This window comes from Manis javanica, chromosome 4, assembly GCF_040802235.1.
Source record: "Manis javanica isolate MJ-LG chromosome 4, MJ_LKY, whole genome shotgun sequence".
In the NCBI taxonomy this organism is placed as follows: domain Eukaryota; kingdom Metazoa; phylum Chordata; class Mammalia; order Pholidota; family Manidae; genus Manis; species Manis javanica.
Window position 1 is genome coordinate 159,301,255 of NC_133159.1, and position 278,707 is coordinate 159,579,961.

The 278,707-nt window shown below is 46.9% G+C and overlaps 15 protein-coding genes, 2 long non-coding RNA genes and 1 pseudogene across 39 annotated transcripts; 12 read left to right on the plus strand and 6 right to left on the minus strand.

Annotated features, from left to right (window-relative positions):
* The first annotated feature begins 953 nt into the window (after positions 1-953).
* PPP1R1B (protein phosphatase 1 regulatory inhibitor subunit 1B) lies at positions 954-9,721 on the plus strand. 4 transcript variants are annotated; one of them, XM_017648573.3, is made up of 8 exons: positions 954-1,040; positions 1,363-1,549; positions 3,186-3,246; positions 3,558-3,580; positions 3,994-4,069; positions 7,238-7,441; positions 8,697-8,816; positions 8,904-9,721. In XM_017648573.3, exons 2-8 carry the CDS (start codon positions 1,469-1,471, stop codon positions 8,951-8,953), a joined length of 615 nt encoding a protein of 204 aa, XP_017504062.1. In that variant the 5' UTR covers positions 954-1,040; positions 1,363-1,468; the 3' UTR covers positions 8,954-9,721. The 4 variants fall into 4 exon arrangements, with proteins under 4 accessions (XP_017504062.1, XP_017504063.1, XP_017504064.1 ...); XM_017648574.3 differs by lacking the exon at positions 954-1,040 and adding an exon at positions 1,048-1,202; XM_017648575.3 differs by lacking the exon at positions 954-1,040 and adding an exon at positions 1,048-1,190.
* A 426-nt stretch (positions 9,722-10,147) lies between these two features.
* STARD3 (StAR related lipid transfer domain containing 3) lies at positions 10,148-31,552 on the plus strand. 6 transcript variants are annotated; one of them, XM_017648576.3, is made up of 15 exons: positions 10,148-10,303; positions 22,024-22,280; positions 25,384-25,461; positions 25,782-25,859; positions 25,972-26,025; positions 26,416-26,533; positions 26,728-26,826; positions 27,053-27,108; positions 27,454-27,546; positions 28,219-28,281; positions 28,441-28,536; positions 28,905-28,984; positions 29,074-29,178; positions 30,221-30,398; positions 30,813-31,552. In XM_017648576.3, the coding sequence occupies exons 2-15, from the start codon at positions 22,071-22,073 to the stop codon at positions 30,915-30,917; spliced, it is 1,413 nt and encodes a 470-aa protein (XP_017504065.2). In that variant the 5' UTR covers positions 10,148-10,303; positions 22,024-22,070; the 3' UTR covers positions 30,918-31,552. The 6 variants fall into 6 exon arrangements, with proteins under 6 accessions (XP_017504065.2, XP_017504070.2, XP_017504071.2 ...); XM_017648581.3 differs by having other exon boundaries at positions 30,278-30,398; XM_017648582.3 differs by having other exon boundaries at positions 30,305-30,398.
* On the minus strand, positions 22,240-25,330 carry LOC118973209 (uncharacterized). Of its 2 annotated transcripts, none has more exons than XR_012130756.1 (4): positions 25,210-25,330; positions 24,625-24,729; positions 22,773-22,893; positions 22,240-22,373 (listed from the first exon to the last, which is right to left on the minus strand). It is a non-coding gene; the product is annotated as an uncharacterized lncRNA (long non-coding RNA). The 2 variants fall into 2 exon arrangements; XR_005062447.2 differs by having other exon boundaries at positions 25,188-25,301.
* A 1,721-nt stretch (positions 31,553-33,273) lies between the features above and the next one.
* On the plus strand, positions 33,274-34,503 carry TCAP (titin-cap). Its single transcript, XM_017648584.3, has 2 exons — positions 33,274-33,431; positions 33,653-34,503. Exons 1-2 carry the CDS (start codon positions 33,322-33,324, stop codon positions 34,041-34,043), a joined length of 501 nt encoding a protein of 166 aa, XP_017504073.1. The 5' UTR covers positions 33,274-33,321; the 3' UTR covers positions 34,044-34,503.
* A 1,232-nt stretch (positions 34,504-35,735) lies between these two features.
* On the plus strand, positions 35,736-37,782 carry PNMT (phenylethanolamine N-methyltransferase). Its single transcript, XM_017648563.3, has 3 exons — positions 35,736-36,454; positions 36,971-37,178; positions 37,256-37,782. The coding sequence occupies exons 1-3, from the start codon at positions 36,253-36,255 to the stop codon at positions 37,695-37,697; spliced, it is 852 nt and encodes a 283-aa protein (XP_017504052.2). The 5' UTR covers positions 35,736-36,252; the 3' UTR covers positions 37,698-37,782.
* A 603-nt stretch (positions 37,783-38,385) lies between these two features.
* Positions 38,386-52,444, minus strand: PGAP3 (post-GPI attachment to proteins phospholipase 3). Of its 3 annotated transcripts, none has more exons than XM_017648586.3 (8): positions 51,677-52,444; positions 50,383-50,480; positions 49,411-49,563; positions 41,879-41,941; positions 41,194-41,255; positions 40,704-40,840; positions 40,252-40,281; positions 38,386-40,091 (listed from the first exon to the last, which is right to left on the minus strand). In XM_017648586.3, the coding sequence occupies exons 1-8, from the start codon at positions 51,855-51,857 to the stop codon at positions 40,060-40,062; spliced, it is 756 nt and encodes a 251-aa protein (XP_017504075.1). In that variant the 5' UTR covers positions 51,858-52,444; the 3' UTR covers positions 38,386-40,059. The 3 variants fall into 3 exon arrangements, with proteins under 3 accessions (XP_017504075.1, XP_017504074.1, XP_017504076.1); XM_017648585.3 differs by having other exon boundaries at positions 40,252-40,456; positions 51,677-52,416; XM_017648587.3 differs by lacking the exon at positions 40,252-40,281 and having other exon boundaries at positions 51,677-52,442.
* Positions 52,445-59,099: 6,655 nt separating this feature from the next.
* Positions 59,100-80,544, plus strand: ERBB2 (erb-b2 receptor tyrosine kinase 2). Of its 2 annotated transcripts, XM_017648588.3 has the most exons (27): positions 59,101-59,400; positions 65,475-65,626; positions 66,515-66,728; positions 67,085-67,219; positions 67,508-67,576; positions 67,761-67,876; positions 68,001-68,142; positions 68,961-69,080; positions 69,395-69,521; positions 71,044-71,117; positions 71,224-71,314; positions 71,544-71,743; positions 72,095-72,227; positions 72,311-72,401; positions 73,042-73,202; positions 74,555-74,602; positions 75,865-76,003; positions 76,081-76,203; positions 76,504-76,602; positions 76,887-77,072; positions 77,205-77,360; positions 77,468-77,543; positions 77,862-78,008; positions 78,400-78,497; positions 78,678-78,866; positions 79,139-79,394; positions 79,538-80,544. In XM_017648588.3, exons 1-27 carry the CDS (start codon positions 59,328-59,330, stop codon positions 79,906-79,908), a joined length of 3,786 nt encoding a protein of 1,261 aa, XP_017504077.2. In that variant the 5' UTR covers positions 59,101-59,327; the 3' UTR covers positions 79,909-80,544. The 2 variants fall into 2 exon arrangements, with proteins under 2 accessions (XP_036878561.1, XP_017504077.2); XM_037022666.2 differs by lacking the exon at positions 77,205-77,360 and having other exon boundaries at positions 59,100-59,400.
* A 466-nt stretch (positions 80,545-81,010) lies between these two features.
* On the minus strand, positions 81,011-82,499 carry MIEN1 (migration and invasion enhancer 1). Its single transcript, XM_017648594.3, has 4 exons — positions 82,267-82,499; positions 82,065-82,162; positions 81,545-81,621; positions 81,011-81,461 (listed from the first exon to the last, which is right to left on the minus strand). Exons 1-4 carry the CDS (start codon positions 82,353-82,355, stop codon positions 81,378-81,380), a joined length of 348 nt encoding a protein of 115 aa, XP_017504083.2. The 5' UTR covers positions 82,356-82,499; the 3' UTR covers positions 81,011-81,377.
* A 3,730-nt stretch (positions 82,500-86,229) lies between these two features.
* GRB7 (growth factor receptor bound protein 7) lies at positions 86,230-94,586 on the plus strand. 3 transcript variants are annotated; one of them, XM_073235557.1, is made up of 15 exons: positions 86,273-86,452; positions 90,315-90,471; positions 90,568-90,727; positions 90,910-91,066; positions 91,193-91,314; positions 91,401-91,478; positions 91,816-91,953; positions 92,222-92,332; positions 92,521-92,619; positions 92,884-92,964; positions 93,067-93,183; positions 93,375-93,435; positions 93,570-93,657; positions 93,752-93,845; positions 94,065-94,586. In XM_073235557.1, the coding sequence occupies exons 2-15, from the start codon at positions 90,320-90,322 to the stop codon at positions 94,209-94,211; spliced, it is 1,605 nt and encodes a 534-aa protein (XP_073091658.1). In that variant the 5' UTR covers positions 86,273-86,452; positions 90,315-90,319; the 3' UTR covers positions 94,212-94,586. The 3 variants fall into 3 exon arrangements, with proteins under 3 accessions (XP_073091659.1, XP_073091658.1, XP_073091657.1); XM_073235558.1 differs by having other exon boundaries at positions 86,230-86,452; positions 93,752-94,586; XM_073235556.1 differs by lacking the exon at positions 92,222-92,332 and having other exon boundaries at positions 93,752-94,586.
* Positions 94,587-98,573: 3,987 nt separating this feature from the next.
* On the plus strand, positions 98,574-125,302 carry LOC108390016 (uncharacterized). Of its 2 annotated transcripts, none has more exons than XR_012130757.1 (3): positions 98,574-99,443; positions 120,776-120,856; positions 125,194-125,302. It is a non-coding gene; the product is annotated as an uncharacterized lncRNA (long non-coding RNA). The 2 variants fall into 2 exon arrangements; XR_001851408.3 differs by lacking the exon at positions 98,574-99,443 and adding an exon at positions 119,073-120,151 and having other exon boundaries at positions 120,665-120,856.
* IKZF3 (IKAROS family zinc finger 3) lies at positions 102,684-175,519 on the minus strand. 4 transcript variants are annotated; one of them, XM_017648595.3, is made up of 8 exons: positions 175,302-175,519; positions 158,303-158,356; positions 156,241-156,342; positions 129,622-129,882; positions 128,579-128,746; positions 126,406-126,522; positions 118,367-118,483; positions 102,684-108,952 (listed from the first exon to the last, which is right to left on the minus strand). In XM_017648595.3, the coding sequence occupies exons 1-8, from the start codon at positions 175,306-175,308 to the stop codon at positions 108,249-108,251; spliced, it is 1,530 nt and encodes a 509-aa protein (XP_017504084.2). In that variant the 5' UTR covers positions 175,309-175,519; the 3' UTR covers positions 102,684-108,248. The 4 variants fall into 4 exon arrangements, with proteins under 4 accessions (XP_017504084.2, XP_073091661.1, XP_017504085.2 ...); XM_073235560.1 differs by lacking the exons at positions 126,406-126,522; positions 128,579-128,746 and having other exon boundaries at positions 175,302-175,518; XM_017648596.3 differs by lacking the exons at positions 126,406-126,522; positions 128,579-128,746; positions 129,622-129,882 and having other exon boundaries at positions 175,302-175,512.
* A 3,445-nt stretch (positions 175,520-178,964) lies between these two features.
* On the plus strand, positions 178,965-186,673 carry ZPBP2 (zona pellucida binding protein 2). The gene is given in 7 exon segments (XM_073235561.1): positions 178,965-179,057; positions 179,358-179,423; positions 180,375-180,500; positions 181,171-181,307; positions 181,310-181,334; positions 182,759-182,841; positions 184,659-186,673. Coding segments are annotated over 5 exon segments (444 nt in total). The 5' UTR covers positions 178,965-179,057; positions 179,358-179,423; positions 180,375-180,421; the 3' UTR covers positions 184,779-186,673.
* Positions 186,674-197,554: 10,881 nt separating this feature from the next.
* LOC140848766 (swi5-dependent recombination DNA repair protein 1 homolog) lies at positions 197,555-201,059 on the plus strand (annotated as a pseudogene).
* A 226-nt stretch (positions 201,060-201,285) lies between these two features.
* On the minus strand, positions 201,286-217,272 carry GSDMB (gasdermin B). The gene is given in 7 exon segments (XM_073232889.1): positions 201,286-208,175; positions 208,178-208,285; positions 210,717-211,136; positions 213,025-213,168; positions 215,177-215,283; positions 215,961-216,209; positions 217,241-217,272. Coding segments are annotated over 7 exon segments (1,122 nt in total). The 3' UTR covers positions 201,286-208,113.
* Positions 217,273-219,246: 1,974 nt separating this feature from the next.
* Positions 219,247-225,596, minus strand: ORMDL3 (ORMDL sphingolipid biosynthesis regulator 3). 4 transcript variants are annotated; one of them, XR_012130758.1, is made up of 5 exons: positions 225,457-225,596; positions 222,045-222,239; positions 221,300-221,451; positions 220,005-220,876; positions 219,247-219,963 (listed from the first exon to the last, which is right to left on the minus strand). XR_012130758.1 is itself a non-coding variant. In XM_037022686.2 (5 exons), exons 3-5 carry the CDS (start codon positions 222,216-222,218, stop codon positions 220,741-220,743), a joined length of 462 nt encoding a protein of 153 aa, XP_036878581.1. In that variant the 5' UTR covers positions 222,219-222,239; positions 224,934-225,016; positions 225,457-225,569; the 3' UTR covers positions 219,247-220,740. The 4 variants fall into 4 exon arrangements, 3 of the variants coding, with proteins under 3 accessions (XP_036878581.1, XP_017497977.1, XP_017497976.1); XM_037022686.2 differs by adding an exon at positions 224,934-225,016 and having other exon boundaries at positions 219,247-220,876; positions 225,457-225,569; XM_017642488.3 differs by having other exon boundaries at positions 219,247-220,876.
* A 114-nt stretch (positions 225,597-225,710) lies between these two features.
* On the plus strand, positions 225,711-238,292 carry LRRC3C (leucine rich repeat containing 3C). Its single transcript, XM_017642485.3, has 2 exons — positions 225,711-225,779; positions 236,463-238,292. The coding sequence occupies exons 1-2, from the start codon at positions 225,766-225,768 to the stop codon at positions 237,259-237,261; spliced, it is 813 nt and encodes a 270-aa protein (XP_017497974.2). The 5' UTR covers positions 225,711-225,765; the 3' UTR covers positions 237,262-238,292.
* Positions 238,293-248,554: 10,262 nt separating this feature from the next.
* GSDMA (gasdermin A) lies at positions 248,555-260,516 on the plus strand. Of its 2 annotated transcripts, XM_017642481.3 has the most exons (11): positions 248,555-248,708; positions 250,199-250,417; positions 250,591-250,771; positions 253,713-253,878; positions 254,719-254,815; positions 255,322-255,369; positions 256,307-256,327; positions 256,984-257,138; positions 257,620-257,734; positions 258,439-258,512; positions 259,004-260,516. In XM_017642481.3, exons 2-11 carry the CDS (start codon positions 250,204-250,206, stop codon positions 259,244-259,246), a joined length of 1,314 nt encoding a protein of 437 aa, XP_017497970.3. In that variant the 5' UTR covers positions 248,555-248,708; positions 250,199-250,203; the 3' UTR covers positions 259,247-260,516. The 2 variants fall into 2 exon arrangements, with proteins under 2 accessions (XP_017497970.3, XP_073091663.1); XM_073235562.1 differs by lacking the exon at positions 248,555-248,708 and having other exon boundaries at positions 250,221-250,358.
* A 1,398-nt stretch (positions 260,517-261,914) lies between these two features.
* PSMD3 (proteasome 26S subunit, non-ATPase 3) lies at positions 261,915-275,014 on the plus strand. The gene is made up of 12 exons (XM_017642480.3): positions 261,915-262,290; positions 264,588-264,778; positions 266,130-266,267; positions 267,457-267,593; positions 268,517-268,707; positions 268,857-268,960; positions 272,269-272,383; positions 272,489-272,608; positions 272,753-272,856; positions 273,130-273,285; positions 274,323-274,373; positions 274,577-275,014. The coding sequence occupies exons 1-12, from the start codon at positions 262,077-262,079 to the stop codon at positions 274,652-274,654; spliced, it is 1,599 nt and encodes a 532-aa protein (XP_017497969.1). The 5' UTR covers positions 261,915-262,076; the 3' UTR covers positions 274,655-275,014.
* The last annotated feature ends 3,693 nt before the right edge of the window (positions 275,015-278,707 follow it).

The window sequence follows — 278,707 nt, forward strand, 5'->3', positions numbered from 1 at the left end:
ACTCACAGGGCCAGCTCCTCCCCTTTCCTCCTTGCAGAGACACACAGATACCTCTGCAGGGAGAGAGGCTCACACCTCAGAAATGAGCACACATACCTCTCCCCCAGCTCTGTTTCAGAATGCACCAAACTCACACGTGATGGCACGTGTACTGGTACAGTCAGCCCCCCAACTCTGTCCCTCTGGGGCTGGCTCTGTCTCCCTCTCCCTGCCCCCCACTAAACCTGGGAAGAAAAGGCAGGAGACACGTGCATCCAGGGTACACCTACCCCCAGGAGTGCTCTCACAACCACATCCCCCTCTACTGCACAGGCTAGAGCTGCGGATGCAGTATTCCCACCCCCCTGCAAGCTGGCACATGCCAGCCCATCACCTTGACAGCCTCTGACATCCTCCCCCACACCTACACCCTCCCCCGCACACACATAGTCTTCCCACACCCTGCCACTCACACCCGCATCCTTGACACTCTGACACACTTACTCACATAGTCTCTCACACACTCATGCCACACCGACCCCCCCACACACACACACACTCTTTAGCTGCAGGCACCACAGGGCCCTGCACTCACTCACTCCCTGCCATGATGACTGACAAGTGTCCTCCCACACACAACCGGCTCTCTCACGCTCACTGGCTCTCTAGGACACCCCCATTCACAGCGTGACATGCTGGTGGTACTCTCTCCACGACCTTACAAGCCTGCTGGTGAAACTCCAAGTACATAGGTCAGGAAAGGGTGAATGCCAGAGTGCCACCCCCTCCCCCCCGACGCTGCCCCTCTCCCCTCGGCCTCCCGCCATTATCCTCCCTGCTGGACTCCATCAATAATGCAGCTTCAAGTTCTGGGGAGACGGTAGGGGGCCCCCAGCCCGCTCCTAGTCCTGGCTCACTTTCCCCACCCTCCTCCCGGCCCCAGGGAGAACACTGTTCTCGGCGCTCATTGGCCACTTTCTCCTAAGCCCGCCCACCAAGCCCCAGGGCGCCAGTCCCAGGCCATGGGGACGGGCTGGGGACCCCAAGGCCGGAGCCAGAGGGTAAGACCAGGAGGGACGGAGAGAGCCAGAGACAGAGAGAAACACACAAAGAGGAAGAGAGGGCGATAGAGGGAGGGCGGAGAGACAGAGCAGACACACAGAGACCCTCAGCCTGGGAAGCGGGGACAGGCAGAGGCACCTAGACAGCGGGCGAGTCCGAGGGTGCGGGCGCGAGGGCGCGGGCCAGCGCAGCCGAGAGCCGGGACGCTCCGACCTCGCCGGGCAGCGGCCGATCCCTCCTCCCGGCTCGCGCGCCCCCCCTCGCCGAGCGCGGTATTTTTATCTGTGCGTGAACAGCCCTCCTCCTCCTCGCCACACACAGCCCGCTGTTGCCGCGGCGCCCCGAGCAGCGCGGGGGAGCCGAGCTGGGACCGCAGCCCGGGACCCCGAGTCGCGCGTCCCCAGCCCCGCCGACCAGATCGCCCGCCATGGACCCCAAGGACCGCAAGAAGATCCAGTTCTCCGTGCCCGCGCCCCCCAGCCAGCTCGACCCCCGTCAGGTGGAGATGGTAAGGGGGCCGCGCCCCACCCCCGGCAGCGCCCCAACACACTCCCGGGCTCCTCTGAGCTGTGGCGCGCTGCCGGTCCCCACTGGCCTGGGGGATGGGGGGCAAAGGAGAGCGTCTGGCCCCCTCGGACACAGCCGGGGTGCGGCGGCAGCCCGTGAAGTTCGCTGGAGACTCGAGCAACTTTTTCCCTGGGACCCGCGTCCTGATCCCGGGGCGGAGAATTCCTGGCAGCGAGCGTCAGGGGCAGGCCATTCCGGGTCCTCCGGGAAGGGGGGACCGTCCTCTGGACCCTACACAGTGTCCTCCTTCCCGAGGCTACCACTGGGACCACCGCGCCAGTCAGAAGCGAGGAACAGCGGACGCTGAGCCTTTACAGGAGCAGGCTACACCTCGGTTGCCCCGCCGCTCTGCCCTTCTCCAGTCCCACCCTGTTGGCCACGGATGGAGTCCCCTGAACCTTGTTCCGACCCTCTTCTGCTGTCAGGCCCTAGACAGATTCCAATAGGGAGTGCGTGACCAGTCATCACGGAAGCCAGACCCCTTCACACAGAACTGCTGAGTGCCCTGGAGAGCTTTCTGGGGGCTGGAGGCTTGCAAAGGTTGGGGTGGGATGGAGGGAGGAAGAGAGCTCTGCCCCCAGCAGCCTGCCTGTGTTCACTTGTTGCTGAGAAGAAACTGGCACCCCACAGAGCAGTGAGAATAGGGCCGAATCATTTTGGAGGGAGAGAAAGAGGGGGTGGCTTGGGCCCTAGGCCTAAGCCGCTTTTGGTCTGGAGGGCAGAGTTGGGAGTTTGGCAGGGGGAGGTGGCAGTTTCAGCTTAATTTCATCTGGTTCTCTTCCTGCATTTCCCTGGAGTTCAGAGGGGACCTAATTAACCGACATCTGGGCTGACTGCCAAGCTGGGGGTGGGGGTCAGTTCCTGGGAGTGCTCAGTGTCTCCCCCCCGACTACCACCTCAGCGTTCAGCTTGGCTCATGTACCAAGGAGGGCAACTTTGTTTTTAAGAGGCCTGGGTAAGAGTTGCACAGCCTGAGAGGGACTGCCGGAAGGGCCCAGACCAGGCCCCTGGGGGCCTGGGGCTCTGCTCCACACCTAAACTGCCGAGTGAGGTCGGCGGTGCCTGCGGGGCTGCGGCTCAGCCTTCCACTGCAGCTGGATCTGGTTTCTTTGGACCCCTTGAGCTGACCTCCGGTGGGCAGGGTTGCATGGGTGCCATATCCCATGGGTCATCTTCTGTAGCCAGCTTCGGCTCCTGAGGTCTGACGTCTTCAAAAGCAGACGAAGGGCCTTGGTGGGGGAGGATAGAAAGGGTGATGCCCACTCTGGAGTAAGCTATGGAGCAGGATGGGCACGGGCAGGGAGTCAGAGATGGACTTTTCTCATCCTTTCTCTGCCTTGGCCTGCTGTGTGGCCTTGGGCTCTCTGCTGAACCTCCTCCAGCCTCGTGTTTTCACCTCCGTCAAATGAGGGGGTAGGGTGAGCTATAGAGTTCCTTCCAGCTATGACAGTCTTTGATTCAAAGGTTCCCTGGGGACTCCAAAGCCCTGCTTGTTCCCTGCTGCCTGGGGAGATGGGGGGGGGGTGCTGCAGGTGTCTGTCCAGCCCCCTCCCCCACCTCTTTCTCCACCTCCTTAGATCCGGCGCCGGAGACCAACCCCTGCCATGCTGTTCCGGCTCTCAGAGCACTCCTCTCCAGGTTGGCCCCTCTCTGCCCACCAGCCCTGGTCCCAGCCTAACTCTGATGCCTTCTTGGCCCCTGCCAAAGTCCCATGGGTAGGAGACTGAGCAGAAGATGGGTGGAGGAGGGTGGGTAAGGTCTGGGATCTTGATTCTGCTGGGTTCAGTTACTGACCAAGCATCTCCCAACATCAGGAAGGAAAGGGCACCCTTTCCCTTTCCCTAAAGATTGAAACTTTGGGGAAAGTAATTTGATTCTCTTTCTCTCTTCCCCCATCGCTCCGCTCTTATCCCTTCTGCCTCCCTTGGTTCATTGGTGACCTCCCTCAGAGGAGGAGGCCTCCCCCCACCAGGTGAGTTTTGGGGGGGCAACTGGAAGGAGGGGTGCTGGAGCCCTTTGTGGTGGGGTGGATGGGCTTCCTTCCCAACCTACACAGGGGGCCACCCGGGAGGTCACATTAGCATATCAATCGGCACTTCAGTGGGAGAGCCTGGTGCCAGGATGCCACCAGCAGATCCTTCTCTGGCCTTCTCTCCTCTGCTTAGACTGTGGCTGGGCCTCCAGTACCCAGGTCCTGCCCTGAGCCGGGCCATGGTTATGGAGGCCTTCCCACAACAATGGGGCAGGACCTGAGGGGCAGCAGCACTTGGACCCATGGGAGAGGTTACAGCAGCTGGGCCTGGGGTGCCATGGGTGAGATGGAAGGGAGGGAGGGTGGGGGGAAAGCCTCTGGTAAGCCCATTTAACCTGGCCCTCACCCTGCAGAGAGCTTCAGGAGAGGGGCACCACCTCAAGTCGAAGAGACCCAACCCCTGTGCCTACACGCCCCCTTCACTTAAAGGTACTATCCCCCCACCTGGTCTGGCTGTCCCCTTAGCCTCTGGAACAGGGCTCTCGCTGGGGGAGGGAGGTGAAATGTTGAGTTTTTGTTAGTGGGGAGGAATCGGCCTGTGTACCCTTGCCCCTACCTACAGACCAGTTCTTCCTGAATTTGGCCTTGTAAAGAAAGAGCAAGAGGCTGACAAGAGTGGCTGTGGCCTTAACATCAAGTTGTGGGGTTGAAAGAAAAGAGGTGGCTGGCCTAAAATAATAAGTAGGCTCCAACATAAAGAGACCCGGCTGTGCGCCTCCTCTCTGCGAGTGTGTGGCCCCCTTCCCCGCTCCCCACAGCACACCTCCTCCAGGCTGCAGCCCTGCTCTCCTCTCCCACTGGCATAGCATGCACATGGGGGGCACTCTGGATGCGTCTCCTTCCTGCTGCTTCTTTCTATATTAAAAGGCTAGTCATTCCTATAGCACACACTTCTCGAGCACCTACTGTATGCCAGGCCTCACTGGAGGGCCTTGGGCAAAATAAGAGAAGTGAGATTTGGCCCCTACCTTCCTGGAACCTTTGCCTCAAACGGTCAGGGTGAGTTCCGATGAAGAAGATGTTTAAGCCTGGATCAGAAGGATGAATAGGAATTCAACAGGCAGGCAGGGCATTTCAGGAAGAGGGAAAAAGGTGTGCGCTGGGGAGGTGTGAAATCACAGGTCTTGAGGGCCAGTCTGGAAACATGGCTTCAAAACAAGAGTTGAGAGAGACCCGGAGGAGCAGGTGAGGAACATGGATGTAGGGAGGGTCTCTTCCTTCCTAAGGCACGGGATGCTGGAGACTCTTCCTGCCTGGCTGGGCCCCCCTCCCCATGGCAGGAGGGAGGGAGACTGAAAGTATATGCTGAGAGCTCCCCTGGGGGTGGGTATAATGAGTTTTCAGCACTGGCCAAGGTCAACAGGTGCACCTGTCAGCCTGCCTGCCAGGGTTGGGAGCAGAGAGGAGAAGCTGGCAGGAGAGGAGGGCAGGGATGTTTTCTTTTCCCCCAGGACTGGAAGACAAAGGGACAGCAAGCAGGCAGTGGGTTCAGCAACTGGCAGTACTTCCCTCTGTAGGGATGTGGGGAAGGTCAGCCCCCAAAGCAGGTATCAGGGAAGAGGTGGCATCTTCTCAGGGTAGAATATAAGAAATCTCCCTCCTCCCCACCCTGGGCTGGGGAGGGCCAAGTAGATGTGAGCAGGGGGAACTGTCCCTTGGACTCTTGATTGTGCACATGGTGCAGAGGGCTGGGGTGAAGAGGATAGGACCAGGGTGCCATGGCCAGATATGTGCCCCCATCCCCCCTGCCCCTTTGGGCTGTGACTTAGGAGGGTCTAAGTGGGGAGAGGCAGGGCAGTGGAAAGAGGCCAGGAGAGGGGTGGGCAGTCTGGGGTCTGTGCTGGGCACCTTGGAGCTTAAAAAGGGGACTTGGATGAAGGGCAGTTCAGGGCCCCAGGGAATGAGGCAGAGAAGGAGACAGCTGGGAGGGCAAGGGGGAGACCCCAGAGAGCCCTGAGAGGCACGAGGCAAGGCGGGGCGAGGCACGCGAGGCCCACGGGGAGCCGGCACAGGCGCTGCGCACACCTATTATTGTCACTGTGGCTCATGAACTGAACTCTCCTTCTCCCCACTGGGGGAGGGGGTGGCTGTTCAAACTGTCACCTCCTCTTCTCCATGCCCCCAAACCCCCAAAGTACCCTTCTATGCCTGGAGGGCACTGTTTTGAAGGCTTTGGCCCCCTTCTAGGCAGGGGAAAGCACCCCAGGGGTGGGGGTTTGTAGGGGGAGAAGCCCCAGGGGAGGGTGGGCAACACTGAGTCTTGGCTTTGAGGGAGTTCTCCAAGGCTGAGCTCTCACACTTGGCTTCAGGTGAAGCTTTGCCGTGTCCCCAAGGCCAGGGCACGGCAATTTATTGCGGTTTTATTGCCTGGGTAGCTTGCCCAGAGCCAGCAGGAGGCACCGGGCTGGGAGCACAGGGCGGGGTGGGGCAGCGGGCACACACAATGCTCCCTCTGTGCCTGTCCCTGGGTTGGCAGGAGCGCGGTACCCTACTCACTGCAAGGAGGTTTCCAGCCTGGATCTACCCTCTGGGTTTCTGAGGGGAGGGGCTGCCTGCTGATCAAGAAGGAGCTGCAGCAGCCCCAGCCCCTAGCTTGTCAGCATCTTGTCTGTGGGTTGTGGGTTTAGTGACTTAAAGGCTCTAAAATCCTACCACCTCCTGGTCCCTCGGCTGCCTCTGCCCAGCCACTCTTCACAGGGTCTCCTCCACCCCTTCTACTCTCCAGAATCCCCGAAGCCCTGGCTCCTTTCTCCTAACCCCCGATCCTTTCGATCTTTTGGAAACTTCTCTCCAGCTGCCCACACTGTTCCTTCCGAAGTCCTATTCCAGCAGGCCTTGGTGGGGTGGGGGTGGGGGTGGGGGTGTTTGCTGCTTTCTAGGCCAGCACAGAGGGAGCTGGAAGCTTGGGGATGTGGGTCAAGATTGTGGGGGCAGTACCTGAGCACATCACATCCCCAGGCACAGGCTTCACTGGCTGCAGACTAGTTCGTCCTCAGCATCAGTATTGTTCCTACCTCTCAGAGCCTGGGCAGAGGTCTGTGGAGTGGCATCTATAATGCAGTAGGGCCAGGGGATGGGGACCAAGTCCAGCACTGGGCAGACAGGATGTGGGTGAACCCTAAGCAGGCTGGGCACTCCCCCAGAAACTGAAAGGGACAAATCCCCCAGGTCCTGGCCCATAGGCCCTGTGACCTCTGCCCAGGGATATAGCTGGTGGACACTGTCTCCAGTACTGGATCCTCAGAGAAGCAAGCTTCCCAGCCAGGGAATGTTAAACTGCTCCTGTGCCAGCCTGGTCTTGTCCAGTTTGGCACCCTGTGGTGTGGGGGAACTGCCTGGTGCCAGCCTCCCAGGCCAGCATCTTTGGACAGCTTAAGAGCCAAACACAATCGAGTCTACCCCCTGCTGCCTCTGCCCTGGTCTGGCCCCCAGCAGGCTGACCTGCAGCTTTGGGCCTTTAAACTAGAATCCTGAGGGGTATAGCTTGCCCCAGGCCCATGGGAAAGGGGCTGGGGGCTGAGCCACATACCTCTCCAGCTCCATGGGCTGCTTCCTGGGCCTGGCTCACTCTTGCCTTCCTGGGTCCCCCTGTGCCAGCCGTGCAGCGCATTGCCGAGTCTCACCTGCAGTCCATCAGCAACCTGAACGAGAACCAGGCCTCGGAGGAAGAGGATGAGCTGGGGGAGCTGCGGGAGCTGGGCTACCCGAGGGAAGACGAGGAGGAGGACTATGATGATGAAGAGGAGGAGGAGGAGGAGGAGGACAGCCAGGCTGAAGTCCTGAAGGGCAGCAGGGGGTTTGGTAAGCTGAAAGGGCTGTGCAGCCTGGGTCCCTCTGCCATGGGTTGGATGGGGTCCTCCTTGAGTGTCCCGGGACACCCCCCCACCCAGCTCACAGTTTCTCAGGAACTATAGTCACTCAAGGGACTCCCATTCTCTTCCTCCATAGGATGCCTCACACTCACCTTACCTGACACCTGCGCTGCTCCTATCTGACTCAGCCCCTCTCCTGATCAACTTTTTCCTAATAATTCCTCTTCCCTAAGAATTAAAGCAAGGTCACATTAGGTTTTAGGCTAGATCTAAGGAAGGACTTCCCATCCATGGCAGTGAAGGAAGGGGTGCAAGGAGATGAAGGGATTGAGGTCTAAGAGTGTCCAATACTCCCATACCTGCATTTCTGAAAGTAAGATGTGCTGGGAGGCAGAAGGCTGGATAATAAGCCCTTTCCAGGACCCTATGGCTCTTTCTCCCCCCTTTTTTATTTCATAGGCTGGAGGTGAGAGGGTGCCCTCTAGTGTCTAGACGGAGAAATCTAGGATTCAAGAACCAACCTGATCCTCTATGCCTCCAACACCAGCTGCCTGGGAAGAGAGGGGCCAGGGAGGCCTACACAGAAGGCCTCAAAGCTAGAGGTCTCAGACGCAAATATTTCCACAGAGAGTCCCAAGGCCCAGGGAATTCCTAGGCAGGAAGATCTCAGCCCCTCCAATGGCTGTTTATTCCATGTCTGGTCATGGAAGGCTGTGCCACATCTATCCCTTCCAGTGCACATTAAACAATTGACCACCCCTGCCCTTGTACCCAAATAAAATGGTATGCGCCTCCTCTCTTCATCTCTGGCAGTGGAGGTATCAGCTATGGAGGAAAAGCTCCAACTGAGACCCCCACGACAGGTGAAGGGGAGACTGTTATCTCAGGAAAAACAGCAGTGGGTCAAGCAAGTGGCAAGACTACCAAGGAGCAATATCAATTGCCACCAGTCCTCAGGCAGCTCCTGAGTGCAGCACTGGGCTGGGCAGAGTATTAACTATAATCTTATTTAAGGCAATCTACACAATTCCTCACTTACCATTCCCCTCAGAGAGGTAACAACTAACGTATCTAAGTAAATGGCTAGTTGCTGGGAGAACTGGCTTAGTCCAGTGCTCTCTCCACTGTACCACTATGCCCTTAGAAATCTCAGCCTCAGCCATCAGAGAGACTCAGCTCATGCTCCAGGACAGCCAAATGGGTACTCAGAGCCTGTGTGTTGATACCTTCTTTCCTGTCTCCAGCTGGGCAAAAGACAGCTTGTGGGCAGGGTCTGGAGGGGCCCTGGGAGCATCCACCCCCTCTGGATAAGCCCCAGAGAGATGGAAGCTCTGAGGACCAAGTGGAAGACCGGGCACTAACTGGTGAGGGTTGGCTGTAAGGGATGGGGAGGTGGAGCTGGGGTCTGGGTGGGCATGGCCAGGCCCTGAGTCCCTCTGCTTCTCTTGCAGAGCTCCAAGAGGTGCCACAGGGTCCTGCCCACCCTGAGCCTGGCACTTAGGCATCCAGCCCTGCATCTCCCAGATGGAAGTGGAGGGGGCATCGCTGTTCCCCAGAAACCCACTCTGTCCCCACCTTATTTTGTACCCTTCCCCTCACTCGCTAGGGCTGTGGCTTCTGACTTCTAGAAGACTAAGGCTGATCTGTGTTTGCTTGTTTGCCCACCTTTGGCTGATGCCCGGATTCCCTGGGCACTTGCTGCCTGATGCCTACCCCTGCCAGCCATTCCCCCTTTCACCCAGTGGGAAGTGGGATTTGAGAAAGCTTGCTTTGGAAAAGCCAGTATAAACAGGAGACAAAGTTTCCTCCTTCAAATTCTACTCCCCAGACCCTCTCCCCTGGGCACAGGAAACCCACAGGGCAGGACCCTAAGATCTGGGGAAAGGGGGTACTGAGAATCTGCAGGTGCCCTTAGATCCTTCTCCATCCCCTTCCCCATGGGGGATTCCAAGTTACCTCCGCTCTCACTGGCTCCTGCCAGGGCCCAGGATTCAGGAATCCTTCTCCACAGCCTTAACATTTCGGAAATCTTCCCCTTTATCACTCCTGCTCCCCAGCCTGGGTGCCTGGACGATGGTCAGGCAGAGGCTGCTGTGTTGCGTTTTGTTTGTGCTTTGATGCCAGGAATGCCACCTAGTATATGTCCTTAGCGGGGCACATGGTGGAGGAGCCCAGGTTCTCCTGGTGCTCCAGCTGCTCTGCCCCCTTCCCCTCTTCTCTGACTCCAGGCCTGAACCGCTCTGTGCTGTAATAAATCTTTGTAAATAGTTGTGCTGAGACTGCTTTCAGGGGAAAAGAGGGGGAGGTGGTAACGGGTTTCCCTATGTAGAAGACCTGGTTGGTGGTCATCCAAGGGTCACAGCCTTGCCCCTATTGTCCAGTCCTCTTAGGAGTCTTTCCCGCAGACAAGCTCGCAACACGAAAGTTCTAGATCCTGCTAGGGATCTAGAAAGGCGGGTGGGAAGTTCTTCAAGAGTAATTGGATTCCTCCAAAGTACCTGCCCCCACCAGCCTCCTAAGGAAGCTCTTTTTTCCCTGACCCGGGCCTAGGTGGCCCAACAACGGTGATGCCCCCGAACTTCTTCCCCTTTCCTCCACTAGCGGGACGACCCACTTAAGCAACCACCACTTCCGGCCCTTCGCGAAGGGTGGGGCCCAAGGGCTTGGGGGCGGAGGCTGAGGCGAGGGGGCGGGGCTTCAGTCCCAGGTCCCCGCTCGCTCTCCCGGGCGGCCTCAGCGGCGGAAGTGGCGCTACTGGGAGATCCCCTTCCGCTCGGAGGCGTTGCCGGGGCCGCGGAGCCGGACTACGGCGGGGGCAGGAAGAGCTGGGGCGATGGCTGACACGGAGCAGGTGGGTCCAGGAGAGATCACTGGGACCGGGTGGGAGTACGAGGGCTGTGTCTTGCCAGCAGATCCTGTCCCTGTCCCTCGGCCCAATGTCCGTCCTTGGTTCCCTCCGACCCTTCCCACACCCTTCGCGTCCCAGGCCCCGCCCCCTTCCTGGGCTTGGCCTCGCTCCGCCCCGCGCGGGGTTCTGGGGTCTCCGGCGCTGACCCTCCGCGGCCCCGCCCACCCGAGAGGGCCCCGGGAGGGCGTTCCGGATCGCCCTCCAAAGCTTCCGTCTTAATTCTGAAGGGAGAGGCGAGGGGATGGTATCTGGGCATTAAGAGTCAGGGTTTGGATGTGGGGAGGGGTCAGGGTCTGAGGATGATGAAAATACCTGCACACCCCGGTACGTCTCACTGTCATCCTGTCTCCCCGAACTTCCTTTGGAAACGGCAGTGAATAACTTCTTAGTCGACCTCTAAAAGGCCCTTTTAAGTATCTTTCTTGAGTTCTTAAAGATGCATAACACTCGTGACCACATTCCTAATCTGCATAATCGACATGTGCCCCATCCCCCTTTGGGCATCCCCTGCCTCAGCATCTTATTTTCTTCCTACTCCTCTGACAGAAGTACCGTTTCACATTCACCTCATTTGCCCAGACCTTCACTCTGTACACTGAATCTGGATGCTCTCATCCACTCCCATGGCTTCAGCTTTACACCACTCATACCTGAAAGGCGCCCAAATCTACATCTTCTGCACAGCCCCTCCCTGGAGCCCCAGAATTGACCATCAAGTGGCCAGTCCACTTCAGCTGCAGCTCATGTATCTAACTTTGAACTGGTCTTTTCCCCTGCACACTCATTCTTCCTTTGCTGCTCATTCTAGCCAGAAACCTGGGAGTATCTTAAATTTATCTTTTCTCACTCACTCAGTCCCCATACCTAAGAGGTGACCTAATCCAGCTAACTTCCTGAACTTGCTTCACGCCTGGTCCTGGGCCTCCATCTCTTTCGTTACCACATTGTTGATATGTTTCTCACCAGGATCACTGCAGGGACTTCCCAGCAACTTCCCATTTACGGCTGCCTGCAACCCCGTTTCCAAACTGTAACTAGTGGTCCTTTTAAAACCCAAGTTTCAGTGTCACTTTCTTGTTTAAAACTGATGGCTTCCCACTGCCTGTGGGAAAAGGGTGAATCCCTAGCACGATTTATAAATCTATCATTTGACCTCTTCCTTACCAGTTTCCTCTGTGCACCCAATGGCCTAATAATTTTGCACCACAGTATGCACCTGCCCACACCTTCCTATTTCATGTCTCCATGCCTTTGCACATACCAGCCTCTCTGCCTGGAAAGTACCTTCTCTATCATCTGGTGGGCCACCTTCTCTTTGTCTTTCAGTGCTCTGCTCAGACAGTAATGTCTCTGGACTGACGTCCTCCCCAACTCGCTAGACTAATTACTGTCCCTCTGTGTCCTTACAAGCACCCCGTTATAGGAGCATAGTGAGAACAGACTCCCGAATCAGGTGACCTGGGTCTGGACACTGTTTTGTGACCTTGATGAAGTCAGTGCCTTACTTCCCTCATTTGTGAAATGGAGATAGTAATGTGCCCACCTGATAGAGTTACCATGAGGTGTAAATGAAATAATGTGTGTATAGGGCTTGAAACAGCACATGAAGTGTTCAGTAAATAAATGTTAGGTGTTATTTATACAAGAGCAATATAGAGCAGTGGTTATGATTCTTAATTTCAAAAGCTGTTTGAAGATGCTTGGTGTAACGTACTTCTCATTCTGTCCCAGAACCCCAAAGCTTTGCCCCTTGTCAATAAGCAAAATGCTAGAGTAGAGGGCATTGGGGAAAGGATCTGGATTTATCTAGTGAGAATTCTTGAGTGAAAAAGACCCAGACCTGGTATCAGTCAGCTCCGGAAATGACTCTGGAGATGGATAAATGTTATATGACGAGCATTGATCCAGAGAAGTGGCCCTGGGAACCCAAGGGAGAGAAAGGCCAAGATGGCTTCCCAGAGGAGCCCACAATCAGTGAGGGCCTTAGAATGAGATGATGCATTTACCAGAGGGAGATAGAGATCCAGGTGGGCCCAGAGAATGGAGAGCTGGGTCCTCTGAGCAGAATTCTTGCAGGGGGAAGAAGCTGAGGTGGGCAGGAGGGCAGAGGCAGCCTCCTCTGCTGAGGTTGGGGATTCCTTTCCTCAGTTGGCCATGAGGAAGTGACCCCCTTTGTTTAGGAGCCTGCGGGCCCATGCCCTGGGGAGGTTTGGAGGTCTGGAACTTGGCATTTGGAGGCAGACCTCCTGAGGTAGGGTCAGCATGCACGCCTATGGGCTGGGCCTGTGCTTTAGACCAGAGTCTGGGCTGTTCATGCTGGTTTGCCTGCCTGGAATGCTCATCTTCCTCGCCCCTAGCTAATAGATGCGGGTTCTTCAGGCCAGGGTCAGGTGGCTCCTACCCCGGTGGCTTTCCTGACCTCACTCACTCCAGCCTGGGTCAGATGCTTCCTTCTCTGGGAGCCCACAGTCCTTTGTTCATTTGTCCCTGAAAGCTCTGGTCACAGTGTGACCCGCGTATTGTTTATGTGTTGGCCTCCGTCACCAGACTGGAGCCCACGAATATCCGCAGGGACCAGAGGAGTTTGGGGCGTGCTGTAGGCTCTCGGTCCGTGTGCCGCACTGAACCGAGCTCTCACACACCGAGAGCTGTTTGGGGGCATGTGAGGGAGAAAACAAAAGTCCTGTTGATTCCTCAGCTCATACTTGTTGGATCAAGCAGTGGATTATTAGCTCTGTTTTACAGATGAAGAAGCTGAAATTCAGGGAAGTAAGGTCAGGGTCACTCAGTGGGGACTTCAAGAACTGTCTCCTCACTCCAGGTCCACAGATGTCTCCCAGAAACTGTCTTGGGGCCCAAGCCCCAAAGTGGCAGCTGCCACATCAGTGGGGCAAGGGACAAGGAATACATTCCATGTGGCCAGTTGTGTATCCTTGTGAGTTTCTGGCTGGGAAGAAACTGGTCTTGGCTTTTGTCTGGCTGGGGCTGGGGCTGGGAGGAGACTGTGCTGAAGTGCCTGACCCTGCTGGGGACTTCCCTCGAGTGGGCTGATCGGACGGAGGTCTCTCCAGGAAGATGACGGGCCCTTTCCAGACTGCGCTTGAGAACTTGCCTTATTAACCCCAAATTTTACCCAAGAGCACTAGGGTGGGATGGGGCCTGACTCAGCAGCCTCTGGCAGGCCAGGCAGGGGTCTTGGAATCACAGAGCTGGGGCGTTCCTGACACTAAACAGGGCCTGGCATGTGGAGGGAGCAGGAGGGCTGAGTAGATCTCAGCTTGTTTAGGTTTTCTAGTTCAGGTACTGCCAGAACCTCAGATTGGGTAGGGGGAGGGTAGTATACAATGGTGAATATAATTTGTTTTAGTTTGACTCTTCCCCTTTCCACTTCCCCAGAAGGAAAGGAGAAATGGAGCCCAGCTTCAGCTCTGAGAGTTTTTTTGTCACTGCTTCTGTGTCCTCCTCTCCTTAAACTCCTGTTTTCCCAGGGAACTTCCCAAACCTTCTGTAGGTGGGGCCAGGTAAGGTCCAGTAAGCCTTCCGTGCCGAGGCTGACGGCATGGGCCAGTGAGCCCTGAATTGCAGTGGAGCTGAGTATGTGCCATCCGTAGTCAGCTCCCTGAACCCGGGGCTCACCCTTCCGTCCGGCAGTGCTGACAGGACCCTCATTTGGGGCGAAGTGCCATGGTGCACATGCCTGGCCAAGGGCCCCGAACAGTAGTCATTGCTACAAGGAACTAAGCACAGACATTTGCCATGCGTTATTTCTAATCTTTTCAGTAACTCTGTAAAGTGGTCACTGTATTATCCCAATCTTACAGACACGGAGACTGAGATTCATGGAGACTTAGTGCTTTGGTCAAGGGCACAAGGCATAGTGAGGAATGGCCTTGGGCTTTTGACTTCAGGTCTGATGCCCAGTCCCCAAGTCCATGCCCGTCCCCCGTTCTAGAGTGGACATTCTGGGCCCACAGACCAGTTACCTTACTATACGTACCATGGCCAAGCAGTGTGACCTGAGCCTCAGGAGCTCGAGGAGAGATGACTCTCTCATTCAAGTCTAGCTGTGTGATAAGGGAAGTGCTGAGCCTCAGTCCTGAGACTGGGGATTGGGGAAGCCTGGAGGGTGAGGGAAGCTTTGCCCGGGAGGTGATGTTTGAACTGGTCTCTGAAGAGGCAGAGTTCTCCCTTGGGGTGAGTTCATTCCAGAACAAGAACACAGGGAAAGAAGTGGAAGCATGGAAGGGAGACCTGCTGGCCTCGGTGAGTCCTGGGAGCAGCCAGTGGTCAGGAGAGCCTTGTGGAGGACCAACCCCCATAGCAGGAGAGGAGTGCTGGGGTCTGGCTGGGGAGCAAGTCCTTCCTCTTCCTTGACCTTCACTATCTAAGGAATTTAACATCCCGCCAGTCTTCTCCCTGTGAGTCAGGGCTCAGGGAGAGGGAGGGAGGTAGCTCTCATGCCTGAGGTGCCCAGGAAACCAGTGCCCCTTGCCCACTGGTGGCAGGGCTGCCTGGTCTCTGGGCTGCAGAAGACACCAGCAGAGGGTGGAATCCAGCTCCAGGAGAGGCAGTCTGGACAGGGAGGGGCTGCTCTGTCAGGGCTGGGCATGAGTGTACACGTGCACCTGTGCACGGACCTTGTAAATTGTTGATCAGCACTCTTCCTGAATGTCTACTATACACCTGGTGCCATTCTGGGTACTGAGCACAGCACAGTGAGCAAAGCACAGAGAACACCTGCTCAGGTGAGGCTTGCGTTCCAGTGGTAGAAGACAGGCAGTAAATGCCAATGGGTAGACATATACATCTGGGGAGATACATGCTGTGAAGAAGAATAAAGCAGGATAAGGGGATGGAGGGTGGAGGCTAAACAGGGAGTTTGGGGAAGGCCTCTCCAAAGGGATGTTCATATAGAGACCAGGAAGAAGGGAACACTGCAGAGACCTGGGGGAGGAGCTCCAGACAGAGGACAGCAGGTGCAAGGGTCCTGGGGTGGGAGTGTGCCTGATATGGCCAAGGAACCAAGAGGGACCAGTGTGACTGGAGCAGAGGGTTCAAGGGGAAGAGGCCAGGGGAAGAGGGGGCTTGTAGGCCAGAGTGGGGACTTTAGCCTTTACTCAGTGAGCTGGGAGCCATTGGAGGTTTGGGGCATTGGTGAGATGTGGTCTGACCTATACCAGGATCCCTCTGGCTGCTGTGTTGAGAATAGACTTGGGATGAGGACAGGGTGGTGGTCAGGAAACTGTAGCAGGTGAGATATGATGGCTGGGACAGGGTGATGGTAGTGGTGGTGATGAGCAACGGGCAGATACTGGCTGGATTTTGAAGGAAGAGCCCACAGGTTTGCTGGCGATTTAGACATGGAGAGAGGATGCTGGGCTCTCCACAGGCCCTGGCTGGGAGGCTGTTAAGCTCTTTAGGGTGTTTTGCCATCTGCCCTCTGGCCAGCAGAGGCTCTGGAGACAACTACATTTGGGTTTAGTGGGTCCCAGCCAGCACGGGGATGCCTACATGCCTCTGGGGCCAGCTTAGTCCCATCCTGGCTCGGGGACTGTGGACAGGCCTCTCAAGCTTCATTCTCTTCCATTCTATCCTCATCTCTGCAGCTCTGGGGGTGCAGGGAGGTGAGTAAAGGAGATGGTGTCTATAGGGCGCCAGCCTGGGCCACGGCCAGCCCGGATTTGTTTCTTCTGTGCTGGCGCATCTGGATGGTCCCCAGGCCTGTTTGGTCTCCTGTCCTGCTCCCTGAACCAGCTCCCTCCCAGGCTGGCCAGCAGCAGGACGTAGGCCAAGGCACATCCACGGCCTCTGCCTCCGCCCATCTGTGGATTCTCCATTAACTTTGGCTTGACCCAGAACAACCCCAGCCCTGTCCCAGGGGCAGTCAGAGCTCAAGTCTGTGTCATCTGAAGAAGAGGCAGGGATATGCCATGACGGCTAATGCTTATGCAGTAATGACCCTGTGTCAGGGACTGTTCTAGGCCACTGCACTTAATAAAGTCACTTAATCCTTACAGTGCCTGTAGGAAGCAGGCACTGCTGTTGTCCCTGTTTTAAACAGGCGTGGAGAGGTTCAGTGGTAGAGGGTGAGAACCCAGAGTTTGAACTTCTCCTGGCCTGGGGTCCGGTTCTTTCTTGGCTTCATTGATTCCTCCTGATTTGTACTGAACTAGGGACCCCACCAGGGGTCCTCCTGGCCTGTGTGGGGCTAGTGCTAGCATTGCCTGAGGAATGCAGAACAGGGAAAGTGTTGAGAGCCTGTGTCTACTGGCTCCTTGGCCTTGAGAGAGGGTTTAGAAAAGCCACGTGGCCCAGAAATGTGGATCGTTTCTGGATATAGGTGAGATTTGTTCCCCTGCCCCCAGGATTACACAGCAGAGCCCTGTGGAACCAATCTAGTAGGACCTTGTTGAGTTTGGGCCAGCACCCTGGAGGAGGTGGGAGGCAGGAAAGGGTGAGAAGACTCAATGGTGGCAGTGGCGGCGGTGGGGAATATCTGCTGCGGGCTTTCTCGGTAGTGCCTAGCACTGGTCTGGGCGTGCTGCGTGCATCGCTGTGTCCTTCGAAGACCTAGACAGCCCAGGCTCAAGCCAAGTATCCCCAATTTCAAGACGCATCCTCTGAGGCTTGCCCAGTAAGTGGCATTGTTCAAAATGCAGACTTGCCTTGGCCAGGAAGCGCCAGCTGGGAGCTGCACGCAGCCCTGGTGTCAAGCTGCAGAGACGTGGCTGGAGCTTCTGGCCTGGTGTGTGACTGAGGACCAGCAAGGCCCCGTCTGTGCCCCTGCCCCCAAGAGCTTTGGAAATTCAGAACTGGGGTGGCTGGGAGGTGGATGGAGCTTGGAGCTGCCGTGCGGCCAGGCACCAGTGGGAAGAGGTGGTATCAGAGATCAGTCCTGCCACTCCCTCAAGAGCCTGTGCAGGGAGCCAGGACAGCCCCCCACTTCCTGCCCTCACCCCCAACCTGGGACTTCACCTCTGCCTGGAGCTGGAATGACCTAGTCCTTGCTGTATACCCCAGCTTCAGGCTTAGAGAGCTTGCTCTGGCTCGCCCAGGAGGGGGATTGTAGAGCTCAGGTTTGAACCCAGGCCTTTCGGGGTGATTTTATTACACGGCATTGTAATGTGTAAGCCTGCCCTCACCCCAGTACCCTCTCACCTGAATGGCCTCACCAATATGTGATCCATCTCAGCCACCACTGGCAGAGTACCTGCCACGCCTCCTCCTGGCGCTCACACAAATGCCAGCCCTGCAAGGCAGCAATTACTGATGCTCTTCTTCTTGTGATAGAATAAATATAACATAAAATTTACCGTTTTAATAATTTTTGAGTGTACAGTTCTGTGGCATTAAGTATATTAACATTGCCTTTATTTATGCAACTGAGGAAACCGAATCTCAGAATGGATCTGTTCGCCCAGATGGCACAGCCAGTAAGGGCACTGAGATTTGAACCCTGACCTCAGAGTCCAGATCTGTCTCCACAGTACCAGCTGCTTGCTATTGTCTGCCCTGAGTCAGGGGTCCCACCCAGAAGCTGGCCAGGACAGGCATTTCCAGGGGCAAGTACGAGAAGGCCTGGGAGGGGTGCGAGGGCCTGTGCCCACCCCTCGCTTGTGCCTCAGGAGCTGAAATTGCTTGACTAATCTGCTCTGCGTGGAGACCTGGCTTGCCTCCCACTCCCCAACCCTCTTCCCCTTCCAACCTAGGGTGAGAAAACCGTTTCCCCTCCCTCCTCCCACTCTCCCCAGGCCTTAGCAGCTCAGCCTCTGAAAACACATTGAGTGAGTGTTAAGTCTGCAGCCAACCCTGGCGGACTCCTTCAGGCCACACGTGCTGTTCCCCTCCTGACACCTCTGAAAGCGCTCAGAGGTGGGCAGGTGGCGGCAGCAGTGGGCTTGGCAGGGGGGTGCTGTTCCCAGGGTGCTGGGTGGCAGCCCTGCCGTCGCCAGCCTCATAACACTCATTCCTGCCTCCCTGTCATCAGGAGGGTGGGCACAGCGGGGCGGAGGCCAGGCCTAGCTGTTCTGCCGGCAGCTGCCACCTTCTGCCCCCGAGGGTCACCTCTTAGACTGGCAGGTGGTCTGACAGAGCTCAGAGGCCTTTTGAAGTCATCTGAGTGACTGGTTTTCAAATTATGCCCGCGGAGGGGCCTCAGGGATGAGCCTGGAGTTTGAGGGCAGGCTGGCCGGGAGCTGGCTGGCTGCCACCTTCTGACCAGTCCTGTTTTTATCTGTTTTCTATAGTAAGTTCCAAGTAAGGTTTTCTTTTTTAAAAAGTTTCTCTTGCTTAAAAAAAGTTTAAAAAAAAAAACACTAACTTTTTTCCCCAGATAAAGAAACAGAGGCTTGGTGAGCACTTGCCCAGAGTTGCTTGGGACCAGTGGCGGCTCCGAGCCGGTGCCAGGTCTCCCTCCTGACCGGGGCTTGGTTTCTTGTTCAGGCTCTTGCTTGTCTGGACTCTGGGCTGCTTTCACGGGAGAGGGGGATGCGGAACCCCCCCTCCCTGACTCTTGGCCAGCTGACTGCACCCCCGCTTCAGAGCCCTGTGCCTGCGGCCCTCCCGGGCTCCCCAGTGCCTCGGCTCTTAGCCCCAGTCTGTGTCTCTCATGTCAACAGGGATGTCTGGGCGTGTGAGTGTCAGTGCTGCTGCCACTCCAAGTGTGTCTCACACCCAAGCTGCTGCCACCCAAGTTGTATCCCCAGGGAGGGAGGGAGAAGGCAGGGCAGACTAGTAGGGAAGCCACGGCAGCCTGCAGTGGGATAGGGAAGAGGGAGAGAGAGACAGGGAGGAGGCAGATGCAGATGGGCAGGAGAGAGAGAGAAGTGTGAGAGGAAGCCGGAGAAAGAGGGAGACTCACACGCGGGAGACAGCGAGGAAGACCCAGAGAGGGGGCGAGATAAAGGTGGACATGGGGTAGGGGACGGTGCAAAGACTTGCAAAGCAAAGATGGAAAGGTAGTTTGTGAGGGAAATAGGAGAGGTGAGGAGAGATGGGGATAGGTCTGGCAGGAGACAAGAGGGCCATTAGAGACAAGAAAATGTCACCACACCCGAAGCTGTGGCGTTGTCACAGTGAGGGATGCGCTGAGCATTCAGTCTGGCACCAGGTCTGGCTGATGGATGTTGGGGGGCCCATTGCTGGCAGACTGCCTCCTCCCAGAGCTGGGCCCAGCTTTCCCTCAGGACCCTTGAGATGCGCTTGTCATGGCAACCCCAAGAGCCCGGTGTTGGGGGGTGGCCTTGGGCTGGTGCCTCTGCTGCAAACAGTCAGCTCCTGTCCACCAGGATTTGTGCAGAGGCAGAGGGATGGGCCAGAACCTCCTGCTGGCCACAAACCGGGGGGCTTGTTTTGGATCCAGTTTATTGAGGGGGCCCTAGAAGCTAGTAGACCTGACAAAGGTATGGGAGGGACAGCTGACCAGGAGCAGAGTCTAGCTAGATCTTGCTCTTCCCAGGATCAGGGGCAAACATGTAGGGCTCTCCTTCCTCTGGTCTCCAAACTTGCCCCCTGGTGCTGGTGTGTGAGAAGACTCAGGGAGACTTGATCAAGCCCCACAAGTTCAGGCCCCACCACACTGAGTCAGCTCCTCTCTGCCTCTAGAGTGACCTTTCCTTCCCCTACCCAGGGGATAGGGCTTCTCAGGGCTGCTTACCAGTAATTTGGTGGAGCAGAGGCTTTATGCCTGTGGTTTGCATGGCAGAAGGGGAGCGCTGTGGGCCCATTTTGTCTCAGGGTTCATGAGAATTTCAGCTCCATGGCTGCACAGGCAGTTAAGGGATGGGTAAGTCTATTCACCTCTCTGAGCCTGGGCTGTTTTATCTGTAAAACAGGAGGAACCTTCCTGCCCTGTGTGGTCATGCCACATGGCTGTGGGCAGGGGAGCCCTGGCTGCTCCCTGGGTGGTGGCTGGTTCTTATTCTCTTCAGAGTTTGTCCTGTCCCTTTCAGCTGCATAGCATGGGGCTGTTACCAGTTCAGTTCCTTCTCCCCGGTCCTGGCCGCAACAAAGAATGGAAGGCAGAGACACAATAGCAAACAGAGTGAAAGTTTTATTTGAATACCCACCAAGGGAGAAGTGGGCCAGAGTCAAGGTAGTCAAAGGCCTTGATCTGTTTGGTGGGAGGCTTGTATGTTGCATTCTAGTTAGGAGGTGCCTCCTTGACTGCCAAGGTGGGGTTATTTGATTTACAGGTTCATCTGTGTGGTCCTCCCTCACGGAGTGTCCTTTCCCTGGGCTGAGGTGTGATGTGGGCAGTGCCTAGTTCCGCTCAGTTGTGCCCCTGTTGGGATCTGGTTGGGGAAAAAGTTACCTCCCTGCAAAGCCTTTGTTGTCTTCACATGGGACCTGCTACCTGGGCAGTTTGCACTGCTTCTCCTTTGAGCCTTATCGTCCCTTTTTCCGGCTCATGCCTGTCTTTCTCCCTAACATGCCAAACAGAGCCGAGGGCCAGCACACACTCTGGGGCAGCCATTTATTCAATAATCAATTATTCAATACCTGTTAAGTACCAGGCATTGTGCTAGGCCCTGGAGACAGCAGTGACCAAGCCAGGTAAACACCCTGCAGAACAATAAGTAAGATGATTTCAGATATTGAGGGGTTCACTGAAGAACATAAAGTCCCATAACACAACACGGCACTGTGACTGGGGGCGGGGGCCAGGCTCCAAGGAGAGGACTTTTGAGCTGCCAGTTGAAAGGAGTGGAAGAGCATTCCAGGCAGCATGCCGCAGAGCTAGGTCCAAGGCCCCGAGGCAGGCCAGGGCCGCCACACTTACAGACCCACCAGCCAGGGTGGCAGTGGTGGTGAGACAGCGGCAGGCCTCTGAGAGGAGCCGCCGGAGAAGGTGGGCAGAGCCAGCCCAGCGGGGTCTAGGCCGCGAGGGTGCGGCCTCTGGAGCGTTGTGCCGGGGCATGGCAGGGTCTGACTGATGTCTTGGAAAGCTTTCTCTGGCTGTTGTGTGAGGTGCTGCAGGGTGAGAGAGGCAGCCTGGAGGCTCTCCCTTTAGGAGCAAGTGGGAGCCCTCCAGGTGAGAGGCCATGGTTGGGCTGAGGTGGGGGGGCAGGGTAGAGAGAAGGGGCCAGGATGTCCGTCCTCCCTCCCTCCTCCCCTGTCCCACTCAGAGAGCACAGTCCCTCCCAGTTGCCATAGATTAGGGGGTGGGGGAGTAGGGCTGGCTGCTGGGAGGGAATGTGGCTTTGTGTTTGGAAAACAAAGAACAGAGCTTGGGGCCCTCTTCTCCTTGGGGTGGGCCGGCTAGAGGCTGTTGACTGGACTAGAGGCTGAATCACAGGGCTGGGCTGGGCAGGAGCAGGCCATGCCCCCAGGCAGCAGAGAGGACCCCAGAGCCCTCGGAGGTTGCACTATGGACCCCAACCCCAACCTGCTGGGCTCTGCAGGGAAGGTGGTGAGGAAGGGAACAGGGTGAGAGGGAAATTGAAACCCCTCTAGCCTGCAGGCCAGGCCACTGGAGGGAATTTAGGAGAGAAGGCCCATAGCCAGAGAGGACCCTGGGCTATGGGGTTGGGACAAGGAGAGGGGGCAGATGTGTTTGGAGCAAATGTGGTCCCTGGGAGCTGTGCATGAAGAGATGAAAGAGGTTAAGGGAAGTCCAGCCTCCTGCCGTGCATGCCTGACCCAGCTGCCCTGCCTCTCCCCAGCCCTGCTGCTGACGCCTGCATCCCCGCCTGAGGTGGGGCCCATCAGGATGAACAAACTGTCTGGGGATTTGGAGCGCAGCCTGCCAGCTGTGGCGTCCCTCAGCTCCTCGCTGCCCCCCAGCCAGGACCTCTCCTCTCACTTCCTCCTGCCACCTCCTGAGAAGCACCGGGCCATCTCTGATGTCCGCCGTACCTTTTGTCTCTTTGTCACCTTTGACCTGCTCTTCATCTCTCTGCTCTGGATCATTGAGCTGAATGTGAGTGGGGCCGAGGCTGGGAACACAGGTGGTGTTGGGGGGACACCCACGCCATCTGCCATATGGGGGTTGCCTCTTCAGTGGGGTTGATCCCTGGGTAAAATGAAGAAGAGGAAGATAATAAATCTTCCAGAGAAAGAAAGTAGAGCTCCGAGGTTATAACTATGGGGTGGGGTGGGGGAGATCCGGGGCAAAATACCTTTGATACCAAAATCAGTCAAAGGGAGAAATAAAGTGGGAGAAATGCATTTATTTCTTACAAGCAGTTGTCCACGTCTGCTCTCCCATGTCTCTTGTGACTGGATTGCAGGAGAAGAGGCCCCACCCAACCTCTCTGGTCCAGAAAAGCCCTCAGAAAAGCCCTGCACCCTCTTGTAATTACCCGTTGATACAGAGATGGACTACTTCTCTCCATCCCTTGGAAACACCTATTGATGTGGAGATGCACTAAGACCAGGCGAGAGATTCTGGAAATAATGCAATTTTACTCACAGAGGGGTTGAGTCATTTGTGCAGGTCTCAGCAAGTCTGAAGGAGGCACAGTTGAATCCAGACCCTGTGGCTCCAGAGTTCACGCTCGACCCTGGGACACACTGCCCTCTAGTGGACATTCCTGAGAAGGGAGGAGATTGCCCAGTGGACTCTGGTTGAGCTATTGAAACATTGTCTTCTTTCTGCCCTGTGTTGCTTTCTGACTCCATTCATTCATTCATCAAACATTTTCTGAGCCCTTGCTGTGTCTCAGGCACTGCGCTAAAAGCAGAGGGTGCAGGGAGGAGCAAGCCAGTAAAAACTCCCAGTTCCCAGTGGCTCCCAGCATTCTCCCCATTTTGGATGCTCCTCCAGTGCCCCACAGTTTGGCCTCCAGGTTTGGTGAGATACCACCTAGCAGCCTGGAAATGGAGCTGCCTCTCAGCACTGGGTCTGCACTGCACCCCCCTGTGTAGTGCTGGACTGGCTGGCAGTGCAGCCTCATCTCCAGGGTAGAGCTGACGGGGCAGAGCAGGATCTGGCCACAGAGGAAGGAGCTGTGGCAGCAGGGCATCCCAGGCTCAGTCAGTCCCAGCAGCTCCTCTGTATTAGCTCTGTGACCTCAACAAGGGACTCAGCCTCTCTGAGCCTCCTCTTGTTTTCCTTCTGCAGAGTGGGTCGGGATTCTGGATGTATGCTTCCTCCAGGTCTCAAGCTTGAGGGACAGGGAAACGATGGCCACTGATGGAAGCGAGGAGTTTAGAGAGGGGGTTGTTTTGGGGTCGAGGAGGGTAAGTTTGATTCTGGGCATGTGGAGCCATAGGGTTTTGGGGGTGACTGTCTTTGTGCACAGAGATGAGCTGTCACCTTCAGTGAGATGGAATCACTGCCACGAGGACCTTAGGGACCATCTCACAGTTGGAAAAGCTGAGGCCCAGCAAGGTTCAGGGCTGTTTGGAGAGCTTCCAAGGTCTTAAGCCTTCTTCCTTTGGAGGTCCCATCCAGCCTCAGAGCAAGCACTGAAATTCACCCACATCCTTCACTCAATATATATTTTCTTGCCAGAAAAGAGCTGACAAACTTCTGCAAATTTCACTTCTGGAATTATCTGGACATATTGGCTGTAATAGCTCAGCACTCATCATGCATACTGGGGAATTGTTTCAAAGCAAGAAAAATCTAACATTCAAATTGTTTGCAAATGTAAGGAAAAGTTTCAGAATGCTGGATTTAACAATTAATAGAGTTAAAATAATACTCCATCAATTTTAATTAAAATATTACTGATTTTCAATTTTGTAGTTTTATTTTCATATTTTGGAGCATGTATGTTTTTAGTTCTCTAACAGACTCTGTGTTGCCATCACATGCAAGGACCTGGGTACAGTCTTGTAGCCAGAGACTGACAAAGCAGGGACTGAGCTCTGCTCCACTGAGTCCTGGTCCTATCAGGGCAGGTGGGTACCCACAGAGGGAGAGTTCTCTGTAAAGAGGAAAGGGAGGAGGCCAGAGCTCTGAGGGACAGCCCACCATTAGGGGTGGGGGGGCCTGGAGCCCAAGAGGGAGCAGTCTGAGGTGTGTGAGCGGGGCTGAGCTGGGATGCGGTGGCTTGTCAGGCCAGGGGCAGGGGGTGTGGGATTCCACAGGCTCAGCGTGGTCTGGAGGTAGAGGCTTGTGGAAGGGATGTGCTGGAGCATTTGGGTGTTGGTGAGGAGGCTATCCAGACTCCTGACTCCTGCCCTGAGCATCCGAATCACCTGGGAGCTTTATAAAGATTCCAGATGCTTAGCTCACCCTGAGTTCAGACTCTGGTCTAAACATCTGGATCTTTAATAAGCCCCCCCCGCCACACCCTGGCCCAAATTCAGATCACCTGGTCTAGGTGGTTGTGAAGAGTCCTCCGCCTCAGGCTCCCCAGCTCCCCGGTTCCCCAGAGGCCCCTTGTGCTCTTCTTTTCCTAGGGGGCTGGTGCTCCCGCCTGCAGAAGCCAAGGTCTGTCACCCATCCCTCCTGAGGGATCAGGCCACAGTCTGGCTCTCGGTATCAATCCAGACCCCCTCACTTCCTAGCCAAGGTCTCAGTGGTCCTACTGAAAATGTGTGGGTGGCCAAAGCTGGGACAGGGGTCAGGACAAGTCTGCTCACTTTGTCTCCGTTGCTGGCCATCCTCTCCCACCGCCTGATGGATTTTGCCCATTAAGCACAAACCTAATCAATTGATTTGCCACCTGGGGCTCTGTCTGACACCACTCCCCACCCCCAGCCCCCATTATTACCCCAGATGGATGGTTGGTGGGAAGGTGCAGCACAACAGTGATGGGGGGGAGAATAAATTATGTGAAAAGAGGCAGGCTCCCGGCACCCTGCCTGCCAGCCCTGTCTACCTGCAGAGGGCCCGTCACCTCCTCTGCACAGCCCCAGGGCCTTCCAAACCTACCCCTTCCTGTGGGTGTGCCCACCAGTGTCTGAGCTGCCTGGATCCTTACAGGAACCTCTAGCTGAGCTCCTTCGGTGCTTCGGCGGCTTCTCCTCCAGGTTCCCCCTTCGCCTCGCGCCGTTCCTATTCCAGGAGATGAGGGGCAGCCCTGGGACCTGGTTCTGCCTGGAGAGCTGTCTGCATCTCCCTTTTCCAGACTAACACAGGCATCCAGAAGAACCTGGAGCAGGAGATCATCCACTACAACTTTAAGACCTCCTTCTTTGACATCTTTGTGAGTGACCTGAGGGGACCCTGAGGGCCCTCTCGGGCAGAGAGGGAACTGGGGACAGGACTCGGGCTGGATTCTTTTTTTCTGCCACACACATCCTGACCTGATTGGGGAGCCCTCAGTATTCATAAAAAGTTTCTAAATGAAGCCACAAGAAGGTCACATCCAAATTACCCCAAAGAAACTGACAGCCATGCTCTCCTGAGGTGCGCACCCCCATGTGGAGGGAACCTGGGGCACAGGCCTGGAGGGCGTCAGCGTGCAGCAGGCGTGGGGCACTGGTTGGCCTGGGATGGCGTCTCATCTCCCTTCACCCTGTCCAGGTCCTGGCTTTCTTCCGCTTCTCGGGACTGCTTCTGGGATACGCTGTGCTGCGGCTCCGGCACTGGTGGGTGATTGCGGTAAGATGCCATTCTCCCGGCAGCTCTCGTGTTCTGGGGGGGCAGGTGCAAGGGATGGGGTGGAGGAGGACTCACTCCCCAGTCTCTCTCCCTCCTTCCCTACCCTGGGCAGGTCACCACACTGGTGTCCAGTGCATTCCTCATTGTCAAGGTCACCCTCTCGGAGGTCAGTGGCTCAGGGTCTGGCTGGTCTGGTAGGCATCTGGCCCAAGGGATGGGTTTCTCCTAAGAAGGGACCATTTCTCTGATTTGGGATATTGTCAGGGTTGGACTCCTGAGGGGGAGTCCTATCCTTCCATATTTCCAAGTGTCATCTTCACTGGCTTCCCCACTTGCCCCACTGCAACCCAAGAACAGTTGGAGGTTAGGCTTCCTTTAGCCTAACCTTCATTTATCCTGCTCAGAACTCATCAGTCCATCTCAGGGGCATAGGCCATGGAGGGTCCCCAAGCAGCTGGTACCAGAAGTGGGTATATATCTGAGCTGGTAGCCCCGAGAGGGGAATCTGGGTTTGGGGTGACCCCTTGCCATGGAGCTCAGCCCCCTCCCTCCACAGCTGCTCAGCAAAGGGGCATTCGGCTACCTGCTCCCCATCGTCTCCTTTGTCCTTGCCTGGTTGGAGACCTGGTTCCTTGACTTCAAAGTCCTACCCCAGGAGGCCGAGGAGGAGCGATGTGAGTGTTGGGGGGTAAAGGGGTGCAGTGAAGATTATCCTAACCCCGAGAGAGGAGACTTGCATGCATGAGAGCCAGTTCTGAGCTATGTTGCCGACTCTGAACAGCCTCCGAGAGCCTAAGAGTGAACTTGGGGCAGGGGAGACCCCTGGCTGCTGAGGTATGACAATGTCTGCCCATACCCGCTCCCCCAGGGTATCTTGCTGCCCAGGCTGCTGTCGCTCGTGGACCTCTACTCTTCTCTGGCTCTCTGTCTGAGGGCCAGTTCTATTCACCCCCGGAATCCTTTGCAGGTGAGGGCTGGTGGGTGGGGGAACTGCCTTCAGGGAGGGGCTTGATGAGGGGTGGGTTGGCTGGGTCTGTTCTTTCTGTTCCTTCTGTCAGCTCCCTGGGGAAAGAGACCGATACCTTTCCCACACACACTCATCCCTCACATCCTCGCACTTGTACTTGAACCCCACTACCTCCCAACAGTCTCTCCCCACCCCTTCCCATTGTCATAGTGCTTGTTTTCTGCAGGGTCTGACAATGAATCAGAGGAGGAAGTCATTGGAAAGAAAGGCTTCTCTGTGCAGGTATTTGGCAGCCCTCCCCCACCCTGCCTGTGGGCACCCAGAGAAGGGCCAGTGCGGGCTCAGCCTGGGTGAGCAGGGGCTTCCCAGCGGAGGGTAGGCCTCAGGCAGCCTGAATGCCGGTGTCCATCAGAGTATCTGCTTCATGCCTGGGGCCCAGGGGGAGCAGCACAGCCAGAGCGCCTGGCCCAGGAGCCCCACAGGGCCCAAGAGACCAGCCCGGACCCCACATCTGGCTGGGTCAGGCTTTCATAGGGGTGTGTGGGGTGTCTGGAGAAAGAACTGACCGTGATCCTAGTGGGGTGCAGGCCCCAGGCTGACCCTTCCCTGCTGCCCATCCCTGGCCAGGAACGGGAGTACATCCACCAGGGGAAGGAGGCCATGGCAGTGGTGGACCAGATCTTGGCCCAAGAGGAGAACTGGAAGTTTGAGAAGAATAATGTAAGAACCTCTGTTCCACCTGACCTACCCTGTGTGGTGGGAGTTTTCACTCCCTTTTCTGGGGCCTGAACAATAAACCCAAGGATTGCACAGGTTGGAACCATGTCCCTGTCTCAGGAGAGAGGCTGGGCCCTGGGGTCGCCACTTGGCAGGAGGCCGGGGACTGGACGTTTTATTTCCATGCTGCTCCCCACTGCTTCCCCAACACCCTATTCTCCCCGCTGTGCCCCCCCGCTCCCTCAGCTTAGCTTTGAAGGGGAAGCCAGGCTTCTGCCTTATGTCCAGTGTTTTGTTTTCATGATCAAAACAACATTATCTAAAAAGGTGGCAGAGAGCTTGGAAAACAGGGAAAATATCCCTGCGCTGTTCTCCAGCTAGTTTTCTGGCAGCGCTTATGGGCCTGGAGACACGGTTCTCCATGGTGGCAGCTGCAGCCGTACTCCTGTCTTTTAACTTGATATCAAAAGCCTCTCTCCTTGTTGCTGGACATTTGTTAGAATCACTGTTTTTGAACAGCTGCTCAAATATCTCCAAACTCCTGGAGTTTCCTACCCCAAACTGCTGAAAACCTGCCCTGCCTATCACCCCTTTGTGTGCCGCCAGCCCTCCCCACTCTCTCCGCCTCCCCCTGCCCTTCCCCCACCTCCCTGCCACCCTCTGTCCCTGCCACAGGAATATGGGGATACTGTGTACACCATCGAGGTTCCCTTTCATGGCAAAACATTCATCCTGAAGGTGAGTGAGGGAGGCCAGTGTCCTGCAGTCGCCTGCTCTGTCTGGGACTCCAGGAATGGGTTGAGGGCCCCTCTGGCGTGTTTCTCCCCACCAAGAGGGAGGGGCTGGTGTGCTTGAGCACATCTGGTACAACCCAGCCCTCCACCTGCCCTGCCCCAGACCTTCCTGCCCTGCCCTGCAGAGCTGGTATACCAGGAAGTGATCCTGCAGCCTGAGAGGATGGTGCTGTGGAACAAGACGGTGACCGCATGCCAGGTGAGCAGAGCCAGGGGCCTGGCATGGCCACTTCTCAGGGCAGAGGAAGAACAACATGACAGAGCAAGGCCAGTCATACCCTAGCATGATCATTTACACTCTGGAAATCTGGGTCATGTCTTTGAACTGCTGTGTGCCTCAGTTTCCCAATCTGTAAAATGGGGGTGATGGTAACAGACTCCAGAGAGGAATGATGGAAAGAGAGTGTTCATAGAGCACCCAACCTGGAGCCCGTGAATGGGAACGACGTTAAGAAAGGGACCTGGGCAGAGAAGAGGCTGGCCTGGGGTTTCCTGAGGTACTGGGAGCCCATCCCTTGCGTCTTCCTTGGCTGGGCTGCACCTCATGTCTCCCTTGATGGCCCACAGATCCTGCAGCGAGTAGAAGACAACACGCTCATCTCCTACGATGTGTCTGCAGGGGCCGCGGGTGGTGTGGTCTCCCCCAGGTGGGTATCACCAAGCCCCCCTCTCTCACGCAGGCCTCCTGCCCTTAAATCTTGGGCTTGGCTCCCCTGATCTAATCCTCCCTCCCCAGGGACTTCGTGAATGTCCGACGCATCGAGCGGCGCAGAGACCGATACCTGTCATCAGGGATAGCTACCACCCACTGCAGCAAGCCCCCAACGCACAAATACGTCCGGTGAGCCTTGCTGTGCCCAGGGTCATCCCAGTTGGGCCTCCCCTGATGGTTGTGAGGGCAGGACAGTACGGTGTGTACAGCTGGGTGCTTTCTCCTGCTGAGGCCACCTTCCTGCTCCCCTGTTCCTGGGATTTACCCCTCTTGGCCCCTAATCCTACTAATCTGCTGCTCTGTCTGCTGGAGACTGGGGAAATAATGGCTGGAAGCATGCCACCCAGGCTGCAGGGAGCTCCAGGGGCATGCCGTGGCTAAGGGCCAGGCCGGGGAAGGCAGGCTGTGCTGTCCTGGGTGACCTGAGCAGGAGGCTCTGCCTGCTGGAGCTTCCCCTTCCTGCCGAGGAGTCAGTCGCTTCATCCTCCTCTCCTTGTCCCTGCTCCCTTGCCTTTCTTCCTGAGCACTTGGAAGTCCCCCCAGAAGAGGTGTTACAGTCTCCCTGCTGCCTATTTCGGGGCATCCTCCAGTTCTGCTGTCTAATCTTAGACTCCGGGGCTGCAGGAGGCCTCCTGCTAGATGCCCCTCTCTTCCCCTTGGGGCTCCACAGAGGGCCCTGTTCTGAGTACAAGATGGAGGCTCTGGTCTTGGCACCACCCTCGACTTCCTGGGTGACGGGCAAGCTTGTTCCCTCTCTGGGTGCCAATATCCTGGTCTATTGAATGGGCTTAGAGTGCTCAGTGGAGTTGTGGGCAAATTAAATTGCCACTGGATGGGCACCAGAGAGCACAGACACTGCCAGCCTCCTGAGAAGGTGCCCCCTCCTGGAGCCCACCGGCACTGCACTGCTCCTTGGCTGGGCCCAGCCCACCTCTTCACAGCCAGAGCTGACCTGGAATCCCTGGACAGAGTAGATGAGGCCCAGGAAACTGCTGAACATCCTGCCACTGGGGGTTGTGCAGACATCGCAAGCTGTTGTGGGATTTGAGCATTACGTGGTGGGGGGGGGGGTGGAAGGCTGTATCCTGTGGCATCAGGACACCTATTCTGGGCCCTGCTTAGGCAGGGTAGCGGTTACAAGACCAGTAGTTCCCTTCCACTTCTACCCCAGTGCAAGATGGGCCGAAAAAAGGGGGTGGAGGTGGTCAGAGGCCTTGCCTGCTTCCAGTCCCCTCCAGTGGAGCCTTTCTCTTAGGGGAGAGAACGGTCCTGGGGGCTTCATCGTGCTCAAGTCAGCCAGTAACCCCCGAGTCTGTACCTTCATCTGGATCCTTAATACCGATCTCAAGGTGGGCTCCGGGGAGTGGAGGGGATGTGCTGGGAGACCTTGGAGCTCCCTGTCTTGCTCGGGGCTTCCCCTACTCTCCATCTCCTTTTTTACTCTAAAATTTGGGGCAGGGTCCAGATGGTCTCACCCTGAGTTGGTGGAGGGCCTGTGCCTCTCCTCTCTCATGTCAGACTCCAGAGGCCCTGAGGAGGGGTGGCTGGCTGCCAACCCAGCCCCTCCTGGGTCTGTTTGTGTGGCTGGTGCCAAGACCCAGCACGGCATGTTCTTCCTGCCAGGGGTTGGGGAGGGCGGCCTAGGCTGCATTCCAGAGCTGCACCTGCGTTCTGGCCCAGAGCACCCCCTGATGGTGCTCATTGTTGAGAGGCAGCACCTGCTGAGGGCAAGCCATCCTGGGACTTCTTCCTGCCTCCCCCAGGGCCGCCTACCCCGGTACCTCATCCACCAGAGCCTGGCAGCCACCATGTTTGAATTTGGCTTTCACCTGCGGCAGCGCATCGGAGAGCTGGGGGCCCGGCTGTAACCACGCCCCTCGCTACCCTGCGGGCCAGGGTCATGTCGCCACAGCCTCCAGAGCCGGAAAGGGGCCAGTGGGGCTTCCACTGCCTAAGAGGACCTGACCTCAAGTAGTGAGGCGGGAGAGGCTGCACCCACGGCAGCACCTTGGCTACTACCCTCCAGCATGCCACGCCGTGGCCAGAGCCATGGCTGCGAGTAGGTTGTGGGGTTGAGTATCTGGACTCTGGGGCTCTGCCACTGAGGAAAGTGGGGACTTTCCAGCCAGTGTTTACGTGGTGTCTCTGCCCTCTTGGAGGGGGGACCCTCTGTCCCCTACCTAGCCAGGAACAGGGTCTGGAATGGGAGCCTCCGATTTGGCTGGGGAGGTCAGGGCCCTGGGCAGGATAGTCAGGGCAGCCCTGTCACCAGCGTTAAAGTGCAGGAGCCCCTTCCCCTGCCTACTCTGTCATCGTGGTTTTAAGGATTATTTAAAGGGTCTGGGACCTTTGTCCATATGCAGTTGTGGGGGAGGGGTGGCAGGTGAGGGTGGTGGGCGCTGGCAGTGATCCTCTGCCTCTCCAGGTTCTCTCCCTCCCCCAGGGCCTCCTTGGGGACCTTTGTAATTTGAGCCACTTAATAAAAACATGAACTAAAAAAATAGCAACCCCTCTGGCCTGGCCTCTTGAGGGAAGACAAGGGCAGCACTGTGGAGGCGGGAGGGAGGGTGGGGCCAGAGGGGACACTATTCCTGGAAACCCCCCCTTTTCTGAATGGTTCACCTGAGTGGATGACTGGTCAGAGAAAAATGCCCCATCCCCTCACCTGGCTGCCTGGGAGGGAAGGTCAGGTTAAGGTCTCTGGCCCCGGACTTGGGAGGAGATAGGAAAGACCTAGCGGTGCCCACAACATGCCTTGACTTTCTGGGGTCTCAAGGCTGGGGATGCCTGGAGGAGGGGCTGGGCTTCCAGGTCACTGAGGCACCTTTGGGATCTCTGCTTCTCTTCCCCTCCACTCGCCAGCACACTCGTGGTTGGGTAGCATAGATCCCAGCCAGGGCCACCAGGATACATGCTCTCCTCCCTCCTTGCCGGCAGGCTTCCAAGGGAACCAATTTGCTTGGAGCCAGGGGGCTCCCATCTTGGTCCTGGCTAAGTGTGCGACCCTGGGCAAATCTACTTCTCTGAGCCTCCATTTCCTGCTTTGTAAAAATGAGACTCATTCTGTCATAGGGCTGTTTCAAAGTTAAGATATCAGGAGTCAGGCACAGTACTTTAATAATCAGGAGTTAGGGTGCTCTGCTATCCCCACAAGGTCCTTATCTCCGCTCCTGTCACTGCCTCTTTGGTGCCCTTTGCTTTATCCACTCAGCAGTGCCCTCATTCCTGCTGCTCCCTGCCCAGAACCCTGTGTGCCAGCTCTTGCACCATGAGTGGCTACTCTTGGATGCTGGGCTGTCCCAGCAGCCATCCTGCTTTCCGGCTCCCCGTATATGAGAGCCAGGTCCCTCCCAGGGGCAGATGGGAGCTAGCAGGCACATTGGAGCTCTTGTCAGGTGGCTATGACCAGGAAGTGGGGAAAATGAGGCACAGAGAGGAGCAGAGAGTGACCCATGGTCACACAGCCTATTGGGCTAGAGCCAGATCTGACTGCCAGTCATCAGAGCCCCTGGATTCCCATCTCGCCCACTTTGGGTGCTGGGGGTAGAGCTGGGAGCCACCTCCCACACTTGCTCTTTCCACCTTGACTGGCCTGACTTGGGAAACCACATCTCTTGACCACCGGCTGTGGGAAAGAATACCTGGCAGGTTCGTGAAGAGGATCCACCGTGTGGAATTAACTTCCAGTCCCCCTGCTGGTGTGGTGGCAGACAGGGACCAGGCCTTCGGTGCAGACACCCGAGGGTATAGTTGCACTGTCCTTTTCTGTTGCGGCGCACAGTCAGGGGATGTGCCCTTGATCCCAGGCAGAGGAGAGCAGTGAGGGCAGGACCTGATGGCTTGTACAGAGCCCTCAGGGGGCCTTGGTTCCTGTCATTTCTGGCTCTGTTTATAGGAGACAAGCTGCTGTCCTTCCCGTGTGAAGGGGAAGGGGTGGGGCAGAGGGCAAGCACCAAGGTGGCACGAGGCTGGGCACGTGCCTGGTCCCAGACAGTGTCTAAGGGGTGTCAGACACATGGAGGCGTTGATCTGAGGACCTCTGTCCCCACTGGAGCATCTTGATCTCTTTGGAAGCTGACCTCTGACCTGGGGCAGCCAGAGTCCAGGTTCCTCAACCCCTGCCCTGGGCATAAAGTCCCCCGTCAGTGAGCCTTGGCTCTGCTTATAGTATCTGATGCCAGAGGAGCTGAAAATAGCCCCTATAGGAGGGGGAGGAAGGGGCTATTTAAAGGGCCTGGAAGGAGTAGAGTCTCGAGGGGGTGAGCAGCGATCATGGCCACCTCAGAGCTGAGCTGTGAGGTGTCGGAGGAGAACTGGGAGCGCAGAGAGGCCTTCTGGGCCCAGTGGAAGGATCTGATGCTGTCCACACGGCCTGAGGAGGGGTGAGTGCTGGCCAGCGGGTTCCCTCCCTGCCTCCCCTTGAAGGCACAACGCCTTGGAGAGATTTCTGGGGATGGGCGCAGGGAGGACACCCACTTGGGAGAGTGGAGTCACCCCTTCTGCACCTCAGGTCCTGGCAGCCCCAGGGAGCTCCCCTCCCAGCCTGTGTCAGGAGGGTAACAGCTTTTAGGAGCTCAGTGTCCCCCTCCCCTCTCCTTCCTAGCTGCTCCCTGCATGAGGAGGACACCCAGCGACAGGAGACCTACCACCAGCAGGGGCAGTGCCAGGCGCTGGTGCAGCGGTCCCCCTGGTTGGTGATGCGCATGGGCATTCTCGGGCGTGGGCTGCAGGAGTACCAGCTGCCCTACCAGCGCGTGCTGCCACTGCCCATCTTCACCCCCACCAAGGTGGGTGCCAGCAAGGAAGAGCGCGAGGATACCCCCACCCAGCTGCAGGATCTGCTGGCACTGGAGACAGCCCTGGGTGGCCAATGTCTGGGGCGCCAGGACATGGCCGAGATCACCAAGCAGCTGCCCCCGGTGGTGCCTGTCAGCAAGCCTGGTCTTCGGCGCTCCCTGTCCCGCTCCATGTCCCAGGAAGCTCAGAGAGGCTGAGCAGGACTGTGACTCCGGCCCCACTGTGCCTGCCCTGGGCTGGGCCCCTCCTGGCTAGGACCACGGAGGGGAGCTGCTGGCCATCGATGCTTTGTAGTTTGCCCAAAGTTGGGGGCTAGGGGAGGAGGGAGCCAGAGGCCAAGATGCCTGGGTCCCCTGAGTTCCCAAAGGGAGGGGAGCAAAGACAGTGGAAACTAAGGGGGGAGAGTTGGGGGCCAGCAGGGCGAGTTACCCCAGCTCCAAGAGAAGGGACAAAGAGACTGGTGAGGGCAAGAGGTCGCTGAAGGAGGGACACTGGTCCAGGTTCCAGATTCAGAGAAAGACGAGGAAGAAATACAAGGGGATCTAGGATGCTCTTGGGAAGGAAGCTCGGAGTGGAGTGAGGGGGACATGAAGCGGGCAGAGGCAGGGTGGGGCCCCCAGCATCCTCTGTTAGTGCTGCAATAAATGCTCAGTCATGTTCCAGAGTGCTGCCTCTTTCCTTGTGGGGCCCAGCCCATTGGTGTCCCCCCGCCCCCACGCTCACTTCAGGGCATGGACCCTGCATCTGAGCTAAATATGGCAGAGCTAATGGATGCACTCCATGTTTGGGGGGTGCAGAGACAGTTATAAACAGGGTGTCTGGCTGGCCAGTCCCCCTTCCATAACCTGGCTCTGCTGTGCAGTCCTGGCCTCTGTGTCCAGTCCCCTGGCACTGGGCAGTGCCCAGCAGGCCAGCTGGCATGTGGGGCTTGTTTATGATCTCTTGGAGAATATGGAGGGGGCTGGCACAAGACTGTCCTTGGCGGGGCCTCAGGGTGTAGAGGGGGTCAGTCACCCCACGGCTGATCTGCCTCTGAGTTCCGAATCCAAACAGAATTAATCCTTGGCCGGGCCTAGGTGTTCTACCTCTCTGCCCTAGGAGCCCAGGGTGGGTTCTTAGGCATGGGAGGCAGACTCCTGTCTGACCCCTGCAGCTGTTGTAGTGACTCATGTCCCAAACTGGCTGCCTGGCCCACACGGAGATGCCTTCCCTTGGGACAAGGTGAGGGGGGGCGGACACAGAGGAGGCCAAAGCCCATCTTGGCAGGAGCTGGTAGCCTACCCAGGGCAGAGGGGCACTGGACTGACCCAGAGGGGTCCCACTCCAGAAAGACCATGGAGATGGCCCTGCAGAGTCTGCTTCCCATTTGGGAGTAGGGGACGGTACACCCTGGCATCAACAGCCTGGTACCTGTAGCGCCAAGCAGGAATGCAGGCTGGGGCTGGAGGGTGGGGTGGGTGAGGTGTGAGATTTCAGACCTCAGACCGGTGGGATCCCAAATCCCTCGGCTCCGCCCGTGTCCCCTGGTGGCTTTGGCGGCCTGGAAAGGACGCCCTGCGCCCTCCTGCCCTCACCTGGGTCCTGCTCCCCCCACGTGGCAGGATGTCTGACCCCAGATAAGCAACTGGGAGCCCCCAGGGGAGGCCGGGCCGTTCCACCGCTAAGCGCATTAGCCCCGCCGACGGGCCCTATCGCAGCTGCCATCGGACGGGCGGGGCCGGAGCTCCGCTCTGGGGCCCCCGGGCGATCGCGCGGAAGGCCAGAACGGACTGTCCTTTCTGGAATGGGGGTGGCGGGCGCTAGAGGACGGGGTGGGGTAGGAAAGGATGGAAGAGAGGCCTGGGGGAGGGGCGGGGAAGGGGAGTCGGGGGGACCTTACTAAGGGAAGGGGTGGATGTGTGGCAGGGTGTCCCGGAGTCATGGGAGCCTGGCCGGGCATCTGGGCCCTTGAGGGAAGGGCGCTGGGAGGTGGGCACAGAGGAAAGGGCTAATTTGAAGCCTGGCAAAAGAGAAGGGATGGGATGCCCGTTCGGAGGAGGGAATGGCCCGGGGAGCTGGGGAAGAGCGATGGGAGGAACGGGGCGGCGGGCAGGGTAGGAGGCGGGGAGCAGAGGCGGTTCCTGGGCCCGGCCAGGTGCGGGCAAGAGGGGGAGGGCTCCGGAGCGGGGCAGGGGCGGCAGGGATGCTCTGCGGTCACGCACCCCCCCCGCGCCCCGCGCCCCGGTGTGTCTGCCGCTCGGACACTAACGCAGACGGATGGGTGGGCGGGTGAGAGACGCGGCGCGCTTGGCCCCAGGCGGCGCATCGCTCAGCCGCCGCCCCCGCCACGAACGGGTCGAGGCGCGGGTCCGGCGGCAAATAAAGGGGCCGTGAGGCGAGCGGGGGCCGGCGGGCCGCGGCAGCAGCATGAGCGTGGCAGACCCGGGTCCTGCTGCGGGCGCGGACCCCGACGCGGACCCCGGCCGGGCGGCAGCGGCCTCCGCCTACCGGCGCTTCGAGCCTCGCGCCTACCTCCGCAACAACTACGCGCCCCCTCGCGGGGACCTGAGCAGCCCGGACGGGGTCGGGCCTTGGAAGCTGCGCTGCTTGGCGCAGACCTTCGCCACGGGTGAGCGCGGGGACACTGGGGCCCGAGGACAAGCAATCTGGGAGCTAAAGGCGCTAGAGTGAGAGAGCCGGGTAGAGACCAAGCGGCGGCGATGGGCAGCTGGGAGGTGAAAGGAAGATGGGGTGCGAGATCCCTTAGGCGAGCGGCAGTGAAGAGACCTGCGCAGAGGGTGTGGGGAGGAGGGAATGACCAGGATTGGGAGGTGAGGAGAAGCGGGGCAAGAAGTGGAGGCAGAGACTGGGGAGGGGAGACACCTGGGAGAAACCGCTGGCCACCCCGGGATCGCCCCCATTTAATCCTCGCCAGTGGGCACAGTTTTACAGATGCGAGCCTCCTTCCCAAGGTAGGTCAGTGCTGGGGCTAGGACCCAGAGCTGAGCTGTCACCCAGAGCTACAGCTTTTCCACATAGAGACACACTAACAGAGGGAGAAGTTAGAAAGGGAGCAAGGGGGTGACTGGGGCGGGGGCCCCTGTACAGGCCCAGCACCAAGACCCCACTCCTCTGTCCCACCCAGGCGAGGTGTCTGGACGCACCCTCATTGACATTGGTTCAGGCCCCACCATATACCAGCTGCTCAGTGCCTGCGCCCATTTTGAGGACATCACCATGACAGATTTCCTGGAGGTGAACCGCCAGGAGCTGGGGCTCTGGCTGCGGGAGGATCCCGGGGCTTTCGACTGGAGCGCGTACAGCCAGCACGTCTGCCTCATTGAAGGCAGGGGGTAAGGGGCCTTCCCATGGCCTGGCCTGTGGGGGGCAAGAGAGGCCTGGTCTTGACCCTGCCTTCTGTCCTGCATAGTGAGTCCTGGCAAGAGAAGGAGTGGCAGCTGCGAGCCAGAGTGAAGAGGGTCCTGCCTGTTGACGTGCACCAGCCTCTGCCCCTGGGTGCTGGGAGCCTGGCACCCCTGCCTGCTGACGCCCTGGTGTCCACCTTCTGCCTGGAGGCTGTGAGCCCAGACCTTGCCGGTTTTCAGCGGGCCCTGGACCACATCACAACCCTGCTGAGGCCTGGGGGGCACCTCCTCCTCATCGGGGCCCTGGAGGAGTCGTGGTACCTGGCTGGGGACGTCAGGCTAGTGGTGGTGCCAGTGTGTGAGGAGGAGGTGATGGGGTCCCTGGTGCATAGTGGTTATGAGGTGAGGGACCTGCGCACCTATACCATGCCTGCCCACCTTCGAACAGGTGTAGATGATGTCAAAGGCATCTTCTTCGCCTGGGCTCAGAAGAAGGTGGGGGTGTGAGGGCCCAGTGTACCCAGTGCTGACATTCTTATCCACCCAGATTCCCTATTATCTGATGTGGTACCAAATAAAGACATAAATTATCTCTGCTGAGTGTCAGCACTGTCTGTGGCTCTCCTGGGAAGTAACAAGGGCCCTGAGCTTTCTCTTGTTCTGTGGGGGTGTGGGAGCCACCAACTCTCATCTTTTTTTTCCAGAAGCTTCCATGAAGGTATGTTTCTGTACCATGCATTCTTCCCAAACTAAGCAAAGCTAAGGTCAGAGGGAGCTCAATCAGCATTTGCTGTGTGCCAGGCATCTACTACGTCCCTTCAGGCCTCACACTCAGAAGCAGATCCTGTTATCCTGCAAGTGGAGCTCAGAAAGGTTACTCAGCAAAGAGTAGTAAAGCCTAGTTCAGACAAGAAGGGGAGGAAAGGGGGGATAATTAGGAGCCTGAAGTAGAACTTGCAGGGGTGGGGTTTATAATCCAGGTACAAAGGGCCAGGAAAGTGAGAGGGGAAAAACTAGCACCAGCTCCCTTCCCAGCAACCTCCTGCGCCACCGATGGAGGTCTGCCAGGATCTGCTGTTGCTCTGCTATCCCCACCTCCACATGCCTAGGTAGAGACTCCTCCTGCCTATTGCTTCCAGCCACTTCTGTCTCCTCCAGTCCACCTTACCCACACAAATGAGCAAACAAGGATAGGTGAGGCTGAGAATTGGTTTATTAGCAATGTCCCTTGCTATCCTCTTACCTTAAAATAGCTTTCAGTATCAAAAGAATCTAACACAGGTCACCCAAGTCCCTGAGGTTGGAGTCCTAGTGCAGCGCCCCTACTCCCAGGAAGGAACAAGACTCCAGACACCCCTGCTCCAATCAGAGAGACTGCTTTGGGATGGAAAGTTCCTGGAGCTCCACATTCTATCCTTATGGAGAAGAATGTACTGGGGCTGCTGGCAACTGGCAGGGGTCACCTTTAACACAGGGCAGGCACAGCACGGCCCCTGCCTGCCTCTGCAAAGGCCAGAAACCAGACCAGCCACAAGCCTTCTCCCCTCCTCCCTCAGATTGCCCTTCCCTCTCTCCAAGGTTCAGACCGTGGCAAAAGGGTTAGCAGGCAGGGCACTGGCGGAGGGGGGGAGGCCAACCATGCCTAAGCAAGGAGACAGGAAGGCTGGAGAGGCCCAGAGGATCCCGATTTCCCTTCCTGCCTCTGTTTCCTGGGGAGCTGGTTCTGGAGGGTGATCTTGATTTGTGTGCAGGCTCTAAGAGGTTTAGAAGGGGACTGTAAAGGGAGCAATGGACAGGAACACAGACACTCACAGGCAGCCTGGATACCTGCACCACCAGCCAGATCTTGGGGATATCCTGACTCTCTCTCTGGCCTGGGCCCCTGGTCAAAGTTGGTGTTCCATTGGTGACTTGATTCCCCCCATCCTACTCCAACATCCCCCCACTATCTGGCCTACTCACCTACACTCACACTCATCTCACACCCAGTCCATGCCTAACCCACACTAACCTGCTCACCCCCCCAAACACACTTTACAACCACTCACACCCTCCCCATACTCTCCACATTACACCAGACTGGTGCTCTCACACACTGTCCCACTCAGCATCCCACACACCCCAGGCCTGTGCCTACGGGGCCATCGCCCATGCGCTTGGTCTGGTTCACACTCCCTTACATACTAGTGTGCAGGCTCTCAACTAGAACAGCAGCATGGAAGCCGGGTGCTCTGGGGTCCTGGCTCCAAAGCAGGAGTGTGGTGGGGCCTCCTGGGGGTCTGGCTGGGGCAACAGAGTGAGAATGCTCCCGGGTCCCGCAGCTTGGTCCTTCAGATCCCATGGGGAGAAAGAGGCCTGCTTTGAAACTTGGACAGCCAAAGAGCAAGAGTCTACTGCCACCTAGTGGTGCCCTGGAGAAGGGCATGGGGCAACAGGGGGACACTATTGCATCTCCAAAGGCCAAAGGTACCTTGTGTCCCAGCTAGACAGAGGGCTCTGGGAAACACAGAGGCAGTGAGGGGATGTAGGGAGGCTGACAGGGAGGCAAAGACAGTTCTCCTCTGTGTGGAGCTAAGAGTTCCACTCCAGGAACCAGAGGCCCTGCCCATTCTCTGGCCCCGGATACTGAGAGGCCAAGGCTGAATAGATATCAAGACCTTGAGGACCCCGTGGGGGCAAGCAAGGGGGTGGGTAGGGAACGTGATTCTGGGCCCACACCCTCTTGTCCAAGTTCAAGATGCAAAAGGAAAAAAGAAATCATCTCAAGGCTTGGAGGAGAAAAGGGAGCCAGCAGGGAGGGGGCAGGATCCCCAATAGGGCACCCGCTGCCAGGGCCTTCAGTCCAGCTTGAACTTGGCCTCTGATTCCTTCAGCAGGTACAGGCTGTCATCTTCCAGAAAGCTGTGGGCCAAGGGAGAAGCCCACTGAGGCACAGCTCAGAGAGCCCCCTGGGGTGGGGAGGGGCGAGTGCAGGCAAGCTGGCAGGGGCAAACCACACGGACTCTGTCTCCTCTAAAGCGGGTGAGGAAGGGCACAAAGAACGTGAGCCCTGGGCACCCACCTGAAGAAGAGGACGTGAACAGGGATGGTGCTGATGTGCCAGATGGCATGGGCATCCAGGACCCAGAAGAGAGGTGGGAAGTCAAGCAGCTCGAGCAGGGATAGACCTTGCAGCAGCAGGACTGCCAACATGCACTTGCGCACATGCGGCAGTCGCCGCCGGTTCCACAGGCACCAGGCAAGCCACCACAGCACGTTCACCAGGCCTGGGTACGTGCAGGTGGGAGGGGCTCACTTCGGGGACCTCCTCCTCCCGACAAAGCCTCCCCAGCCATGCCCTTAGACCCTAGGGCCATCCTCAGACCCTCCTCCCAGCCTCCCCTCTTATTTGCTGTTCCTCCCACTTCCCCACCACGTCTCTCAAGAAGCTTCTTCTCCAAGAACAGCACACAGTCCCACCTTCACCCCACATGATGTAGCTCCCTGGGGCCCCAGTCCCATCTCATGCCTCACCGATAGCCACATTGACCGCCAGGTTGTAGCCGTAGTCGAAGTGGACAAGGCTCAGGTAGGAGACATGAGTGATCAGCATCAGCAGCAGGAGGGCCCGGAATGCAGAGACCACCACGGGGCGCTGCAGCCCCACAGTCCTGCCATGCCAGCCAGAGCTGCTCAGAGGGAGGCAGCCCCTCCCCAGCATTCCCTGAAGCACCCCTCAGCCTTGCATCAGTGGTAGAAGCCACCGCCCCTCTCCCCACCAAACATGCCAGCTGGGCAAGCCTACAATCCCCTGGGAGCTCAGGACCAAGAGCTGCAGCTCCTAGGAAAGAGCCAGGGCCTCCAGTCCCACCCCAGAGTCCCCATCGAGGACAGCTTGAAGGGTACTGTGTGTGTGTTGGGGGATGGAAAGGGCCCTGGGAAGAGTACCACCAGGGAAGGCTGGGGGACTCCTTTCTGCTCCTAGGACCTGATTTGGCCCCTGCAGAGGCCAAGATGCGCTCACCTGACACAGCACAGATAGACCGAGTGCAGGATGACGGTGGAGGCGCAGAAGTAGTCCATTTTCTGAGGACAGGGAGAACCGGGTGAGGGGCCAGTGTGAGGGGAGTAGGAGGTGGACAGGGCGTCATGGAGGCCTGGGGCTGGGGGTGGAGGGGTAGCAGGGGCAGCTGGAGTCTAACACAGGAGCCACAGGCCTATGGTCAGTATGGTCCGTGGCTCGTGCTCCTTCTGCTTATTGCTGTTTCACTCCTGCATCTAACAGACTGACCCTTGTATTCACATATATAACTTTAAAAAAAGTGCTCGGCAGTTGGGCTTTGAGGCATTGGTGGAGGGTGCCTCCTGAGACTGGAACATAAGAGAACGCCATCGAACTCAGAGCACAGCCCAGCACTCGGCAGCGGGGCTCAGGTCTGGACTGCACCTCTTCCTGCCTGGGTCCTCCTGGGCGAGAGATTTCATCTTTTCAAGGCTCAGTTGCCTAACCAGGTAAGAAGAGCCAATAATCACACCTACCTCACAAGGGTCAAGCACGGCTCAAGGGTACTACTAGGCTTAAATGTCTAGTGCAGAGCAAGTGCTGTGTGACTGGAGTCAGTGTGAGGCCTGTGAGAGGGCTCTGCCCCATCCCCTTGGGATCCTTAGGGACTGTCCCAAGCTGGAGGCGGGGCAGGAGGGGCGCTCACCTCTGTGAGGTCAGTGTCCTTGGTGTGGAAGACTGTGGACCAGAACCAGGCATTGAGGGAGACCTGTAGGGAGGGGGCTGGTAAGCACGGCGCCCCAGGGCGGGGAAGACCTCTAGAGGGTTCACATCTGTCTCACTTTTGGGAAACGCTTTGGAGCAGAGAAACATGCTTCCTCTTGTCCCTGGAGCCCACCGAACAAATCCATGCCCCTCCACCCCCACCCAGGCTGGTTCCCTCAGGCTGAGCTTCCAGCCACCCTGAGCCCCCTGGGCCACAGGGGCTGCAGCCTCCACAATTCCAGACCGGCTGGGGACTGGGGAACCAGTTCCGGCAGAGCCAAGCTCCCTGCTTACTCAATCCCTAAGACAACAGCCCCCAGGGGCCTCGCCTCCACCCCCACTGGCAGGTGATGACAGCCCCACCTGGGCCAGGGGAGCCAGTGACCTCAGCCTTTGTGGGCGGGAATGAAGTGGGTGCGGTGGAGGGGCTCAAGCCAGCTTGGGGTGTGTCCTGAGCTAGCAAGCAAGTGAGGGAGATCAAGCAGATCCCACTGGGGCCAAATCTCCAAGGAGGAGCCTGTCCTTCCTCCTGGCTGGGCCTGCCCAACCTGCCAGACCAGTGGCTGCTGCTGCGAGTTCTGGAGGAACAGGGCTGAAACAGCTGTGGAGGGCAAGGGCCCAGGGAATGTTTGAGGCCCTTTTCCTGGAAATTAACTGCAAGGAAAGAGTACAAATCATCTTGCAAATGAGCCCTGGATCTCGTGGGAGTTCACGCTGGTACTTTTTTCAGGATCGCTGTATCCAGGGCAGAGACCCAAATCATGGCAAGAAGGGTGGGCTGGCGTGGAGGTACACATCCTGGGTTGGGAGGAAGGGCTGGGAAACCACTGACAACCAGTCTAAGGAGGGAACAGCCAGGCAAAGTCTGGCCTGAATTCCCTGGAGGCAGGGAGGGCTGCGCTAGGGTGGGCCTGGCCTACCAGAGATGGGTAAAGGTCAGGACCTGCCTAATATACCAGGAAAACTGGCCAGGCAGGGGAGAGTGGAAGCAGAGCGAGAAGCCACTCTCCATGCTTCTCTCTTCCTTACTGCAGCAGGAAGGTCAGACAGTAGGAGGGGTGCCCAGCACAGGCCTGAGGGGGCTCATGAGAGAAAGGAAGAGCAATCGGGTGGAGGCGGGCAGAGTTCTGCTGCAAAGCCAGTCAGCACTGGAAGTCTCTGGAGGCTCGGGTGGCCTGGTGTAAGCCAGTCTGGCCTGGCTTCCAGGCTGAGTCTTGCTGCTCATGCTCCTCATGACCTGGGCAAAGGCCCTTCCCTTCTAGCCTGAGCTCTCCCCTGGGACGAATCAGAAGCTGGCCTAAGTGACCCTTCGTCCCTTCCCAGCCTTGATGTCAGATTGCTTCCTCCTCTGATGCCGGCCATCCTGTCCCATTCCTGGGGCTGCCCCTTCCCAGAGATGGTAATGGAGGCATGGTCTAGAGGCTGGAAAACAGGACAGAACAGGGTGGCTTCTCAGATACTGCAAAGTCTGTGATGCTCAGTGTCATTGTGGGGAGAGGAGCATGCTCGGGGCTAGAGACAGGGCCCAGGTCTCACATGGGCCTGGTGTCCTGGGCAGGCCAGGAACAGGGACATTCTTGGGGAGAACACCCCTGTTGCCAGTATGAGAGAGAGGTAGAGGGGAAGGCAGCAGGGACTGGCAGCCAGCCAGGCCTCCTTGTCACCCACAGCAGGAAGGGGGAGGTAGCAAGAAGACTGAGCTAAGTGGCAGTTCGGACACTTAAAGCAGGGGAGGCGGTGCACATGGCCAGGACTTAGCTTGATAGGATAGAGTTGGGGCTGCTAGGTCTTTTCCAACCACCTCCCCAGGGTGCCTTCCACTTCCAGAGACCCACCTGAAGCCTGGACTCTGTCCCCTGAAAAGTCCCCTCTCCCCTGGGGAGTGTCCCATTATGGGAGGCTCCTCTTCTGACCCTCTCTTCAGACTTGGGAGATAGTGTCATTAAGAATGCAGGCCCTAGGCCAGACTGCCAGGGTTCAAATCCTGGCTCTGCATTTCCTGTGTGTCCTTGGGCAAGTTATTTAGTTTTGTTGTGTCTCAGTTTCCTCACATGTAAAATGGGAACAATCATAGTGTTGATAAGGATTTAATAAGCAATAAAAGTACAGGGTACAGCACAATGCCCAGGACAGAGTGAAACATACCCACTTTGCTGACCAGAATGAGACCCTCACATCTCTCCACAGACCGGAAGCCAAGTCTGCCCCTCTGCAGACCAAGGAAGTCCAGGTGGAGAGGAGATGGTCTCCCTACAGTTGCCTAGGCCCATCCCACAGTCCCAGGCTGGGGGCAGAATGTCCAGAGCCTCCACAATGAGGCCGACCCAGGGCTCAAGTTCTGCCTTGGCCCCTAAATAGCTGTGTGATCTTGAGCAAATAACAATTTCTCTGAGCTGCCTCATCTACAAACAGGGTTAATAATAGTATCCATTGCATAAGAGGGTCCTGGGGTTGATGTTTGTGAAATGCCAGGTATGAAGAAGCCTTTCAATAAATGGTTGCTGCTATTGTGGCCTGGAATAAAGCAGGGGCCCCATAAATGTCAGTTTCCTTCGTCAAGTCCAGCAGGCTAACCCCTATCTTTTTTTCCCTCAGGGATCACAATGTTTTACGTCACACCCTGAGGCCCCAAGTCGCCTGATCCCAGAATGTGGCTATAGGAAGAGTCCTTCCTTGCTCCCGAGCCACTGTGCCACTAGGATGCACTGCAGAGGTAATACTCTCTTCACTCAGAGCTGGTGGTCAGGACTTAAGCAGAGGAGACACACGGCTACTGAAAGAAGGGAAAGCCTCGGAGACGCAAGCGTGTGGCCACCCTGAACTCCTCAGCCACGCTTGAGTAGAATGGGGGCGGGGGGGACATGGGGCAACTGGCCAATCAGAGAGGCCAGGAGGGCAACAGGCTGGCCCAGCAAGTGCCAAGAAGTTGGAGTAAACACTGAGGAAAAGGGAGGCTGGGGGCAGGGTGTCAGTGAGGGGAGAAGTGGAGGGGGACAGAGAAGGCTGGGTGACAGAGAGCAGAAGGGTGTTTCAGTCTGTTGGAAAGCAAGGAAACTGAGACAAAAATATCACAGCCGTGAAGCTGGTTGGATGCCAAGTGAGCCAGATCTGTCAGGAATTCGACCCCAGTGCTAAGCCCCAGTGCTCGGGGCTGTCACTGACACCATGGCAGTGGGGACATGTGGGTCTTTAAATAGCTCAGTGTCTCAGAAGTGGAGGAGGCAGAATGTTAAATATGACGCCTGCTGCCATCCTGAGTGCTCCCCCACCACCAGAGGCCATGGTGTCTCACCCCCTGCCTCCGGCGGGGCAAGCCTGCCCCTGTTCCCTCCTGAAAGAGAAGGAGGTAAGAGGCGGACAGAGTTGGGAAGAGAAGGGCTTTTTCCGCTATCAATAGGATTCCTTGATTTCCTGCCATTGCCTGTTCCACTGGCCCTTGTCTGACCCTAGGGAAGTCCCTCCTTAAGTCTAGCCATCATTCTGCTGCAGCCTCAACCCATCTCTTCTTGTACTGTCCTCAGCAGAGGTAGAGCAGTCAGTCCCCCCTGCCACCAATCATCCTGCAGAGATGGAGGGGAGGGGGGCTTTCCTGGCATCCTCACTCTCTCACCTCTACTCCTGAGGCCCTTTCTTTGCTGGATGAAGGAGGGGAGAACTGGTTTGGCCTCCGAGCTTTGGCAAGCAGCAGGGCCCCCCAGTTCCATGAAGTCAAAGTTCTGTGGTGTGAAGAGTTTTGGTGAACTCCCCTAAAGCTTGGCTACTGCCAGCCCAAGCCCAGGTCTAAATGTCTAGACAGAGACTGCCTTCTTGTGCCAAAGCTTCATTACCCCCGCTGGGGGCAGGGTCTCCTCATTTCCCAGAGAATAAGACTGAGGTAACCCACCCCACACCAAGACCTAACCTGGAGCAGGTGAGGGCCCTTCCTACCCCACCCCAACAGAAATCAGGAGTCCCACTCCCTCCACAAGACCCAGCCCAGGACAAAGTCCACTGCCACACCCTCTACACAGCTCAGAATCCCTCCCTCCTGCAAACACATACACACACATACACATACAGGACTAAAGATCAAGTGTAAAATCCAAACTGGATCATCAAAGGGAGTGTGGTTCTGAGACTGTCCCTCAAGGACCTAGTGGTGGCCAAGGGGGTTCCATGTTCCAGAACCCCAAATCCCACAGGATGCCTTAAGACACAGGCCCAATGTATCTGCCCTCTCCCAACCTAACATCTCCTGCTCTGTCCCTGAGGGTCCTCAGTCACTCTGAATGACAGGGCACCCCTGGGAGGCATGGCCTTCACCAGGAAGGAAGATGAGTGGCAGATGCCAGGGAAATGAAAGCCCAGATCAAGAATCAGGGAGATTAAGACCAGAGTTGCAAAGTGAGCACATGGTCCTTGGCACATGTCATGAGGACAAACACTGGGGTCCTCTGAGGTCCCCTCAGATCCACAGGTCTATCCAGGGGGACTCTGCACTTGTTCAGAGAGTTCACGCAGGGCTGTCCTGTCTCTCTAATAGAGGCAGGGGCCGGGGGTGGCGCAGACAGTGGGCCCAGAAAGCAGTGTCCCTGGAAGAGCCCCAAAGGATAGGAGACAGGTATGCCCTTCTCAGTTACTCTGCCCTTCCTGCTTTCTTAGCGAGGACCAAATTCCCTTCTCTGAAAGAGGCCTAAACAGGAAGTGTTGCCTCTATCCCAGCCATGCCTGCGACAGTGTGCCCTGATGCCAGTCCCCTGCCTACACCAGTCCTGGCACTCAGGGCCCTCTCTGCTCCATCTTACCTTCCTCTGCTCCTCTTCATGCAGCCAGTGTGGCCAGGCTGACCTTCCTGAGGTTGCCTGTCAAGGTCCCTCACTCTCCGTGTTTGGCACCGTCGCCTCTGCTGTGCGCCAGCCTGGAAGGCCAGACTCCAACAACCTCCTCTCCCTACGTAGGTATGTGTCTACACCTCACCAGACCTGAAAGTCCCAGACAAAGGCTCTCCTCCTTCCTGGGCCTCCCTGACCGACTCCTGCCTTTAAGCGATGTGGTCCCCCCGCTGTACCGCTCCCGGAGCTCTGTCTGAGCCCTCCTCGGCTCTGCCTGCATTCGGCCTCCCAGGAGCTGCACCTGCACCTCCCACCAGGCTTAGCTTCCTGGGGCAGGGGTCTCAGCTCCCACAAGGCAAACCCTGTCTCTACCCACAGCAAATGTTCAACAAACACTTATTACAGCCTAGGAAGACAGCCCAGAAGAGGGGCTAAGTGTTCAGACAGCCCTGGATGCCAACCTGTCCCGACTAGTGACAGGTTGTTAACTAGTGACAAGTTAACTTGTTACCTGTTAACTCTGGCAAGGTTTTTCCCCTCTGAGCCTTACTCAGAGCTCACAGTGGTATTATGAGGACTGCATGAAAAATGTAAAAGTACTTGGGACAATGCCCATCATGGGATCTGTGCTCCATAATTCATAACAAGGTATTACCAACATTTGTTGAATGGAAAAGATTAGGGAGAATCAACATTTCCCAGAAGCTTAACAGTCTCCTTTTCTGCCTCCTCCTGATCCCCATCTCCCAAGTCTGAGGCTTGGCCTGGACTTGGTCAGCTGCACATGTTCAGTTTTCTTAAGGTCCTCAGAGACCCTGGGGCCACCAGGTTCAGGGGCACCATTCAGTTCTCTGACTGTCCAGCAGAATTCAGAAGAATGGCCGACTCTCTCCTTCCCATCCTTGTCCCAGGGCTTTCTAACCACACCTAATTTTCTACCAAGCTCTCTGACCAGTCCATTGCTGGTTCCATTGCTGGCTCATCCTCCTCCATCCAGCCATTAAGTTTTGGGGGTCCTTCAGCTCCATCCTAGGTCCCTCCTCTTCTCAGTTGCCCCTCAGTGACCTCATGTATAATCACAGTTTCTATCACTGTCTCATAAGTGGGAACACGGGGGTCATTCTGACTCCTCTCTCCTCATCTAACCATGGCCAAGATGCTATGAGTATGAACTCTGGAGCCAGATGCCTGGTTTCAAATGCTGCCTCCTAGAGCAGGTGGCTTAACCTTTTCGATTCTGGGTTTCCTTATCTGGAAATGGGATAATAATACTACCTACCTCATAAGCTTGCTATGGAATTAACAAGATTAATATTTATAAAATGCTTAGACTGGTGCCTGGCATAGAGTATGAGCTGTGTATATGTTTGTTATATAAATAAAATTAATTTAAAACATTATAAAGCCACATCCAAAACATAGCTCACATTCTTCTTTACTACCCCCCCTCCCAAGACCCATGCCATCCCTCTAGTGTAGCTACTGTTCCATATGCTGAAACTACTAACTAGGCCCCTACATCCATCTGCCCACCTGCCTACCTGTCTCATACCAACACTCCCTGGCTTCCTGCATGGCAGGCTTCCCAGCCTCTCAGGTTCTCAAATGACTTACACTCTCTCCTGCCTGTGCATATTCTGAGTTTTCTGTGTAAACAACTCCTCCTGACTCCTACTCTCCATGAATTCACTTAGTTAACATCCACTCATCATTCTGATCCTACTTTATATGCCCGTTCCTCAGGACACCTTCTCTGATTGCCCTGTTCTGGTCTGGTGCCCCATCACAAGCCCCTACAGCACTTCCACTGTACTTCTCCAGAGTTGTGCTTTTACACTGTTATGTGCTTGTGCAATTAGTACCAGAGGGCAGGGACCTGTCTATGTTTATAGACTTTTGGATCTCCAACATCTAGCAAAATGCAGGGCACCTAGTTGGTACTCAATACAAGAATGAATGGTGGCTTTGATGGCAGGAAGGTGAGTGAGTGGAGATCATTTCCCTAAGGCTTACAGTGGTGGTTCTGATAGGGAGACATCCACTACAACCTCTTACATTCACACCCTCCCCAAGGTTGTCACAGTTCATATCTGTTCCCTAGTCCAGGCTTCTCACACAATTCCCAGGGCCTAGATGCTGGCCCCTCTGACCAGTTACACTGTGAAGCCCAGAACCCTCTCTGGATACTCAGATGGAACATATTTCAGTCTCTCTAGGGATGTTCTAAGACTAGGCTGGGCTCTAGACAGTGTTGTGGCTTGCCACTGCTGCCAGGACCAGGCTGGGGTTGAGATTGCTTCGCGTCCTCTATAGGGATCCTTAGAACGACCATGGTCCCATTATGCTCTCTATGACCCATCTTCCTTCTGGGTTGTAAATTGCCTTATGGGTCTTTTGGTGACTTTTCCCTTCAGGAAAAAATGCTTCTTTCCTCTCTCCTTCCCTCCCAAACAGCCTGGCCTAAGGCTGCTAGAAAGGTAAGGTCCAATTTAGCACCTTCCATGTTTTCTCCTGAGGCCTGACCATCCACAGCTGCAGGTTCAGCCCTGGAACGTTTTAGAGAAGCTAGGCTAGAGGAAACCCTATTGGTTGAGAATGGGGATCTAAGGGTTCCTCCTTCATAGATAAGGTTGTAGAGCAGGAATCCTGCCAAGTTACCTACCCAGGCAAAGGCCACGCAGGTGGGGTACATAGGGGAGGAGGCTGGCACGGAGGTGTGGTAGCGGCAGAGCATCACCAGGCTGGCCAAGCCATTGAAGAAAGAGGCCATGGCAGAAGCTGGCTCTTGGAAGAACAGGAACCTGGAGAAGGGCCACTGGAAAAGGAGCACATGGAGGGGGCCTGAAGAACAAGCAACTCCCAGCCTACCTTTTCTTGACATACTGCATCAACAGAGCCTCAGCTGCTTCCTCAGTTTCTAGACCTCAGCCAAAGCCTTGGGTTCAGCCTCTGGCCAATGAGCTCCCCTCCAGTCCCTGGCTGAGGGTCAGCCCTCTATCCTGGCCAGCATTTACAGCACTGTAAGGCTGGTCTCCGGGAAGACGAGGTGGGCCAATATAGATGTCTCAGAATGGTCTGGTGGAAACAGTACAGACCTGCCATTCCCAAGACAGAGGTCCCAATCCCACCTTCACTACTGACCACAGCCTTCTGGCCCTCAGCTCGTTCTTTGACAAATTGGGGAGAATTAATTCTTGCCAACCTCAACAGGCTAGAGCAAGATCATATTGGATCAGAAGGCACCAGCACACCAGGCCTTGCTGGGTAATCTGAGGGTGTATCACTATTTTAATCCACATTCTTACTGAAGAACCAACAGGAAGCATGCTGTGGTGGGTCAGTGAATTTGTCCTTGGAGCACGGCGGGCATTTCACCACCCTAAGAAGCCCAGCAGCACTTTCTGAGGAGACCCCAAAGCCTACCAAATATTGTTACTCCACATACAGAAGTAGAACACACTGGTCCCATGTGATTACACGAAAACCAGCAGATTCTAAGAAGCACAGGTACTTGCCCCAAACACACAACCATCACCCCACTCCTCAGAGGGCTTAGACAGTGTGGTCCAACTGGGGTGGGGATCTTACTTTTACCATACTTCCACCATATAGCTATGCTGACCCTCCAACTCACCTTGCCATGGAACTGAGGCACTCTGTGACCTTCCTGGAGGTAGAGGCCAACAGTGACCCACATACACTCATACTTACAGTCGTCCTGACAGGTCCAGCCTGAAACAGATAAATATGACCTGGTGAACTCCCCAGCACAGGGAGGCACAGAGGAAGTTCAAATAAGGACCAAGAGTAAATACGGGTCAAGAAAGTCTGCAGGTTGGAAAAAAACAGAAGAAATCTCAAAATCCTAGCTTCCCACATGGATGGATGAGAGATGGTTCGACATACAAATAAGGAAGTGTGTATGTGTGTGTGTGAGATTAAGGGATGTATGAGCAAATAAGAGATGTTCTTTTTCTTTAACATAGTACGGGGATTTTGGCATCTGATGGATTCATTTTTGTGGATGCCTGAGTTTATGTCCGCCTTTCCTGAACACAGGATTTTCTCTCACTTGCCAGGGAGGAATCCTTGCTATGAAAATGAAGCCCAAATTCTCCAGTCTGAGTTTGAAGCCCCAGATCACTTTTGCAACTTTATTTCCCACTACTTCTTTTCATGTACCCTGATCACTGAGTAAACCAAGCTGCTGGATGTGTCCATAACTGCCCAGGGCTTCCACTCTCTGCTCCCTCTGTCTGGAGTGCAAAAGGGTAGTAAAGAAAACAAACTTGTAGTCAAACAGACCAGAAACGGAAACTCCACTTTATCACTTATTGGCTGTGTGACTTTAGGCAGGGCACTTAACCCTAGTTTCCCCATCTGTAAAATTGGGTCAAGAGAAACTACTCCAAAGGGTTGCTGCGAGAATTAACTGACATATTGTGACAACTGTAACACAGTGGGTAACCACTATAGCCACAGTTCCAAATTCAATGTATCCATCCGGAAGCCCTTCCTTCACAGACTGTTCCAAGATGATCACCGCCCCTACCCGTCAAAGCTAGACCCGATTTCTTCCTCCCACTATTGCTTAAGCTAAGGGTCCTTTAGGGCTCATATAATACTCTACCTTCAAGTTGAGAGAGCTAATGTTCCCGTGGGGGCTATGAGACCAAAAGGTGTGCTTATGGTCTGATTTCGAGGTCATTCCAGGGCCTCATACCCAAAAGTATTAAAGACCCAGCTGGCTGAATACAAAGTAAATGAAAGCTTCTGGAAAAGTAAAACTGGTTGGTAAGGTTCTCATTACCGTGGGGCTACACTCACGCACACTCACAACGGACCCCCAGAGATTGCAAAAGGATGCGTGGGGGGCATGGGGCGGGGCCAAGACCAGGGGGCGGTACTTAAAGCAGGGTGGGGCTTACCTGCTAGACTCATGTAGATTGGCTGGCGGGAGCGGAAGTGCTTCAGAGCACCCCCCGAGCAGTTCCGCTCCTCGCACCGGAGCACGCAGTCGCGGTATATGGGTTCGCGGTCCCCCTGAGAGCAGCTTGCTAGCGCGGCTGCCCCGGCTAGTAGCACCAAGCGCGCCGTCTGTCCGGCCATCCCTTCACCCTGGCCTTCTGCCGGCGGAGGAGCTTAAGAGACCACTTCCGGAGTAGCCGGAAGTGCCTTGTGTTCTGTATTCTACTCTCCGCTGACTTTCACTCAGTTTAAATAAAAGTTCCCGCAGTTTGGGGGCTCCTGCCCCGCCCCTCGTCTGTCAGCTCCATACATCGAGGCGACAGAGTTAAGGAAAGGGGAACGCCCAGGTGGGTTAAGGAGCAAAATTAAGTCGTCTTTTTTCAAAATCTGTCTTGTTTCTTCCCCATCGTCTTTTTATTTTTAGGTAGGGCTATTTTCCTGTCATTAGCCCGTCGGATTTCACCTCCTTACGTACCTGTAACTGTCCCATTTCATTCCGTTTCACTGGTACCACCCTGGTTGAAGACATCATAGCCTCTTGACTAGTCGTCCTGCTTCTGCTTTTGCCCCCTCCCGTCTGCGCTCCCTTTCCAAACATTCAAATTTGACCATGTCACTTTCTTAAAATTTTTTACTGGCACCCAACTACCACAGGATAAAATAATAATTCCACAAGCCCTGTACGATCGGCCGTTGGCATCACTCTTACTCTCACTTCTGTTAAGACTCCCACTTCTAGTCTCAATTTAAACACCACTTCTGAGGGTGATTTAAACAGAGATCTATTTTCCCCACGCAGGGTAGGACCTCTGCTGTCTGGTTTACCACTCTACTTCCAGTACTAGTACAGAATTTGGCAGATTGCAGGCTCTAAGTTTTGTTTGTTTGTCTGTTTTTTGGTTAAATGAATGAATGAACAACGTAACTGAACCTTGGAATTTGTCAAATCCAGGCTGTCAAATAACTAGCCGTTCAGACCACGCTGAAATAGAAGAGGTGTAATATTTCAAGGAAAATTAAGGGGAGGACTTTGGGAATAGAATACTTGTCTTAATATCCACCCCCTTCTCCCTGTAGTACCACCACCCACGCGCGCGCACGCACATACACACACACTCCATCTCATTGGGCATTGAAACCTTGTAGCTAAGTGCATAATTAGTGAAGGTAGATTAATGACTGCCTTTCTCTCTCCCCCACCCCTTCATCCTCCTCAACTTCTCCTTTTTATGTTGGAATGTGGAATGAGTAAGATGTAAAATCAGATTTCATTCATTCACTTATTCAGCAAGCATTTCCTGAGCCCTTACCTCTAGCACATGCTAAGCAAGGCAGAACAGGAGGCACCATTCATATTGCATTTGCTGCGAAGGGTGCTTCTTCCAGTTAAATATAACATGAATAGTGTCCCCTGGAGTTAAACACCCAGCTGACACATCGCAAAGCTGACACAAACAAACTAAACAACCACCAAGCCCTCCAGGAGCTGACCAGAAACGATCTGGTGCTAATACTATTTTGCATCTGATAGGTCAGTCCTTTTATAACACATTAGTTTATTTTATCCTTACCATAACTCTGGGATGAATCTTTTTATAGGATCTCCATTTGAAGATGAGGAAATTTAGGATTAAAGAGGATGAAATCCTGACGAAGCGGATTTATGTAGAGTGAGAACTCCTACATAAAAATATGTTCCAATTTTAAGGAAACTTTTAAGATTCTAGTTTTGGAGGCCTTGTCCTATATTATATCAAACATGTTAAAAGAAAAGGACAAATGTAAAAAGAAAATATAATGTAGTCAAAAGTGTTGATGTATATTTTTGGATAATATAATAACAGACATGAAAATAAAGGAATGGGAAGGGTAAAGAAAAAGAAAAGGGAAGGCTACTCTGACTGGGTGGTCAGAGAAGGCCTTTTTGCAAAAGTGACACTTAAGCTCCAGAAGGAACCAGCCCTGCTAACACCTGGGGTTAGATTGTTCTAGATGAGGGAACAGCCAGTGCAAAGGTCCTAAGGCAGGAACTTGGCATCTTTGAAACACAGAAAAGAAGCCTGCCTGGCTAGAAGGCTGTGGGGTTGAAGTGATAGCCAGAGACCAGATGTTATCAGGGCTCAGGTCGTGATCAAGAGTTTAGGCAATGGGAAGCCTTTTGGGAGGTGTTTTAGTGCTGGAATGGACAAATGGTTTGATTTATGCTGAAAACATTTAGTTTGGTTGCTGAAGGGAGAACAGCAGGGTGGCGGGTGGGGGGATTGAAAAAGGGCAAGAGCAATACAGAGGAGATCAGAGGCTAGTGCTTTAGCCCAGAGATAGAGGCTTAGATTAGCTAGTGGTGGAGGTGGGAAAAGGATGCATGTATTAGAAGAGGAATCAATAGATCTTAAAGAATGATTGGATGTAAAAAGGAAAGAGAGGTATCAACAATGTGAGTTCAGTGGAAATCATCTGACACTGGAATTGGCACCCTATATCAAGGCTTAGTGATTGCCATAGTTTCATACTTCTGGAAGCTTCCTAGTCTCCTCTTCCCCAAATCAAAAGCCAGAGACAAGAGTGTCCTCATTCATACCCCAGAGGTCTGTATCTCCAGCAGCAAGCTGGGTGAGCTTGGGGTCCTGAAGGGCTGAGTAGAGCAGGAATTCAGTGTTTGAAAAACAAAGAATCTGAAATCCATCCGGAATCTGGCAGAGGGATGACTCAATGGAGCTTTCAAGGGACAAGCCCTGGGGTTTAAAAGGTCACTTGCCCCCACACCAAATCCTAAAACACTATGACCAGGAACCATTCATCCCAACTCTCTCATATTTCAGACAGCAAAGTGGAGCCTTATTCAAGGCCACACAGCCCAGCCACTGTCTGAGGAAAGAACTCCAGATAAACTGAGGGCACATGTTGATCTGCAGCATAAACACATGGACATCACAGGACACAGGAAAGCACAATTAAGCATGCAAGAAACTGTGACAGCCTCATGTGCTCAGGCTAGAATAGCAGCCATACATACTTCCTGTACATGCATTAAAGCAGGTGAGGCCAAGAGCGCAAGAGTGTTTTTTTGTGTTGGCAAGGCAGCCTAGGGAGAGAAAAGGCCATCTCCCCAGGCCTTGGGCCTGCATTCCTGAGATCAGGGTGAGAGGGGCTGAGGGAGGTGATCAGCACGTGCAGGGGCCTTGCATCTGGCACATCAGTTTGGGCTGTGCTCATTTGCTAACTTCAGGACAGGTCTAGCCCTGGAAGTGGCCTCCCAGCGATTAAGTTGCAAGTATTCAAGTATTCTTAAAAGGCCACATTTAGGAAGGACAGATTTTCTTATCAGAAGCTTTCAAATTGCTCTTGGGTGACTCCAGGAAAGCCTTGTGCTTACTCTCTTGTACTCCTACCAAGAACCCAATTCATAGACATTTCCCACCACTCCATGCCCCAGGCTCAAGGCCCTGTGGAGTAGGCCCCAGTCTGTGGCCTGGACCTTGGACTGTGGACTGTCTCCTCCCTTTCTCTGTTTTCAGTCCTCTGAACCTAGGCTGGCTGGTGAGGTAGGCAGAGAGGAGGGGAGACTCTGGTGCCAGCATGTGCGCGCGCGCACACACACATGCACACACACAGCCTTCTGTGCCCCCGTCTTAGTGGCTAGTCAATGATTGACTGGCATTTCACAGGCTGCTGGTTCCAGACCCCAGCCTGTTGACCTTTAAGAGGTCACCCCCCTAAGCCAGAGGCCTGTCCTGCCTCTTCAATGCCAGTGGTCACATCCCATCCACTGCCCACAGGTTCAGTACCTGTCACCGAAGGACTCCTTGGGCAGATCTAATGCCTCTGCCTTCTGTCCCTGGGCTGTCTCTCCTCTGCCGTTCTGCAGTCACCCCTCCTCTGTAGCTGCCTCCCTCTCCAGGCCCTCACTGGACCCTCCTGGCAAACTCTCAGGCTCCTCTGGCAACCTCCCTCCTTCCCCCAACCCCCTTCCCCGCTGAGACCCCCTCAGCCTTTGTCCCTCAGGCATCCTCTTTTTTAGCCTCTCTGCCCAGGCCCTGTTGGAGGGGCAGTTGAGGGGAGAAGCAAATCAACAGTGCCCACCCTGCCCCCTTCCTCTCCTCTTGTCAAAGACCAGACAAGGCTTTTTCCCCTTCCTTCTCAGCTCTGAATAGGCTCATTCTCTTTGGGAGACTGGCCCCCCTCAAGCCTCCTCCCAGGCGTGAGTTCTGACCCCCGCTCCTCCCCCATCCCCACTCCCGCTGGCTCCGCCCTTGCTAGGCAGCCCACTAGGACCCAGCATTGTCTCCAGTCCCAATTTCCTCCAGGAATCTGGGATGAGGAGAGGGACAGGAGTGCGGTAGGGGAGGTGGGATCTTTGTGGAGGCAGTTTCCGGATTTCTTGGAGGACCCTCCTCTGGCTGCCCTACAGGGGTCCCGGGAGAGGTGGGTTCCTGGCACCCTTGATTTGGACCTCTGGAGCATAACGGGTGAAGCCAGAGCTTTACTGGCTCAGTTCCCATTCCCTCATAATCTCAGGGTTCTTCTGCAAAATGAGGAAAGAAAACACCTGCTTCCTCTGGCGCCTCAAGGACTTGGTGAGATGAGGAGTGTGGTTCTAGGGCAGAAAATGGCACAGAGAAGGGATCCAGTAAATGATGGTGCCACAGCAGCCTTCTTGGCTAGGTGAACCCTTCTAACATAAGAGCAGGAGAGGGTGAGACCTGCAGGTGAAGGGACATAGCTAACCCTGAGCCTAATACCCTGATGGTCTCTTCAAGGCCGCATTGGCACACACCCAGGTGCCAGCCTCCAGTGTGGGGCCAGCAAGGGGCTCTTGGAACCAGGTCAGTGCCTCTTCTTCCCGACAGGCTGAGAGGCTGTGGTTCTGAGAGGCACCTTGACTAGGTCTCAGGCTGTGTAAAGGGGTGACAGTGAGGGGCTGGTTTTGCTGGTTGTTCATCTTTTTCCTCATTAGTCCTGAGACAGTCTGGGCAAATTTGTTAGGCTGTCTGATCCTTGTTTCCTTGATCCTTACCCTTATCTTGACTCTAAATCTAAAGCTAATCCTAGAGGAAATAGGGAGGTTGATGCCTATTCTGAAGGGCTGTTGTGTGTTCCCATGAATAGCAGTATTTCTTCAGTGTTTGTGACTATGATCTGAGGAATAAATCCACCATGTCATCACCCAGTACACACATACCCTGACCCGCACTTACCCTTACTACATGTGATGCACACAGATCTTTTTTTTTTTTACTTTTTAAATTTATTTTATTTTTTTTAATTTTTTAAGGTATGATTGATATACACTCTTATGAAAGTTTCACATGAAAAACAATGTGGTTACTACATTTACCCATATTATCAAGTCCCCACCCATACCCCAATGCAGTCACTGTCCATCAGTGCAGCAAGATGCAGAGATCCACTATGTCTCTTCTCTGTGATACCCTGTTCTCCCCGTGATCCCCCACACCATGTGTACTAGACATAATACCCCTCAGTCCCCTTCTCCGTCCCTCCCCACCCACCCTCCCACACCCCTCCCCTTTGGTAACCACTAGTTTATTCTTGGAGTCTGTGAGTCTGCTACCATTTTGTTCCTTCAGTTTTGCTTCTTTGTTATACTCCACAAATGAGGGAAATCATTTGGCATTTGTCTTTCTCCACCTGGCTTATTTCACTGAGCATAATGTCCTCCAGCTCCATCCATGTTGTTGCAAATGGTAGGATTTGTTTCTTTCTTATGGCTGAATAGTATTCCATTGTATATATGTACCACATCTTCTTTATCCATTCCTCTACAGATGGACACTTAGGTTGCTTCCATATCTTTGCTATTGTAAAAAGTGCTGCGAGAAACATAGGGGTGCATATGTCTTTGCACACAGATCTTTTCTATTCCATTCTATTTCCTTAAAAAAAAAGAAAAAGAAAAAAAATACTTCTCTTGGTTATCTAAATTGGTTTCATGGCTGACCTTCTAATAGAACCTGACCTGCAACTTGAATATCATTGGTTAGAGCCAGAGGGGGACTTACCAAGATGTTAAAGACAGGTATAAGCTTCAGTTCCTGCATTTTAATGTATGTGTCTAATTTTGTATTCCTTTTCTTAAAGAACATCTGCCAAGTTTCATAAGCTTCAGGCTCCACAAAAGCTGGATCTGTCCCAATATAACTAAACCTGAGACCATTTATTGAGCAATTACTATGTGGAGTGCTTCAGGAGCATTATTATGTCCTTTCACCTCCAGCATAGTATGCCAGATGCTATTTTACAAGTGAGCAAACTGAGACCCAGAGAGGCTTAGTCACTTGCCCAACATCACACAGCTAATATGTATGGAGTGGAGATTTGAACCCAGGGCATTGTAATCCCAGAGCACCTCGTGCTCAACCCCCCTACTACTGGGAACGTGCCTGCCTGTAACCATGCTCCAAAGATAGATGCAGCTTAAGAAATGCTGGTGCCCTTCATTCTCCAGCCGCAGTGGGTGCTACTGACCAGCACAGGCATGCTCTTGGCTGAGGCATTCCAACTAGAGTTGCCTGATCTAGAAAATAAAAGTAAGGATACGCAGTTAAATTTGAATTTCAGATAAACAATGAATAATTTGTTAGTTGTAAGTATGTCCCATGCAATATTAGTTGTAATTTCAAAAGGAGAAAAAAAGCCCTCCTTTCATCCTCCACCTCCACTCCACCCCCTACCGGGCTTTAAAACCAGGGTCAAGGGCTCCAGGTGGAATGCAGGGTGGGGAGGAATTGAACAAGCTAATGAAAGGCAAGGGACCTAGAGGAGACCTTGGATGAATTAGTTGCTGAGAAAAGAAACAAGAGGGACGTTTTGGGAAGGATTGAGATGGAGGTTCCTCCAATTTGATTCTCCCCAGACTTGTAGACCTCCTTAAAATCATGCTTTTCAGACTGGAGAGAGATACCTAAAAAATTCGAGAAGGCATGCCAGGGAGCCCTGGAAGCCGCATGTTAAACCCAACACCTCCCCCACCCTATCAATTTTACTTGAGGATGTGGTGGGAAAACCATTACTTGGTATTAAAACAAATAGGTACGTGTTGGAGTAGGATGTAAGTTTGCCAGGAATGTTGAAAACCTGTGACTTAAAAGTGAGTTCAGGATGGTAACGCAAAGCATTTGCCACAGGCTCCCGAGGGAGGGGGTGCCATGCCCCTCCTCTGTTTTGGGGGGTTCTCCGTGGAGCCGGGCGAAAACTGCTGCAGGAATCCGACGTCCGGGCGCTGGGAGGGACGCACCCCAGGCCTGCGCGGAGAGAGGGAGAAAGTGAAGCTGGGCGTTGCCACTCCCAGGGACTTGCTGGAATGCGGTTGGAGGGGGTGGGGGGCGAGCTGGGAGCGCGCCGGCTCTCAGTCCCGGGCGGAGAAGGAGGTGGAGGAGGAGGGCCTCCTTGAGGAGTACAGGAATGGAGTAGTGGAGCCGAGGTTCTCCTCCACCGTTCCCAGGGCGCCGAGCGAAGTCCCCCGAGGCCGCCGCCCGCCCCTTCGCAGGGTGCCCTTTCCGGCGCCGAGCGCCCGGCCCCCTCGGCTCGCCGCGCCCGTGCTCGCAGCCTGGTCCGGCCGGAGCCATGGGGCCAGCGCCGCAGTGAGCACCAATGGAGCTGGCGGCCTGGTACCGCTGGGGGCTCCTCCTTGCCCTCCTGCCCCCCGGAGCCGCGGGCACCCAAGGTGGGTCTGGTGTGGGGAGGGCACGGAGCAGCGACGGGACCCTGCAGCTCCCCACCCCCGCCGAAGTCCCTGGGCATGCGGGGCAGAGGGGCCCAGGAGTTCCCAAACCTAAACTTCGGACAGTCCAGGCGCTAGGAGTAAAAAAAAGGTGGGACGGGGGACAATGACTCCAAAGCGACTCTGGATGTCCCATTCCAGAGACTGGTGCTTTCCAGACTCCGCGACGCTCCAGGAACTTGTCAAAAAGTTCTCTGGAATTGTTCAGAAAGTTTTCCCTCAAAGGGTGTACTGCATGGTGTGTGTGTGTGTGTGTGTGTGTGTGTGTGTGTGTGTGTGTGTGTGTGTGTGTGTGTGTGTGTGTGTGTGTGTGGTGTGTGTGTGTGTGTGTGGTGTGTGTGTGTGTGTGTGTGTGTGTGTGTGTGTGTGTGTGTGTGTGTGTGGTGTGTGTGTGTATGTTTCTCCTTGAGCCTCTCAAACTCTTTCCAGTTGGCAGCCTCCGCCTCCAGACTGGACTGGGCTGGATTCCTCGGGGGTCCCTTCTGCTCTCTCCCCCATCCCCTTCCCTCCTTCCCTCGGCCGGTTGGGTTTAGTTCCTGCAGCTGCAGGCAAGACTGGAGCGCGGAGGGGGGAGGTGAGGAAAGCAACCCGTCCAGCCAGAACCGGGCAGGAGAGGGTAGCTAGTCGGACTTCAGAGTTGCCTCGCGTTTGAGTCTGGGTCGGGGGAGGGGGGACACATTTGTTTTGAACAAATTTCTTTAAGGCCAGCTCAGGAACTGTGTGCTTTGTGACTTTTGGGGAGCATGGTCCAGGGAGGGGTGATGGTGGGTTCCACCTGGTCTGGGGCATAACGTCGAAGAGTTCCAAGGGAGGGATTCCTGGGCAGTGGGGTCGGGGAGTAAGAAACAGGGCCAGATTGGGGTATGCAGAGGGCTGAGTTGCTTTGCCTTTTCCTTCAGGCTGTGTGTGGGGGAGCGTGTTGGGGGGTGGGCAGGGGGCCCTGCCCCACCTTGCCCCTCTGTATGCCGTGACGGTTAAGGTCAATGTGTCCTGGGAATAGTGTCTGTGCCAGGCACTGTGCATGGTGTTTTGCATGCATTCCCTCTTTTAATCCTCAGAACCACCCCGTAAGAGAAGTACTACTAGTATTCCCATTTCCAGGTGAAAACCTGGGCTTAGAGAGGTTAAGTAGCAGCGAGTAAGCAGTGGGTCCCAGATTGGGCCCCAGGCAGTGTAACCTCCACAATCATACTATAATCTGCCTTGAACAGTGGTGGACACTGCTCTGTGCATCACGGGATTGTGCGGGAGACAAAACAAGAGAGTTCTGGAAGTAGTGGGTGGTCTCTATAGGTCAGGGAGGGAGGGGTGTTGCCCCTCGAGGGCCCCTCTGTAAGAGCATCGCTGTGCTGTCTGAGGGGTGTGTCTCTTGTTAGGCTGTTAATTGAGTTGTGTGGTTTGTGTGTTTGTGTGTCTGGGTTTTGTGTTGCCAAACAGCCTGTTTCTCTGCTGACTTAGGGACCTGGCTGAACTCTGCCCTCTCAGGGCACTCCCTCAAGGTGCTGGCCCAGATCTGGTGTAAACAGCGGGAGGTGGCCCCATGCCTTCTCTTTGAGGAAGGAGGCCCTTTCTCTTGAGCCCAGCCTTCCAGTCTGTTTCCCAGGTGGGCATCTTCCTCCCTGACCTTTGGCAGGGAACGGTGAGGTCAGGCTGAGCTGCTGCTCTCCTCACTGGGGCCTGCCAGCTGAGCAGGTGGGGTGTGGTGGGGTAGTGGCAGTGCTGGGGTTTGAGGGTTTTTTTCCCCCGCCAATGACTAGGGCCTTCTTAGGTCTTTCTCACCTATCAACCTGCCTGCTGGGTGCAGAGAGAGATGTGCAGAAAATGGTTAAAATAGAAGCATACCACCCAGCTGCCTCTGGCACCCCAATTATATCTCAGGGCTGAGGGCTGGGGCAGGAATGTGGGGGGGAAGGGAAGACAGACTGGGGGAGGTCCAGAGGGTCAGGATTGTGCTTAGATCTCTTAGAGGTCAAGGTTTTATAAAGTACAGTAAACACATCTTTTTATCTTACAGAGCTCATATTTTAATTCTCAAATAATTCTCCCAGCAGGCTCCTTCCTCCTTTTTACTGTACTTAGGGAAACTACCTTATTTTAATATTACAGAAAAAACAATCGAAAAGATAGGATCAAATGTAAAAAGAGAATATACAGTGCATTCCAAATACAATGCACTTTTCATTTTCTCTTGGTTCAGTTACCCATCCTCCTGCTATATGAATCTCCCTTGTCCTTAGCTTCCTATATGCCAGGTTCTTATCCACAGACAGTTTCATTTCATCTCTGGAATAATCCTGTGCAGTAGGTGCACAGATGAGAAAACTGAAGTTCAAAGAAATGAAGAGACTTGAGGCTTCTTAATGACCCAGTAATGTCCAGGGCATTTTTGGACTAATGAGGAGGCATTAAGAGTCAGTGGAAGTCTTACTGTATTCAACAGGAATGGGTTGAGCAAAGCCTCCAGGGCAGCCAGGAGGCCAGACTGGGGGAGAGGTGCTATCCTGTTACTCAAGTGGATGACCTCCCTTATCTAGGCTATAAAAGTGGAGTGGGCTGGGGCCCCCTGAAGTCCCCTCTTGATATGGATTCCTGTCCCTCCCTGTCTATACCAGATCTGCCTTCTTCTTGGGTCCCGCTGACCTAGCAGGGGATTGAGGGGGGGCAGAGGCCAGTGGGACCTCACCGCTCTGTGTGCAGGAAAGAACTGGAGTGGGAGCATAAGGAACCAGTGTGGGGTTGTAGCTGTGCCTGCCCCTGGATGCTGGAATGATCTGGAAAGAGGTCCTCCTCCCTACCCTGGGTCTATGGGGAGCCCCAGTGAGTGCCATCTCCATCTATGGCTAGGCTACCTTCCGTCCCCACCCCTGGGAAGAGAGTCTAGGTAGGGTGAGGGGTGTGTGCTTTCTCAAGGAGTGGGAGAATTATAGCCAACGTTTGTGTTGCCACAACTAAGTTTACAAAGCCTTGTCATATTTACAGTCTGCTTTTTGATTCATTATCTCATTTAACTTTCTGTAGAGAGGAAGAGTTGTTATTGTTTTATTATCCCCTCTTTACAGCCAAGTTCAGGCCAGTAAATATTCACGGAGTGCTTACTAAGTCACAGGCACTGCTGGGCCTAGAGATGAATCTGATTTGGCCTCTGCCCTAAAGGTCCAGGGACTTACTCAAGGTGACACGGTGAGTGGCCCAGCTAGGCTTCTGGTCTAATGACCCTGAACCCAGACCCTGGTCTGATATCAGGCCTGATAAACCAGGTGTGTGTGGTGGGTGATTCCTAGAATCTCCAGAACAGGCCCTGGCTTTGTGGGTCTTGGGGAGGGGAGCTTGGGGATGTAGGTTGTGTTCCTGTAAAACAAAGAAATGTTGGCTGTCATGCTGGTGAACAAGAGAACAGCTGGGGCTAAAGCCTGGTAAGGAGAAGGGAAGCCACTTGAGAACACCCCCAAAGCTGGGACCAAGTGCTGACCATGAAACTCCAGCTGGAGGGACATGAGGGATCCTGATGAGCTTCTGAGCAGAGGGATGGACACCATGATCTCAACTGGTCTCTTTTGGTTTGGAGACTCTTGATTGGACCTCATTCATTCATTCATCCAGCCAACGCTTACCCTGCACCCATGTGTGCCCTGCCCTGGCTCTGGGCTGGTCCTGCCTCACACTGATTTGGCCCCATAGAGCTGGAGGTTGGGGCTCCTGAGGAGCAGATGTTGTGGACAAAGAGCTCCCCTATGTGGAACAGTACTTCCTACCTCCCAAGAAAATCAGTGGGTGCAGGATGATGTGAGGAATGGAGAGGGAGAGATTGGTGAGGAGATGGGGGAGTGGGAGGGAAGCCGAGGTAGGGGAGGTCTCCCTGGGAGTAGGTCTCAGGGTATACCACTTTGACCACCTGTTGCAAACACTTAGAGTCTTAATCAGACTCCATTTGGCCACAACAAAACTCAGTAGTGGGGCGGGGCTGCCACTCTTTGTAGTGCTCAGCCCAGCCCAGAGCTTGCGCTGTTTATCAGTGACATCAATAGAGTTGGTGTATATTTACCTTTGCGTGGGGTGCGGGGGCAATTTGTGTGTGTGCAGTGAGGCTTAGTGGAAGGAATGTGGGATCTAAAGTCAAGACAGGCCCCAGGCCAACTCCTGCCTCCATCGCTCACAAGCTTTATGATCATGGGGGTATAATCCCTGTCAGCCTCAGCTTCCTTCTTTGCAAAATAGAAGTTGTAGCCCCAGCTTCTGGAGGATGTTACCAGGCTCTAAGCCACAGTGCCTGCTGGGCACACAGTAGGCGCTCAGTTAATGAGAGTTACTGCTGCTGCTCCCAGTATTCCTATTGTTGTTGTTTTCCTATTGCCTGGCTGCCACAGCTGGTGTCCCTTGGAGGCAGCAACGGGCTGCAGGGGGTGGAGATGGCCCCTGCCCCAGCTCTGCCTGTTCCTGTCCCTGTCTCTGGCTTGGGCCTGGGCCTTGGGGTCCGGGCTTGGAGACAGCTGTGCCTACAAAGCAGCTGAAGCTGCGAGCCTGGGGGAGGTCCTGGCAGTGGGGCGTTATTTTGGGCCTGGCCTGCCACCCCTTGCCTCTGTTTCTCTTGAGAGTCTGGGGGGAGGGACCCTTGAGTTCTATTTCTGGCCCCTCCCCACCCTCCCTCTTTGCTTCCTTCCCTGTCTGTCTAGAGGGGTGGGAACAGAGACCACTGTGGGTGTTACTGGGAGGTTGGCAGCTCATGGCCATTGGCCCAGGTAGGACCTCTGGGGCTTGCACCACCAGCCTTTTCCCAGCTTTGTAGAGGCAGGGATACCTCTTACTACCCCCAGGATTTGACCTTAGGCTCCAAGTTGCTGGAGCCCTGGCATCAGACCTCAAAGCAGCCGGTGTGCTGTTCCCCCGAATCTGCACGTAGTCTGTGGGAGGTGGATGGCAACCAGCAGGAAGTCCAGGCAGCTCAGGCACCTGTGGGCCTGTGCACCTGGGGGTGCCCTCCACCCGCCTCCCCGGGCACACCCTCCTGGGCAGGACGCACCAGGTGATTCATCTTCTCACTGGAGCAGAAAAACAGGTTCAACTGAGCACTTTAATCTTCCCCCTACTGGCAGGCATAGTGCCAGCTGCCTCCCAGAGTGCCCCCTCACCAGGTGCTTTACTCCTGCTGGTGTCCCTGGGCTTGGTGGTTCCTTCTGGTCTCAGGGACACACAGCGAGGCTCCAGGTAGCTGCAGTTTAAGTTCATCTTGATGCCCCTTTGCTGACAGTTGGCACCAGGCAGGTACACAGGGCTGACGTAGTGCCCCTGTGGCAGGAGTTTTGTGGCATAGATTCTGCCAACTGGTTCTGGAGTCTTGCCCTGAGGAGGCAGTGAGGGTGAGGTATCAGCGTAGGAGCCGTTGGCGTAGGCATCATTCTGGCCTGGGATCTGCGCCAAGTTGGGGTCCAATCCTCCCTTTTTCTGACTGGGGGAATCCCAGAGGTCCCTGCAGTGACCAGGCCCCTGGTGGTCCCCATGCCCCAGCTATGAGTCCAATGGAACCTCCTTTTCCACTTTCTGGGTGGCACTGAGGAGGTGGGTATCCCTTGCCAGGAGGTTGGCATGTGGGTGGTGTTGGAATGGGGTGGGGAGAATGCCCTGGGTTTGTTTGCTTGGGCAAGGGGCAGGGGGCATCCAGAGGATTCATGATTCATCACCACTCTTGGGGGATTTTTACCCCTTGGCCGTAAGTCGTGCCTTTGGGACAAAGGGAGGCTTTCTTTGCCAGTCAACACCCTGAATTGGCCAGGCAAGCTCCCTCAGGCTGACATAGTGGGGCCCCCTCTGGATGCTAGGGATGGGCCAAGTCAGGAGCCTTGACTCCAATTTCCCTCCTCTTCCCAAACTTTCCGTTGCTGCTGCACCTTTGGCAGGTCCAAGGGACATGGGAGGTGGGATCCCTCAGCTATGCTCTCCTGCTGTCCAAGAACCATGACTTGGGGGAGTGGGAGTGGAGGAGGCATCCAGGTTGGAATGACCCATGGCCTCCCTCCTCCCAGTGTGCACCGGCACAGACATGAAGCTGCAGCTCCCAGCCAGTCCCGAGACCCACCTGGACATGCTCCGCCACCTCTACCAGGGTTGTCAGGTGGTACAGGGTAACCTGGAGCTCACCTACCTGCCTGCCAGTGCCAGCCTCTCCTTCCTGCAGGTGAGGCCCGTGGGTAACTGAGCCAAGCCCTGCCTCCAGTTGAACTGAGCCCTCTGCTTATAGATTGGTGGTAGAAGAGGTACCTCTGTCCTGTGTCTTCTCCTGTGGTTCCTTAACTGGGAAGTCCTTTCTGATGTCTAACCTCTGTCCTACTGCAAGACCAGTTGAGTCCGTCTCTGTAATGTGGCTGGCCATGGACATCTCTGGGTGAAATACATCCTTTGCTAAATTTTTTGCCAGCAAGATCACTTCCCTCTGTTCCAACTGCCTCATCCACTGTCCCTCTCCTGTTCCTGTCCCTAGTGAAAGGGCTGGCGGGAGATGTGGATTCTGTGTCCTGTTCTGCCAATGTGAATGTATTCTAGGCCCTTGGCTTCACTGGGTCTCAGTTTCCCCAACTGTATATTGGGAGCAATAGGCATGCTTTGATTCTCCCTGGGGGCCCATTTTGAAGATTTAATTGGAAATGTACATGAAAGAGTCATGAGCAGGAGTGGAAACCAGCCTGCTAGGCTGAGTCCATGGTGCCCTGGAGTTGGGGCCCCGTGTATGATGCTTAGTCTGCAAACCACAGACATCACCTCCTCCAAGCCTTTCTTTTTACAAATGAGGAAACTGAGATGCAGAGAGGGTGGGGCACTTGCTCACAGTTTACAATGTGCTCCCCCCACCATTATCTTTCTTGATCATACTAGCATCTGGTTTGAGGAGGTAGGGAGGAGCCTCGATCTCCATTTTGTGCACGAGGAGGCAGAACTACTCAGTGATTGGGGACCTTGCCCAGGATCCCCAAGCACTTGGTAACCTGGAGGAGGTCTTGGAGGGGATGGTAGTGTTCTAGGGCTCAGGCCCGTTTCAGCCCCGTGCTACCCTGTCCCCCTGCCCCAGGATATCCAGGAGGTCCAGGGCTATGTGCTCATCGCCCACAACCAAGTGAGACAGGTCCCGCTGCAGAGGCTGCGAATCATACGAGGCACCCATCTCTTTGAGGACAACTATGCCCTGGCCGTGCTTGACAATGGAGACCTGCTAGATAGTGCCACCCCCGCTACAGGGGCTGCCCCGGGGGGACTGCGGGAGCTGCAGCTGCGAAGCCTCACAGGTGGTCATCATTAACATTGAAACCTTCTGGGTTTTGAGAGCTGACTGGGGCTGTTGCGGTGCTTTGTGTGAATTAGAACTGAAATCCCTTCTGGGTGCATGCACGTGAGGCTAGTGAGGATTAGAGAAGGATTTCCCTCGTAGGGAGTCGTACCTTGTGCCAGCCCACACAGTTTGATGATTAGGATGCAGGCTGGGTTTGGGGTAGGGCCAAAAGGTGCTAAAGGCATCTGCTCTGAACCCCAGGGACCCTGGGGTGTGTTGAAGAGGCCCACTTCCCTTTTAGAAGGCAGTGGGGGCCCACGGGAGGGCAGAAGGTAAGAGGGAAAGAAGCCCTGGTTGTTGCCTGCCCCGCAGAGATCTTGAAGGGAGGGGTCTTGATCCAGCGGAACCTTCAGCTCTGCCACCAGGACACCGTTTTGTGGAAGGACATCTTCCACAAGAACAACCAGCTGGCCCTCACGCTGATAGACACCAACAGCTCACGGACCTGTAAGCCACGTTCCTCCCTGCCTGCAGCTTCCCCTTTGCCAGAGAGCCCACTGACCCCAAACTCCAGGCTGACATCTCTCCCACCCGTGCCACTGCACTAACACTACCCATTTCCTCTTTCTCTGTTTCCCTGCCAGCTCTGTTCCCTTCATGTCTGTAGTCCCCTGTCCTGCCTCCTGCTTCTAGACCGTGCCTCTGCTTGGAGTCCTCTTCTCCCGCCTGGGTTCCCTGCAGTGTGTGTTCTGCCTCCTCGTCTCCATCTCTCACCGTCTCAGTTTTTCTCCCTAGGCCAACCCTGTTCTCCAGCTTGTAAGACCTCCCACTGCTGGGGAGAGAGTTCCGAGGACTGTCAGAGCTGTGAGTCTTGGGGAGGCCGAGAATTCGGGGGCAGGGACTGGGAAGAGTAACACTGACGTGGGAGGGGGCTGACAGTGGGCCTCGGGTGTCCTCCCAGAGGCAGGAGGTCTCCCCAGAAGGTGGTGCTGCCGAGGGTCTGCACCTGGGCTGCCCCCCAGCCCTCATCCTGCCCTTTGCCCAACAGTGACGCGAACTGTCTGTGCCAGTGGCTGTGCCCGCTGCAAGGGCCCGCTGCCCACAGACTGTTGCCATGAGCAATGTGCTGCTGGCTGCACGGGCCCCAAACACTCCGACTGCCTGGTATGTGTCCCCCGGGCCCCGCCCCTCAGGCTGCATGGCAGGGGCACCCCGCATCATACTGCACTCTTGAACCTTGCACACCAGGGAAAACAGCCTGGTGACCACCCGCTGCCTGTCCCCCCAGGCCTGCCTCCACTTCAACCACAGTGGCATCTGTGAGCTGCACTGCCCAGCCCTGGTCACCTACAACACAGACACGTTTGAGTCCATGCCTAACCCTGAGGGCCGTTACACCTTCGGCGCCAGCTGTGTGACCACCTGTCCCTGTGAGTGCCAAGGAGAAATAGTTTTAGTGGCTTTGCTGGGGAGGTTGGTTTACAGAATGGGAGCATATTGTATTGTCTGCTCCTTGCTCAGAGAGCTGGTCCTGAGAGTGGGTGTTGCACTGCCTCATTCTTTCAGCCGCTCAGGAGCGGGTGGCAGCAAAGAGCAGCAGCTGAGACCCGCCCAGGCTCTGGAGCCAGACTGCCTGGCTTTGAAACCTGGCTCTCCACTTACTAGTGGTAGTGTCTAGTTTGCTGTGTCTCAGTTTCCTCATCTGTAAAATGGGGGCAAAAATAGTCTTAACCTCAGAAGATGTTATAAAACCTGACACCTAAGCACCCCAAAATGTTCATGTTTTTCTATAGCCTAGATAGATTGGAGCTTTAGTGAACAGCTCCCCTATTTATGGATGGGCATTTAGGGACTGGCCTTGGGCCTGAGGACCTTTTTCCTCCTCCTGCGGGAGAGAGAGTGGGCTCTCAGGCCCTGGTTGTACCCTCCTCACAGTGGCTCTACAAGAGCACAGTCAAGACTATTTGGGTTCAAGTCCTGGCTTCTCCACTTAATATCACAATGACCTTGAGTAATTTACATAAAACCCTGTGCTTCAGTTTCCCTTTGGGCAAAATAGGAATCTAACAGCACCTATCACATAGGGTTGTTGTGAGGAGTACATGAATGCCAAGCACTGAGGCATACCATCAGGGCACTTCCATATTGGTTGGTAGCATTGTTACTGTACTATCTGAGCATCGTGACACTGCTTGTGGGGGAGCGTGAAGGGCCAGGGCACATGCGCTGATGGTTCCCATCTCCTCAGACAACTACCTGTCTACGGATGTGGGGTCCTGCACCCTGGTCTGCCCTGTGAACAACCAAGAGGTGACATCTGAGGATGGAACACAGCGGTGTGAGAAATGCAGCAAGCCCTGTGCCCGAGGTACCCACTGGCCACCTGCTGTGCCAGGCTTCAGTTCCTGCCCCTCTGCACACCCAGTGTGGCCCAACCCACTGCCCCATCCTTCCTCAGACCCTCCTGGGACCCAGTCCTTTGTCTCCACTGTCTCTGCCCCTTGGCCCTCCCTAGATCAGTCCCACAAGTCCCCCCTTATCTCCTGCTAGTGGGGGGAGAGCACATGTGGCCCCAGGAGGGGATGGTGGACAGAACCCAGGAGTTCAGGTTATGGTGCTCCATCTGGGGGTGATCAGTGCTGGTATGGGGGCTGAGGTGACCCCCTCACTCCCTCCCCACAGTGTGCTATGGTCTGGGCATGGAACACCTGCGGGAGGTGAGGGCAGTCACCAGTGCCAATATCCAGGAGTTTGCTGGCTGCAAGAAGATCTTTGGGAGCCTGGCATTTCTTCCAGAGAGCTTTAAGGGGTAAGGCAATCAGAGTTAAGGATAGACACAATGTCCAGAAGCAGCATCCAGGTAGTCACTGAATCCTGAGCACCCAGAAGTGTCAGCAGGTGACAGACCAGAGGGAGTGGGGACTTGGGGGGATGTTCATAAGTGACATGTTATCCATGAATACGCACTTGTGTGGAGGTCAAGCCTCCAGATAAAGTAAAATTCCTGAGTTCATAGTAGCTTTATTCATAATGACCCCCACCTGGAAATAACAAATGTTATCAGTAGGTGAATGGATAAGTAAATGGTGGTATATCTATACAATGAAATTCCCAGCAATAAAAAGAAAAAGAAGCAAACTACAGATACATGCAATATGAATGAGTCTCAAAACATTATGTTAAAGTGAAATAAGCCGGACAAGAGAGAAGCCACACTATGTGGTTCGTTGTTTCTGGGGCTCTAGGCAAAACCACTTTCTGGTGACAAAAGTCAGAACAGTGGTTGCCTCTGGGTGGGGGAACTGGAAAGGGACACAGGAAATTTCTTTGGGTGATGGAAATATTATGTCTATCAGTTAGGGTGGTGCATACCTGAGGGAATGCATTTGTCAAAACTCATCCAATTGTACACTAAAAACCTGCATTTTATTGTATGTGAATTATACTTCAATAAAAACATGTGTTTAAAATGGAGAAAATTCCCTTCAACATATTGCTCCCCCTCTATTCCCCTTTCCAGGGGAGACCACATTAACAGTTTGTATGTGTTCTTCCAGACCACTGATACATACATAGACACATCACAGAGAAATATAGTTTTAGTAATTTGGCTGGGGAGGTCGGCCTATGGAAACAGAAACATATTTATTATCTACTCCTTGCTTTGGAGAGCTGCTTATGACAGTTCGGGTCCAGCTGCCTAGTTCTCTAAACAGCTGTGGAGCAGGTAGCAGGTAGCAGCCAAGAGCCCAGACAGCCCTGGTTTGAAACCTGGCTCTACCACCTGCCAGTCATGTGAACTGCTTACTGTGGCTGAGTTTCTTCATCCGAACCATGGGGGCAAAAATAGTCCTAACCACCTAAGGTGGTTATAAAGTTTGAATGAGCCAATATTCATAAACTCTTAGAACAGCACTTGGCAGATACTACATACTCCTAAATGTTAGTTTTTCCTCTATAGTCTGGGTAGATCAAGATCATATTTAACAGTTCCCTATTTATTGATGGGTATTTGAGTTGTTTTCAGTTTTCGATCTTACAAACAGTCCTGCCTTACATGTGCCTCTGGGATGGGGGCCAGTGACTCTCTGTGCCATATTCCTAGAAGTTGGAGTTTTAGATCAAAGGGTATAAACACTGTTTTGGTAGATCCTGCTGAACTAGGGCCTGGGCTTTGAAGCTGAGGATGGGAACACCCAGGCTTGATGGGCACAGGGTTGAAGTGTAGTCATTAATGGAGGGGAGGGCGGAGGAGGGTGCTAGGGCCAGCTCCAGGGGTCATGCCCATACCTTCCTGGCCCTGCTCACTCGACTCCTAATCCTCCTCCTAGGGACCCAGCCTCCAGCACGGCTCCCCTGCAGCCTGAGCAGCTCAGAGTGTTTGAGACTCTGGAGGAGATCACAGGTGGGCTCTGCCTCTCTCTGTCGGGCTCTGCTGCTCTGTCCTGCTCTGCAGGAGCTGGGGTTCCTTGTCCTGTCTCCACACCCCAGGATTCCCCCTGTGCCTGCAGGTTACCTGTACATCTCGGCGTGGCCAGACAGCCTGTCTAACCTCAGTGTCTTCCAGAACCTGCGAGTAATCCGGGGACGAGTTCTGCATGAGTGAGCACAGGGGAGGGGGACTGCCAGGGGAAGGGGGCCTGCCAGGGAGGCTGTGGAGAAGCTTTGGGCTCGGTGGGTACTTCTGTTCCCCAGGGATTCCAGCAGCAGCCCTTCCGTGGGAGTTTGCAGTGTGCTGGCACAGGACGAGTGGTCAGGGCAGCCCTTGCCCGTCTGGGAGGGGGCAGCAGTGTGCTATGTAGCCTGCAGCCAAGCACTGCTCCTCCCACAGTGGTGCCTACTCACTGACCCTGCAAGGGCTAGGCATCAGCTGGCTGGGGCTGCACTCCCTGCGAGAACTGGGCAGTGGCCTGGCCCTCATCCACCGCAATGCCCACCTCTGCTTCGTACACACGGTGCCCTGGGACCAGCTCTTCCGGAACCCCCACCAGGCCCTGCTCCACAGTGCCAACCGGCCAGAGGATGAGTGTGGTAAGACAGGGAGCCCAGTGCTGCATGATCCCCCTCTGCCAGCACACAGGAGAGCCTCTAGCAGCAGCAGTTCAGGACTGTACAGACTGCCTGTCTGTGGTGTACCATTCTTGACGTAGCTCTGGCTGGCTTGGCCTGTTGGTGTGGCTTCCAGCTGGTCCTGCCACGCTGCCTTGGCATTTCTCCCTTCCCTTTCCTCTCTGCTTCTGGGACCTTAGAACTCTTTGCCTGAATTGCCCAGCACCTATCTCATCCTCTAGCCCACAGCCACGCTCACAGCCTCTTCCCCTGGTTCAGCTGGACCTGGAGTCTTCTTTAAGAGTCCCTTCTGTTCCTTCTTCCTCATGGCAGTGGGTGAGGGCCTGGCCTGCTACCCACTGTGCGCCCACGGGCACTGCTGGGGTCCGGGGCCCACCCAGTGTGTCAACTGCAGCCAGTTCCTTCGTGGCCAGGAGTGCGTGGAGGAATGCCGAGTACTGAAGGGGTATGTGAGGCAGAGGAGGGGGCAGCTGGAGGGGTGCACAGCAGCCCCCTCCAGACTCACTTCCCAGCCAATCCCTCTCTCAGGCTTCCCCGGGAGTACGTGAAGGACAGGAACTGTCTGCCGTGCCACCCTGAGTGTCAGCCCCAGAATGGCTCAGTGACCTGCTTTGGATCGGTGAGGTGCTGGTGGGCTCAGCTGGGTGGAGGGACTGCCAGGCACCTGCTAAATATCCCTGGAGAGGGTTCTGAGCTCAGGCCTGAATAGCAGGAGGGCGGAAGGAGGTGAGGATGCTGCAGACTGCAGGAGTTGAGCAGCGGACCCTGAGACCCTTCAGACGTTGCAAAGGTCCCAGGGAAGCCTGTGCTTGTGGCTGTGCCAAGCTGATTAGAGCTGTGGCCTAGGCATCAGGCTGGATGCCAATTCAGGCCTGGCTTTCAGCCTGGTTTGCTCACTTGTAAAGTGAATATTACACTAGATGAGAGACGTAGAAAGAATTAACTTAAAAACACAGTGAGTATGGGCAAGGCTGTCTATACATTAGTTACCCTTCTTCCTTGCTGTTGTCCCTTGGGTAGTACACTCCCCTCCTAGGCCTCATCATCTGGTGCTCCTGGCCTGGGCATCAATCTTTGCAGGTGGGGAGCTGGGTGAAGAGCAGGGGTGGCAGACACAGCAGGTGTGGGGTCATGCCAGGAACAGGGTGAAAAGTGTTACCAAGTAGCTGTGGGAAGCACAAAGGGGGGACCCAAGGGCTGCTGCTGCTGCCCTGGGGTGAGTCGGTGCCAGCCCCCCACAACCCTTCCTCCCCTCCCAGGAGGCCAACCAGTGTGTGGCCTGCGCCCACTACAAGGACCCTCCCTTCTGCGTTGCTCGCTGCCCCAGTGGTGTGAAGCCTGACCTCTCCTTCATGCCCATCTGGAAGTTCCCAGATGAGGAGGGCATGTGCCAGCCATGCCCCACCAACTGCACCCACTCGTGAGTCTGAGGGCCTTTTCTGCAGAAAGGAGGGCTCTTATTGTAAAACAGGGACAACTCTGCTTTTGCCTACCTTGAGACTCTTAATTTTTCATCTTCTTTTCACAAAAGTAACACGTTATTAAAAAATTTTTAATTGAAACATGACATGAATGAATATCACTAGCAAATCTGTCCCCGCTGTTACTAATATTTTTCCTCCCGTTGTTTTTTTCTGAGCACATTTTTTTTTAACTAAAATGGGATTAGAGAGCATACATACTATTTGCAAATTGCTTTTTTCCATTTAAGAGAATCTTGCCATGTTTTTCCATATCCTAACACCATAATTTTTCTATTTTTTCCCATTTAGTTGTCCTCAACTACACATTTCAGCAGGATAAAAATATAAACTTTGCAAAGCAAATGTGCCCTTTTGTTCTGTTCCCCCATCCACCCGGTTGCTCCCCTCCCCGGGGAGAACCATCAGCTACACTGGTGTGTGCACCCTCCAAGCTTGTCTCTACTTATTTACCTAAATAAATACTACATTTGTATTAGGTTGAGTCATAGAAGATGCTGTTTTTGCAGGTCAAAAAATGGTCAAGAGATGGTAGTTTCATAGTTTGACTCATATATAATGAGTTTTGTTTTTGTGTGTGTGCATTCTTTAATGTAAATGGGGTCAGACTCAACATATTCTGCTCTTTGCTTCTCCCCACACCGCGCCCCACTTTATATATCGTGGAGGTCTTGTGAGTACACATGGGTCTACCTCCTATTTTTTGAAAATACTGCCTGCAGCATGGATGTAGTAGTAGTTAACCATGTCCCTGTTTGAAGGAGATTGATTGAGCTTGTTTTTTTCTTTTCTCTTCTCTTTCCTTTCTTTTTCTTTTTTAGTTGTTGTGCATAAGCTCCATGTACAATGAGCGGCTTGTACATGCCCCCTAGTGTACAGGTGTTGGCATTTTTCGGGTATATCCTGAGATGAGGAACTGCTGGTCACAGACATTATTTAATAGGTATTGCCTAATGGTCCTCTGCAGAAGTTGTGTCAGTCACAACCCCAGCCTTCCTTTATGGAGGGAATGGCTGAGTGTTTAGGCTTGAGGCTCCTCCGGGTGCTCCCTACCTCTGCCCACCACAGAGAGGTGAACGTCCCCTGCAGGGGAATGGGATGCAGGTTCACAGGATGGAGAAGGAATCCTCTTGTGGGGTGGTAGAAAGAGCGCTGGTGACCTTGCGCCCAGTGTCTGCATTTGTCAAATGGGGACAATGACCCACCACACCCACCTCCTGGGTTGTTGTGTGGCTGGAGTGAGCCCAGGAGGCGGTTCCCAGCCTTGCTGACAGGACTTTCTTTCTTGCAGCTGTGTGGACCTGGATGACAAGGGTTGCCCTGCTGAGCAGAGAGCCAGGTCAGCCTGGTCCCCTGGACCTACCCCATGTTGTCCCTCAGTCCCCCACCAGCCCCTGGGTGGTCATTGCTGCGGGGAGGGGAACTCCTGACATGACACATGCCCCCTCCCAGGCCACTCTTCCACTATTGATCATCCTTCCAGTTTGTTCCGAGTGGGTGGAGGACCTGCTCAGGATGCTTAGGGAGTGGGGAATAGGAAAAGATGGCAGACACCCAGGCTTCCCCTCACCTGAGTAGCAGGATGTCTCATAAGGGACCCAGGAGGTGTTCAGTTCCCTGGGCCCCAAGGAAGTGCAGATGCAGCATTGATGGGAAGCAATGAAGTGTTAGGGGGTTGGGAGGTCTCAAGGAGGAGGAGGAGGTGGAATTTGTGCCAGGCCTTGAAAGAGGGGTAGATATGTCACTTGTATTAGGGGAGAGTGACCAGGTGGCACTGCAGGAGAGGGGTCAGGAAAATAGAGGATGTGTTTGTTCGAAGGTTCTGGACTGGTGGGCCATTAAGTACACACAGATAAGAGAGTCAGGTTAGGGTCTGATCTGGAGGGCTTCCCTCATCACAGGGCTGCAGGGTTGGTCTTGATTTCTGGGCCGTGGGGAGCGTTGGGAAGGGACCTGGGGAGGAAAACAGACTGGAGTAGGTCTTAGGCAATCATTTATCCATGGACCAAGTGCTTATTAGAGGTCTGCGGAAGCCAGATGGGGACAGCAATGTACGTCCAACATTCAGGAGCAAGTCTGTCCCAGGATGAGCTGAGTCTGGGAAGATGGTCCTATGGAGAAAGGGTGGTCCAGGCAGAAGTAACAGCATGTGCAAGACTGGGAGGTGTGGAAAATCGTGACCTATGGTTGGGGAATTTGGCTAGAACATCAGAGTCACTGGGTACACATTCCTGGGCCCTGCCCTTATCACAATCAGAATCTGGGGGTGGGGCTTCAGACTCGTGCACATTACTAAGTTCCCTGGTGATTTCTGTCAGGAAGCTTGAGAATTTGGGGTCAGAGCCATGGGCAAGAGCATAGGCAAGTTGGAGATGTGAGTGGAGAGGGCTTTGAATGCCCAGCAAGGAGTTTGGACTTTATCCTGGAGGCATCAGGGGGCCAGGGGAGGTTTCAGAGTAGGAAGGAGAGAATCAGAGCCTGTGGGTCATCTTCCAACTTCCCTTTCCAAATGCCAGTGACCTTCATGCCCCTGCGTGGGGCTCTGTCATCCCTCCTGCCCAAGACTGGTCCCCAACCCCTGACTCTGGCTCCCGCCCCCAGCCCTGTGACATCCATCATTGCTGCTGTGGTGGGCATTCTGCTGTTCGTGGTCATAGGGCTGGTCCTGGTCCTCCTAATTAAGCGAAAGCGGCAGAAGAACCGCAAGTACACGATGCGGCGGCTGCTGCAGGAAACTGAGGTGAGGTGGCCTGGAGGTCTGAAGGCCTGGGGTCTGCGGCCCAGCCCCGACCACTGACGCACACTCCCTCCCCGCAGCTGGTGGAGCCGCTGACTCCTAGTGGAGCAATGCCTAACCAGGCTCAGATGCGGATCCTGAAAGAGACAGAGCTGAGGAAAGTGAAGGTGCTTGGATCCGGAGCTTTTGGCACAGTCTACAAGGTCAGGGGCGGGGCCAAAGTGCGGGGTGGATGGACTCAGGCTGCGTAGGGGTGTGCCCAAGAGTTCTATTGGGGGAGACAACCAGGAGGTGGGGGCGGTGCTGTTTGGTAGGGCGGTTACAGAGGCTGGAAGGAAGGGAAAGGGAGTGGGGAGTGGGGCTAAATGGTAACCTTGGGCTCAATAGCAGGCTTGGCTTAAGGCTGGGGAAGGGTACCAGGGGCACGAGTAATGACTTTCTAGATGACTGCAGGTTAGATTTGGCCGGCCCACTTGTGCTCACACCGTCCTCTTTACACCCAGGGCATCTGGATCCCTGATGGGGAAAATGTGAAAATCCCAGTGGCCATCAAAGTGTTGAGGGAAAACACATCCCCCAAAGCCAACAAAGAAATCTTGGATGTAAGTCCTTCCACCCTCTCCGTCTGGGAGTACAGGAGGGTCCCCCCCTGGCGGCAGCTGTTGGCTGTGGTCTCTTTCTCTCTTCGCTGGAGCTTGGGAAGACACTTTGTGATTCCCAAATCCAAACTCAACCTCTCCGGTCTGTGAGCCATGTTTCTGGTCAGTGCTGGATGGGGCCAGGCTGGGTGAGGGTTCCTAGTCACACCTCAGTGCTCAGGAGGGGTGTGTGGTGGTTGGGGGTTTGTGGTTTCCCCTACCCTCTCAGTGTTTACCCTTGCCCCCAGGAAGCATATGTGATGGCTGGCGTGGGCTCCCCATATGTGTCCCGCCTCCTGGGCATCTGCCTGACATCCACGGTGCAGCTGGTGACACAGCTTATGCCCTATGGCTGCCTCTTAGACCACGTCCGAGAACACCGCGGGCGCCTGGGCTCCCAGGACCTGCTGAACTGGTGTGTGCAGATTGCCAAGGTATGCAGTTAGGGGCCTGGGCTCTGCAGGTGCTTTGGAGCAAGTCTGTGACTCCACACAGGGCTGGGGTGGGGGTGGGGTTCCTGGGAGAGAGTGGTCAGAGTGTGGTCTACGTGGTGACTCTGGTCCTAGGGGATGAGCTACTTGGAGGAAGTGCGGCTTGTGCACAGGGACCTGGCTGCCCGGAACGTGCTGGTTAAGAGTCCCAACCATGTCAAGATTACAGACTTTGGGCTAGCACGGCTGCTGGATATTGATGAGACGGAGTACCACGCAGATGGGGGCAAGGTTAGAGGGCACAGAGTGAGGCAAGGTGGAATGGGGTTTGGCCACAACTCAGAATGGCCATCTTCGTAGCACACCTAGTTTGAGGACTTCCTCCTCTGCTGTCCCAGGTGCCCATCAAGTGGATGGCATTGGAGTCCATTCTCCGCCGGCGGTTCACCCACCAGAGTGATGTGTGGAGTTATGGTATGTGGTGGGGAGGGTTGGGGGTAGTGGACAAGGAGCCTTGGACCTTGGGGGGTTGTTGATGGAAGGGATGGAAGAATTAATGGAGACACCTTGGCATGAATGTGAGAAGGAAGGAAGGGCTGCTGGCGCCTCAGTCTGCCCAAAGTGCTATTGCACTTCCCAGGGATTGGGAAAAGACAGGTAACTCCTGCCCTGTGGCATCGCATCCCTCCCCTCCTTCTCTCATGGTGCCAGGCTCTTGGGCACAGCCTCTGGGGCTCAGCACACTAAAGCTCCCTGTGGTCTCCCTACCTTTTAACCTCATCTCTGCTCCAGGTGTGACTGTGTGGGAGCTGATGACTTTTGGGGCCAAACCTTATGATGGGATCCCAGCCCGAGAGATCCCTGACCTGCTGGAGAAGGGGGAACGGCTGCCCCAGCCCCCCATCTGCACCATTGATGTCTACATGATCATGGTCAAATGTACGTGCTGAGCTGTGCCGGCTGCTTGGAGGAGGGGTGGGAGGTCCTGGATAGAAGGCCTGTAATGGGCACGGGAGGGGGCCGAGAGCAGGATGTATGTGGCCTCTGGTATGGTTAAAGGAGCCTCAAAGGGTCTTGCTTCCCTTTCATAGTACCAGTCCTGAGGGGCTCTAGAGAACTGACCGGTCTTGAGACTCATGCAAACTAAAAAGGGGAAACTAGTAGAGATTCTTGAAAGTTCTGGCTCAAGACCAGAGTCTGGTATCTTTTCTCAACCGACTGAGGGCTATAGACACTAGTAGCGGATGTCTAAAGCAGACTGGAGAGTGGGGCCGGGGCTGCCCAAAGGCTGCAGCCAGAACTGGGATGCTGAGTTTCCTTGTGCCCCCAGGTTGGATGATCGACTCCGAATGTCGGCCAAGGTTCCGGGAGCTGGTGGCCGAGTTCTCGCGCATGGCCAGGGACCCCCAGCGTTTTGTTGTCATCCAGGTACTGGGCCTTTCCCCCGCACCCCACCTGTGACTAGAGCATCTCCCACAAAGGGTGGGGAGATGACTGCAAGCCCAGCCCTTGCCTGGCCGGTCATAGCTCTTGTCCCCCCCAAGCTTTCCTCGGGGGGCTGCATGGTGGGCTGCACAGAGGCTGCCCTGCCGCTTCTCTTCTCCCCAGAATGAGGACTTGGGCCCTTCCAGCCCCTTGGACAGCACCTTCTACCGCTCGCTGCTGGAGGATGATGACATGGGGGACCTGGTAGATGCTGAGGAGTACCTAGTTCCCCAGCAGGGCTTCTTCTGCCCAGACCCTGCGGCCGGCGCTGGGGGCACGGCCCACCGCAGGCACCGTAGCTCATCCACCAGGGTCAGTGCTCTCAGTCACACTGCGGTGGGGTTACCTCCCTGCCCCTAGTGAACTGGGGTCCCTTTCTCTGATGTCCTCCTCAACCGTCACCTCTCATGGACACCCTTTATCCTTAAGGAAGATGCCTACTGCCTTCTAACCCATGATCCATTGTCTCCACGGTGACTGTGTCAAAGCCCACAAATGACCTCTGTTTTATCTCCTGTCACCTCCCATGGAGTCTCCATCCCAGATCCATGAATGACCCCCATCATGACTTCTCTTGTCTCCAGAGTGGCGGTGGTGAGCTGACGCTGGGGCTGGAGCACTCCGAGGAGGAGGAGCCCCCCAAGTCCCCACTGACACCCTCAGAAGGGGCTGGCTCTGATGTGTTTGATGGCGAGTTGGGAATGGGGACAGCCAAGGGGCTGCAGAGCCTCCCCCAACATGACCCCAGCTCTCTACAGCGTTATAGCGAGGACCCCACAGTACTCCTGCTCCCTGAGACTGATGGCTACGTTGCCCCCCTCACCTGCAGCCCCCAGCCTGGTATGGAATCCATGCCCAAGCTGAGCGAATGGGAAGTGGGGTACCCAAAGGGGGTGCTCAGCCAGGGACCACTGTGGGGACAGTGGTGGTAGTTGGGACACATAACTTCCCTCCTCTAACAAGCCCCCTCCTCGCCCTTTCAGAATATGTGAACCAGCCAGAAGTTCGGCCACAACCCCCCTCACCCCTAGAGGGCCCTCTGTCTCCTTGTCGACCTGCTGGTGCCACTCTGGAAAGGCCCAAGACTCTTTCCCCAAAAACCCTCTCCCATGGAAAGAATGGGGTTGTCAAAGACATTTTTGCCTTTGGGAGTGCCGTGGAGAACCCTGAGTACTTGGCACCCCGGGGCAGGGCTGCCCCTCAGCCCCACACTCTACCAGCCTTCAGCCCAGCCTTTGACAACCTCTATTACTGGGACCAGGACCCATCAGATCGGGGCTCTCCACCCAGCACCTTTGAAGGGACCCCTACGGTGGAGAATCCTGAGTACCTGGGCCTGGATGCGCCAGTGTGAGCCGACAAGCCAAGTCGCTGAGGCCCTGCTGAGCCCTCAGGGAGTGGGGAAGGCCTGACTTCTGGCCTGCGTTGGGACAAGATGGGGAGAGGGCCCTTGGACCACATCCAGGAGAGCCTGCTGTGCCAGGAACCTTCCTTCCTACTCCAATTTCCAGGGTGCTGAGAGGGCCCCAGGCTGGAGGAAGAGGGGGCAGCCCTGGGAAGTCTTGATTAACTTTGGAGCCCTGCCCCAGCAGCCTCGAGGGTCCAGTGGATGCCATGCCTTGCTCTCCTTCCAGATGCTTGGCACTGAAGGACTTAGGGAAACTGGGCCTAGAAGGGGACGAGACCTCAAGGGAGTGTCTGGGATCAAGAGCAACCCATTCAGAGACTGCCCTGAGACCTGGCTTCGGCCCCAGGAAGAAGTGAAGGGGCAGAAGCACCCACACACAGTTCTTGTACAGAGTGTGGCTTCTTGTTTCTACTTAGATTGTTTTGTTTTGTTTTGTTTTGTTTTTTAAGATGAAATAGGACTTGGGAGACTAGATATTATGGAAAGGAGGGTCTCTGGAGTTGGGGGAGGGATATCCCATCTTCACACCCACTTTCTCCATTTGAAAATATATTTTGGAAAACGGCTGGGCACCAGCCTGTGTCTGGGGGTAGCTCTGTGTCCTTTATTGTTCACCTCCTGACTTATACTCAGTTCATCTTTTCCTGGAGGGAGTGGTTAAGAATCTTCAGAAAGCTCAAATGAGGAGCCTGTCTTCCAGTTTCCCGGCTTTGGGTTGGGAAGGATCTGGGAATTGGGGTTCTGATCTGTGAGCCCTTTGATAACCAGAGCATTCTTGCTTAGAAAAAAAAAAAGAACTAAGGCCACTCACCAGAATGGGGTAATTTCCATTTTTGGGTAGGGGGAGTTGGGGGAGGGGTGGAGGGAAGAAGAGGCAGTGTCTACTCTGTGACCCATTTCCCTGGCCTTGGCTATGAGATCATTGAACTTGAAGTAGGTATGCAGAAAAAGCCACTGTGGCGGTATAGAGGCTGGGTTGGCCTCTTGGCCCCCAACCTCCCCCATACACACTCCCAAACTGGACATAAAACACACTAGTTGGCACAGGTGTTTGTAGTGCCACTTTATTGTTAATAGTTAACATTGCCTAGGACTAGTGGAAAGTAACTTAGAACAGTGGTTGCGTCTGAGAGTTATGAGTAAGCTGGAGAAGGGAGTGGGCTTTAGTGGACCTGGATCCTAGGAAGGTATCTAAGGTGGCTGTGCAAATGTGCATGCCGAGAGAATCTCTCTCCCACCACTAAGACTACAGAAGTTTGTGTTTCCCTCCTGGTACCCAAAGGGGCAAAGTGGAGGCTTGGGTCTCTAAGCTCCCAGGAGCCAAGTGAAAGGAAAGAGGCAATAGGGAGTCCTCAGCAGGACCAAAGGGAAGACCAAGGCTGGATTCCAAACAATAGAAACCCAGAATCGTGTAGTCACAGGATGACACAGGGAGGCCGGCTGTTGGTGATCTTTTCTAGGGGTTCTCCGTTACTGGCTCTTCGGATGGCCTCAATGAGCTAGAGGGCAGAGATGTGGAATGGGATGATGCACTGTAGGGGTAGGGTGAACTAGGGGTCCTCCCAACATTGCAAATACTCACATCTTTCTCATAAGGAAAGCCCCCATTCTCCAGCTTGGAGAACACCAGCTGTCCATTGATCTCAATCTCAAAAGCCCCTGTTATTAAAAAAAAAAAAAAAAAAAGTGCACACACAGAACAAAAGTCAGAGGAGGGCTCCATACTCCTTAGACTTCACACAGGCTGTTTCGTGTCTCCCACTTTACCCATTAGAGACTTGTAGTTCTTTAAGCCATTTCCCAGTCGTGGGTCAAGCCAGTGGAATCTGAGTGAGGGGTCACCTGTGTATCCTTCATCGAACTTGGCTTCGTAACTCAATGAAGGGCTCTCTCCCCTCCAACCCTGCACTCCTGCAGTCTCAGTGTTTGTTCCCTACAGTTTTCATCTGTGATCTACTCATCTATAGAAGGGGACTCGAGTTGGCTGGATATTTTACTATGTGCCAGACACTGCTGGACACTATGTAAAACAGTGCCGGAGCTAGAAAGTGGTATAGCTGGGATTTAGAACCCTGACTCAGCAGGTGTTCTGTGGGCCTCACCTGTGCCCCCGAGACGTGACTCGATCTCAATGCCAGGATACTGCTCCTTCACGGCACTCGCCAGCTCCAGGTAGGTCGCCTCGAAGCCGCAAGGTTCACTAGCGAGAAGACACCCGGAGCCCGTTTGGGTTTTGGGGGGAGGGGCCTGCCGTGGACCCACCCCCTGTCCGGCCCGAACCCCTTCCCAGCCGGAGCAGCTCACCAGTACTCCACCACAATGCGGACCCCACGGCCCAGTTCGATCTCCCCGGGAGGGGGCGCTACAGACGCCGGCCCCTGCTCCCCGCTCATTGCTGTCGGCTCCGATCTGGCCGCGGCTTCCGGGTGTGGCGTGACGCCGCGGGCACATGACGGGGCGGGGCCGTGCGTACGTCCAGGCGTCCCCTGCAGGCCGCGGCTGCTGTTATCCCCACCTTGAGGGCTCCGGGTTCTGCGGACCGTTCAAGATCACCTCTGGCCCTGTTTTTCAGAACGCCGATCTTGTCCCTCACCTGGTGTCCTTATTTAATCTAATGAAATATCTTAGATTGCAAAATGCTTTCCAGTTTACAAAAGGAAGAGAGTTGTGAAGCAGGCGGTCTAAGGTCCTGGGGTTGGAGGACGGTATGGAATAATTGCCATTTCTGGCTAACATTAATGGCATTTAAAACCACTTCATACATAGTTACACACTCAAGTGCTTCTGACTCTTAAACTAAACTGTAGTCAAAGTCTGGGGCAGTGTCACCTCTCCCCTTTACTCTGGAGCCTTAGGCTTTGGGGCTCGCACTCCTCAGGCTCTATGCCCCAATCATGTGCACCCAGTTTCTGCGCCTCCCCACCTCCCCACAGGGTTGGCATCATTTTGCAACTCTAGAAATAAATGCCTTCCTTACTGCCTCTTGCCTCCCTGGATTCCCACCAAAGTATCCTAACAGGTCATCCACTCTAGCGTCCCTTTAAGCTGTCATTTTTAAACAATACAATGATTTACAGAATTGTGAAACCATCGCTACAATCCAGCTACAGAAAATTTCAATAAACCTAAAATAAGTCTCTCCTGCCTGTTTGGAGTCAATCCAGCTCCCAGCAGCTCTAGGCAACCCCTGATCTACTTTCTGTCTATAAACTTGACTTTTCTGTACATTTCATAAATAGAATGATACAATATCATCTTTTGTTTCAGTATAAAGTTTCCTTCAGTATAAAGTTTTTTAGATTCATCCTTGCTATAGCATATACCAGTTTGTACATGTAAAAGTAGTTTTTAACTTTTTATTGCTAAGTAGTATCCCATTATATAGATATACCACCTTTTGTTTATCTGTTCAATGCTAGTTGATGGACATTCAGTTTCCAGTTTTTGCCTGTTCTGAATAATGCTGCAATGGATGTTCATGTAAGTGTCTTTGTATGTGTGTTTTCATTTCTCTTGCATAGATTCCTAGGAGTAGAATTGCTGGATTGTGTAGTAAGTTTATAGTTAACTTTTCAAGAAACTGTCAAACTTTTAAAAAGTGGCTGTACCATTTTCCATTCCCACCAGCAATACATGAGGATTTGTTTCCCCATATCCTTCTCAACACTTGTCTCTCTTTAACTATAGCCATCCTGTGAGTGTGAGGTGGTATATCATTCTGGTTTTAATTTCATTTTTCTAATGACTAATGATGTTGAGCACCGTTTCATGTGCTTATTAGCCATTCATGTATCTTATTTGGAAAACATATATTCAAATTTTCTGCCCATTTTTAATTGGGTTGTTGCAACCGAATTGATTCACAAGACTCCTATATATTCTGGATACAAAGTCCATAATCAGGTATATGATCCCAGTTTGACAACTTTTTTTTCAGTTTTTTAAATTATATTTTGGCAAGAGCAAAAATTTTGATCTTAGTTAAGTCTAATTTACCGATTTTTTCTTTTGTAGTTTGTGCTTTTGCTGTTATATCTGAGATCTTTGCCTAACCCAAGGTCACAAAGATTTTCTCCTATGGTTTCTTCTAGAAGTCTTATAATTTAGCTATTACATTTAGGTCTGTGATCTTTTTTGAGTTAATTTTTGTACATGTGTCAACAAGGATCAAAATTCATCTTTGGCATGTAGATATTCAATCATCCCAGAACTGTTTATTGAAAAGACTATCCATTTGTTCATTGAATTGTCTTGGCAACTTTGTTAAAAATCAATTGACCAGAACTGTAAGGATTTATATTTGGACTCTTGAATCTGTTCCATTGATCTATACATCTATTCTGTTGTTTTATTTTAAAAATTCAGGTACGATTTATACACAGTAAAATTCACCTTCTTCAGTGTAGCTTTTCTGTGAGTCCTGACACACACAGTTGTACATCCATCACCATGACAAAGATACACAGCAACTCCATTACCTCCTCACAAGTCCCCGTGTCCCCCACTGTCAACCCCTTTCCCACCTCCTTAACCCCAGATTTGCTTTCTGTCCTATGCTTCTGTTCCCTTCAGAAATCCATTTAAATGGAATCCTATAGCACTCAGCTATCTGAGTCTGGCTTCCCTCTCTCAAACCCACCCTTCAACATCCAGACTGATCTCTCCAAAATATAAACTGTCTGTTCCTCTGTGCCTCAACTTAAATCTAGAGAGACCCTGCTGGGTCTGGCCTTTGCTCATAGTTCCTGCTAGTCTGGACAGACAGGATAGATGGCTTTTAAATCTACTTTGCCAAACAACTACCTGAGGGCTTGTCAATACCACACATTCCTGGGTCTTGGCTCCAGAGACTGAGATGCAGTAAGAGGGGAGGAGCCCATGGATCTGTTCTTAAACAAGCCTAGGGAGATTTGGAGGCAGTCACAGGCCACACTTTGAGAAAAACAGGTGAGTCCAAAGCACTTCCCTTTCCCCACATCTTCCACACCTGCTCAGGCTTACCTGTGTGGCTTCCTCTCCTTCCTTCCCCACCTCTGCTCTGCCTCTGCAGGCTGCACCTCCTCTGGTCAAGGGCTTTGGCACTTGCTCCCTCATCATGAGAAGTGCCTCTCATTCCATCCACCAATCCCAACATCCTCCCTGCCCCAGACAACTTCCCTTCTGCTCAATTGTCACTTCCATGGAGAAGTCTTCCCTAACTCCCTGGATGAGTCATTCTCCCAACATTGTCACCTGCCATTTCTTATTTGTATGATTCTTTAAAGTCAGTCTCCCTGATGGGGTTGCTTGAGGATAAGGGCGGGTCCGTTTTTGTTGCTCATCACTGTATCCCTAGTACCAAGCACAGGGTTGGCATATAGTAGGTACTTAGCAAATTAGTTGACGACATGAAGGAACGATTGAGTGAATTGTGTACTGTGCTTTGCACAAGCTGCTCCTTGGCCCAGGTGACCTTGCCCCTCCCCCCATTTCTTTGCTTAATCTACCCATACTGGTTTTTGGAGGAAAACCCAGTTTGGAGAGTGGAGGATGGAGCCACTCCTTAAGGTCCTCCCTCCTCCACCTCTGAGGGCGGGGTGGGGGGAAGGAGCAGACCTCTTTTCACCCTGTGAATTGTTTACCCAACTGCCACCTATTTCAGACTGGGAGGTGTCCACTCCCTTTGATCTAGGCCTCCCACTTGGCCCTTGTTTGCCTACTGTGGAAGGACAGGGCCCAAAGGGGAGTCCCCTGGCACTTGGCCAGAGCTTTCCCCAGATTCCTACTCTCACTATGAGACCCTGTCTAACCCTTTCAATTTCAGAAGAAGCTGAAACCCTGGACTTTGCTCAGAAGGGAGGGCATACTATGGGAGCCTCTGAGGGGTTAGGGTGCAGCCTGTTGGCCAGACTGGCTGGGGGTCAAGGGGCAGGACGTGTCCTGGACACCCCTCTGGCGGGCTTCCCTCTTTCGCAGACTGATCTTTGCCCCAGCAGGTGCGACGCAGCGCCAATAAACACACCAGGTTTCGCGGGCAGCAAAGGGGAAGAGTGGGCGGGGCCGTTTCCCTTCCCTTCTCTACCCCAGTGCCCTCCGCCCCTCCCCCAGGTCACGAGGACTCTAGATTTTCTCTCTCCAGGATGTTCAGTTCGACTGTCTTCCCCGCCTCTCCCCTGACACCTGCTGCCACGTTAGGAAGGGCAAAACAATCCCAGCTCGTGTAGTGTCAGGGAGTCCCCGCCCCTCCTCTTGTGCTTCCTCCCACCAGGTCCCTCCTCTAGGCCCCGCCCCCACCTGCGCAAGGTAGCTTTAGTTTCCTTGGGCCTGGAGCCCGGACACACAGTGCTCACCCTTCCCCAGCCCCAGTTCTACGTCCGAAGTCGATACACTCTCTTACCACCTGTGTGGAGAAGAGGGAGTGGATTTGAAATCAAGTCCAGGTATCTGGGGTCCCTAGACAGAGTCGGACTTAGGATCCTGTGTCCTGCTATTCCTGCTGGGGCTTCTCCAGGTAAGGGGACCGATATAGGTTCCAGACAAGCTGTTCCTACCCCGAGTCGCACCAGGGCCCCCGGCTGTGCCCGTCTCAGGGCCCAGAGCTGGCTGGTTGTTCAGGTGGGTGGACGGGCGGCCGCTGGGCTTCCCATTTCTCAGTGATGTCAGGCCAAGGGCGGGGGCAGGAGGATAGGTAGTTAATGGCCTCGCATCTCTCTTCCTAAATCCGTGGCCCCAGTCAGGTGTACCGACGCCCAGGGTCCACGTAAGAACCAAAGCCGGCACTTCATTTTGGATGCGGGGCAGCCAAGTCCGGGGTCAATGTAGAAAGATTCGGCTTCCAGCTGTGTCACCCCGCGGCCTCACTTTCTCTTTCCCTCCATCCAGCCTCCTCCTCACCAGCTGCCCCCAGCCTTTCCCTGTTATCATTTCCTGCTCTCCTTATTCCGTCCTTCCCGCTCTGTACCCTCTCCCGCCGCCCTTAGGTCCCCGGACAAAGCAGCTGATGGGGATGGGCAAGTGAGATCTTAGGTTCCCTCCTTCCGCAGACGCGGCTTTCCCGCTAAAACTAGCCCTCCCCACACTCCCTGAAATAGAGCTAGGAGGGGTTCGAATACCGAGGGAGCTGCCCCGAGTCAGCTTTTACCCCAGTTAGAATTTCCCCAAGTCTCTACTAAAGACAGCCGACTCTGCAGGAGGAGGGGAGCCTCCAGGTTGGAGGGAAGGAGCAGAAACTTTGAGGGATTCTCTAAATTGCTAGAGCTCTGTCTCTCCGGAATGTAGCCCTGCTCGAGAACACAGGTTCCTGCGCTCGGATGGGAAAGGGGGTGGGGCAGGCCACGGGGTCCTTCCTGGCTTCAGAATGAAGTGGGCTCGGAAGGCTGGAGGGCTGGGTGCTGGGGGGTTCGCAGCCCAGAGAAGCCTGGGATGAGTGTGTGTACTCGTTGGGTGGGCACATGGTCATGTCTGTTTGAACAGGCTGCGGGAAGACCCGAGTACGGGTTCTGGGTCTGGCGCTCACGCGGGGGGTGGAGCACGCACCTGCCTGCCGCTGGAAGACAGCCCACCCTCACTGCCCCTCAAGAATGCTCCCTCCTGGTCTGCCTGTCCTGGACTCTGCTCTCCCCACTCCCCGATATCATGCTGGGGGTTGGGGGGGCCACCCTGAAGGAAAGCAGCCTGTAATGATTAACTCCCCAGACACTCCAGCATTCTTCCCAAATTAAACTTTAAAAGAATTGCCCCCCCTTCTCCCACTGGGCGTTTTTTTCCTGCGTGAGGGAGTGGGCAGGGCCACAGGGTCCTGGGCCCTCCCCCCACTCCAGGTCATCCAGGGGTTCTTGCCTCGTCACCTGGGCCCCGCACCCTGAGATCTCCCCGAAAGGTCGAGCCTTACCCCCTACAATCCCGATGGAGGCGGGGCGCTCCCGCAGCCTCCAGGTCCCCAGCCCAGGCCTCTGCTGTGCCAGCCCTTCCCCCAACCCTGGGAAGCACCGAAGGTGGCCTTGTTTTCCATCGACTCTAAACACAGGGCCCTGCCGGTGGGGCAAGATCCAGGAAGTAAACAAGGAGGCAGGAGCCTGGGAGGGCGGGAAGGAGCATGGGGCGGGAGCCGCCGGGACAGCAGGGGGGGTTGGGGCAGGCGCGGCGCGGAGCTCCGGTGTTGAGGGGACAGATTGATTTGGGGGTCGGTTTCTTCAGCAGAAGGCCCCAGTTTGAAAGCTTAACATCTCTTTGGAGGGGGACCCCATTCACCTCCCATTCCATCTCTGGTCTTGACTGTCCCACTCTTCTCTCGCCTTAGAAGGGTCTCGAGGGGAAGATGGAGGGATCTGAAGGCCAAAGCCTTGAGTCAGCCCCCAGGCCCTCTGAGGCCAGACCCTCTGATCCGATTTCAGTCTACTCCTCTCCCCCCTTTCAAACACTGCTGACTCCTTCCAGAGTCTCCTGTGAGTCCCGACTCCCTCGGAGCGCAGCCCCTGCAGCCCCTGCTGCTAGTCCTCTCCTCAGAGGTTGCGTGGGGAGGAGTTAGGGGCCTCATGTTTTGGTGTTGATACACTGGTGTCTGTTGGTCAATGGTTGGTGTGTTTTACCCGTAGTAGGACCCTGAGTTCCCACCGTGGCTCTCTTTCCTGGCCTTTCCCTGGGTGCCTATGTCTGTCCTCTTGGGCGTTTTGACTTTCCACTCCTGCTCCCGTGGTACCCCCCTGGCCAGGACACCCAAAGAGTGCATCAGCCCAGGAGTGATGCAGATGAGTCCACCCCCGGCTAGCTCAGGGCAGAATGAAAGGCTGGTAGGCCTCAGACAGGATAAGGAGCCCTGCACAGTGTCTGGGTGAGCAGGGTCATCACTGGGAGGTCAGCTGTACTCCAGATGAGCCTCTGAATCCAGGCCATGCCTTTATTCTCTCCTTTCTGGGTGAGGGGGCTTCTGGGCTGGGAGGTGGCTACAAACCAGGGACAAATTGCAGCTCCCACCCTGACTGGAGGAGTAGAGGTAGGCCAAGGGCAGGGAGGAGGAGATGATGTCAGAGTAGCCCCAGGCTGGCATCCTCCTCCCCCGTCCTGTTCCTGCCCTGTGCCTCCCCCAGTCCTCCCAGGCTGGTAGGGGGGTGGGTAGGGGCAGGGTTGTTTGTGTTTCTTCTAAGCCAGGAAGTTGTGCAGATGAGTCAAAGTTGAATGGAGAGCCCTAGGCAGTGCTGTCCTGCCTCACCCTGACTCACCTGTCCCCCAAATCCCCTCATGCCCTCACATAAGGTTCAGGGGCCTGCCCATCCTAGGGTATCAGTCCCAGATGCCCCCAGCAGCCTAATAGCACTGGCCCAGTGTCTGGAGAGCAGGCAGGGGCTGAAACTGGCAAGCTGATTCAGGTCCTCCTAGGTCTCAGCCCAGCCAAAGGGGTCTTGCTTCCTGTGGGGGAGGGGCTCATGCTGCCTCTGTCCCCAGCGGGCATCTTTGCCTCATCTCACCTATCTTTACTCATCCTGGGTGCCCACGCAGCTCCTCTGAGTGATAAGACATGAGGAAGACCCTGGCCCCGCCTGGGGAGTGCCTGGTGTCTTCAGACCAGTGGGTAGACAAGACAGGTTCACAGTAATTGGCTCAGAAGCCCCAGCACCGTGCTGAGAGGGAGCCCTTCAATCTAAATGTGGAAAATGAAGGAAGGCTTCCCAGAGGAGATAGCTCTGGTATTGAGGCTTCAAAAAAGTTGAGCAGGAGGAGGGGCCTGGGGAGGGTACACCGGGTTTGGGGGCTGCCTGTGCCACTGCAGCTGAGCCCACCTCTTACCTTCCTGGTTTGAACCACTCCCCACCTCCGTCTCCCCTTCATTGTATCCATCCAAGCACTCCAGCAGGCGTTGCCACAACAGGCTCTGGCAACCAGGTCTGGCAACAAAGTGCTGGGAAAACCCAGGGCAGAACCAGAGTAGTGAGTGCTCTGCGCTCCGAGACGAGGGTGGCTCTCTGCCGTGACACTGAGGGCCTGAACCCCAAGACGGTCTGTGGATCCTGGAGTCTGTTGCTGCCCAGCTTGCTGGGGGACCCTCTTAGCTCTTCTCCTGGGCGACTTGGGGCTAAAGGAAGAGCACTGGACTTGGAGGCCAAACACCGGGTTTCACTCCCTGGCTCACTTGTGCTGGGGGCAAGAATGCTTCCTTCTCAGGAACTCAGGGTCTGCTTTGGTAAAATGGGCTTACCCTCACCTTCCCCAAAGTCTCCAGGGAAACTCCAGGCAGACGGGGTACAGTGAGGTGCTGTGTAAATTCTCAGGGGGCACCTTGACAACTATGTGAAGTTGGGAGGTCTGGGTCCTCTGGGCCCCTCTCCCAAGGACAGGAGCACAGGAATGGCTGCATTCAGCTCCCCCTTCTTCCTCAGATGTTATGGAGCTGGGTCTGTCTCCACCTCATCTCAGCAGCTCCCCAGAAGACCTGTACCTGGCCCCTGGGACCCCTCCTGGGACTCCCCCGCTTCCCGATGCCCCTCTGTCTCGGGAGGTAAAGAGGTCCCAGCCTCTGCCCATTCCATCCAGCAGGTACAGTGGGGTGATGGGGCTGAGGAGGGTGGAGGTGGGGGTCAGCACTGGGCAACGCACAGAGGTTGGCAGTCAACTCCAACCCCCCACCCCCAGCCATAGGAAACTTCTTCGAGAGGAGGAGCTGCAGGCAACCTCTCTACCCTCCATTCCCAACCCCTTCCCTGAGCTCTGCAGTCCTCCTTCACAGACTCCCATTCTTGGGGGGCCCTCCAGTACAAGGGGGTTGCTCCCTCGAGATGCTACCTGCCTCCATGTAAGTCACCCCGGGGAAGAAAAGGCAGGGATATGGGGTGATCTGGGGCTGGGGGGATACAATGCCACTTCTGTGGAGGTGGGGGGCTTTGCTCAGGGGTCCCTGAGGGTATAGCAGGTGGGGGGAAGGGAAAGAACCACCCTTTGTTCTCCCTCAAGTCATCTGCAATTCCTGGGGTACAGGTAGTAAAGGTGTACAGCGAAGATGGGGCCTGCCGGTCAGTGGAGGTGGCGGCAGGTGCCACGGCTCGCTACGTGTGTGAAATGCTGGTGCAGCGAGCTCATGCCCTGAGTGATGAGAACTGGGGGCTGGTGGAGTGCCACCCGCAGCTAGCACTAGGTGAGTCAGGGTGCAGGGGGCTGTCTGGGCCAGGAGGCCATGCTTCACATCTTGGGCTAGGCAGGTGGCTCATCTGGGAGGTCTGGTTGGTGTCCACTGACCCCTGTTTCTTGCCCGTGAGCCCAGAGCGGGGCTTGGAGGACCATGAGTCCGTGGTAGAAGTGCAGGCTGCCTGGCCCATTGGTGGAGACAGCCGCTTCGTCTTCCGGAAGAACTTCGCCAAGTATGAACTGTTCAAGAGCACCTCAGTGAGTGTGTGCGAGGTGGGGTCTAGGCACTGGGACACCCTGATCCCCAGCTTGGATCCTCAGTCCCTGACTCCTTTCTCCCCCAGCACTCCTTGTTCCCAGAAAAAATGGTCTCCAGCTGTTTGGATGCGCACACGGGCCTATCCCATGAAGACCTCATCCAGGTGAGTAGATTCCCCTCAATCCATGGCCTATGCATGATTCCCCAGGATCACCCTTGCTTCTCGACCCTTAAGCCTTATACCCCCTCCTCATGTGATGGGAAGAGCTCAGTGCAGTCCTAAGTGACTGTGGACAAGTCACTTTCCTTGCCTGAGTGTCAGTATCTGTTAAGTGGGGACAATAAATGCATATGGAGCACCACCTCTTGGAAAAGCAGATTGAGTGAGTGAGTGAGTGACTGAGTGTGTGTGTGTGTGTGTGTGTGTGTGTGTGTGTGTGTCCGTCCGTCCGTGTCCTCTCTAGGCTGCTTACCCTCTCCCTGCTGTCCTCTGGCCTCAGAACTTCCTGAATGCAGGCAGCTTCCCGGAGATCCAGGGCTTCCTGCAAGTGCGGGGGTCAGGACACAAGCTCTGGAAACGATTCTTCTGCTTCTTGCGCCGGTCTGGCCTCTATTACTCCACCAAGGGCACCTCCAAGGTGAGGTCTTGAGGGTGGTGGTTCCATCCTGGTCCCTCCTGGACCTTTCTTCCCCTGGGCCCTGAGACCCTCAGCTGCTCCTCTTTCCCTCCAGCTTTCCTAAATCAGGATGTAGCAGTGGGAAAGGCAGGTGAACTGAGTCTGAGTCCTGGCTTGGCTTCTATTTGCTCTGTGTCCTGGGGTACTTCTCTGCCCTTCTCTGGGCCTGAATCTGGCCAGCTGGCTTAGGGTCTGCCTGTGACAAGTCCTGCTCACCCATGCCATGCAGGACCCAAGGCACCTGCAGTACATAGCAGATGTGAATGAGTCCAGTGCATATGTGGTGACCCAGGGCCGCAAGCTCTACGGGATGCCCACAGACTTCGGCTTCTGTATCAAGGTGAAGACGCTGGCCTGGCCTGGGAGGGAGCTGGAGCTGCTCAGGGCCTAGGATCCTACCTGGGGCTTCTGAACTCCAGCTGGGGTGCCTAGACTCCTCCCTGCACCCTACCCAGCCCCATGGAGACAGGAGACAGACCTCTGGTCCCAGAGGCAGATAGGGGACCAGCCAGTTTTCTCTTCCCACAGCTGAACAAGCTTCGGAACGGCCACAAGGCACTTCGTGTCTTCTGCAGTGAGGATGAGCAGAGCCGCACCTGCTGGCTAGCTGCTTTCCGCCTCTTCAAGGTAAGGCCCCGGCAGGATCTGTGGCATGAGGCAGGGATTATAACTCGGCCCTCAGGAAGTTTCCAGAATGAGGGAGCATCACAGCCTTGCTCTCTCAGAATCCCTGGTCCAAGCTGGAGTCACAGCTCTGGCATCAGGGGATTCCTTATCCAGGGGCAGAGACAGAGCCCTGCTCCTAGGAGTCCTGGTCTGGGGGCAGGGGTGCCACAGCCCAGGCCCCAGCACCTGCGTGACCTCAGGTTCTTTCTCCCTCCAACCCCCCAGTATGGGGTGCAGTTGTATAGGAATTATCAGCTGGCACAGTCTCGCCACCTGCACCCGTCCGGTGTGGGCTCTCCGCCCTTGGTGAGTGTGCACAGGGAGGTTAGGTGGGGGTGTGCACCCAGGCCCCATCCCAGGGACACCTGGGCCGTCTTCTGACCCTTCCCCATCCTGTCACATCCCCAGAGGAGTGTCTTGGATAACACCCTGGTAGCCATGGACTTCTCTGGCCGTGCTGGTCGTGTCATTGAGAACCCCCGGGAAGCGCTGAGTGCAGCCCTTGAGGAAGCCCAGGCCTGGAGGGTGAGGGGCCTGCACCCATCTGCATGTTTGTACTGGGGACCTTCTCTCCATATGAGTTTCCATGGAGTAGGAGGAAGAGAGGGGTAAGGGGAGGCGGAGGCCCCCAGCTGCAGGAAGGGGCTCTACCTTCTCGAGGTGCCGGCTAACACCCTGGCCAAGCCCTGATTCCCCCATCCCCCACTGCTCTGCAGAAGAAGACAAACCACCGACTCAGCCTGCCCACCCCAGCCTCAGGCACGAGCCTCAGTGCAGGTGGGTGAAGGCCTAGTGTTCCCAGGGGTGGGGGCTGCCGTGGCTTGTCTGAGCACTCCCGGGGCGGCGGGAGGGGGTTAGTATGAGCGTCCCCTCCCTGGAGTGACTGCCCACCTGCGCCCCCCCTACACCAGCCATCCACCGCACTCAACCCTGGTTCCATGGACGCATTTCCCGAGAGGAGAGCCAACGGCTCATCGGGCAGCAGGGCCTGGTAGACGGGTAAGGGGCAGGGCTGGGCAGGGGATAAGAGAGACCCTGGGTCAAGGACGAGCCATGTCCCCCCAGGTAATGTTGCCTGCCTGTCTCCTGGCAGGCTGTTCCTTGTCCGAGAGAGTCAGCGGAACCCACAGGGCTTTGTCCTCTCTTTGTGCCACCTGCAGAAAGTTAAACATTATCTTATCCTGCCGGTGAGTAGTCCTCTTCCTCCCCAAGGGTCCCAGATTCTTGAAGTGGAGACACAGACTCATCAGGCCCCCTCAAGAAGCCCCCCTGACCTCCACTGTATCTGGGTTCCCTGCTCTCTCCTTTCTGCCCACATGAGCAATGGAGACCTCAGCGCTGGCCCAGGAGGGAGCTCAAGCCTCATGCCCCTCGCTAACCTTCTACCCCTTATGGCTGCACCCCAGAGTGAGGAGGAGGGCCGCCTTTACTTCAGCATGGACGATGGCCACACTCGCTTCACTGACCTGCTGCAGCTTGTGGAGTTCCACCAGCTGAACCGTGGCATCCTGCCGTGCTTGCTGCGCCATTGCTGCACCCGTGTTGCCCTCTGACTGCACAGAAGCAGGCACTTGTCTCAGCCTGCTCCAGGCTGCCCATCGTCCCCTCTGTTCATGGAGTGGACTTGGAGGGTGTGGAAGGCACAGGGTTATGGATAATTGGAGGGCTCCTCCACTCTAGAGAATTTTCTCTTCTCCTTTGCCTCAGGCGGAAAGTGCCCGCTATCTAGTCCACCCTTCTCTTCAAGGGAAGGCCCCTGTGTGGCCCTCTCCCTTCATGGAGCTCTTGGGCACTGCTTTGGGGTAGGGCATTATGGGAGAAATGGGGGCAGCCCAGGTGGTCTTGTGTCCCACATTTTGTACAGACTGAGAGGCCAGTTAATCTGCTCTGTTTTATACTAGTGGCAATAAAGATTATTTTTTGATACACCTATGTGTTCTGTCTTCCAAGACCTGACTAGCTGGAATAGCAAAGGAAGCAGGAGAGGTGGGCACCAGGCCTTGGTGAAAGTCTAGGACAGATACAGGCCACATTCTGGTCAGTGTGGATGTTTCTCAAGGGCAGGAGCGTTGGTCATCCGACAGTCTTCAAAACCCAGCATGGAGCCAGGTCCGCAGCGGGTGCCCAGTAATTGTTTGTCTAATGAATGAATGGGCGGGGTTGTCAACAGGTGGATGTATTGATAGAGCCTAAAGCTATGGAGGTAACTGTAACAAGGCCTGGGAAGTTGGAGCTGGAGTTGGACAGCATCTGTATCCTCTGCAAATCCTGAGATAAGTGGTGGGATCATTATGTAGACAAACACGCAGTTACACATCGACCACCACCACCCAGACACATAGCTCCATTACCTCCCACAAATGTCCGTGCCTCACTATGCCTCCTGCTTTCTGTCCTGACAGTTCTGCCCCCTCCAGAAAGCCAGATAAATGCAATCCTACAGCACTCAGTCCTATGAGTCTGGCTTCCCTCAGCAACCCATCTTCCAGTATTCAGAGTGATCTTTCCAAAGTGTAAGTCCAGATGGACCCTTCAGGGTCTGCCCTCTGCCTACTCTTATGTTTTTGTTTAAAGAGTTTTATAGTTGTAGATCTTCCATGATGGAAGAGTCTTATAATAAATGTATCAGATGGGCAACAACTGAACCTGCTGCTAAATCCTCAGATCACAAAGAGACCCTCCCTTCAGACATATGAACCCCGATGAGGCATTATTTTTGCCAGGAAGTCAAACTTGAATTTGATGCCCTGGATCAACTATTAGTTGATCAGAAATAACAGGGAACAGAGGAACATGTGAAATGACATACGGGAATACAATTACCAAAATCCAGATGGGAAACTATAGAATGGACAACCCAGTTTCTTCAACAACAAAAATTTACGAGAAAAGAAAGGATGGGGAATCTTGGTTTCAAGGAATTTAGACATATTTCAACCAAATGTAATGTTTTGACCTTATTGATTCAAATCCAAACTAGTTACTTGCAAAAAACATATGAGCAATTGGGGAAATTTGAGCTCTGATGAGGTATTTGATGATATTAAGGAATTATGGTTAATTGTTTAAGGTGTGATAATGGTATTGTGGTTATGTTTTTTAAGGAAGTCTTTGCTTTTAAGAGATTCATTCTGAAGCATTTGTAGGTGAAATGATGTTTCAGATTTGTTTTCAAAATAACCCAGAGGTTAGGGAAGAGGATGTGGGTGTAGTCATGGGTTGGCCATGAGCTGATGTTGGTTGAAGCTGGTTGATGGGTACATGGGTATTCATTAAATTACTCCTTAATTTTGTATAAGCTTGAAAACTCTATAGATAATTTTTTTTTAATGGAGAATCTGTACCCAAATCTTTGAGGCTGGTTGGCTTGAGGTGGTGGAATCCCATTTTGTAGGCAAGGAAAGTAATGGCTCAGTGAGGAGATCTGCCCCAAATCAAAGCTGGTGAGAGTGCTAGGATTTCAACCCTGAGTACGAGGTCTGGGCTGTCCTGCTACTCCTGACTGGCTGACTTCAGGTGGAATGCCTGAGTGGTGCGCGCACGCACGTGTGTGTGTGTGTGTGTGGTCCTCCCCTGGGCTTGGCAGTCCTGGAAGCCACCTGTGACTGAGCCACCCCTAACCTTGGCTAATCCCAGGCTGGGGCGCCAGGCCTGTCGAGTGGGCAGAGAGGCAGAGAGGCCCCATCCACCCTCCAGCCTGGAAACTGCTAGGGATTTATCCTGAAGAATTAAGCAGCCCGGGCATGAGGCGGGTACAGATTTTGTTTCTTTTTAGCAGGACTCAAGGCAGGGACTAGTACAACCTGCTGTCTGCCACCTGCCGTGGTTCCCAGAAATGTCCCATTGCTGGTTGCTCCTTTGGCTCAAGCTGACTGGCGATGGCTGTGGCTGGCCATGGATGCCCAGGGCCACTTCTGAGGTGTAGGTGCTAGGGGTCACTGCCGGGTGAGAGTAAAGGGGTCCAAATGAGTCACTTAAGTATGTCCAGGGATTTAGGCTGCACAAAAACAGGACACAGTGTCCCCTCATAGCCTGAGGCACCAGGTGGGGTGCAAAATCCTTCTACAGCAATCAGCTAATCAGAGTATGTGAGACACATATGGGTCCCATTTTATAAATGAGAAACTGAGGCTCAAAGAGAGTGCCCATCCAAGGTCCTAGATGGAGTTAGGGACAGAGGTCAGACTCAGCCCTTCCTGCCCTCCCTTTGTTCTCTGTCCCTTCCTTCTCAGTGCTGGCCACTCTGAGCGATCTTTGCCTCTGGGGGCAGCTGGCTTGGCCCTGAGCTACATACTGGAGATTGGCAGCTGGACATCCTTGGTGAGCGGCTGCAATCTCTGGCTTGTTGGAGAGGCAGCTGCTGAGAGTGTGGGGAACAAGGGCCTTTCGGGGTCAGCTTACAGAGGGACCCAGGGCAAGATTCCCCATCTCTAAGGCTATGGGAAGGTTGCTGCCTGTACCACCAAGGAGGCTGCAGCATGACCCACAGAGGCCAGACTGCAAAAGTGACTGCCAACAATAGCTGTGGTGCTGGATAGCAGAGGGGTGGGGGCTAGGGTGGGGAGGGAGGCAGGGGCATTTTGAAGAAGGTAGAAGCTGGCTCCTCAGACACTTGTTTTCAATATCAAGTTAACTGGGTTTTTAAAGAACGTTTCAGAAATCAGAAGACTTCAGAAAAGAAAGTAATCTCCCCATGCGGAGGAGGACCCAGACTTTGGGAGAGGAAGATTCAGGGCCCGCATCCAGGGGCTGGCCCTAAATGGTCTGCAGTGCAGCACCCTGTGGCTAGCGTGGCTGGTGTGAGGACAGAGTAGGGTGCAGAGCAGGTTTGGGCAGCACCTTGGGTTGGTGGAGGGTGGAGCCTATGGTGGACCTTCCAGCCTGCTCAAGTGTCGAGGGCTGGTGCCAACCTTTTGGACTCTGGGAATAGCTGGGCATGATCCTAGGCAAGCCGACCTCCTCTAGAAGGGGCATTCAGACAGATAAAGCTGTGGCCAGGTCATGCGCCCCCTGCTTCCCAGACATCTTGTCCAGTGAACTCTACACAGCCTTTCATGTTCATAGGTAGAGGGCCTCCTGGTACAGACCCAAGGGTTCAACACCAGGTCAGTGACCCTGCCTGGTTCTTTCCTTGTGCCCCAGGGATAGGCATCCCCAGGAGGGAGGGAGGAAAGGAAGGAAAGGAGGCAGGCAGGGGAGCCCAGGGCTACTTGGAAGGATCCTTTCTTCCTGTCTACATAAGCTGTTTCCTAATGGCTTTCTGGAGTCCAGGAGCTCCTGCAGGGGCTGGGGGCAGGTTGTAGGGAGCACAGCCTTGTATCTGGTAGTGTGACTCCAAGGTATACTTGGAAAAAAGGCTTCTACTATTGAACCACTGCTCTTGTCCAGCATACAGAAAAAAGGGTGAGCCTGGAGGCTGAGGCTGATTCCCAGGAGTCCCCAGTAATCTCCATACAGGAAGGTGTGTTGAGAAGTGGGGGTACTGTCTGAGAAGGCTCATGCTCTACCAACCCCTTATGAGGCCTGAAGTCCAATACCACCCGGATTGAGCCAGGACGGCCTGCAACTCTCTCTTGTTGGACTGACTGCTGTGCCCGAGCAAGAGGCAGGTGTTTTTTTTTTTGCCAGGCTCCTGGGGGACTGTTTAGCTGGAGCTACATTTTCTTGGTATGCAGCTTGTTTTTATTTGGATCCGGTTTATCTTGGGATGGTTTTGGGGAGACTGAGGGAGATTGGGAGGCCAATGCTCCTCTTTTAGGACAACCATGTGTATCTCTCTAGGGCCATGGTAATGGAGCTGGGCCCTGTAACCCTGGAGCTCCAGGGGAAGCTGTATGCAGAGATGGAATGGGCAGTCTGCAGTCTCACAGACCCTCGGCGAACAGACGTGTTCCTCTATGTTTACCCTCCCAACCTGCTTCCTGAGTTAGATCCAGGACATTTAGAAGTGGGCATTCCTCTCAATACAAAAATAATTTTCCAAAGGATTCCAGGGTATCTCCTTCTCACAGCCTTGGCTCGCCCGCAGCTCCCTTACTACCATCAGTCTTCATACAGGTTCCATCTTTTGGGTCCCTTCTCCCAAGCTGAGCCACCCCTTTCCACACCTCTGAGGAATGAACTGCAAGTAGGGTGGAGAGGCGCGGCTGGGTGAGTTAGGCATGGCCTGAGTCGGTGTGCTGTTATAGGAATGAAGATGCACCAGGGACCCATCTTGCAGTCGCTCTGGCTCCACAGCACGTGAGGAAAGTTATCTGCACGCGCCACCCTTCCTGCCGCCCCCTTTCTCCCCCAGAACATACTGCACCCTGGACTGCGCACGGTTGTTGGGCCACAGGGCACGGAGCAGTCCCAGGGCTCAACAAAGCCCACCTCTCTGCCTCTGAGGCCGGAAGGCCCGCTGCTTCGCTAGGGGGCGCGCTTCGGGGGCTGGCGAGGACGCGCTGTCGGTCTCCAGGCCCGCGGAAGGAAGCTCGTGTGGCACCACAGTGATGAGCCCATCTGTTGCGCGGCAGGGGGGTTAGTTTGTTCTTAATTTCGAGTCGGTTGGCTGGGTGGGGGCCTCTAAAAGACCAGGCGGGCTGAGGGAGTTCTGAACTCCACATCCAGGCATCGCGGGCCGGGCATGACCCGCGTGAGCACGGCGGGCCCGCGTCCTCCCGCTTCCTGGGACCCGCGCCCCGGCCTTCCCGCTGCGCGCTAGCCGGATCAGCCGCGCGACTGCAGTGACACCCAACGGCCCTGGCGGGAAGTGCAGGCGCCGCTCGCGCGCTCCTGGTATTAAGGTCGGTGCCTCTCGAGGTTCCCACTCGTGGTTACCAAGCGGGCACCCCCAGGAGAGAAGGCCGCGCTCTGCAGACTGCCCCGCGGGGCACTTCCCCTTCCCCTCCCCCAGTTTCCTCCCTTGCAGTCGCCCGAGCGCGGGGAGATCCTGCAAGGCTGCAGTGCCCGGAAGGGCGGGGCGGGGCGCAGCGGCGGCGCTGGGCTGTGACCCCGAGTAGTTTCACTTCTGGATCCTACCGCGGGTGCGATGGGAGAGTACCCGGGGTGGGGGTGGAGGGGGACACACAGGCGTGCCGTGGTCCGGCGCTCGGGACCCCGAGCGGCGGGGGTTTTTACTTCTGGAGTGTCACGCGACCCACGCCTGTCTCCGTTTTCCACCCCTTCCCCCAACGAGCTCCACTCCACTGTCCCCGGAGCTGCCGCACCTCCCCAGCGGCCGCCGCTCCGCGGGAGCTGCCGACCCCCGGAGAGGCCCCGAGCGGCGTGGGCGACAGGAGGAGCGAGCTGTGAAGCCGCAGGCAGGGGTTAGGCTGCGGGCTGCTGAGACTCCGAGCTGTTTCTCAGAAGTGCAGCTGCCCCTCCCCTCACACCCTCCTCAACTCCCAACTCGCGCCGCTCCGCACCTTCCCCACTCCGCCGGGCCTTCGCGTTCTTCTCCCAGGCACCCCAACCCGGGAATCCGGTGTCTGGCGCACACAGAATTGAGAGGAGAACGGAGAGGACGGCGCCCGGGCCTCAGACCCAGCCTCAATGCCCATATTTAGAGCCTCTTACAGTTCCACTGTCACCTCTTGGTCCCCCACGGCTAAGAAAGACCGTTTGGAAAAATCATAGGCCGCCCTTGCCGTAGCTCCAGCGCCCCACCTCCCTCGCTGTGCCTGGGTTTGGTGGGGAGAGAAGGAAGAGGGAACAGGACCTTCTTTCTCTCCTATTCTTGTTTCTGGAGTTAGAGGAAGGCCCGACTGAAGCATGGGGTTGAGGCCAGGCTGAGTGTCAGCTGGAAGGAACTTCAGCGATCTGACTAGAGAAAAATCAAGGCCCAGAGAGGGAAAGCAAAGTGCCCAGGGTCACCCAGAGAGTGGAAGGGCTGGAATCGGAACTCAGGAGCCCGAATACTCAGCTGGAATCTGCATCAGGCTGTCAGTTTGCTTTACTGAGACTTCCGAGCTTTGCTGGATTCACTGATTATGCCTGCTTCGTGCCAACACACACACACACACACACACACACACACACACACACACACACACACACACGGAGGTGCCTTAGGGAGGGCACTTAGGGTCTGTGAGTGAGAGGGAGGTGACAGTGCTGAGAATGTAATTCCAGTGGGGGTGGGATGGGGATTGAGCTGGTGGAAGGATGTGCCTGGGGGAGGAGGTGGCATCTGCCCCCCTAGTTCCCATCCACTGGCTGCCCCCAGGGCTGTGGTTTATTTGACTAGGCAGCTCTTGGGGGTGGGGGGGATGCGCTGGGGTGGCTGCGGGGTTGGGGGACGGGAGGTGATGGGAAAGGCTATTCTGGGGCTTCCTGCCCTATCTGTCCTGGGGAAGGGGGGCAGTTTACATCACCCACAGGCCCTCTAACTTGCATTATTTCCACTGCTGTGCTCTTTCCTTGGGTATGCTCTTGTTATTCTGGGGAAAGGGCTGTTATTTGGGGGGAAAGGAGGCAGCTGCCTACTTCACAGGTCAAGACAGAGTTAAAAACAAAACCACAGCAAATTCAACACCCCGTGTCCTTCAGGGACTTTCCATGACACCCTCCTTCCCCCTTCTCCCCCAAGCCAGGGAGTACCTCCCCAGAGGGCCTCCCCACCCCAGGTGCAGTGGCTTTTGGCTTTTATGCAAACAACTGTCTGACTGGGAATGTTCTGCAGCTAGAACTTGTGTCCTGGCCTGAATGTGATTCTCCACCATCCCTTGGCATTTCTGGACTTCCCAGAGCTCTCACCCCAACTCTTCCTCAGACACTGGACACTAGGGGATGGGAGGAGAGGGAGAGGAGGCAGGTCCTTTCCTCTGCTGGCCCTTGGGTGGCAGTTGCCTGCAGGTGGAGTTTTGGGCACCGCATCCTGTGTGAATGGCCTGGTTGTGTACAGTGATGGGGGAGGGGGAAGAGTGTGCAGGTGTGGGGTGGCCTCCACTGCCAGGTTCACCACCTTCTAAAGCATCAAATTAGTTCCCAAGAGTGACTGTCCTCAGGCTGCAAGTCCGGTCAGCCGAGCCCAACCCCAGCCAGCCCAGAGCTCTCTGCACTGCTCATGGGCAAAAGGGATCCGAATCTCCCTGTCTCCTTCTTTTCTCCCTGAGCTGTTTCTGCATTAGGAAGGGAGTAGGGATGGGGAAGGTCACAGACCATTCTCGCCAAGCCTGAAAGTCAGCTACCAAGAGGCCATTTTTGAATGTATTTAATGTTATTACAGAAAGACAGGCTGTAATGCCATTCTTCTTTTCCTGCCTTTAGTGCAGAGATCGAAAAACCTGCTAAACAGTCTGGGTTGCAGGGAGGGAGATGGTGCTGCCACCAACCTGGCCCCACATTTGCTAATCCCAGACTTCAGAAACCTCTTCCTCCTACCTTTTCCAAAGAAGAGGGGAAAGGGAAGATGTTTTGGATGAGGTTGAGTAGAAGGCCAGACCACCTGTCAGATGCTTTTCTGGCATTTTCTAAGACAGAACAGAAGATGACAAGACAGGGAGAAAGCTGCAGGGTTCCTGTGCTATTTTCTCCTAGGAGTTTCTCCCCAACACCTTCAGTTTGGGCCTCTAAGTGTTTAAAGACTATATTTAAATGTGGCTGAGTTTAGTGACTGTAGCTTGAATTTCCCAGTGTGCATATTTCTGAGACCCTAGAGGTAAAAGAGTCAGGACTTGCCTATCTTTTAGGAAGAACTGCTGCTGGAAGGGATGGGGGAGAGTGTCTTGGAAGTGGGAGACACCGTGAAGGGCTGATCCTACCAAGTCCAGGCCACAGCCTCCTCCAGTGCCCTTAGTGAACTAAGGACTCATGGGACCAGAATCCCACTCTGAGGGCATGGGGGCAAGCAACAGGATACCAATGGCAGGCTCAGCAACACATCATGAGAGATGCTTTATTTCTGTGAAAATTCCATATACCTTGGTTCTTGGACTTTAAGAAGTAGCCAGAGGGAGCTAAAGTAAGAAAATATTCCTAGAGGAAGATTAAACTCTTCCATTTTCTGACAGCAGCAACTACAAATGATGGGCATGCAAAATGACTAATTTTAAACACACCAGTATTTTTTTTTTAATTTTTCAGTATAAAAATCAAACATGATAAAGAAACCATGAAAACTATCAGCGGGGCTGTTTTTGATGCGAGCGATGCACTCATTATTGTTCTGGCAAGGTTAGCATTGCTACATTTCAGAAGCTGACTTTCTTTAAACAGTCTTTACAGAAGAGTAGGGCCTTACAGTGCTCCAAATGGCTGGACTCCAGGTAAAACTTGAGAGGAGTCAAGAGGCAAGGTCACTTCTCGGCAAGGAGGGCGTTTCTGAGAAATCCAGATGAGAGTGCCGTGAGCACAGGCTGTGTCAGAACCACTCGGCAAGGGCTCCCTCCGTCACTCCTGGTGGGAAGGCCACCCTGAGCCCCAAACCATGTTCCCTTCCCCTCCTGTCATTCTGCCAACAAGGGTCATCTCATCCACAGACTACATGTGTGGTGGCTTTGATAACCAGAAATTAAAAATAAGCTATGGTTTTTCCAGTAGCCAAAATGATCCCTCACCGAAGCTCAGAGACTGAGAACCTGAGCATGCAAAACCACAGTCTGGGTGAAGGGATGTCTGCTTTTCAAATGACCTGCTAATTCTTTGCAACCCACAGTAATTTGGTTTCTGTGAACCCACAGAAGCAGGCCCACCAAGAAGGGCCTTGTCTGCTAACCTGGAAGAGCCCTTGTACAAATGAGTCACTGGCAATGGGAGCAGTCATTTTTAAGGCTGCCCCATTTCCCTAATGTGTCAAAATGTTTGTTCTCAGTCTTTTTAGGAGAGGAAGAAGCAAAGCTGTACTGATATTCAGAATATGAACGAGGCCCCACAGACCATGGCACGGGCTTGGAAACTCTAAGTTGCCTGGGGAATTAATGGTTGAGGGCTCGTGAAATGGTGAGGGAGCTTCTCTACCTCCCTGGCTGCAAGGCCTTGAAGTATCTGTAGCATGTGGTTAACTCACATTAGTTCTAAGGTTCAGCATAGTTTTTGCTCTTTTGCATTAAAACAACATGAAGGAAACTATATTAGAGATCAGTTGCCTTCACTGGCAACTGAATTACTATTATTTTCCATGTCTTTAAGTCTAGATACAGTACATATAGTGGAAAATTTGCAACCATCAAACATAATTCCCGCCCCAACCCCACCCCACCCCACCAAAAAAAAGTAACATTACCCCATAGACAAAATTACATAAAACCTCACAACATCTTTGGGAGGTAGATATTGTTCTGTCCTTACATTTTTTAAATCAACACATTAACATTCCAGTTTCAAATAACACCTCAATCAACATCAATGTATAAGACAGTCCACTATTATAATATTCAGAAGAAACCTGGATTCAAATTCTTCAAAGTGCACAGACCTGTTTATCATACTGATAGTATGGTGGGATATAGACTATACACAGCTTGGATAAATGGAGGTACTGTCTTGTGTTGTGAGCTCACACAAGCTTAAAACCTGTAATTCTCATCTAGGCTCTATTAAGTCCACAGTCCTTAGAGGCAGCAATCCCCCATCTGGGGCTCACTGATCACTGTCCGAAACATTCAGTCCTTTAGCCTTAGAGAATAGAGTCTTTTCCTAGGATGGCCTAGGCCTAGCTTTTGGTTTAACTGTCAACATTGTCTTCTTTACAGATACCTAAATTTCCGATTATTCTGCTTTTCCGACCTCTGCCTATAGAGATTCTCTGAACTATGTGTTCTGTCTGAACACAAAAATAGTCCCAATTCTTTAAAAAAATAAGGAAGAGCATGGTATCTCTCTTATCTTCCGCTCACCCTGATGCTATTTAGTTGGACAAAATTACCATCACTTTACTTTATTTTCTTTTCCTGAGCTCACAAAGCCTAATTCTGAATTTTTGTGAAAGAGCTTGGACATCTCTGAGGACTCAAATTTTGAGTGTTTTGGAGTCCCCGAATCTCCACAAGAGACTAATACACCTACCCTCACGGAGGTACACTTTAAAGTTAGGACTTAAAACAGTTAATATTTCCAAGATAGTCTTACTGCCTGGTCTGGGGTATCTATCAGGAGTCCTGCCTTTTCCCTTGCCACATTCCGAACCTCACACTGGCCATGGGGAAAAAAGAAGAGGAAGTGGAGGAACAGTGATACAGAGGCTATTTGGAAAAACTTATATTGATGTGAGATTTGTTAATAACACAGTGTTTCAACTGAATAAATTTTGTATTTTTAAACGTTTCTCTTTGCAACAGAAATCTGAGGTCATATATCTGGACCGCTGTGGGCCCAGCAAAATGTTAAGCACTGCATTTAAAAGGTGAGAAAGTTTGTCACTGACAAAGTTTGAAGCTGAATCAGGAAGAGCTCAGAATGGGTAACAAAGCATAAGATTAGCTAGCTTATCTGTTCAAGGCAAGTATCTTATTAGGAGAATGACTTAAGGACTCTGAAGACTGGTGGATTTATTCATTTTTTTTTTTTCCTCTGGTAGTGGTGGTGGAGGGTAATGGAGACATTTCTGTTTTGTTCTTTGCCAGGAGGAAATACCTATGCAACATGTCAAATAGTGATGAGGAACATTTGGAGAGCCAGGTCTCTTCCTTTTCCACCCTCACCCCAGTTCTGTCAACTTGGCTGCAAGGGAGCTTATCATGGGGTAGATTGTTCCTCAGATTGTGGCCTCCTGGGTGTGTGGTGGGAAGCTTGACTAATAAGAGGGTTGGTGGGAAATGAAGGAGAAAGACCTGCAAGGCTCATGTTCAGAGGGACTCTGGTTGAGAAAGTAAATGTGCTGTCTGAAGCTGCGGTGGGACTTCACTGCCCAACACGGTCACATGTGAGTCCTGACCCCACCCTTCTGTCTAAGCATCTGGCTAAGATTCTCCTTCACCCTCTTCTACTACCCCCAGCAATACTTAACTACTATAAGGAGTGCCTACAGAAGGAAGTGTCTACCTGTGTGGTAGTAATTACAGCACAGCATACCACTGGGTTCAACTTTGAGGTTTAAGAAGGTGTGGAATTTCCACATGTACATTTTCTCTGGACTTGACATGTCCTGATCCAGGCTTGGAATGCTACCAAGAAAGTGCAGCTCTTTTGAGTGGTCACGCCACTCAGAAAATTGACCTCAGAAGAATGGAAGTCATTCAGAAAATCCATAAGTCACAGGGAAAATGAAGGTCATATCTATGAAAAGAGCCCTCAGGTTGGTGGGATGGACCTTAGTTTCACTACCTTAAGGCGCGAGAGTTGTTCTCTTCAGCAAAGACTTTTTCCCACTAATCTGGTGGAAATGCTCACTTTTCCTAGCTTTCTCTCCTACTAATTCTTGCCTCCAAATTCTCTTTCTTTTGTCTCCTGAAGAGCCAACAGGATGTGTGGTATTTCAAGAATACAAAAAAAGCAGTTCCTCTATTACAAAGGGTATAAGCAACCTGGCATAGGTTGGAGTCTAGGATTATGGAAATACAGTGATATACTGAAGTTTACACACTGTAATACATCCAGTCTTTCAGCTGAAATCTCAAGCATGTTGGGACTGTTGCCATGGAGTTTCACAAAATTACAGGTTTTTTTTTTTTCCTGAGATAGACGCCATGCTACAAGGAAGGATAAGCCATTTGTGTAGTCTGAAGTGGAACATTTTGATTATTGGCAGCACAAAAATGAGTTGAGTTTCAGCCTAGTGCATAAGCCCTGAAGTATCAAGGTAGATACATACATTGTTAATCTACCAGGAATTTGGGGTTCTTGGCTCTGGAAGGAATGTTCACAACACTTACTCTTAATTTGTAAATAGGCCCCAGGAAGTTATTCCTGGGAGCAGAATTTATTTTCCCTAACACAAGTTTTTAAAAAAGGGTGTGTGTGGGGGAAGGCTTTGGCAAGCAGCTGCAGGTGCCAGTTAATGTGTACACTTTGGGGCAAGATCAAAATACCTTCCTGTTTTTTTGTTCCTCCCCACCATCCTCTTCACAGTCACAGCTCAGTGGTTAAAGGAAAAACTTAACAACACTACCATTTTCACACCAAAGAAATGTGAGAGGTCTTCATATACATACTTTTCTGCTTAATATCCATATATTAAGAGGCTTAAAAAATAACTGTGGTTACTGCATAATCACATACACTTAAAGCTGGAAGGAACCTTAGAGAATGTCTAAACCCAACTCTTATTTTATGGTTGAAGAAACTTCGTTGTAAGAGTTAAGTGATTTGCCTTAAATTATACAGCTAATTTGTGGCAAACAGGGAATTAGCAAAGAGGTTTTTGTGATCCCCTATTCCAGGGCTAATTTTACAATTATCCCAGAACTTTTCCTTGGTAGCATACCCTCTGTAACTAATGACGACAATGCTCCTGATACATCTGCAGAGCCAAGATCAGACTCTCGGGAATCTCAGTGGAATACAGCAGCTCCATCTAAAGTCGGGGTGGGGGGAAGCCACCCCACCTGATCAAGGACAGCCTGTCGGCAGAGGCGCTCCCCTTCATACCTCATCGCGAGGTGAGGCTCTGACTTAACTCACTCCTGGTGTTTATCCCTGATTCCTGTCATGTGCGTGTGTGGGTAGGGGGGAAGACTAAGTCATACTTTTTGGATTCTTTGGTATTTTTTGGTCAAAAAAAAAAAATCGTTGGCAAGTTTGCTTTGGGTCTGTATACCAATATTCCATCAAGGAGACCAAGAACGTTCAGGTAGCTGTTTTTTTTTCCCCTGGTGATGCTGCTAATCACTTCTCTGAGCCCAGCTCTGCCGACCTTGATCACAGGAAATGGATGTTGTTGTCCACAGCGAACAACTTCCTGGAGTTTCAATGACAGTCTGTGAATAAAATCATTGGTTCTTCTGGTATAGAATGTCTCCTATGGGTGACCAGTTTAACCCAAAGCAGTTTTTAATTGTAGATAGGAGGGCAAAGGGTAGAAGCAGAAGTGTCATTAGAAGTCATGGGTTATTTTTGCTTCTCTGAAAAGAAATGGATCTGATGCTCAGACACTGAGGTCTTTGATTTTTGGTAATAGAGACTCATCTTATGATTGTTCTTTTCCTTATTATTAGACCATAATTTGGGTTGGGGAGATTACATCCTAACCCTTCAGCCTTGAGTTAGGTGCAGACGGGCATAGCTTTCCAGCAAGATCAGCTGGTCAGCTCTGCTTCCCAGTGGACCTGGGCATATGACAAAAGGCTTTTCCACATCCAGCTGTTGTATCTCAGAAAGAATGTCTCATGCAGCACAACCAGGGGACTCTTCTGACTGGCAAGAGGCTCCAAGGAATGCCTGTGCCATTGCTGCAGAAGATACTGAGCAAATACTTCATTGGCTTTTAAATATGAAATCAATTCTCTGATGGGAAAACAAAGATTTCACAGAAGTAGTAACATGATGTATATGCAATTTCTGAATGAAGACAGTGTTTCTCTGTTCCTGATGTGAATATGGCCCTTGGATACTAAAACTGGTATGGAAAGGAGTTTGGAACTAAGTTTGTTTTGAGAGTGATTTGTTAGGTGGGGGTATCAGTTTTTAAAAGTGATGTTGAAGCTCAGGCGCAAATCATCTCTGGGACCAGACGTTCACTTCAGCATTGCCCTGTGCTCTCCTCTGGCTATATGAGATGAGAACTCATACCGATCGTGGCTCCGATATCCACACATGTTACACTCAAAAGGGTCACGAAAGCCGTGGCAACCCATGTGAATAGTGAACATCACATAATCCAGGAAGAGGACTCGACAGTGGTCACATCGAAACACATCCATCACCTCCCCTTCTTTGTTGATCACTTTGATGGAGTCTCTTGGGCAGATGGGTGGGGGCTTGAGGAGTTCATAAGAGCGGGGGGCCTCCTTCAGAAGTGGCATCCCATTGCGGGCCCTAGGAGGGGCCATGTGGTTTTGCTGGAAGATGTGATTCTGGCGTTCTTCATGGTTGCTGTCAGTGTCCGTGGAGTCATGGCCACTGTTGTTGGGGGAGAGGCCTCTTTCAGAAGGCAGGCTTTTCTCTGGTAGGTGGGTGTTCTTCTTTTCTAGGTCCTGGGGGGCACCGTTTGGCAACTCAGCACGGGTGAGGGCTATGGGATACATGCTGCTGATAACCGGAACCATTTCTGAGGTGGGAGCAGGTGGTGTCTGGACTAAGGGGCGCAGGGCTTCGGCACCAAGATAGCTAATGGCGTTATTGATGGCTTGATCCATCATCCGGGTCTGTATTATCTCACTCTCTTTCTCGTACATATAGCTAGGGTTATAGCTGACATCAAAGCAGTGGCGCTTCTCACCTAGAACAAGTGAGAGAAAGAGTCAGGAAGGAAAAACACAAAGGCAGAGTGTTGGTAAAATTAGTTTCTAGAGTCCTTAAAAATGAGAAAGGACGTCTTGCCTGTTCAAAAACACCCAGCCCAGGCAGAATGGTTCCATAAGGTTCTGAAGTCTCAGGGGACAGTGGTTGACAGCACACATTCGGGCAGGCAAAATAAATTAAACCAGCAGGCAAAAAGGAGAGTCAGGGATGTCATTAAGTTGAGGCTACAATGTGAGTTGTTTCCACCGCTCATGTCAGAGGGAAACTGCAGAAAAGAGAAAGAGAAGAAAGAGAACACTAGAACGGGGTTTAGAGGGCGCCAAGGAGCTAGCACTGTGCAGGAGCGTGGGGGCCTCTGCACTGCCATCGCTTGTAAACTGCTAAGACACAGCCAATTCCCAAACTCTTATCTTGCTTATTATTTTCTGCTTTTAATACTACGGAGCCAGGAAGATAGAAGTGCTGCAAAAAGTGGGGATGCTCAGCGATTGGCCTTGGCAGCTTTTTAATAGCTAAAGAGAGAGAAAAAAATAGCCCGAAAAACTCCCAAACCCTTCAGTCACCAGACAGACTGAGATTGAAGTAAAAGAACTTCAAATGTAGAAAGTTTTAGAAAAGAAAGGTTGTGTTTGTTGTCCCTTTCCTAAGTGGGTTATTCTTCTTTTGCTTGAAATGTATCATGGATACACATGTGATCATCAGGACCTATCTCACACTTAACTGACAAATTTATTTGTGGTCACCCTCTCCTACATCTCATGTCAAACTGCTGAGAAATTTTGAAAACAGAATTTAGCCACCTTCATGGCGTGTGGGTGTTGCGTGTTAGAAACCAGAGGCTCTCTGGCCACAGGGAAGGCAGGAGGAGCAGGGTCTGCAGTGATGGCAGATGTGCTCAGTGGTGAATGGCTGGTAGAGGGAAGAGAAAGCGGGAAGAGGTAAGAGGTGTGAAGTGCTGGAAGTGAGACAAAGGTTATTGTGACATTTTTTCATTTTGTAGATGTTGGATTCTGGAGAGATTTGCTGAACCATATCCTCTCTTCTGTAATATTTTCTATGCATGTCGTGCATCCAAAACTTGGTGCTGCCATACAGTTAAGGGTTTAGTAAAATGAAGAAAAGAAACAAACAAACAAACCACAAGAAAACAAAAGGATTAGAAGAACCAGTTCCTGTTCTTGAGTTATCTCCAATCTGGTGAGAGAGAAATAAGACCTGTCTGTGTAGAACTGGAGAAAAATAAATGTTAGACGTTGGGAAAGGGCTGCCTTGCTCTATGAAGGTCTTTGATTTTATTCTCAATGCCATGTTTGAGGCATTTAAGCAGGGGGACAACATGTCTTTCATAAAAAGAATTATAAAGCACAGGCAAGGCAGTTTGGCACAAACTGTATGTTTAAGTATTAAAGAAATGCAAAAAATTCGGGAGTACTTGGGACAGGGAAGGCATTTTTAGAAAACCTGAATTTTGAGAAGGGTCTTGATAAACTAGTAGGATTTAGGTTTTCAGAGAAGTAAAAGAGAGATCCTAATTGTGGGAGGAGCATAAATGAAGACAGAAAGTAGGACTATTATGGACATGAGCAGGGAGAGCAAGAGAGTCTGGCTGTAGTTGTATCAAGAAGTATGAAATCAAGTGTTTCCCAAATTTCACTTATTCCTTAGTCACATGCGAGGGCAGTGTGGAGGCTGAGAGCCCCAGGGTCAGGCGCACTGGGTTTCAGGCTGGCTCACCAGTTCCTAGCTGCATGGCCTCGCACAAGCTGCTCAACCTGTCCAGCGCTCTGTCCTTGCATAAAATGGCGATCATAATTGTATCTACCTCTTGGGTCACTGGGAAGCACTTAGTGCCTGACACGAGAAGGCACTCGGTAAATGTTAGGGTTTTTTGTTTTTTGAATCAGGTTGCCTTTCTTTCCTTTCTCTCTCTCTTCCTCTGCCTTTTTCACTAAAATAACTTTGTTTTTAGGGAAATTTTACATTACTAAAATAAATGGAAAACTAGAATTGCTTGCCACAAATAGAAGGTAACTATGAAAAATAAAGATAATGAAACAGAGCAATTCTTTTAAATTTTGATCAGATACTGCGAGTACTTAAGAGACAAGATCCCCTCTCTCTTTGTTGAAAACAGAGATTACCAAGTGTGAGACTAGTGTTAAAGACAACCAGCATCAAATTAAGCCTAAATCTTTCTCCTTGGTATAATCAGGAGGACTGAAAGAGAACTAAAAAGAAAATAATCTCCTTGCCAGGTGTATCAAGGTTTTTATATGCCATGTGGGCCTCCTGGTACTTTGTATCCCACATTTTTGGAGATAGTAAAAAATGATAACACCTGGTGGGATCAAATGATGGGCATTCCAAATGACCAACACAGGGTTTGAATGTGAATGAACAAATAAATTGCTATTGTCCTTGAGCAAGGGCGACTTGTGGTCAAAATGCTATTTTCAGGATATTAATGTAATAGTCATGTGTAAGATGGACCAGACAGTAAGAAAAAAACAGCTAAAAGATCTAATCAGATAGATTTGTCCTGCATCCGTCTACCTTAAGGCCAACCTGACAGTTTATAGACAAATACCTGAGGGAAAAAATATATGGAGAAAAACACCCTTCCTTGGTAAATCAATAAAAAGCAGCAGAAAAGGAGACCTTTGCCAAAATAATTAATGGCTCTTAATTTCAACTTCCAGCTTGGATATATCTTTGATTAAAGCTGTTTGGAAGAATGAGACTGAGAACACGAAGCCAGCTATGGTCACGAATATTCATTCCCCTGAAAGTGACACAGAAATGATGAACTTTGTTTTCTCGGCCTTTTCAAGGTTATTGATGATTTTCCAGTGTGACCAGTGCTACTCAACTCCCCCAGTACCAGAGGTTCCCAAGAATCTTTTTATCTTTTCACCTAACAGAGAGGCTCCAGAAAGTTTCCAGGGTGGGGCAGACACACCACAAATTCTGCTTTTATCCTTTCTCCCAAGAGTTTGCTTTACTACAATTTTAATCTCTACCAGTGCAGCACATGTCAGAAAACAGCTGAGTGCTAATGTTGTAAAAGGCAAAACATTAAGAGGAAAATAAACCCTTGGATGAGTGGAAATATTTGACTGAGTTCTGTGGTTAACACAGACTATTGTTCATTGTTAAGAAGATGGGACAGCCTCAGATCTTCACGTGCACACAACCTGCAACCATCAGATCCCCTCATCTCTGAGTTACGGTAACTTGAATAGTACAGATGATTATCAGTCACCTGTAGACATGATGACTCAATGTATATGAAACTCAGAAGGGGCAAGCTACAGTAATTGAAAAGCCAACAGCTCACGTTTCTTTAGTAACACACTCATAAAAAAGGTTAGTCAAACCACAAGAGTGTAACTGCTCCCAAATCTGCATGGAGCCTTTAGTCCAGCTTCTAGTCAAAATTGTACCACACCTTTGAATGATTAATGATAGCAGCTTCAGGCTGAATTAGAGGTTTTCTTCCAATGAAAATACAAATTGCAACAGCAAGTACTAAGTTTAGAAACCAAGGTTGCCTGGTTGGGCCATTCCCTACCTGTGATTCTTTTTAAAGGTGTCAATCCCCACCACCTAGACTTTGGTAACTCTAAACTGAGAACTGCCTGACCTGAATTGCTGCGATAGGTGAGGGCACATGGTTACTGGCATCTAAATGTCAACTTGCGAGTACAGAACCACAGCTTAGAGCTAAAGGGGACCTTAACTGAGCATGTCGATTCAGACCTTCAGGGTCAAGGGACAAGATCCACGGCTGTAATTTGTTTGCTTGTGGTCTTTATACTTCACAATACCTACCACTGTGCCTTATGTATAATACTAACAGGAGTAGCTACTATTTATTGAGCCCCCTACTATATACCCAGTGCTGTCCTCGGTGCTTTGCATATTGTCTCATTTTACTTAAGATGAATTCTCTCAGTCCGATGAAGAACCTAAAGTACAAACAGGTTGATTAACTTGCCAAGGTCGCCCAGTTGGCAAAAGAGAAGCAGGATGGAATCCAAGGTGCCCATATATCTCAGTACATATTTCGGTGTTAACTGTGGTTTTCTGGCTGCTATCCTGCCCACGACTGGCAGTGACTTCAGATTCTCTGGCGGGAAGTTCCCAGAAGCAGTGGAAATGCAACTGTGCTTGTTTCCCATGGATTAGCACCATGCATTCAAGAAATATCTCTGAGGCAAGGAATTATTGTGTTATCTATAAAGTGCATAACATAGTGACTGGCATATGTAAGCACTCAGTTAGTGGTGGATTTATTATTATTATTATTTGCCTCACACCAAGTTAGGTGCTTTGAGGAATACAAACATAATTGCAATCCAGGAGGAGATGCAGTATTTACATGATTTCATTACAAATCAATATCCTTAATACTATGTGGTGGAACCAAGTATAGAGTAGCCAAGAGAGTGGAGAGAGAAAAATATGGACCACTTCTTAAATACGCCATATAACATGGGACAGGAATTAGGTATTAATCTATTCTTCCTTTTAAAGTCTCCTTGAAATCCAAAGTGGTGGTTGTGATAGTGGGCATATATATCTCTATCTATATCACAAAAAGCAGATTGTTAAACTTGCCTTGAGTGCAGAGAAGAACAGAGCAGAGAGAGAACTCAGCAGAGTATGGGAATGTAGATCACATGTACTTTTTAAGGGCAGATGTGAGGGAGGGCATTCCAAGCAGACAGCATGGAAAGAATGATTACACTGAAGTGCGGAAGTATCACACAGAAGTGGGAGTAATTCACTGTGGCTGAATTAAAAGATTAGTTGGCTGAAATGATAAAATTAGAAAAGGTAACTTGGAAACAGGTTGTGGAAGCTTCAAAACATGTGGTTGGTTTGCATTTTATTCCAAAGGTCTTTTTAAAGAGGGGAGATAATGACTTGAACTTGAGAAAAATAATACAATTCCAATACTACAGTCATTATGGTAGGGTAATGTGAAATATTCAGGTTTTCTTTAAGTCTGTAAGTTTCTTCAAGTCACTTAAATGTATTTGCTGCCATCTGCATACAATTTCCCACGTGTATGATCACTTTTCCTGTGAGCACATTACCCCCCGCCATAAAAAAAAAGGGCAGGTAAGTAGAGTAAATGGAATATGTGATGATGATTATGGCTCCGATCTCAGTCTAAAGTGTTTAGACTCAGAGTAGAGTGACTAGCACTTCTCCCAGGAGGAGGGAGGCAGAGGGGAGCCACAGAACAAGAAGCAGGATGGAGAGAGCAGGCAGAGTGCCACGGCCACGCTGAGGAAAACTGAGCTGGAGACATTTTGTTGCTGCAGAAGCCTTGGCTCTCTGTGAGACATGGTGAAGTGCTGCGTGGACGCATCTGTCCCGATGGAGTCACCAGGGGAAGACAGTTTTTCTCTCAAGGGAACACACCTTTGAGGGAAAATAGCTGCCTTCTTCCAGGGCTTTTCTTCCACCAGCTTTGGATGGCTACACGCCTTCTGTCTGAAGCCTCCGTGGAGCGCCCATGACATGCACTCACTGCTCTGGGTGGGCTCCCGGGAAGAAAGGCCTCGGACTGCCACTCCACAGACCTAGGTTCTGGCCCTCCTCTGCTACCTGCCAGCCGTGTCTTTCCATCTCTCTGGTCCTCCCTTTACTTCCTTACAAAAAACTTCACTGGGAGGCTCCTAAGAGCCCTTCAAGCTCTAAAATGCTATGACTCTGTAATGCTTATAGAATTATGGATTTTGGCACTTGGGAAGGGGTTAGGAGAAGATACTTTGTGCTCTTAGAAGCAGGTATTAAAACTGTTTCCTGTCCCTCTGTTAACTGAAGCAGACAATTTTTCATTAGGTACTTCACAGGGACAACCGATCGTGTTTGCTGAAGTGTCAAAACCTCACTAACATGTTTACCGCGGGTGAGGGAGATCTTTTCTCATGTTCTTTTCAACACGAAAACTCCCTTTAATAAAGTAATACATAAAATTAGAAATAATAAGGAGATGCTATGGTAACCATTTTGGTCTGAATAACACATCTGTTTTTGGAGAAAGAATGAAAATTAGAAAAAGAAATATGCAGAAACGTAGTCATTTTCCTCCTCCCTCCAGGAGAGAAATCTGGCTTCTATTTTGAGCCAAGTATTTGAAGATGGCCTAGTTAGAAGTATAGTCAAACAAATTTATAACAGGAGAATAAGATTCAGAGAAAGAACAACCCCTAAAAGGATTAGGTGCTAAAAGTAAGGTTTTCTTGTTTTTTGAAAAGAACAACTATGAAGAATTATTTTGATGATGTAAAGATGCTTATTCCTAATGAATGTGTGTCCATTTATCTCCCATGTTATAGAAAGTGATACCAGATTTCTGGGAGAACTACAGAACATTATTTTTCTCCTATTCAGGCAATCTAATTTTACTCTTACTCTTCAACAGAGGCATGGATTTGTGTTTCTAAATGCATTTAGACTTAATCCAGTCCACTCCTTTTCCTCAGTTCATCTCTAATAGATGAAAATGCTGTCTACAGGTAATTATCTCTAGCATGCTGGGAAAGAAACAGGCTGACCTGATGGTATAATTTCACCTTTACCCTCACAGTTCAAGAGGTCAGGGAAGCCAAGGTTGGTCTGAGTACTGAGCAACTGTCAGCAAGGATTAAAGGGAGTGACTCACTCACACTTTACCCATTGCCATTTCCCTGGCAGCTGAATCTTTTCAGAAAACGGTGCCTTGGCAAGGAAATGTAGGAGAGGGAAGACAAGGGGATAGGAGAGGACAGGAGAGGAGAGGAGAAAAAAAATCAGCTCCGTATGTTTTCTATCATTTCATTCCATACACTGCACAGTGTCATAATGTTCTTTCTTTTCCCCCTTGACATTACTATTTTCTATCAAAAAGGTTGATTCAGTTAAATGATTCAAGGCATTTCTTTCATTTAAAAAAATCTAAAGCAAAGGTTATAAACGAATGATAGATTAGAACAGTGCTCAGGAACAAGAATGTTGTGTATATGGCGGGTGCTCTATAACCATTTACTGATGAATGAATGGAAAAAAGAACAAATGAACAAGTAGTGATGCCCTAAGTAAAATATGTGAATGTTGAGCTAGTGCAGTTTCATAGATTGTCAGATTTAACAACATCTTTCAAAAAAAAAGTCCTAAAACATATGATATGGTTCATAAATAAACACCACATCTGTGCAAGCTTGAGAAAAAAGTTACCTGAAGTTACACAGAGGGGCATATAAGCACAGAGTGGTATTCATAATTGCTGTGTTTTCTAATTCATCTGAAAGACTTGAAGAATGCTAGAGCTGGAAGGGACCTTCCCAGTCACTTCACTACTTATTCAGGCTCCTCATTTCACAGATGAGTAAACAGAGGCCCAGAAGGTTATGTGATTTGTCTAAACACACATTGTTCAGAAATGACTGAGCTAGAATTGGAACCTGGGTCTTTTGGCTTCCAATCCAGTACTCTTCCTACTACACTATATACCACAATTTACCAAAAAAAATTTCCCCCAGTTATCTGGGGCCCTGAAGCCCCGAAGTTGCTGCCTCAGCTCAAATCAGGAGCTAACTGGGTTGCCTGGTTCTAGCCCAGAGAGAATGTGATGGTTCAGAAGATGAGAGAATCAACACCTACAAGATCAGCATCTCTCGTAAGTCTGGAAATGGAGGAGTGGAAATCCTCTGGTCACAATGGAAACAAACAAATAGAATGGATCCCTGATGCAATATGCAAAATGGCAGGGACTAGGGCTTATGAAATGTGTTCTTAAGCCCATGAAATACCAAAGCAAGTTTTATTATTTTAAGTAGGGCTTTAGCTCAATGACAGGTTTAAGGCAGCTGTACGAACTAGGTACCTTCTGTCACAGTTTGATTCTCTTAGACCAAAATGCACTGACCACAGCTGGATTGAAATTAAGTCACTTTGCATTTTTTTCTTGCCCATTTCTCCCCCATGTCCCTCCCCACATCAGCTGCAGCCATTTCTAGAGTTAAATCTTCCCCAAATTAAATTATACTCATGGCATTGAATAACAATTCAAGCTTTCTTTTGTACTCCAGTCAGAACCTCTTCACATAAGTGAAGCTCAAAAGATACACACACAATGTTTTAAGATAATGTCTTGGAATCACAATTGGTCTGCTATGCCTAGGCTCCATATGGGAGTCACTCTGTACTCCCTGACATTTCTCACCAAGGAGAGGGAAGAGGGGCTCTCTCTAAACTGAAATGCACCAACTTTTGATTGACACAATTTATTCTTAAACTGACTAAATGTGTACAAATATTTTACAACTAAACAAAATAAAATAAACTTAAATACCAAGCGAGGTCATTTTGAAATATATGGGTTTTTTAATATAGTTCTATAATTCATATTAAATGTCTGCTTCTAAAAGAATTATCTACAGCAGAATAAAATCTAACCATATTTAAAAATCAGGCAGGCACCTAATATCTATACGAGCTATTGAAAAGAATAAATACGAAAGGACTGAAGTAAGAAATCAACAGTAGCAAGTAGCTTTGGAAGAAAAGACTGACAGGTTTCTAAAATATTACTGGTGTTGAGGGAAGTCTATTTTGATGCGATAACTATTTTTGTCCAATATCACCGGCTTTCAATTTATAGAAAAACTGATACATTCAATTCAGCTGCCTACTGCACAAATACAAATCTATTTTAAATATCAAAGTCACATTTATGTAAACATCTGGGCGAGTTCAGCAAAATATCTCTGCTGTTCAACAGTCCTAACATTTTAATGGACATGATTAATTCTTAGCTATCTCATTCTCCTGTATTTTTTGACAATGTGAAAACCAATGGCATAAAAATGAACTCCAGTAAGACAAATGATTAAATCAGATCTTGTTATTTAAATCTATGCTTTCCCAACCATTTTCTCTTAAAGCCAGTTCTCAATCAAATTCAGAAAAAACATAGCAATATGTTTTAGATCATGAAAAAAGTTTGAACATGATAACGGAACCAACTTGTAAAATATAATTACAAAAGATTTAAAAAATGCTATCTTGAACATCTTACTGGTGTAAATTGCATAAACTCTCATGCAACATATGTCATTCAGAATAAAGAGGAAGGAACAGCATTTTTAACACCAACTTCATTTAGGAAATTAGATGCCAAATACTCCCATATTTGGTAGTTAGGATTCTTAGTTAAAATATTTTATTCTATTTGCCCTAGTTGTCAAAATGAATCCCAAAGAATAAAATTGTACAATGGAAAACCAATGACTTTATCTTAATAGAGATTAAGGTAGGAAGGGCCTATGTAGTAAGCATTCTATGTTATCTCATTCAAACTATCTGCTAACAGCAGTAAAAAGGGTTGTATTCTTACCAATGAATTTCTGAGGCATTGAGCTTTTTCGTTTTGCCACATTGCTTGCTAATCTGTCCAGAACGAGAGCTCTTTCACTTCCCATCTCTGCTTTGATGTGCCTTGCCTCCGCACTTGCTGGTTTGGAAAAATGTAAAAAGAAGAGGGAAAAGAAAACATTGGTAAATGGGGAGGAAAGGAAATAAACTGGAAGGAAAAGTGTCAGAGGTCTGATGTACATTCTTGTTACCTGTTATTACTGCTCAGACTCTTGCCTGGGGTACCTGCTGTGGTCAGTGAAGCCAGCAACAGGGTACGTTCAAACCTTGCAGTCTTATGCTGAGATGGGAAAGCCCGACCCATCCCCAACCAATACCTTCATTAGCAAGAGGAAGTATTAAATAAAACAGCCTGGACGTGGTTGGTTGCAAAAAGATAGATAGATGGAGATCAGCCTTCTTTCAGATTCTGAGTAACTGCGTGTGACACCTGCAGACTGATATAATTCTTCTTAACTTAAAAAAAAAAAAAGTATGGTGCCCCAGATTTACTGCTCTGTTTATGTTAATAGCACTTTTGAAAATAGATACCCTTACCCAGACAGCAAGACATCTACTCAGTGATCTGTGTATTGAAATTCTGAGTGGTTTTTTTCTTTCTTTTTTTCCAGCATGCTCCTTTCAGTTCCTATCTTTTAAATTCTATTTCTCTGAGCTTGCATTATCTGTTTCATATGCTCTTCACATTTCAAAATTGTCTCTGTTGAAATTTCCCTGAGCAACACTTCTGTCTTGAAATTAAAGAGCAGTTTGTATAATGCATCTTTATTATATTTCTAATGAAAAATGTGAATAAAATTGCCCCCAAATATGGTCTAGTTGTCAGTCTACCAATAGACCTTCAAGTGGTGTGGACCTGTGGTTCTCAGACGTGCCTGAGCATTAGAATCACCTGAAGAGCATGTCAGAAACACCTCTGTCCAGGGCCCCTTCAGATCAATTAAATCAGAATCTCTGGTGTAGAGGCCGATGCAACATATTTTTAAAGCTCTCCTGATGATTTCAAAATGTAGCCTGAGTTGAGAACTACTAAAAGAACATATAAATAGTGCCAACATCTAATCAACTAACTAGTACATTAGGATAAACATAATATAATTTACTCTGATATAGAAATCAGTACTCAATGAATTCATGTCTTAAGTTCAAAGAGATACCAGCTGCCCTAAATTTAGTTTTAAACTAACACATGATGCTAGCCCAAGCTAGAGATCAGCTAACTTTTTCTCTATAGGGCCATGTAGTAAGTATTTTAAACTGAGTGACACAGACAGTCTCTGTTCCATATTCTTTGTTTTATTCCCCAATCCACCACCCTTCAAAAATGTGAAAGCCCATACACAAACAAGGGGCTGGCTGCATTCACTCATTCCTGCTCTAAGCAAACTTATTGTAAGACTACAAATATTTCTTTGTTTTATCACAAGCATTTCAGGAGATCCAAACTAAAATGAAGGAGTTATCCATTTCTAACGTCTCTAAGAAATTTAAATTAGTTTAAAGGATTAGAGTAAAAAGCAAGTAATGGTTGCAAAATGGATTTCATCCTCCAAATATATACACAGATTTAGGAATTGTCAGTGCTCATTCTGTAGTTGAATGCAAAGATTCTAATACACAGAAATGATGTCACAAATTCCACGATCTCTTAGACATCCAGTTCCACAAATGGATATGTCCAGAGAGAAGAAAACTGGCCACCTCTGCAGTAAATAAAAGAGAAAAACCTGCAGGGCAAGATAACCAAGTATGATCAGGTCAAGAGAACTGAAACCAAATTAGAAAAGAGGAATTCAAAGTATTAAATATTTTTCATTTTATTGTTGGCATATTTTTGTTTTTTTAAACTCTATGCCAGTCATTACATAATAAATTATAAAGTTCAGGGTTTTTAAGATTCAGAAATAAAATGAAATCTGTCTGCCTTCAAAAATCATTAAGAGTATGATGATAATGACCGTATTTATTAGACTTTGTTTCTTGTAAAAAATAATTATATGCTCCAGTTTAAGCTATTAACAATGCTATTTTTGTCAATGAAAATAATAAGGGTCAGAGTAAGGGGCCTGGGCAGCTCTTGGACTAGTGGTAAAGCCTTGCAATTTTGGCTGACCAACCATTATAAATAACTGGTACTTGAGCAACAGGCCATTGCTATTGAGTGAAGTGGGTCAAATTCTGTCCAGCACAGGGATAGGTTTAAATGACCAAACAGGAAACTATTATATATATTATTTCCTTTCATACAAACCACCACCAGATGTGGCACTACCCAGAGCCCCAAGAGCAGAAAGATGAAAGACAAAGGCTTGGGATTTGCAATAAGTTCCTGAGGCTGTTCTACGGAGTTTTGCTTTTTTTTTTTTTAAAGAATCATCAGAGAGGCAGTAAGTGGTGCTTTGCCTGGGAACTTGCATTCTGGTTCAAGCAACTCTGAGAGGATCAAATCCAGGTAAGGCTCCCCCTCAACCCTGTATTTATAATAAAAAAGATTTATAGTGAAATGAGAATGAAAAACAGTACTTTGGGAATTTTAAACTATATCTCCATTTTACCACTAGTCTTGTTAGTCTCTTCAGTCACTCCTCTAAGAGCAAAATCATTATCCAGAGATCTGTCTGTTCAGTCCCAGCATTTAAGCCACACATTATGCTGCCAATCTAGTTCTCCCATTTGTTTCTCAGCAATCACTGTCTACATTCTACCAAAGTCAGTGTCAATGACCACAAGGAGCGTCCTGAGGGCGCATATTCAATATCCTTTCTATTTGTGAAGATGCTAAAATGAGGATACAGTGACCTAAATAACATAATTAGGGCACGTCACTAAATGGCAACCTTCTGAGATAACATCACCTTTTACCCTGGTTACTCACCAAGCTTGTCTTGATAGTCATTTCTACATAAATCTTACTCTGTAAATTAGTGACCAACTGCCTGGCATTTAAAAAGACAAAATTCTGGAGTTTAAGGATAGACAGATAATTTGAGGCATGGGTGATGTGCCTGTTCCCACAACTCCCGTCAGAGTGAAAGCGATCCTCTGAAACTCACCTAGAGGGCTTCTGTCCACCCACACCCTCTCCCCAGATTATTCACTCAAAACATCAAAACTCCAAGATCCCAACCTCATTGTACATGTGAATATACACTAGAGATCAAGTTAATCTTTACCGATTAACCGTATTTCTAATTCACAAGTTAGGCAAAGGCTAAAATTTCAGTTGACTATGACGCACTCTCATTTTCTTTCCCAAAGTGCTAGTCTGTTGCTTGCAGTTTCTGGGCAGCTGCTGCACAATACCACGAAATGAATACTATTTAAAACACAAAGAAATGCTTTGGAGTTAGACAATCTCTTTGGGATTACAAGCAATGTAGGCAGTACACTGAAAAGAAAAAAAAAAAAGAGGACTATTGGCTTTTGGTCCTCTGCTTCAACTTTAAGACTCAACTGTCTGTTTATACAAACAGTCTAGACTTGTTATCTTGCCACATCATGTCTCAGAAATGTAAGTGGAGGGAAACCAGTTTGGCAAGATAGTAAGGGAACAAGATAATGGGTTTAAATGACGAAAATAGGAAATCCGTTCCTATTTGGCAGTTTAATGTTGCAAGGGGTGGGTGTGGGGAATACGGGATAGTGACAAGGAACAGTTTGCACGCTTGGTCCGTGAGTGAATACAGAACAATAATTCTGGATCAGTGTCATTCAAATCACTTGCCTACTACATAGTGGATATACCATATACCAATGTTCATTAGTAAAGTGATTTAAAGGCATACTGAAAAAATAAATAATAAAACTCATACAAAGTAATAATTAGAGAATAGATCACTGTCTTTAAACTCTGCATAAATCTTGATAGTTTGTCTGGCTTTTAGTTAATTGTTTCCATGACGCAATTTCTATCTTAACATGACTGCAGATTTAACTATGCAATTTGTTGTGTTTTTTTGTTCAAAATCCTTCATTAGATCTTGAAGTGTTAAATGGAGCTCAAATAAGAGGCATTGCTTCCTGTCTTTTCTATGGTGTGGTCAGTCAACAGCTAATGGAGGGTGGAACAAAGGGGTGTTATTGTGTAATAAAAATTGTCTAACACAAGATTGCTATCAAAGATTGAAGCGGGTTCTAACAAAAAGTTACATTAAATTGTTGACTTTTTCAGCAAGTAGAATGAATACTACCTGTGAGGTAGTATCGATTTTTAGAAAGAACAATCAGTTGGAAAAATACTTTTAAAACAATTTTAGCTTTTTCTGTGTTCTGCTACTTGGTAAAAAGACAATTTTATTCTGAAACTCATGTTGTATTAGCTCAGCTGAAACAATGAGATAATGAAGATTGAAGGTTTTGACTCCTAGATTCATAAATAAATAAAACTATTCAATTACTTAAAAAATCTTGTTATTGCTAGAACTCACTGTCATACAAAAATATGTGCTGAATATTCACACATAATTTGTGTGAATTGAGGCTAAATGAACCTCTATACCAGCTGTTAGTCCTTTTCTGGAATAAGGAGCAAGCTAATGAGAAAATAAAACTCTTGGTGTTCTATAGTCATTCTTCTTTCATATATACTCCATTAAAACAACAGAACTGGAGTATCTTGATGATGTCACTTGTGATGTCTAAGGTAGAAACTTAGCTAAACTTCTTAGACATCTTAGTCCATCTAGCGTAGGGCTGAAGTTGCAATATCACATGTGTCTCTATTTAGACCTTTGTATTATATTAATACATCGAGTGCCCATTCCTTATTAGGCTGTGAGTTCTTCAAGGGTAGGGGCTTAACCTTCACTTATCTTTACAAATAGTTCTAACACAGAAACTGGCACATAGAGAAGCCAACAAATGCCACCTGAATAAAAGAAAATGATTAATAAGACCAGAAGTCCTGTTGCCCAAAATGGGGACAGGTTTGTTTCAAGACTTGGCTCTCATAGCGCGTTGCACTTCAATTTACAACGAAAACTTGATGAATAAGTGCTGTATCGTAGTAGCACTGGAGCATCACCACTTTAAAAGCTAGGGATAAGATGTACCACTGGTGATACTATATTGGTCAGGCTCAGAATGAACACATGTCCAGACTGGGACTCCCAGTTTTCAGAAGGAAACAGAAATGCAAACCATATACTGAGAAGTGACAATGATAAAAGGATCGGCTTATGTTGGATTAAACATTCTTTACATTTTGGATTTAAGGAAAAATCATGGGAACTGTTTGAAATATAAAATAGTAATATTTTGAATGACATGCAGTATTTATTATACTTGATTAAGCTGTGACTTTATACATTTTATAACCTGAAACCACCATTACAAAATATTTGTTAAAAAAAAATCAAAACTTGCTCACTTAGTTAACCTTTTATTTTTTTTGCTGAGACTTAAAGTATGTTGCACCATCCATCAGACTACCCTGTGAAATGCAAATTAACTCAACCTTTGTATTTCAGCATTTCCTGAATCACCTTATACTACTGAAGACAGTTAAAAGGTTTCTTTTGATACTTTCCTAATTTGAAACTCCTAAAAAAGGTTATGGGGATGGGAAATAAGGTAGTAACATTACTTCAAAATCAATGATTTTGAACTTCTTTTTCATAGAGGGTAGTGTATTGATTTTTTTCCCTACTTCTAGCCCAATCAAGACACACTATATATATATATACATATGTGTATATCTATTTGTATGTATGTTACTATATATCTTTTGTTAGTCAAATAATATGTAACCTTTAAAAAAATATAGCTTATCAAGTCATATTTTCCCAAAGTGAAAAAAGTGGAATAAACCCAAATGTCTATTAACTGATGAATGGATAAATAAAAGGTGGTAAATCCATATAATGGAATATTATTCACCCATAAAAAGGAATGCAGTGTTGATACATGCTCCAAACTGGATGAACCATAAAAACATTATGCCAACTGCAAGAAGTCAGACATAAAAGGCCACATATTATATGATTCGCTCATTTGGGCAAAATGTTCAGAATAAGCAAATTTGTAGAGACAGAAAGTAGATTAGTAGTTGCCAGGGGCCAGAGAGAGGGGGAATGGGGAGTGACTGTTAATGGGTACAGGGGTGACAAAAATGTGGAATTAGATAGTGGTAATGGTTGTATAACTGTGGACATATTAAATACTACTGAACTGTACACTTTAAAAAGGTGAACTTTATGATATGTGATTGTATCTCTATACATTTTTAAAATAAAAGAGTATAATCATAAAACAATGAAAGTTCTAGTAATTTTGAAATGTCATGCATTTTTGATGAGTCTCAATTTCCTCACCTCTACAATGAGGAGGTAGGATTAGATGCTCAATTTAATCCTTCTAGCTTTAAATATTAATGATTCTATTTGGAATATGATAGATTTCCATAACTTGGGAATTTCTCACAGTAAGAGCTTTGTCTATTACCTGAAATATGGAATTGCAAGTATTGCCTGATTAACCTTAAGCATATCACTTAAGATGTTAAAATCCAAGTTTTAGGTGTTTTTTTTTAAAGAGTATAAACATTTCTCTTTAGAAATAAGGAGGAAATTCAACTCCTTGATAAAACCAAAGATGCCATCCAGGATAAAAACAGAAGCAGTGCAAACCAACATTCAGTTGGCAGTTCCTAACACCATAAAATAGGCTCTGTCTAAAACAAAAGTTTCCTCTTGCTCGAAACAGGTACAGTGAAACTACTCATGATTTCCACTTTATTTTTCCTGAGTTTTACCTTATTTCTGTCATATTTTTGTAATTTTTCTGTTTTAGAATGTTCAAACTATTCAACTGCAACTACTGCTGTCAAACACCAAATCTCATGAGGATTTGACATAAACAACTAGTTCAAGTAACCAAATAAAAATGTCGGACAACCTAAGCTGTGGAACCAGGCTGATTATCAACAGGATGGGACAAAGGGCAACTGCAGAGATGCGACATAAAAGTTTCAGGCTCTTTCAACTGAAGAATGAAATAAAACCACAATTGATAGATGAAAGACATCTAGTGTTTCAACCAACTGCCATTAGGCGTGTAATTAAAAATAACAAATAAAAAACTAAATAACATAGAAAATTCCCACAGCCAAATATAAGCATCACAATAAATCATATGAGTAGAGAAGTACATGATTTTTGGGCCCTGTGCAAAGAAAATCCTTGTAGTTTCAATTGACTCTGCCCTAGCCATCCCTCAACCTGTTCTACCATCAATCTTTGCCATTTCAGTTAATGGCAGCTGCATTCTTCATCACATCTCACATTGATCTGTTAGGAAATTCTGTTGGCTCTACCTTTAAAACACATGTGGGATTAGAACACTTCCCACCACCTCTATCACTACACAGTTTTCTCTTGCTTGGATTATTGCCATAGCTTCCTAACCAGATTCTCCAGTTCCAATATTGTCCCAAATACAATCTATTCTCAATAGCAAGTAGAATGATTCATTTCAAATGAGAAGTCCAATCATGTCACTGCTCTGTTAAAAAATCTTTGAAGATTTTCAGTTTCACTCAGAGTAAAAGCCAAAGTCTTTACAATAGCCTACAAGGCCTGATAAGATCTAGCTTCCCATTTCCTCTCTGGCCTCATGTCCCTTTACTCACTCTGCTCCAGACACACGGGACTATTTATACTTCTTTAAACTCAAGCCCCAGGGCCCTTGCACTTGCTATTTCCTAGTTTTCTGCAGGGCTCTCTCTTCATCTCTTTAATTCTTGTTAAAATATCACCTCACTGAAGCCTTCCCTGACTTACCCTCAGCCCGCAGTAACTGCTTCATTTTTCTTAATAGTACTTATACCTTCTAACATACTGTATAAATTACTTTTTTTACTTTGTTTATGGTCTGTCTTTCCCCATTAAAATATAAACTCCACAAGAGCAGGATTTTTTGTTTTCTTATTTACTCTTGTATCCCACCACCTAGAATAGTAGATGCTCACTAAATGTGTATAGAATGAGTGTTGCATGAACTCACCAGGATCACTCAGGTCAGTGCTCTGAAGAAACGTACGGCAACGCTCCTTATGCTCCTCAAGGGAACTCCTCTGCTTGTAACTCCTTCCGCAAAATTCACATTTATAGGGTTTCTCAACTATAAGGAGAGCACAGGGGCACTCAGTGACCCTCAGGGGTTACAGAATCCATGATGTCCTGGGACTGTATGAAAACTGTCTATTAGGATATGAGGCTGCTAAGAGAAGCCAGAGTATCTGGATATTCTGCACTTACATTTAAGTTTAGTAAAATGAAATAAAGTTATGTTGTACAATTGATTATCATGTTAGTCTTTGAAAGGATCGTCTCCTCTCACAAATGAAAGGATTATCATTCAGCATAGTGTTTTGGCTCCAGAGACAATCTTGTTTCTTTAGGAAAAAAATAGAGTGTGTCTTTTTATTCTTCAAGGTTAGTGTGGCTTCAGAATGGAATAGGAACGCCAACACCAAGTCTTGCAGGAAAAAAAAAATACAAAGATATTTAACAAAAAATGTATTAATAAAAAAGTTAAAAAAAAAGAATGGAATAGGAAGAGATCCCTTATTTTGGGACACCCACCTGGCTATATGTAAGGAATGCTGTGGGAGCTAGCCGTTCCATAAGAAACTGATGGCCTTTCTAGGGCATTGACACACTTAGGTAAATTTAGTTTATTCTTGCCAAGTGGCTATAGCAAAGTCTGGGGTAAATCATAAAAACTGAGCTAGCTAACTGAGGATATTTTTGAGTAACAAAAATGACTTCATTTTAATTTGTAAGATAAAGCAAGTTTCTTCAAAAGTTCATCCATACAATTCAGCCCATCCTTATCCTTCCAACTCCTCCAAATGCTTTATTGCTTAACATGTAAGTAATAACTTCAGCTCTGTGTGCAGGACTGGCCTTTCTCATTCGTTGGTAAAATGTACCCTATGAATTTGTCAGTTTTAGGGACTGAGATTTTTACTTTCTAATCCTCTTGCTCTGTTTAAAGCAAAGCCTTCAGAATTTAAAGCACTGCAAGATCCTTACAGAATCCAAAATGAAAATAAATTTAGGTTTGCTAGGGCTAAAAATGTTAAGTTTCTGAATATTGGGGTCCTCTGGAATCTATCTTAAAAATGACTACCATTGTTGGATCTTACTATAAAAAAGCAACAGAAGATAACTATTCTAATTTTTTGGATGAAATGCAGCCTTAATTCATTACTCTGAAAAATGAACTGTAAAAGAAACCCTTCTTTTGCCACTTATGATCTCTCACGGTGGGTTTTATTGGGGCTGGTTTTTTAATCCTTAGTCTCCGAATTGTGACCAGTTGTGGGTTTGGGGCTGAGTTATATCAAAATAGTATGTGAATTGACATAAAAACAAGCCGTTTTTTTTCCCCCTTCAATTTAAGGTTTGTCAGATAACATCAAGAACATGAGATCCCAAATTTGAAAATAAACTCAGTTTTATTTTTCTAGGAGGGAAATTCTAAAAGCTGAAAAAAATTTATTATCTTGCTTGTTAAAATAAGAAAGTGAAAACATCATGATGGAACATAGCTTTTTATGAATTGCTACTGCTGCTCATCTTTTAAAGATTAAAAATAAATAGGTTGATCAAGAGGAAGGTTGGGTTTAAGAATTTTAACCCATGTACACCTAAAATTAATACAATGTTATATTGTCAATTGTATCTCAATAAAAAGGAATCAATTTAGCTTAGATTGGCCAAAAGTAGCCCCCCAACAATTATTTATACGGAGTTTACAGGTTTACATAATTTATACACTGTACATCATATGCTTGTACAGACTTTTGAATGAAAAGTATTTGAGTGCTTAGGGAAATAATCTTTTAATAAAGTTTACCATAAGAAAATATTGATGGCTGTAATTTTTTCACAAAAAATTAAGAGGCATGTTTATAGGGTAGCCTCCTCCTGTCTGTGTTGTTCTCTAGGGGAGCAAGGATGGTAAGGAGATGATCATCCCCATCGAGCCAGACGGAGAGCAATTAATGCCTTAATGGACGTGTAATTAGCCCTAGAGGTCTCTGCTGTTGTAACCCTTCAGAAAAGGAATGACAGATTAAAACCTCTGTACTTAACTCTTTCTAGTTTTCTCAGTGGGCACAGAGGAACACTCATTCACTAAATATGGAATGCTCATTGCTCTCACTTACCAGAATGTGTCCTAAGATGACCTGTTAGTGCATCTCTTCTCTGGCATGCGTAATTGCAGAGGTGACACTTAAAAGGTTTTTCCCCTGTGTGCAGTTTAATGTGGCGGAGGAGGTTACCTTTCTGAGTAAAAGATGCCCCACACTGATTACACTGGAATGGGCGTTCACCTTTAAAAGGACAAAAAGGAGATTTCTGATCACGGCAAGAGCCAAAACATATGCACAGATTAGATGCCTATGGCAAAACTCATCTTTTAGACAGTATCTGTTCATATTGGGATCAGCTGAGAGCTGTATTTCAAGGCAAGCATAAGGCATACTTCATGGACTCTTCCCTCTGGAAGAGAAAAAGCTTTCAACTAGCAAGGCTCCTTTAGGTATCATCCTGTTTTGGAGCAGGGCAAAAAAGCCCAGAGTAGCTTTAGACATGCTTTGTAGATATAAATTTTTATATTACTTAACATTCCTTTTGAATATAATCTCAATCTGAAAAATTAGTCATGGACTCAAGTCCTAAAAGAATATCAAGGGCCAGAAATGCTTCTTTTTTAGTCTTCATATCAGATATCAGATGGAATCTACTGGGCTCAGTAGGACTGTTGTGTTTATAGGCATTTCTATAGACTGTTTATTGTCTGAAAATGAATTTTTTTTAAAGTGCTAATAAAAACTATAACCTTTCATCTGCCAACTTTGGACCCAACCCAATAAGGAGATCTGCTTTTTTAAAAAGTTATGCAAAAATATATGAAAGATGCATTCAACTCCTCTTTATTAGCAGAAGAAAAGATATTTGGCTGACCTAGAACACTGCTCTATACAGTTTTTTTTATTCATAGAATTTGCAATATGTTTGCCAAGTGCATAGCAAAACATGAATAAAAATCAATGAGTAAATGGAAATGCAGAGAGGGAAAGATACATCAGAATTATAGCAAAAATCAATGAAAGTGATCAGAAGTCATCCCAAATTCCATCGCTTCATTTCTCACATGGCTGCATTAGGACAGTTTTCAGAAGAATGGATAAAGGAGACTATTTACCAGTATGGCTCCGCTTATGAACCATTAAGACATTGAAGCTAATGCAGGATAATCCACACACATCACAGTTCATCTTGCCACTGGCTGGCCTGCTACTCTCGTATGAGACAACATGTCTCTCCAACTTAATGTTTTCATATTCATTATAGTCTCTTGGATAGCTGTAAGGAATTTCAGGCTCTTCTGCATTTTCCATAGGCTCTGGCTTTAAAACATTCTCATCCCTTTCATTGTATTCATCTTTCACTTTCATTGAATCATCTGCAGGGAGGAAAATGTAAGAAATGAACAATGACTGTATTTGGAGCCAGCCATCAAAATAGCTCAAAGAGCAGAGACCCACAACCAACAATTATATACCAAATGAAGCTAACATAATATTGTACTTCTAAAAAACAAGAAAGCACAATTAAAACGATCACTCATTATTTGAATTCAGAACTACAGTCAGGGAAACACACACACACACACACACACACACACACACACACACACATGTAGATGGCAGTGTTTTAGACCATCCAGAAAATTAGAGATAATAGATTTTAGCTATGACTGCTCAAAGCCACCATGAAGAAAACATTTTGAGCAACTCTTCTCCAGTACTGGGGGAGAAGAAAGATTCTCACTCAGATCTAATACCTTTTTGGTGGCTGCAGTTAAAAAGCAAGATGTGTGGTCTTTGGTTTCAAGAAGTCAATACTATTATAATCCTTCAAATGCATTCAATTTAAGCCATTAAGACTGAAAGCTGAACAGTTAATATATATATTTTTTTAATTTTAAGCTGTGCTTTGCCTCTTCCCCTTCCATGTACATGAACTGCTAAAAATGAGTCTTATCTATCTTGGAACTGATAAAGAGACAACACTGAATATAGAGAAAGCTGGCAGTACTAGTGAAATACTGTTGAGAAAGATAAAAGGAGAAGTAATGCTTTAACATAACCTTCTAAGGAGTCACTTTCATTGACACAGGTAAGTGGAACTCAACCTGAGCAAGGGGAAGCGCACCTATACCCAAGTTAGGGCTAAACTCAAGATCTTAGAGTTACAGGACTGGACAGGAGAGGAGGGGCTGAGCAGGTACTATATTAAAAAGAGTTGCAGCACTCTTAAGCTGCAAAACATAAGACGTGAAGAAGGCAAATTAATGCACCAAATACTAACAAAACCTAAGTATTTGCCTGATGTAATAATAATAAATACTTGTAAGGGATTTTTCATATATAAAGTATGTTGCATAAATGCTTACTTTTTCAAATATTTGTTCTTAGAAATCAGAAGTTGTATTTACCCATGAGGAATCATAAATCAATGGAATTTTAGGGTTGGAAGGGAATTTAGAGATCATCTAATCCACCCCTCCTGTTTTGCAGAAAAGGAAATCCGGAAACAGAGATGTTTTCAGTGATTTGTCCAAGGTCACAGAGCCAGTTAATAGCAGATGTGTGATTAGAATGCTGAATGTGGATTTGACAGCACACCTTAGACATATAAAGTCTAAGTGGATTCTTACTAACATATTCCACACTCTGCCATCAATGGCATAGACTTTAAAAGCCAAAATACTCTGAAGAAAAGATATTTTAAAAACTACATCCTTTCCAAAAAACACCGGTAAGTGCAGCTCCTTTTGCCACATAGGAGGAAGTACAACTGCAGCTGTGCCTGACTTGCTACCTTCAACTCAAGTTTCAATTTTCACTTCTATCAAGGTTACCTTTCATCTGTATTAACTGTGCTTGCTTAGCAGAGCAAGACAGGGCCTAACCACCAACAGAGGAGCCATTGCTGAACACTGTTCCACTGCTTCTCACCACGGTTCATGGTTCACAACCTTTCACTCTTTGATTAGAAGAGATGCAGGGCTAGAGGACAAGTACAACATGTTTCAAATTTGCCCGTTGTATGCATTTGGGTTATATGTGAATTAATATCTGTTTCCTACATGAAAAGAGGCTCATTCCCTTCTTTCTCTGGACAAGTCTTGCCTGTTTTCAGATGGAATGTTTGCTTAAGTAGTTCTTGTTTTTTTTTAATTTTTTTTTTTTTTTGAGAGAAGGATGCACCTGAGGCTGTACCCACCTCCCTTCCTTCATCACTCCAGCTGTGGGTGATATCCCACCAAAGCTTGAGTGCTCTTCAGTTTGCATGTAGGCGTTTAAAAGAACCTCAACGGAAAACTTCAGCGATTGAAAATCAAAAACAGCAGATAGAAAGGAGCAGCAGAAAAGGATCCTTTTCATTTTGGTTATAAGATGTTAATATAAACAGACTCAGGCCATTCTGTGGTCAGTGACAATTAAAAACTAGTAGAATCAATTGGTTGGTCTTTCTGAAAACACAGGACATAAGAGAGTTGCTCTTTCCCTCAGGATTTTGGCTGTGATGTGTTTGACCTAGTAGTACTCAATACTACACCGATCTGGCTCAGGATAAACTCTTGGCTTTTATCCTTTAGGATTTAGCTATAGAACAAGGAAGACAGTATTTGAGACCCAGGATCTTAATGGAACACATAAGAGTCACATGGACAAGGTGTTAGCGAAGTCCCTGGGACTTCATGGTCCAAAAAGAGTTCTTGGTATTGTTTGTTAGATTGCCTCTGGAGTCTTACCAGTTTTAGATTAAAGAACTGGATGGCCTATCTGCACAGTTACTGAGGACAAACAATTCATTATGGTTTATCATGTGAAGGTAAGCAGAGTTGAATATTAGAATACATTAGTATCTAAGGTGAAAATGGGATTCCTGAGAGATTATAGGGTTTAATGCCCAGCCCCTAAATATAGCCCACCAAAACTACCAGGAAAGACATGAGTCTGCTCTGATGAAGAGATTCATTACATCCCTTGGGAGGAAGATTTATTGGAGCAGAGGAAAGGGGGGCATTTAATTCAGTATCCCTTGAAAATATAAATAAACATGTTTAAAGTTAAACTTGTCATCTTTGAAGTCCAACTTGCTTCTAATTTATGACTTCTTTGTATTTACAAATGGCGTCATCCTTTTCCCAGTCTCTAAGTCTTGAAACTGGGTCCTTTTCCTTTCAATCTCCCCATCAACCCAGTCTTCAAAACCTATACATTCTATGTCATCAGGCTCTGTCTTCAGGCTCTCTAGATGCCACCTCTTCTCCTTTCCCTTTCCAATTTAGATAAGCCTCTCATTTCGGCATGCCTAGACTCATCCTCTCTCAACATTCTTTTCTAGGTAGATTTATTACAAAAGTAATCCATGCTTACTGCCTCTACATCCTTGAAACTGATGTAAAATTCCCTGTAATCTGGCTTCACCAAACTGCTCCCCTGAAGAGCATCAGTAATCTTCTGATTCATAAATCCAATGCCTTTTTGTGTGCCATTCTCCCCAACTTCTCCGTAGCCCTTGACGCTATTAACCACCATTCCTTGTTCTTTTACACTCCTATTTCTTCAGTGTAACCGTACCTTCTTTCCTTACCTTCCTGATTGCTTTTTTCTAGCTCCTTTTCCACCCTTTGCCTCCAAATACCGTCCTTAACACTCTTTTTTTCTTCCCTCTACACCTTATGGCAATTCACCTACTATTAAGGGCTCCAACTAGCATTTTATATGATTAATCCTCAAATATATATCTCCAGGTATAATCTCTCTCCTCTCCTTCACTCCTTCATCTCCAAAGGTCTTCTGGGTATCTTTCCAGTTACTAAGGCTAGAATCTTCACAGTCATCTTTCTTTCCTCCTGTTTGTGCCCACATTCAGTTACCCATTGGTTCTATTTTTGTGCCCTTTCTCCAATCTGTTCCTCCTCTCCATTGTTTTGTATACTCATTATCTTAAACCTCAGACCCTGTTTACTCTGCTCAGTATCTATTGTGGGAGCCTCCACATCGTTCTCCCTGCCTCCTCTCTCTCTCTCCTTTCCAGCTCACTACCACAGGTGTATACTACCACCAGATTATTCTTCCTAAACTGTAGCTTTGGTCATATAGTGGCCCTGTCAAAATTCTTCAATATTCTTTACTGCCAACAAAATAAAGTCCAAACTCAGAAACAAAAAATTAAAAGGACTTCCAGTATCTGGCCCCAATCTATCTTTGTAATACTGATTTTGAATGATTAGATATCTTTAACTGAACTAAAGAACTTCTAAGTATTCTTGCTTTTATTATTTCCATGGCCTAGAAGGTCTTCCCTCAACATTGCTACAGGTCCAAATTCTATACATCTTTTAAGGCCAAATGAATATGCCCTTTCCCCCCATTATGCCTTCCCTGATCCCCTAAAATGAAAAATAATCTATTCCTTATCTTTGAGTTACTTAAAACTCACCTCATCTCCTGTATGGACATGTAAACTGTCTGAGGTGAGAAGCTACATTGTTTGTTGTCTACTTACTTACTTACTTACTTACTTACTTACCTACTTATTTTAATTCAGTATCCCCTATGACACTGCTTAGACTGTATCTGTAAGACCAGAGCTTGCATGGTTTTAAAATAGACATTTTGGGGGTCTCACCATAGATCTACTAATCTGGGTGTGGGGACTGGAAATACGCATTTAAAAATATGTTCTCTAGGTAAATATTATGCACAATGGAGTTTGAGAACCACTGCTCTAGAGTTTGACACAGGCTCTACATAAAGTACATACACAACAAATGCTCAGTACATCAATATACCACTGCTTTAGCCTCCTAACTGGCCCACAGTGTATGTGATCTATGTTTTATACTATATATTATTGCCAGATTAATCATTCTTTAGTACTAAAACCCTTGTTCAGAAACTATAAATGATTTCATTTTGTTCACAGTTGTTCAAACTCCTTATTGGGATGAGACATTGGAGGGCCTGTCTAGAATCTGCTCTGAGCCTACCTGATCATCTGATTTCTCGTTAGTGTCCTTGAATCATTTTTCTCTCTAGACTAGAGCCTTGCTACCCAAACTGAGGTCCTTGGATTAGCAGTTCCAGCATCCCCTGAGAGCTTGTTAGAAATGCAGACTTTCAGGCTGCACCCCAGACCTACTGGATCAGAATTCACATTTTAGCACAATTCTCAAGGATTCTTACACATCTTAAAGTTTGGGAAGCACAGTAGCACCCTGACTGATGGTAGCTTTCCAACCTCTTCTTCAGTCTTTCCCACACCTAAAATGCCCTCCTTCCACATCATGTTCTATTTAAACTTCCAGATGCTGTTTAAATGCCATTTCTTCCATGCAGTCTTTCTTTACATCCTAAGCTAGAAAAAAAATTCTCCTGCTCTCTCATTCTACTTTATATTTAACATGATACCATTAATTCACCTAAAAATTCACCTTAATACAGTTGATATGTTTGTAAAATGTTACACGTAAAACCAGTAGGATTGTTCCACTTATTTACATTATATATTCAGAGATGTTTCTCTTCATTTTTCATTGATTGTTCAGTTGTTGGTGACTAGCAACATGTGAACTGTTAATAAAGGCAGAAAATTTTAAAGGTCTGGGGAGAAATACTTGAATAGACTTGAGGAACTGCCCCACAGTATTCTGAAGTCTTTTGTAAAGTGACTAAACCTCTTGCAATGTGAATACTTTCTCATTTAAGTTTTGTCAATTTCAGTGTCTTGTAATATGTATCAGGTTTCTTAGACACAACTTAAATTGCCACTTAAAAGAGTATCAAGAATCTTCACAAGCACGAGCAATATTTTATTTCTTAAGCCAGCTGTTGGGTCCATGGATGCTCATTTTGTTATTATTCTTTAAACCATACATGTAATTATATTTGCCTTTTTGAATATATGATATATTTCATAATCAAAAATGTTAAAGGCTTCCTGAGTAAATTTTTTATAATTGAACTTGTGGAGAAAAGAACACACCAAACCACAAATTGCTTATAAAGATAATTGCTAAACATTCCCAGAGGGGGTAAAAGATGCCTAAATTGAATCTAGCCTGTAGAAAATTAGATTAAACTGAACTTCTTTCTAAAGGAGCTACTCTGGGGTACAATTGCTCCCATCTTTGTCTATGTTCTGGAGGCCTCTGAGGAAGATGACACACACTAACACACACACACCCCAGAGAGAATTTTGTAGGCTGAAGAGAACAAAGCCTTGACTCGCTGGGGCTGATGCACATGGTTTCGTTTCCTGGGGTGATGGTTATCACATAAAAGGCTTGCGCTCCAGAGTAGACATTTTTGGTTTCACCTGAGACATTGCAAAAACAATGGGTCTTGGAAAGGATCCAACATCTAAATCCTTCAGGGGCAATAGCAGTCTCAGCCAACTGTGCCTCAGTTTGTTTTTACAAGCACATAAAATGCTCAGTTGGAGAGAAGAACCCATCAAAGATAGCAAACAGAACAGGCAACTTGGGCATCTTGGATAGCATGTTAGCAGTAATTTCCCAGGGTATAAAGGAGGCTCTGAATTTCCACTTTGAACTATGAGCTCTCTGAATCCAACTCAAAGAAAGACAAGACAAAGTTTAGAGTAACAGCCTCAAGTTTGCCAGAGATACTGTGAGAAGGGACAAAATGAGAGAGGCTGTTAGGGAAGACACAAAAGGGTGATGTTGTTTAAGTGGTTTACAAGGATTAGGGGTCATAACCATGAAATCCTCAGCACATGCAAAAGTCAACTGGATAACAAAGAAGCTTAATCATCTTAATGTGGCATTTTAATGATGCCACTGATTTGCTATGCCAATTCAGAGATAATGAGGCCCTAATGCTACAGATGTTCAGCCAGGCTAAAAGAAAGGGGGGTGTGGGCTTTTCTAGCATGCCATTTCCTAACTATCCAATTAAACAAATTGTGAAAGCATCTAAATACTTTACCAGGTTTTGACAGCTGTTAATAGGATTTAGATGCTTGAAGCACTAAAGAGAAAAATGGGAGATATATGTATTGTAGGTATTTTGTCTACAGAATTTACTATCATCCAATACAGCAGAAACAGATTAAAACCGTTTTCCTTATAAAATTAATGTCTCTATTCCTTTCCCACAACAGCCTCTTTGTATTAGAAACAAAAATCTGAAATTATGGGTCATTTTCATTTTCTAATTTATATTTTTATTTATGAAGTGAGGAGGGAGAAAAGCCAGGGATATTTTGAGAACTAAAGAATAAGAAGTTCTAGTAGTTGCTAATCAGTAAAATTATAAAGCTTCCATGAAAATAAAACTTTTAGTCATTAATTTATAAGATCCATTACGTTTTCATTTTTCTCTTCTTTTAAAATTTAAAATGACAGAGTTCTAGTAATTTGTAAAACATCTATTTTAAAATTAGGGAAAAATCTGGAAAAGGTGAATCAGACTAATAAGAGATAAAATATTAATACCTCAATAGCAGCAAAATAAAAAATAGTAGTTTGGATAATACTTGGTTTAGTTTAAGTTCTCATTAAAATATATTCTTATCAGACTTTTAATGCTGCCCTTAAAGAATCTAAACTGTAATTAGGAAATCATGTCACTTCAAATTCAAGGACATTAGCATGAAAACATGAACAAAGTTTCCCTTGCAAAGGAACCACCCTCAATTTTACTAATGACATTAATCTTTGTCTTACTATCTGACTATCAAATAGCTCATTCATTGCCATAATAATAAAAATAATTTTTCTTAATAATTTCAGTGCAGTTATTGCTTCCCCAGTAGAATAAGAGGAGATTTATTACTTTTAACAACAGGGATACACTACACATCAGTTGTAAGTTGGGTTCCAGCAGCTCAGCTGGGCTGAACTCTTCAGATATCCTGGGGCCAGGTGGATTCCTTGTCTAGAGTTGTGAGGACAGAAGAACATGGTGTGTAAAAGTTCCTTCTAAATGACAAAGCAGTACACAAAGTATTTTTTCATTTCTGTCCATTATAACTATGAACTTTTTCTATTGATTTAACCTATGTATCATATTATTTCATATTTATATTTTTGAGAAATAGCCACTATCCATTGAAATATAATGTGTGAAAGTACGTTTAAAGAGGCTGAGGTGTTAGATGTTGCCTAAACATCCTAGAGAGAGACTAAAGTATGCACTCAGCAGACATTTCACTTATAAATCCAGAAGAAAAAAACCTTCTTTCATTCACAATTCCCTTGCATAGAATAGTCACTCTTTTTAAAACCACAAGTCAATAAAATATTTAAAGCACATTAAAATGATTCTTAGAAAAATTCAAAAATTATTCATTCAAGTACAATTAAATTGGCTAAAAGTAAGAAAAGGAATGAAAATGTAGAAGATGTAAGTAGTTCTTGGTATAACACAGTATGTGCTGTGTTATGTGACAGATAGCATGTTTATTTCCCATGTAGACTAGGAGTATTGTCAAAGCAGGGGCCAGGTTTTAATATTTGCATCCCCAGAACCTTACAGAGGGTTCTCTTTCTATAGGTATTGAATGAAAGAATGAACTCTTTGGAAAGCCTGAACCAATTTAACAATAATAAGAAGGCCAGGCAGGGAAGAAATAAGTCAATTTGCTCTGCCACTCTCTAACTTTTCTACAACATTCTGAAGCAAAGCTGAATATGTAGTTTCTCATGATACATCAGAGAAAGTCCCACGCCCCACAGGATAACCACCAGTCCTCCCGTTGACTTCTTTGCCCTCGGTGGTCTGGCTGCTGCCCCTCCTGTTCTATCACTTTGAAACAGGATGCCCCTGACAAGTCCTGCTTCTTGAACCTCTTCCCTGAGTTCTATTCACATCTGGTTCTATTCCTACCTCACTTACTCATTTACTTTCTCTGTTTACTCCTCTTTCTATCTCCTAGGTGTGAATGTTCTCCAGAGGCCTGTTTCTTGAACCTTCATTTCATGTATTCTCCTGATTCAACTTTCTGTTGCTGATGACTCACTCCCAAATCTGTATTTCCAGCCTCGTCCTCGCTGAGCCCAACAGATAATTCCAATCACTTCTTAAATTTCTTATACTTGTTTCACACTCAACAAGTTGCAACTTAGCTCATTGTTTCTCTCCTTTCTACCTCCTTGCCAAATCTGCTCCTCCTATGGTATTCCCTGTTTTCCCACCGATGAGTGGCTGTTTGAGGTCAATGACTATATATTATTCCACTTGCACTCTTAACATTTAGCACTGTGCTTGGCACATAGTTCAGCAACTGCTTACCAATGAACAGAGGGAAGGAAAGAGGGAACAGTTATTCTGTTCTTTGCTTTAAGTACAAAGTGAGGAGATATTTCGATATTTAAGCACAAAGGTTGGATAAATTTTTAAAAATTGCACAGATTGTAATTTGCCTAAGGCTAGCATATCAAGCTACAGTAAGGAAAACAATAAATTGTATTTCTAACTTAAGATATAACAACCAGACCCAAAGGGTATAAAGGATTCTTGGAAAAGAGGGAAATGACTCTAAGGATTAAGATTTAGAATTCTTGCTCTTTTTAACATTCAATTAATTAAAACAAAATATGTTATTTACATGAATAAAATTTACTTATTTACATTATAAAAGTTACCATCTGCTACATATTATTTGGACTTTTCTTCCTCTCTGCTTCCTCTACTCCCCTCTCTCGGGTTTTCAAACAATGGGATTAAAGCACTAAGAAACATGAAAGAAATTCAGCACTGACTTGTCCTAGGTGAATGTACAACATTAAAAACACATAAGGGAATAAGCTAGCTTGTCACTGGAACATGCTTGTCCCTGGGGGTAAAGTATAACAACTGTTTAACAGCTGCCCAGTAACACGCTTCAAGGCTGCAAGCAAAGATGCATCCTAGCTCCACCAGAAACTGTGAATGGAATATTGCCTGGCAGAATAAAACTAGGATGGACTCTAACCAACAAACTGGAGTACATGCCCCTTTCTATTTCAAAGGAAAATTCTAATAATTATGAATAGAGAGGTTTCTACTAACAGCTTTCAAACAGCACCAGAGTGGGTCCTGATAATTATAAGGAAGGGACAATATGATATTTCATTCTTATTTTGCCCACTGAAAAGAGATTTGAATGTCTTTTTTAAAAAAAAGTTCTGATGGAGAAGACAAGTAGTGGTTTTACAGCATCTTACTACGCAGATGGACAGTGATGGTGAACGGGTATGTGGAGGGGACTTGGTGAAGGGGGGAGCCTAGTAAACATAATGTTCTTCATATAATTGTAGATTAATGATACCAAAAAAAAAAAGTTCTGATGAAAGACTATGGCTTTGTAGTAAGGCAGAATCTAGGTTCAAGCTGTACCAATTTGCTGTGTTGATCTCGGCAAGTCACTTGATTTCTGTGAATCTTCTCATTTGTGCAATGATGACAATATTTATACCAAACAGGGTTGTTACAGTAATTAAATTAGGCAAAATAATGTCATAAAGGCCTAGAAGCTGACACATAAGATCTTTGTGACCTTGAGTTAGGCAAAGATTTCTTAGATGTGATACCAAAAGTGTGATTCCTGTGAAAATATTTTACAACTCAATAATAAGACAAATAACCCAATTAAAAAGTGTGGAAAAGATTTGAATTGACATTTCGCCAAAGAAGTTACATGAATGAATAATAGGCAAATGAAAAGATGTTCAAAATAGTTATTAGAGAAATGCGAATTAAAATCATAATGAGATACCACTTCATGTCCTCTAGAAGGGCCATCATCAAAAGACAGATAATAATGTGTATTGGTGAGTGTGTGGAGAAAACAACTCTAATATGTTGCTGGTGAGAATGTGAAATAGTGCAGCTGTTTGGAAAAATGTTCGGCAGTATAGTAGGCAGCTTTCTAAAATGGTTCCCAATAATCCCTGATTCCTACTATTCATATCCTTGTGTGATCTTCTTCCCTTGAATGTGAGTTGGACCTACGTGAACTGCTTCTCGTTAATAGAACATAGTAAAATGGGGAATCACTTCTGTTATAAGATTAGAGAAGATTGTGACTTCCATCTTTTTTTCCTCATTTTCTCTCTCTGATGAAGTTAGCTAGAGAGCCCACATGATAAGGAACTGAAGGCAGTTAGTTTCTGGCCAACTTGTAGTGAGGAAATGAGGCCCTCAGTCCAACAATCTTCAAGGAACTGATCCTGATAATCACATGAGTCAGTAGAGGAGTTGATTCTTCCCTAGTCAAGCCTTTGGATGAAACCACAGTCCAGGTCAGTACCTTACAGCCCTGTGAGAAATTCTGAAACAGAGGACCCGGTAAGCCATGCCTGTACTCCTGAGATAATAAATTTATATAGTTTTTAGCTACTAAGGTTTGGGATAATCTGTTATAAGCAATTAACAAATAATACAGACAGTTTCTTATAAAGTTAAATTTACTGTAAAACCCAGCAATTCCAATCCTAGGTATCTACTCAAAAAAAATGAAACATATGTCCACACAAACACTTACACACAAATGTTCACAGCAGGATAATCCATAAGAGCCAAAAATATGGACACGTTATGTTGATCAACTGGTGAATCAATAAACAAAATGTACTTTATCAATACAGTAGAATACTATTCAGAAATAAAGAGAGACAAATTACTGATATAGTCAATCAAATGGATAAACTTAAAAAAACACATTATGTTAAATGAAAGAAGCCAGAAGCAAAAGACTATATATTATGTTATTCCTTTTATGTGAGATGTCAAGAAATGGTAAATCTTTAGAGACAGAAATCAGATTAGTGGTTGCCTGGGGCTGGGGGTAAGAATGAGGATTGTCTGAAAGCAGGTACAAGAGATTTTTTTTAGGGTGGTAGAAATTATCTAAAACATGGTGCTCTTGGCACAACTCTGTAAAATTACTAAAAATCATTGAATCAAACCTTTAAATGTATGTAAATTATAACCACACTAAAGCTGTTTCTTAAAAAACAGAACTCTATAAAGGTGAAAACAAACAAACCAACAACTGATAGCTAGCTGCACAGATACTGACTCTCTCAAGATGGGAGATTTTAGCTTACTTAGCCACTAACTACAAGAAGCATTATGACAAGGGTAGCTTTTGAGTTACAGCTAATCCCATATGACAAATCCTCATAGGAGTATCTTTAACTCCTTTTGATCCTGTGCAACTAATGTCATGTCTTTTTCAAAGTAATTAATAAGTGTTGTGTTAAAATATACAAGGTGCATCTGCTCCGTGGCCATAGGAATGGAGGCTAAACCAATCAACTGTAAAAATTGGCCTCATAAGACATCTCCCATACTTAATTATCTTAGTATTTATTTATTTTTATTTAAGTATAGTTGATATACAACACACTTAATTGTTTCAGTATCAACTTCAGAGAATACCTAACTACTGAGTTTTGCTAAATTGTGCTTAAATCCTAAAGATCCAGATTTTCTAACTGTATTACTTCTTTGTCATATTTTGTGCTTTCATGTTTTTACGTGCTTTTGTCTCACTTTCATTCTGTTAATAATGTAGTATGATTTACTAGGCTATGATTATTAATTAATTAAAAAGCACTATCCCTAACTTACAAGTCAGGAGTGGTATAAAACACATGGGGAAGCTCTCTGAGGGTTTATTCGGGGATATAAGAGTTTAGTTCTCCCATAAGAAAAAAACACAAAGAATTATCTCTTTTATGTAATCTCAGAGAGAGAACTAGTACACTTTGAAGCACTAGAACTGGAAAATCAAGATGATAGTGAGGAAGGAACAGTTTATATAAGAATGCCCGAAATAGTTCTGGGCTCTAAGCAATGAAGAAAGGTAATTAAGGTTCAAAATATGTGTCCAAATTTTGTGGATGAGAACTATGGCTACAAGCCTAGACTGACTTAAGAGAAGCTGATAAAAAGCCTTTCCTATTTTCTCTAAGGCTGCAATGAGCTTCCTTGAGTGTAACAAAGGGTAACAAAGGCATGACTGGGGTTTCTGTCTCTGTAGTCACAGGTGCAGAAAATGCTGGTTCTAACAAATCTTGTCAATGTTTTTAATGCCACCAGACTGACTAATAAATATAGTGAAATACCTACCACAATTCCATTTTTACTTACTCAGTTGACATAATTAGCAAATCTATTAACGGTAAGGTTACAAATTATTTTTAATTATTAAACCATGCATCTCCATATGTTACTGTTTAGACAGCATCACCCACTGCAAAATATAGTTTTCAAGACTGTCATTCCTGCAACCTCAAATCTAGATCCAACTGCAGTCAGTTAAAAAGCAGATTTCAACCAGGCAACTGAATGAGAAAACATCTGGACCTACCAGTCAGAATGAGAAAGGTCGCGTGTTAAATCCAGATAATCTTGTTTATTGGTGTTTGAAGGTTATACACCAAGGGCTGGATTACCAGAGTCCTCTGTTAGACCTGACTTTGACATCTTCATTCATCTGCTGTGTGTGTGTGTGTGTGCATGTAATACTATAACATCCAAAGCTTTAAAACTACTGAGTTGTCAGTCATTTCCAAATGTAATTTTCCTAATTCTAAGCATGAATATTATGTCATTCTATTACTAGATAACTGAGCATTAGATGTTAAATTAGATGCCACACAACAGAGTTGTCAGGGGCAGATGATGTCTATCCTTTTAAAAACTGTTTTTCATAATTCCATCCAGCATTTTTCTGTAGATGAAGCATCTGCAACTTTCCCCATCAAAATTAAGAAAAAGGGAAGGCCTTTGAATCAGCAAGGGATAAAATTAAAAGATTGTCCTAAGATAGGTTCCAAGTCAGTGATAAAGAAAGGAGGACTGTGCATATTTCATGATTTTTTATCATTACTATATATTATTTTATATACATGTAGAACTAAACCAAAAAGTTTATGTTGGAAGCAATTTTACACACCATATGAAGAGTTACAAATGAAACTACTACAAAAACAGCAACGTCAAGAAGCCTTATGCACTTTTACCCCTTATACACTTTGCATAGGGCTTTTTAATCTTTTTTGGGTTTGGGCCTCTACTGGAACTGTACTCTTTGCCCAGAAAAATGTACGCATGCCCATAAACACAAAATTTTCCATAGTTGTGGAATGTTTTTCAAACCTTGAGATTCCAAGTTGAGAATCTTTGTGTTAGGCCTTTAAATATGCCCAGACTTAGATTGAAGGCTTCTCTGTGCTACATGTTATGTATTTTATATGACAGTGGTTGGCCTTCAAGTTTTTTGCTCAAGTACCCTCAAAAGAATTTTGAAAAACCATGCCCTCTCCCTTACATACAGTGGACATGAAGTGGATATTAAGCTGACACCTACAATTTTTCATCATAATAAAAAATTTTTTAAACATACTTTTTATTTACTGTAAGTAATGATAGTTTAAACTGTTATCACATCCTTTCAAATGTACCTAATGGAATTTAATATTAGTGATTTGATTTACTCTATCATAAATTCAAAAATACATGAATAAATTTTTCAGAAATGTCCTCCTTGAATTCCCCATAGAATTTTATCCTATATATAAAAGCATATCTTATGCTTGAGTCTCTTATTGCTCATCCTATGTCTCTACAACAACAATTTTATAAATAAAAGTATTTTTGTTACCATGAAGTGTTATGTATTAAAATTTTTTTCTGGGCTGAGTTATCATTACAATTATTAGAATATAATTGATTAAAGCAATATCGGTATATTAAAAATTTGATCAATAATTATTAAATATATAAAGTAAAATTTACTGGGAATACACCATCTATCTATCTATCCATCTATCTATGTACCTATTTATTCATTTATTTATTTATTTATGGCAGGGAATTCACCTTTTAATGAGATGCATGGAGGGCAATGTATTTATGAAAGTTAGATTAAAGAAATTATCTAATGACCCTTTGTTTTCTTGAAAGTATTTACACCTTAGTGCAAAGAAGTAAGATTTGGGATGGGTGAGAGTTATGCCTTTCTTTATAAAATGAAAAAGTATCATTGTGAAAGGGAGATGGGAAAGAAGAAGCTTAACGACAGCAGCCTCATAGGGCAGATCAGTTCTAGGAAAGGGAATATACTGAAACTGAAGACCTGGAAACTGATTCTCTTAAAATTATCCACACTGTGTAATCCTTGGAAAGTCTTTCCATACTCCAGGCTAAAGGACACTACTAAAAAATACCCCATTGCCAAAATGTTGTCACATGCTCTTCTTCATGCTCTCTCTACTTAATTACCTAACAATTATAAGACAGCACTTAGAACAACGCAGACGATGAATGGATAAACAGATGGTTGGATGGAAAGGGAGAAAGAAAATGGATAAATATTGAGCATTTACATATACCCCAAAACTCTGGCATAAAAGAAGACAAAAAAGACTGTCCTTGCCGTTTCATCAACTATTTGGGAGACAATAAAATACAATAAGACCACAATGTAATATACACAAATGCAGGTGTAACAGGATCAGTAATCACCTCCAGTGTGCACTGCTTCTCCCTTCTCTGACAGGAGCAGCTAAAACTCTTAAAGGATTCGGTAGGAAGTAACTGATTCATGATTATTTGGGACTTTTTAAGTTTCATGTATGATCAGTTGTGTCTAAGTTTCCCTGTTCGTTGCTTAGTGCTTTTTTTGTAACAGTTGCTATTAAAAAATCCCTACATTTCATTAACTTTACAATAATGTGACCCCATATTTTAAAGAGAAAATTTTTGGATCCTACCTACTATGTGGTGGAGAGATCTCATGTACTCTCCTCATCTCCAACACTATTCTCCTTCATACAAATTACAATTTTAAAAAAAGGAAAAGAAAAAAGCCCCCTCTGACAGATTATGAAAAATGATGACTTAGTGAGCCAGAACTAGATTTCATTCAGTGCTGAGTCCAGTGGTGCACTGGTAAGTGCTTAAAAACCAAACCAGGGTGGGGAAAGGGTTTATCTGTAGCATTTGCTGATGTCAGTGGTATAAATAGCATTGTCCATTTCAAGTTACCAACATGAAGTCAGCCAGCTCACAAAATTCCTCAAAATTTAACAAGCAATTACGAGCTGACTCTGGCAGATCACTGGGACTCCTCACTTACCTCTCAGCAGGGTGCCTTCATGTGGGTGCCAAACTGCACCAGGATACACAGAGGCCTGGGTTGCCACGCCTGGTGCTGAACTTACTTTAAGCAGCTGAACTCACTTGGCAAGAGCAGATGCCATGAGAGTTAGCGGGCACATAAGGGTGTTTCACACATATTGCTACCCAACCAACTGGTCCAGAGCCTACATTTTATTTCACACTCATCTTGCTTCCACTCCAAGGAGGCATCAGCACTATTGCTCCACAGTTAACAAAAAAGCAACAGGAAGGGAGAAGTCTCAGAGGCCCGACTCAGGGCAGTGTGCAGACCTGTCTTTCTGTCAGCCATTACAACTATCCATTCCTCTTTTGCAGATGCCAAATACCATCCTATAAGGGCCTCTCAGTTTACTGTGCCACCCAGCTTGATTAAAAAAAAAAAAATCCAGAGATGTTTTTTGTTAAAAAGATTCAAGGTGAGGCGTCTGTGTTTTATCACCAACAGAACTTACCCGTTTGACACAGTAGAAACTGTAAAGCCTCTCTGCCCATCGTGAGCATTTACAGAAATCCCCTATGAGTGAACTTCTGCAGCAAAGCACTGCTGATTTTGTAAGATAACCCCTGCATCCCATGAGTGACAGGTCTTGATCTGGGCTTGAGAGATGTAATATTTTGATAAAAAACGGCACTTCCTTTTGAAGCATGTATTTGCGTGTGCTGAGCAGTACCGCTGGAACCTCAGTGAGCACCTAGGCGAGGCTGACTCGGTCTCTCCCAGCTTGCTCCAGCCATAGGCCCCTCCTTCACACAACTAAATGTAGCAGTAATTAGCATCCATAAACCACAAATGCGGCTTGTTCCTCCCCCCTCTTTCAGAAGCACCAAACTAGTTTGTATTTCTCATGAGTGCAGAAATGTTGTACACCTCAAAAGAGATTGAGACTGACAGGGAAAGCTACTGAAGCTGGGAGCTGTATCTCCTAAGGAAGGAAGAATCATTTTTTCAACCAACTAAAGCTGTTATCTTTGATCTAAGCATTACACAAAGTATCACAATGGAGAAAATTCAAGACCTTTTAAAAAATTATCCAAGTCAACTTTTCTTGTGGAATCAGGCATGATCCTAACTCTTATACAACAGAAAAAATTAAATATATATACAAATTGATCACCACTGTACAATTAATTAAAAAGAAGCCTATTTCACAATGAGTATCAGGCATATTCAATACTTAGTTGTAAAGATTTGGTAAATGAAAGGCATAGTGCATTGAAGTGTTTCCCCCAAATTTATGTCTGCCAGGCACCTCAGAATGTGATTTTTGTAAACGTACTTGGTTTAGATGAGGTTACACTGGATTAGGGTGGGCCTTTAATCCAATGACTGGTGTTCTTATAATAGGACAAGACATACAACAGAAATAAGCAGAGGGAAGAAGGCCAAGGACTACAGAGGCAGAGACTGGAGTTATGCTGCCACAGTGCAAGGAGCATTAAGTCTTGCTGGGAAACATCAGACACTAAAAGGAAGCAAAGGAGCATTCTTTCCTAGAGCCTTTAAAGAGAGCATGGCCATGCTGACACCTTGACTTGAGACTTGTAGCCTCCAGAACTGTGAGAGAATAAATTTCTATTGTTTTAAACCACCAGATTGTGATAATTTGTTACAGAAGCCCTAGGAAACTAACGCAAATGGTAAATGTGCAACCTCCACAGGACAAAACAGCTGATGTTGATGGATACTGAGGTATAGTGTGTACTTCTTGCCCCATAGCAGCTTCAGAACAAACTGCTAGTGTAAGTAGGAAGAAGTGGTGGTTGTTAGGGGGCTGCTAAGAAAGGGGGCCAGTAGAGTGCTAAATGCAGGGAGTTGGTAGCCAAATTTATATTTAGTTATTTGAAGAGGAGTAATGCCATCAGCATATGCATGTAGAATCACAACCTCAAAACATAGATGCTCATGACAGAATCTCTCCTTCCATATTCTAAGTGAGAAATGGCAAAGATGGGGGTCCAGTTTCAGAGGAAGGGCTGAAACAAGAGCTGTGAGTTTCTACCTCATTCTGCCCTTCCTGCATTTCTCTTTTATAGGGCCTTGTTGGGGTGACATTCCACCATCCTGTGTCATCTCTACCTAGTCATATCCCTGGATACACTACTGCTGAACATTTCTTACCTTTAGCCCTGATATCCAGAGGCTTTAATTTAACTCTGTTCCTCTGTGAACACTAGGGATATGACATTACAGTATCTAACTCACATTTAGATCCAATAGAAAGGTTCCAATATCCTCTGTATTCAGTGAATTGCCTACAATACCTAAGCACTCATTCATTGCTAAATAAAAATAAAGACTTGGGGATCCCAGCAGTATTTCCTACTGCTCAAGATCAATCTGCCCACAGTTGCAGTTGGTTCTACTAAGAAGAGAAATAATAATTGTTCATAGAAGTCAATGACCAGGCTTGAAAAAGACTCTGAACCTCCTCAGTTCTTCTGCTTTTCAATGCAGTTGGATTATATCACTTCATAGTTAGGGTATGTTTAGAAAGATGTAAATGAAGACTACTTGGGCTCTTTTGTCAAAAAGTTTAAAATGTAATAGGGTAAAAGTTTGTCATGCACAAACAATTCCAGATAGAGTATAATTAGAAGTTTAAAGAGGTAAATACATTCCAAAAACTTAGCTCTAAGACTATACTTGGGGGAGTTGGGATAGTCTAAGAAGGCCTCAAGGGAGAAATAAACTTGAAATGATGTAAATATCTTCAGTGCAAATGTCTATTAAATTTAAATTTTCAGGAAGAAAGGAGAAGCCAACTAAGTAGTAACAAAACATTTAATTCGCTTATGGTTTTATTTGTGACCAATTAATTTACATAAATTATAGTGGTACAGAGCTATACCCACCTATGTATGTGTGTGATTAACAGAGCTATTAATTATATAAATTTTTCTAATTTAAAAAATAATAGTGTTACATTTTCTACTGTTGCCTTTTTGAAATGTTTATATGAACACTGTTCCTTTCAAGGACCAAAAGCTTTCTTAACTCATCACACAATAAATGTATACATTAGGGTAGGAGTCAGTGAACTATGGCCTGCAGGCCAAATCTGATCCACTGCCTGTTTTCGTAAATAAAGTTACTGGCACGCAGCTCTGAGCATTCATTTATGTATCTTCTATGGCTGCTTTACAACACAACAGCAGAGTCAAAAAGTTGCAACAGAGATTGTATGGCCCACAAAGCCAAAGGTATTTACTATCTGGCTCTTTACAGAAAAAAATTGGCCAATTCCTGCACTAGGTTCTTAGGAACATACTGTAAAAAAATGATCAAAATATTTGGGGGAGGGAAACAAGTGAATTTATGTTAAATCATAGCTTTTTTTCCCCAAAATATTTTATTTTGTTTCTCAAACAACAGTTCTAGTTGGGTAAAGACTTTTTCCCCCTAAAAATTTAGTCTGTCTTTCTACAAGAGAAAAATAGTGTTTCTAATTTTCTAAGAGCTGGAAACGTTAAAAGATACACATAACATTTTTGGCATATGAATTAAACATGATTACGATTATTCTGAATGTAAAAGATTCCAAGACACATCTTAGTTTCTAAAACTTCTTAGAGGACATTTAAAAAATGCTTCCATTAAACTTAAATAGAATAGGATCCTCTGAAGCATGCTTTAAAGTTATTCTTAATTATGTTTATATTATGGCTTAATTTCCCTAACAACCTTTGAAAGTATAATCTTAACTCTAGTCCTAATGTTTCCCTATGCTACTTATGGCAGAGAAACTTATTATGCAATAAGGTATATTTTCTATCAGGCAATGTTATTTTTCAATTGTATTATTTTATAATTTAGGATGTATAACTTGCACATATCATATTCTTTTAAAAAGCAGGATCCTGATAACAATGTTTTCCAAAAGCCTGACCAGATTAAGTGCCAACATTAACAGTACAGTAATCAGTTTGGGGCTTAATCATGAATTAACAGATTAATCTTTCAACAGTAAAGTTGGCCTATTCATTCTTTCTAAATCAGGCTTAGAAGAAAGAATCCTTTCTTCTCTGTTTCCCAAATTATTTAGAATGATTGATGATACATTCTAGTTTCTACTAAGAACTTATGACACTCCTAGACTCCTTACAACTGAAGAAAATACACAGATATACCATTAATCCACTGACATGTAGTTGGAGGTAAGGTGATAAAAGTGGTACAGGCAGCTATAGCGGTCTAAGATGACCCAAACTGAGCAGATCACAGAGACTGAATCTCTCTCTTCTCCTTGGAAGCACTTCTGGAGCAGGGTCAAAATGCAGAGGTCTGGAATCTATTGTCTAGATTCCTAGAAAAGAACTACACAATGACGGTTTTCACAATATTTGTTTTAAATTCCTATTATTAAACGGAATTATTTGGTTTCTTATTTATGTTTGAGATTTTAATCTTTTTTTTTTCTGAATACCTGAAAACATAAAACTCATAAGCTACTTCTTGGAATCTAGAGTAAATTCTAACATCAAGTATAAATTCTCAGACTAAAAGTTGTATAGGGATCCTCATTTCCAACATAAACTGATGGCATTACATATCACAATTCAGAATCCCTAATCAGAAAAATGCAAGTCAAAGGCCCAGGTATCATTTGCCTCATTCTGAGTGTGACTCCATGGATGTCACCTTCAAGAAGTTGCATCAAGCTGGTAGAACACCATATGCCTTTCCTCAGCACAAATGACCACATCCTGTGCCAGGCAGTATTTTTCAGACTCTGTGGTTAAGAACTGGTACAAATTAATGTATAGCTAGGCAGAGCTGGAATGTTAGTTGAAGCTGTGATTTGAATCTCAGAAGTTTTAGACATAGAATTCTATTTCCTGGTTCCTAAGAATCTAAGGCAAAAGGAAAGATCCCAAGAAACAATTCTTTTTTTCTTTTCTTCCCTTAAGAAACACATATAAATGTATATATAATGTACCCAAGGCATTCATTTAATCACTTACTCAACCAATATTTATTGCACACCTACTATGGGCTAAGTACCATTCTAGGTGCTGCAAATACTTAGCAATGAAAATAACAGTCCAAGATCCTGATTCATGAAAGATGGAGAGAGAGAGACAATAGACAAACAAAACTGTCCATTGTAAAGTGCCATGCAGATAATTAAAATAGGATACTGTGTTAAAATAGTGACTGGATTGTTAGGGAAATTCTCTCCAAAGAAATGACATCTAAGATGAGATCTGAGTGACAGTCACAAAACAATATTGGTCAGATTTATAAACATAAAAATTAGCATAAAATGTGTGTAATGTTAATATAAATATAGTGCTCAAAATTCACAAAAAAGCCTAGTAGTATTCCATAATGCTGATACAGACTACCTTTAGGTAGTAGGATAAAGGAGGTTTTTTTCTCCTTTGTACTTCTAAGACCTTCTCAAACTGTGGTAAAATACAAAAATATATTTAATACTTGTCCCCAGTTCCTGACAGAGCTCCTAAAACCCCTGAAATTTCCTGAGTTATAGGAGTGTCTTGTTATTTATAACATGCTCCTTTCAGTAACACCTGAGTTTATGCTAATGAGGTGACTTAGGGTGGAGCCGTTAGACAGCCTCCAGGAGGACTGGAATTTTCAGACCCATCCGCCAACCTCCAGGAAGGGGAGAGGGAACTGGTGATTGAATGCTATAAAAACTCTCAAACAACGAGATTCAGAGAGCTTCTGGGTTGGTGAACACATCAAGGTACTGGGCAGGTAGTGTGCCAAGGGAGGGCATGGAAGCTCCACAGCCTCCCATCCCACACAGTGCCCTATGCATCTCTTCCATTTGGCTATTCCTAAGTTGTATACTTTATAAGAAACTATATGGTAATAGTAAGTAAAGTGCTTTCCTAAATTCTGTGAGTCATTCTAGCAAATTACCAAACCTGAGAGGAGGGTTGTGGGAGATCCCAAATTTGTAGCCAAGCTGTGGGTAACCTGGGAACCTGGAATATTCAATTGGTGTTTGAAGTGAGGGGAGTCTTGTGGGACTAAGTCCTTAACTGGAAGGTTCTGCACTAGCTCCCACATTAGTATGAGAAGTGAATTGAGTTGGTGGACACCCAATTGGTGTCTAGAGAATTGGCTGCTGGTGTTGGAAAATACCCAGAAACCAGAATTGGTGTCAGGAGTGAGATTTGCTAGCATAGTCCTGGCTCATCTAAACACGTAGTTTGGGAAGAGAAAGGAATAAAGAACAGGAGATGAGGAACCTCTGATCCCTGGCTATGTGGTCATCCACATTATAGAGGAGCAGCTGTGCTGTGATCAGTTACTAAAAGTAAAATTACCAAGAGTACTCAGAGATGGATCCAACTCCTGGGGAGTTGGTTCACTGGAGGCATGAGAAAACACAAACTAAGAAGAAAAAAGTGAAATGTATAATCCCTTGGTTATTGTTATCTAAAATAACTAAAACGAAATAAAAAGAGTGTTGAATCAAAGAGCTTGATGCTGGACCGAGGTCAGATTTTGTCTGGTTTGAGCTTCAGATATTAGCCTCAAAGCCACCTCCAAGGGGTAAAATTATTCAGGAACAATGAAGAGTACCTCTGAGACCTCTGGTCACCAAGAAGGTAGTTTACATAGTGGGAGGACAAAACTAAGAAACTAACGAAACCAGGGCACATATCATGAAGGGGTTTTCTCATTTGTGACTCAATGTCATCAGTTTCCTGAAGAACCTCTACTAAAATGGACTGTGAGAATGATTAATTTAGAAGCAGTGTCTTTGGTTTTGAATGCTACAGACTGGAAGAACATGTTTGGGTTGATACCCAACCTACAGCTTGCTATAGAATGATCATAGATAGTTCTACCTGATCCAGACACAGTATATTTTTTCCAAGGGTACAGCCAGGCTGGTGTACTGGGTAAAAGCCACTGTAGGGTCTGTTTACCTGAGGAGGAGGACTATCCATATATAAACTCTGTAAACTCAACCCCAGATGAAATAGCTGATAATCTTTGTACATAAGCTATATGAAACTGACTTTATGATAACTTGAGATATTCATCCACTGAATATGCCTGATGCTCAAGTCATGGTAAATGGTGTGGTTCTAAGCATGTATATGTTGGATATAGTATGATGAAATTGGTGCAGCCATAGGAGGAGATGAAAATGAAGCTTGGAAGAAAGAAGTTTATGAAACTCACAAGACCCATGGTTTCTAGTTAACTGGTACTTGGCCCTAATAATTTGGGCAGGGGAAATATTACTTTGGTTCATGAAAGTTAGATGAGGAGGTGGTTGGGAAGTAGAGACTTTGGATTGGATTATTTGTATATGAAAAACATGCTCCTGGCCAAGTCCTTTGCTATCTCTAAGAATTGGCTATCCCAGGAAAGAGCAGTCTTTCTCCAGGTCTGTAAGGCCCCCAAATGTCAAAGCATCAAAAATACAGAAAAACACAAAAAATAAGAAAACATCCCCCTGTGATGAATGGATGCCAAAGAGACAAATACAGAATCTAAGAAAACACAGTTAGAACATGGGTTCTCTTTTGCATGGGCACCCCATGTAACTTACTGATACAAAATCAAGCAATAGTCTAAGGAGTCTTACTGGATTTGCTGTCTCAGCTTCCCTCCTTGGGTCTTAAAGATATTAGTAAGACTATTAGGTTAATTTATAAGAAAATGAGGAGAGGCAGAGGGAGAGTCAAGGGACTTGTCTGAGCAAGGTAGAAAATTGTAAATAGTTATTAAGAAATAAGATGAATGAAGGAAACATTGATAAGGCCAAAACAGAAGAAAAAGAAAAGAGGAGAGTCAAGGTACTCATCTCATCAATGTGAAACTCTTTCGACAGTTATTTAGAAATGGGATAAATAAAACACGTTGACAGGGTTGAAACAAAAGTCTTAATACAGCATTTCAGAAGGTTGGATGGACCAAAGGGATACCCTCCTGGCTCCCCTACATTAAAGGGCCCCAAACAAGGCCGGTATTTTCTCTGCAGTGTAGAGGAATTTAAAAAGCCAGAAGGCAAAGATTACATTGAGAAATCTGATCTGAAATCTTCTAGGGCAATAGGCAGACTAATCTTTGTTGTGACAAAAGTATCAGGGTTCCTTGGCTCACCCTCTCACTAGGGACCCAAAGCCTTTTGCACATGAAGGGGTAACCAGGTCAGAGGGTGGGACTCCCTGATGTCAGAACTTCATGCACTGTGGTAGAAAAACTCATTAGTGAAGCCCTTATTGGGGGCTTCAATTAGATTGGGAGTATATAAAAATGTAAGGGTTGATAGGATTAAGGTGGAGGTTTGGATGAAAATTGGAATGTTTAAACAAGCATTATGTGAAGAAGTGTCTCTTTTACATGAATATTTTATGGGAGTGGATATTATGTATGACTGGGGAACATCTCCCATACCTAGTATTGTAAAATCAAAACCTGTTGATAAAATCCTAATGCAGGTCACAGTTAGGAATGTAAAGGTTGATGGATTAAAGTGAAAGTTTGGAGGAAAGCTGGTATGTTTGAAGTGGTTGCACCTCTTTTATCTGAATGTATTATGGGAATGTCTCTGACTGGGAAACTGTTTCTATACAACATAAAGCACCTAAATCTGTCCTTCAAGCAGTATTAACTGGACATGCTAAATGAGAATGGACAAGATTGTCCAAGCCCACATAGTGTAGAAGAGAAGCTCAAGAGCTGGTACAGACAAATTCTACATACAGCACAGACTGGGGCTTATGAGCAATATTCTGTTTGAAAGACCATCACTCTAATTGAAGAAGGTACAGTTAAATCAGTTCTGTGGGATGAATTACATGCCTTTTTCCTAGACATGTGGAAGAATTAGGCAATGATAAAAGCCTCTTATGTTTCAGTTTTTACCTGACTCATGGGTGATAGCCAATGGCCTGGCCATGTGGATAGGCTAGAAGAAACCTGATCTTAAAGGGATGCCCATACGGAGGAGCACAGTCCTATGGACATCACTATGGGAATTTGAAGGGTGCATTAAAACAGGACATGTTGATGCCTATTACGGGAACTTCCTTCCAGATTTGGAAGGTGACTGGAACTAACAAGTGGATATTGTTGTGTACTTGCCTGAAGTAGCCAATTGAGTCCATGAAATGAGTGGACATTTAGGGACTGCAGCAATGCAGAGGACTGAATCTGGGGTTTTCCTTTTGAAAAGGCTCAAACTGCCAGCAGAAACTGTTCTGTCTGCCAACAAGAGAGACAGAGGCTGCAGATGGTCATGGGGAAGATTCCTCAGGGAGAAGGGCCCACACAAAGCTGGCAAGTGGATTACTGAACCAATGGCAATATGGAACAGACAGAATAGATGTTGATTCTGGACTGAACTTTGCATCATATGGTGGTAGATGCAAATGGTCAGAGTACTATAAAAGAACTGGAACAGAAGATACCAATTTGGGCTACCAAAATCACATTTTTTTCAGAACAAGAAACACACTTTACAGCACATAATGTCAAATAATTCTCCTCAGAATAATAGTTTCATAGAGATTGAACAGGCAGCTAAACACTGGTTACATAAAACAAGGGGAGAAGCAAGCATGAAGGGCTGGTTTACAAGTTTTCAAGAGCATGTGCTCACACTCAACATGAGGGAGCTAAGGGAGTCTCCCAACTAGACAGATTCCTCTGTTTTTCTGGTGGATCTGGGAAAGAGGTTACAGGGAGTATGCTAGTATGACTATGCAATTTTTCCATGGGGGAAAATGCTGGTATGATTATGCAATACTTCCCAAGGGGAGAGGACACTGGTATGATGACTATACTATTTTTTCTTTCCCCACATCACCTCAACTTCCCCTTTCCTACCTGATGCAGTACTGAGGACCTACAAAGTCTGCTACTATTAAGTGCTGGAAATAGATGATTCCTAAGCAAAAAACTTTTGACCTTTATATTAGAATTCTTAAAGGCCTGATAGGACAGGTTGTGCCTTCACTCCATTTGGCAAAACTGGTGTTAACAGTGAATGCTGCTGTATTGCCTAGCAGTAGAAACAGCCCACTAGTTCTGTACCTAAGTGATTCTACCCTTTGTGAACAGGAGTGGACTGAGGGGGATGCACTTGCTGGATTTGTACTGCTGCCTGCAATCTAGACCAGCACAGTGGCTAAACTTATGGTCCTTTAAAGGTGGAAAAGTTCAGGCAGAAATGGAGAGAAGAAGGAATAGCAGCTGAGGGCAAATGAACAAATTAATGGTTATATAATGAAGGAAATCCAGTATTATGTTAAAATCTCAATAGTCTCAGAACAATAGGATAATGGAGACTTGTAGAACTTGTTGGTGCTGAAAACACTGCAAACTTTCTGAACTCAACATGTATTATTTTTATGTTGGAAAAGAATAAACATTATTTTAAAAATGAAGTTAGTATAACTTGAACACTGAATAAATATCTTAAATTCTCAAAGTTTGCTGATATCTTGTAGCAAATTATTACATGTAAATATTTGTGAAATAAACAAAACTGAATTATTCCCAACTCAACCCACAAATTCAAGTTTTCCTTAGAGAGTTCCTGATTTCTTCTTCATGTGAAGCCTTAACCATATCTATAACCATTAGATTTTAATACACTATGGCTTACCTCCTGTATCTTCATCTTCATTAGCTGGGCCTTCTGCACTGTCCACGTTTTCTATTTCATGAGGTTTGGTTAAACTGTAGTCATTCAAAGTCACTGGACCTTCTAGAAGATAAAAAGAATTTTAACTATACAGTAAACTTTAAAGGATTTTTATAAACATGTATTAAGTAGACTTCCATTTCAGCATAATTTCTTAGTGATAGATAGTATAGTATCCCTTTCATATATACCCCAAAGGGAATACACATGAAAACTCCTGAGGTTTAGAAACATGCCCAGTGTTAATGAACCTTTCTATGAGACATGATCTTCTTGAATATTTTTTTCACCTGAGCTAAAGTGCACTCAAGTTCCTTCTGGGCAGAAATTCTCTCCTCCTTTGGTGTACCTCACAATATTCAGTCAGATTGTTTTTTATTACCAAGAAGTATTTATGCAGTGATGAGAAAATACTGGGATAATCCAATTTGGGAAAGATGCTTTGAGAGGAAGTAAGATTCTGTATATCAATTCTTATCTTACCTGTCTGTTCACATTATATATGTGATTCTGTGGAAAATATACTGGCCCCAAGTTCCTTTATTTCTTTGAACATTTACTAAGTGTTGTCAAGACTACAGATATAAATCATAATTCCTGTCATCAGGGAGCTTATACTTTGCAGATGTAGGTAAGACAAGCTCACAACTCTAATTAAAGACTTGGACAAGAAATAATACAAGTCTATAATATATATAGACCTGGACAAGAGATTAAGGAAAATAAAAAATGTTATGGGAGTTCCTAAGTGAAAGTGAGCAGACATAATAAAAGCATGCTTAAATAACAGCAAACTTGTTAAAAATCAAGTTTAATGGAAATATACTTTAGTACAATATTAATAATATTAGAAGAAAAAAGGAACAATGTAACTAATTATTTCACATATAAGCATAGTAGCTTAACAAAAAGATGGTAACAAAAGAGATGAACTCAAAAGTTACGCATTTTTTATCAAACTCCTTCCCAATATTCAATGAAATATTTCCTGGGTACCTTCTACATGCAACAAATAATCAAAGACCCTGGATAATGTGGTATTTAAGCTGGGATGAAGTAGGAGAGGTGACTAGAAACTCTGCAGTAGCATTCCTTTCAGCTGCAGCCATGATCAAACACAGAGCAGGACCTTCTACTGAAATGCAGGAGTAAAATGGAAACATACTTAATAAAATCAATGACTGAGAGGTGCTGAAAATATAGCCATCATGGACTCATGTTTTGATTTCTAAATAGGTCAAGTTTCTAACTTCTGCGTATTATAACATATACTCTATGAACTCTAGACCTATTCTAAAAAGTGGTTCACTTTTCTCAAGCCTCAAATGACTAACATAAAGTGCACTAATATTAGGTAGAGGTTCAATTAAAATGTTACAATTCACAGTAACATAAAAAGACAGTTATGTGATAAATTTTATAAGATAGCATATGCTTTGAATCAAAGTAAGTTAATCAATGCAGAAAAATAGAAGTTATTTTTAGGACATTAATTATTTTAAATGTTTATAGTTTATTCTGGAGCAGGGGTCAGCAAAATGGCCCAAGGGCCAAATCTAATGGTGGCTTGTTTTTGTATGGGCCCAAGAGGTGGGAATGGTTTTTACATTTTTAAAGCATTGTAAAACATGAAGAGGAATATGCAACAGAGGCCACATGTGGCCCACAAAGTCTGAAATATTTACTATCTGGCCCTTTACAAAAAAGTTTGCTGACCCACTATTCTAGAGTGAAAAGCACAAGTAGTTCAAATATAAGCTGCTACATTATTCAACAAAAACTGTCTATTCAAACTGATCAGTTGGGAAAAAAAAGAGACAAAACCAGTGATCAACGTTAAGTGGGTTGTGATTGGGCCCTATAATGCCAAAGAACTTCTGTGATCTAAATGAATGAGCTACTTTTGCATCAGAAAAGGACAACCACATTTTTTTGAATACTATTTTATTGCACTCATAATATTCCTCTTTCTTTGGTAATTTCCATAAAGGTGTATTTCCAGAGAGGAAAGATCTGAGGTTACCTGTGGGCACAGACTGCTCCTGAGTGCTTTTCAGTTCCACATTTGGTTTTATATCTGAAAAGAAAAGGATTATAAGTATCAGCTACTTAAATTTTTTCAGGTTTGAGCATTCTAAATTTAATAAGGATACCATTTTAGAAGGCTTAGCAGCAGATTTCCTTTTCAGAGAAGGACTATTCTTTCTCTACAACCCACATAGAATTATCTATGCAGCAGTTGTATTTTAAAGAGATTAAGAGGAAAAATCAGTACTTTGTATTTACCTACATACGTAATATGTCTGGTGCTTTTCATTTTTTCATGAAGACCTAAGTTCCCATCTGGTATCATTGCTTTCAGTCCAAAGAGCTTCCTTTAGCATTTTTAGTAGTGTAAGTGTGTGAATGATAACTTTTCCTACTTTCCATTTACTTTGATATATCTAATTTGCGCTCAATTTTAAAGGGTATTTTTTAATTGATATGGAATTCTGGGTAGACAGTTTTCTTTCAGCACTTTAAAGATGGCACTCTACTATCTTCTAGCTTCTATTGTTTCTGATGAGAAGTCACTGATATTTTGTGTTGTTGTTTTCCTATATATATTTTTCTATGAATGATTTCATGATTTTCTCTTTACCTTTGGTTTTCAGCAATTTGATATGATATGTGCAGGTGTGATTTTATTTGAATTTATCCTACTTGGGTTCACTGAACTTATCTGTAAAGTTATGCTTTTCACTGAACTTAAGAAATTTTCAGCTATTATTTCTTCAAATACTTTTTCTTCTTCATTCTCTTGCTCCTTTTCTTCTAAGACTTCAATTACATGTACGTAAGACTTTTCATATTTTCCCATAGTTTCCTGAGGAACTGTTCTCCTTCCCCCATATATTTTTCTTTCATTGTTCAATATTATAGTTCCAGTTCTAGAATTTCCATTTTGGTCTTTTGTTATAGTGTCTCTGATGAGATTTCCTATTTGTTAATTCATTACAAGTATATTTTCCTTTACATTTTTTAGAATAATTATTACACCTGCTTACGAGCTTTGTATTCCAGTCCCAATATCTATGTCATCTTGGAATCAGTCACCATTGATTTTCTTTTTTCTTGAGTATAGGTCTCATTTTCCCGCTTCTTCATATGACCTAATAAGTTTGGATTGTACCATGGACATTATAAATGATATGTTTTAGAATGTTTGGATTCTATCATGTTCCTTTGAAAAGCATAGTTTTTCTCTATTTTACTTTTTAAAGCATATAGTTAACTTGCCTAGACTCAGACTCAAATTCTGTCTCCCATGTGGTAGGCAGCAACTCGAGTAACCAAATGTCCCAGCATGCCTGGAATTGAGGTTTTATCCAGACTAAAGAATTTTCACTGTCCCAAGAAAACTGGAACAAGTTGTTTACACTTTGCAGAAATATAAATCTCTGTTCAGTTATTTTAGGTAAGTCCTGGTGGCTCTGTCATTTCTGTCCTGGATGGAGTTCACACAATACTTTACCTCAGAGTGTCAAAATGTAAGTTGCCAGGGCTATATACTAATAAAAAGCAATTTGGGGGGGAAAAAAAGAGAAGGCTTTTCAGCATGTGACTCATATGTGTGTAGTTCAAGGATTGGCTAGAAATTTGGATCAGTCAGAGAATTATACACAAAAAAAGTCCTATCTGCCTTCTCCATTCTAGGATTCCACCCTTACTTCCTAGTTGCTGTGGCTATTATGGATGCGTTAAGCCAGTAAAACTGTGTATTAGCTACCCAAGTTTTGATTACCCTGAGGCTAAAACTGGGGCTTTTCCCTGGGCTAAAAAATCATAAAAACAGGTTGGTTTTGTCATTTTCCAATGCTTCAGGTGAAAATAGATATTTTTTGTATTTTGTTCAGAATCTATGATTGTTAACTATTGGAAGGTTGTCAATAGGAGGTACTCCTCCATTACTAAGAGTTGAAAATCTCCGTTGTTCTTTATTTTAATGGTGATCATGTACCACAACTATTCAGGATAGTAGTCGTTTCAAATATTCTATAGCATAATCTGGCCATATTCCAATTTTGTTTTGAAAAATATAGTCATTGTAGTTACATTGTTCTTTAATTTTAAAAATTTAACACGTTTGATCCATTAGATAATAGCAGCAAAGCATAAAGGCAGGGTAAACACACATATCTTAAAAATAAGCATAGGGGCAGCATGATATGGGGTGTCAAAATCCAGGCTGGATGGGAGAAATGTCCATGCAAGGAATAGGGGCTGCTTGGGGCAGGCTGCTGTAGACCAGCCAGCATCAAAAGTGTCCCTGTGTTGGGTGAGCAAGTTGAATGAGGTATGGAGGAATTCTACATGGGAAGTCAGAGCCCAAGCAGGGTAAAGTGGGTATCCAGGCAGTAGAAATGCCTGACTTCAAGTGTTAGAATCAGGAGGGATTAAGAGGTTATCCAAGCCAAGAGATGGCCTAGTGTGAGGAGTCAAAGCCTGAGCATAGAGAAGAGGACATGTATGCATGGGGGTAGTCTGGAGTGGAGTTTTAGAGCCTAAATAGGGTGAGCAAGTCATCCACAGGGGGACACTGGGCACTGGCACATGGAGCCCAAATGTAGTGAGGAGAGCTTTTATTCATGGGAGTGGTCCAGTGCAAAGTGTTAGAACTTGAGTGGGATGAAGAGGTCATTCACATATTAGGGGCAGCCTGCATGGGGTTATCAGAGCCCAAGCAGTTGAGAAGAGGATCCACATACAACAGTGGCCATGGTACAGAATGTGAGAACCCAAACGAATCAAGGAAAGCATCTGTGCTGAGGAGGAAATGGTAATAAAAATGGATGATTGGTTATGTAAAGGAGGATTGATCAAATTAATGAATACTGTAAGGATAATGAGAACCAGGTTTTTCTCTATCAAGAAGGGAGTTACAAGTATGGAAACCTGTGGTATTGTATTGGAAATGAAGATTCTGGCATGAATGCATGGCATCTACTATACATAAATAGATTAGAAAATGTAGGTGTAAATGCATATATATATATATGGTTATACATACATACAGTCCCTAAACCTATCACCAAGAGCACCTGGGAGCAGTGCCACTACAACACTATGACTACATCCAGATATTAACTTCTACATATTATCTCCACTTAAAGGGACCAGGCTCCTTGGAGAAACAGCTGATTCCAGGATTAGAGCAGGAAAAGTACAAGGTGAATTTGGAACATTTTGATGTGCCAGAAAGCAAAGAAGTATTCACAGAATGAAGAAGATATGCTAAGAGGATAGAGAAATCATCTTGAAGGGGTTTCCACTGGCCAAATCTGGGGCAAGGGAGCATCAAAATAATAATGATAGTATTGGATTATAACCCACTGAAAGAAATAAATTCATAAGTTTATGTTAAGTGAATAAATTGAAAGTCTGATGATGAATGGAATATTTTATAGTTTCAAAGAGCTTCTCCCCCAAATACTTATTATTACAAAAATGAGAAAAGTAACTATATAGTGGAGAACCTGGTAGACATCACTATAACTGAGCAAAGTGATTATCATCTATAATGGAACAAATGAAAATTACTTACCACCTGATAATAAAAAGAACACAGCATCATTTCTCTGATATTCCTCCCAAATATTTATAACATGAATCTAACCATGAGAAAACAAACTCTGATTGAGAGACAGTTTACAAAATCACTGGCCTGTAATCCTCAAAGGGTCAAGGTCATGAAAGACTGAGCACTGTTTCAGACTGAAGGAGAATGAAGACATCAACTAAATAAAATGTGTGATTCTGAGTAGAATCTTCCTGCAGTAAAAGACATTATAGAAACAATTGGAGAAATCTGAATGGGGCCTGAGGATTAAATAGTAGTAATATATGAGTGTTATTTTCCTGATTTTGATGGTTGTTTTGTGGTTATGGAAGAGAATGTAGAACACACACACTGAAGTATTCGAAGGTGAATCATGCCAGCAACTTACTCTCGAAGTTTCCGGAAAAAAAATAGTTTTTTGTACTGTATTGCAACTTTTCTGTAAGTTCGATAGTCTTTTTTTAAAAAGTTAAAAAAAAAAGCTAACTGAAACTTTTTTTTGTTGTTATCATTAATCTACAATTACATGAAGAACATTATGTTTACTAGGCTCCCCACTTCACCAAGTCCCCTCCACACACCCCATTAACTGAAATTTCTAACTGCATACTATAGGGATTCTTAACAGGAAAAAAAAAGAAACAAAGAAAACTAGCTCAAAGATTTCACATGAGCAATCTTCATGTGAAAACATCTTTTAGTTAGTACAGAGCAAGATGGCTTTTGATTTGGTAACCTAAAGGAAAAAGGTCCTGGTTCCATGAACCTTTTAAACTCTCTGACAACGACATTTAAATAGCTCTCAATATTCTTTCAAGCAGCATTTGTGTGTTGCAAATAACAGAAGTAACTGAGTACAAATTCTATAAGTAAAGAGAGATTCTGATTACCTTAGTATCAGAACTTAGACATTAAAAGCATCTGTAATCAGGCTACATGGATGCTTTTCTTAGGCGTTAAAAAAAATACTTAAAACACAAGGACAAAACAGATTGAAGTACATTTTTCCCTCTGAACTTAAAGGTCTTTATAAAAACTTGCAGCCCAGTGGTGAAGAGGTGGTGAAGGAATTCCCCAACTGAAGACCAAATACCAGTTAAATATTTCAAAGTGTGGCAAAAATCTTTTAGTTTTTAATGAACCATTTTGCAATTTATTTACACATTACAGTAAAAAAAAAAAACTCAAAAATTTTGTATTTGATGGGGTCTACTCGGGTCTTTTTAATGTGTGGGCAGTCAATACAGCTTTAAAATATTTTCCAAAAGATTCTTAAGAAAAAAAAGCCTTGCTCTTTGTAGAAATATAGTTTATTGTACTGATATTATGCTTATCTGGTGCAAATGATGGAAAAATTCCGAAGTCGGTTAATTTTGTTGAAATATAAATCTTGTCAAATTTCTACATTTCTCCTGTTACTTGAATAGGTAAATCAAGCAAGCTCCTGCGTCGGGCCCTTTGCATTTACCGTTCCCTCTGACTGGAATGTTCTCCCAGACAGCCACATGGCCCATTTTCTCTCTTCATTCAGTCCCCTTATCAAACAAGCTTTACCTAACTACCCTATATAAAATGTCATCATCCACTGTCACTTTCTTTCTTTTACCTTCATTTTTCTTCATAAAATAACTTCATTGTCACTACCTGACATACATTTGTTCATTTTTAAAAATCTGTCTCCTCCCTACTAGAATGTAAGCTCCATGAGAATGGGGATGTTGTATTATTTTGTTGCTGTTTTGCTGTACCTCCAGCTCCCAAAATAGTGCCTTCTAATGATGGACACTCAATAAACATTTGTTGAATGAATGCATGAATTTTTACATCTTTATTGTTGATTTTGATGAACACCATAGATCAAAGTTCTACAAACTATGGCTTACCACCTGTTTTTATATGACCTGTGAACCAAAAATAGCTTTTACATTTTTAAATGGATGAGAAAAATCAGATGAATACTGTTTCATACCCACTTGAAAATTTTATGAAATTCAAATTTCAGTGTCCATAAATAAACTTTTATTGGAACACATCCAAACTCATTCATTTAGTTGTGTATGGTTGCTTTCATACTCCAACAGCAGAGCTGAGTAGTTGCGACAAAGGCTATATGACTTGCAAACCTACAACATTCATTATCTGTTCCTTTACAGAAAAAGTTGCCACGCCCTGATCTAGATCTATTACTAATACAAACACTATATTGCCCAATATTGCTGACTCTTTTATCCAATACTAACACTATATTGCCCAATTTAAGTTTATATTTAATTAAAATTTAAAATTTAGTTTCTCAGTCACACCAGCCACATTTTAAGTACCCAGCAGAACATGTATTTAATGGCTACTATATTGGACAGCACAGATAAAGAACACTTCCATCATCACAGAAAGTTATGAATAGCACTGCTCTAGATATTAGAATATGTTCCTGCTGCTTGGGACAACACTTCAAAGCTATTTAAAATAAACATTAAAATTCTGGATCAGGAAAAAAGAATTAAATCAAACCATGTGTAAAAACTAGGTATCAAGCAAAATTTTAAAGACACTGTACCAGGAAACAGCTTAACAATGACCATTTTCTACCAATATTTCCAAAATTTCTGCAACTGGAATTTCAGGAAAACATTGTGGTTTCCATTAATGCTATAATCAACATTATAAAACATATAGACAGCATCTTGCATACAAAGCATTTTATAAATTTTACTGATTGAAAAATTAATGTGACTTTTCAGAGGGTAGAAAAAAACACAGCACATGGTATCAAACATTCAGATAAAATATTTTAAAATATACCTTATATGTACGTATAGAAATATATACTTAGCATCATGTTTCCATTAGGGTTTTTTTTGTATTATTAGATAAAACCATTTTTCTTATCTCATTTAAAAGCCAAAATTATAATCTAACAGAAAACCATAGTTAATATTCTTTCATATCACTTGTCTTCTGCCATTCCCACAACTAAATAACCAATGTTCCCATATTTTAGGGTTAATTCATTTGTGTTTTCCACTGACACCTTATCTCTTACATAAGAAATCTTGTAAAAGGTATAACTCTTTTATTACGGAGATAGCTGGCAAATGTGTTGGGACTAGAATAGCTAGAGGTAATTTCCTTTATAGCTTTCAATGCACTCTACAGATTCAAAGCATTACTAGCAATGTCATTTTTTTTTCTACCAGTATCAAAAACAAGCTTTCATTACATGCTTACTGAGAGAAGACAATTTCAAATTTGTTTTTATTCCTTGAGATTCTTTTCAATAACAAAGATGCCATTAAAAAAAACTCCCTACTTATAAGTTTTGTTAAGAAACCAAGATTTTTCTAAGAGACTATGGTGTTTTGTGTGTTGTAGAATGAAAGAGGGTAGATTACAAATAAAATGTAAACTTGGAAATGGCAGGAGTCTAGTTAACTAAGATTTCTTCAAAGTTCACATGTAAGTGTTTTTACCTCTTAACTCTAATATAAATTATCAACAAACCAAATATTTACATTAACAACAAAATTTGTAACCATATTTTTAACTTGAATGTCTATAAACTTTTTTTGATACTAATAAGTAATTATCATTCAGTTAAGAATGCCAGCTAACAATATTCTTTTAGTTTCAGAGACCAGATTTCCACTCACTGATCTGTTTTCCCAGTAGAAAGTGTAGGGGCTGAAGGAGAACAGAACATCAAATCTCAGAATCTTGTACTGAGTTTGCCAGCTGCTAGCAGCCAGTTCCCTGACAGGTGCCAGAAAGCTGTCTCTGAGTGTTGACGTTCCTTTTGTTCTTCCTAACAGTGAACTGACTCCCCTATACCCACGCCTCTTTTAAAAAATACAGTTTATCCTATGTAAAATGTCCCCTTTTACTTCTTAAAAATTATTTTTATTGGAATATAGTTAATATACAATATTATATTGGTTTCAAATGTACAACATATTGACTCCATCCTTACTTTTTAGCTGAAAGCGTTGGAAAATGAGTTGACTGTAAAAATGTATTCACAATTGCAACATTAATACTTGGGACTATAAACGTGGTGCAGAAGTGTTAGTTATAGTTTCTAAAAGGTCTTTTTTCACCAGTTCTCTTATTACTACCACATATGATCATCTGGAATCTTACCACCACAAGAACAGTTTTGTACAATAAAAAATGATCCCTACAACCAATGAAATTAGAATATTAGAATTGGAGCGGATATCTGAATTAACTTACCTCTCCTTCCCCTGCCACCTGATGCTTGAATTTCCCCCAATATTCCCTTATTTGGGATGTAAAGCCTCTACTCAGACACTTCCGATAATACAGAAATGATTCCTTTCTATTTCAGCAAAACTCTAATGGTAAAAAAGTTCCTCCTTAAATGTAACTGACTTCAAATATCCTGAAATGTCCATTTCAGGTCTTAGTCAGCTTTCTGGGAATATATGGGATAAGTTATTATTCAGATGGCACCATTCATTTCTCTAACTGCGGTGAGGGCTTTCTTTTGAACCCAGTTTTGTTTGTCTGTGGTCCTCTAAAAAATGTGGCATCCAGCACCTAGCCTAGTAGTGCAAATTAGATTTCATTACCTCATAGCATTTCTGGAAGATAAACAGGTGCAGTGTATTTATTATTCTCCCATTTTACAGATAAAATTCAAGATACAAAGAATGATAAACATCATAAAGTCACTAATTGTCCAAGGGCACAATGTCAGTGACACATTAAGAAGAGAAGCATTAATTTTTTGAGTTTCACCTTTGTTTCAAATAACTTAAGTAATGTTTTCAAGTGCTTACCTACATAGATTACATGTATCAGAAGAAGGTCAGGACTAAAAGAGATTTTACACCAAATTAACTTCAAATACCTCAACTGATTATGATGGACGGGTAAGGAAGACAGAAAAACAGAGAGCACACTTTAAAATGAGAGTAATCCCTTCATTCATGAAATACTTCCTTCTGTTCTACATTGGATTAAGGTAAAGGTTAAGAAATATCAAGATTACTTGTCTAAGGACACTAGATCAAATACACCTCTTGTTACAATTTGAATTCTTCCTTCATTATCTTTTTTTAAAATAATAAAGTGTTAAGTGTTCCCCTGATTAAGTGTGTATTGAGGAAATTATAAACTGTGGGGCACAGGTCTAAAAGAACAAATTCAACTAGTGTTATCTTTCTCAAAAGGTCAATTACTCTAAAGTTGTAGAGAAATAAATACATTTCTATTTCACCAAGGATGTCACATGCCTCCAAATGTAGAGAGAGGAAGAATGCATACTTTATGTCATTGTTACTTTAAAAAAAGTCTGCTAAAATGATTGAGTCCAACATATTCCAAGTAAGATTTTTATTTTATAACTGTAAGATGACTAGTTTTTTTAGAAAATAACAGATCAAAAACAGAATCATTAATTTGAAGTCAGTAATAAACCTAAGTGTGAAAGTTAAAATAATCATTTTTCTAGAGGCAAACACTGGAGAATATTGTCATTGTCTTGGAGTAGACAAAGGTTTCTTAAATAGGCATAAGGTGCCCTTAATTCACAAAGAAAACATTAAAATTAAGGATTCTTCATTAAAATTAAGGATTCTATTTCTCAAATAGATTAAAAAAATAAGCAAGTTACAGAGTGGGAGAAAACATTTGCAATATATGTGACAAAGCACAAGTTTCTGGAATATTTTTTTAAATGCCTAAAAAATCAATAAGAATTCATGTAATTGTAGATAAATGATAACAAAATGAATTTAAAAAATTATGAATTAAAAAAAAGAATTTAAAAAATCAATAAGAAAAAAACAAACAATCCAACTAAAAAAAATGCGCAGAAGACTTACAGCTCTTCAGGAAAGAGGTTATCAAAATGGCCAATAAACATGAAAAAGTACTCAACATCATTACTCATTAGGAAAATGCAAATTAAAACCACAGGGAAATACCACTACACACCCACCAGAAAGGTTAAAATTAAAAAGACTGACTGACAATAGCAAGTGTTGACAAAATGTGGTACAATTGGAACTCTCAGACATTATTAGTGGGAGGGTATACTGGTTCAACCACTCTGGAAACGTTTGGCAGTAAGCTAAATATACACCAACCCTATGACCCAGAAATGCTAGTGCTAGATATATATCAAGAGAAATAGATATATAAGTCCACATGCACAAGAATGTTTATAATATAGACAAACACTGGAAACAATCAAATGTCCATCAATAGAATGAATAAACAAATTGTGGTATATTCATACTACTCAACAACAAAAGAGAATGAACTATTAATACATGTAACAATATGGATGGATCTCAAAAGTATGTTGAGCAAAGGAGCCAGACACCAAATAGCACATACTGTATGTTTCCATTACATGAAATTCAAGAACAGGAAAGGTGATCTATGATGATAGAAGTCTGAATAGTGTTTAACTTGGGAAAAGGGGAGGATATCAATTATAAATGGGCCCAAGGGAACCCTCTGAGGTGATGCAAATATTCCATATCTTGATCTGAGAGGTGTATATATAGGTAAAAATTAATCAAGCTGTATACATGAGACATTTGCACTTCATTTATAAGTTATTCCTTAATTTTAAAAAATCTCTTGAACACTTAAAATTCTCAAATATCTATAATCCCAAGCCTTAGAAATGCAATTATAACAGTATCTTCCCACAAGTTTGAATTTCAAGGGTTTCACATGATTCTTTTAGGGAGTCTTTATAGATTATATCTATACCAAACATCCACCAAATGAGCCCCATATATCTTAAAAATTCTCATGACGAGAAAATTTAATTATGTATTACATAATGTGTCAACTAAGTATGTTAAGTTTTAAAAAATAAAGCCCTAATTGTAACATAAAGGTGAAATAAATGATAATAATTTGTATTTCAATACGTAAAGTACCAGCACAATTACTCTAGAATAACAAGGTGATCAGATGCGTCTGTAGAATCACCATGAATTAAGAGCTAAAAATGCAAAAAGATACAGGTTGCATCAATAATGGCAGAAGGGTCTTGGCTCTGAACTAAACAAAGAATCATCTACTCTTAACTTATATAGTAGCTGCATTCTTAGACAATTTAGATTGTATTAAAACCATGCAAAAATACTTCATGTTTATACATAAAATGCTATTAGGTTCTAGCAGTCATTAGACAGACATAAAAAGTGATTAAGTTTCAGAAAAGAGAGAGATTCCAACCCTAGAATGAGGGACAACTTAATAAAAGAGATGGCATTTGGAATAGACCATAATGGATGGGTGAAAATTTCAATTGGCATGATTGTGGTGCTATTTACAGTGTTGGGAAGTCAGGCATAGCTGGTTTGGGTTGGATAGACAGTGAGTGCACTTTTGGACTTGTTGAGTTTGAACAACATTAGAAAAATGGAGAGTTAAAAAACGAATGCACATTCACACTAAACAGTCCAGAATAAAATTAGAGGTCAGAGGCTACCACTGGCAAAGTATACTGAAACCACACTGTGGATTATCTTAAATGCCCAACTAAGAAATACTTAAAAATAGTTTTTGACTGGGGAATAACTTGGTATTTCAGGAAGATCATTCTGGCAGCAATCCTCAAAATAAACTGAAAGAGTCAAGTCTAATACAGGGTTACGTGTAGAAAAAACATGTAACAGCTTGAGCTAGTAGTTTTCAAAAATGTATTCTATGGAACTCCAGGGTTTCAAAGGGCTGCCATAGGAAAACCTGTGGTAGGAGAAACAAAAAAACAACAGCTAGGAAGTCTTAGCAGTGGTCTCTGTCCCTCTCACCTCCCCAGCTGGAACATCACTCTTGCATCTGTCTCACATAAGATTTTGGTATAAAAGGGTGCTTTGTTGACAAAAACAAAATTTGTCTTGTTTTTTGTCTCATCCTTATTCTTGCTGAACTGTGAGACTGACTGTAGAACACCTCAAAGGGGTCATCATACAATCATCAAGTATCACTATATGGAACAGTAACTGTAAAAGCACTATATTCTATAAGCACTATATTCTTAATATGAACTTGTTTAATCACTATTTGTCCTATTATATAGAATGTGCCTCCATCCACAAATTAGATTACCTGTAAAAATTTACTAGGTTTGGGTGACATTAGGTCACTGATGCTTGCAATAGATAACTGTGGAGCCTCTGAGAAACTCTAAATTCCTTTTTTAAAGATGTGCAATGGATGTTGTTAGCTTGACTAACTTAGAAGCTGTATACTTGTTTGTGTACTCTGGTCTCTCAGCCCTACTGATTCAAATTTGAGCCATAATATAATATATAATCATAATGTCCCATGCTACATGTTCTTGTTATTGAGCAGCTGATTATTATACTGTGACAAAAACATGTTGCAAGCACCTTGGCCTAAGCCTTAATTAAATATAGGGAATAGTAGAGTTATATTCTCATTTAAGTAATTTTACATGAGTAAATATGCACAGGAAAAAAAAGCACAGAACCACAGTCTTACTTAAGTTATATTTACAAAATTTTAGTATTTTTAAAGAGTTCAAAAAAGTTTTATTTTGAGGTCAGAGTATAAATTTATACATTGATAATCTTCAATGCATTAAAATTTGGTAAGTGATACACATGCAAGTCAAATGAAATTTAAATCAAGTAAGCCTCTGATGCACATTTGTGGTACTGTCCACACTGTATGCAATCAACTATTAATGAGTATTAGCAAGTGATTTCTTAATACCTAGATAAAAACAGATGATAGCAAAAATGAGTAGATCCTAAATTTATAAAAATTAGTTACTTCAATGTAAATTCGTTCAACCTTTGTGGAAAGCAGTATGGAGGTTCCTCAAAAAACTTAAAATAGAAATACCATTTGACCCAGGAATTCCACTCCTAAGAATTTACCCTAAGAATGCAGGAGCCCAGTTTCAAAAAGACATATGCACCCCTATATTTACCACAGCACTATTTACAATAGCCAAGAAATGGAAGCAACCTAAGTGTCCACCAGTAGATGAATGCATAAAGAAGATGTGGTACATATACACAATGGAATATTATTCAGCCATAAGAAGAAAACAAATCCTACCATTTGCAACAACATGAATGGAGTTAGAGGGTATTAGGCTCAGTGAAATAAGCCAGGCAGAGAAAGACAAATATCAAATGATTTCACTCATGTGTGGGTATAAGAACAAAGCAAAAACTGAAGGAACAAAACAGCAGCAGACTCACAGAACCCAAGAATGGACTAATAGTTACCAAAGGGAAAGGGACTGGGGAGGGTGGGTGGGAAGGGAGGGATAAGGGGAAAAAGGGGCATTATGATTAGCACACATAATGTAAGGGGGGAGGCATGGGGAAGGCAGTATAGCACAGAGAAGATAAGTGGTGATTCTATAGCATCTTACTACACTGATGGACAGTGACTGTAATGGGATATGTGATGGGGACTTGATAATAGGGAGAATCTAGTAACCATAATGTTGTTCATGTAAGTGTATATTAATGATACCAAAACAAATAAAAATGAAAAAAAATTAGTTACTTCCAGTTTTCAGACTGGAGATATTATACATCAGCTATGATGTAACTCCACATGTATAAAAATGTTCATAGGTTGGTGAGCATGATTTTTTTTCCAGAGTCTATATGGCTACGATTACAGGAAATTGCTTTGATGTGCCCAATATTCTGACAAGTTAATAGTCTCTCAAACAGACATCACTTTGCAAATGAATTGACCGTGCTGTGATAGAGAACTCAAATTAAATGAGATATGTTATTCTCAGCTTTAAGATTCAAAACACTTGCTGTAAAGAAACGGCTTATTGTGGAAATTGCAGTATTTCACTGAAATAAAGAATACAGCAAAAATTTTAAACAAATCCAAAAGTCAAAAAGCATTATATTATTTTGCCCAGAGGACAGCCAATACTGGATTATAAAAATATGTAGTATTCATTGTGTTGGATTTAGCCAATATTCCAAACTCTTCTACCAAACCTAAGAATTGCTAGTACAAACCTCCTACTCATAAAAATTAATAAAATAAAAGGCATCATAATAAACATAATGAAAATTACTTTTCAGCACTATTTTCTTAATTGGATGCAAGAAACTCTCTAGTCTTCTGTGAACCAGGAACTGTTCCTGGCACTGAACATATAAAAATAAGACATAGTTTCTGCACCCAAGAAGATTAAAGACCAGTGGGGGAATTACCACTTAAATCAATAAATAATTTCAATAGTCAGCAGAAGAATGCACAGAAAGGAGAGGCCCTTAGCCTAGGTGAAGGGAGGTAAAATCCTAGGTAGGGTGATCACCAAAGGCACCAGGAAAGTTCATCAGAAGCTTATCTGCAGAGCCTTCATGGTGGTGATGTCTGAGCACAGCCTTGAAAGATGAACAGGCACAACCAGGTAAAGAATGGGATGAGAACTTTAGCAAAGACATGGAAGTGTGAAATAGAATATTGGATTATAGGTAGCACAAACAGGAATTTTCTAAAATTATGTTCCACCAGAACCCTGTTGCCTTTCTGTGGCTTTTGTTCCTTTTAACTTTACCTTTCATCTTCACATGCTTATAACGGAGGGCTAATAAACTCCACTGTTTGGAGGCTGTATGTCTGTAAATCTCACCATCCAGAGCTTAGAATGGGACCTAGAAATGAAAAACAGCTTCCGCAAAAGCCATGTGGTGAGAAGAAGATGACATTAAGGAGGAAACAAGAATTGCACAATAACCTGGGAATACTTAGTGTAGGGGCATTCAGCTCTGCACAGTTCAAACACCTAGTGAGAACAAGCTATAGAACAACAGATTACCTAATGGTCAGAATAGTGAGTCAGGGTCACCAAGGTAAAGTTCTCTCTTGTGCACTTAGTTTATAAAGCAGGGGGCTGTGTAATCAATAGACTTAGATCTCTATCCAACAATGTTTAAATAAAAAGGTTTTATATTAAATAAGAAACATGCCAATACCTGTGAAGTTCATATTTGAGAACCACCTCATTTCTCATACCAGATAGAAGGGATGTTTATTACAGCACAAATAACAAAATTTAGGAACATAAAGAGTCTCTGGATAGAAATTATTTAGGATCACAGATTGTAAGAAAAGAAATTACAGCCTTTGATTTACTATATGTGTTAATTTTTCACTTTTACATGGCAAGATTTCTGTTTCAAAAGCTTATTTGATCTGCCATCTTCACATATAGTAAGTCTCAAGAGATGTCTGTTGATGAATGAAAAGATGAATAAAAAAGATTTTATATGCTGACAGAATGACTACACAGTTACACTTCACAATAAACCATTAGAGTATTAATTTGACCATCAAACTAGACAAAAAACAAGGCATTCCATAAAGTATTTTACTTTCTTATGTTGTCAAGGAATGAAAGGTATATACTGCAGGTCAAATCTCCATTCTAGGTTGAGACAAAAATATTGAATGTAAAAATACTTTATTTTAAATATCAAACACATGAGCCAGGTTAGTCAATCTTGGGTGGCTATAATGAACTAGGTATTTTACTACATCACTCTGTCTTTAAGGATCTGATATTAGAATAGCCAAATTCACACCATTAACCTTTTTAAAATTTATTTAAGCATTGAAGTTTCTGCATTAAACATTAAACTATACACCACCTACCTCTATGAACTTAAGATTTAGTAATTTAAACTCACAACTTATTACTGATCTATATTCTGTATTCTACCACTTTCCATTCATAGTCTGTACATTCTGAATTAAAATTCTGTGTAAGTTTTCATTCCTTTTTTATTCAGAGAGTCTTCATCCAGGCTTATCTAAAAGTCTCTGTTAGGGTATTAATACACCTCGTTTTGTTAATGATTTCTTTATTTCGCAATAAATGAATTTGGTAGTATTAACACTTGCAGAGAAACACTCCAGTTTCCATGTATTTACACTATTCTGTATGTTATTCTTGAGAAGTGAAATGGTTAAAACAAGGAAAAAATAGTGTTGGAGTATTAATTTATAATTTCACAAAAACAAATTTAGCAATTCACTTGTAATAATTAAAGCATGAGAGTTTTTAAAATTATTTTTTCATAGTGTACATCAACCTAATTATTTTCCTATTCTTGGCCAGTGAAACCTTTACATGTTAAAAATTACACTTCATAAACCAGTTTAAAAATATTCGAATTTAAAATATCAGTTTTATAAGTTATTTTTTAAGCCTTAATAATTAAACAATTCAAAAGCATAAAGAGTTTTTCATAAGAGAAAACACCTGAAGCATTATTCAATAATGGCCATTTAAAAGTTCCTATATATTAAAAACATACTGTTCACTGATTTATCATTTGGCATTCTACTTGGAAAAAAAAGTCTTATATGGGCCAAGAAAGTTAAAAAAATTGTAAGTATACCCATGTACAAATTAAGGATTTAGGACCACAAGGCTGCAATCAATTATACTGTGAGAAAAAATACTTTACCATATTTATCTTGTGTTCCAAAGTATTTAATAAAATTTTAATAATTTCATATACTCTAGACCTGGAGTTGTCAAAGATTAAAGTTCATTGGCAATAAGAGATTCTTTCGTTACTATAGAGAAAATATCCATGCTATTCGTAATATTTATCAAATTCATATTTTAACTAGGTGTCAATATCTCATTTAATAGTAGAATGAATACATTTCTTACAAATTCTTATTTTCTAAATATCACCATCTTTCCCAATTTGAAATGCATCTGCCATTTTCAAGGTTTTATGAACATTTTTGAAGACTATTGAAAATTTTTTTAGTTAGCCCAAGGAAGTATATCCTGAAAAATTTTTGAGAGGTGAGGAGTTTTACGTCTTCCCACATTAATTCAAATGAAACTCTTAATGTGAGTCTGATTTTTGCTTTTGGTAAAGAAGGATCATTAGAAGATCGAGTTCCAAGGGAACCACAAGTGTCAACCACTTAAAAATTTACCTTTTCCATATGACAGCATTTAGTCTTAGCAGGAAAAAAACAGTCACCTTTCCTCTAAACAAGACACTCAGATTAGCCTAATTCCAATGGACACTGAGGCTAAGGACAAAAAAAGACATTCAAAGGGATTAGTTAATCCAACCCAGGTTTGCTGCCATTTTAGGGACGCCCCATAAGTACTCTTTCTCTCCAGACTTAAGAGTTGACCCCACATGTCTGACAACCCCTAAGAAATAAGATTTCGGAGAAGTTATCACTTTCCAAAGTTGGGGGTGTGGGGGACAACTGAGAGATGTATGAGAACAGATACGCTTTGCCCTCTGAAATGCCTCATATTTACTTTTGACTAAAGAAATAAACAGAAGCAAAACCGAGATTCAGAAGGAACTCTCTCTGCTGCGTGTGCCAGTCGAGCTTTTCAAAGACCCCTTAGAAAAGAAGCGGATTGGAGGCTCACCTTCCATCTCGCCGCCGGGCTGGGCTAGGCTGGGCTGGGCTGGGCTGGGCAGGAGCTGCCGCTCTGGCTACCCGGCCGCTCCACGTGCTCCTGCCGTCGCCGGGACGCAGCGCGCAGCTGGCGGGAGATTCCCGGTGCGGGGAGTCCCCGGGATCCGGCTGGTCGCTGCGTCGGCGCAGATTGAAAGGGGCAGGAGCTGGCGACCGGCCGGTGCACGGGGTTACAGCGGCGCTGGCTGGCGGCGGCTTTAAAGGACGCTGGCTGTTGAGCACCCGAGGTTCTACATCTCCAGTACCCGTTTGAATGTCAAACTCGAGAACCCCCATAGGATCAAAATGGAGCATCAGTAAATTGTCTCAAAATGCCTACTTTATAAGGATAATGGATAGGAGAATAATATCACAAGGCGGGAGGAGGTATCTGGATTGCTTTCTTGCACGTTTTAGTTCAAGGAGGTTTGTCTTAAATCGACCAAGAGCTGGAACTTAGGCGATGACAGCCATAAATACCATCAATGAGGACTCGCTTCATTGGAAGTATTATGTTTTCAGTTTTTGATTTCATATGATAAAACTTATTGGTCCAAGTTTCAGAAAATTCTAAGACAGTACAAAAGGGTTTGGGTACTTTCATCAACTCAACTTTTTCATTTTTGGGGAGCAAAAAGTCCTCTCACTTTTGTGTTCCCTTCTGGGAACTACTTGGTTTAGTTGCCCTCACTTACAAAATACAATTCACCCTATTTGTGTGTGTTAAATTTTCTACTACTACCCTTTCTTCCATATATGATAAGACAGCTTACAATACATATAAATGTATTGGAAAAGTACGTGAAGAAAGGTGAGCAAAGAGGTGGGTGGGAGGATAATAAGAGAGCAAAATTAATTCAAAGATGTCAGTACACAGAGATTACCGGTCAAATCCTTTCCCAACAGCCTTCCCACTTTATAGAGGTAAAGCACACACTTGACCATAGGAAAAGGGAAGGAGATGTGACCACATAATTTTTCAAAAGCAAAACTTCTCTTCACACTGAGGTCTAAGGGACATTGCTCAGGTGAATCCTTACAAAGATACCCTGTTTGTTGATTTGGACAACATGTGGAATGATCCTCAAAAAGGCCACTTCCACCCTTGTTAGAAAATTATATTGTATATTTGAGACTTAAGGTTGGGAGTTTGTGCAGGCAGCAAACCATAATCAGAAGAAACCCCCTTATGAGTTAAAGTATGTATGTTGTTATTTTATAAATTTTAGTTTATTTTAAATATGGCTTAGTGTAGGATATACATATATATGTATACATACACATGTGATTTTTTAAAATGAGTGAATAACTTGCATTGGCTCTAGGATCATAGCATCATAGATCGTAGCTTGTATGGGATGGAGTTCTACAGGATAATACCAATTTCAGAGAAATACTCTAAACACTAGGTCTAATTTTAGTACTGAAAGGGGAAATTTGTTGTTTGTGAGTTTCTAACAGTAAAAATAGCGCATCAAAAGTAGCAGAAGAGGAACTGTAAAATTTCGCAGGGATGGTGTAAGGATGAGTAGTTATTTGGTTATTAAAAAGTTATAAAAAGCTTTTATTATCTTCTGTTACAATGTTCGTTATACTTAACAATGTAACGTGTTACTACTCTGTAAATAATTAGTTCAGAATAGAGTATTTCAGACTCCAGAGAGTGATATCTAAAGGTATAGATAAAAAGCAGATGGATAAAATAATTTATGTAGCTACTTAAGAAGGTAGAGCATAAATCCTCACTCCTTAAGTATGGTCTTCACATAGTGACTTCCTTCCAAAGAGTACAATATGACAGGGGACAGGGGATAACTTTATAATACAGAAACCACCTCATTTAGGTGGCCAAGGTAACATCAACAGTGACAAAACATGTGAATGGATACTAAGTACCCTTGATATAAAGTGGTAAGAATGGCATCTCTGTAGTCTTCCACCCAAAAATCTATAACCCTAATCTAATGAGAAAAACTTCAGAAAAATTCCAATAGAGACATTCTGTAAAATACCCGATCACTTAAGGTATCAAATTATGGTGTCAAATTAAGGTATCAAATGACATCAAACCTGTCATTAACTATCAAAGTCATCAAAAAGAAGAAATGCCTGAGAAACGCTCATAAATAAGAAGAACCCAAGGAGAGATGATGATTACATGTAATGTGGGATAACCGGATGGGATCCTGGAGCAGAATAAAGACAGTAGATAAAAACTAAGGAAATCTGAATAAAGTATGGACTCTAATAGTAATGTATCAATATTAGTTCATTAATTGTGAGAAATGTATCATACTAATGTAAGATGTCAATAGTGGGAAAAACTAGGTGGGAATGCATGAAAACTCTATCTTCACAATTTTTCTGTAAATCTGAAACTCCTAAAATTCAAAGCCTATTTTAAAAGAGGGGATGGGTACTTTGAACAAAACTACTACTCATTTGGTTAAGTCTCTTCTCACAGTATTCAAAGTGTGTCACACAGGAGTTACAAGGATCAATTACTTAAAAGAACTGGGAAGCTAATAACACACTGTGGATTTATAATATACTTTGACTAAAACCGGAATAACAACCTTCTAGGGAATTGAAGATAATGCTTAAATTGTCACCTTAAGAAGGGAACAGTTGAGACTAAACCATGAATCTAGACACAGTAACTGCCATGGGTGGATCTGACTCACTGAATCACATTTCATGGCTTAAGCTATGTAGGTAAATTAACAATGACTAAAAATGAAATCACTGACAAAGGTTGCTCCTGGACCATCTGAGATAGTCCAAGTACTGACTCGGCTCAAAGGAAATAAAACTGAAAACTCTTGATCTCGCCCAAAATAATCATTCTGCACCCTGTCTGAACCTTGGCTCTTTACCCACCAGCCTACTCAAAACCACGACTGAGGACGTCCCACTGCTAAGAACACACAGGGCCTTTCAGGCCACCAGCCTAGTAGCCAAGCAGGAACCATGAAAGACTGGGGCATGGTCTCTTCTGGAGCTCTGTGATCTTGATTTAACCTCTGTCCCCACAGGGGATCTTGCGTTTCAAGCGGACCCATTGCTTAAAGCGAGGTTCCTTCATAACCCTACATGAATTTGCTCTTGGGGTGGGGGGTGGGGGTCTCTCAACATCCTCTGGTAAGTGATGTTGAAAATGAAGATTTCATGTTCCTCTAGAGTGGGAAGAGAGTGGAGACGCTAGGATGGCACACTAGTGGTTCTTCAGGTTCTTCGTGTTGTGGCTAGAAGAATGCAATGAAGTAAAAATTGGGTGTAAGAGTTTGAAAACGATTGCGCACCCTGCTTCAGAGTCCAAGAGAAAAGCTTAGGAGATTCCCGCGCGGGGCTCTCTGCTTCCTCAGAGGAAATTCTCACAAATTTGTGCCTCTCTCAGGTCCTCATGTAAACCCATCCCCTGCTCACCCTACCCTATGGCTCTGCATGGGACCCACAGTGCTCCTCTCCACCAGCTCTTCAGCCTCTGAAGAAGTCACCAAACACGAGGCCTGGGCTACTGGGAGTCCAGCGTCCCCGAGCGCGCGGGAAGAGGGCGTCAAGACGAGGCACGAAGCCTCCGTACGACAGCGGCCGTGTGCGCGCGAGGGGGCGGGGCGCTAGCCTACGGCGCACGGGCCCAGCGTCCGCACGCCCCGCCCCCCACGCGCGAGGCCTCGAGGCCAGCACGCGCTCGGCAGTGCATCCGCTCCCGTGGAGGCGACGGACGGTAGGGGCGCTGACCCCGGCGCGTTGCCCTGCTCTGTGGAGGAGAGATGGGCAGGCGTTGGGCCGGAGTTGAGGTTGGAAGAAGCCCGCCCCGCGACGCTAGCCCCTGAGCCGTGATGCGAACTCGGGTCCTATTCTCCGCGGGGCTCTGGTACCTCTCAGGAGTTAGGGCTTCTCCCGCCTAACCTCCAGGCCTCTCCGGCTACCCCGCCCTGCCCCCTCCGCTTCGCCCCGCCCTGCCCCTCTCTGAGCCCCGCCTCCTCCACTACCGAAAAAGTCAGTGCTGTCTTTTCCTCCGCAGTTGGCTGGCAGCGATTTTCCGAACCCCCTAAGGAAGGCTTCATTTATGGCCGGTCAGGACAACCAGGTAATACGGCCTCTTCACCTGCAGAATCTCTCCGAAGAGCCGGGAGTGCCGTGGATGTGCTAAGGTTCATCCCGCGGACGGAGAGAGAACGTTTATTGCACGTCTAGAGTGCTCGGCACTTCCCGAAGATTGCATTGTTTCACCCTTTTAGTTGTATCACGGTGCCTGCACATCCTTTAAGGCTCAGTTCAGATGTCCTTCATCAATGTGATGAAACTTTCCCAACACTCTCCAAGGAAATTTAGCCACACGGTTAACTTGAAATAACATTTGGGTTACCTAGCAAAATTCATAGCATTTGTCCTCTTGGGAATCTTCATGTTTGGAACCCCGTCTCCTCCCCGCCACTACCACTTTGTAGAACGCTGTCTCCTTTGTATGTTCAGAGCCTGGCATTCAGTACGCTTTAAAATTAAAATCTTGGGGGACGGCACTAGTTCCAAGCACAATACTGCTGCTTCCACCAGACCCGAAACAGAATACGTAATTGCAGAAAATCTTCCTAGTATGCCCCACACGGCTTAATAACTGTCCCGAACGGAGGACATTTATAGTTAAATATCAAGTTTCCCTGAGGGATAACAATAATCATCTATTAAATAGTTTTGAAAGCAGTTCAAATCCATTTCTAATTTTTAACCCTTCAAAAATTATGATACAAGTGACTTCTAAATCTGTTTATTAAAATGAACCAAGTGTATCATACATGTCTTTTAAAACAACCATAATGCCACAGGAAAAAGAAAAAATGACTCTCTAGAAATCTTGAGTTTTAAAAACTTACTATGAGAAGCAAAAAGGACCCGCATTCTCAATGTTATAATGAGATGCTGGTTTTTTAAATAGTAAAATTCAAAAATGACTAGTCAGAGAATCTTTAGGACAAAATGATAGGAAGTGTATGTTTTTTAATTTTGCTATATAATGTAGGTATATATTATTTTGTCACAGTGAAAATATATGTAAAATTACATCACAATAGTCCAATCCTTGTCTGTATGGATTTTAAACGCTCTATAAAGGAAACAGTGGACCCCACCTACTTATGGATTGGGCCTAATAAAAGACCATTAACAGGTAAGTTATATGATTTTAATATCTTATTTTTTAATGACATGAACTTCTTTTAGAAAAGCACTGTCTAAAAAAAAACAAGAACAAATTTTGGCAAGAACAAATTGAAATTTAACTGCAATTTCACTTGCTCTGTAATAGACAAATCATGTTATATCTTGGTCTGTGCCTTATTCTCTCCTTATGCAAAAACAGAAGCAGTAATTTTTGCACCCTATTTCCCAGAGTCATATTAGTTCAAAAGTTTTAATAAAACTTGAAATGTATCCTTGTAGCACCTCTAATAGGAGTTGAAGTATCTAGTATGTAATTTTTGGTGACATTAGAAGAGTGTTTTGGAATATGAGCATTATTAAATTTCTGTCTATGTGAAGAAATTGTATAGTACTACAGGGCATTGTAATCTCATTTACTGAATTACTGCCATAAGCCAATAAAAATTAGATGCCAAGAAATGATTCAAAGAAAACCAAAATATACTTTAAAGTGTACTTATCTCATGTGGTTTTCCATAGTGTAATATGATAAAATTAAGATTTTTGTTCAATTCTTGAAGTTAGAATAGTCCATTAATTTTTTAATTGTTGTATTTATTTGTGACCCCAAGTTTACTTAAATAATGTTTGAATTGTTATATGTTAAAATAACCAAGTAATTTACTATTTCTGTTTAGGAAATAATAGAATACATATAACTGAAACAGGAAAGCTGATGGTAAAAGATTTTCTGGAGCCTTTGTCTGGAAGTTACTCATGTACTCTTCCTTAGAAGACTGTCAAAGAAGAAACCCAAGAAGGAGAAAGTGGTAAAGCAAGAGATATGACTTTATGATCTTTGGTAAGAATATAGGCATATTTCAATTTATACATTTAGTTTGGGTAAAAATTAAGCATATGGTTTCTTCATTTAGTGAAAATGAGTCTGTTACATATAATCATCATGACTTACAGAGTATCTGGGGTATATTTGACCAAACTCTTACATCAACATCAAGATAGTGTCCTAAATAATCCTCTTCCGGCCTTCCACTTCCCACTGTGAAGGTTTGCAAGCACAATCTACTTTATCACAATTTTGCCAGGTATTTTTAAATCATGTTCAATTCTGTAAAAGCAAATTAAATGATCTTTTCACTGGACTGTATTGGCAGCAATGGCACTTTTAGCAAAACAAGACTAGGCTCCCCTTCAATCTTATTTTTTTCTCGATATTGGTAACTTATCTATATAACCAGTCCACAGAAGCCATTTCTTCTTTTGTACTGGGTAGATTGTATATCAGATGAAAATAACCTTTTCTCATTAATGTTATTTGTATATTTTTGTGAGGACACACTGATAAAACATTAGATAAGTTTCTATGCTGATTTGCAAGACTGATGGGATGTAATATTCCATGTTATTTGAAAATTGTTTGGTAGAGGAAATTAATGTTAGGCACAAATGTTTTTATTCTCATCTCTTTTTAAGCCTCTCAGGAACCTGATTATTCATATCGGATGACTGTACATTTTACCACAAAGTCTTGTATAGGAAGATATAATGACCTGCTTTTTAGACTGCTGAGGAAAATCCTAGATAATTTAATCTCTGATTTGTCATGCCATGTCGTAGAACCATCATATAAATGCCATTTTGTTAAAATTCCAAAACATGGCCTCATACATCAGGCCTATTTATAACCTTTCAAGGCAAAAAATTTTTTTTAGCATTTAATGTTATGAGTTTAATAGCTTAATCTTGAACCACGATAGATAACAAAATTAATCACCATATTAATGTAAGCTATCTTACAAATAGTAGTTCTTAAATATTTGTTAAGCATTAAAGTATATTGTTGGTCTGCGCTTGGTGATGCTTTTAAAAATTAACACATTAATAATTTACTTTCAACTAGGATATATTGCTGCTTATCTTTTAAAACTCAGTATCATTTTTATAAGTATGCCCTTTACGCAGCTAATATGTAACTTACAACTTCTTACAGAATTTTAAATTGGAGTTTTGAGAACTTAATAAAGGGGAGGAACCAAATCAAATTTATTTCTATTCATTTTAAAGCCTTGTAGTTGCCTCCGTTAGCCCCCAGATGGAGTGAAATCATAATGTATAAATTATTCAAATTGCACACCTTGCTTTATTTAGGATTAAATAAATTAAACACATGTATACATGCATACTGAACTCAGCATTTGAAGCTTTTTTGTAATGTTTGGAATTTTTAGAATCCTCTTGTGAAGATATCGTTGTTTTCTTCTCCAGTTAATCCTTTTGCACCAGGGTGGAAAGGTACATGCAATAATTCTGTTGATTGTGAAGATATCACTAATCATAATATCCTCCAGGTGAGAATTGCAATGTAAGGGGAAAGTACTTGAGTAATTAATAAAACTATTTAAAAACTTTTGTAAATACTTCATTTTTTAATCAAAAATTTCTTCAAAAATCTATTTCTCCATGTTGTGAATATCTAGCAATAATAAAAACATATTAAACAGGTAGATTTAAATTATATTTTTAAGCTTAAGCATAAAGCATATTGGTTTTTGGTTTCAGTTTTTTAGACTGAGATTGAGAGTCTTGGCTATTTCAAGATGTTTTGTCTTGGAGTGGTACATCTGTAATATTATATAACCCACCGGTTTAATACTATGTTTTTTTTCTATAGTAGAAGGATAGATCCCTGAGCTTTGACCCCACATGGTAACTAAGCAGCAACTTGAAGAACAGCCTCATAATCATGTCATGCTAGGTTAAACAAGTAGTTTGAAATATAAAAGAGAACCTAATACAGGGGAGGAACCAAACCAAATTTATATTCATTTTAAAGCCTTGTAGTTACCTCCGTTAGCCCCCAGATAGAGTGAAATCATAATGTATATTGTAATAATAATTGCTCTCTCCTCTGCCATCCTCAAAGGCTAAGGGCATAGTCTAAAAAAATCCCATCACTCTCCTGGTCTAGTTCCTGACCCCATACTATTAATGTTATGCCTGACTTACGGGAAGCACTCAGTTAATATTATTATTAAACTCTATGCTCAAAAAATAAAATTTGCATTATTAGTTTGTAATGCTGATTAGAGAAAAGTTTGAGTTTCCATTTTGCTTGGCTTTTTGGAATTAGAAATAATGAATTCCCAGTTATCTATATAAGGAATAGACATGCTGCAAGTAATTCAAAACAAGTATTTTTAATCCTCAATTTAATTTTTCTTTACCATTGTACATATGAATTGAGAATAACTGGTAAATTCAAGGCTACACTAATTTTACTATTAACACAACTTTTCAGGAGTTCATCTGTTGTGTAAAGTATGGCACTGTTGTACTATATTGCCTCTGATACAGGAGGAGAAATTTGGTTCACAGTTTAATCATCGTACATCTCTGGTATTTTTAAATCTTGGGCAAGAGGTCGGATATAAGAATTTTTTCGGAGCCAAGCATATATTTTCAACCATTACTTTAATAGAGCCCTACCAGCTATGCATTTTGTGGACCACAGTTTTCAAGTAGTATGAATGGATGGCTGTCATCCAGGCTTTGGAAAAAATGAAGGTCTACACAGTAATTGTGCTAGCTGTTGTGGTAATTACAAAATATAAATATCTAAATATTTAAGTTATATAGTCATAAGAATAGACGAGTAATACACTTAGAATAATTGAATCTTTATAGTGATTCCCTTACAAAAATTATATTTAGTTAATATAATTAGGCAAGTAAAAATTCAAAGTGCACATTTCTAAATATAATTATCTTCATGTATATTAATTCTTCCATGTATTCTTTTGTATTTCAACACATTTCTGTAGTGTTCTGACTTAAGCTACTATACTGTGAAGGAAAACAATGGCCCTACTTAGGAAACAGAGAATTGGAAACAGGAACTAGAAATAGTAACTCATAACCGGGCATTGCAAAAGATACTGTAGAATGCCGATACCAAAGGGAAGAATAGGATTCTTTCTCCTAACCTTTAAAATCATCAAATTGCAATGTTTGAAACTTAAAATCTTCCACAACTTAATTGGCCGAACTTCACTCAGTATAACATAGGTATAGAAATGGTGTAATATTGAAGACAGATTTATATTACTGGTATAAAATACCCCTTACTGAAATTTTAACACTCTATTCTTTGTGTTTTCCTCTGCAGTGGTTTGTAGTCCTGGAACTTTTAGTCCTGATTTTGATGTTACTTGTGGGACCTGCAATTCCATCCATATCTGTGGAGCTAAATCTTGCCCATAAACTTCAAACAAAAATCATACTATGAAGACAAGGTGTAAAAAACATTGTTACTTGCCTGTGGAGTTGGGGGACATAAGATGATTTGTTCACATTCCAGAGCATCATAGATGGTTCCATTCAGTAAGATCAGTAAGACCAAAACATTGGAAAACACACTTTAGAAACTTTAAAAAGATAACTGACATGGCGTTTCTCAGAAGGCATTTAATGTCTTCAGTATACAAAGGGAAGTTTAGCGGATGATTTTCAATGAAACATGTTTTGTTGTTTACAAACTGAATTTGTTGCTCTGTACCTAAGATTATATTCAAGTCAAGAAGAGTAGCAAAGCATAATACAATAAAAATGTTATACTAACAAATATATATTAATTTGTTTGAAATCACTCATATGATATAGAGGCATATATATAACCTTTGTAGTTAAAACAAAGTAAGTTACTTCTTTTGGTCCTTTTACTTTTTATTTATTTTTAAAATAATCAAAACTTTTTTTAGAACAGTTTCAGACTTACAGAATAATTGAGGAAATGTTATACAGAGTTCCATATACCCACTTCAGCCATGCCTTTACCCCTTCCCATTTTTAACATCTTGTATTAGTGTGATACATTTGTTATAGGTAATGAACAATACTGATACTTATTAACTATAGTTCATAGTTTACATTAAGGCTCATTCTTCGTCTTGTACAGTTCTGTGGTTTTGACAAATGCATGACATGTGTTCACTCTTAATTTCATACAGAAATTAAAAGCCTCCCATGCTTCACCTGTTCATCTCTTCTCCTCTCTTCAGACCCTTTATCAACCACCTACTTTGTTACTATCTCTATAGTTTTGTCTTTGCCAAAATGTCATATACTTGGGATTATACAGTATTACACTTTCAGACTGACATTTTTTGCTTAGCAATATGCATTTCAGGTTCCTCCATGTCTTTTTGTGACTGATCACTTTAATTGCTGAATAATATTCCATTTTATGGATGCATGAAGGACTTCTTGAGTTTTTGGTGATTATGAATAAAGCTACTGTAGACATTTGTGTGCAGGCTTTTGTATGGACATAAGTTTTCAACTCAATTGTGTAAATACCTAAGAGTGTGATCACTGGATTATATGGTAAGATTGTTTAATTTTATAAAAAACTGCCAAACTGTCCCCTAAATTGGTTTAATATCTTTCATTCCCACCAGCAATGAATGTTCTTGCTGCTTATCCTCACCAACTTTTGGTATTTTCAGTTTTTTTGGATTTTGGCTATTCTAAGAGGTATGTAGTGATATTTCATTGTTGTCTTTGGAATTATTTAATGACATCTGATGCTGAGGGTCTTTCCAAATAGTTGTCAACTGTATATCTTCTTTGGTGGGGTATCTGTTCAGATCTTTGTCCATTTTTTAATTGGATTGTTTATTGTTATTGTTCAGTTCTAAAAGTTTTCTGTATATTTGAGATATGTTATCAGATATGTATTTTACAAATATTTTTCTCCCATTCTGTGGCTTGTCTCTTCTTGCAACAGTGCCTTTCCCTGAGCAGAAGTTTTTCATTTTAGTAAAGTCCAACTTACCAATTTTTTCTTTCATTCATTGTGTTTTTAGCATCATACCTAAAAACCATCACCAAACCCAAAGTCATCTATGATTTCTCCTCTAACATTCTAGAAGTTATATAGTTTTGTGTTTTACATTTAGGTCTAAGATGAATTAATTTTTTGTGAAAAGTGTAAGTTGTGTGTCTAGATTTTTTTTCATGTGGATGTCCAGTTACAGCACTGTTTATTGAAAAGACTGTTTTTCGTCCATTGAATTGCCTTTGCTCTTTTGTCAAAGATCGGGTGACTACATTTGTGTGGATCTATGCCTGGGTTCTCTATTCTGTTCCATTTATCAATTTGTCTGTTCTTTCATCAATACTATTCTGGATAATAAGTCTTAAATTTGGTTAGTATCAGTCTTCTGACTTTGTTCTTCTTCAGTATTGTGTTAGTTACTTGGATCGTTTGCCTTTCCACCCAAACTTTAAAATCAGTTTGTTGCTACCCACAAAATAACTTGCTGGGAGTTTGGTTGGAATTGCATTGAATCTGTAGGTCAAGTTTGGGAAAACTGACATCTTAATATTAGGTCTTCCTATCCAGGGACATGAAGTATTTATTTCTTTAGATCTTCTTTGATTTATTTAATCAGTTTTATAGTTTTCTTCATAGAGATATTGTACATATTTTCTTATGTTTTGCCTAAATACTTAATTTTTTTGGTAATGATCATGCAGTTTTAATATCAAATTCCAGGTATGCATTTTCTGGTATTTAAGAAACCAACTGTCTTTTGTATATTAGCCTTAAATCCTGTGACCTTACATAATTACTTATTAATTCCAGGAAGTTTTTTGTCAATTATTTGGTATTTTCTACATAGACAATCATGTCATCTGTGACCAAAGACAGTTTTATTTCTTCCTTTCCATTCTGTATATCTTTCATTTCCTTGTCTTAATATATTTCCTAGAACTTCTGGTATTATGTTGAATAGGAATGGTGAAAGGGGCATCCTTGCCTTGTTCCTGATTTTAGAAAGCATCCATTTTCTGATCATTAAGTATAATGTTAGCTGTAGTTTTTTAAGTAGATGTTCTTTGTCAGTTGAGGAAGTTCTCCTCTTTTCCTTGTTTGCTGAGTTTTTATCATGAATGGGTATTAGATTTAGCCAAATGCTTTTTCTGCATTTATTGATGTAATCATATGATTTTTCTTCTTTAACTTGTTGATGTGTATGTAATGGATTGCATTAATTGCATTTCAAATGTTGAACCATCCTTGCACATTCAGAATAAATCCATTTTAGTCATGGTGTATAATTATTTTAATACATTGTTGGATTTGATTTCCTAATATTCTGTTGAGGATCTTTGCACTTATGTTCCTGAGACATATTTGTAGTTTTGTTTATAATAGCATCTGGTTTTAGTGTTAGGGTTATTTAGTATTAGTATTAATGTTGGTAAATATGTGTGTCAGTTAGGGTCCAATCAGGAGACAGAAAACACAAAGCAATTGAACAGGAAAAGTTTAAAGAATTATTATCTATCAGGGGATTTCAAGATGGCAGCATAAGAGATGAGAAAGAGGACTCCTCTCAAACCACATATAATATGAAAATATAGTTAATACAACTAATCCTAAAAGAACAACAGGAAAGAAGGCTGCACCACACTGCATACACCTGGAGAACAGAGCAGACCTCACCAAACAGGGTAACGTACCAAAGCCTTGACCCAGCAGGACCCAAGCCCTTCCCCCACCCCAGCTTACCAGCAGGAGGAAGAGAAATGGAGCAGGAAGGGGGTGGAAGCCTAGGACTGTTGAATACCCATCCCTGGAGATCTGCTTTGGGAGCACAAACCTATATTGCATGGTGCTCTGGAGATTAGTGGGGTTGGAAAGCTAAGACAGGTAGAATACTTGGAGAGATTGAGATTCCAGCCATTTGTGGAGGACAAGGATCCACATCCGGCCGCTCTGGGACAAAGGAAAGGAGGGCAGTCTGAGAGGCTTCCTAGCAGCTAGAGGACTGCTAAAGGAATGGGGTTCACACGGAGGTTGCTGCACAGGAGAAGGGATAGGTGGACAAGGTTGTCTGGGCATGCTCTGCCCAGCAGGTTAGGAACTTTCAGGAGTTTAAGGTGCTCCATCCCCCTGGCTGGCTACTCAGCTCCGAGGCCCCCCACTGTGATACACAGCCTGCTGCACCTTCCTCCTGGCCTGGCCGGCACCAGCCAGAGAGAGGCCCCGCCTACAGCAGCTACAGATGCAAAGCACAGAGGCTTACACCTGTGTGCTGGCCCGCTGGTTCTGACAGTGGAGACGGGCACTGCAGCAGGGAAGTAGGAAATAGCTCTTTCCTCCCCCCAGGCACCAGCGCCACTCCCCTGCAACCCGCAACATCACTCCAGGGGCTGAGCAGCTCCAGAGACTAGATCTTCTGGGCAGTAGAGGGTGCCATGTACAAATATGAAATGTCAAAAGAAACTGGTTCAAACAAAAATCTCAGAAACACCAGAAAAAGGGCAAAATGAAACTGAACTCACCAATCTTCCTGAAAGGGAGTTCAAAATAAAAATCATAAACATGCTCATGGAGGTACAGAAAAAAATACAAGAATTCAGGGATGAATTTAGGACCAAGATTCAATCATTAAGAAATTCCATATCTGAAATGAAACATACAATGGAGGGATTTAAAAGCATATTAGATGTAGTAGAATAGAATGTAAATGGAATAGAAATTAGAGAAGAGGAATACAAAGAAGCTGAGGCACAGAGAGAAAAAAGGATCTCTAAGAATGAAAGAATATTGAGAGAACTGTGTGACCGATCCAAATGGAACAATATTTGCATTATAGGAGTACCAGAAGAAGAGAAAGGAAAAGAGAAAGTATCTTTGAGGAGGTAATTGCTGAAAACCTCTGCAGTCTGGAGAAGGAGATAGTCTCTCATGCCATGGAGGTACACAGATCTCCCAACAAAAGGGACCCAAGGAAGACAACACCAAGACATAATTAAAATGACAAAGATCAAGGATAAAGAAAGGCTTTTAAAAGCAGCTAGAGAGAGAAAAAAGATCACATACAAAGGAAAACCCATCAGGCTATCATCAGACTTCTCAACAGAAACCTTATGGGTCAGAAGAGAGTGGCATGATATATTTAATGCAATGAAGCAGAAGGGCCTCGAACCAAGAATACTCTATCTGGCAAGTTATCATTTAAATTTGAAGAAGGGATTAAACAGTTTTCAGACAAACAAAATCTGAGAGAATTTGCCTCCCATGAAGAGGTGGTTTTGGAGGGACTGCTGTAGATGGAAGTATTCCTAAGGCTGAATAGCTGTCACCAGGGGAAATAAAACCACAGCAAAGAAAGTAGAAAAATTAATTACTAAGCAGATGCAAAATCAAATCAACTACCCCTAAAGTCAATCAAGGGATAGACAAAGAGTACAAAATATGATACCTAATATATAAAGAATGGAGGAGGAAGAAAAAGGAAAAGAAAAGAACCTTTAGGTTGTGTTCATAATTGCATGAGTTAAATTAGACTGTTCAATAGAAGGCAATTGCCCTTGAACCTTTGATAACCATGAATCTAAAGCCTGCAATGGCAATAAGTACATACCTATCGATAATTACCCTAAATGTAAATGGTCTGAATGCACCAATCAAAAGACACAGAGTCACAGAATGGATAAAAAACAAGACCCATCTATATGCTGCCTACAAGAGACTCACTTCAAACCCAAAGACATACACAGACTGAAAGTAAAGGGATAGAAAAAGATATTTCATGCAACTAACCGAGAGAAAAAAGCAGGAGTTGCAGTACTTGTAAAAGACAAAATAGACTTCAAAACAAAGAAACTAAGAGACAAAGAAGGACATTACGTAACTGGCGTGGGCCATGCTGCTCATGCTGTTTGACAAGGTCCAGGCACGAGGAGGAATCCTGAAAGCCAGGAAACCTCAGAGCTGGCCCCTGCTAATTCTCACACTTATTTTTGCAGTTATGATGTTGGTGATTGGGCTCATATATGGGAAATCTTATGTATTCATCTTATTGATTCATCTTTAATAAATAACATAACCCAAAATTTTTATAAAAGCTGCAATTCCGGAAATGAAAGCAGTGTTATGGGACCAACTGTTCCAGGAATACTGCCACAAATAAGTGAGGCAGAACAACCCAGGCCTCTCTAAAAACTAGATGCAGTTTGTCCTCCGTTTTGTACAATTTAAACATGACTAACCAGGATTTCTTTAGAATATTGGCAGAGAAGGAGTTATGGGAACCTGAGCCATGGAAAAACCCATTCTCCTAAGAAACAGCAAAGTAATAAAGAGATTAATAGTCCCTACTGCCCAGGGCCCCCCTTATGTTGCTTATAATATTAGAGGACGCCTCTGGTATCCCCCTCGAAAAAAGAATTTATGAGCAAATAGGAAGATTTACATTTACAAATGTCCCATATATAGAAGTTTATGATAAATCTATGACAAAATATTACTATATTAAAGGTAAGGTAGTAAGACCAGATTCAGTGTCATTATATAAAAGATTAAAGAGGACTGCAAGGCCTTGGTGCCTGTGGATGCAGGAGGAAAGGTATAAACATCTGAAATTATGAAATAATATTATGAAAGAATAAGGTGTTCCTATTGTATTCCTAGGAATGATGAAAAATGTCAAAATTTATGGGTAATAGGAGTACCATCCCTAGACTCTGGATGTAAGCCTAAACCACATGTGCAGGATAGGATTTAATAATGTAATATCATACTCAACAACCAAAAGACATATAGCTTAAATTTTATATAACCTGCTTAAAGTTTATACAGCCTTAGACACATATCTTAAACTCTATATAACCATACACGCTTAAAAGTAAAAATCATAGCCCACACGCTGTCTCATGCCATTTTCTGTCTAGCACCTAGTACATAGCTCACATGAATCACCAAGCAAAATAGACTAGGGGAAAGTTAAAAATTAGATGTTAAAAGGTTACTATTAAGTGGAAATGATGATAGTTACTTAAGGGTAATAAGCCAGAATTATGCAGAAACTGACAAGATAAAAATTGTATTATTCAAGATTAAAGAAAAATGTTTAACATTATGTAAACCTTAAAAAGATATAAAAATAAAGACCCTGCCGCTTAATGTCAAGAGATGCTTCAACCTTGATTGGGTGTTTCATTTCCTCATTTCCTCACTCGCTGACGCTGTCCTTTCCTTTGTGACCCACACCTCAGCTGGAGCTGGACTCCAGCACATAATGATAAAGGGGTCAGTCCAATGAGACAATATAACTATTATAAATATCTATGCACCCAACACAGGATCACCTACATATGTGAAACAAATACTAACAGAATTAAAGGGGGAAATAGAATGTAATGCATTCATTTAAGGAGACTTCAACACACCACTCACTCCAAAGGACAGAACAACCAGACAGAAAATAAGGAGACAGAGGCATTGAACAATGTATTAGAACAGATGGACCTAACGGACATCTACAGAACATTCCATCCAAAAGCAACAGAATACACATTCTTCTCAAGTGCACATAGAACATTTTCAAGAATAGATCATATAGTAGGCCACAAAAAGAGTCTCAGTAAATTCAAAAAGATTGAAATTGTACCAACCACCTCAGATCACAAAGGTATGAAACTAGAAATAAATTACTCAAAGAAAATGAAAAAGCCCACAAACACGTGGAGGCTTCACAACATGCTCCTAAATAATCAGTGGATCAATGAGCAAATAAAAACAGAGATTAAGCAACAAATAGGGACAAATCACAACAATAATTCAATACTACAAAATCTGTGGGACAGAGCAAAGGCCATGCTAAGATGGAAGTATATTGCAATACAGGCCTACTTCAGGAAAGAAGAACAATCCCATATGAACAATCTAAATTCACAATTAATGAAACTAGAGAAAGAAGAACAAATGAGGCCCAAAGTCAGTAGAAGGAGGGACATAATAAAGATTAGAGCAGAAATAAATAAAATTGAGAAGAATAAAACAATGGAAAGAATCAATGAAAGCAGGAGCTGGTTCTTTAAGAAAATAAACAAAATAGATAAACCCGTAACCAGACTTATCAAGAATAAAAGGGAGTCTACACACATAAACAGAATCAGAAATGAGAAAGGAAAAATCACTACTGATACCACAGAAATACAAAGAATTATGATAGAATACTATGAAAAATTATTTGCTAACAAACTGGATAACCTAGAAGAAATGGACAACTTTCTAGAAAAAATACAACCTTCCAAGGCTGACCCAGGTAGAAACAGAAAATCTGAATAGACCAATTACCAGCAGTGAAATTGAATTGGTAATCAAAACACTACCTAACAACAAAACCCCTGTACCAGATGGTTTCACTGCTGAATTTTATCAAACATTTAGTGAAGATCTAATACCCATCCTCTTTAAGGTTTTCCAAAAAGTAGAAGAGGAGGGAATACTCCCAAACTCATTCTACAAGGCCAACATCACTCTAATACCAAAACCAGGCAAAGACACCCCCCAAAAAAGAAAATTACAGACCAATATCCCTGATGAATATAGATGCAAAAATACTCAAAATACTAGCAAACTGAATTAAAAAATACATAAAAAATATCATCCATTATGACCAAATAGGATTTATTCCAGAGATGCAAGGATGGTACAACATCTGAAAATTCATCAACATCATCCACCACATCAACAAAAAGAAGGATAAAAACCACATGATTATCTCCATAGATGCTGAAAAAGCATTCAACAAAATTCAACATCCATTCATGATAAAAACTCTCAACAAAATGGGTACAGAGGGCAAATACCTCAATGTAATAAAGGCCATATATGACAAACCCACAGCCAACATTATACTTAACAGCGAGAAGCTGAAAGCTTTTCCTTTAAGATCGGGAACAAGACAAGGATGCCCACTCTCTCCACTTTAATTCAGCGTAGCCCTGGAGGTCCTAGCAATGGCAATCAGACAACACAAAGAAATAAAAGGCATCCAGATTGGCAAGGAAAAAGTTAAACTGTCTTTGTTTGCAAATGACATGATATTGTACATAAAAAACCCTAAAGAATCCACTCCAAAACTACTAGATCTAAATCTGAATTCAGCAAAGTTTCAGGATACAAAATTAATATGCATCAATCTGTGGTACTCCTATACACTAACAACAAACTAGCAGAAAGAGAAATCAGGAAAACAATTCTATTCACAGTTGCATCAAAAGGAATAAAATACCTAGGAATAAACCTAACCAAGGAAGTGAAAGACCTATACTCTGAAAACTACAAAACACTCATGATAGAAATTAAAAAAGATACCAATAAATGAAAATATATCCCGTGCTAATAGATAGGAAAAATATTGTCAAAATGGCCATCCTGCCTAAAGCAATCTACAGATTCAATGCAATTCCTATCAAAATACCAACAGCATTCTTCAACGAACTATAGCAAATCATTCTAAAATTCATATGGAACCACAAAAGTCCCTGAATAGCCAAAGCAATCCTGAGAAGGAAGAAAAAAGCAGGGGGGATTATGCTCCCTGACTTCAAGCTCTACTACAAAGCCACAGTAATGAAGACAATTTGGTACTGGCACAAGAACTGACCCATGGACCAATAGAACAGACTAGAGAGCCCTGATATAAACTCAACCATATATGGTCAATTAATATATGATAAAGGAGCCATGGACATACAATGGGGAAATGACAGCCTCTTCAACAGCTGGTGTTGGCAAAACTGGACAGCTACATGCAAGAGAATGAAACTGGATTATTGTTTAACCCCATACACAAAAGTAAACTTGCAATGGATCAAAGACCTGAATATGCATCATGAAACCATAAAACTCTTATAAGACAACATAAGGCAAACATCTCCTGAATATAAGCATGAGCAACTTCTTCCTGAACGCATCTCCTCAAGCAAGGGAATCAAAATAAAAAACCAACTCATGGGACTACATCAAACTGAAAAGTTTCTGTATGGCAAAGGACACCATCAACAGAACAAAAAGGCATCCTACAGTATGGGAGAATATATTTATTTGTAAATGACATATCTGACAACGGGTTAACATCTAATATATATAAAGAACTCACACGCCTCAACACCCAAAAAGCAAATAACTCAATCAAAAAATGGGCAGAGGATACAAACAGACACTTCTCCAAAGAAGAAATTCAGATGGCCAACAGACACATGAGAAGATGCTCCACATCACTAATCATCAGGGAAATGCAAATTAAAACCACAGTGAGATATCACCTCACACCAGTAAGGATGGCCAGCATTGAAAAGACTAAGAGCAACAAATGCTGGCGAGGATACGGAGAAAGGGGAACCCTCCTACACTGCTGGTGGGAATGTAAGCTAGTTCAACCATTATGGAAAGCAATATGGAGGTTCCTCTAAAAACTAAAAATAGAAATACCATTTGACCCAGGAATCCCACTCCTTAGAATTTACCCAAAGAATACAACTTCTCAGATTCAAAAAGACATATGCACCCCTATGTTTATTGCAGCACTATTTACAATAGCCAAGATATGGAAGCAACCTAAGTATCCATCAGTAGATGAATGGATAAAGAAGAGATGAGGTACATATACACAATGGAATACTATTCAGTCAGAAGAAAGAAACAAATCCTACCATTTGCATCAGCATGGATGGAGCTGGAGGAAATTATACTCAGTGAAATAAGACAGGCAGAGAAAGACAAGTGCCAAATGATTTCCCTCATTTGTGGAGTATAACAGTGAAGCAAAACTGAAGGAACAGAATAGCAGCAGACTCAGAGACTCCAAGAAGGGACTAGTGGTTACCAAAGGGGAGGGGTGTGGGAGGGCGGATGGGGATGAAGGGAGAAGGGGATGAAGGGGTTTATGTTTAGTACACATGGTGTGGGGGATCACAGGGAAAACAGTGTAGCACAGAGAAGGCAAATAGTGAATCTGTGGCATCTTACTACACTGATGGACAGTGACTGCATTGGGGTATGGGTGGGGACTTGATAATATGGGTAAATGTAGTAGCCACATTGTTTTTTCAGGTGAAACCTTCATTAGAGTGTATATCAATAATACCTTAATAAAAAAATTGTTGAAAATCCACTCCAAAACTACTAGGTCTAATATCTGAATTCAGCAAAGTTGCAGGATACAAAATTAATACACAGAAATCTGTGGCATTCCTATACACTAATGATGAACTAGCAAAAAGAGAAATCAGGAAAACAATTATGTTCACAGTTGTATCAAAAAGAATAAAATACCTAGGAATAAACCTAACCAAGGAAGTGAAAGATCTATGCTCTGAAAACTACAAGACACTCATGAGAGAAATCAAAGAAGATACCAATAAATGGAAACACATCCCATGGTCATGGATAGGAAGAATTAATATTGTCAAAATGGCCATCCTGCCCTAAGCAATCTGCAGATTCAATGCAATCCCTATCAAAATACCAACAGCATTCTTCAATGAACTATAGTAAATCATTCTAAAATTCATATGGAACCACAAAACACCCCAAATAGCCAAAAGAATCCTGAGAAGGAAGAATAAAGCAGGGGGGATTATGTTCCCTGACTTCAAGCTCTACTACAAAGTCACAGTAATGAAGACAATTTGGTACTGGCACAAGAACAGACCCATAGACCAATGGAACAGACTACAGAGCCCTGATATAAACCCAAGCATATATGGTCAATTAATATATGATATAGGAGCCATGGATATACAGTAGGAAAATGACAGCCTCTTCAACAATTGGTGTTGGCAAAACTCTACAGCTTCATGCAAGAGAATGAAACTGGATTATTGTCTAACCCCACACACAAAAGTAAACTCAAAATGGATCAAAGACCTGAATGTAAGTCAAGAAACCATAAAATTCTTAGAAGAAAACATAGGCCAAAATCTCTTGCATATAAACATGAGCAACTTTTTTCTGAATGCATTTCCTCGGGCAAGGGAAACAAAATAAAAAATGAACAAATGGGACTACATCATGCTATAAAGCTTCTATACAGCAAAGGACACCATCAGCAGAACAAAAAGGCATCCTACAGTATGGGAGAATATATTTGTAAATGACATATCCGACAAAGGGTTAATTTAACATCTAAAATATATAAAAAACTCACATGCCTCAACACCCAAAAAGCAAATAACCCTATTAAAAAATAGGCTTAGGATATGAACAGACACTTCTCCAAAGAAGAAATTCAGATGGCCAACAGGCACATTAAAAGACGTTCCATATGGCTAATTATCAGGGAAATGGAAATTAAAATCATAATGAGATATCACCTCACAGCAGTTAGGATGGTCAACATAGAAAAGACAGGAACAACAAACGCTGGCGAAGATGCGGAGAAAGGGGAACCCTCCTACATTGCTAGTGGGAATGTAAACCAGTTCACCTATTGTGGAAAGCAGTATGGAGGTTCCTCAAAAAACTAAAAATAGAAATACCATTTGACCCAGGAATTCCACTCCTAAGAATTTACCCCAGGAATGTAGTATCTCAGTTTCAAAAAGACATATGCACCCTTAGTTTATCACAGCACTATTTACAATAGCCAAAATATGGAAGCAACCTAAGTGTCCATCAGTAGATGAATGGATAAAAAAGAGGTGGTACATATACACAATGGAATATTATTCAACCATAAGAAGAAAACAAATTCTACAATTTGCAACAACATGGATGGAGCTAGAGGATATTATGCTCAGTGAAATAAGCCAGGCGGAGAAAGACAAATACCAAATGATTTCACTCATCTGTGGAGCATAAGAACAAAGAAAAAACTGAAGGAACAAAACAGCAGCAGAATCACAGATCCCAAGAATGAACTAACAGTTACAAAAGGGAAAGGGACTGGGGAGGGTGGGTGGGAAGGGAGGGAGAAGGGGAATAAGGGGCATTTTGATTAGCACACATAATGCGGGGCGGGGGGACCGGGAGGCAGTAGAGCACAGAGAAGACAGGTAGTGACTCTATAGCATCTTACTACACTGATGGACAGTGACTGTAATGGGGTATGTGGTGGGGACTTGATAATGGGGGGAATCTAGTAACCACAATGTTGCTCATGTGATTTTATATTAATGATACCAAAATAAAAAAAAATTTTTAAGTACTATTATCTATAACAGAGGATTAGAATAACAAGGAATTGGCTAGTAAGATATAAGGAGATTCCTTAACAATATAAGAATAGCAGATACAAAGAGCAGCTTCTACTTCCAGGACTGAGATGGAGTGCCCAAGAAAGAGCCACCATCCCTTAGAGCTGAGATTTAGACCTTATTGAAGTTGGCACAACCATGGGTCACCAGATGGCAGAAAAGTCACTAACAGTGAAAATTCACTCTCTGAACTTTCCAGAGATCCACTCTGTAGGGTGCCAAGGAAAGCAGTGCATGGGGAAATTCCTCTCACTACTTCAAAACCATGTCTCTTCAGCATCTTCTTCTGACAAAATTTAACATTGTACCAGCTAGTGAAGGAAAAAATAAGGCCCAGATCCATTTTCACAAATCAAGCAAGAAATATGTATTTAGAGAGGAAATAAACTGAGAACAACCATAGCCCAATCCTTTGGCTACTCAGCTTTCATACACACCTTTGTACACACATTTAAACTCTTGTACATTCATAAGGCAATTTTATATTTCTACCAAAGAAGATATAGCTGTCCATTCTACAGGCATTCACGATTTTACAAAAATGTGAAGAAACATAATCCCAACCATCACTGTTTCTATCGCTGGCTATATTAATTACTCCTCAAATTCAGTCACAGTCCCATTCTGTTAACCTAAGGACTAATTTGTAGAATTCTAACAACTTGCATATAAAATAAAAACGGGAAAGAGAAGATGGGTAGTGTATTAAAATAAATGTATAACAAGTAAAGAGAAAATACACAGAGCTACTTTGTAATTGGTCATGAAGTTGTTTCTGAGACTTATGGCTTCCTTCTTCAACTACACGTCCTGTATTTCTCTTGCTTTCAGCAAGAACTTCAGCTGCTTTGGGTTCTTTATCTGGTGGATGACTGAAACCTTCATTCCCGAAGGATTTGAGTCCTCACTGTTCCGCTCTTTTTTATTGTTGTGGTGGTTGTTATGTAGTTGTCCATTAATCTTTACTATTTGGCATGGAAGTACAAGAGGTATTCTAGAGAATCTTTTGGGTTCCAGAAATAGTCTTTCCCGCCACTGTGTGGCAAGCAACCCGATTTTCCCTTGGTATCAGGATCAGTCACTCCATCCAGCAGATTAATACCCCCTCTCTTTTTCTTTGCCTGTTGGTTCAGTGGTATATGAAGCCCAAACGTCCAGGTGGCAGTCACATCTCCAATTCAGGGAAGAACCATTGTTGTACTCCCTGGCCAAAGCCTCCCCAATTTGAGAGCAATGATTTCCAAACCAGTAGAGCTCAAAGTTGCCACAATAGGAAGCAAAAATTTTGCAAGAGGGTTATTAGGTGTAATGGTGAGAGGATCCACTCCCACTCCCACCTTTGATTCCTGGACTATTCTGACTATAAGGGAAACTATATATTGTGTCTGATTCAAAATATATACTATAGCCCGTAAACAGAATCCCTTCATTTTAGGGTATTGTCTCCAAACTGACACTGTAAGAGATTTTTTAGTGGGCCAGTTCACCTTTCTGGGCAATGGGGTATGTGGCAAGACCATTTAATTCCACGGTTATGAGCCCGTGGCTTCTCTTCCTTTGCTGTGGAATGAGTTCCTTGATCAGACACACCACCACGTGGGTGGAACGCCATGAGAGTGGATAAGGCACTCTGTGATTCCACTGGTGACAGTGCTGGCAGAAGCACTATGAGCATGGGAGGCAAATCCACATCCGGAATATGTGTCTATTCCAGGAAGGATGAATCTCTGTTGTTTTAGACAGTTTTATTCTGCCAGCATAAAAGAAATTAGCCATACAGGTTAATTAATATAAGGTTATCCTGAGATGGACTAATGCCTTCTTCTTTTTGATTTGTAATAGCCATGTCTCATACTGAAACAGAACTTTATAAAAGAAACAGTATGAATTAATGATAGAATTCTAGAGGGAAACTTCTCTTTAAGAATTAAATGTCTCCTTGAAGGTAAAGCTACCACCAGAACCATCCTAAAGAAATAAATGCCTAGGGAGTTCAAAGGGGACAGCTGCATGTGTTCCCAAAAAATAGCTGACATATATGGCACCATTCTAAACGTTTCTGATGTATTTATTCAATAGTCCTCATGTTCATCATAGTAAGTAGATACACTTATACACCTATATTTCACATTTCATAGAGTGCAAACAGAGGGACATAAATGTTAAGTAATTTCCCCAAAATTACACAACTAGTAAATGGTAGAGTTGGCACTGGCATTGGAAGTCTCCAGAATCCAGGTTCATAATTACTAGCTATTCTGTCTTTGGTAGTAATTTTATCTTAACAGGTATTAACTAATCCTAACATTTTGTATGAGTTTTCCACACAAAAAAGTTTAATGGGAAAGCAACTATAACACAGGCAAAAATCTCTTGACTATAAAAGCATGAGCAATTTTTTCCTGGATGCATCTTCTAGGGAAAGGGAAACAAAATAAAAAATAAGGGGGACTACATCATACTAAAAAGCTTCTGCACAGCAAAGGTCACCATCAGCAGAACAAAGAAGGCACCCTACAGCACGGGAGAACATATTCTTAAGTGACTCATGTGAAAAGGGGTTAACATCCAAAATATATAAAGAACTCATGCCCCTCATCACCCAAAAAACAAATAACCCGATTAAAAAGTGGGCGGAGGGTTTTTTTCTACACTGGGAATGGCATAGGGAGACGTAAACCAAGATTTCATTTTCAAGATGGAAAGTCCATCCGACTCAGCTGTGATTTTACCTAGCACTACACAGGCCTGCGACAGTCTACCATCTCCCTATACAAGTAGTTCAAGAAAACAACCTATGAGTGCAACACTTAAGAGAACGACTAAGGAAAATTAGATCTCCATTTAATTCCTGTTCCAGTGTGGTAAAGCATCTTAAAGTAGAAAATGAAGAAAATAAGACCTTTTCAGAAAAACCATCCTCAACGAAGAAAACAGTTTGGAATTTCGAGAAAGTATTAAACATATAGATGATGAACTGAAGAAAATACATATTTAAAAAATACCTTCAAGAATATCAATGTATGTGAATCTAAGTCACTTGATAGTGGGTCATGTAGTGATCTCCAGGATGACTTTGTGAATGAAAATCTTCCAAATTAAAGAATTAAATGAAGAAAAAGCAAAATTGGTGAAGCAGATTCAGGAGAAAGAAGACCTTCTTCGGAGGCTAAAACGAGTCAAAATGTATAGATCAAAGAATGACCTGTCTCAGTTACAGTTGTTAATAAAGAAGTGGAGAAGCTGTAGCCAGCTGTTGCTTTATGAGTTGCAGTCAGTTATATCTGAGGAAAACAAGAAACTCAGCCTCACTCAGCTGATAGACCAGTATGGATTAGATGATAAATTGCTACACTTTAACAGAAGTGAAGAAGAATTTAAAGGTGTTTAATTCATAATTTTTTCAAGAATGTCTTTGAGAATGACAACTTTAAAAATACTTATGTATTTTAAATGGAAGGTATAAACTATTAGGGCTTAGAGAAAGGTATCTTGATGAACATCAATTTAGGGCCTCATAAAAATATAAATAATTTCTAAAATGAAAATTTAGTATTTGGGATAAATTTGGAAAAGAAAACTTTACGTTTAAAGTAATGTAGAAAAAAAGTTTAAATCATGTTTAAAAAAATAATTTGGGCAATTCTGGAAGTCAGTTTTAGTACATTGTTTTGTTTATTGGGGTAAAAAAAGTTTTATTTTAAATGTTAAAAAAAAAAAAAGTGGGCAGAGGACCTGAACAGACACTTCTCCAAAGAAATACAAATGGCCAACGGGCACATGAAAAGATGTTCCACATCCCTTATCATCAGGGAAATGCAAATTAAAATCACAATGAGATATCACCTCACACCGGTTAGACTGGTCACTATCCAAAAGAAACAAAACAGCAAATCTGGCGGGGATGCAGAGAAAAAGGAACTCTGACACTGCTGGTGGGAATGTAAATCGGTGCAACCACTGTGGAAAGCAGTATGGAGATTCCTCAAAAAATTAAAAACAGAAATATCATTTGACCCAGTAATTCCACTACTAGGAATTTACCCAAAGAAAACAAGATCCCTGATTCAAAAAGACACACACCGAAAGTACATTTATGTGTTTAAATTAAAATAGTGTGGTTCTCATTTTAAATAATTGTTTTGATTAATTACTGGCCTCAATTACACTAGATAAAGGGGATTCCTTACATAATTTCTACAGCTACAAAATAGACCTCAATATCTCTCTGCTGTGCAGAAGCTTTTTAGTATGATGTAGTCCCCCTTATTTTTTATTTTGTTTCCCTTTCCCTAGAAGATGCATCCAGGAAAAAATAACCAGAGGAAGAACTTTTACATTTCTCACTAAGTCAGACATTGTAGCTCTCTGGGAAGCCACTTCTTTCATAAAACTGCTATGGGTTTCAACAAATATTGCCATTATTGCTTAAGTTTAATGTTCTGGACTATCCTTGTGAACCAGCTGTATAATTTAATATAATATTGAGGCTCAGCACTTTTGTTTCCCTTAGGGTTTGTTTAATCATATCATCTGTGGAGAGAGGTGGGGCTCAGGATCTGGAAGAGTCTAGGTATAACAAAACAGAGTGAATGGCCTATTTCAATTTCTTTTCAAAGTGCTTTGGTTGATAGTTTTTTACACCATATTTGGAGTAACATTCCAAGCAGGCATCTGAGAGTGCCCCCACTCCCAATTTCCCCAGTTCCACCCACCACCCTGCACACTAAGGAAGTCTATGAATTCTGGGCTGAATGGACAACTATTTAGGGCATCCTGCTACCTACAAGAGACAATTTTTGTGTTTCCATCATTAGCCACAGATCTTTCCATTTAATCACCATCTTCCATGTATCCTTCCCAATAAACCATGTATTTATGTTACCACCATATCATATGAACCCAGCAACTCTTGGCACATTAAGAGTCCCCTTTTCAGGTTTTCTACATGCAGCCTATTATTCTACTACTCTAATGCCATCATGTTTTGAAATCTGAATGCCTTATGAACCTCATTTGTCACTTTTCTTTAGATGTCTTTCATAATCACTGTGATGATTTTTAGTGTTAATTGGTATTTTAAAAACCTGCATGTTGATGGCCCACAAATCACTTCCTAATTTTATCTGGTATGTCTTCCCTTAGATCTTCATTGTCTTTATAATTTCCTATTAATAAATCTCAAGAATTCCAAGTAAAATGTATATTAAAAATAAAGGTTTATGTCAATAGAAAACAAACAAACAAACAAACAAACAAAAAAGACACACACACACCCCAAGTTTATTGCCACACTATTCGCAGTAGCCAAGCTATGGAAGCAACCTAAGTGTCCATCAATAGATGAATGGATAAAGTATATACATACAACCGAATATTATTCAGCCATAAAAAGAAAAGAAATCCTGCCATTTGCAACAACGTGGATGGATCTAGAGGGTATTATGCTCAGTGAAACAAGCCAGATGGAGAAAGACAAATACCATCTAATTTAACTTATTTGTGGACTATAAAAACAAAGCAAAACAGAAGGAACAAAACAGCAGCAGACTCATAGACCCTGAGAAGAGACTAGTGGTTACCAAGGGGGAGGGTGAAGGGGATAAAGTGGCACAGTAATTTGCAATCACAATATAAGTTGATTATGGGGACTGTTGAACCACTGTGATGTACATTTGAAGCCAACATAAGATTGTATATCAACAACACTTTAATAATTTAAAAAAAAGAAAAGAAAGTGACTGTTAGACAAATAACATTTAACAAAATACAAATTTTAAACAACCTCAGTGAAGGAAAACTAATAGTGTAGGTTAAAGGGTGACCTTGTGATGGTATTGAGTACCGAAAGATTGCCACCTGCTGCTTTCTGATGATGTCAGCTCTGATTTGACTTTTCTTCCTCTCTCCTTAGAAATCCCATAGAATGTAGGCACTGCTCTTGAGTTTGTGAATTTCTTTTTCCCTAAGCCAGTAAGCTATTTTCTCCTATATTTTGTTTTTCATCCTCTAGCACCCTTTTACTCTTTAGGTTGCTGCCATATTTGCATCTTAACTTGTTCACCCTTGGCAAGCTTTCCTCGCCCTGGAGTGGGAATTATTTTCTTACCATAGCAGGCTTATTATTTTATCAGTAACCCATTCCTCAGAGTTGAAAATTAAGTAACCAGAGGAAGAACTTTTACATTTCTCACTAAGTCAGACATTGTAGCTGTCAGGAAGCAACAGAACTTCAGACAGCTGTGGCCCAAATAATGAATCATGTAGGTATGAAGGACCCTGAGATTCCATGAATATGGCTGGTACTCAAGTACAGTCCCAGAGTGGTAGTGTTTATTATTATACACACTGGATAAGTGAGGTGGAGTTTGGATAAACAGATACTATGCTATCTCTTTGGATTATCCCAGGGTAACACATTGATATCTGCTATCAGAATCTGGAAACAAAACAGAGCAATGAAGGTGTCTGGAAAACAAAGATAAGGAAAAATTAAGCAAAAAAGAGAAAAAAGTAGTTTTAACCATCAGCTACTGAATAGAAAGGTTACATACAATTCAGAGGGTAGAGGAAATATACCTCATTGCAAAGGAGCTTGAAGTCCTTTTTGCAGATGTAGGCCACACAACTTTGAAGACCTATAATCTCTTTCTTTTCTTGCAGATGCAGGCCACACAAATTTTGAAGAGCTGTAATTTATTTCTGTAGTTTTCTGGAATGTTGCTCACACAGAAGGAAGACAACAAAATTTTAAAATGTAGAGGAAATACTAAATTGAGGATGGAGATACGTGTATGTACTTTTCTTCTCTTTCCTTAATGCCCAGCTGTTTGAGTCTAACTTCCAATGTTTTTTAAAGCTCTTGTTATACCTTCTATACAATGTCAAATAGAAGCGGTGTTAACAGGCATATTTGTCTTGTTTCTACTCTCAGAAAGTTTATAATAGTTCATCATTTAATATGTTTACTACATATATTTTATAATATGTATATCAGATTAAATAAGTTCCCTCCTATTTCTCATTTCCTAGTGATTTTTATGAATGGAAATTGAATTTTATCAAGTGCATTTTCTGTATCTATTGAGATGACCTTGTCATTTTTCTTCTTAAATTGTTAATGAGGTAAATTATATAAACTGATTTTCCAATGTAAACCAACCTTGAAATCCTAGATAAATCTAACTTTACCTTGATGTATTATCTCTTTTCTGCTGCTTGCTAATTTTGCTGCTCTTTTGGTTTGTGAATTTATTTCCTATTTTTACTTCTAAGTTCATAGGTGAGACATACATGGCCTGCATTTTTCTTTCTCTTGTTCTTGTTAGGTTTTGCTAGCATCATAAATGACTTGCAAAGTGTTTTCTTTTCTCTGGGAAAATTTGTATAAGGTTGAAATTATTTATTCCTGAATGCTTAATTTACTGGAAAAACCATCTGGGCTTGGAATTTTCTTTGTGGGAAGATATTTTACTATTGAACATCCTTTGTGGTTATAGGATTTTTTCATAATTTCTTTTTCTTCTTAGTTTAGTTTTAGTGAATTCTGCTTTTCTATGATAGTGTTTATTTCATCTAAAATCTCAAAAGTCAGCATAACTTTTTGTTCCTAATATTCTCTTATCTTTTTAGTGCCTGTATATTTGTTCTTGACTCACTAATTTTAGGTAGCATGTCTGTCCATTTTTCATTTTTGAAATTGATTCTATGTGTTCACTCTTTTTAAATTTTGATCACTCGTGTTAAGAGTGCTGAAGTTGAGCCAGCCTCATGAAATTCTGGATGTGTCTCCCAAACATCCACCAACTCAAAGGCACTTTTGAAGGAAACAGTTGTTTACTGATCCCCAGCAAAGAAAAGACTTAAGCCCTGTTCCCCAGAAACGTTCACATTAGTGTAGTAGACATACGTGTTAATATCAGTACTATATAATGAATGTTAGAAATATATTCAATGTGGAGGGCCATATAGATAAAGAAAACCATATTCTTTGGGAAACTGGGTGACTACTGAGGAAGAGATAATTGAGCCATAGCTTAGATAAGGTGGGGAAGGTAATCCAGGCAGGAGAGTGCAATCTGTGCTTTAAAAAAGCATGAAGGAAAGACCAATAGTTTGATGTGATTAGAATCAGAGTTTAAGAAAGGATTAAGGTGACAATGGCAGAAGTAAGAGGGGACCACCCTGTCTCCCTTTATTGAACACTCTCATAACTACCCTGCATTTTTTTTTATAACATTCTTCCTACTTTGAACTTTTTGTTCAACGTCTGTCTTTCCCAATGTTCATCCTTAAGACTGGAGAGTCAATACATGCTACCTAAAATTAGTGAGTCAAGAACAAATATAAGAATGTCACTTTTAGTTGTAAGAATAACAAAAACTAAAACCATGGCTGTGAAAAGAAAGTGGGACTATAGAGTGAAGGGATTTGACAGGCAACTTTCTCTTTATTTTTAAATATTCTTTATATACTTTGTATAGTGTTCAAATATGTTTTCGTGTGTATATGTTTTAAAATTAAAATTTTTATTGGTTAAAAAATAAAGTGGAGTAAAAAACCTTAAAAGCACCTAGATCTGAAGTGCATAGCTTAATAAATTTTTACACATGTAAACATCCACATAACCACTCTCCAGATAAAGATATAAAATATTTCCAGTGCCCCAGAAGATTCCTTTATGCCCCTTCCCAGGCAGCACTGCTCCCACAATTCTTTTACCCCCATCATTAGTTTTGCTTGTTTTTCACTCATTCAGGGAATTATACACTATGTACTTTTCATGAAAACTTTTTTATTGATGTGTAATAAAGTATACTGATCTAAAATGTTAGTGCAATGCTGATGGGCAGTGATTGCAGTCGGGTATGGGGGAGAACACGATAATATGGGTGAATGTAGTAACCACATTGTTTTTTCATGTGAAACCTTCATAAGAATGTATATCAATAATACCTTAATAAAAAAAAAGTTAGTGCAATGAACCTTTATATATTTGCAGCACCTGGAAGACTCCCTCAGGCTCCTTCCCAGTTGACACTGTCCCCACTGACATAAAACAATTTTAACTTTACCACCACTGCTTAGTTTTGCCTGTTTTTTAGTCTCATATAAATGGATACAGTATTGTGGTGACCATGGAAGGTACCATTCAGATTTTCTTCAGGGGAACTTGCTGCAGGAAGCATGGTCGACTGAGAACCTCTAACTCCCACTCTGGAGGTCCAGCTTCCCTGTGCTACTTCCAACCAAAGGCTGAGTGTGGCAGGAGTGTGAACGCCTGTCCACTCCTGCCTGACAGGGGCCTCTCCAGTAGACTACCTGTGCTCAGGGTGGCTTGGCTGAGATTACTGTGCTGCAGTCTGAGATTCTTCCTACTTGATGCTTCCCTCCTTCTCTCCTTTCACAGGTTTTAGACCTGCATTGTGATGTGAAGGCTTGCCATGCCTGCTCCCCCCTGTTATTCCTGCTTCCTCCTCTTTTATTCTTCTCAGGCTTTTCCCCTAATAAGTCTTGCACATCTAATTCCATTTTGGCACCTGTTTCTCAGAGGACCCAAACAAATATATGTTCTTTTGTGTTTGGCTTCATTTGCTTAGCATTAAGTCTGTGCAAAATGCTATATAAATATACTATGATATATGTATCCATCCTTATTTATTGGACATATAGTTTTCAGCTTGGGGCTCCTATGTTAATGTTTAGGTATATGACTCTCTTTTGGTGAACATGTGCACTCATTTTTCTAGGGCCTATGCCTAGAAAGTGGAGTAGCTGTGTCATAGGCATATGTGTAGCTTTAGTAGATACTGTCAAACACTTTTCCAAAGTGGTTGACCAACATATATTCCCAACAGCACTTATGTGAATTCCTTTTGCATATAATATTCTTATATAGATTTAAAAGAAAAAATAACTAGGTCAAAAGATACAAAACAAATTTATGTTTTATCATCCTACCTTCCTGTGTAAGTTACCATTTTAAAAACTGTTGCATAGGAAGCATGTTAACATACTTCAAAATGTTATCAGTGGTTATGTTAGAGGGAGGAGTGGACTTAGACTTTGAGAAGTATTTGAAATGCTTTACAAGTATATATTTCTTTTAGTTACATTGCCTTAAGAATATTGAATAGAACTAATATGACACAAAAACAGCAATCTTTTCCTGTGCTCTTCTGCCCCCAGCCCCACACTTCCCAACCTGCACTCCTGCTATTATTTTCTGGCTTCCAAAGATGTGTTGAAATCTCTTATTCTTCTGCCTCATTCTCTTTATCCTTGTGGGTTTCTATATTTTCTATTTGTTTAATGTCATTTAGTGAGGTTTCAGAGGGAGAGGAATTTGATATGCTCAATCTGCCACTTTTAATCAGAAGTCCATGCATACAATCCAGGACTATTTGTAGACATTATCATGGGGGGAATGGTGTATCAAAGAACAGCAGCTATTTGTCTTAAACATATTGTTCTGGTGATGGGGGGTACAGGTGAGGAAGGACTAGGGAGGAGAGTACCCAGAGGCTTGTGGGGAGAACAGTTAAAGAGCTAACATACAGTTAGGAGGACACAAAGCCAGGCTTCTCACCCAACTGCAGCAGGATGGAGACAGCAACGTAAGGGCACAGAGAATTCGTGCTTCAGGGTCACGGCCCACATCATGGGGCTGCTCAACCCAGTTCTGTTCCAGGAGAGCCTCCACCTGGAAGGAAAACCACCAGACTGTAAAAGCTAAGAATAAAGAACTACACCAGAAATGGCAAATATTTGGCCATAGTCCTTAATACTGAGCCCACAGCGGATTAAGTAATCCATCATGGCATTCTTTCCTATGCAGCCAGGCGAGCCTCATACTTTCTTCTAGAGACCACATTTCTGTATCTCCTCTTCTAATCTTTCTCTGTTAAAATGAAGCATCCTTCTCCCCAGACATCTACTATCATCGCCTGCCATTCACCCCACTTTCATCTCCCCAGCTCACCCCAAGTCTAACACCAACCCCAAATTCTCCTCCACCTCCAGGAAATCAAAGCTTATTTAGTCCTTGCCATTCAAAGTGGTCTTTGGACCACCCCAGGAGTAGTAGAGGAAGTTAGAGGAGTGGTTCTCAGCCTTGACTGTGCATGAGAATCACATGGGCAGTGACTAAAAATCCTGATGCCCAGGCCAAACCCCCAGATCAATTAAATCAGAATGTATGGAGGTGGGACTCAGCCACCACTAGTTTTAAAGCTCCTTAGGTGATGTCTACAGATAACTAGTGTGAACCAGTGTATTTGGAGGAGATACAACCTCTGTAGATTAAAGCTGAAACCTGCTTTGGTCACCACCCTACCCTTTTTTCCCCAACCTCCCCCCTCACCCACATAGATGCAGCTACCCCACCTGAGCTGTGGTCCTTGAGACCAGAGTGGGTGCAGCCACCCTGAACACAGCTGGCTCCCATTCTTACCTAAGCAAGATGAACCACCATCCTCCTCTGTAAAGAGGCAAAATAAACTCAGACAGTCTTCAGGTAACCTCTAGCCCCCTATGGACATTCTCTTCCCGGTGAGGGAAGTTTTCATTCCTGGATTCTGAGCCCTTACTGCACTGCCCGTATCAGGGAACCTGCACCCTCATCACTGTGTAAATGACGAAGCACTATATATTTGCAGACCTCTTCCCACATCCTCAGAGATAGGCAGCCACGGGATTATGCCTAGATGATCAAAGAACGGAAGCCAGAGAGGGTGCAAAACATGCCCTCAGTCACTCAGCAAATTTGGGTCAGAACAGGGACTGGAATCTAACTCCTGACTCCTCTGTTATGCTGCTTTAGAATGACAGATTGACAGCTAGCAAGACCTTGCCAGGACTGAATCTCTAACTTCTACAACTTCCAGGAGTGTCTTAAGTTCCAGGAGTAGGAGATGTCTCTACCACATCTAGACCACTCTCTATCCCTTCCCAAGGCCTCTCAGACAGTACAACACTTCTAGGATCCAGAGAAAGACTGAAATTCCAGAAGAAGCCACATTCAGAATCATAAGGATCTTCTAGTCTAACCCATTCATTTTCAAGTCCAGAAAACTATGGCTCCAGAGGCTCCAGAGCTATTGGGTGGCAGAGCCAAGACTCCCATTCCAGTGCTCCTTTTACAGCATGGGCTATCCTGTGAGAACCAGCCAGGTAATTCAGTTGCACTTCCAAGGCCAGTAAAACTTCAGTTAGGGCTGTGTCCTCAGGATCCAGCACACTGACCCAGACAAAGCAAGTCAAAGTTGTTGGAGCCTAAAAACCCTAGGCCAACAGGCAATCCAACCTGCTCCTCCAACAGGCGGATTTTTCTCCTGCCCTTGCTGCAGTTCCCCCACCCCCAGGTGCACCCTGTCGCATTCTTAGCCCTAGTAACTATAATTCCAGGCCATCTGTTATCCTTGCTCATTCTGAAATGAAGAACAGGAGGCCCAGAAGCTTACTCACCCTCTGGAAAGGATTTTGTTTTGCCTGAGAAACAAATATCTAAACTAGTACCAAAAAAAAAAGAGAGAGAGAGAGACCAGTTACAAGACCAATTCTCTTGCTCTTAAGTTCATCTTTCTAGTCTCTCCCTAATCCTCACACCTTGCCCCCACCAAAAAAGAAAAAATCCCGGGAGAGAGATGGGAATTAATACCTCTGGACCAGCATTAGCGTGCTGGTGGGGCAAATCATGTGTCAGCAGTGTCTGAGCAAAGAGCCTCAGTCCTTCCTCCCGGTCCTGAACGCCCATCTTCCTTGGAACTGCCCTCCGCCTTCCAGCTCGAAGGACCCCTCCCAGCCCCCTCCCAGCGACAAGGGCCTGGCTGATCTGACCCCACCCAGCTCCTGTGTCTGGGTCTCCTGCCCGCCCTCCCCCCACCAGGCCTTGCTTACTTATCCCCTCCGCGTTGGGGAAGATAAGCTGCTTTACTCCATAGTCACTGTCCTTTGGTTCTAGATGCTTTACGTAGTTATCCTGCCTCATCTCCTGAACAATCCTGGGAGTCCCCATTTTACAGATGAGAATTGAGGCTCAAAGAGGGTCAGTAGGTGAGCCTGTTTTACAGCTAAAAACATTAGCAGAGCTGAAATTTTAGCCCGCCTGACCCCAAAACTCTTGTTGTTTCCACTGTTCATTCAACAAATGCTTAGTGAAGACTTGTTTTGTTCCAGGCACTGTGGCTCCAGCCCTCCTGCCTCCTAGGAGCTGCATCACTAGACAGGAAAGGGGGGGATTTAGTGGTGCCACACTCAGTGATGGCTTTCCTGAGAAGCCATAAGAAGGCCAAGTTGCTGGCAAGATCGCTCAAGGAGATCTGGATGCGGAGCTGCAGAGCTGCAGAGCTGCAGAGCCTGGAGCCCGGGCTGGCACCCCCGGCCTGCAGTGGGTGGGCCACGGCTGGCCCTGTCTCCCGGATCCTAACCTTGGCTTCATAGCCGAGACTGATGAGCTCCATCGGCCTCCAATAGAAATGGTGCCCCTCACTTCTCAGGGTTTGCTTCTTTGCTGCCTCTGGAGTTTCTGTCACCAGAGACAGATCTTTTCTCACTGTCTGAACTGACTGTAATGAAGTGGGTAGTTTTCAACTTCCTGGAGGGAGTGGACAGAGCACTGGGAGTTCAGGATCTCAGGGGTGCCACCTCCCAGTGACATTTCTCCCTCTCCACCAGCTAGTTCCTTTTTGAGATTAAGTGCTTCTGGGCAGGAAAACCAAGGAACACATGCCCCCAATGCAGCTTCCATCACCTACTGTGGGGGCAAAGGGATGTGAAGTGGGAAGCGAACACGTTAGCATTTGTAGAAGATTACAATGTGCCAGCACCGAGATACCTCACACATCATTTCATGTGATCCCCACCACCTATGATGTAGGTAGAACTGCATCTATTTTTCATACAAGGAAACTGAGGCTTAGAGACAGGTCATGAATGGTACGAGGTCATACAGCTAATAACTGTAGAGCTGGGATTCCAACCGTGGTCTGTACTGAGTTCAAACAACATGCCTAACCCTTGGGACTGAGATAGGCATCTGCCCAGCCCACAACACCCTCTTCTCTGAGAAAGGGCTCCAGCTCCTCACACTGGTTCCTGGGGTTGGCCGAGTTGTCCATCCTTAGGCTCCAGGAGGCATCTCTGATTCCATAAGGCAATTCATTTTGTGACTAAAAACAGCCTGATGGAACTTCTGGTATTTGCAACCAAAAGACCATCAAGGAAGACCTACATCCTTGCCTCTGCTGACCTTCCTCTACACATCAGTGCCCTTCCCTCCAGCTTTATATACACACACCACAGAGCCTCAACCTGGAAACAAGCATTCTAGGAAATACTGAGCTCCCTTAGAAAAACTCCAAACACCCCTCCCTAGCAGTACTGGGGTGGGGAAGGGTAGTTCAAAGGACCAGTAAACTTTCACTGTCAGCCTTTCAGTTTTTAACTAAAAAGGAAAACAAAAGGCACCCACCTCACCCCACTCAAGGAGGGCTATCCCAGGAGAACAGGGTGGGCCGGTTCTCCTGAGCTGCTCCACACTTTACAACAATCCCAGCCAGGGAAGGAAACAACAACCCCACCAGAAAAGAAAAACTCCTGGGAGAGAGATGGGAAGACGGGGGAGGCTGGTGATGCCCCTTCAAGTCCACTGGAAGCACCATACCCTCAGCTATCAAGACCTCTGTGGCACTTGATTGGTGGGCCCTGAAACATTAATGTCACACACAGAAGACTGGGTTCAAGTACTCAGAAAAATGCATTCTGGAACTGACAGAAATGTGACAGAACTGCAAGTAGTGCTTGAACTCAGACCTGTGTGTGTGACACTAATGTTTCAGGGCCCATTTGTGTCTTGAGCACTGTCAAAACCACCCTGGTGGAGTGGGGTGATGGCACTTTCTGTGCAAGAAATGTTCTACAGGGGTGTTTTGATTTCACTGTGCCTCACTTCAGTTCTCTTACTGAGTACCTACTGTGTGCTAGGGATAAAAATACAGAAAGGATAGTAAAGTCAGCCTCTGGTCACAAGTTGTTCCTAGTCCAGTGAGGGAGAGGAACATGGAAACCCTGGCTTGCCACAAGGCAGAGTGAAATAAGCATGAAATACAGATTGGGGCAACTCATTATGACAGAACAGGGAAGGGGGGCCTCTTAAAGCCAGCAGGTTTGGGTCCAAGCCACAGTAATCAATCATCCTGGGAGTCAGCAGGGATATGAGTGAACGGGTGTCAGAAGGTTTCCTGGAGGCTGATGCTGGAAGAATGAGGCGGCTTCCTGAAAGTGGAGAAAAGGAAGCGTGCCTGACTAAGGGAGTGGGTTGGGGGAGTGCCGGAGGTAGGGAGTGAGAGGCTATACCAGTCAGAGCACCCCCACTGCAGATGCCAGTGGGGCCCTAAATGGGCTTCTCTCTCTCTCCATTCTCACTGCTGCCCACCTCTAGCCTCACCTGTTGTCAAGGGAATCCAGATATTATTGGGGTATCCAGTACTCTGGTATCTTGATTCTCGGCTCCCCAGACCTTTGGAAGTTCCCTTCAGTTGTTATTTCTTTTGGTAATTGCACTTTTAAACTTCCCTTTGAGTCTACCACATCAACTTGGAACTCAGCATTTGGACCTGGAAAGAGAAAGGTGAAGGTCACACTGAGGCCGACCCAAAAGATCTCTCTACAGAAACCCCTGCTTGGAGCAGCCCCTCCTGGGCTCTCCTCCGCAGTCCCTTCCCTCCTGAGGAAGCCCTCCAGCTGTGGATCTCCAGGAAACTCTGTTCTCACCAGGAGTCTCAGCAGTCACACAATCCCGGGTTTGAACCTGCTCTGCCATATGCTTACCAAAAGACCTTGGATAAATTGATTAACCTCTCTGAATCTGTTTCCTCATCTATCGAAGGAGAATATTAATAGTATCTATTACCAGTGACTGAGAAAATAAAATAATGCAGTTAAGCATTAGCAAAGTGCCTGGCACACATACACACACACTAAATACTCAATAAATGTGAGCTTGTCCTATTTAACTATTTGAGAGGCTGAAATGAGACAAGGATAAGTAAAGCTAAAGAATTAGGAGCTCCTGCCAATTAGGAAATAAGAATTAAGCAGAGATCCATCTCTGGTGTTTGTGTAAACCATGCAGATGTAAAACGAGGCAATGCTGGGAAGTTGCCTATGCACGTGGACGCTGCCTAGACTGATCAGGTGCTTTCATGAGGGCCTTGATTCCAAGTCAGCTGCTGCTGCCCCAGAGTTAGCAGAACACGTGTGGAGATGCCGCCAGGCTGAGTGCCTGTCTCTCAGACTTCTGTAGGTATGAACCTACAGAGGAGAGAGAGCTTCTACTGCTAGGCTTTGGGGATGGGGCTGGATTTCCAGAGAAAAACGCATTCTGGAACTGACAGAAATGTGACAGAATTGGAAGCAGTACTTGAACTCAGTCCTGTGTGTGTGACACTAATGTTTCAGGGCTCATTTGTGTCTTGAGCACTGTCAAAGTGAGTGTATTTTATCAGGGAGAAAAGAAAAATCAAGCCTATGCCAACAAAGAGTATAGAATGGAGAAGAGGAAAAAGGAGTAACTTTACACTGGAGAAATCTGACAAAAACTACCTCAGCCAGGTGACCAAGGTCAACATCAACGATGGTAAGTCATGCTGACAGTATGTGCCCTTGATGTGATGATTAAAATGGCATTTTATATCCCCAAAACCCATTACCTCATTCTAACCATGAGAAAAAAATCAAATTCCAACAGAGACGCACCCTACAATATGCCTGACCGATACTCCTCCCAACAGTCAAGGTCATCAAAAACAAGGAATGTCTGAAATATTGTCACAGCCAAGAGAAGCCTAAGGAAATAAGACTAAAGGTAATGTGGGATCCTGGCACAGAAAAAGGACATTCGGTAAAACCTAAGATAGTCCGAGTAAAGTAAATTGAAAAAAAACAAAAAACCTATGAATACTTTAACCACACCATCAGCACTGTACAGTTTAAAAACAAATAATCCACTTGAAAGGGATTCAATTCAAATTATCAATCCATGTCATTCTTAAGGATTTTTTTTTTAAGTTTGATTTTACATCTGCCTCTGAGTTTTTTAAGCAAACAGGCTTTCCCTTAAAGGAAGTTAACTGATTTAGTCAATATTTTTTCCCCATATTTACTCTTTGTCCCTGCTCCTGGGGAGTGATACGATCATGGCAAAACACCTTAGTCCTTGTTTAAAGTTTTTTTGTTTTCAGTGAACTGGTTATTTGGCAAGCTGATTTTCTGAGTACTAGCTTTTAGCAATTGGCTCTTTGGCAATTTGCTTTTCAGAGAATTGACTCAGAATCTTTGAAAAATGCCGATATGAAATTTTCCTCAAGTCCCGTGCTTGCTTAATTAAACTCCACTTATGGAAAGGCCTACCACTGCCAAGTAATCTGAGCCCTGCTCCTGGTCACATAACAGCCATGCCTGGCACACGGCAGGTGCTCTAAAGCTGTTCGGTGGTGTTAGAATTCTTTTCATCTCTTGGTGAGACCCAATGGGCTACAGTAGAGATGTCTGAGGTGTCAAACTCCTTACCAAGAGTCACAAGATACTAAGAGCAGTCTTCAATAAGGGTTCAGCAACACTTACTCTGGGGCTTCTGAAACCCAAGAAACCTCAGGAATAGCTGATCTTGGAGGCGGGGGGATGGAGTAGACTCCTCTGTAATTCCCTTCATGCTCTTAGGGAGTTCTGCTCACTAACAGCATCCCATTTGGTCATGATCTCCAGGAAACATGAAGGGGTAATAATAATGACTGCCACCAGCAGAATGACTGGGGCTAACTCTTACTGAGCGCTTTTTCTGTGCAGACACTGTATAAATGACTTACACAATTCATCTCATTTGATTCTTGCAACAGTCTTCTCGAGTTGACAGATGAGGAAACAAACTTAGAGAGATACAGCAATCAGTCCAGAGGCCACCCAGCTGGTGAGTGAAAGAGCCAGGCTTAGATACCAGATGCCCCGAGCTCTAAAGCCAGCAGCCTTTCTACTGCTTCCATTTATTTATCCATTTAAATGGTAAACAAGTAAATAAATGGGAGGACCTCAGCTAATTTAAAAGTGAATTATTTACAAAGGGAAAAAAACAAGAAAGGAAGACTATTTAGGAATTCTTTGTGTCCAATAAAAATAAATTTCCACTTACCCCATTGCCTTCTCCCCAAGCAGCTCTTTTACGCATTTCTTAAATTGATGGGTGTGGAAGTATACATGCAAATTCCAGTTTCTTTCTTGACTGGTTGACTTGGTTGATAGCAATGGGGAGTAGAGTCGGGGGAAGGAGTGGGCCAGTCCTCTGGCTGGCCATCTCCACCCACCTCATATTCACCTCGGAGCCCAGAATACAGATTATCAAACAGCCCTTCACCCTCTTCTCTCTCCACTATGTCCTACAAGACAAAGCCTGTCCTGAAGTGCCAGCATCGGAATAAATCTCTTCTTCACAAGACTTAAGCAGTGAAGTCTGTCAGCATCCATAATACTTCTGACAGCAATCGTATCCCCTCCAGCATCCATCTCTTGGCCCACAACTCTTGTGACTTTCTCAAATACACTGGCCACTGTACCTGGGTCAACTGGAAAAAGGAAGTCAATTTCAGTTTGAGGGTGGGGGATATTGGTTCAGGTTTTTTAATCTACCTTTGGTAGCCTGGAAGATCTAAAGGTTTTAGGACAACCGGGACTTTGCCTTCCCTGTTTCTAGAAGGTGAGGTAGTCACTGCACACTGAGGAGGGGTGACCATCACCAACACCAGACTCCTCTGCCCCTCACGGAGTTCTCTAGAGGAAAGATGGGGAGCAGTGCTTGCTCCAAACAGGAAGTGAGTCCTATTTCTGCACCCCCATAACAGAGCTGCCCCTTTGCTCAGAGGGGCCTGAGGCGTGGGAAGGCAGGCCCACCATCTATCTCGCAGCCAGACCCTCACCAGTGCTGAGGACAGAAGACCAAGGCCATGGCTTCCAGACCTCATGGTCCCAACCTCGGCTGATGGCTTCTCCCCTCGGCTCTCACTCCTGGGACTCCCTCCCTTTGCTATATTCTCCAAGGCAGTTGGGTGGGTGCTTCTACCGACCATTTCCCAACAAGATGGTGGTAAGTCTGCCTCAGAAGGAAACAGAAAAAAAGGAGGGAATGCAAGAGTAGTTTCAAGCTGGTGCCCTGAACAGCCCCCTACCACCAAGCCCTGCCCCCTCAGTTTATGGCCACCTTCTGAAGGTCCCCTTACACTTGGTAAAATGAATCCCGAAACCCCACCTGGGGCATCTCTCCTGACCCGTTCTCCCCTTCACCCTCTTCTGGTCTACAGTCAGCCCCTGTAGCTCTGTAACTCCCTATCCTGAAGGACCCTCCTCAGGCCTCTCCAGGTCCAGCTGACACAGCTGCTCCTTCCCCATTTCTATTCAGCAGCTCTTTGTGCCCACCCCACTGGACCCTTCAGGCTCTGTTACCTCCACATCCTTCTCATTCTTTCCCTTTCCATCAGTTACTCTGAAACTCCTTCGAGATCGCTTCCCCTTTCTTCAGGGTCCTTTGCTTCCCTCCTAGGGCCAGGCCTCCCCTCACAAGCTTCCTAGGCTCCAATTCCCTGTCCCATCTCTGGCCACCTTCCCCTAGGTCCCTTCTGGCTGGCCCAGGCACCTACTTACCCACAGTGCCCCTCTGTCCCTGCTCCCGTCATGGTGGCCAGCTCTCAGCTCACCCCCGACCTAGTTCTTCTGGGTGTCTGGGAAGGCAGTGCCCAGGGCCCACGAGCCTATCTCAGTGGCCGCCCACTTCCTTTCTGTCCTCAGCTACTCACCAGAAAAGCAGGTTGTTTGAGAATCCCCTCTGTAAGATCTCTGCACATTCCTGGCTAGTCTCAGGAAGCTCTAATAAAGAAATTGAAAGGAACTAGAAAGCTGAGTAAGGCTAGGTGCCCCACCTCTCAGGCATTTAGATAAGCCACATTATGGCTGGGCTGGAGGCAGATTAAGGCCAGAAGCAAGAAACCCTTCTCTCTTCTTAGGCCCACAGAGCGGGTGGGATATTTTCTATGTATATATATTCACCTGACATCGATACTAGGTGAGTTTGGGCCAGAGAATGGTGCAGAGTGAGGCACAGTGGGCCAGGCAATCCAGTGAGTTTGAAACAAAGAAATAAGAGTATGGGTAAGTACCAATCCAGTACCAGCAGGAAATGGCTATGGCTGTGCCAGTGACACGAAGCCAGAGTGATCTAGCCAGAAGCAGCTATCCTATAAGCCTTATTCCATAAAGCTCTGCTATGGTGGGCAAAACTAAAGACTCAGAGAGCAACAGCAGCTAACACACGTAGGGAAAAGTCTGGGTCAGTAAGGAGGACTCAGCCTCCCTCCCCACCATGTGCTCCCGTGCAGCCCTCTCAGAGAGATGGCACCAACTGAGGTCTTCCCCCACCTCCTTCTCCAGGGAGAAGCCTCCGGCCCCACCCATCAGTCCTCAGAGATGACCATCTCAGTGAGCCCAGCCTGTCTTCTCATCCATGCCTTCCTCAGTTCCAAAAGAATATTTAAAGAGATGATAGTGGTAGTAACAATAGTAATAGTACTGATATGGCCACCATATATTAAGTATTTGCTACACGCCAGGTGTACTAATCCTTATAACAGCCCTAACAGGTGTTAACATTAAACAACAGAGGAAGAAACTGAAGCTCAGGGAAGAAACTTGACAAGGCCACAAAGCTAGAAAGTGGCAGAGCTGGGATTCAAACCCAGACTATTTTTGATGTGCTCCAGACCCTTCCCATGACTGTGCTCCTGCAGATCCACGGGAGCTGCCAGGGTACTCCCACCCCCAGATATGAACCCAGGTGGCTGCATTTCTCCTCCCCGTCTGTACAGGCCTCACTCAGGGGCGGGCAGAGGGTAGAAAGGGTGGACCTGGGCAAAGATCCTGCACTCCTCCTGACACCCACTCAAGGACACTATTGCTGCACCAGGGCCAGAGAAGAGCAGAGGCCGCAGGAGGAGGGTGGGCAGCTCTTCCCTTCTCCCTGGGACTTTGTACCTGTCCCAGAAATTGCACATGGTACTGGACAGAGCATGACCAAAGGCCGGGACCTGAGATAAGGACTTCACTAAAGGACTCCTCCCTCTCCTGGCCATGCCAGACTAAGTCCTGGGGGGCTACCTCTTCCCCTCCCACTCATGGAGGGGAGGAGGAGGCATAAAGATTCCTCTGAAGACTGAAAGGCCATGACACACAGGCCTCAGGCAAGGATCCTTGCACTGGGGGAAGAGAAATGAGAATGGGGGAAGGCATTTGGAGGAAAGGACTTGCCCCCCCTAACAACTCCAGCTTCATTTATGAAGCCAGGGCTGGACTGATGCCCTCCGTCTGTGGCACAAACCACCCCGTGCCAGCCCAGCTTGGCTCAGCCAGCCTGTGGAGCCCAGACGTGTAAGTTCTTTCAGGAACAGTCAGGCAAGGTCACAGCGCAGAGTTCTCCTCTCTGGACTGCTGCTGCTTCTGCCAGTTCCCCCGTAGCCTGCAGGCATGCTCTGCTGGGGGCAGTAAGGGCAGCAGCCCCAGGCCCCTCCCCCTATCCAGAGAGAGGGTCACAGTGATGCCCCCACACCCCGGCCCCCCTCCCCAGGGCTCTCCAGGAAGCAGAAGCCAGACTCAGGGGAAACAGGAACACACTGTCCTTTATTTGCATTTCTCAGAATACTGTACAAAGGGAGTAAAAATCCTATTCACACTTTGCTTAGAAAGATTTTGAGGTGAACGTTCCCTATGATACATGGGGTGGGAGTTGGAAGGACTAGGAGGCAGAAAACAGGGCCAGTGAGCTCCCTTCTCTCTCAGGGCCCTGAGAGGGGACACAGACCCTAGTCAGATTAGGGAGGGGAGAGGGCAGCTCCTCTCCAGCCCTGCTTAAGGTCCTGCCCCACCTCTCTTCCCCTAAGACTGAGGAGGCAGCGCCTGCAGGTCACTTCTCTTGCCACTACCCTGCTGAAGCAGAGACCATGCAGGACTCTGCGGCCCACCAACCCTGTTTGGGGATGGCCTCACAGTCCCACATACGCATGCCAAATGAGAGGTCCTACACCAGGAGGTTAAGAGGTAAAGGGCTGTGCAAGGACTCCACCATTCATTTCTGCCCCAGTTTCCCCCATGCCCCTTGCGCCACTGCAGAAAGCAATGTCAAACTGGACCTGTGCTTGTGATGACTCATGGGCCTCTTCCACCCATCTCCACCCCCTCATGCCAACCTAGAAGCTTCAAACCCACAGCAGCCTCCCCTCCTATTACATCACTATGCTGTGCATAAATTAACTCTCCAAGCCTGCTCCCTCCCTGACCACTTCTCAAAGGAAGATACTGGGTCTAGCTTCTGTCCCCACCTTCCCACCCTTAAGATACTGGGTCTAGCTTCTGTCCCCACCTTCCCACCCTTACACCACCCTCTGCTTTGTGGCCTCCTTCTTCTAAGTCTCAATTCACCATCCCTGCTCCTACCCCAACCCCCACCCCCACAACAGGGCCAGAATGGCAGCGGCCCTGGCCCCCTCACCTCTGGGACCAGCCCCCTCCTTACCATTCCCACCCAGTACCTAGGGTGAGCTGTAGGGATACTGCCAAAAGCGTAAATCTTGGGTAGACCGGTTCTCTACCCAGAGGGATGAGGCACCGTCACGCACTTGGTTTCATCCATACAAGCACACATTGAGTGTCACGTAAAAGACTTAAGGATTAAAGTGAAACAATCTAGAAGCTGTACCGTCCCCTCTGCTCCCCTTGCCGGGGTTAAAGTGCTTTAGCAGTCTGAGGATGAACAAGTGCACAGGGATTCCCCTGGCCTCCTGTCCCAGCCTCACAGGTCTGTATTCAGCCCAGGAGCTCAGCCCATTCCATGACCACCCCTGCAGTCTCCACCCAAAGGCAAAAGGAAAAGATCAAAAAAATCAGAAGGGATCAGAGCCCCCTGGCAGGGGAGAGGCCCACCCCAACCCCACTATAAGCTACTTCCAGTGGGCTACTGGGGGAAGTGAGGAGGGACACTAGGACCTGTGGCTCAACCCCCATCTCTGGCAGTATCCAGAGGGTCCTTCTGTCTTCAGCATCACAGCGCAGGCTTCCAACCCTCCCTTGCCATCCTGGGCGGGGATGGGGCTGCACTGTCAGTACTTATTGATTCCAAAAATCCGGACTCCATGGAGCTGGGGCAGCTTGGGGATGAGCACGCTCATCAGGGACACGGTGTTGAGGATGAAATGGATCTGGTCGTACTTGGTATAGAAGCTGGTGAGGAAGTACCTGGGTGGGGAAGGTCAGAGAAAGGTTTAAGACTCTGTCTGGAGGACCCCTTCCTCCCTCGCTCCCTAGGTGGGGAGAGGCAGCCAAGTAGTTACGGGACAGACCCCAGAACAGAAGTAGGGTGGCAAGATCTCACCGGCTAAAGAGGTCCCTCCCGATCCAGTCCCCTTGCTTTACCCCAGGCCTGGGGGCCTACCTCACTGGCAGGAAGGAAGCCCCATTTGAGGAAACACTGGGCCAGGGAGGTACAAGGCCCAAGCCCTGCATAAAACCCAGAGATACTCCAACTTCCTTCCTCTGCTCATTTCTATGCCAAAAAAATAGCAGAGCCAGAGCTGAGGAAGGGTTTAAGCCTTGTGGGGCCCCAGCGTCCCCCAGGTCTTGGCCTGCCTGCTGGCACCCTCCTCTACCCAAGGCACTCACAGCACGATGGGTGTGATGGTCAAGAATTTCCGAGACGCAGTGAACTGGACCCCGTAGTCCATCTGCTCCCAGTGAGTTAACAACCTCGCCTTGCCCTGGTCCGGGGTCTCAAAGGGTGTCCCTTTCACCGTGTGCAGGAAGATGTACATACCCTGGAGGGAAGAGCCTTCATTAGAGGACACAAAAGGCAAAAGGCTTTCCAGCTCAGCAAGAGAAGTGGGCTCAGGCTGCCTGGCAGCTTCCTTCTGTTGGGCATGGGGACATGGGCTGGAGGTCAGGATGGAGCAGGGGAGAGCATGGCAGGAAGATAAGGGGACCCACTAGGTGAGAGGCCCCTGCGTGCCCACTAAGAAAGTAGCAAGCAGGTGGTGAGAGAGCATAAAGGGGCAAAAACAGCAATGGTTTGATATCCGAGCTTGGGACTGAGGCATTTCTGCTCCAGGCGAGGCACCTGGGTCCTGGGGACTCTTTGGCCCCTTACTTCAGCTCTCAGTGGTCCACCCTTCCAGGTCCAAAAGCCACCCCATCCTGAGATGTGGACAAATCTGCAGATTTTATCCCTCTTATCGGCTAAACCCAGAATGGGGAGTAGGACAGAAATGAAAGCTGGGTCTGGGTTCTGGTAACAGATGTTGTCAGCATGTCACCCTGATATCTGGTCCATGTCTGGGGGGTGTCCCCCCACTCCTCCGCCCCACCAAAGAGCAGCCCACACAGTTGGGGCAGGCAGCAGGCAGGCCCTCACCATGTTGTGGATGAGGTTGGTAAGGGTCCAGACGACAGGGACGCTCACGAAGGGGATGCTGAGCAGCACTACATGAAGAAGGCCGATGGCCAGCACATAGGAGAGCCAGATGCCGCGGCTGTTCATCACCCGCGTGTTGGGGTTCACCTCACTGTGCGCTGTGCCCACATTCATCCTGCTGCCCCTTTCCTGCTGCTGTTTGGCAGACAAGCAGCACAGGTGAGACAGGTCACACCACTTTCCCTCCCCCCTCACACCCTCCAAATCTTACAGGCAGGGAGGTTCTGCTCTCCCTGCAGTTCTATTGTTTTGATTCTCAAGTAATGAAGCCAGAGAAAGTCCATGTGGACTTAAGTCTATTCAAATTTCCCACTGCTGGGTTGGGATGAAAACCAGGCTGCCCCATCCCATCATCCAAGCAGGAAAGTGCCCCTGCAGGCACTGAGACCGCCTGGGGAGGGACAGCTCATCAACAGGTATCCAATTCCCAGCAAAGAGACCACCGCCCATGCCCCATTCTCATCCTCCAGAGCATTTGCCTGAGGGCTCTCTTCCCACAAAGCCCAGAGGAGCGGACAAGAGGCCTGTCCTCCTGGAATCATTCAGCATAACCTCTGCTGGACTGTCTGGCTGAGGGCCTGATATGAGACATCTCCCACCCCTGGGCACCATGCCCCCACCAGACAGAAGGAAAAAGGAGGGGGAGAGGGGCTTTGAGAACAGACGGCAGTGAATGAAGTATTTGGAGGTCATTGCTTCTACCCATCTCCCCTAATTCTCCAATCCCAAGGCTCCCCCAACCCTGACCCAGGAGAAATGACAGGGTAGAAAGGGGGAGGGAGGAAAGAAAAGAGAAAGCAGTAGACTAGGGACAACCTTTGCCCAGATCTGGAAGCCTCCTCCTTGGTGACACAATCCATCCCTAAGTTTTATCCATTTGGCTGCCACTCAGGCTAACCCTCTTTGATGCCAAACCACCCTCTGGTGAGGTGAGGACAGAGGACATGGCCAACATCCACAGCTCCCACAGTTAACTGGAACCCAAATCAACATACCCCTCCCAAGGATACAAAATCCCATCTGCAGCCCTTTCCTCTCTGACCCACCCATCATTATCTCAGCCTCCTTTCCCAGTAGTTGTTTCCAAGTGTAAGTTAGCAGCATGCCCTCCTTTGCCCAGCTCCAATGGCGGAAGCCCTGCAACAGGACGAAGCAGGGCTGCCCTTGATGCCTAGGGAACAATGCAACCCAGCTGTATTCCTGGATGCAGGTAATGAAGGGAATGGGCATCCCCTTGTCCAGAGCTCAGCTGTCCCCAGATCCCTGAGGGCTCTGTGACCAGCAAGGGGTGGGAACAGATGGTGCCTTTATACTGGTGCACCTCCCTAACTGAGGGGAGATCCTGCCTGATAAAAACCCTAAGGTCATCACTATGGTAACAGCGCCATCTTTCCTGGGGATGCAGAAAAGGGTCCCAGATGGGGTTATCATGGAAGTACCTCCCTCAGCCTGCTTCAATGAACCCCCTCAGGCTCAACTGCTATCTATCTCTGGCTGGGATCACGATCATGCCTGAGAAGGAACCAGAATTCTCAAGGATCAGTTCCTTACTTTCAGGGTAATGACAACAAGCTTCCTCTTCTCATACAATTCCAAGCTCAAGAGATCTCAAGAAAAACATGACCCACAACACACCTTCCCAACACGCAAACATATGTAAGATGGTCCAGGGCACATCCGAGAAGAAGTGATGCTCCTGGAGCACATCAGCTGAGCCCTTTAGGCTGGATAATTGGGCTTAACAGAAACCCAAGGAACCAGAATACTGGACTGGCTCAGTTGTTTACCTTCCCAGAGCCTTGGGACTTCAGTTACCCTAACACTGCTCCTGGGACACCTACACCTGGCAGAGGGAGAGATGGGTGGTGAGCTGACTAGCAACAGAGGGCTCTGAAGGACATACTACTGACTAAGGAGAGAGAAAGTTCCCCAGGTCTGACCAACTGCTGCCCCTCCCCACTTCTCCCTAACCCACACGGATGTAGGAGTAGAGTTCCACTAGCCCTGCCTGCTATTTTGTCAGGGAGTGCCAAGAGCCTCGCTGAATCCCAGATCACCCTACACTCCTTTTTGGCTGAAACAGGGAATCCAATGAAGCCTATGAGTCCAGGAGGAGGCTAAACCTAGGACCTAATGGATACCTAAGGACACTTTTTCCTGGAGCCTGAACACCAGCTGCCCTGACTGTAGAAATACAAGGAAACCCTCCACCCCCAAAAAACAGAAAAGACCAATAAACTAAGAAAAAGATTGGCAGCCAGGAAGCATTCCTGAGACTTTTGGGTGACTAAACATATCACTTCCATTAGTAAAAATAACCAGTTCCCCCCACCCCAACCAGAAGGGGAGACATGGAGAGAAGAAGCTGGAAGAGGTTAGAGTAGGTTCACAGCAGTTGAGGCTGAAAAGTTCTGCTGCCATAGTTGGCAGGTGGCTGCCCATGCCAGTCGCTGATGTGGTTTCATAACCTGCCTCAAACCAGAGCCTGCAGCAACTCTGTTGTGTTAACTACTTTCTTGCTGATAACTCTTTTCTACTCGTTCCCTCTCTTCCCCGCTGGCTCCACACACAAATATCCGTGCCCAGCCTGTCTGTCAGACACCTAAGCCAAGACCACAGTGCGCCCCAGGGCAGCTGCCAGTGGAGCACTTTCCATTCCCTCCTGCAAGTAAGGACAGATGTTTAAGAAGCAAACCTTTGCCTTCTGGGTAAGTAGCACAAAACAGCCAAGCTTGCAACCTAGGCCCCAACGGGGAGTCCCTGACAGCGCGCCACAATGCCATTTTCATTCTTGCTCACCCTTTTACCCGCAGGACCAGAGTTGCTTACCTCTCAGCTCTGGCCCTACCTCCTGAACTCGGGAGGGCCGCGGAAATAGAAAGACGGCGAGTACCGGGCGAACCCCGACTAGCCTTGGGAGAAGGCGAAGCAAGGAGGCAGTCGTCACTATTGTTGGAGTTTTCTGAGCGGGACCTCCAGCCGAAGGGAGGGGCCTCCCGCTCCGCTCTCCAGCCTGGGACCTGGCACTCGGAGCCTGGCCCGGTTCGGAGCACCACCCCCACCTCCATGAGTTCACTCATCCCTGGAGGCTGCCAAACCTTTATCCCCGAAGCCTGGCCACTCCCCACCCACCATCCCCAGCCCGAGAGCTCCTCCCCGACACCCCTTCCCCGGTCTCGCGTCCCCACTTCCCGCCCTGGGCATCCCCTCGGCTGATGCACTCCTCCCCCGCCTCGCTCACCCTGCCCCGGCCCCCTCCAGCCGGGGGCGCCTCCTCAGCAGCCCCCACTTCCTTTCTCGCCCCGTCTCTAGCCCCAAGAGGCTCCCGGCTCGGCGACCTGTCCGGACTCACTGTGCAGGGCCGGGGGTCGAAGGCCCGGGAGGGGTGCCCAGGGTTGGGGGCCTCGGCTGCTCCAGCAGCTGGAACAACGCGCGGAGACAGCCACCCCGCTGGCAGGTCCGGCCGAATCAGCGCGCGCCGGCCCCCGCGACGTCACCGCCCAGCGCCGGCCCCCCCGATACCTCCTGGGAGTTGTAGTTTCTCCCCGCCCCCTTGACCACCAACCCCCGATGCCTCCCGGGAGTTGTAGTTTTTTCTCCTGCTCCCGCTTTGCTGGGGCTGTACAGCCAACGTTTCAATAGGACGCAATACTAAGATCAGATGGCATTGCCTTGGTGAGTAACAACCCTGCTTTTGTGACCTCGCGCTTCAAGTGTGGCTTACTCTTGCTCGGTTCTGCAGATGAGGGAACTCAAGAGTCTTAAGTAACTTGTCATAACTGGATCCCAACATGGACCCTGGGGCCAGAGATGCTGACCCCCAGTCAGAGTTTCTCCTCTACACCTCTCTGCCTCCGCCCTGGCCGCAGATTGGTTCCCCCCAAAACGACTAGCCCAGCCCAGTGCTGGGTCTTCTGGGAAGCGGGCTTTTCTCGACGTTGGTTATGATGAGTCTGGAGGGCAGAGACCACAGCTTACGGGCAACGTTTGTCCAGAGTTTGTCTACCCCTCATTTACACCTGATACAGGATGGCCTGGGCCAGGCCACATCCTCAGCCCCACTGCGTGTTTTGGGAAAAGTCCTTGATGAATAGGTAGGAGGCTGAATTCCAGTCCCAGTTAGCTTGTGTGGCTTTGGGTGGGAGGCCCCACCTCTCTGATCAGCAGTTTTCACTTCTGCATGATCTAAAGGCAAGGGCACAGATTTAGGTGCCAGGAAGGCATAGCATTAACACTCCTTTACCAGAATTGTGACCCTGGTCAAATAGTTCGTCTTAGTCTGCAATTTCACACCTGTGAAACCCTACCTCCAAGGTTGTGTGAATTTAAAAGAATATATGTAAAGTACCTGTTGCATGGTAGAAAGCTATTTCTATAGGAAGTTGAACTAAATGGGTCTTGAGGTCCACTCCCCACTTTACCAAGAAGGCCTCGTTTGAGTGGTTTCCACTTCCCCCAACCCAGCTTCTTTCTGAATCCACTCTGCATGGCAGGGCTGGAATAGCAAGACCAGGTGATGTTATGACATGCCAACTTGACTGGCTGTAAACACACCCCGAAATGAATGTGAAGGGATGGGAGAGGGATAATGTTGACCAAGGGAATCTGGGGAGCACTTCGCTCAGACCTCACTTACCCATCTCCAGGAGACTTCCAGGAAACAGTTGTCAGAAAGCTGGAGTGGGGCCCCTGGAAACACAATGGGCACCAAGCAGGTGGATATCTGAACCACAAAGAGCAGAAGAATAGGCAGCTTCTCAAATATTTCCAGGCCAATGGCCAAAGTGCACTTATCCTAAGACCTAAATAACTACCCCTGAGTCTGAGAAAAGTTCTGCCTTGCATCCTACAGAGGTTTCTTCTGGCTCTTGGGAGCCCCTTTCCTTAGCGAAAGCCTTCTGAAGATATAAGCAAGCAACTGAATATTGTTCTTGCCACAGAAACCTCCCAGCATTGAGGAAAAAAAAAAAGATGTCTTTACTTTTTCGCAAAGTGAGCCTCTTTGACGCCTTTGACTTTTGTCTGGGATACTTCCATCCTCTATCAAACTGATTGGGCTCTCTGGATATTTGCCACTTTCCTCACATCTTGGTAAAGAGACAATGAGCCAGACTGGGTCTATGTCTCAAAAAAGGTTCTGAGCAATGCACCATCTAATGGAAAGATTACTGGACATGTCATGCCCTATTAATAACTCCTGTTATCGAGTGGTTTTTTTTTTCACAATGGGAATGAACAGAGTTCTGACTCACTCTACATCTGTGGTAAATTGTGGATCTCTCTCTGCTTAATGTAGCCTGAGTTCCTGTCATCATCTTTCTCCTTCTCTAGCTCTCTGCCCTCATAATTACCATGTTTTCGCCAAACATCCTTCAGCCATGAATAGGCTAAGTACTGTTCAGAATGAGTGACAGCACTCTTATGAGGTTCCTGAGAATGTACAACCCTGTGGACAAACATTTGGTAATATGTGCCAACAGCCTGAAAAATCACTCAGGCCTTGGAGTCATAATTACATTTCCAGTAGCATACTCTAAGGAAGTATATCCCATGTAAAAATGTGTGAGGATGTTCATTCCAGAATTATTTATAGTAGTGGAAAACTGAAAGAAACCTAAATGCCCAAGAAAAATATGATGGTATAGTTATGGGATGGAGTAACACAAAGCTATATAGTAAATGGTTGTGAAAACTATGTGACAGTATGGGAAAATGTTTTTTAGGTTATATGAGAAGATCAGGAAAAAATACTCTGAGCATTCCCCAGGGATGCAATCAGCAAAATCTAGAATAATGGAAACTAGACAAACACCAATTCCATTAACAAATACATTGAAAGAAATAAAGGAGAGGGAAAGACTTACAAATTAAATTAAGCAATGTTAACCAAAAGCTGTATTTGGATCATGATTCAAGCAAACCAAACTTTAAAACATATTTTTTAAATTAATTTATCAGGGAAATTTGCTGATAATTCAAATTGATGATATTAAGGAATTACAGTTTTTAAGGCATAATATGGTATTTTGGTAATGTTGGTTTTTTTTTTTTAAATAAAAAGCCCTCATCTTTTGCAGATATGGACAAAATAATATCATGACTGGGTTTGCTTCAAAATAATCTGGGCTAGGGACTTGAGGGAATGAAAGAAACAAGATGGTCATGAGGTGATAATTATTGAAGCTGGGAGATGTAGTCCTTATATTATTTTATATTCATTTTTATATCATTTTTTTCTACTTTTTTATGTTTGAAATTGCCAGTAATAAAAAGTTTTTATAAACCTGCCTATGCATTATGATTATAAGAAAAAAAATAGAACGATACTGGTAGGTTCCTGGCACCAGACTACCAGGGTTTAACTCTCAACTCCTGTAGTTACCAGCTGTGTGACCTTGTAAGTCACTGAACCTGTCTGTGCTTCAGTTACCTCGTTTCTAAATGCAGATGGTGACAATCAAATGCCCACCTCACGCTCACGCTGTTATAAAGAATCAAGGGGTCAATAAATGTGAAGCACTTAGAACAATTCCTGGTACATAGTAAGTGCTCTGTGTATTTTGCCTTTTATAAATCCATTCCACATTTGAATGATATTTGATATATCAGACTTTACTAGGCTGTGGAAATTCAACAGAATAAAAACAGATCTTGTGTTAGGATTAGAGATTTGTGGTGATCTTTTTCACTCTCCAGTTTCAAACTTTATACAATGTGAGATCATTAATTTTAATTTTTTTATGAAATGTGTTTGTGTTTTTAAAACAGAGTGAACCACTTTCATAGGCTCTCCCTGCCCTCTGGGAGCTCCTTAGTCTGCTGATGTAGGTGCATTCCCCAGCCTTGGGGTGTTACCATCTGGTGGGGAGACATGGCCTCTGCTTGCCGTAGATACACCCATGTGGGCTGAGATAGTAAACATGGGTGGAATAAAACTGGGAACACGTTCTGGGGTGATGGCAGTGGTGGGAAGTAATGAGGTGGGGCATTGAGAAACAGAGCCCCTTCCTCCAACCCCTGGGGGAAAGAATGGCACCCCCCAAGTCTTACTATCCCCTCCTCCCTTCCAATTCATTCCTACTATCTCCCTATGCCTCCCATCTCACCTCTCTCCTTCCTGAAGAGGTGGTGTTGAGATCACACCCAGAGCAAGTGCAAGGAAGAAAAGAGCTGTATTTTATTGACAGTCGTGTTTTTGTTTGGTGGGGGGCACCCCAGGCATGTGGAGGCAGTGGTAGGGAGGGGACAGTGATGCACAGCAGACAAAGAAGCACTGAGTGAAGGCGTCCAAGCTGGTGAGAAGTGAGGAGGAGGTGCAGGGACTGGTAGCATTGCTAGTGGGCACTTGGCTCCCTTGCCCAGCCCTGTGGTTGGCTATTTCTGGCTGCAGGCAGAAGGGCTGAGCCAAGGCCTGGGAACCAGAACCTCCCTCTGGAAACCAAGAGCAGGACTGGCTTTTAGACACCCCTCAATCTGCATATTTTTTGATATGGACAACTGACATTTTCTCTCAAGAAAAATAAGCAGTTAAGGAAACTAAATATTACAGATCAAAAGGGCAGTGCTAAAAACAGCGGCTTTAAGTAAAGGTCCCCTAGCATCCTTCCAGTTGCATTACTGCCCTTAATAGGCCCCACCTCTCAGAAAATCCACCTGGCCACTGCCCCTGATCACCCTCTTCCCCTGCCTAATGCCCACTCCTCTTTCAGTAACAATCACAGTAGTGTTATTTAGTGTTTGCTTTGTTCCAGGTACTGGGTGAAGCGCTTTATGTGTATAAACTCTTTCAATCTTTAAAACAGCCCTGAAAGTAGATATTTTTATTATCCCAACTTTACAGATGAGAAAACTACAGTGTTTTCATTCTCCAGTTTCAAACTTTATACAATGTGAGATTATTAAGTTTAAATATGTTGCCCAAGGTCACACAGCTAGGAAGTGGCATTTCTCCCCAAAACCATTCCTGGCCACCCCCCTGTCATGTTTCCTTCGGTGCCTTATAAAGACTTCTATGCTGCACCAAGGCACTATATTTAAGTTATCTGTTATACATCCATTTCCCCTGCAAGGCTGCATGATCCACATCTTACTCATATTTGCATTTCCTGCGCATAGTAGATTCTCAATAAACATTAGCTGAAGGAAGTAAAGCCCAACCCAGACCATAGCCACACTGAGCTCCTGTAATGTCCATTCTCAGAACACATCTTGCTCTTTCTTGCTCTTGTCTCCATCTAGTGTTTCTCCTACTATCCTTCTCCATCTGGTAGACTCCTACTCATCCTCAAAGCCAGCCCTCACCTATCACCCTCTCTCTGAAATTGTCCACAACTGTCCAAGGGAAGCCCTCTGCTTTGTCTTCTGAGTTCCTCTGACTCCTAGACACCTCAGCTAGAGCCCACCCTTACCAGGTGGCCGTATTTGTATATACACCCATCTTCTGCTGTTGTCTGGGGGGTGTTTTACTTCTTCTTGCATTCCTGATGCCTAACAGGCCTGGGAGGTATGCACTGAACAAATGGAAAATGGATGGGGGACGAGTGTGTGCTCCCTTTGCCATTTTCCACAAGGAACAAGAATAGCAGAGGCCTTCGCTGCCCTCCCACCTAAACCAGCATTAGATATTATGGCCGATATGAAAGGTAAAGTAGCTAGCTAGCCCTCCTTTTCTTCTGATTATCATCCACTACTTATGCTGGACCTAGAGGCTTCCAACATTAGGGAGACTGGGGCCTGGATGCCTGCTGAACTTACTTCCCCCAAGGTCACATTTTTGGGGCATGGAGTAACTGCCTTTAGAGGGAGGAGCTTGACTCAGCTCCTCCATACATGGTGGGGGCATGAGGGGCCTACTGTCCTGAGCCCTGAACTTGGGAGCCAGGCCCTGCCATGGTCAGCCTCTTTGCTGCCCCATCATTACAGACACAATGAACACCAGGCTTGAAGAGATCTCAGAGACCACAAGGTTAAGAAAACCAAAGGCCCAAGGGAACTGGGAAATGATGTACCCAATGGTACAAATATCTGATGGTCTTGCGCCAGGCCCAAGGGCTTTCCCATCCAGCCCACAGGCCATGGCAAAGCATGGAACACCCCCTTCAGAGCTCCCTTAGTCCCATGCCATGCCTTCCATTCAGGCCCTTACCATCTCCCACCTGAACTGTTACAGTAACTGGTCTTTCTTCCACCAATATAATACATCCTCCACACAGCCAGCAAAGTGGTCCAAATATCAAAGCTAATTTTGAAACCCTTCAATCCACCTGAAATTGGAAACCCTTCAAGCCACTGAATCCAGTTCCAATTCTTACATGGTATAAAGACCACAAATCTGATCCTTTTCTGCTTTAACCATAGCGTTTGCCACCACCCACTCCACTTGGTCCAAGAGGTGCCAGGCCTTCTCGTGCTCCTTTGCTCTTGTACATTCTCTGCCTCCCCACCTGATGACCTCGGCTTTAGAGACCCAGTTCATGTGTCACTCCTTGGTAAAGCCTCCCCTGATACCCTAAAAAAAGTTAGTGTATCAGGTAAGAATGCTCTCAGCTGAAAGCAATGGAAAGCCCAAACAAAAGAATGATTCTGACCCTAGGTTGCCATTAGAATCATCTAAGGAGCTTGTAAAAGTCCCCATCACTGGACTAATGACGATCAATTTAATCAGAGCCTCTGTAGTGGACCCAGGCATCAGTAATTTCTAAAACCTCCCATATTCTAATGCGCAGACAAGTTGAGAAATACTACAGCAGAGGTTTATTTGTGAGTCCAGAGGTGCCATTGGTGTCGGTTGAGTGGCTCAGTGAGATCCAAGCCAACATCTCAGTGATGCGCCAGACATTTCCTTTCTGCTTTGTTGCCTCTCGGTCACAGAATGGCTGTGGATGGCTCTCCATGTTCAAAGCAGGAAGAAAGCTGTAGGGAGGAAGGGGGACCCATCCTCTTTTATAAGCAAATCAAAGAGTGTCTCAGAAACCCCTACTGCAGACTTCCACTTAGATGTCACTGATCAGAATTAGGCCACCCCCAGCTGCAAAGGAGGCCGGGAAAGTGGGCACAGGATTTCTAACAGACTGAGAGGGCCAATCAGGCTCTATCATGAGGGACTGAGTAACACTGCTACTCCCGAATCAGTGTGTGCTATCAAGGAAGGAGGTCATGCATGGATATTGAAGGGTGGCAGAATATGCCACCCCAAAATATGCCACTTTGGCATGAGGATTATTTTGAGCTAAGGGCATATAAAAAACAGCAGATCCAAGAAGGGCATTCTAATCTCCCCTTTTCTTTCTGAAAACACAAGGCAAGAGCTCTCATGTGAAGCCTTCTCTGTACCAGGAGAAAAGAAACATTCTAATATAGGGAGTCAAAGCCAAGAAAATTCTGTACAAGCAGACCTTATTAAAATAATTATCATCTTCCTCTAGCCTCCCTGTGTATTTTAGTTACTTTTCCGCAATTGCCTTTCTTTATTTAACCTAGAATAAAAATATTTGCGTTTTGCCACTTCTTTGAGTTTTCGTTTCTTTATGACGGCTTCCATGTCACATAAAACTTACATAATCTTGTATATATGCTTTTTTTCCTATTAAGCTGTCTTATGTCAGTTTAATCCTTAAGTCCAGCTGAAAAGCCCTAATAGGGCAGAGGTAAAATCCTGCTTCCTCTACACTATCAAGAAGACAGCCAGCAGATTCTGCCAGAATCACCCATTTTCTCTCTGGGCTTCAAAGCTCCTTGTACACACCTCAGTTATGGCGGACATCACTTTAGTGCACTTGCAGACATATGTTGACATGTCCATGTCTCCCTATAGACTGGCAGTTCTCAACTCAGACTGCACCTTAAAATGCCTGGGGAGCTTTTGAAAAATACCAGTGCCTAGACTCCATCCACAGACATTTTAATTTAATTGGTCAGGTGAAGCCCATAACTAATTTTTAAAAGCTCTCCAAGTGATCTTAATGTGCAGGCTGGTTAACCGCTGCTACAGATCTAGGACCTTAAGAACAGGATCTGTATCTCTTCCATGAGCACTGTTCCTAGAAAATGGGGCTCATAGAAAATCCTCACTGAACAAATGAATGAATGTCAGAGAAGAATTTCGCTCCAACCTCGTCCTTTCCCAGCCTGCACTGTACCTGCCCTAAAGGTAGTTCTTCCTTCTCTTAGTTCTCCCTTCTCTGCTGAGCACCGCCCTTAACCACCTCCATGGTCCAGTTGGATGTCCCCCAGATGCACACGCTGCCTCCAACAGCTGCTGTTCTGGGCCCTCCAGCCCCGCTCTTTCCTGGTAACTGCTTTAGTCTGAGAAAGAGGTAACTTAACTCTGTCAACAGCCAGGCTCAACTCTTGTGCCTCGCTCAGCTAAAGCCCCTGCCCAATATGAGAGAAGGGCAGTGGGAGGGGCTGGGTTGCACATGCTTTCTATTCCACAGTCAGACACAATCCCAAAATGGACATCCAAGTATTTGGTGGCAGAGTGCCTAGTTAGCAACTGCCAAGCAACCCACAGTCAAAATTTTTGTTTTTCCTGCCCGAATGTAGAAAATGTATTTTATCTGATTTCTTGGACAAATGTGAGTCTGAGCGATGCCCTTGTCAATGTCACAAGAATGAGTAAGTGATGAAGGGGAACCCTCCTACACTACTGGTGGGAATGTAAATTAGTTCAACCATTGTGGAAAGCAGTACGGAGGTTCCTCAAAAAGCTCAAAATAGAAATACCATTTGACCCAGGAATTCCACTTCTAGGAATTTACCCTAAGAATGTAGCACTCCAGTTTGAAAAAGACAGATGCACCCCTATGTTTATCACAGCACTATTTACAATAGCCAAAATATGGAAGCAACCTAAGTGTCCATCAGTAGATGAATGGATAAAGAAGATGTGGTACATATACACAATGGAATATTACTCAGCTATAAGAAAAAAACAGATCCTACCATTTGCAACAACATGGATGGAGCTAGAGGGTAGTATGCTTAGTGAAATAAGCCATGCAGAGAAAAACAAGTACCAAATTATTTCACTCATATGTGGAGTATAAGAACAAAGGAAAACTGAAGGAACAAAACAGCATTAGAATCACAGAACCCAAGAATGGACTAACAGTTACCAAAGGGAAAGGGACTGGGGAGGATGGGTGGGAAGGGAGGGACAAGGGTGGGGAAAAAGAAAGGGGGCATTACGATTAGCATGTATAGCATGGGGGGGGCACGGGGAGGGCTGTGCAACACAAAGAAGACAAGTAGTGATTCTACAGCATCTTACTATGCTGATGGACAGTGACTGTGAACAGGGATGTGGGGGGGACTTGGTGAAGGGAGGAGCCTAGTAAACATAATGTCCTTCATGTAATTGTAGATTAATGATACCAAAATAAAAAATAAAAATAAATAAAAAAAGAATGAGTCAGTGATGAGTACATCCCTAGAGATGACCTCATCCCGTATCCTACCGTCTGATTCTGGCGCCCATTAATGCTTCTGAAATTGCTTGTTCAATGGTTACCTAAGGGGCCCTCCTCATGAGCGTGCCACCTTGCAGTCACACAGGGCCCCATGCCCTGAGCTCAGAAGGGTTCTGCCCTTCGTTTTATGATCTACTGTCATCATCTTGAAATTCTTAACAGTTTTTGAACAAAGGGCCCCGTGTTTTCATGTTACCATGAGCCCTGAAGTTGTGGGTCTGATCCTGGCCACCCACAACCTCCTACAAAATCCAGTAAGGTTTTCCTTCAGAAAAGTCTCCCCAGCACATGACCTCAGCCTCTTCTGTGCAAGTCTCTGTGATACCCGACTCCCCTGTTCTCTTCCACTACCTTAGAAGAGAGGTGTAATGGGGTGGCATGGGCTGCAAACGATGGTTAGGATCAAGAAGTCTGGGAAATAAGTCATCCAAGCCCTCCTTGGCTCCTAGTCATGAGGGAGACTTAAAAGGTCCAAGCTGAGAACCCAGGGCTGCAGCTCACTGAGAGAACTAGAGTCAGCTCCAGTCCAAATCTTCAGCCAGAAAACTCAGAGGGGACCACATCAGACTTCACATATCTGGAAGAACCCTCTCCAACTCCTAGAAGGGCTGTCTACCAACAGCACAGAGAACAAACTGAAATGGAACCACAGTGCCCCTTGCTAGGCAAGAAGTTGGGCAGGAGCCGGGTGACCAGGAGAGAGACAAGTTACCCAAGGCAAAGGCTGAGAGAAGTTTGCTCACCATGGAAGAATGTGCCAGTGGGTGTGGCAGAAGGGCAGAGGAGGAGAGTCCAGGAGGGATGAGGTTCTAGGGGAGGCAGCTGCTGGAAGCAACAGATGTGAGATGGGACCCACCCCAGTTCTTCCCTCCAGGCCTGCCATACAGCAGTCCTTCTGCTTGGCCAGGATCTAGACAAGGGCCAGAGGTTCTGGGGGGCAGTCTCAGCCCCAGCTGGGAAGGGAAGAATGGAAGCTGGCAAGGTCACGGCCTCAGGAGGGGGGCACAAGGCAGGGAATGGAACTGGGGCCTGGCCTCCTCACAGCAGAGTTCATCAGGACCCAGGATCTGCCTTCCCTTGGCATCACCTGGCCAGGTCAGGGCTCAGGTATCCGACACCTGGGGCCCTGGATCACATGCCAGGTAACCCAACACTCTTGGGCCCCAGCCCCCAACTTCCAGCATTGATGAGCAAGCAGAGCTCCCGCAGGAGGAGACGGGTCTCCAGAGACGAGCAGCAGGGCTACTCCGGGGAGAGGGCAGCACAGGAGAAGGCTCTCCTATCAACAGGGGTGAGAGGATGGGAGGGCAAAGGAGGGGCGTGGGGAGGAAGAGCGGGACAAACAAGACAAAGCTGGGTCAGGCAAAGAGGTGGAAGCTCCAGGAGAAGGGGTGGATGGGCCCAAAGGTGGGGCCTTAGTCACCTACCTAACTGGATGCCCTGGAGTCCTGTCTCTGATCCATCTTACTTGTTTCCTTCACACTAGTGAAAGCCAGGCCCTCTGGTGCCTACCTTGCCCCCTGGCAACCACCCAGGTAGGTGGTGGGTAAAAATGAGAAAAATAAATACATGGGTAGAGGCAGAAACTTAGAAGCCCCCAGACCGAGAATGACCAACAGGGCCTTATACCAAGAGATGTCATAGATCAGTGCTCGAGAATCAGATGCCCTAGAAGGTCTCAGCCCAGGGGAGCCTGTACCCACAGGGCCCAAATGAGAAGCCCCAGACCCCAAGGAAGCGGCAAAAAATCATCCATGCCTGAGAGAACCCCCAAAGGACAGGCCCCAACCTAAAGAGACTGCAAGGGGGCCTCAGGAAGAGAAAGTTAGCCATCGGGAATGGAATCCTCTGGACTCATTCTTCCTTTATGGGGCTTTGTCTTCCCCAGGTCCTCCACTCCAGAACAATGCCAACCTGTGGCCATGCTCCAATCAGCTGATCACCTCCTGTCCCTCCTGCTGGTAATAGGTACAGGGGGCAGCATGCCTAGCCCCCAGGCACCTCCCCAGGGCTGCTATGTGGCAGAAGAAGCTGGTGAACGGACGTTCCGCTGCAGCCAGGCAGGCCTGAGTTCCGTGCCCACTGGCATCCCCAATGACACCCGTAAGCTCTACCTGGATGCCAACCAGCTGGCCTCAGTGCCTGCTGGTGCCTTCCAGCACCTGCCTGTCCTGGAGGAGCTGGATCTGTCCCATAATATCCTTGCCCACCTCTCAGGGGCCGCCTTCCAGGGCCTGGAGGGCACGCTGCGCCACCTCGACCTCTCTGCCAACCAGCTGGCCTCGGTGCCAGTGGGGGCCTTCGTGGGGCTGCAGATCCAGGTGAACCTGTCCTCCAACCCATGGCATTGCGACTGTGCCCTTCAGGAGGTGCTTAGGCAGGTGAGGCTGGCACCAGGCACTGGGACAGGCATCGTGTGTGGCCCAGGAGCCCGACCAGATCTGGTGGGGCAGGAGTTCCTGCCACTGGCAGGGGAGGAAGAGCTGTGTGGGGCAGGGCGGGGCGGAGCCCGGCGGAGCACTGATGTGGCCCTGCTGGTCACCATGGGGGGCTGGTTGGCACTCGTGGTGGCTTACCTGGTCCACTACATGTGGCAGAACAGGGAGGAGACTCGACGCCCCCTCAAGCAGGTGCCCGTGCTACCCATGTGCTCCAAGGACCCCTCCACCCTCAGCACAGCGGTCTAGGGACCAGGGCCATGCCTCTGGCCCCAAGCCCCACACTCCTGCCCCTACGCCCTCTTGTCCTCTGACCCCCTCTGTCTCCTCTGCAGCCCCATCCCATCCCCCCTTCCTCTCTGTCTTCCCTGAACACCTGGTCCCTCTCTCTCTCTCAACCAACACCATCTTTGGTGCCTGGAGTTTTGATGCCTACTCTGCCTGGATGGTGCTAGCCTCAGAGACCCAAAGCTGCCAAGTCCACAGTGGTGCGGGGCATGACAGATCCAAAAATGACTGTAGGTGGTGTGTGTGCCAACTCGGAGGCAGCTGCAGGGGCACAGCGTGGGGCGCCTCTGCCTGGCTCATCCCAAAGGCTTCACTGTAAGGACGGTGAACTGACTTTTCAAGAATGAGAAGGACTTTGAGCAGAAGCGGAAGGACCCTAGCTGGAAGGCAGTGGACAAAGGCAAAGATGTAAAACAGATGGAATGCTGGGGCGAAACGTGCCTGGGACTGGAACAGAGGCTGCAAAGAGGAGTGAGGGGATAATGGGAGCAAGCTGGAGGTGAGGTCAGGAAGCTGGGTGCAGCCAGATTGAGGAGAACCCTGGGGGCTCCTCCTCTCCCTCTCTCCACCTCTACTGAGGCGCTCACCTCACTTACTTCGGCCTCTCTCTTGGCCCCGGGCTCTTCTCCCTGCTCCCTCTATTGAGGAGCTGCTGGCTTAGGATACCCTGCTTCCCTTTCCCAGCTCTCTGCCCCTCCCCCATACACTGAAGGGCTTCCTGAGCCCTTTCCCTTGGGGGAAAAGTGGTCTCCCCTCTGCCTGAGCTGGGGATGGGTCACTGGGAGCCGAGGGGAGGCGGGGGAGCTAGGAGGCCTCCCACCCCCAGAACATGGCTGGACAATTCAATAAAGTCCTTTTCATGAATGTCCCTGATCTCTGTCTTATCGTTCATTTCACTGAAGAGTGTGGCCTGGCAGTGAGGAGTGGGGAGGGTATGGAGGCTTCACCACCACCTCCTCCACCCCTTTAGTGGTGGGCGCTCCCACTGGGCAAGATCCCAGTTCCCCTCTTCCCTCCTACCTCCCCGCTCCTAACACCGGAGTGTCTGTTAGGGATGCCAGGGCCTATGAATTAATGATGATGGAACCACAGGGATGGGGAATTTGAGGGGCCCAGGAGGAGGGCAGAGTCCAGGCAGTCTCCATCCTGCTGGAGAGGCACAGAAGGCAAAGGGAGAGAGAGCTGTTACCCTCCTGGCAAGGTGTCTTTTCTCTCAGTGGGAGTCTGAGCAGGGGGTAGGGAAAAACTGGATGTGCTCAAAATTAATAAAAGAATTCATAGGAGTGCGGACACTAAGCTGGCTGCAGGAGAGGGCCCACATGAGGCATCCTTATCTCCAAAGGGATCAGCGCACCCTGTCTCTCACCCTGTGCAGGATGACCCACCCATGTGGCCCCCCTGGAGGAAAAAACCGCTTTGGGGAAGCTCATGGGAGCCCCAACAGAAACTGAAGATAAGGACCACAGAACCAGGGCTCCACCCAGCCTGGGGCAGACGAGGCAACCACTCAAGGAGCAGCAGAGAGGACCCCATCCCCTCCAGTGGCCCCTCTGACTCGCCCCAACTTCCCTGTCCCCGTTCCAGCCCCCTCCGCACTGGCTCCAGCCCTCCCTGAGGCTCCCACCACCACTCTGTGGCTCATCTCCTCCCGTCATCCGGGAAGCCTCGACTTGATTCATTTCAGAAAAACTTGGGAACCTCCCCCACCCCCACCCATCCTCTTTTCTCAGGAGACATGGGCCTCCCGACTTCCCAGGATGCCCAGGGATGGGGGAAGAACTAGGATGTGGGAACTTACAGGCTGCAGCTTTGGCCATCCACCCCAGCCCCACCTTCGCCTGTGCCTTGGAATCCAGTCTCCATTGTTATCAAAGCCCTCCATCGGTCCCTCCCTTGCTCCTGGAATCAAGGTGGGACACATCTCACCCGATGCTAGGAAGGGGACTGTGCAGACCAGGTGGGGCCCCAGGTCTCTGTTCCTGGTGCCCATTTCTGGAGCCTCATTCAACTTCCTGTCACCCTGAGCAGCAGAGACCATGTATTTAAGGTCTGCAGAGAAGTGGTTCCCCTCCCCTGACACCTAATGCTCAGAGGGGAGCTCAGGATGGGAAAGGTTCCCGGGAGGGAAGCTCTGCCAGGAGCCCAGATCAGGAGGGGTCCTGGAGCCCTGAGTGATAAACGTTCCACCAGGGCCCCCCTCTGGCTCAAATTCCCTTCCCTCTCTGGAGCTAGGACAGGAGGAAAGGGAGAGGGAAGATGAGTAGGCAGAAGACGGTGGCTTGGGGAGACGGCAAGGGAGATGCCTCATTGGCTCCCTGCCCCTTCACCCCTGCTAGTTAGGGTTCCTGAGTCAGAAGTTGGTGGGAGGGGGGCCATCAGAAGCTGTAGCTTCAGTTCAGCCCATTACGGAAGACTGGACAGAGTAGGGCCTCCACAGACACTGCTGAACACCTAAGCCCTTTCCTCAGCACCCTGGCTCCTGGGTTGTACTTGTCCACTGGGCAGGCAGGGCAGGGTGGTATAATTGGTTTCTCCCCCATCTTTCTCTCTGCCAGAGACCAGAGATCACAGGAGCCATGTTCCAAGACACCACCTGGCCCCCGGCAGATGGATGGCCTTATTTTTGCTGCTTGTTTCTGGCCCTTCTGCCTGGAACAGGGGAAGAGGGGACACACCACATCAAGACCCGCCTCTCCCACCAGGATGTGCTGGAGCCAGGAACAAAGCTGCCAGGTACGAAGAGAGCCCAGCCACACACCTGGCCCAGCTCTGTGGCAGAAACCAGCAAGGCCTGGGGCAGGCCCTGGCTTGCCATCCATGTGCAGCATCCTAAAGCCAGTGGGCTCCATCAGGAGCCAGGCAGGAGGAGAGGAGAAGCCCAGCACTCAGCCTGTCCACCAGCCGCTCCTTCCTGCCCTGTGGAGCAGGAGCCTGGAGCGGCAGAGAAGGCAGACACTGCCCTCAGGGAGCCTCCTGTCTGAGGAGGAGATCCAAACCTAACTCTCAGGGACTCCCAGACTAATAGAAGAAATGGGATCCTTTCTCTCTGGGAAGCTCACCTGAGGAGACAAAGGCGTGCCCCAGACACAGAGACTGACATACCTACGGAGCCTTGTTACCTACAAAAGGAAGTGAACAGAGAGCAGATTGAGTAAGTGGGGCTAAGGGAGACAGGTAAGGAGCATCGGTGGGTTACAGCCCCCACCCTTCCCGGCTGGGGCTCACTTACGGGCACCTCAAGTACAGCACTGAGCTCTCCTACAGGGTGAGGGGATGTCTGCACTGAAACCAGCAGCAACCCAGGCAGCTTATTCCCTGGGGAAGGAGTATGCGTCCTCCCTTAGACTAAGGAGGATTCTGACTAGAAACGGTTTCACGTCATTCTTCTGGGATTTGGTCACCTGCAACCTCACTTGTCTATGAGGAATGTTGCCCCAAACCAGGCAGCACAAAACAAAGCAGAACGAGGCCTCAAGCCACCAAACAGATGCCACCACAAGCCTACTTGGTCATTCGACAAACATTTAGATGAGTGACTAGTACACACCAGGCACTGCAGACAGAAAGATGAGGAGGTTGTGGTGCCCTCCGGAGACCCGACAGGTTGGTGTACTGGTGATGACAGCTCGATGGCAGCGGTGTCCACAGGGGATGTGTGAGCCCACAGGGGTCATCAAAAGCAAACACTGACTAAGGTTCATATACCTTGTTCATAGGAGTAGTCACTCAGAGCCTATTTATTTTACCCATTTTAAAAATCTTATTTTACATAGCACTCTAATAATTTTGGACCTACAATTTCCTGCATATAACAGGTTAAAAGCAGTATATCTGAGTAGCAAAAAATGTTTATTACAGATAGAGTAACAGCAGTGAGAAATGACAGCCTGACAACTGGAAAGGACATTATTAATAGTATTCAGAAAAACTCAAAAAGCACTGCAGTAGGACCTTTTAGTGTCTTCTAAATGGCCCTGTGCGAACAAATGATTCTCCCTGTCTCCAAGAGGGCTATGGACATGGGCAAAATGCATAATATTAATCACATTGAGCTGCCTACAAAAGGTCCAATCATGGTGTCCACTTGGGACAGGGGGCAAGTTTGAGAAAGTTTCCCTCCTATCAGGGCAGAAGTAAATAATGCAGAATGACTGTTGGAAAATGCTCATTCTAGCTGGCCTACTTCCTTGTACCTTCCTCGCACAGGTCCCAGATCAGCTCCTGGAACTGTGCAGAGCAAGCCTGATCTCTCTGGGACACAACCCTTTGGACAAGTGAAGCTCTGGACAAAAGAGGCTCTGGAGTCTCTTGCACTTGGAGTCAGCTGATTATGGTTCTTCTCTCTTCTTGTCTCTCTGTCCCCAGTTAATGTCCTCCCACCACAACCACACCCACATACCTGCCTCAGGTCCCTGGAATCCAGTTTATCTTTTCGCAGTCATGATACTCATTTCTGCACTTATGACAATTACTATCTTCCTCTTTTAGAAATGCTAAAAAAATTCCAGTCTCTATACTAAAACAAATATCTGAGGTCAGCCCTCAATTCTCATTCACTTTTGGGGTCAGGGACAATTTGTCTTGTAGAGTCAAACCATCAGGGAAGGTTCCTGCAAAGAATGTATGGGAACAAGCACAAGGGCATGTCTGTCCTCTATAACCAAGAAGATTGCAGAGTGCTGTGGAGAGGCAGTTTGAAGATTCCATGCCAGGTGAAAGGGGCTGGCATTGAGGGGCATGCCCCCACCCAGAGCCACATAAGCTGTCAGAGCTGGCAGGCATCTTCATTTTACAAAAAGGCCCGGAGATGAGTTGTCCAAGATTACACAGGGGGTCAGGGAAGAACCAGGACTAGAACCCACAGGGCCCCTGTCCTTCTGGGACAGGGTCACACACACACACACACACACACTGCTCTTCCAAGGGAATGGGTTGATGGAAGGGCAATGAGGGACAAGGGTGGGCCCAGGGGTGCAACTGAAGGAGCCTGACATGGACAGCAAGAGGGCCCTATACACTCAAAGCCAGCCCTACGCCACCCACCAGAGGAAGCTGAAGAAGCTTTGGAAGCATGGGGAGAACTTGTACATGTGTGGTGACTGACGCTGTGGAGATGCAGAAGGAAGGCACGCTGGAGAACAGCGTAAGGGTGGAAGGGGATTGCATCCCCCCTTCACTGCTGTGTGGTTCAAAGCTGGGAATTCTCCAAGATGCTTTCTCTGCCCACCCCCAATCCATACCCATATCCATGCTCCCTTCTCTGCCTCCTGCAGCCCTTGAATCTCCCCTACATCATTAGGGCAACCTAACATCCCTCTCTCAGCCATACCTGCCTCTCAGCCAGTTCCCCTAACAATGGCATTTTCATCTTTTGTAAATCCATGCTTCTCTTTTCTAAGGTCTACTCCATCTATGACCACACACCAATCCTGCGAGGTAGGCTAAATTGCTACTGCGATCCCCATTCCACAGTGTTTAGGAAACTACATAGGAAAGAAAGGTCCAGGAACTCACCACGTACCAGCAAAACCCGGGTTTGCAGACTCCCAGCTAGTGCTGTACCTTCACAGCTCCGCCCCGGCTGGAGCCCCCACCCTCTGCCAAGTGCTGCTCTGTTCATTTCTCTCCCATCTACCCCTTGGAGCTCTCAGTCCCCTGGGTTCTGTTCCCACCTCCGTCAACCGCAGTCACCCACCGTGACGCGTGCGTGCCTTTTGGAAAATACTGTAAGGAGTTGAGCTCCCTGGGCACCCCACACCAGACCCTATCTCATCAGGGAAGGGGTACCTGAGGGAGGGCCCAGGACGCCAAGCCCCAGAGGGGGCCTCCGTGCCTGGGGGTGGGGGCCCCGCTGAGTAAAAGTAACGTCGAGGCGGGTGGAGCGGAGTAGGGTCCTGGTCATCACTGTCCTGTACCCAAAGCTCAGTCCGGGCCTGAACTGGCTCCCCGGGAGCACGCGGGGTTTCGGGCGCTGCAGGATGAGATAGGGAGGAGCTGCAGGCGATAAAGTGCTCGACCCAAAAACAGCAGACAGCCCGGCTGCGGGAAGGACTGGCGACCGGGGTCCAGGCGCTGACGCTACGGGCGCTCGGGGACGCAGGGCGGGCGCTGGGGGCGGTCCACGGACGGGGTCTGGGCAGACGGAAGACGGCAGTGCGGGAAGCCGGAGGCGGGGTTCGGGAGGTCTGGGACCGGGTTGAGGACTGCGAGCTCCGGGGGCGGGGTCGGCGCTGTTCTGGCTGCATTCCAGGGGCGAGAGGCGGGGCCTAAGGCGTTTCGGGTGGGGTCGATCTGGGGCGGGGTGAGCGCGGCTGGGGCCGGCTTGATCTGGAGTGGGTGTGACCTGCCGCCTTCACCAGGAAGAGCTCAGACCCCTCGAAGTCTTCTTTAGGCTGAAGAGGACCCGAGGACCCTGGGCCGCTTCCCTGGGGAAGTCCCCACTCAGAGCGGGGACACCTGTACCCCTCGCTCAGGGAACTCCCTAACTTCAGGAGTATCCAGCTGACCAGTTCCCATCTCTCTGCTAGACGGATGGGGCCCTGGATCTTGAGCCAGAGGTTCTGGGAGTCCGAAGGGCGGGGCCTGGGCACTCAGTCCTAAAGGACTGCAGGAGACTCTAATAATTAAACTCAACCCCACACTACCCGGACACATCCTCTGCCTGCTAGGGGCTGTGCGTGGTGAGAGCCGGAGTGGGGATGACGTCAGTCCCTAATGTGACTGATGGGCCCCCTGGGTTAGCAGGACTTGGAACATGATTTACTGGTCCCAGTGCAAGTTACAAAATACAGGGCACCTTGTTAAAAAAGTATTAAGAATTATTCTTCAAGATTGCAACAGCAGAGCATGAAACCAAGCATGGGGACCTGTGTAACTTCATAGGTTGGATGCCCATGAAGCCAGCTCTGGTACCAAGCTACAAGTTGAATGTATCAGAAGCCAAACCCTGTCGTACCCCTTCTCACAACACACACACACACACACACACACACACACACACACACACACACACACACACACACCAGTTCTCAGAGCCACCTTACAATGCCCTGCTCTCCAGAGGGAGAGAGAACATGCCCCTGTCCCTCACACCATTTCCTCTCCTCTCCTTTAACATCTGCAGAGCTGAGTAGCAGAAGCTACTGACCATGTCCACAGAGAAAGGATTCCTTCCCCGACAGACGGAGCTGGTGAGAGGTCTGGGGCTGGCAGGAGGACAACTAGAGTAAAATTGTGTTTGAGCACTAGAAGGGACCAGGGAGCTCCTCCAGCTCCAGCCCTCACTCATGGATGAGCACTCTGGCCCAGAGAACGGAAGGCACTTACTTCTCCAGGACCACACAGCAGGCTCCTAGCAGAGCGCTCTATAGAACTCAGGTCTCCAGATTCTTAATCCATGTCCATTCTGCTCAACTCTATCATTAATGGGCAGAGGATATCAAGGATAGGGGCAGGGCTAAAATTTTAAATTTTACCTCGGAAGCTGGTGGTTCCACAAATGCAAAGCATCCTATGAAGTTCATTCTCCATTGTGCAGATGGAGGCTGTCCTAGGCTAGAATGTCTTCCAGGGGGAGGCAGGCTCTTTCATCTTCACTTCAGGTGCTCAGGGACTTTTGGGGTGAGGAGCTAAAGGTGACCCAGACCCTAGTGGGACTCTTTAGCCTTGACATACGAGGGATGGACCTCTCTATACCTGGGAGCACAGTGACTTGCTCGTCACCCCTCTGTGCCCTCTATGCCACTTCCCCCATCTTCTGGGGGCTGGCCTTCCCCAGCCAGGGCTAGGGCAAGCAGAGTGGAGCTCAGCATGGACCTAGGGGAGGTGCTTCACTTCCAAGTTCTCTTGGAGGAAGAGCTTCAAAGCTCCACCTGGGACCTGGTTTCTTTGACAAGGATCTGGGGGCCCTGTCCCATCAAGAGGGCCCAATCACAGATGAAGAAGAAAGCCTCTCTTTCATCAACCATGAAGTGGACAGGAGCTCTAGTACCCACTCCAACTGCATTTTCAGGGGCTCACGAAGAGTTGGAGTGATGGGAGGTTCAGCTGGTAGGGGAGGCTTCTCGGGGTTTAGGCTGGTGGCTGGTGGTGGTGGCCTCCTTGCCCAAACCAGCCTGATGAGTAGGAGGACTGGCGGTGGAGGGGCTGGTGGCAGTGAGGACTGACACCTTGGTTTGACACACTTCTTGAGTTCTTCAGCCCAACTTCAAATTGAACAAGTGCCGTGAGACCCTGAACAGCGCCTGGGCAGCCAGGAGTTTGGAGACATTCCCAAAGCTGATTTGGGACTTTGGGAAGAAACCTCCAAGTTTTTTATTGGATAAGAGAAGAGGTTTTACTGTATTTAGAGAGGAGAATTTATGGAAGTAGAGCTCCCAGTCTGCAGTCTGTACCCCAAAACTTCCAAGCTCCCATGGGAGATATAAAACATGCTCTCTCGGGGCACATTCTTCCTGTCCCTCCACCAAGCAGTCATGCCCCAACTCCAGCCTGTCTTCCTCCCTAGCTGATCCACCTCCTTTTACTCAGAGAAGGTCTAGGAGTATGTCTGTGCAAAGGAACACTTCCCTCAAATGCTCCAGCTGTCCTGCACTCCATAAGTGGGCTCCATATCCAAGTGCATTCCTGAACCTTCTCATTGCCCTCATAACTCCCAGCGTGCCGGCTGCTCCCCATTCTTGCCAGGATCGGTGCCTGCCACCCTTGTGAACTGCAGTAGCCTACCCCTCTCCCTTTCTTTTTTGTCCCTTTCCTGAGGAGAAAATCAACAATAACAAAAAGGAAAAATGGGTAAGAAGACAACGTCCCAATGTGTCTGTGTGTCTGTAGTGTCTGCAGGTCGCCCTGTGGAGGCAGAGAGGTGTTCAGGCTCCCAGAGAACAGAGGGCTGGGGCTTCCTCCCTTAAATCATTTCCCTTCCTGGATCCTCATCTCCTAGTAACCACACGCAAATCACAAGCGTGGGGCGCCCATCAGGGGTGATTATCTCCCATCACCTCCCTCGATTGACCACCAGAGGGAGATAGAGAGCAAATTCTGCCACCTGCATCACCACCAGGGGCCACCCAGCCTCCTGTTTCAATAAATCACTTTTAATTGACCTGGAGTTCTTACACATTACTCTAACTTTCATCTCTTCCAAAACAATTTAAATTATGCCCCAGATTCTCCTGAACTTACACCAGGACTCAGGAGAAGGAACCTCTGGACCCTGAAGGGATTCTGTAGATTATCCTTAAGACTATGGGGGTGGTGGGTGGGTGGGTGTCAAAAAGACAGGGTATCCTGGATGGGTAGGAGGAGCAGCACAAGGCCAAGCCTGACATGGATATTTTTATTCCAAAAGCCCAAGACCTTCAACCTGGCTGACCCCACAAGCCCTTATGTCTTCTCTCTGCCTTGAACTCTTAAGGCCTCCTGCTTGGAAAACTATTAGGCACTTTGGGGGATGAGGCAATGGTGAGGAGGTGGGATGTGGGTGGCACAAGGAGAATGAGGACGGGCCTGGCAGGGTTCAGAGTGAATGAAGGAGGGCAGGAGACATGAAAGGAGCAAGGCTTCTGGGTTATAGGAAAGGAGGCTGGCTAGATGGACTTCTGGGGTCAGAGCAAGCAGATACATGTGTGGCTTCTCAAAACCACTGTTCTCTAGATTTTTGGAGGACAAGCTGGACTGGGAACCTTAGCCTGCAGCCAGTGGGAAGAGGGTAGACACTAGGAAGAAACCCAAAAATCTGACGGAGGCAATGGCGGGCTGGTGGGGGTGCGGAGCTCAGCCTTCTTTGGAGCTGACTAAGGCCCAGGAGACTGCACAGCCCAGGACCACATGCTGGATTGCAGTGACGTCACATCAGTGATTAAGAGCCACGGAGAAGAAGAGATGGAACTCCCAGGGGAACCCGGAAAACAGGTAAAGATGGAAAGAATATAACACATACAACATATTCCTGTATACCGTGCCCTTGTGACAGGGACCAAATGACTAATGACAAGCTTCCCACACACCCAAGCCCTTGGTTAGAGCTGTCAAAGGAGGAAATCTTACAGAGCTACACAAGAAGGGCCTGGGGCGGTTTGAGAGGGGGGTGAGCCAAAGGGCAGGAACCAGAGACTCAGGGAGGGCAAGGTCTTGTTTTGTTTTAAGGAGTAGAGAGATTTGGGAGCAGCTGTCATAGCGAGTGAGGCTTTGGAGACAGGCAGAATAACACAGTTTTTAGGGAGTTTTGCTGAGTGTGATGTCGTCTAATCCCCCCATTCACCATCAGCCCAAGGAAACCTCCAGTAAAGACCTTGACTTATTTTCCATGGCCTTCAAGTTTGCATTTCAGTTTCAAAAAGTGACACAGAGGAGAGCTCAAGGTGAGGGCAGAAGGCTCAGTTGTATTCAGGTTAGACGCACACACAGACATAGACACATATCCCAACACTACAGGATTTTTAAATGTCTGAACTTGTCATCTAGAGACCTGACCGTGTGTTTGAAGTCCCCTTTAAAATTCCTTCCAGGCAAGGACTTAAATATGAGCAAGACCTGAGGGACCTACAGTGAGATGCCTCAAGTCCCACAGCAGACGTGCATTTAGGCTTTCCTAACTCTGCTCTGCCTCTGCCTAGAAGTGTGGTGTGTGTGTGTGTGTGTGTGTGTGTGTGTGTGTGTGTGTGTGTGTACAATATTCTATGAGGAGCAGAGACACTGAACATGAAACAACAGGAAACCATTTGGTCTATCTCCACCTCTGCCCACGCAGACATACGTGCCAAGCTGTACTGTAGATACGTATATGTAGCTAAGCAAATGGAGCAAGGTGCTAACATGCAGGCTGACCAGCAGAAAGATGGACAACTTTTCAGCTGCTCTGCTCTCTGTGGAATCTGCAGACACACGGGATTTCTCATCCCCTTATCACACCCACAAGGTTTCATCACAAATTCTGGAGGCTTCCTGATGACCATGATGGTGGCAGAAGATGCCTCCCCTCCTCTCACACACACACACACACACACACCTTCTCTGCTGCCTCCTTCCACAGGCTCTCTCCCGACGGTGCCTGCCTTCCTCTCCTCTCAACCCATCAAGCTAACCTTCAGTTGCCACCTGTCTCTGGGCCCTGGCTCCCCCACCTCCCATGCTGGCATCTGCATGGCAGCTCCCCAGGAGACCAGGGCCCGGGGCCTGGGGCAGGGCACACGTGGAACAGGTTGATGCTGTTCTCCTGGAAGTGCAGCAGGAGGGGGTGGGGTTACTGGGGCAGGCGGGGTCCCTGGAGGCCAACATCCTTTCCTCCTCAGAGGCATAAAGCAGCAGCCTGTCCTGGTGAAGGACAGTCACTCTCTCAACCTACAGACCAAGTGAGCCCTGGGCCCTCATCCCGAACCCCGCTGCCAACAGGGACCTAGCGCTGCTCCCCGGTAAGAACTTGATGACAGCAGAGGAGGCAGGGGGTGTTCTAGGGCTGAACAGAGCATGGGTGGGATGAGAAGGGCCTAGGAGTTCCCTAGAACCCAATGGGCTCAGTATATTGATAGGCCTTAGGGAGAAAAGGGCAGGTGGCCCATGAGCACCTCTCTAGTAAGGAGACAGCGGTCACCAAGCCCTTCCCGGGTTCATCTGGCTGGCCCCTGGAGGTTCTCCAGGCCTATCCTGGCCCTCTCAGGAATGAAAGGTGAAAAAGGCCCGTTGGGGCTCATGTGCTTGGCAGAACAGCCTTATGCATCTCTGTGAGTGCCTCCTGCGTCCCTGACTCCATGAGGCACCCGCAGCAGAGGTGAGGAGGTTTCAGGGCAGCCGGTGTGTCCCTTGCACCCAGTGGGTAATTTGGCTGTCCCAGCCAGCTGCGCAGCCAGAGCACCTGGACTTGAGCCTCAAAGACAGAGCCCTGAGACTGTGAACCTCAAGATCTCATGCGTCCCATGTTCTCCAGGGCCTCACCCCAGTGGATGTCTCCCAGAGCCACATTCATCCCCTCATTTGTTCATTCATTCTTTCCCCACGCAATTGCCAAGCTCCAAGTCTGTGCCAGGCACTGTGCTTGGTGCTGATGCTACAGAGATGACTAAGACCCATTTCCTGCCCCCTGGGAGTCACAGCTGAGTAGCAAGAGAGTCAGGTGAACAGATCATAACCATGGGAGCTTGCAGGTGTTTGAGAAGGGCATGTATGATGTGCTTTAGGGACACAGGATGGAGTCACTAGCTGCATGAAGGGGAGAGGGAAGGAGGTCACTGAGGAGGTCACCTGAATTAAGTTTTAAAGGATGAATAAAGATTCTTTAGATTGAGAGGGAGCATTATAAGCAGAAGGAGCAGAGGCAAAGGGCACTGAAATGCCTGCCTCTCCCGGGCAGTACCTAGAGGGACATGCGTTGGCTCCCACCACGAGCCAGGAGGAGGACACAGTGGAAGGAAGAGTACAGGGATGTAACCCGCCCACACCCAAAGAGCGGGCAGCTGGGCAGGTGAGCTCCTCCCCAGACTCTCGGCACCAGCGGTGGCTGCCCACAGTGGGGTCCCCAGGTCCCGGATGCCACTGTTCTCTGGGAAAGACAGGTGGGCGCAGCTGTGTGAGACGGGCTTTTCTTCCGTCACTCATGAAATGCTCCAGCCAGGCTCTAAGTCTGAAGAAGATGAGTGTGGAATGAGAAAAGAGCCCTTGACAAAAAAAGTGGGGTGCATCTGGCTTCTCAGTCCAGCCGTGTGACTTCAGGCAAGTTGTTTTAGTGCTCAAGGCCTCATTTTGTCATCACATGAAAACTCCTATTTCCTTCCAGCTCTGACATTCTGAGAATTCCAGGCATCTTGAAGGGTGCCCTGTCCTCCAGGGCTGTGTGACCTCTCTCTGCAGGGCCCTTACCATGTCCTGGCACCCCCCACTTGTCACTCCTCCTTCCCTGTCCCCACAGAGACAATGACCATGTTTGAAAATGTCACCCGGGCACTGGCCAGACAACTAAACCCTCGAGGGGACCTGACGCCCCTTGACAGCCTCATCGACTTCAAGCGCTTCCACCCCTTCTGCCTGGTGCTGAGGAAAAGGAAGAGCACGCTCTTCTGGGGTGCCCGGTATGTGCGCACTGACTACACCCTCCTGGATGTGCTCGAACCCGGCAGCACGCCTTCAGGTCAGCCTCAGGAGTAGAGTTGGGCACCGAGGGCGGGGGCAGGTGCTGGCCTATGAGAAGAACATGAAGCCCCCTCTACGCCTGTTAGGTGTCATGTAGCCCAAAGTCCTCCGAGGGGGCAGGAGAGGAAGGACGCCTCTCAGTCTACCCCCGCTGTCCTCTCCTGCCTGCAGATCCAACAGACTCTGGGAACTTCAGCTTTAAGAATATGCTGGATGCCCGAGTGGAGGGAGAGGTGGATGTGCCAAAAACAGTCAAGGTGACGGGGACGGCAGGGCTGTCCCGGAGCAGCACCCTGGAGGTGCAGACCCTCAGCGTGGCTCCCAAGGCTCTGGAGGCCTTGCACCAGGAGAGGTGAGAGCGGGCGGGGCTGCGGGCCACCTGGATGGGGGGCGGGGGTGTGGTAAGGTGCTTTGGGCTCTGAGTTAAAGCGAAGGGCCTCCTGCCCTGACCTTCACCTATGTGGTCACCACAGGGGAGCTCTTGAATGACCTGTGGGTGCATCCAGGCCACTTCCTAACCCCCCACCACCCCTGTCCTTTCACTACCTCCAGTACCACCTCCCCACTGTCACACACACACGAGGGTGAGTGTGTTCACATTAACTTACTGTGTGGCCAGGGAAAAGTCACTATTTCTTTTTGTGACTTTAGTTTTCTTTCCTGAAAAATTATGGGGTTAAATGAAAACCCCTAGGGTTCCTTCATACCCTAAGACTCTATGAAATATGCTAAAAAGGGAAGGAGTCTTAATTGCTCCTTACTGAAGCTTGAGCACAGTGTTCTGCTCTCATAAATGAAGCCATCTGCCCAGCCCCATACACATACCCAGCAGTCCTCGGCCATGCTGCCCCAGCACACAAAGGGTGGCAGAAGCCATGTCATTGTGGCACCTCAGATGTTTGACTTGATAGGGGAAATTACTTTTAAGCAGTTAAGTAGTGATTGAAAGGAGGTGAGGATGGGAGGCAGGAAGAGAGGGCTGGGGTGCTTGGAAAGTCATCCAGTAAACATTTATGTAGCCCCACTGAGTGTAAAGTACCGTGCTAGGTGCTGGGGGTGCACTAAAACATTTTTATCCAAGAACTTTGCCATCAGAAGTGTGAGAATATGTGCAACAGTAACTATGATCCAAGGCAAGAAGTGCTAAGTGCCACAGGAGGGCTTTGCCTGAGTATTGTGGCAGGTCAGAGTGTCTTCTGGCTGGGGAAATGAAAGAAGACTTCGCAGAGGAGGCAGCCCATAATCTAGGCCTTGAAAGATGAATAGAAATCATACATGCAAGGCTGGGAGAAAGACCTTACAAACGCGCACAGGTGAGAAATCTCAGAACCTATGGAGAGCATGAATAGCTGGTTTGGCAGGAGCAGAAGAGATATGAATGAAACAGTGGGAGATGTAGGGTGAGCCCAGACCATGGAGGACCCAGGCACCTGGTCAGGCACCTGGAACTATTCTGTAGGCACCAGGGAGAGCCTAGCAGTGCTCTGAAGTGTCAGTGATGAATCTGGCCAGATGGAGGAAGAGGATGAGGGGTAGGGGTTTGAAGCAGGCAGACCAGGCAGGACACTGAGCCCCTGTCCATCAGAGATGTAAAATGAGGACCCAAACTGGGAAGCTGTCAGACTGAAGAGGAAGAACGAATGAGAGGCCTCTGAGGAGGCAGAATGGACCGGACTTGGCAGCTGACTGCAGGGAGGGGAGAGCTTTGTCAAAGAGGACTCTGATAGACTTCTAACACACACATGACAACTATGTTAATAATACTGGAAATTTGCTAAGACAGTAGATTTCAGGAGCTCTCACTATACACAAAAAATGGTGACTATGTGAGAGATGGATATGTTAATTAGCTTAACTGTAGTAATTACATTTCTGTATGTATATCAAAACACTTTGTATGCCTTAAAGATATACAATTTTTATTAACATAAATGAATCAGGTATATCAGATTTTTTTTTTAAAAATGACTCTGAGATTTGACCCAAGCAATGATGCTAATAGAAACAGGAAGACAGAGTTCAGAAGCAGATCTGGAGAGAAAGATTGTGAGTTCTTCTTGGATATTTTGAGTTTGTGTCTCCACTGAGACATCAGCTGAGAGCATTCAGCAGGCACCAGGAACGACTATAGTTAACAGCACTGTAGGGTACACTTGCTAAGAGAGTAGACCCTCAAAGTTCCCATCCAACAGGAAAAAAAGTTTTGTAACTACGTGGGGTGATGGATGTTAACTGAACTTACTGTGGTGATCGTTTCTCAATTTATACCTATATCAAATCATGTTGTTCACCTAAAACAATCCGATGTCAAATATCAATTACATTGCAATTAAAAAATTTTAAAGGTAATTGGAAATGAGGGTTTGGAGCTTAGGCGGGAAGTCAAGGTAAAGATGCCTGTGGGAAGAGCAACATAAAGATTAAAACGATAGGAATGGGGGAGAGCTGTTGGAGGAAGTCCAGAAAGCAGAGAACTGAGAACAGTATCTTAAGGACATAAACTCTTAGGGGACCGAGGAAACTAGAAGATGAAATACAGGCAGAATGGATAGGATTCAGAAGCCAGAAAGGTAAGAGCAGAAACAGGATAGCACAGTGTGATCCCAAACCAGGAGACAGTGTCCCACGGAGCAGCAGGGCCCGACATGGCACAGAGTTAGGGAAGGTCTTTGAGTTTGGTGGGTGGGAGGTCATTGTGGTTTCAGTCGAGGAGTGGAAATAGAGGCCAAATTTTTAAGAATTGAGGAGTGGACACTGAGCAAGTACAAGCAGTGGGTATGGGTATGTCTTTTGAGATATTTGCCAGTGCAGTGAAGGAAATGAGCAGAATGGTAACTTGAGGGAGTAGCATGATGAAAGGCCATGTTTGCATATGTCAGCAAGTGGAGAGCAAAAACTGGTGTGGACCACAAGAGAGAGGGTGAGAGATGAAAGACGAAGGGCCCCGGAAGAGATGAACAGGGCTTGGAAGGGAGGAAGGAGAGGGGAATCCACGGCAGGGCCCCACGAAAAGACAGAATGAAGCGACCACAAGGCCCCATTCTGCACCAGGTGCTGGGCCAGAGAGGCACCCAGTTTCTCCCTCAACACCCTGGAGGCAGGTGTCATTATCCTCACTTTATAGGTGTGGCAGCCAGACTCGGCAGCTGCCCTGTGCGTGAGCAGGTCTGGGTTTCAGCTTCAGTCTTACCCCACAGTCCCTGACCCCGCCAGGCCTGTGAATGACAGCAGAGCGAGGCATGGCCCCGGTTTGATAGGCGCTGAGCGACCCCCTCGTGTTTCTCCTGCCACAGGAAACTGGCAGCAGAGCACCCATTCCTGAAGGAGATGCAGACTCGAGGAGAGAACCTGTACGTGGTGATGGAGGTGGTGGAGACGGTACAGGAGGTCACTCTGGAGAGAGCCGGCAAAGCAGCGGGTTGTTTCTCCCTCCCATTCTTCGCCCCATTAGGGCTACAGGTTTGCTCCAAACACACACCGACACATGCACATATTCACATACACATAACTCAGAGGCTGGGTTAACTTTGCCTGATCAGTGCCCACTGAAGTGAACCCACTCCTTCTCCCTGCTCCTCACGATCCAGGCCCCAGGTGGCCAGACACAATGCTCTCTCTGGTCAGTGGCACCCAGCATGGGCAGATCCCTCTGCCAGATGCCACAGGGAGCTTTCGGGGAAGGGGGAAACTCTTAGTCATTGGTTTTGCCTCATGGTGCTCCCATTGTGCAGGAGAGACGTCCTTGCTCTCACAAAGTTCTCAGTCTTGTGGAGGAGACACAGAGGTTAAAGCCCAGAGGACACAGGCTTGGAAAACTCAATGTAAATAAGTAATGCTCTACATACCTGTACCTGTTTTGCATAAATATTCAAGGAGTGAGTTGAAACTGGGATTAGGGATTAGTCATGGAAGACTTCCCGAAGGAGGTGAGCATGGGACAGATGGTGAAGAGGAAGAAGGAACCAGGGCCTGGATGGAAGCTCTAAGGTGGGACAAGGAGTCCAGGCAGGTGATGGAGCAGGTCTGCCCAGTTCCTTCGTGTGTCTGAAACAGGAAGAGAGAGATACACCTATATTAGAGGGATGATCAGTGGAAATGAGCAGAAGAGCTTCTTTGAAGCTCACTCCACAGAGTCCACACTGGGTGGAAAGGCTGTCAGGGTCACCAGTGGAGGAGTCCCAACTTCTGATCTCCCCAAAGGTGCTTAGGCCTGCCCCGCACCACTCCGCCACCACCCACTCCCAATGACTCATACTTAGAATCTCTGCAGATTCACAAATTCTTATTATCTAATCCTAGGGATCCATAAACCACAAGGAGGCTGTAACCATCCCCAAGGGCTGCATCCTGGCCTTTCGAGTAAGACAGCTGATGGTCAAAGGCAAAAATGAATGGGGTGAGCAGACATCAGCATGTGTTCCCCCTCAAAACAAGAATTACCCACAGAATTCTAAGGCATCAGGGAATGAGTGAAGGTGTCAGTGAAGGAGTGAAGAGATGTATTGTAATGTGGTACAAGGGACAGAACAGCAGGGGCTGCTCTAGAGAGGCAGTAAAGGGACCCCTGGGCTCTGAACACCTCCTGTGTGCTCGGCACTATGTCAGTGAGGGGAAGAGGGCACAGAGATAAAAAAGCATAGCCTCTGCCCTCCAGTCTGCAGCCAGTGGAGGAAACAGACGCAGACGCCTGTACTAGAATGCATGGTAGAAAATAGTGTTATAGAAAAGGACTTACAGAGGAAGAAAAGATAACTTTCAGCAAAAGAAGTAGAGCAGGGGACTAGGGGAGGCATTTAAGGGTAGGGCCCCAGTGCTTAGCAGAGCCCACAAACTTGAGACTGGAGAAGGAAAGGTGGGGTAGCTCCTAAGGGTCTCTTGCTCTCCCCCTCTCGCTGCTTACAGATATTCCACATATCTACAATGACGACATGCAAACCTTCCCTCCTGTAGGTAAGAGATCACTTCCTGCTCCCCACATGTGTCTATCCCCACATTCCCTGCTAAAATCCTACACCTCCTAAAAATCTATGCCATAATTCCCCCAAGGCACCCCTGGTTTTGTTTCCCAAGTCCCTAGAAATATCAATTTAACTTTAGAAAAGACAGACAGAGGCATATAAATACTGCCAGAGAGAGAGAGAGAGAGAGAGAGAGAGAGAAAGACAGAGAACAGAAGGCGCAATTGGAAGCACAAATAAGACTTGGAGGTAGTGTGTGTTCCCAGTTGCAGGGGGCGGATGAGCTAACGTAACTGCCATGTGTTTTTGTAATGATCTCTGATAAGCTGCCTTGACAACTGCAGCTAGATAAAAAGGCACAAATAGGTTTTATGCTGACATATGTGCATTATTTGTCTTCAGAAAAACCAGAAGAGAAGTTCAGCCATAAGTGTTTCCTGTCATTTCACTGTAACTTTCTTGTCTCAGAATTTGAATACTCTAATATTTTTCTTCCCTTCTTGGAGGAAATGACAGGGAACATGGCAGAGCAGGTCTCAGCCAACCATTGTCCCTGAAATGTAGCACAAATTCCAATAGCTTAGGAAAAAGCAGTGGAGGGGGAAAGTCTTTGGAAAAGACACCCAGGCCTTCGAGGGCCTTTTGTAGCTATAACCCATCACACATGTTACCTGTAGTTCTGTCACCCACCACCTGGGGTGGGGGCCCATGAGTCACAGTGATGCCAACCCAATCCAGGTGCCCCTTTTCAGACTGCATTAGCTTCTCTCCTGACCTACTGCTGCCTCCCACAAGGGGAGCAATAGTATCCTCAGGATGGTTGGGGTATCCCAGGAGACAAGATTTCCTGATCCCCACTCATGTCTCATCCCCTGGGCATGGTCACTGTCGTGGAGGATTACATTCTTTTTGGGGTTTTTTTTCCTCAGTTTTCCTGGTGTCTGATGTTGGTAAGGAATTCTGTGAGTCCCTCCCAAGACTTCGTCATGAAGGCAGTGGGAGAAGCGCCAGGGACCAGGAGGAGACCAACGCTGAGTCCCAGGTCCTGGGGATTGGAGCCACTTCCAGAAAGCCACTCTTCCCAAAGCAGACTGGATGTGTTCTTAGGATCCCAGTTCCCTAGAGGGTCAGGCCAAGGTTCAAGCTATCCCTCATCTACCCACATGCCTGGATATAGACCCAGCCATCCCTGTCTCCTCTCAGTCACCAACGTCATTCTTCTTGTCAACTAACTCATGAGAGGGGGAAATAGACTTTCCTTCTCAACTTTGCACTGGAGTCATAGAGAAAGGGAAGTCAGCTGTCTACTGATACGGAATGGGGCTTGGGATCTCAGGGGAATTAACTGCTGCCTTAGATGATAACATGGGTCCTGGTCCATCCCCTCTCCCCAAACCACCTCCCCCAATGCCTCAAGTCAGGATGGGTGGGTAACTTCCTAACCATATTCCTTTGGTCAAAAAAAAAAGAGAGGCCAAGATCAAGCTGGGAGCAGAGCAGGAGGACCTGAGAAGGCCTGGGTGAAGGAACCCTGCATGGACAAGGCCAGCCATTGGGGGGGACCAGATGGAGGGCGGTTTGTTTGTGACATTTACTGTGCCCATAGGGGAGGCCCCCACGGACTTCATGACATTACAAGAAGAGGTTCAAAGAGAGACCCAAGAAGTGGAGAAGCTGAGCCGAGTAGGGCAAAGCTCCCTGCTCACCTGCCTCAGCAAACTCCTAGGGAAGAAAAAGGAGCTACAAGACGTGGAGCTCAGTGTGAGGTCCCAGGGAAGGGTGGGGCTTGGGAGAAGGGAGGCTTTTGGGGTGGTGTGTGTGGGAGTGACAGCTGGTGGGCACCCAGACACTGACGGGAAGGGGGCAGGGCCAGGGGAATCTACAGCATGTGCTTCCTCAAGGCTGGCCACATGCCTGCCAGGCTGCTCCTGCTCGCTTGGTGCCTCTGGGAACGGGCAAACAGCTCGGGTTCCCCCTAAGCACATGCTCTCTCCTGATGGACAGAGGGTAGGCAGCAGACCAGTGGAGCCCTCTCTTGGAAGGGGGCTGAAACCTTTTCTTTGCAGAGTCAGGGCTCAGGGACTAAGGAATTCAGGAGTCTGATGCTTTTCAGGACTTGATGTCTTGAAAAAGAAACAAGAAAATGGGAGACAGCGCATCTTCAGGGATTGTTATGTGCCAGGCATGGTGCTGGGATCCTCACCCATGTTCGTCTTAAATAGTTACCCACCTTTCCCCACAGCTCGAGGGGGCTTTGGACAAAGGACATGAAGTGACCCTGGAGGCACTCCCGAAAGATGTCCTACGATCAAAGGAGGCTATGGGTGCGGTCCTCTATTTCCTTGGGGCTCTAACAGGTAAGTGAGGAATAAGGTCTTCATTCATATACCTTTTTAGTGATAGGAATGAATCACTGAATGAATTCCCAAGTATATGAATGAATGAATGCCAGACAAATTATACTACAATTAAGTAGTTTATATCCACCTTTTAAAAAATAGGTTTCATTCCTAAGGATTCACATGGTCACCTTGGATAATGTGAGAAGATGGCCTAATCATGCTAATAAAGGTTAGGAAATAACCCTAGTTTAATCAGCCACATATTTAAAACTTCTACATACAACTAAGATCACCACTCTTATATTGATATTTGTTAACTTTAATTTCAGAGGGCACATCTTTTGACTTTCCCTCTGCATGAAGCAGTCTCCCACTTAGAAAAACTCTTTGGTCCTCCGATGTTAGCTGAGATAATAGTTCCCTTAAGACACCTACCCTCAAAGACCAGGGCCAAAGCAGAGCCCTCAGCTATGGCTTCCTTAACACCTTGTACTGTATTGCACATACTTTGTCTTCTCCACCAGCCTACATGTTCTTTGAGTGAAGACAGTATGATTTTTCCCTAACACACCTAGCAAAGGGACCTGGCATGGAGCAGGTGTTCAACCATGGATAAATGTATGAATTCATTAATGCTACAATTACGGATGTACCCCATCTGGAGTCTGGAGTTCTCTTTGTACCAAATACACACATCTCCTTCTCTGCTTTTTCTCCAGAGCTAAGTGAAGCCCAACAGAAGCTGCTGGTAAAATCCACGGAGAAAAAGATCCTACCGGTAGAGCTAAAGCTGGTGAGAAAAAGTGGCAGATGCTCGGGAGAGTTTGGGAGGGAGTCAGCTAGAACCAGTGGAGAGACACAGATTTAGCCTAATGACAGACCATCCTAGGGGGCCTCTGTCTTGTTGCAGGAGCTCATGCCCCCTTCTCGTTTCTCTCCATGTTTCTTCCTTTTTTCTTATTTCACAACTAGAGGTAAGAGAATAAATTTCTGGCCAATTATCTGGGTTTTTCAGCCTGATCTTGAGAGAAGACAGAGCAAATCTTTTAATGTCTCTGAGTCTGCTTCAATTCACTCCTCTGCAAAATAGACCTAAAAATAAATGAGCTGCCCACTGTACAGGGTTGTTAAAAGGCCCAAATGGAGTTGTGATGTAATGTAATGTAATGTAATGAAAGGAGTTATAAAAAGAGAAAGGTAGCCCTCTTCGTAGTTTTTATGAGTTAGGAGAAATGAAGAGAGGTTTCTAGTTCTTTCTTTTCATGTTATTTTGGTTCCTTCTAGGTGGAGAGTATAATGGAACAGAATTTCCTACATGATAAAGAGGGTGTTTTCCCCCTGCAACCTGACCTGCTCGCCTCCCTTGGAGAAGAGGACCTGACTCTCACAGAGGCCCTAGTGGGGCTGAGTGGCCTGGAAGTGCAGAGATCAGGCCCCCAGTACCTGTGGGACCCAGATACCCTCCCTCACCTCTGTGCCCTCTATGCCAGCCTCTCCTTCCTGCAGCTGCTGACCAAGGCCTCCTAACTAGCCTTTCCATCTGTTTCCCGCTTCCCTAATGCCTTCCCAACATCACTGTGCTGTGTCCTTAACACCCAAGGCATTTCAGAGCCACCAGGCTGAGGATGATGGAAACCCTAGCTGATGACTCAAGACTCAAGATGACCAATTTCCACCAGTTCACCTCTATAACTCCCCCTGCCTCTCTGGCTCTGCAACCTGCTAAGTCCATCTGCTGATGCTTAACTCCTCTAAAAGTAGAAACACTCGAACCTTTAAAACTATGAACCATTTCAACAAAACCACAATTAATGACTTAATTTCTTATCCCAATCCCTCCTACTTGCTCTTCTAAAAATCAAACATTACTGTAATTAGCGGAAATATGATTTCACTTTGCATGAAACATCTTTTGGTGTTTTTCTTTAAAGAATTTATCATAAAGGAAATCCTTAACGTGTGCCAGGAAGAAAAGCTATTATTATCCTACATGTAGGTCATATGTACAGGAATTCTATTATACTGTCATCAGGCCAGCTTGAAAATGCTTGGAGAGGAACTACAAGGGTGTAGATGTGGAATGTAGATTCCAAAATGAGAAGATCATCAAAGCAGCTTGTCTTCAAAGCAGAGTCTTTGGGGTCCTCTGGACTAGGGTTGAGGGACTGGAGACATAGAGATATATGGTACAAGCCCAAAACAAGAGTAAGACAACTTTCAAGTTTATCGAATAGAAAATGCAAATAGATCTTTTTTTTAAAAAACGATACACAAGAGTAAGACCCAAAACTTCTAAAAAAGAAATTGTGATATTATCTTATTTCACCTTCCCCTCTTCTGACCTCAATTCAGAATGGTTGTAGGAGGAAGTGATGTGGGTAGGCTTGGCATATGGACCTGCAGATATGGATGCTGCAATCCCATAAAACTGCTGGGTTCATACCACTACAGCTGGATTTTAATCTTTCATCGATCTCCTTTAAAATAGTTCTATGGGTGGAATAATTTGTCCAAGTTTTTCGGCTCCAGGAGACAGACTTTCTCCCTTCTGAGTCACCCCCTGTCCTGGCTAGTTCCCTCACTCACCAAGAATTCAGGACAAACTGCCAAAAGCTTTACGTTGAGCCATCCTCCCCCATTCTGGGGTATTTTCCAAGGTCTCGCTATATTGCTCAAAGACACACTGAGTAATTAGCTGCTGACTTGATTGTTATTCTCTTGTGATGTAAACTTAATAAAGAGGTGAGCTAACACCCTAACTATCCAGAAGGGTAACTTGATATGGATGAACAACAAAGCTTGTCTGTTTTCTTCCTTTACCATTCTCGCCCACCTTCAGTTACAGATACAGTGTTATGAAGAAGAAACTTTAATGAGTTTATGCCAGTCATGATTTAAAACTCCTGTTATCCATCCCCTAGCCCTAGGGGGAATGGGGACAGTTAAGGAAGAATTGGTCAAGACATGTTCTGGGGAACAGTTAACGAAGAATTGGTTAAGGCATGTTCCCTAAAACGGAAGTACACACTTTTCCACTTAGCAAGTGGCTTTAGCACGAGGAGCTATTTGCTGCAATAGTGTGAAAGGGACGATACAAGACTATCCTCTCTATATATAAATATAAAAGAGAATATGGTCAAACCATATTCTCTGTCTTCCAGGACCCTACAACAGGACTGTTTTGTCCTGTAGGGTCTGACCTGATCTAAAACTCAGGACTTCCGCTTATGGAAGAGATAAAGGTTCCAAGAGAGGGGCCAAGTTTTTGTTTTGTGTCATAAGAAATTGGAATCTGTATTCTCCTGCAGAATCACCGGAAGGTAACTTTGAAAAATAAGTGGAAAGGGTTTCTGATCCAATTTCCTTCCCCTGGGGGAGTCTTAAGTTCTCTTTAGGTACACAATTATTCTGTTCCCCATTTCACCACAGTATCTGGATGTGTACAGGAGCCCCACCGGACTCCTCGAAGCCTCTGCCATTAGAACTTCCACGCTTTCCTCTTGCTTCACAATACAGAGCAGAGCTTCCAGCAGGGTACGTCATGGAGCTGTTTCTTACCACCGCGCCCCTCGATTGTACTAGCCCTGGGCGACACGTAAGAGTGGACCGCTACATTTTATTAAACTAGAGTGTCTGTACACAAATGCACTCTTCCCCAATTCGCACTCCCAGGCTGCGGAGATTTAATGCCTTATTTTCAGTACTAGCTAAAATCCTACAGGGAAATCTGAACCCCCTAGGGTTCTTCCTACTCTCCAGTTCGGTTTTATTTTAAGTCCAATAGCCTAGCTCCACATCCCTGTCTCGCAGCTTTTCTTCCCTCGTACCGGTTGCAGTGGGAGGCCGCTGAGAACGAGCCTCGCGAACCTCGAAGGCGACCCAGCCGGGCACAAATCCAACGAGTTTGGACAAGAAACCTTCCAGGCAACTCGTGACGTCACCATACCCGGCGCTCCGATTGGTCCTTCCACTCCTCGCCGGTGTAACCAGACTGGAGCCTGAAGGGACCTCTAGTGGACATGCTCGGAAATGCACTCGAGGGGAACTTGAAATCAACACAGCAGGCACTCAGCGAGGATAGCCCCCAAACCCAAACAGGCTCCTCCCCGCTGCTGCCTCGAAGAACCGCCTCCATCCTGCACTCCGGCTGTTGATTTCTTTCCCCTTTGTTAACTCGGCCATCGGCCCCGCGGGCCTGGCGTTTCCCAGAAGGCCCAGCGCCGGGAAGGGTTTTGCAGCTGCTCCGTCATCGTGCGGCAGGACGCGAGTCCGGGCTCTGTGCAGGCCCAGCTTGGTTCCTGGTCTCTGGTACGAGGGTTCACGCGAGGCCCCGGACTAGGCCGCGACCCCGGGCGCCATGAAGCAGGAGGGCTCGGCGCGGCGCCGCGGCGCGGACAAGGCGAAGCCACCACCCGGCGGAGGAGAGCAAGAACCACCGCCGCCGCCGGCCCCCCAAGACGTGGAGATGAAAGAGGAGGCGACGGCGGGTGGCGGGTCAACGGGGGAAGCTGACGGCAAGGCGGCGGCGGCTGAGCACTCCCAGCGAGAGCTGGACACCGTCACCTTGGAGGGTACGAGAGCCACCATTACGGGTGACAGCGCCCCGGTGATCCAGCCTCTCCTTGGGATCCCCGGTTTCTTAGGATCACCCCCCAGTGACCCCCAGTACCCTGACACCCCCGACCCCAGTGCCCGTCACCGAACCTTCTCCCCAGCTCAGGCCTCCTCGCTCGTACAACGCCTCCTCTCCGCATCTGAGCTTGCATCTGGAACTAGGTCTCCCTGAGCCTGTAGACTCCCTCTTCCAAGTCCTCCCCTCCGACCTGCCCCATTTACATCCCACTGGACCGATTCAAGTGACCCGGTATATGATTGTTGCCTCTAGAAATTAGTTGTTTGTATTTACGTATCTGAAGGGGTCGGGATGACAGAATAATGGCCCCGGAATTACAGGAATATACAAAAGGTTTCTGTGGTCTTAGCCGCCTTTAGCAAACTCCCCTAAAGGAACCTTTTCTACCTAGTATCTTATTTACATGTTACTGTTAATTGAGGTTCCCAAACGGTCCCATTGCTCTTTTCCTCACCCTTCAAGCCCTTACTTCTACTCCGTTTCTAAAGGGTTTAAACACAATTACACACTTTCTCTAGATGTCATCTTCTTTTGAGTTCCTAATACCTTCCACCTGAACTATATGCCAGTCTCCCCATTTCTTTTCTCCTGGGTGCCTGTTCCCAGTTTTCCTACTGTCTTCTTGTACCTCCAAGTTAGCATTTCACTTTGCCTGCTTAGAGCATCCAGTCCACATTGAATGTGGGTAGAGTGAGAGCTTCCCACTGTGATCCTGGTTGTGGTTTCCCAGTTCTGGATCAGGTGTGACAGGCTATTTGTTGGGTTTTCTCTCTAACTGCATGAGAATGTAGCTCTTAAACATTGACTCCTGAATTGTGTTTTTGAGGCTGTGGTAGTGTTGACTGCAGCAGCTCCTGCTCTAAAGTTGGGCAACAGGCTCAGAATCTAATAAAGATCCTTTTACCTAAAATAATGGTAGTCAGCCAATGACAAAGATGTTCATTGTAAAAGTTTTGGAAAATATGAGCAGTCTAAATTGGCAGGTGAAAACATAAACCATAGTTAACATTTTTTCTATGAATTTTTCAGTTCACCCATAAATAAAGTTATATATATAGTTTGGAACAAGGCATAAGTAAATACAGATGATTTTGTGTGCTTTCATTTAACATATCCATAAACATAGCACTGAATTCATTTCAGAAACATTATGGAATGTCTGATATAGTGGCTTAAGAATACAAGCTCTGGAATTAGTTTCCTTATTTCTATAAATGAAAGTAATAGCACCTACTTCATTGGGTTATGAAGATTAAAATGCCTAGAACTGCGCCTAGTGCATGATGAGCCCAAAGTAAACCCTCTCATTACTAGCTTTTATCATTAGATCATTAATGTGACCCAGGCACCCTATGCTCTAAGTATACAAAGGTAACTAAGAAGCTACCGATTAGGTTGCATTCCCTTATTCTTGGACATTTAAGTTGTTCCCAGTTCCTTACTGTTATAAATACTCTTGCAACAATCATCTTTATGCCCAAAAGTTAAATCAACCTTTAAAATTATTTCAGTATAGATTTTCTATATGTCTGAGTTGAAAGGGTAAACGTTTTTAAGGTTTTGAGTAGGTGTCCTGAGAAACTACTGATTTACATTACTCCAGCAGAAATGTCCTGTTCACCCCTGTACTCTATATGTTACTATTTTTTAAAAATCATTTATTTGGCAGTTGAAAAATATTTCCATTGAAATTTGAATACTAGTGAAATATATTGTTCATGTCTATTACCCATTTGTTTTTCCTCTGTGTATTATCCTTTCGTGTTCATTTTTATTTAATCTAATTGCTTATACAGACTGTAGAATATGAACATTTGGTCAAATTTGTTGCAAATGTTTTTCTTTTGTTTACACATATTCAGAAGGTTTTTTATTTAAGAAGTCAAGTTCATCAACCTTTTGTGTGTGTGATTTCTGTCATTGTTTACATTTAGAAAGACTTTTCCTATTTAGAGAGCCTGATAAATCTCCACATTTGTTTTGCTTCTCATCGTTTTCTCCCTCTCTTCCCCTTTCTGTCACTGTCTACTACTACTTCCCCCACCCCAGCTTTATTTTTCTTTGTCTCTTGGTTATATCTTAAAATAAGTGTATGGCATCCATAAGCATCGCTTAACCCTATCAGGGCAAAAAAAGAGATTGGCCACATCCCAGAGGTTCCCTAGAACTTCTTGCCTGGAGCGGTGGGGGAACAGGAGGAGTCGGAAGTAACATATTTCCTCTGGTCCTCCACAGACATCAAGGAGCATGTGAAGCAGCTGGAGAAGGCAGTGTCCGGCAAGGAGCCACGATTCGTGCTGAGGGCCCTGCGGATGCTGCCTTCCACATCACGCCGCCTCAACCACTATGTTCTGTATAAGGCTGTGCATGGCTTCTTCACCTCAAATAATGCCACTCGGGACTTCTTGCTGCCCTTCCTGGAAGAGGTGAGTGAGTCAGGCTGGCTTTGAGGGTGTAAGCTTGGCCTTAGGACCTCCTGCCCGTGTTATTGTTCCCTATCCTGAAGACCTGCCTGATAACCTGCTGCACAGAGTAGTGAAACAAAGCAGCCCATTTCAATACTCACTTGCCCACTAACAAGGAAAGCATCTTTGTGCCCTATAGCATAATTCTTCTGAGTCGGGGAAAGGAGCTGGGAATCAGAACCCTTCCACCCAAACTCGTTTCCCACTGCTGCCAACATGGATCCTCTCCTTTGGTTGGGAATTTCTCTGTTGTCCTAGGAGAAAGTGCCACCACCTCTTTGCCTCCAAAACTTCACCATAAGACAGTGGTTAAGCACAGGTTTTGGAGGTAGAGTTGAATTTGAATCCAAACTCTACCACTTAGTACATGTGGGGTTTGGACAAATGACTTAACCTCCTTGTTCCCCATTTTCTTCCTTTGTTAAATAGGATGAACAGATTTGGGGGACAATGGGGACAGGAGGAATGTGTGCAAAGCTCTTGGAACAGTGCCTGGCGCATAGTGAACGCTGATGATGTTAGTTTGAGGTGGTAGTGGTCCCTGTGCCATGAGAGACCTCGCCTTTTCTAGCCATCAAACCCCATGATCACTCATGGTACAGCCCAGGTCCTGCCCCTTCTCTAACCTCGTCTCTTCAGCCACCTTCATCTCCCTAAAAATCCTGTATGCTTACAGTCTATTCCATAGACGTGAAAACTCAGAAACTCCCTTGAGGTGGAATGATGAAGAGTGTATCTGCAGAAGTCGAAGAGCAGCCTACCCCAGCCCTGCCTGGAATGTACTTTAACTGTTAGGTCTCTGAATTCACCCATCATGATCACTTTTTGAGCTGTTACATGTTATTCCAGTTTTGGTTACCAGACCTGAAAATAAGTTCTATGTATATGTCAGTTCTCCCCAAGTTGCCTTAGCTGCCACCAAGAAAACTTTTTTGTCTCATTATTCTTGATCTCACCTATAGAACTGTATCACTTAATTAAACCCAGTTGATAGAATTGTGATGGTTCCAGGTGTGGTAGTTTAATCTTTCTGCTCATATTGTAGGCTCTTTGATGGATCCTTACATCATCCTTTCTGTCCCCTTATATTCTGTAAAGGTGTCAGTTACACTCCTACAGCTCTTTTTTGTTCCTGTTATATCCATCCTCTTAGGAAGAGACTGGTGTTGCCCCTTATTTTTGTATCCCCACAGCACCTAGAAAAATCTTATTATATAGTTGGCATTGAATAAATATTTTTTGAAGTACATAGCACTTAATAAGTCTTGATTGATCTGACAGCTATTCCGTGGTAATTCATGCCCTCTCCTAGCCCATGGACACAGAAGCCGATTTACAGTTTCGTCCCCGAACAGGAAAAGCTGCGTCCGCACCCCTCTTACCTGAAGTAGAAGCCTATCTGCAGCTCCTCATGGTCATCTTCCTGATGAACAGCAAGCGCTACAAAGAGGTATTCAATGAGAGCAATTAATGTGCCCCAAGCAGTACAACTGGCCTGTGGGGGATTGTCTCTAGTGGAGAAGTGGAGATAATCACTGGGTTATTTTCTGTCCCCAAGACTTTCCCCCTTTGTGGGATGCACCTAACCCCACATCCAGGGAAGCCCCCTGAACTCCTGCTCAAGCACTTTGGGAAAGGGCTGGCTGTGGTCAGCATGTACTTGTCTGTGACACAGTACTAGTAGAGGGGATTCTTTTGGGAAAAGTAGGAGATTTCGAGATGGAAAGACCTGGGTTCAAATCCCAGCTCTATTAGGCAATTAATTTCTCCTAGCTGTATATAAAATAGGGAAAATAATGCCCACCTTGCAAGATTACTATTAGTGTTAAATAAAATAGTATGTTAAAAAACAGCACAATGATCTGCACATAGGAAGCTTTTGCAGTATTTTAATGAATGGCAGCTTTTATGGGAGTGAAAAAGTCCACTGATAACGATGCTCCCACTGCTTCTGGCTGGAGCCAGCTTCTTGCTAAGCCAGCCACTGTGCCGGGAGCACACTCAAGAACTGACAGGTGTCACTACTCAGTTCCCTGTTTTATTTTTCCCTTTCTTTGCCAATTGTTGGCTTTTCTTTGCTTGTTTATTGGACAGAATTCAGCCCCTTTAAAGCGTACAGTTCAGTGGATTTTGGTGTTTTCACAAGGACCATCATTATGTAATAATACCAGAACAGTTCAATCACCCCAAAAAGAAACTCCATACCTATTAGTTATCACTCCCCTTCCTTCATCACCCCAGCCACTGGCAGCCACTAATCTGTCTTCTGTCTCATGGATTTACCTGTTCTGGACATTTCATATAAATGGAATTACATAAAATGTGGCCTTTGGGTCTGACTTTATCCCTGTTGGAGCATGTATCTGCTCTGTTCCTTTTTATGGATGAGTCATTTCCCACTGTATGGATGTGCCACATTTTGTTTATCCATTATTCAGGTGATGGACAGTCGTATTATTTCCACTTTTTGGTTATTTAATGAATGATGCTGCCATGAACTTCTACATTACCTGTGTTCATGTGAACATAGGTTTCCATGCCTCTTGGGTATATGCCTAGGAGGGGAATTGCTGCCTCACGATAGCTATGTTTAACTTTTTGAAGAACTGCCACTTGATTCTCTTTTGCTGCCTCCCCAGGCACAGAAGATCTCTGATGACCTGATGCAGAAGATCAGCACGCAAAACCGCCGGGCCCTAGACCTTGTGGCCGCAAAGTGTTACTACTATCACGCCCGGGTCTATGAGTTCCTGGACAAGCTGGATGTGGTGCGCAGGTATGGGTGCCAAGGGTCTCACTCGCAGCCCTTGGAGTCGGAGATGTGGTCAGTCACTACCACAGAGCTGACATGGGCTTGCAAGGGGCAATAGCCTGGTAGATGTAAATTGCCCAGCAGGAAGTGGGGCAATGCTTAACATGCTCTGAGCCACATAAGGGGTTGAGAGACTGATACTAGATAAAGGAGCAGAGATGACCACCTGGCTATTAAGAATGGCCCCCCAGGCTCTTCCTGTCACTCTGCATCAAGGAAAAGCTGATTGATAGGTCAAGGAAGGAAGGACAGGTTGGAAAACATTTCACTCCTCTGCTTAAAACCTGCAGTGGCTCCCCATTTCCCTCAGGGAAAAGCCAAAGGCCTCATGATAGCGTGCAGGGCATGATGTGATCTGGCCCCTGCTACTGCCTCCTTGATTTTATCTGCTCTTCTCCCTGACTCACTCCTCAGCCACACTGGCTTCCTTCCTCTCCCTCAGGCATGCCAAGCACACTTTTCTTCAGTCTTTGCACTGGCTCTTTCCTCTGCAGAGAATGCATTTCTCCCTACTTCCTTTAAGCCTTTGTGACCTTCTCAGTGAGTTCTACCCTGACCACTCTATTTAAAACCGCAGCCCCATCTTCCTCACCCCTGAATGCCATCACAACTACCCTGATTTTGCCGTAGCCTCTACCACCTTCTGTCATGCTACCTAATACACTTATTTGTCATGATCTTTGTCTGTTTCCCCCACTAGAATCCTGTCCTGTTTGTTCACCCTAGAATAATGCTTCCCACAGTGGCACTCAACAGTTGAATACTAAGTGAATAACGAGAAAAGCAGTTTGTGTCACTTTTTCTAGGAATTGAGAAAGAATGGAGAGGTCAGAGTAGTTCAGAGAGTTGTTACTGAGGCCTTTGACATTTTTCTTTCTTTCCTGAAGTTTCTTGCATGCTCGGCTCCGGACAGCCACCCTTCGACATGATGCAGACGGGCAGGCCACCCTGCTGAACCTCCTGCTGAGGAACTACCTACACTACAGCTTGTATGACCAGGCGGAGAAGCTGGTGTCCAAGTCCGTGTTCCCTGAGCAGGCCAACAACAACGAGTGGGCAAGGTACCTCTACTACACAGGTGAGCAGGGGCCCCAGCCCCTGAGCCAGAAGGTGTCTCTAAAAATGTGGTGCACTTTGGTGCAAAAGAGACCCATTTGGCGTACTAGTTTGCAAGGGAATGTGGGTGATGCCATTTTCTTAATCCACTCTCTTCTCCTCCACACCCAGGGCGAATCAAGGCCATCCAGTTGGAGTACTCAGAGGCCCGGCGAACAATGACCAATGCCCTTCGCAAGGCCCCTCAGCACACAGCCGTTGGCTTCAAACAGACAGTGAGCAGCGTTCTCATCCCTTAGCCCTTACCTGATGGCACTGTCTTAGGTACCAGGGAATTATTAGGAAAGCCTCCTTAATCTTTGTTATGTGAGAGCTCACATCAGATGTCTGTTGATGCATAATATGTTCAGAGCATTCAGCAGACTCTACCTGTACCTCTGGCAGTTTATGTTCAGGGTATTCTCCTTGGTTGATAAGCTTAGAACATTCCTGATTCCCCAGCATTCCTTCTAGTCATGCCGGGAATGGCCTGGATTGTGTTGATAAACTCCAGGTTCTTGCGTGGTCCCTCACATGCCCATCTGGGAACAGCATTGTCTTTGGCCAAGAAACCCAGAAAATCTCTGTAAGGCTGACTGACTCGGATGGAGATAAACCTTGGCCACCTAAGAGCAGTCAGTCACCAACCAGTATTGTTCGGATGGCTGACCTAGGTATTAGGCACTGCGAGGGATAGAAAAGGATAAGAAAAGTTATTTGCCTTTGAAGAGATAAAAAACATTGACTCAGAAAGGCTTGAGGGCCTATGTGAAGTCACAGAGCGTGCCAGCCAGAATTTGGACCCAACTTTCCCAACTACAAACCTCTGCTCCATCTAATAACATAATGTCCACCTCCTGGTGCCCTTGAAGGAGAACAGAGTGAAAGTGTACAATGAGCAGGTCAGTGTCTTTGGAGATTTGGTTTACTTATATTCAGAAGCTCAGAGAAAGGCAGGTTTGGTTTGGTTTTGGTCATATAATTGGAGATCTTAAATCAGATCTGATTTTTTGAAAGATGGATAGAATTTTTACAGAGATGGATGGCCTTTCAGACAGAGGTGCATGTGTAGAATGTTAAGATTGCTTACAATATAGGACATGCACTAAGGTTTCCTCTAAAAATCACTAGAAATACAGATAATTAACACAGACTGTCATGTACCGGGGAGAGGTACTCTGGGGTGAAGCAGTGTTTCCGAACCAGATGTTTCTGTGAGTGGGTAAGGTTTCAGAGTTTCCTGTGGTGGGGCCAGGTGACAGGAAGGAACAGCTGGAGTGAGAGCTTCGGCAATCAGACTGTCGGTGAGGGAGCCGGGAGAGAGGTGGAATGGTTGCTGGAGAGCGGAGGCAGCAGAGTGGGGGAACTGTCCACCCAGAGGGACTCAAGCAAACAGGTGATGGGCCAAGGGCGTGGAAGAGATAGGGAGGCACCGGGTGAAGAGCACAGGCAGAGAAGCTGGCCTTAAGTAAACACGGGGAGGGGCAGTGAAGACAGACCTCGAGTTTAAAGTGGAGTCCACAACAGAACACTCGGAGAGCCTGTCCGTAGTTCAAGCCGCAGTCTCTCCGTGGATGATTTACTTGCTTTCATAGGTCAATTCTGACCTGCATCGTGCTTCACCAAATGTTACTAACTGTCCTGGTTTACTCAGGCTGCCATAACTAGGTACTGCAGCCTGGGTCAAACAACAGTCAAGTTCTGGAGGCCAGAAGCCCCAAGTTCAGGATGTCAGCACAGTTGGTCTCTTCTGAGGGCCTTTCTTTGGCTTGTACGTCTTGTTTTCACATTGTCTTCTCTCTATGCATGTCTGTATTCCACCCGCTCCTTTTAAGTAAGGGCACCAGTCATACTGAATTAGGGCTTATTCATAGGACCTCATTTCACCTTAATTACCTCTTTAAAGGCTCTGTCTCCAGACACACAGACATAATCACATTCTGAGGTACTGGGGGGTTAGGGCTCCAACATACAAATTTGGGGGTTCACAGTTGAGCCCATGATACCAATCCTGATCCCTCTTATGAACACCAGGCCTACAAATCCATCTTCCCTCCACACAGCTCATAGATACTCACTGATTCCTCACACACTCTTATCCAAAGCACACCCTTGGTACCCTTTGCCAGCCTTCCCTGTGCTTTCCCAGCTGAGATAGGAGACTCAGGATTGCCGTGGACTCCCTGCACCCCTCCCCATCTCCAAGTCGTGTGTGGATTTGCCTCCATGTCTTTTGTGTCTGTCCCCTCTCTGATCTTGCCAGTGCCCTTGTTTGGGCCGTAGCACTTGAGGCCATCATCCTCCCCTCCACCGGCCCGGCTTCCGCACAGCTGCCTCACCAAGCAGAGCTCCGGGCCCACCTTCGCCTTGCCCGGGGAGCTCTCATTGTCCCCCATTGCCTGCGTGGTAGAATATAAGTCTTACAAGGTAGGCAGGCCACCTATTATTATCATGCCCATTTTAGGGCTGAGGAACCATGGACTCAGCCTCCTCGCGAGTGAATAAAGACTAGCATTCTGTCTCCAAACTGGGCGCTCAGCCCGGCATTCAGAACAGCATGGCCGCAGACTGGCCCCAGTCAGCTCTCCTGATTGCCCCCATACACACCCAGGGTATATTCTCATACTTGCCAAACTGTTTCCTTGACTGAAACACCCTCCCTCTGTCTTCTCCTTCATCAGAATCCTTAAGGTATATATTAACTTCAGCCATTTCCATGATATACCCTCACTACTAGGTCACTCCAAGGGACAGGGCAGCTTTGTGGGTATATGCAGAGGGGTGAAGAGTCCTTGCCCAGGTGTGGGCTTAGTCACCCACCACGTGTTTAACCCCTCACCTCACCTCACTCGTGACACTTGCTATCACGTGCCTTGGCTGTGTTCCTGTCCCTCCTGCTCAGCAGGAACTCCTTAACTGCTTGCTGGGCATCGTCCCCACCGCTGTAGTTTTCTCTGCGTGGTGCTGAATCCACAGTAGACACTATTCAGAAATAAGTCAGAGCTTTATGGAAGAGGAAGGGCCTGATTTTCCAGCCAGCCTTCCATGTCCATACACAGCTCATTCACTGAGGCTCTTCCAGGCCCCGTTCCTGCTTTCCCTCTACCCAGATAACTAGTTTATGCCTTTTCATCTCCTCTTTTCTAGTAACAATCTACTTCCCTGACCAGCATCGTTGGCTGACTTACATTCCATTCCCCTGGGCCTCTGGGCCTTGTTCCCTCGCCTTTTTTAAGCCTCAGAACCTGCCCATGTGGCCTGTACCTTAGGGCCTCACCATTTCAGTGTGCACTGTTTGACCAGATGAAATGAAGCTTAGGGCTTTGTGTGGGCAAGGGGTCAGACAACCCCAGTACCTGGCTCCAAAAGCAGAGCTTCAGTTCCATGCCCAGCACAGGTTCGGGGATTTTCCTTGCTTCATGTGGGCCTAATCACAGTGCTGCTTCCCCATTCCCTATTTTATGTGACTGAATGAGCCCTCACTTCATTCTCTTCCCTGCGATGGGGCTCCCTGCCTACTGTGTCCTGTGTTCCACTCTGCCAGGTGCACAAGCTTCTGATTGTGGTGGAGCTACTGCTCGGGGAGATCCCAGACCGGCTGCAGTTCCGTCAGCCATCCCTCAAGCGCTCGCTCATGCCCTACTTCCTTCTGACCCAAGGTAAGGCTGGTCCCTCTCCCCGAGCTGGCTGGACTCCCTGGTGCTGTGGCCTGCTTGATGTTTGTGCCCATTTGATCCTCTGACCCATTCTTCTCTCCGCTGCAGCTGTCAGGACAGGAAACCTAGCCAAGTTCAACCAGGTCCTGGATCAGTTTGGAGAGAAGTTTCAAGCAGATGGGACCTACACCCTAATCATCCGACTGCGGCACAATGTCATTAAGACGGGTATGGATCAGGGTTTGAGGGGCCACTGGAAGAGCAGGACCCAGACTAGGCCTCTCCAAGGGACGGGGAGACCCTGTGGGTGTCCATGGGCAGGTGGAGGGTCTGTGCCAACTCGGGTCACTCCACTGCTCCTTCCTCCCCCAGGGGTACGAATGATCAGCCTCTCTTATTCCCGCATCTCCCTGGCCGATATCGCCCAGAAGCTGCAGCTGGATAGCCCAGAGGACGCAGAGTTCATTGTTGCCAAGGTGGGGCTGGTTCAGGGACTACAGTTGTCAACTTCCTGCCTTATTTCAGGGGATGGGAGCGGGGGGCGATCAGCCAAGTTGAGGAACAGGTAAAGCTGCAGATAGAGTTTTTGAGGAGGGCCAGTGTTGCAGTGAAGCCAGGAAGTTGTGAGCATGTATGTGAGTGCATGCATGAAGTGTAAGGAGGATAAAGATGGCACAATTGGCACAAGATGTTCAAGGACTTAGAAGATGGGCTTCCAGGTAATTTTTCCTCCTTTTGGGGCCCTGCAGGCCATCCGGGATGGCGTCATTGAGGCTAGCATCAACCACGAGAAGGGCTACGTCCAGTCCAAGGAGATGATTGATATCTACTCCACCCGAGAGCCCCAGCTAGCTTTCCACCAGCGCATCTCCTTCTGCCTGGATATCCACAACATGTCCGTGAAGGTGAGGAGCCTGGGCTGCAGAGCTAAGTGTGGCAGCAACCCAGCTCTCTCTCCACCCCCTAGATGCCTCAAAGAAGATGGTTTGGTTTGGGGCCCTGTCTGCAGCCTTTCTCTGTAAAATCACTGAATGGCAGGGTCACGGGCCAACGGGGCAAGGGACTTGGCTTGTGGGACTGCAGCACCTTCACTTTTAAGGGGTCTCATTGCTGAGGGTCCAGACAGGGATTCAGAGTGCAGAGTCCTAGATGTGGCTCCAGTCTGAGTCATTTACCTTCTCTGAGTGGCTTGTGTTTCTCCATCTGTGAAGCTGATAGTGAGATATTATACACTCTGTCTGCTTTGCAGGGTTGATGAGATTAAATGAAATCCCTGCCTTTGGTTGCTTAGTGAAGTCTGAATTGTATACAAGTTAGGGCTGGTGTCTAGTTCCCCAAACGGCTGTTAAGCCCTTACCCTGTGTCAGGCACTAAGTTCAGTGCTAACGTTTGGCTGCTGGATTTTCCTGGTCTCTTCCTTCCCTAGGAAGCCAGGGATATTGCTGCCTTGCTTGCAGTCAGGCAAATTCCATGCTCCTCGAAAGATAGGAAAGGCCCTTTGTGATCTGGTCCTCTGTGTCTCTAACCTCACCTCTCATTACTGTTCCCCCACTCTCTCCCTGTTCCCCACTCCTCCCCACCACCAGCTGGCTCCACTGAACTCAGGCCAGGCCTTTCATATGTTGAATCCTCTGCCTGAAGTGCCTTTTCTCCATTCCTACAGCCAGTCCATTCCTCTTCCTCGTGCTCTGCACTGCCAGTCCCCCTCCCTGCCCAACCAAAGGGCCTAGTCATGTATGCCGCCAGGTCTCCTGATTCTCTTCCTGGATTCAGCAGTCGGTACAGTGATCACTGGTTTCCATGCCTCGCTCCCCAGCTAGACTTAACTGGAGAGGGAATAACCAGTCTCGTTCATCATCTTGGTGCCTGGGTCACAGAAGTGCCGTAAATGCATGTTAAGTTGATGCCTTGTCGTCGTCTTGCTCCTCTCTCCTGTGCTTAGGCCATGAGGTTTCCTCCCAAATCGTACAACAAGGACTTGGAGTCTGCAGAGGTGAGGTGCTTTTGCTCTGGGTGACACCACAAGGTAGCGCTCCCCACAGAGAGGGAAGAGGGGAGACTTTTGGAAGGACGGGGTGGGGAGGCAGCCCCTGGCCCTGGGGAGGGTCATGCTGGGTGAAGCGCTGCATAACAGCACTAGTGGTTCTCAGCACTGGCCCTCACCCCACCGCCCCCGCACCCCACTGCTTTCCCCAGGAACGGCGCGAACGAGAGCAGCAAGACTTGGAGTTTGCCAAGGAGATGGCGGAAGATGATGATGACAGCTTCCCTTGAGCTGGGGGGCTGGGGAGGGGTGGGTGAGTGGGGACTGGCTCTGTCTTTCCCCCTTGGGGGCCCCTGCCCAGGGAACTGGCCCCTTTCCCCACACATGGTGCACAGGCAGCGTCTGTGCAGAGGTGAGGAGTCAGGGAGCCAGCCACCCCACCTCACCCCAGAGCCCCTCCCCAGCCGGCAACTCAGCACAGGGCGGGCAGCCTCCCCAGGGCAGGCTCCTGGCTAGTGGTGTGGGCAGCAAGGTGGGAGGGACTAGCCCTGTGCTCTCCAGGGAGCAGGGGACTGCAGTTGGAACATGTGTGGGCTCTATGTTTTTTGACGCTTCAGTTATGATTTTTAAACAATAAAAAGTTATCCAGAGCTCTCTGTGCATCAGTTAGTGACTATATTTTTCTGTCACATCTGTAATAATGGATAGGCCCAGGCTTCTTCCTGGTCTTGGGAGTCCTGGCCCAGGTGTGACCTGAGGACCTGATGTGGCTGTGCAGGAGAAGGAAGCCACAGGCAGGGTGTGGAGACACTAACCTAGGGTGAGAAGGGCCTGGGTTTACAGTTACCCATCTAACTGGCTTTCAGATATTGGGCAAATCAGTGAACTTCTCAGGCTCTTTTCCCTCATCAATCAAATAAAGGATTAGTGACTTCCTGGCTCTAAAATTAGGAACCTAGACTTCTAGAGGATCAGAGCTAAGGCTGGAGTCTGACCCTCAGGTGAAGGGTCTCCCATGAAGCTGCAGCAGGTTGAGAGCAGGGCTTTGGCCCACTGGCCCTGGTGGAATGGCGGGTGGGCTCCTCACTGAGCAGAGCTGGGGTTCGGCAGAGCAGGGGTGCCTTGTGGTCCTAGCCCGGCTATTCCAGCTACGTACGGGGGGAAATGCACCTGCCTAGGTCTCAAAGTCTCCCAGCCACTAACCAGTACGCCCATCTTGGGTCATCGCTTTATCCGTGTCCTCTGCCCGGCATCCGGGACGCCGCTGTACGTGTACTCTGTTCCTGCCACATTCTGTTCCCTGAGCGATGCCTGTGGGTTTCTGCCTCTCACTGCATTCCCTCCGCTGGTCTCTCCCACCTCACTGATTCCTGCCCAGCCTCCAGGCTTCCTGCCTCACAGTGGTTATCCCCCACCCTCCACTGCTCCTGGACCACTTGATAATCAGATACTTTCTTAGTTGGTGTGAAAGCCTTATCTTCCCAACTAGACTGTAATTCTTAAAGAGCACGGGCCTCTGTGTTCTGGGCCTTGCCCACTACCTGGCACACTGGGTTCGATTCTCTTGTTAGGTCTGCTGTGCATTCATCACGAACTGAGATTTCCATCTCCCAGTCCCCCTGATTTCCAGTAAAGATGTGCTTTCCACTGGCCTGGCTCTGGCTCCTGGCCCTTCTCCAGCTTTGGTCACAGTGCTCTGGCATTGCCCGCATCCTTTAAGCTTCTACCACCTCCCTGGGTAATGAAACTCACAGTCAGCTCTGCACAATGGCACTTTTCCCCCAGACTCCTGCTTTGATCTTCGTAGATGCTTTTATTCCAGCATTCAAACTTTTATTTTAAGGATTCCAATCCTTTCCCCATTTTACAGGCCAATTAAAGAATCTAATAGATCCTGAATTCTCCTCTGGGAAGAGGGTCAGGGGCCTAATGGTGAGCAGCCCCTGCATGCTTTCCCAGGATGTGATGCCCTTCAGGATCTGAGGACAGGCCAGGGGGAGTGAACCCTGGCTGCCTGATTCCGGGTTCAGGTCACATCCTGTCCTGTTGTGCTGCCCTCTTCCAGCCTCAGGCTGTGGTTCTGGTACCTGGTTGGTTGGTTGGTGTCCCCACATGGCTGCCCTGGCTGGCCCTGGCCCACTGTCCTCTGAAGCTGACTTTCTTTTGGAGCGCGTGATAAGGAGACTTGTGTACAGAGCCGCTGTCTGAGGCTTTTCTAACCTGCCTAACATGTCTTGTTAATTATTATTCCTGGTGATACCCCACCTTGCATGACATCACAAATCTTTGTATTTTTTTTTTAGTTAATAGCCTTATATTAGTTTCAAGTATACAACACAGAGGTTCAACAGTTACCCATGTTATTAAATCCTCACCCCCACTAGTGCAGTTACTGTCTGTCAACATAGGAAGATGTTCCAGAATCACTGGCTATATTCTCCATGGTACCCTACCATCCCCATGACCAACCTACATTACGATTGGGAATTTTTGTGCCCCTCTGTCCCCCTCCTCCTCTCCAACCCCTCCCCCATGGTAACCACAATGTTATAAATCTTAGAGTGAGCACCTGGCCCAAAGTACCTTCAACCCCTTCTTGGTAACATATTGGAGGGTGTATCACCCTGTTATAGAGAGTTGGAGTCATTTGCCATGATTTCCTGGTTCCCACCTACCTTGAGTCTTATGGACCATTTTACTGTCTGTTCACTGGAAATTTCTTGTAATTCATCCCCATTGGCTTGGCTTTCTTTGCCTGAGAAGCTTACTGTCATTTTCATGCTTGTGGGTTTCCCTGTGTTTTCCACCTTCCAGTTTTGCTTTTTAATTAGAAAAGTACAGAGAAGTACAAAGAATAACATAGCAAATGCCCACGTCCTTTCCAGCCTTAATAAAATTTAACATTTTGGTACTGCGTCAAGTTTTGTAATCTAAGAAAAACATTACGGGTAAGTTGGAAGCCCGTCCTGTGTCTTTCACACGCCCTGCCATCCCTTCCCTAGAGCCAGCCACTCTGATGAATTCAATGGGTAGCCTTGCAGTTTATGATTTTATACTTCTACTACAAAATATAGTCTTGTTTTGAGTTTTTAGATCTTTGTTAAGTGATGTATCACATAAATGTAACTTGCTCTTTCCACACAGTGTTAGGTTTGAGATCTAATCATGATAACATGCTCAGCACTGCTCTAGGCATTAAAAAGACAACTGAATTAATCAAATTCCTTTCCTTGTGGAGTTTTTATTCTGGCAGGGCAAGGAGGCGTGTGGTGAGAATGGGCCACACTGCATTTAGCCATTCCTCTGTTGGGGGCATTGGTTTACCATTACAAACACAGGACACCTGTGTGTCTCCTTGTGCACAGGAACTATGTCCAGAGTTTGCCAACGTGTCTAGGGCCAGATACAGTACATTTTTTAGGCTTGTGAGCCGTAAACTGTCACAACAACTCACTTCTGCCATTCTTGAAAGTAGCTATAAATACTGTGGAAACAAATTATGAACACTGGGCTTTTAATTTCATATGCTTTTTACATGTTACAAATTTTTCTTTTGATTTTTTTTCTAACCATTTAAAAATAGAAAATTTATCCTTGACTTGGGGTGTACATGTCTTAGCCCCCAGGCTGAGCCTTGCAACAGATGAGTCCTCCAGAGCCCTTATAAACATGCTTTTAAGCCCAGCACCAGATGAAACAGGAAGTGTGAGGGGAACTTGCTGACCAGTTCTGGCCATTGAGAAATACCTGGGAAAGTAGGAGGCTGGGAGAATGAATAACAGCTAGGGGTCTCTGGAGCCAGGCCCCATACCAGAAGATCATTTTGGTCTAGCTCAGCCCATGTGTGTCATGGCCAGTCACATGCCCTTGCTCTCCACTTGATCATTATTCTCCCGTGGGTGGGGCGGACGCCTGGATTGAGCCATTATCCAAGAAGTACCGCTATCTGAACAGGAAGGTAGTATAATGGGGACAGGGGCTTGGGGAGCCTGACTATGATCCTGCCCGGCTCCACCACTGGCAAGTTCAGTGTTCCCAGGCAAGGCCCTTTGCCTCTGGTGCCATCCTTTGTCTATAACAGGGATGATCCGCAACCTACAACTTGGTTGATTGGATGAAATGACAAAAGTATAATGGAAGGTGCTGGATTCATACGAGGTGCCCAATAATTGCTAGCCAACATTCAGGTTTTCTCTCTCTGGGATGGATGCCAGAACACTTCCCAGGACGGGCAGCTCACTTCCTCTGGAAGCAGCCCACTCCATTTTCCAACACTGCTGACTGTTGGAACACTCTGTCCTCCTGTTGAGCTAAAAACTGGCTGGCTGTGGCCTCCACTCCCA

What these genes read in the sequence shown, in the direction of transcription:
- MIEN1 (XM_017648594.3), bottom strand. Translation starts at nt 82,355, where the DNA reads ATGAGCGGGGAGCAGGGGCCGGCGTCTGTAGCGCCCCCTCCCGGGGAG. An exon ending in CGCATTGTGGTGGAGTACTG is followed by an intron (nt 82,163 to 82,266) that starts GTGAGCTGCTCC and finishes TCTTCTCGCTAG; the next exon opens with TGAACCTTGCGGCTTCGAGG. An exon ending in GTCACGTCTCGGGGGCACAG is followed by an intron (nt 81,622 to 82,064) that starts GTGAGGCCCACA and finishes TTTTAATAACAG; the next exon opens with GGGCTTTTGAGATTGAGATC.
- STARD3 (XM_017648576.3), top strand. Translation starts at nt 22,071, where the DNA reads ATGAACAAACTGTCTGGGGATTTGGAGCGCAGCCTGCCAGCTGTGGCG. An exon ending in GCAAAACATTCATCCTGAAG is followed by an intron (nt 28,282 to 28,440) that starts GTGAGTGAGGGA and finishes GCCCTGCCCCAG; the next exon opens with ACCTTCCTGCCCTGCCCTGC. An exon ending in AGACGGTGACCGCATGCCAG is followed by an intron (nt 28,537 to 28,904) that starts GTGAGCAGAGCC and finishes GATGGCCCACAG; the next exon opens with ATCCTGCAGCGAGTAGAAGA.
- PGAP3 (XM_017648585.3), bottom strand. Translation starts at nt 51,857, where the DNA reads ATGGCCGGACAGACGGCGCGCTTGGTGCTACTAGCCGGGGCAGCCGCG. An exon ending in GTCTATCTGTGCTGTGTCAG is followed by an intron (nt 40,841 to 41,193) that starts GTGAGCGCATCT and finishes CTGGCATGGCAG; the next exon opens with GACTGTGGGGCTGCAGCGCC. An exon ending in GGCGGTCAATGTGGCTATCG is followed by an intron (nt 40,457 to 40,703) that starts GTGAGGCATGAG and finishes GCACGTACCCAG; the next exon opens with GCCTGGTGAACGTGCTGTGG.
- PPP1R1B (XM_017648573.3), top strand. Translation starts at nt 1,469, where the DNA reads ATGGACCCCAAGGACCGCAAGAAGATCCAGTTCTCCGTGCCCGCGCCC. An exon ending in CTCAGAGCACTCCTCTCCAG is followed by an intron (nt 3,247 to 3,557) that starts GTTGGCCCCTCT and finishes GACCTCCCTCAG; the next exon opens with AGGAGGAGGCCTCCCCCCAC. An exon ending in GGAAGACCGGGCACTAACTG is followed by an intron (nt 8,817 to 8,903) that starts GTGAGGGTTGGC and finishes CTTCTCTTGCAG; the next exon opens with AGCTCCAAGAGGTGCCACAG.
- TCAP (XM_017648584.3), top strand. Translation starts at nt 33,322, where the DNA reads ATGGCCACCTCAGAGCTGAGCTGTGAGGTGTCGGAGGAGAACTGGGAG. An exon ending in TCCACACGGCCTGAGGAGGG is followed by an intron (nt 33,432 to 33,652) that starts GTGAGTGCTGGC and finishes TCTCCTTCCTAG; the next exon opens with CTGCTCCCTGCATGAGGAGG.
- PSMD3 (XM_017642480.3), top strand. Translation starts at nt 262,077, where the DNA reads ATGAAGCAGGAGGGCTCGGCGCGGCGCCGCGGCGCGGACAAGGCGAAG. An exon ending in GGACACCGTCACCTTGGAGG is followed by an intron (nt 262,291 to 264,587) that starts GTACGAGAGCCA and finishes GGTCCTCCACAG; the next exon opens with ACATCAAGGAGCATGTGAAG. An exon ending in GCACAATGTCATTAAGACGG is followed by an intron (nt 272,609 to 272,752) that starts GTATGGATCAGG and finishes TTCCTCCCCCAG; the next exon opens with GGGTACGAATGATCAGCCTC.
- ERBB2 (XM_017648588.3), top strand. Translation starts at nt 59,328, where the DNA reads ATGGAGCTGGCGGCCTGGTACCGCTGGGGGCTCCTCCTTGCCCTCCTG. An exon ending in CACCAACAGCTCACGGACCT is followed by an intron (nt 67,220 to 67,507) that starts GTAAGCCACGTT and finishes TTTTCTCCCTAG; the next exon opens with GCCAACCCTGTTCTCCAGCT. An exon ending in CAGCAAGCCCTGTGCCCGAG is followed by an intron (nt 69,081 to 69,394) that starts GTACCCACTGGC and finishes CCCTCCCCACAG; the next exon opens with TGTGCTATGGTCTGGGCATG.
- IKZF3 (XM_017648595.3), bottom strand. An exon ending in GGAGCAGTCTGTGCCCACAG is followed by an intron (nt 156,343 to 158,302) that starts GTAACCTCAGAT and finishes TTTATCTTCTAG; the next exon opens with AAGGTCCAGTGACTTTGAAT. An exon ending in CACTGACCTGAGTGATCCTG is followed by an intron (nt 118,484 to 126,405) that starts GTGAGTTCATGC and finishes TTTCCAAACCAG; the next exon opens with CAAGTGCGGAGGCAAGGCAC.
- GRB7 (XM_073235558.1), top strand. Translation starts at nt 90,320, where the DNA reads ATGGAGCTGGGTCTGTCTCCACCTCATCTCAGCAGCTCCCCAGAAGAC. An exon ending in CCACCCGCAGCTAGCACTAG is followed by an intron (nt 91,067 to 91,192) that starts GTGAGTCAGGGT and finishes CCGTGAGCCCAG; the next exon opens with AGCGGGGCTTGGAGGACCAT. An exon ending in CTGCTTTCCGCCTCTTCAAG is followed by an intron (nt 92,620 to 92,883) that starts GTAAGGCCCCGG and finishes CCAACCCCCCAG; the next exon opens with TATGGGGTGCAGTTGTATAG.
- GSDMA (XM_017642481.3), top strand. Translation starts at nt 250,204, where the DNA reads ATGACCATGTTTGAAAATGTCACCCGGGCACTGGCCAGACAACTAAAC. An exon ending in GAGGCCTTGCACCAGGAGAG is followed by an intron (nt 250,772 to 253,712) that starts GTGAGAGCGGGC and finishes CTCCTGCCACAG; the next exon opens with GAAACTGGCAGCAGAGCACC. An exon ending in TTTCCTTGGGGCTCTAACAG is followed by an intron (nt 257,735 to 258,438) that starts GTAAGTGAGGAA and finishes CTTTTTCTCCAG; the next exon opens with AGCTAAGTGAAGCCCAACAG.
- PNMT (XM_017648563.3), top strand. Translation starts at nt 36,253, where the DNA reads ATGAGCGTGGCAGACCCGGGTCCTGCTGCGGGCGCGGACCCCGACGCG. An exon ending in GGCGCAGACCTTCGCCACGG is followed by an intron (nt 36,455 to 36,970) that starts GTGAGCGCGGGG and finishes TGTCCCACCCAG; the next exon opens with GCGAGGTGTCTGGACGCACC. An exon ending in TGCCTCATTGAAGGCAGGGG is followed by an intron (nt 37,179 to 37,255) that starts GTAAGGGGCCTT and finishes TGTCCTGCATAG; the next exon opens with TGAGTCCTGGCAAGAGAAGG.
- ORMDL3 (XM_017642488.3), bottom strand. Translation starts at nt 222,218, where the DNA reads ATGAATGTGGGCACAGCGCACAGTGAGGTGAACCCCAACACGCGGGTG. An exon ending in CCAACCTCATCCACAACATG is followed by an intron (nt 221,452 to 222,044) that starts GTGAGGGCCTGC and finishes TCTTCCCTCCAG; the next exon opens with GGTATGTACATCTTCCTGCA. An exon ending in ACCATCACACCCATCGTGCT is followed by an intron (nt 220,877 to 221,299) that starts GTGAGTGCCTTG and finishes TTCCCCACCCAG; the next exon opens with GTACTTCCTCACCAGCTTCT.